The sequence below is a fragment of the Bos indicus genome, chromosome 8, assembly GCF_029378745.1.
Source record: "Bos indicus isolate NIAB-ARS_2022 breed Sahiwal x Tharparkar chromosome 8, NIAB-ARS_B.indTharparkar_mat_pri_1.0, whole genome shotgun sequence".
Lineage (NCBI taxonomy): Eukaryota > Metazoa > Chordata > Mammalia > Artiodactyla > Bovidae > Bos > Bos indicus.
Window position 1 is genome coordinate 50,475,695 of NC_091767.1, and position 255,762 is coordinate 50,731,456.

The 255,762-nt window shown below is 38.7% G+C and overlaps 1 protein-coding gene and 1 non-coding gene across 2 annotated transcripts; both read left to right on the forward strand.

The window, feature by feature from the left end:
- The first annotated feature begins 28,044 nt into the window (after nucleotides 1-28,044).
- Nucleotides 28,045-239,281, forward strand: RORB (RAR related orphan receptor B). The gene is made up of 10 exons (XM_019966071.2): nucleotides 28,045-28,699; nucleotides 182,981-183,066; nucleotides 188,160-188,301; nucleotides 195,408-195,809; nucleotides 212,126-212,247; nucleotides 213,607-213,739; nucleotides 216,321-216,428; nucleotides 218,194-218,304; nucleotides 221,228-221,340; nucleotides 231,996-239,281. Exons 1-10 carry the CDS (start codon nucleotides 28,693-28,695, stop codon nucleotides 232,149-232,151), a joined length of 1,380 nt encoding a protein of 459 aa, XP_019821630.1. The 5' UTR covers nucleotides 28,045-28,692; the 3' UTR covers nucleotides 232,152-239,281.
- On the forward strand, nucleotides 136,832-136,901 carry LOC139184711 (small nucleolar RNA U2-30). Its single transcript, XR_011568276.1, has one exon. It is a non-coding gene; the product is annotated as a small nucleolar RNA U2-30 (small nucleolar RNA).
- Nucleotides 239,282-255,762: the final 16,481 nt, after the last annotated feature.

Here is a 255,762-nt window from a genome sequence, read left to right on the forward strand (position 1 = left end):
TCAGGATGGCCCATTCATACGGCTAGCAGGAAGTTCTAGCTATGGACCAGAAGATCAGACCATTCTCCTTCTCTTAGCCTCTCCACACAGCTTGGCTCATAGCATGATGGCTGGCTCCAGCAAATTCCTTAAGTCTAGCTTTGGATGGTACATACCGTCACACCTGTTGCATTCTATTAGTTGAAGCAAATCATAGGCATAGGCCATATTAAAGGGAATTGCAGAAATAAAAAACATAGTATTAACCACTTTACATATATATACACATGACATACACCGCATTGTTGTATATCTGCTGTATGTATGTAAACATGTGCATATATATTATACATGTATGTAGAAAAAGCACAATATTTACTATCATGGATATTTATATTCCTTCTAACTTCATATATGCTGCTATTGTGCTAAAGATCCAAGCCACTAAAATAAGGTAAATAAATAAATAATTGTAGAGATTGGAAATGAAGATTTGTGATATTTGCAAACGGTTTGATGGTTTATGTAGGATATTTAAAGGAATCTACAGAAAGTTATTAGAATTGTTGCAAGAGTTTAGTAAGGCTTCAGAATGCCAGGTCAATATCAAATGTCATCTTTATTCCTATGTACCAACCAAAGAATTAGAAAATTAAATTTTATGAGTACAATATTTAATGTAGCATGGAACATATTAAATATCTGGGAATAAACCTAACAAATATGTGAAAATTCCTAACAAAACTATAAAACATTATTTTAAAAGGCTAAAGAAAACTGAGCAAATGGAGAAATATATCATGTTCATGGATTACAAAACAATAGTTTAAAGATGAGCTTCCTTGGTGGCTCAAACAATAAAGAATCTGCTTACAATGCAAGAGACCCAAGTTTAATCCCTGGGTCAGGAAGTTCTCCTGGAGAAGGAATTGGCAATTCACTCCAGTACTCTTGCCTGGAAAATTTCATGGACAGAGAAGCCTAGCAGGCTACAGTTCATGGGATTGCAAAGAGTCAGACATGACTGAGTGACTAACTTTCAGTATAAAGATATCAGTTGTCACCAAATTTATTTATCAATTTAATTCAATCACTATATGAGTGTGGAAATTGACAAGCGAATCCTAAACTTTGTATGCAAATGCAAAAAGCCAAGAATAGTTAAGTCCAGACTGAAAAAGAAGAAAATAGAGGTAAGTGTTGCTACACCAGACTTTAAGACTTACTTTTAAAGCTACAGTAATTAAGAGTGTGGAATTTTGTAAAGATAGCTAAATCCATTATAGAATAGAAAATACAGTTCAGAAGCAGATGCACACATACAGCGCTGCTTGAATTGTGGTATGAGTGGCACTGGAGAGCAATGGAGAACAGGTTTTTCAATAAATGGTGCTGAATTAACAGGCTACACATATGGAAATAAAAGAAACTTGATCTCTTCTTTATACCATACATAAAAATCAATTTCAGATGAATTATATAATTAAAAGTTAAAAACTTAACAGGAAAGCATCTAGAATATCATCTATTAAAACAGCCTTGTGATCGCAGGATAAACCATAATTCTTCTAATATGATAATGTTATTTACTGAGTCCACACTCACTCTGCTTACCACACAATAGGTCAATAAATCCAAGACAGGGGTTTAAGACAATGATGGGACTTTATTCAGGGAGCTGACTGATGGAGAAGATGGCAGACTACCACCTCAAAATAACCATCTTGTCAGGGTCTGGATGCAAGGTTCTTTTGCAGAGTCAGAGGGAAAGAAGCAATAGGGAACTAAAGTCAAAAGGCAGCACAGAGAGGGAGAAGCAGTGGGAAGTAAAGTGAAAGGGTCTTCAGTCTTGCAAAACATCGCCAAGGGAATGACCAGCCTTTGGAAGAGGCGTGTTAATTCTCTTCTATTCACAGGTGAGCAGGGTCGGATTATCTCTCTTATGAGCTGAACAAAGGCACTTTAGTTTACAGGCAGGTGTAGGGGCAGGGTCCTCTGGGGCAAGCTATTAAGTATGATTACAATAACAAAAGCAATGAAAACCAAGTTTAAAGAAACAGTTCCAACATGGAGTCAGAGTTGGTTCTTCTCTGCAACAAAGGGAACATAAAAAGGGTCTGAAAATATTTGAAAGAATGCTTAACTTTAGTAATCATTATGGAAATACAAATTCAAACCACAAAAAAAGATGATAGGGCACCCCCACCAAAATAACTAAGAAGATTGACAATGCCAAGTTGAAGAGGAGAAGCACTGGGAACTATCATAAAAGGCTGATGGAGGATAAATCGAAACAACCTCTTGGAAAATAATTTGTCATATATGCTAAAGTTAAATGTAAACATATCTACTGACACAGAAATTCCACTCCTAAATATATACCTATATAAATGCATACACATGTCCAGTAACAGACATGCACAAGAATTTCATAGCTGCATAATTCGTATAACAACCCCAAATGGAAAACAGCCCTGTACTGTGCTGAGTTGCTTCAGTCATGTCTGACTCTGTGCAACCCTATGGACTGTAGCCCACCAGGCTTTCCTATCCACGTGACTCTCCAGGCAAGACTACTGGAGTGGATTGCCATTTCTTCCTCCAGGGGATGTTCCTGACCCAGGGATCAAATCCACATGTCTTAGGTCTCCTGCATTGGCAGGCAGGCTCCTTACCACTAGTGCCACCTGGGAAAATGCCTATCAACAAAATTGTCAAATAAATTGTGGCATATTCATTTAATGGAATACTATATAGCAAAGGAAATGAACAAATAATTTAAGACACCACAGTATGGCAAAAGTGATAAACAGTTAAATGATAGGTTTAGTAACAGTTAAACAATCTGTCAAAAGATTCAATGAAAATTAAGTTAAATTGTCCCTATGAAGTTTAATCTCTGGGTTGGGAAGATTCCCTGGAGGAGGGCATGGCAACATACCAACTGCACTTCACTGTAGAAGTGTATCATGATTACATTTCTTAGTGAAATGACCTCTTTGATGCTCACTCAGTCTCCTGTCATTACTTGGAATCTATCCGATGCCCTTTTGAAGCTTTCCTGGTAGCTCAGATGGTGAAGAATCCAACTGCAATGCAGGAGACCCAGGTTTAATCCCTGGGTCAGGAAGATCCCCTAGAGAAGGGAATGGCAACCTCCAGTGTTTTTGCCTGGAGAATTCCATATTCCCTTCTAATCCTCTGGCATTAAAGAAGGGTGGTCTCAGGAAGGGACAAAAGACTCCATGAACACTGACTGTGGGGTAAGTCTGAGTTAGAATCTGAAGATTAAGACCAAGCAAAGAGTAGAGGACATTTCCTGGGGACTGCAGACTTGGCAAGAGAATTATCCATCCTGTCAAATAGCCAAAGAGCATAGAGTAACATGCTCAGATAGAACTCTGAGTAAAAAATGTGCAATACACACATGATAATGCTTTCCTATTTTGGAGTCTTGGAAAGGAAAATAAGCTTTTGGAAAAATACAGACAACTGAAAAAGGAGAGAGAATGTTCCTATTAGGTGTCATTATATGTGGTTCAGACAGTATATGACAGCTCTAAATGTTCTTTAATCTGCATCTGAGGAAGTAAGATTTGTACCCAAGAGATTTAAATATTGGTCAGCCTATTTTAAAAAATAATCACTGATTATTTAATATATAGTTAAGATCATATGCCTTACAGTCAGAGTTACATATGTTGTAATCTCAGCACATAGCATTTTGTCAGCAGAGCATTTTTCTAACTGTGATGTGGCTAGATTAAGTAATATTTTTTAAGTCAAATTTTATAATCTCTAAAATTGGCATAATAATATCAGTGCATATGTGCTCAGTCATGTCTGACTTATTGCAACCCTATGGACTGCACCTGCCAGGCCCCTCTGTCCATGGGATTTTCCAGGCAAGGATACTGAAGAGGGTTGCCATTTCTTACTTTAGGGGACCTTCTTGACCGAGGGATCAAACCTACATCTCTTGCATTGGCAGGTGGATTCTTTACCACTACACCACCTGAGAAGTCCTTTAATAATATCTCCTGCTGCTGCTGCTAAGTCACTTCAGTTGTGTCCAACTCTGTGCGACCCCATAGATGGCAGCCCACCAGGCTCCCCCATCCCTGGGATTCTCCAGGCAAGAACACTGGAGTGGGTTGCCATTTCCTTCTCCAATGCATGAAAGTGAAAAGTCAAAGTGAAGTCACTCAGTAGTGTCCAACCCATAGTGACCCCATGGACTGCAGCCTACCAGGCTCCTCCATCCATTGGATTTTCCAGGCAAGAGTACTGGAGTGGGGTGCCATTGCCTTCTCCAAATAATATCTCCTAGATAGAATTATTATAAAAATTAAAAGAGATAATATGTGCAAAGTATATATTACAGTGTTTGCTAAAAAATGACTACTGAATAATGGCAGCTATGATCCAAAAGATAAACATATTCGTACACACACACAAACACAAATTCAAGTAGCCCAAATTCTCAGGAAAGGATTTAGCACTCAGTCATATGAGAAATAGCAGCAGCTGTTTAGATTTGTCATCAAACCAAGGCCGGAGGCTGTCCATCAAAGAAGAAATTGTGTACTGAAGAAAATGGACATTTTTGCAGCTCTTGTGTCCCATATGCATAATAGTAATATAGGCTATGTTTTTCCAGTGAGTTGTGCCGGTCCACCCTGCCACCAGCAATGTGTAAGTACAGAAGTTTTGCAGAAAACATGCTTACAAAAGGTATTACATTTTTTGTCTTGACTAATTTTCTAGTCTTTTAGGAGATGTTTAATTAATTTTCATGACTTTAGTAGATGTTTGATTAATTCTTGAGATTTTTAGGAGATATTTAACAAGAGCTGTTCAACTGAACTGATCAGTTTTCATCACTGGCATAAATTGATGAGGCTTATTAAACAAAGACCTGAGACAGCATAAGAAAAATTTTTGTCCTCTCAAATGGTATAAACTTAATCTAGAAGCTCATGCAGTTCTGCAGCTCTTTCACAAAGCATTTGCAATTATCCACAAAATGTGCTTCCCAAGAGCATTTTGAAGACTCAAAATTGGGGGTTATTTTCACACTTTCCAGTGTTTTCAGGCTTTCACTGGTTTTTAAATTAATGGAAAAAGTGTGACAAAACAAACAGAATTTTTTCTTATGAGTACCTGTTTGAAAGCCCATTGTGGCTTTTAACAGTAAATACCAGGTAGGAAATTCAAGGGTTTTTTGATGTCAGTACACACAATTTCTTATTTACCCTTAAAGAATAATTTGTTATGAAGCTTCTTTATTTGTAGTAATGAAATATGTTTAGTCATCTCAAAAACAGAATAATCGTTGTAAGTGACAATTATCTGACAAAAGGAATTAGGCCCTAAGAGACAAAAATGCTGAGTTTAAATAGTTCATGACAAACTGTTTTGTAAAGGAACACTGACTATATATTGAAATATATATGTGTGTCTGTATGCACATGTGTATAGGCACACACCTACACACTACTGCCTATTACTGCTACTGTCTGCCATCATTTCTGGCCACAATATCTGTGATTATGGTTTTGATATCACAGATATGTATAATCATCCTATGATAGCATTTTGTCATTTTTTTCATTGTGCAGAAGTGGGTGTAACATGGACCCCCCGTGCAGCTAATAACTCCCAAGTATCTTAAGAAAGCCATCAAAACACTGAATTGCTTTTTCTGTTTAAAAAGAGAGGAGAAAGAAGAAATGGTATATGAAGTCTATCATCGTGTCCTCTACAATTTACGTGAAACAGCTCAATGCCATTGTCACCTGAATAATGTATGACCCTCTCTGCCACTCTTAAGTCCATTTCTTGTACAGTTATTTCTGTTTTATGGTAACTTACCTATGATTCTGGAGAGAGTAGCACCAAGGATAAGTTTGGTTTTTAAAGCAACTCACATCTCTTGTGCTTAAAGTATGGTGTTGAAGATGTTATTTACTAGATCAAACAGAATCCCCCTTATGAAAACATCTTAGAAAAATGTCTCTCAAGTCCTGTGCCAGTAAGAACTGAGCTTCTCATCAATAACTTACTTATTTTCATCTGATGAATGTTGGTTGTGTTGTAAATAAATGATTGTATCTCTCTCTTTGCTTTGGCTCAACACCAAATTCATGACCAACCTCTGACAAACTCCGCTAGACCACACTTCATGGCTGCTTTGAACCAATAATACACATGAATTCACTTTATTTTTCTCTTCTTTACTCTTACTTCCTTTTTAAATTCTTTTGAAAAGAATTTTAAGCTCTCAAATCCTTCATGACAATTCAGGACAGGCCTAAGTGAAACAGAATCACTGAATAGGTTACTAATATATTTCATTTGTGATTGAGCATCTATCCTTCCCAAAGAACTATGAGATTAACTACCAAGATGAAATAAGTAACTTATACCTCAGTTTTTTAAAAGGCACATTTACATGAATGTGTTGGAAGAATATTAATGAGTAATAAGAATAGTAATATCTTGTGATAAAATTAAATGAGATGATATACTTGCCATAGAATCTAGCATAAATGCTCAATATATTTTAGTTGAATTCTGTAGAGATTATGTTAGAAATGAGCTTTCCTTGTGGATCAGCTGGTAAAGAATCTGCCTGCAATGCTGGAGACCAGGGTTCGATCCCTGAGTTGGTAAGATCCCCCAGTATTCATGGACTGTATAGTCCATGGGGTCACAAAGAGTCAGACATGACTGAGCAACTTTCACTTTCACATTAGAAATGTACTTTTACAAATAAGTGTAATTTGTATGTTTTGGTATGAGAAGAAAAATATCAAGAAGTACTACAAAAAGTACAAAGACAAAAGGAACAGTGGCAAGAAATCATTGTAATGCACAGGGAAGGATGCATGGAAGGGTTTGGCGAGATCTTACGGTCATTTGTTCATTTTCAACACAGAAAGTTCAACAGAAAGTATTGCCTCTCTAAAGTCTATTTCAGTTTCAGTAGTCATAAATAGCACTGCAATGATAAATTTTTTTCAAGAGAAACAAAATTAAATCAAGGCATATGTAGTGTAACTTTAAAAAAACATAACAGGCTTTATGATAGTACTTTTTATGATATTATTTCCAAGTTTTATGACATCATTCTCTAGATCATTTGGGACAATTAAGTACATTTTACATTTTATCTGACTATTTTTGCTTCAGTTTGTACATTTTGGCTTCGGATTTTCTTCACTTCCCAAATTCTATTGCTATCATTTGGCATTAGGTGAATCATTTTTAAGAAGTATCTTCCCTTTAACAGGCTGTTTTTTCTTTCTTCATATTTAACTTGTAGTGGACAGTTAAAGTTAAAAGGAACATGGGCAGTAAATGATCAGTTATTACAGTGAGCTAAAAGCTTTAGAAGGTACCAGACAATGGGAACCAAAAAGTTCAAATAACTATTCAAACTTTGATTTCACTGTCTATCTCTCCCAAGTCCCATGCAGTTACTTTTGTTACGCTTTGTGTACACTTGGGCTCCTAAGCAGTGCTTTGAAGTTCTTTCTCCCAGTCTCCTCCTTTGCCGGTAACTCTATGTACTTTAGGATCACACCTTTCTGTTGCCCGTCTGTGAATGCCCTTCAGTAATCAGACCTTCCTGGTGCATGAACCTCAAGTTGTTAAAACAGGGGCAAATTCTTTTCACTCTTCAATGCACGAAAAGCCAAATTATGCTACATAGAAATGAGGAGAATGTCCATTGGGCTCACACACAGTCCATTATACCCAGTTTGAGAACAAATAATATGTTTTCCCCATTTTTCACATGATGTATTCATTCCAAAATTCCTCATTATAGCCTCTCTTACTTCTATTAAAATCACTCATCCAAGTGTATGCTTATGATAACATATCAAACTTATGATAAACATATGTTAAAGTCATAGGAACCAAAACAGGGAGAATAGACACAAAGATCACTGAATGAGAGTAGAGTCCAAAAACAGACCCATTTGCATATGTAGTAAATTATAGTAAATGTGGTGTATCGATTCTCTAGGGAAGAGGTTGGATTTGTTACTGTTTGGGGTCTTTTGTGTGTGTGTGTTTGGGGGACTTGATTGGGGGTGCTAGCATATATTAAGAAAGTCTTACAGTAATCCAGGCATTATTCTAATTATTATCCACATTTTGTGATGATGAAACTGAGGCACAGAGAGTCTAATAATTTGGAACTACAAGCAAATGGCACAGCTAGAAAAAGAACCCACACATTCTGATTCCATTCACCGTGTAGGAAAAGATAAATCAGATTCCTATCTACAGCACATCAAATAATACAGTTCAGATTCTGGGCCAAGCCTAAAGTCAAAGGATTAATATCACCTTGGTAGGGGGTGTGGCTGTTAATAGAAGGGCTAAAGCCTGCATAAGGTGTGAGGGGGCACTTCCTCTCTGCTCAGGGGCTGTCACCACCCTCACAGGCTTCAGGGATGGGTTCAAGGTGGGTCTGTTCTCTTTAAGTGTGTGTGTTTCCCTGCACTGGGGCCTTTGTCCCAAAGGAGCAGAGTGCTGAAGCAAGTGGGGCTTCCTCACTTACACAAACCGCATGCTCCATCTGTGTAGACAGATGCCTGTGACTCCTGTCACAAGCAGCCCATGGTCACGTCTTCACCCCAGATCTAGTGCTGCTGCTGCTAAGTCGCTTCAGTCGTGTCCGACTCTGTGTGACCCCTTAGATGGCAGCCCACCAGGCTCCCCGGTCCCTGGGATTCTCCAGGCAAGAACACTGGAGTGGGTTGCCATTTCCTTCTCCAATGCATGAAAGTGAAAAGTGAAAGTGAAGTCGCTCAGTTGTCCGACCCTCAGCGACCCCATGGACTGCAGCCTTCCAGGCTTGGCTGTAGCAACTAGAGGGAGGGGCTGGAGAGTTTAATTGGCTGGGCCTGGGCAGTACATCGAGGAAATCGTGGAAATTCCCGCGGCTACGCTACCATCCGAAGGCTGGGCTGCTTCTGCGATGCTGTTTGAGTCAGTGAGAGGTGGCAACTGCTCCACCTGGGCTATCCCCTGGGCCCCTGGGTTGCCTCTGTGTTCCTAGAATGAGTCTTTTCTCAGGTCCTGGTTGCCCTAGGTCTAGCACCGAGCTGTAGCATAGAGTGAGTAGGGCCGGCGGGTTTGCTCGGCTGGGAATGGGGAGCACAGCAAGGCGGCAGCCTTTAGGGCCCTCTCTCTGCCCTGGCTGGTGACAGGCCAGCACCATGTGCTCCTCATGAACGAGGCCTGGGCTTCTTCAGCCTTTCTGTCTGTCCCAGCAGTTCTCCAGGCAGCCAAAGGTGCTTGTCCTCTACACACAGGACCCCAAGACTGGGATGCCCACGCTGTGACTCAGCCCACTCACCGTCCAGGTCAAGTGTTAGCTCATGCAATTTCTCTTTCCCTCTGGGATCTTCCTGGTAGTTCAGATGGTAAAGAATCCACCTGGGTGATCCCTGGGTCAGAAAGATCCCCTGGAGAAGGGAATGGCAACCCGCTCCAGTATTCTTGCCTGGAGAATCCCATGGACAGAGGAGCCTGGTGGGCTACACAGTTCATAGGGTCGCAGAGTCGGAGACGGAGCGACAAAGCACCCTCCTAGGAGCACAGGTCCCAACCTGATCACTTTTCCTCCCTTCCTACCCCATTACGTGTGTCACTTTCTCACAGCTTTGGTTATTCAGGAATCTTTCCGCCAGTTTCTGGTTGGTTTTCCGTGAGAATTATTCCACCTGTGTGGGTGCACACTAAGGTCGCTTCAGTTGTGTAAAACTCTTCGCGACCCCATGGACTGTAGCTCGCCAGGCTCCTCTGTCCATAGGATTCTCCAGGCAAGAATACAGGAGTGGATTGTCATGTCCTCCTCCAGGGGATCTTCCCAACCCAGGAATTGAACCTTCTGTCACCTGAGGCTCCTGCATATAAGGCAGATTCTTTACTGCTGGGCCTCCAGGAGAAGCCCAAGAATTATCCCACATGTAACTGTGTTTATGTGTTCGTAGGGGAAGTGAATTCCACGTCCTCTTATTCAACCATCTTGATCTCGCATCTAAAATTGATGAGTATGAATGTAAAGTGAAATGTTTTGTAATACATTCACTAATATTTTAGCAGTGGTTCCTGCTAATGAAAGGAGAAGATTGTGGAGGAGGGGAGAGGGGATTGTAATTTTTACCCTATACACTTTATATTATTTGAATTTCTCATAATGCATATGTGTTTATGTATCACTTGTGTTATTTAGATTTTTAAAGAATAAATCTTGGTTATTTAAGAAAAATGTCAAAACGAGGTTCTCATGTTTGCAAATATAACTGTATTTCACAGTTTTGCCATTTGCTCTCTCAGTTTGCTTTCTCTAAGAGTATTTACATAATCCAGACAGAGTTAATTTAATTTTTTTCAGTCATATTTACAGTGGTCCACTTGGGTAGTATACTATAGAGTAAGGTCAGATCTAGCCAAACTTGTGAATAGTTAAAGGTTTTATTTTCACTCCTTTTCTCTGCAATCCTGTCCATTCTATAATTCTGGTATGTCTGTGCCCTCCCTTCAGTTGCCAAGGCCTAGCTGTGAGTGCCAGGCCAGCTCCTAGCAACACCAAGACCCATTGATAGCGCCAGGCCAGTTCTTCACTGCCAAGGGCCCCTTTTCTCTCTCTCAGGGAGGACAGTGAGATGGAATGCACCTTTTGCCCTCTTCTTTCCACTTGTTCCTGATGTAATGCAGGAGGTAGAGAACATTTTTTGAGGTCTCCAGGGAAAAGCTGAGGACAAAAATTACACAGTATCCCGTAATTCCTGGGAACAGACAGAAGACACTTATATTCCTGGTAGAATCATGGAGACATTGTACTGGCTGTCTAACCTCTGGCATTCTTATAATGCAAAACAAACAAACAAAAAATCCCTGTTTAATTCATGCATAGTTAATGGCCTTTCTGTGATTTACAAACATTATCTCTACTTATGTGTCCTGTCACTTTAGTCGCATCCAGCTCTTTACAAGACTATGGACTGTATAGTCCTTTTGTAATATTCTTGTAAATTTTATGGCAAAATTATGTAGAGCAATGATTATTTTCAGGCTTATGTATATCTTAGAACACTTTATAGAAACATTCTTAGTTAACATTTTACTTTTAGCAATTTTTATTGCCTTTGAGATAGAATTTACTCAAAATTTGATCTCTGTTGAAATATATTGGTGAGTGAAATGGCAGGTTTTACTTAAATCTATATTCATTAAATTCTTAAATGAATGAAAAAAACCTACCTGTAAATATATTAATGGCTTCATAAAGCCTGCTTTTTAAAAATAATTCCTTTTTTCCTTCCCTTGAGTTTCATCTCATTCATTTGTAAAAACATCATCCACATTTTTCTATGGATCCTTGTAGAACTGAGATTGCCTACTCAACAAAGTCCTCAGGATCAAAACGTGATTGCCTTTTCCTTAGGCATTTTAGTGTTTCCATTTACTCTTTTTTTTGTTATTGCCAAGTTCTTTGGGGGAAAAAAAAAATGTTCTTTGGAGACTGTAGATCTTTCTGAGAGCTAATGTAAGGCTCTATCATTGCCCATAAGAGGTAACCTACCAAGGTAAATCAATGTCTAGGCAGGTACTAAAGACCTAGCTACTAACATTTAAATGAAACAAACATAAAATAAGCCAGGAAATAAATTGATTCTAGAGACAGGTAACATGAGAAGTGTGAGATATAATGTAATAAACTATTCTTGACTGAAGGCAACTATTAAAAAATTAATAGCTTAATGATATTTCCCTGATAACTCTTCATTCATACACGCTCTAATTTAATTTTAAAAATTAATTAAATAGCAGCTGTTAAGGCAGATGAGTATGTTGGATCTATATACTTAATTTTGAGCTCAATGGGCTTGACGTTAATTTATTTGGTGGTCTGCAATTAGCGACCTAGGTAAGGGAAGGTGTTGGCCCCTTTCAACACCACCTTTGTGTGATCAGGTTCTCTGGCTCCTTATTTAAGGTGGCTGCTACACCAGGTCCAGCACGCCTGACTCCAGCACTGCGCCCTCTGCTGGACATTGTTCTCCCATTTCCAAATCTGTGGGAACAGGAAATGAATGCGACTCACACCTTGGAGAGGGGCAAAGAACTCTTGCCTTGTTGCCCTGAACTCCTCCACTTATCCATTTCATTTATATCCCACCAGTACTTCCAGAAGAAGATACCAGATACAAGAGATCTAAGTAAATCCCTACAACTGTTTCTCAACTTATCTTGAGGTTAAATACATGAAATGTCTCTAGCCTTCTCTGGGGATACCCCTGCACATGTTGTTAAGATAATAACATAACTGATTATCTTCAATGCCATACTTGGTTGCTCTACCTTTGATGACATAGTCCTTTGAGACTTGTGACCTGCAAAAAATGTATTCTTCTAAAAAACAATTTTTATTCCTATTTCCACTACACTTTGAATGGTAACAAACTCGTCAAACGAAAAAAAAAATCACTTGAATGTATCATACTTTTTGTAAATTCACCACTGTTTGAAATTTTTCATCCCTTTTTAAGATAGTGCTGCCGCTGTTTACTCACTGTCGTGTTTGACTCTTTGGACTGTAGCCCGCCAGGCTCCTCTGCCTATGGAATTCGTCAGGCAAGAATACTGGAGTGAGTTACCATTTCCTTCTTCAGGGTATCTTCCCAACCCAAGGATCAAACCTGTGTCTCCTGCACTGCAGGTGGATCTTTTACCACTGAGCCACCTGGGAAGCCCTTTTTAATAATACTGATTTCATTATTGTTTAAATAATTCCCAAATGAACAATATTAATTTTACCAATATCTCTAAAAAAAAAACTCATAAAACAACTTGATAAATGATTATGTGTTTACTTTGTAGTAAAGGAAAACAAAGTCTTTTGTGAAACTTTTATTTGGGGATCATGAACATTGCCCTGTAATATTGGTTTCATATTTAAATGTTGTACATAAGCTTATGCAGAAAAGCCCATCACTTCCTTTTCCCATGGTAGATCAAACTGGTCAAGGACAGGGACTGGTAACTTAGGTGCCATTGAGAGGACACTCTTCAGACTGAATTGTCACAATACAAACAAACAAACAAAAACCTAGGTACTACTCCTCAGAAAACCAGGGAATTAATCCAGTCCAAAGTAATCAATTGCTCTTCACAGAAGTCAATAAGCAAAGCCAAATAAAGAATGAAAGTTTCCACAGCCCTTGTCCTCTTCCTTTTTTTTCTCCCTTATTCTTCCATTTTCTACTCTCCATCTTTATTCTCTAGCCCAACTTTTCCTCTATTACAGACTGAATAATTTGAAATATGTCCCACTAAATACTGAACAACTGGTAGTTATCACTCTATTAAAGACATGTGTTTACCTCTCCCAGTTCTCTCAAAAATTTTTAATCCCTCATTCTCATTTCTTTTCTCACAGTTTATTCTAACCCTCTGCTGCTGCTAAGTCGCTTCAGTGGTGTCTGACTCTGTGCAACCCCATAGACAACAGCCCACCAGGCTCCCCCATCCCTGGGATTCTCCAGGCAAGAACACTGGAGTGGGTTGCCATTTCCTTCTCCAATGCATGAAAGTGAAAAGTGAAAGTGAAGTCACTCAGTCGTGTCCAACTCTCAGCGACCCCATGGACTGCAGCCCACCAGGCTCCTCCGTCCATGGGATTTTCCAGGCAAGAGTACTGGAGTGGGGTGCCATTGCCTTACTCTCATATATTCTTTTCTCTCCTAAGTCCTGGCTGTTGATGTGAACAAAATTTACATTCAAATAAAACATAAAGCTTTTTCTTTCTTCAGATTTTTCTACCAGTTGACTGAGATTGTAAGCGTACCACTAGGGAATTAAAATATACCTGCTTTGAGTTTTTTAAAAGCCTGTTGATTTCTTGCCTTTACTCCCAGCGTCCCTCCAGAGAGGAGGATGGACTTTTCGAAACTGGTTTGAATTGATAAAACACTTTGCCCTTATTTAAAGAGCTCGTGTTGCATCAACCTCTCTTTTCATTCACTAAACAGATTCTGCAGCCCTCCTCATCAGAGAAAATTAGACTCCCTTGTCTGCTTTGATCCAAAATATCATGCTTTCATTAACACAAACATCTCCTGATCTCTGCCAGTGCAGTTTAGATTTTCAAATTATGTATGTGCATCATTTATCAAAATGCTGTCAGGCTTCAGGTCTGCCAGACATTCAAACAGGGAGATCCCATGACATATATGTGGATTCATTTTAAGGGAGGGGTATTGTGATTGCAATCTTGGTCCCTAAAGTAGCTGCAGTTAGCTGTGTATTCTTTAAGGAAAGAAATGTGGTAGTAAGGACCAAGGATGAGGTCTCACATCTTAAAAAGCAAAATGCAGATTCCCATCTACTCTTTTAAGCTACAGAAGAGATAAAACAGCATTTTGTATTGATAACAGTGTGACTTTGATGACTGAGTTGAAAACAGAGTAGTGTTATAAACATGCAGCAATGTACCGGTAACAATTTTTATATTTGGAAAGTGGAAACACATAGAAAGTTCTTTAATCTTAATGGAAAATGCCCTGAATCATTTGGTCTATGTGCATGCCTTTTGACAATTTTTTTTCAAACTCAAGTCTTCAAGGTTATCTTCACATCTGTTTTCTTTGTCCATTCTAACCTTTTCTGAAACAGAGAAAGATAAATACCACCATAAAAAGTAGCATTTATACCATCCAGAGACTATAATTACAGACTGTGTCCAAAATTTCAATTTTAAAATTCTAGAGAGTAAATAAACAATATATAAAACTAACAGATGACCCAGATGCTAGAACTATCTAACATGGACTTTAACCATATTTTCATATTTTCAAGAAAACACATGACAAGTTGGAGGACTCAACCAGATAACAGGAACCTATAATAATGACCAAATAGAAACTCAAAGATTGAAAAAAATACAATGACTGAAACAAAGGACTAAGTAGATAGGTTTAACAACAAGCATGAAGACCAGATACAGCAAAGAACTAGTTAACTAGAAGCTAAGTATAAAATACCATAATGGAAGCCTGAAGGGCCGAAAGAATAGAAAATTCATGTAAGAGTGAAAAGGACATATGAGACACAACAAAAATCTCTAACATGTGTATAGCATCATCTCCCTTCAGAAGGAGGCAAGAGCAATATTTAAGAGTAAACGTCAAAAATTTCCCAGTTGATGAAAGATATCAAGCCATAGATTCAAGAGATGTCCCAAACTGCAGACAGGGTAATGAAAAGAAAACCACACCAGCATACATTACAGTAAAAAAGCTGAAAACCAAAAAGTAAATTACAAAAGGACCCTAAAAGAAGGGTACTTTATTTTCAAAGGAACAACCATGAAGCTGAAAAATGAATCTTCAACAGAAAAGACACAAGACAGGAGATAATGGAATGATATAAATATGATGATGTGAAAAAAAATCTGGCAACCAGTGAAAATATTTTTCAAAAGTAAAGCAACATAGAGATTTCTGGATCATCAAAGACTAAACACATTAATCAAGCAGCCTACATGAAAAAGCATGCTAAAAGTAGTCCTTCAGGCAGAAGGAAAAGTATTCCAAAGGGAAACACAGCAATATAGGGGAAATTATCTAGGCTAAATTTTGGGCACAGCTAAAAGAATACTGACTATACAAAGTAATAATAATATTTTAAGGGCATTAAAATATATGTAGAATTAATGACAGTAATAACATTAATGGCACCTGGAGGGTTGAGGAAGGTTCATAGAGTTCAGTGTCATAAAGTCAGCATTTGCTGGATTATGGTAAGGGAACTAATTTATGTTCATCCCAATAATCCAAGAACACATGATTATTTTTGAGGTCAATTACTAAAAGAGGAGTGAAAGGATGTGCAACAAACATGGAAATAGAAGAAAAATAAATGAAAAAAAAAAAGAAAAATAAATGGAGTGTTCCAAAATGTATTAGTTCAAACTAAGGAAGAAGGGGGGAAAGGTATCATAAAACAATTGGGAAGCATCAAGTTGAAAATAACAAATAATGTGATAAATACTAAATTAGTTTGTATTTGTGCATTTATTGATTATTTAGAAGTAGCTGGGAAGTGTGATGAGCGAACAAAATCTGTACTGTGCGCTTAGTCGTGTCCGACTCTTTGTGACCACATGGGCTGTAGCCTGCCAGGCTCCTCTGTTCATGGAATTTTCCAGGCAGGAATACTGGAACAGGTTGCCGTTTCCTACTGCAGAGGATCTTTCCGACCCAAGGATCGAACTCATGTCTCTTGCGTCTCCTACTTGGCAGGCAGATTCTTTACTACTGAACCACAGGGAAAGCCCAAACAAAATCTAATTGACCTCAACTGAAAAATTTGCTGTTGCTAATTCATGAAACGGTTTTTCGATAAGGAAATTTTAAAGAGTATCAATAGCTGAATTTTGCATAATTAATTATAATGTGAGAAGCATTATGTTAATATATCCCATTTTATCCTTTTGTTTTACAGACAAATATATATTTCTTTAAAATGAGTTTCAGACAAGTTAAATACCAGCTCACACTGAAACAGCAGATCTGGGAACAGAAAACAGTTTTTGTTATTTTTATTGTTTTGTTTGATTATACTCCATAATTGATACCCCCAGTAATCACCATATATGTCAATTTTCTGAGAAAGAAAAACTTAATATTCCATGCATTTTTAAAATGCAGTCATAATGTGACATGGAGTAATCACAGCAAATGTGTGAAACAAATTTTCAAAGAGAACAAAAAAAGTATTATTTACATTGCTTAAATCCCAATAATTAGTCCAAGTGTTGATTCATTGAACAAACTTCCATTAAGTATGTGTTAAGTGTCAGGCTTCATCCTAAGCCCTGATGATATAATATTTATTAATGCAAAATGGCAGAGATTTGGTCCCTGCTGCATGGGGCTAATAATAATAGTAAATATAAATTAATATATTTCCTTCATTAGATAATACTAAGAGAAGACAAACATATAATCATACATTTGCTTGTTTTATAAAGACCTCAAAGAGATGCTCTGATAAATAATTATTTGTGAGGGCTCTTTTAAGTGCTATGATGAAGGAAAATTTCTCTGAGAACATGACCCTTAAGCCAGCAGATCTTTATAATTAGGGTAACTATTTTATATTAGGGGTTCCCTGGTGGCTCAGACAGTAAAGAATCTGCTTGCAATGCAGGGGACCCAAGTTCAGGAAGATCCTCTGGAGAAGGGAATGGCAATCCCCTCCAGTATTCTTGCCTGGAGAATCCCATGGATATAGGAGCCTGGTGGGCTACAGTACATGGAGTCACAAAGAGTTGGACAAGATAAAGTGACTAAGCATGCACAATCTTGTATTGCTCAGTCTGGAACATTATAGAGAATGAAAAGGGAGCAATTCTGATATATATATGCAGGGTGCCATGGCAAGTCAGAATATGTATTCATCCTCTTTCTAAACCAAAGAAAGGAGTGGGTTATGTCCTAAGTGCAACTGCAAGACACTGAAAGGTTTTATTGGGAATACTGATTGTCTGAGTTACATTTTTAGAAGTCCTCTCTAGATGCCAGAAGGAAAGTTGATGAAGTAAGGGGCAAAATGGAGGAAAAGAGACAAATTCTGAGAACATGGCACCCATCTAGATAGGAGAGTATTAGTAGCTTGGATTGATGAAGCATAAATATAGAGAGTAGTAGCAAACTGAAAATGAATTTTACAGTGCATCAACAGCTAAGGTGAAGTTGTATAAAATATTACATTTGCATTTTAATTAATATTTTAATAAACACACATTATTTTAAATACTGTCAAGTGATCTGGAAACAGGGTTCCTAACAGTATTAACAGAGATATAAACATGAAATAAAAATTGTTCACTTGTAGCGAAAAACCATCAAGTTAAAAAAATTATCCACTAGGCAGTTTCCCCTTCTTCCCTACCAAGTCTGTTTTTGAGTTTTTTATCTAATTCATAGCCACTTGTAAGTTTCTATACATCTGTTTATAAAGACTATTAATCTCTTATGCAGCAATATTTTCCCAGGCTATTGTATGTATTTTCACTTTGGGTTATTTTGGGGGATCTTTTGTCATTTAAAATACTAATTTTTTAATTTGTATATAAATTAAATATAAATTTATAAATATTGTATATAAATTTATAAATACTGTTTCCTAATTTAGAAAAGTCTGCCCCATCCAAAATATTGTATAAATGTATACAAAAATGTAATCTATTATTTTATATATTTACTTATATATGTCATTTAAATCTCTAATCCATTTGAAATGTATTTTTGTATATGATCTGAAAAATCTAGCATTATCTATCACATTAAAATGCATCATATTTTCCAATCTGAACTGAAATTCCACCTTTGTTTTTATATAAAGTCCTCATTGTCTTAAATCAATTTCTGTATGCTCTGATATGCTCCATTATGTGTCTATTTCTGTCCCAATATATTTTACTTTTATTGGAATGACTTTAGAGTAAGTTTGGTAAAGGAAGTTCCCTGTACTCATCCTTCTCCTACCCATTTCTCTTGAAAAAGCTTTTTCATTACACACACTCACATACACACGCACACACACACAGAGCAATAGCTACTTCTTTTAAATAAAACACACTGCAAAATGCATGACACAAATTGTTATAATCCCCATCCTCTAATTCCTCCAGTTAACCACTATTAGTATGTCAGTGCATCTCCTTCCGGTTTTTTGGCTAAGCATTTTTGTACATCTAAATACATTCTAGACTAATCTTTTTTTTTTTTACTGATAACAGTTTATTTCAGGCCTACATTATCTATGACCTAAAATATTTATTACAAAGTCATGTCATAGACTCAATAATGGAACTGAATCAAGCATTAGGTAATTATCATAAAAATTTTCACAGTATCTTTTTTTTTCAGTCAAAATTCAATGGGTTGGTTTTTGTTTTTTTTTTTCTCAATGACCTCTAGCAAATAACTGAAATAACTAGCTTCAGTCCTGGAGTGTGTGAGCATGTGGTACTGAACAGTGGACAAGAGTTCAAATGCTGATTTTGTCATTTACAGGCGTACTTTTAAGTAGCACTATTTGCGAGGTAAGATTCTAGATTCTATCAGTTTGGCACTGAGAAAAAATAAAATCAAGAAAGTCCCTGCACTCAAGGAACTTACACTTTAGTGACTGTATCTGGGCTTGAATCCTGAATCCAGCATGTTTAGATTTGTCATCTTACACAAGTTGCTTAACTTTTCTAAGCCTCTATTCCTGTGGTGGTGTTGTTAATTTGCTAAGTCATGTCTGACTTTCTGCAACCCCATGGACTGTAGCCCACCAGGCTCCTCTGTGCATAGGATTTTCCAGGCAAGAGTGGGTTGCCACTTCCTTCTCCAGGGGATTTTCCTGACCCAGGGATCAAACCTGTGTCTCCTGCATTGCAGGCAAATTCTTTACCACTGAGCCACCAGGGAAGCTCATTCGCTTATCTAATTTAAAACAACAACAATAAGAACAAGAAAAACATGGCGGACAGGAGGCAGGTGATATAACGCGTATCATGTAGGCGTTTGAAGAAACAGATATTTGCAAGCCTGATAGCTCATGAGACTCATTCAGTATTAGCTTTTTTATTGACCTGTATGGACCTGTCCTCTTTTTTAACTTACTTATTACCCCACATATTAGAGTTCGTTTTGTTTTGGTCCTTAACACTTTTTCCAATGTATTCCTCAGGGAACAAGCTAAACATTTTTAACATTTGTTTTTTTTTTTTTTTTTTCCCCATTTTGAAAACTTGTTGAATTTGTATCCATACTTAAAAATGAAGCAGAAATTGAAGTACTAAAAAATTATGAAGACTCTTCATCTGGGAATAAAATTGAAAATAGTAATAAATATGAAAATAACTAGATTTTGCTCTCTTTTATAATTATGTAACCAAACTCCAACATCCTGTTTTTCTTCCCCATATTAGTAGAATTTAAACTGGAAAAAAAAAAAAAAACATTTCTCCCCTTCCCCCTTTCTCTTCTCTCTCTCCTAAAGACGCTTACTCCTTGGAAGGAAAGTTATGACCAACCTAGACAGCATATTCAAAAGCAGAGACATTACTTTGCCAACAATGGTCCATCTAGTCAAGGCTATGGTTTTTCCAGCGGTCATGTATGGATGTGAGAGTTGGACTGTGAAGAAAGCTGAGCGCCGAAGAATTGATGCTATTGAACTGTGGTGTTGGAGAAGACTCTTGAAAGTCCCTTGGACTGCAAGGAGATCCAACCAGTCCATTCTAAAGGGAATCAGTCCTGGGTGTTCATTGGAAGGACTGATGCTGAGGCTGAAACTCCAATACTTTGGCCACCTCATTCGAAAAGTTAACTCGTTGGAAAAGACCCTGATGCTGGGAAGGATTGGGGGCAGGAGGAGAAGGGGACAACAGAGAATGAGATGGTTGGATGGCATCACCAACTCGATGGACATGAGTTTGGGGAAATTCCGGGAGTTGGTGATGGACAGGGAGGCCTGGCGTGCTGCAATTCATGGGGTTGCAAAGAGTCAGACACGACTGAGTGACTGAACTGAACTGAAGAAAGAAGAAATCTTATTGAGGTCTTTGCTGCATTTCTGGTCCACATTCAGTGGAAAAAGAGTAAAAAGTTTTCATTCAACCAATAATTACCAAGTACCTATAAAGGGTTTCCCAGATGGTGCAGTGGTAAAGAATCCACCTGCCAATGCAGGACATGGGGCTTCGATCCCTGGGTCGGGAAGACCCCCTGGAGTAGGAAATGGCAACCTGCTCCAGTATCCTTGCCTGGAAAATTTCATGAACAGAGGAACCCAATGGGCTACAGACCATGGACTCACAAAGAGTCAGACATGACTGAGCACAGCACAGCAGGGGGAAAAAATTCCCCTATAAAGCACCAGGAGGATTTTCCTGGATGTCCAGTGGTTAAGAGCCTGCCTGCCAATGCAGGAGACACAGGTTCGATCCCTGGTCCAGGAAGATCCCACATGCTGCAGAACAACTAGAGCCCTTGCACCACAATAAGAGAACCCATCGCAATGGAAGCCCAGGCGCTGCAACTAGAGAGCAGCCCCTGCTCACTGTAACTAGCGAAAAGCCTGTGCCACAACAAAGACCCCGGCACAGCCAAATATAAAAATCAAACACACACACACACATATATATATATATATATATATAAACATAAACACGCACACACACACACATATATACATATAAATGAAGTACCAGGAGCTCTTCCAAACCCCAGGGAAATTCTGGCCCCTGCTCTCAAGGAGCCTACATTCTCAGTAGGAAGCACAACTCTGCTGCAGCTACTGGGGTGGAGGTTGCTGCCTTCCTGTGAATATACTTAAGAGTTACAGAATAAACTGGAGACAATGGGGACAATTTTTAGCCTAGTACAGACATCTGTATAGTTGAGCATTTTTAACCAGTCTTTCATTCAGTCTTTTCTCAAATTCCTTCAGCAATAAGGAACTCAATACTTCACCTTTTCCATTTTTAATAGGTTCAAATATTAAGAATTCTTATATTTTTTCTGGTTTTTCCAATATTTAAAGGAAGCTTTATACCTCTCTTTCAACTCACAGCCACACAGCTTCCCTAAACCAGGCAAAAACATCCAGTCTTTCAGTCATTCTAAGTGTAATATCATTATCATTATTGCCAATATCCCCCCCCCCACAAGATTCACAGTGATTTAAAATAGTCTCTCTCTATATATATATACAGAATGTGGTCCACTGGAGAAGGGAAGGCAAACCACTTCAGTATTCTTGCCTTGAGAACCTCATGAACAGTATGAAAAGGCAAAATGATAGGATAATGAAAGAGGAACCCCCCAGGTCAGTAGGTGCCCAAAATGCTACTGGAGATCAGTGGAGAAATAACTCCAGAAAGAATGAAGGGATGGAGCCAAAACAAAAACAATACCCAGCTGTGGATGTGACTGGTGATAGAAGCAAGGTCTGATGCTGTAAAGAGCAATGTTGCATAGGAACCTGGAATGTCAGGTCCATGAATCAAGGCAAATTGGAAGTGGTCAAACAGGAGATGGCAAGAGTGAATGTCGACATTCTAGGAATCAGCAAACTAAAATGGACTGGAATGGGTGAATTTAACTCAGATGACCATTATATCTACTACTGTGGGTAGGAATCCCTTAGAAGATGGAGTAGCCACCATGGTCAACAAAAGAGTCCGAAATGCAGTACTTGGATGCAATCTCAAAAATGACAGAATGATCTTTGTTCATTTCCAAGGCAAACCATTCAATATCACAGTAATCCAAGTCTTTGCCCCAACCAGTAATGCTGAAGAAGCTGAAGTTGAACGGTTCTATGAAGACCTTCAAGACCTTTTACAACTAACACCCAAAAAAGATGTCCTTTTCATTATAGGGGACTGGAATGCAAAAGTAGGAAGTCAAGAAACACCTGGAGTAACAGGCAAATTTGGCCTTAGAATATGGAATGAAGCAGGGCAAAGACTAATAGAGTTTTGCCAAGAAAATGCACTGGTCATAGCAAACACACTCTTCCAACAACACAAAAGAAGACTCTACACATGGACATTACCAGGTGGTCAACACAAAAATCAGATTGATTACATTCTTTGCAGCCAAAGATGGAGAAGCTCTATATAGTTAGCAAATACAAGACCAGGAACTGACTGTGGCTCAGATCATGATCCCCTTATTGCCAAATTCAGACTTAAATTGGAGAAAGTAGGGAAAACCACTAGGTCATTCAGGTATGACATAAATCAAATCCCTTATGATTATACAGTGGAAGTGAGAAATAGATTTAAGGGACTAGATCTGATAGATAGAGTGCCTGATGAACTATGGACTGAGGTTCCTGACATTGTACAGGAGACAGGGATCAAGACCATCCCCATGGAAAAGAAATGCAAAAAAGCTAAATGGCTGTCTGGGGAGGCTTTACAAATAGCTGTGAAAAGAAGAGAAGTGAAAAGCAAAGGAGAAAAGGAAAGATATAAGCATCTGAATGCAGAGTTCCAAAGAATAGCAAGGAGAGATAAGAAAGCCTTCCTCAATGATCAATGCAAAGAAATAGAGGAAAACAACAGAATGGGAAAAACTAGAGATCTCTTCAAGAAAATTAGAGATACCAAGGGAACTTTGCATGCAAAGATGGGCACGATAAAGGACAGAAATGGTATGGACCTAACAGAAGCAGAAGATATTAAGAAGAGGTGGCAAGAATACACAGAAGAACTGTACAAAAAAAGATCTTCATGACCAAGATAATCATGATGGTGTGATCACTCACCTAGAGCCAGACATCCTGGAATGTGAAGTTAAGTGGGCCTTAGAAAGCATCATTACGAACAAAGCTAGTGGAGGGGATGGAATTCCAGTTGAGCTATTCCAAATCCTGAAAGATGATGATGTGAAAGTGCTGCACTCAATATGCCAGCAAATTGGGAAAACTCAGCAGTGGCCACAGGGCTAGAAAAGGTCAGTTTTCATTCCAATCCCAAAGAAAGGCAATGCCAAACAATGTTCAAACTACCACACAATTGCACTCATCTCACACACTAGTAAAGTAATGCTCAAAATTCTCCAAGCCAGGCTTCAGCAATACATGAACCGTGAACTTCCAGATGTTCAAGCTGGTTTTAGAAAAGGCAGAGGAACCAGAGATCAAATTGCCAATATTCACTGGATCATCAAAAAAGCAAGAGAGTTCCAGAAAAACATCTATTTCTGCTTTATTGACTATGCCAAAGCCTTTGACTGTGTGGATCACAATAAACTGTGGAAAATTCTGAGAGATGGGAATACAGACCACCTGACCTGCCTCTTGAGAAACCTGTATGCAGGTCAAGAAGCAACAATTAGAACTGGACATAGAATAACAGACTGGTTCCAAATAGGAAAAGGAGTACGTCAAGGCTGTATATTGTCACCCTGCTTATTTAATTTCTATGCAGAGTACATCATGAGAAACGTTGGGCTGGAAGAAGCACAAGCTGGAATCAAGATTGCCAGGAGAAATATCAATAACCTCAGATATGCAGATGATACCACCTTTATGGCAGAAAGTGAAGAGGAACAAAAAAGCCTCTTGATGAAAGTGAAAGAGGAGAGTGAAAAAGTTGGCTTAAAGCTCAACATTCAGAAAACAAAGATCATGGCATCCGGTCCCATCACTTCATAGGAACTAGATGGGGAAACAGTGGAAACAGTGGCAGACTTTATTTTGGGGGGCTCCAAAATCACTGCAGATGGTGACTGCAGCCATGAAATTAAAAGATGCTTACTCCTTGGAAGGACAGTTACGACCAACCTAGATAGCATACTGAAAAGCAGAGACGTTACTTTGCCAACAAAGGTCGGTCTAGTCAAGGCTATGGTTTTTCCAGTAGTCGTGTATGGATGTAAGAGTTGGACTGTGAAGAAAGCTGAGTGCCGCAGAATTGATGCTTTTGAACTGTGGTGTTGGAGAAGACTCTTGAGAGTCCCTTGGGCTGCAAGAAGATCCAACCAGTCCATTCTGAAGGAGATCAGCCCTGGGATTTCTTTGGAAGGAATGATGCTACAGCTGAAACTCCAGTACTTTGGCCACCTTATGTGAAGAGTTGACTCATTGGAAAAGACTCTGATGCTGGGAGGGATTGGGGGCAGGAGGAGAAGGGAACGACAGAGGATGAGACGGCTGGATGGCATCACTGGCTCGATGGACGTGAGTGTGAGTGAACTCCGGGAGTTGGTGATGGACAGGGAGGCCTGGTGTGCTGCAATTCATGGGGTCGCAAAGAGTCGGACATGACTGAGTGACTGAACTGAACTAAACTGATATATATAGACTAACCTGCTCAGAATATAGTAAACTATTCCTTTCAATTTGGGTTTGAGCACTTGAGGATTGAAATACTGTAACACTGAATGCCATGGTCACCCTTACTGGCTGGCTCATATTAAACTTTCATGTCTATAAGGATATTTCTCATCTTTATTTCTCCATGGGCCTACACCTAAATCTTATGGGGTGGTGATATGTGGACAAAGCAGGTAAGCAGGCAGCCTGAATGAAATTATATCACTTCTTGAGATGGAATACGGTGTATGTGACTTAGTGATTATCATTTAAATTCATCAAAATTTAGCTATCAACTAGGAACATCCTTCAGTCCCAGAGCCAAAAGTACAGTTTAAAGCTTATAGAAATCTAGGCAGTTCCATAATCATTCAAGTAAAATTATGGACACAGAACTTCATGTGATCAAGGATATTATATTACATATTACCATGCCACTTGAAATATGGATATTTGCTGGCAGATAGGTTACAAAAACAGATTATACATAAGTATTTTGTTACTTCTTGGGAAAATGTGATTTCTTTCATTTAAATCCTGAATATTTATTTTACATAAGTATGTTCCATTCACTTGAAACAATTTGAAAGTTACTAGTAACACTCAAGAACTAGGTTTTTAAATTTTTAGGAAGATACAGAATATCCCAGATCACCACATTATAACCAATCGTGATACTCCACTCTAAAAGAGAAAATAAGCTACTTTTGCACTACCACATATATAATATGCATATAGTTTTGAAAAAATGATTTAACATAATTGTTTTTATTTCTAATTAACAATTTTTCAAAAGTGTTCAGGAAGGACTAATAAACATGCAATATAGTTCTAAGCAAAAGAATGCCTTGTTAACCCACAAAGCAAAGGATGTATAAAAAAATATGTAGGATGAGAAAAAAAATATTTTTAATATATGTTTTGACTATCTTTGTAAATAATTACAGATGCTATAGCAGTCAAAAGAAATTTCAGTTTCAATAAATGTTTAGAAATTTAGGACTAGATGAAAGAGTTAAAATTCTTGAATTTTGAAATTCCTCCTTAATGAGAAATAGAATCTAAAACAATGACAACAATAATAATTATAATATTTACAAAGGCTTTGGAATTTTCAATATTCCTGTGTCTCTGCTTAAAGCACATAAAATTAGAATGATGTAGTCACAATTTGTTTCTTGACTATTTTATATTCAGTAATTTTTAATGAAGCAACTAAATTAGGCATAACTTAGTTCTGCTTTAATGTAGTTATGATGAATATATTTTACTTGATTAAAAATGATAAAACTAGGGAGCCTTAAATATTATCTTAAAAGATTAACTACTGTGTCAATTACAAATCTAGGGGAAAGGTATCTATAAGGGAATAACTATTCTGAACAGTAACATCCTTTTGTTCATTTCATTTAATTAAAGACTCAATCAACTTTCACTCTTAATACTAAAATTTTCCTAAATTACACATTGGCTTGCAAATGGAAGGGCATATAGCAGGGCTGAGTTAATTTAACACTAGTGAAGATTCAGAAAGTAATCCATTTTTATTTAAAGGAGTCGGGGGGACTACTCAGCAGACTAGGGTGATTTATTTAACTAAATAATTGCCAAATTCTATGTTTCACTTTGTGTTACATGACATAAATAAATACTAGTAAAAATCAAATTATTCAGATATCTAAACAATGATGTGGCCTGCTCTTACCAACAGGTATGCTATAGAGTAGAAGCCTTAATGCCTTAAAATTGAGTAGATAAGGCAATTTTTTTTTCACCTCTGTGTCTTTTGGAGTGATTAATTAATCAAAGTATTTAAGAAATTCCCTGGTGGCTCAGCTGATAAAGAATCTGCCTGCAATGCGGGAGAACCTGGGTTCCATCCCTGGGTTAGGAAGATGGCCTGGAGAAGGGAATGGCTATCCACCCAGTATTCTGGCCTGGAGAATTCCATGGTACAGTCCATGGGGTCGCAAAGAGTCCAAGAGGACTGAGTGACTTTCAGTTTCACTATGGGAAGTAGATGTGATCATCTGTTTAATATGCCCAAAGAGAGGAGAAAACTTGAAAAGGAACAGTTCTTCACCTGAAACTACTCCAACATACTCCAATAAAAAAAAGGAAAAAGAAAGAAAAGGAACAGTTTTGATATATATATATTAGATTTTTACCACAATACAAATAAGTGGTCATAGAGGACAATTTTTACCGAAGGAATACAACACCTACCTACGTTTAAGTGTCAGACCTCTCTAGACAAATGTCTTCTAATAGCAACTAGAATAATTAGTTCCTCCCACCTAAAGCCCTGCGCCATCACTAGTAGCACCACACAATCAAACCTTGTAGCATCAACCTTTTACCTTACATCACTTAAGGTAGCCACACTGCTACCTGGGGCTCTTATCCTTGAGTCCTGTGGCCCAACGCTAGTTAAATAGCAACTACAAATGCTAATAAAATCAATTTCTTCGATAAAAGAAAGCACGAACATTTTGTAAAATTATTTTAAAAGGCAAAAGAGATCTCATTGTTTTGTTTATTTATTTATTTATTTATTTTTAGGACTGAGGCAGGAAGCATGTAAAAGATGGTTTTAAAGGAAGAGGAGGGCTACTTGCATGGGATTGCATTTTAGTTGTGCTCTAAGTGATGAAAGTTGACTCTTGCACTAAAACTGAAGCGTCCCGCCCTAGGAAACCACCGCCAGGCACACGGAGTTTACCGAAAATGGACTCTGCGAAGGGCAGCCATAAATTCAAAACTAACAATCCGGGGTTCACAAGAGAGGGAAGCAATCTGGGACCCAGAGAGCCCCGAGTCTCTCCCTTCCAAGGACTATGATAGTCAGTACCCGCTCCCTCCTCCTGGAGTGGGAAGTGAATGTCACCTGCAGATCTGCCCCCATCTATCGGCCCTTCTCCTCCCCCTCCACCCAGTTCGGACAGTCTCTACTGTCCAGTTCCAGCCCCGGCCGCCTTAGGCTCCAGTGTCCTAACCCCCTCCTCTCACCTCGCCTTCAAGCCGGTCTCCCGTGGTCCCAGCCCGTCCAAGAGATGCCGGGCGCTGATTGGCGGCGGCTCTGACAGGAGGCGGGGCCTGGAAGTCCCAGCCAAACCCGCCCTCGCGTATAAGCCCCTTCTCGACTCTCTCTCTCCATCTCTCTCCTCTCTCTTTCTCTCTCGCTCCCTTCCTCCCTGTAACTGAACAGTGAAAATTCACATTGTGGATCCGCTAACAGGCACAGATGTCATGTGAAAACGCACATGCTCTGCCATCCACACCGCCTTTCTTCCTTTTCTGTTTCCTTTTTTTCCCCTTGCTCCTTCTCCCTCTTCTTTGTAACTAACAAAACCACCACCAACTCCTGCTCCTGCTGCTGCCCTTCCTCCTCCTCCTCAGTCCAAGTGATCACAAAAGAAATCTTCTGAGCCGGAGGCGGTGGCGGTTTTTAAAAACCAAGCGCATTGAAGAGAAAGAAAAAAGAAAATAGCAAAACAAAACCCAGGCACCAGCCAGCCAGCCAGCACGCACATTTTTTTTTCACCCTTCCTGAAAACAAACAACCAAACAACCATCAAAACAGTCACCACCACCATCATCATCAAAACTGTTAACACAGCAGCGGCGGCGGCAAACGTCACCCTCCGGCCACGGCATCCACCTAAAGGGATGGTTTTCTCGGCAGAGCAGCTCTTCACCGACTACCTTCTTCACTCGTGCTGAGCGGGATTTTTGGGCTCTCCGGGTTCGGGCTGGGAGCACCTTCATGACTACGCGGAGCGGGAGAGCGGCTACACCATGCGAGGTAAGCGAGCCCGCCGTGTCTCCCCGGTCCGGCCAACTCAAGCCAGATGGTAAACGGAGGGGGGTGGGGGGGCGCACCCAGCCGAAGAGGAAAGAGGTTGGCGGGGCGCAGTTCCTGAGTTCGCGTTCGCAGGTGGGCTGCAAACGGCCTGGGCATAGAAAGTTGTGGGAAGGTGTTGATGCCTCCCGGGAGTTCCGGAGGGACGCGGAAAGGCGCTTTTTGGAGAGTGGGACGACTCTAGTTGCTTCCTCCCGGTCCTTGACTTGTACTGTACCGTTTTGGGGTGTCACTCTAGGGTGCGGATGCCAGCGCGGGTTGGAGGGAGAGCCGGGAGAAAGATGCCTCTGGGCAGAAGCCGCTAACCGCGCCGGGTGCGCGGCGGTGGCCGGCCGGGTTGGGCTAACTGGGCGCAGGGGCAGGCGTCGGGACGGATACACACATTCTTCAGGTTACGAGGCCCCCAGCGTCCAGGTCAGCAGACGTGTCCCTTCGTAGGAGTGGTAGGCAGAGGGAGCAGTGTCGGGCTAGATACAGATTCCGGGATCGTCCCCTGCGCGCGTCCCTCGCGCGGGAGCTGCGCCCTGGCCAGGTCCGCGTGCCCGAGCCTGCGCCGCCCAAGGACGAGCACCATTCTGAAAAAGTTTTGCGCAGAAAGTTCCACAGGATAAAAGCCCGCGCTGCCCGCAGCGGGGAAGGCTCCTTTGTCAAAGGGCCGCTGCGGGAGGCGGTGCTGGGTGAACCTTGGGCAAGGACCCACGGCAGCGACTGCTGTGGCAGGTCCCCTGGGCGAGATGGCGGCTGTCGGGTGACGCGCCTGGGACAGGGGCAGAACACCTGCTCCGGCTGCACTTTGGGCTACCGGGACGGATGGCCTGACCTGCTTTAGGGAATCACTTTGTCTTCTCCCCTTCGGTGCCGGGACGTTCAGGTTTCCTGCCCGCTGTGCCCAGACCCACTTTGCTCCACTTTCTGCTTGGCCACTTCACTCTTTTCTCGGAGAGTGGGCCGGATGCCCGCGTGCCATGAGGATAAGTCTCTGAGCACCCGCCCCACACCCCCACCCCGGGTTTTCCTCCTAGCCATTCTGCCTTCTTTGCGACGGGGCGGTGGCGGCGGGGGTGGGGAAGCTCTCCTCTCTGCTTTCCTCTCTGCTTCGCCAGTCTCTCTGGGCCCCGGCAACGGAAAGTTGGAAACGGCCGATTCCAGACCTTCCTACCTCCCTGATCCCACGCGACAGGTGGGCTAGCCAAGACGAACTTGGGAGAGTTGGGCTACCAACACTCATCACCTTCCACTCGGCTGTGTTCACCTCTCACCCACACTTCCAGCACCTCTTTAGGAGCGTAGGGAGAGGGCAGCGGGCATGTTCCCCCCTGCTCCGCTGGATGTGAACCCCGAACCTGGACGCTAAGGCAGAAACTGGGTTTAGCCAGCTAGGCGCTGGGACGTGGCAGGAGAAGGAAGGAAGAAGAGGAACAGAGAGGCCGTCCAAGGAGCTGGGTGGGAGGGAGGTAGCTGAAGCTAAGGGGCAGGGACATCCTGGTGACACGGTCTTGATTGACCCACACACAAGTGGTGGGGCCGTTGAGCATGAGCTGGTTCCTGTTCAGTGTCCTGGTTGGGGGCTTCACTAACCAGATTCTTTCAAGAACCTATACTTAGGTAATTGGAGAGTGCAGAACCTTTAAGTAAGAGACATCCTAGTCTTCGTTTTCCTTTTTCTGTCCTGTCTCACCACCAACCTCTCTCCTTTCAGTTTCCCCTACTCCTCTCTGGGGCAGTGAGTTTGTCCAACTCTTACTTCTCTGCTTCCAATCAATACTGCTCCCATGGCTAGGTTTTTACATTCTGAATGAAGGCCTGAAACTACACACCCCCTCAACTCCAACAGGGCACTGGGACCTGGGGTGCAAAAGCCACTCACTCTCCCGTAAATTGTAGAGAAAAGTGTGGGACAAGAGTAGGCTGCAGCTTGATCACCCTGCTCCTGAAGGAGCATTTGCCAGTGACAGTCCAGATCCGCCAAGGTGCCCACTTGGGGGACTCAGGAAGTTTGAAGGTGCTGCCTCCTGGTCACCTTGAGAAAGCAGTGGAAGCCCACTTTTCCACCCCTAGTCCCAGAGGGCTCTAACTTAAGATGGCTCTCAAGGGGCCTTAGGGTATGTGCTGGAGAAAAATCAACCTTAAAATGTGGCGAAGTCCTCTCTACCTCCTGGACACTCCTTCGGTTACACTTTACTGTCTCTCCTCTGTCATCTCTGCGCACTTCCTACAGACTGTACCCTCCCACGTCATCAGGGTTGATTGCTTTAAGGACTGAGAAGGGGCCAGGCTACTCAGTAGTCTTGTGGGAGTCACAGGCTGAACCTGAGTGTGAACTTGACAAGTGAGAGCGGAAACGAATCAACTTTATTTTGTGCCTGGGCTACTTGGGGGAGGGGGCGGTTTTCGAACTCAGCTTTACAGTGTGCCCACTCCCTTTCCCCAAACACACCGCACGAGCGCACGCTCAGACACGCGCGCGCACACACTCGTCCTCTATCCCCAGTGGTCCCTGTCTGTGCCTCAGCCTCCTCTCTCCACGATTTGCATTTGGCAACTCTACTGAGTCAGGGCATTTGGCGCGATGCAAACTTGGTCCATGATCGAGTGATCGCCTTAGGGACCTACCCGGCAAACACACTCTGACCCCCAGCCTCCACCCCGCCCCCTCCCCCGCCCCCGCCAGTCTAGGAGAGTTAAGAGACTTTATCCTGAGGGTAGCTCTGGGGTAAGAAAGGGGTTAAGAGACGCTGATCTTTAGGTCATTGTCCTACCCCACAGATGAACAGAGTCCGGTCCCCAGCGCTGCGGCTTACTCTGGGCTGGCCTGGAGCGGAGAAGATTGTATTTGGTGGCGCACAAAGCCTTTCACCCTTTGTCTGCTAGAGGGTACCTACTACATGAGGTCTAGAGATGCTGCGTCCTAGATTGCATTACTGAAAAGGGTAACTTCTGAACGTGGAAGGGAGGACTTTTAATTGGGTCGGACCATAGGTGAGAAACAAGTGAGCCGAGGTGTGGATTTCAAGACTCCTTGCTGGGAAGCCTGCCAGCTGTTTATTACACAGGGGCACTGAAATGGTCGGATTTTTCAGCCCTGCCTCCGCAGAAAACCCTGCTTCCAAAAACAGGGGCACAGATGTCGTGGCAATCAATAGGTGATTGTGGCTCCCTGGGATTAGAAATCTGGTTTTACGCTTGTTGTAAGCAAGGATAGGGCTTGGCATTTCTAAAGTCTGGCTTTCAGCTATTATTTTCAGGTACTTAATTTTTATAAACTGCTAACTTTAGAAAAAAGCACCTTGCTCTCAGAAGTATGGCAATCCTTGGGAAGTCTGGAGCTCTGAATGTCCTGGCGGCCAGGCCTTTAAATTTCCTAGACTTGTTCTAGATCTTAATTTCTTCCAGAAATTCCAATTAAATATTTCTAACCAACATTCCACTTCCTACAAATAAAAAACATTGCTGGAAGGACATCTCTGTCAGTAGCCATTAGCAATTGTTCATTAAGTAATTATTACTAAACTGCCTTTATAATCCAAGAAAAGCAAACATTCAAACAGTTCAAAGAAAAATCCTAAAGCTATATTTCAAGTATTGTTGAAAACATATTTCACCAGAAAAAAAAAAATTTTTTTTCTTAGGTGGTTACATCTTGGGACTCTCTCCTTCCCCTACCCCCAACATCCTGAGTGAATTTATAGCAAGTATTTTGACATAGAGGTGCTTAACATCCTGGACTTCTGGAGTACATATTAGTACCTTTAAGGCTTTTAACTTTTCTATATTTTCAGATAATCAGAAATTGGAAACCAGGATGGAAATAGAAAGGAAGAACTTTGAGCAGCGGGCTTTATAAACATGGGGAATACAAGATTAAAACTCCTTTGTAGCCGTCATTTAAAACTCACAAGTCCTGGATTTTCCATCGACAACAGTATAATTTGCTATACTGTTTATAAAACCCTTGAAGGATTTCTCACTTTATTATTAAAGTGGTTTATGTGCCATTTTACTTTAACATAAAAACACATTTATTTTATACTCAAAAGAAATGTCCACATTTACTTATTTTGGTAACAATTTGTTAGACACTAAACTATTTACAACCTTAAAAGCAACTATTCTTGTGTATATGTAATGCAAATACATTGTATTTTAAATTTAAATGCTTCATACTCATGAAATTTAATTTTACAGCAACAAAAATTTTTCAACACCAAGAAAATATTAAGCTTCAGGGTTGGTCTTCATGAATATGGCATTCCAACTGTATAATAATATCTACTTCTTTTTCTAAAAGTAGCATTTACAGAATTAGCACCAGGATTTTTAAATGGTTCAATACAGGAAATTTTCCTACATAAAAGACGAGTAAAACTTTTTTTCAGCTTTATGTGTGGTTTTTATACTTTTCATTATAGTCTTAAAAAGTAAAAGTGTGAATCACAATGCATTTACTAAATTTTTTTCATTGTGATGCATAATATACCTCTTATTTAAAGTACATGCTATAGCATCCAATTAATAAAGAGTTAAAAATTACTCTAGTAAATTATCAAGTTTTAAAATTCTATATATGCTGGTGTTCTAAAAATTTATAAATGAAGCAAGGTTTTAAATTGTGAACAATAACATCAATGCCACTGTCCCTTGGAGAAATATAAGCCTTGCAAATAATTACATGAAGAAATTCGAGAATTAATATCAAAGTTAAGGCCATCAAATTTTGGCCTGATTAAAACAAATTGAAGTTATGAATACATATATTATTAGTGCAAAAGTTATTAGAGACTGAGATGACTTAAATTATATATATATTTATCATTCTAGTATTATGATGAGAATTTCTGAAGACTAAATCATTTCTGTGTCTATTCCATAAAGACAAAGAAGGCTTTAAATTATATTGCCATTAATTTTATGTAATTGACATTAACAAAACATTTTATTGTAATGTTAAAATACACAGAAAAGTTAATATTAGGAATGGACATTTTACTTAATAATTAATATGAGGCTTTTTCAATCTTAGCTGTAGTTTCACTATTCCTCCCATTCTTAGATAATAAGGGACAGAAATTAAGTAGACCAATGAAATAAATCTTTTTTAATGTAATGAATAATGACCTTTGATAAAATGAGCACTCTACACATAAAGTATTATTCCTATAATTTTGTAATCATCTTCCAATTACAGCTTCTTGCAAATATTTATCTTACTTTGAATAGAATCTCTGACTTAACAGAATCCCTAGCAGATAATAGCAGTCTTTGGAGGCGTCTGTTGATACACACTGATACACAATATGTATATGTATGTGCCTATAACCACCCACTCAGACAAGAAGAATGAATATTTGAGAGAGAAAATCATTCTTATCTTTGCTTTCACAATCCAGACTTCCAAATTCAAACATATTTAGAGAAACAGAAACAACTTTTCAGAGCATTTGAAAAGGAGAAATGGATACATGTAGTACTTCAGTCGCATAGAAAACAAACTGTTAATAGCGTTTATTTATAAATAATCTACGCAAAACTCCATTATACTACCTAATGACAATTAGAGAGAAAAGGAATCAAAGAATTTAGGACTGCCAAATAAATAAAATTTTCCCTCTCAAATTAAGCAACAAATTCATAGATAACAAGGCTTATGCCATGAATTTGAAGGATGTCTCCTTTGTAGCACAAGACAAAGGGAGCATAGAGGAATAAATATTGATTGAACTAATCATCTGATGAATAGAAAAGAGATTTACCAGTGCACCAATATAATAGCTATGTTAACTAGTTCTTTCATAGCGCATATGCTGCCCTTTCAACCTCTGACCCCATCCATTTCAATTTTTAATGAGGGAAACCACAGGTGTTATAATGGCATTTATAGAGAATCAAGCTAAATATAATAATCATGTGGTTAACTAATGGCATTGGGGAGTGGGTTCTTATGAGAGAAAATATTGTGATCACAGAGTCACAAAATTATTATGTTGAATTGCAAGCCACTTAGAATTTTGGCCTGTTCTATCCACCTTTAAAATAATACATCTATGTGGCCATCAATATTTCAAGTCCTAGATTTGTTGTCTGCATAATAGGTGCAATTTCATTAATGGTTATTGGGGAGTTAAAAATAATATTCAGTGTATATTTTACCTACGGTGTATAATACCTTGCAGAAGTAAGCATTTAAAACCTTTAAAAATAACTTTTAGCAAGTACAGTATTTTATATTAAATGTAACATGCATTTTTCTTGGTTAGGGCTTATTTTGTAACTACTAGAAATAGAATTCACTTTATGATAATCATTACAATAGTATCTTAATTTTGTTTTAAAGTTACATTGGGATGTTCTTGGTTTAGGCATATTCTTACAAAGGTCAATATAAATGTTACCTTTTGCCAAAACATGCGACTAAAAACTTGTTCAAAAACATGTTCTTATGAAAGAACATATGTAATTGGCTTCAACTTAAGTGTGTTTCCCTTTGCATAGTAAATATTTTATTAACTAGCTGGATATGCTGACTTTGTAAATTACCTAACTAAAAAGGGTATTTATTGGTGTCATTTTTGTGTGTGTGTGATTAGTTGTCACATCTTGTGGTCCTGGGTTATATTTCTCAAATTCCGTGGATTTACAGACAGAAAAAGAAGGGCAAATAATCTGGTTGATTACTGACTTGTGTTTTTTTGTTACTATCCTGCTTATTACTTTGTATTCATGTGAACCCAATATCCTGGTACATATACGAAAGATCTGGAATATGAAAGATATGGAATGCTTAAAGAAAATTGTTACATAGATTTTATCTCACAGTAAAGCTTTTCTTCCAGTGAATATTGCAACAAGTTGACTTTAAATTATATTTTTTAAATTTTCCATATGACTGCCTGAAGAAGCATCCTTCTTTAAAGAGAGTTACACCACTACCTGCATTTTGTTAGGTTTATGTTATAATCATGTGACAAAAGTAGATATAAAATACTTTAATATTGAATTAGAAGTATAAAAGGTACTCTCTGAATTTGGGCACAAAATTATCCTTTAAAAAAGAAACAACAAAAGCTTTTTTAAAAGGCCTTGGAATATAATCATTACTTAGCATGAAATAAATCAGTATTGCTGGCTGCAAAAAATGAAGAATATTATTTTCTTTTAATCTTCTGGCTAGTTTTTTAATATAATTTTTAAATACAAATTTCCTTAATTGGAACGAATTAATCTTAATTCACCCCTGTTGTGAAAACTTTGTCAAACTCATTGATCAGCTCATTTTTAAGAGTGCAAATTAAGATATCCACTTCAATATTAAGACCATCTTCCTAAATGTTTCAGTTTTCAGTTTTAATTTTGAAAGGGACAGACTTGAAGATTTCATCTTCTACAAGCATATATATACTAATAGAAATGCATGTGACTCACATTCATTTATCCGTGATTTATTGAGCATCAACTCAAACAGAAGCACAAAATTGAGCCTGAGGATGCCTACGTGGATAAAACATAGACAACTGGTGAGGTTAAATCTATGATAAAGTGAGAGGAGAACAGAATACAGTTGGGATGCTATTAAAACACCCAAGTAGCTCTCACAGGGGAAGTGATATGTGAGATGGGCCTCTGAGGATGAATAGAAGTCTGTCCTTCAGTTAATTTGTTCATCATAAATGAGGTTGTTTCTTGTATTGTTAGTGTTATGTGAAATTTAGTTTATGGAAGTAGAACTGATCCAAAAAGAACATATCCTAATATAAAATAAGTAGTAGTATTGTTTCCAAGTAAAACTTTTATTACTAAAAGAATTTACAAGTGATGATTTAAAAAAGAAAGCTCTAAAGTAATTCTTAAATTACAAAAAGAAAATGTACAGAATTAGACAATATCACAGTGAAGTAACTTGCAAAATAAAAAAATTACAGTGCTCTTATACATTTGTTTTTATAAGAAAAATTCTTGCCTTTGTAAAATAAAGAAATGCCTGGTAGATACTGAGTTTCATTTTCTTTACCGTTTAAGGCATTACCTTAAATACCTGGTGGCTCAGAGGGTAAAGCGTCTGCCTGCAATGCGGGAGACCCAGGTTTGATCCCTGGGTTGGGAAGATCCCTGGAGAAGGAGATGGCAACCCACTCCAGTACTCTTACTTGGAAAATTCCATGGACGGAGGAGCCTGGTAGGCTACAGTCCATGAGGTCACAAAGAGTCGGACATAACTAAGCAACTTCCTTAAATACCTGGCATTACCTGAAAATAGTGATATCTGCTCCAGAGAGTATCTTAGATTACTAGATATCAGAAAGAATAAAATCCACTGAAATAATAGGGTATGTTAGCAGTGTGTGAGGGCCATAGTGATAATCTTCAAACTTTTCCATTCCAGAAACTTGGATGTAAGATTGAACTCTGAAAATCAAACTGTAAAATCAACATAATAGTCTTGCTGACTTTTGAGTTATTCTATCCCTTAAGCATATTTCAAGAAGAATTCCTGGACTCCTAGGTAGCAACAGAAATGTGAGTATGAGACACAACTATCGGCCTTGTCCATCCTAGCACTGTCTGTCTATAGGTAAATTGCTGCTGGAGCTGAAAAAAAAGTATCCACTGCAATTCACAATTAGGCTCTTCATTTTGAAATGATAATTTGGCATTCCCGTATTATACATTAGCTCTTGTGAGCTTAGTTAACTTGAATCCTTGTACTAAGGTCTAATCTACTCTGAGACACTAGTGAGATCAAGTTTCTGAGCCTACAAAACTGAAAACCTGACTCTGGGCTGGAGAGAGTGCAGAAAAGTAAATGTCACCATTTGAGACTTTCAGGCAGCCAAACCACCACTCTTGGTCATAAACCTCCACATTAGCATAAACTTCATCTTCAAATTTCTACAAGTCATACATTTTCATTCTTGAAAAATAGATACATTTTAAGTGCTGATTATTAATCGGAATGTATTAGATTAAGGGATGTTTTTTTGTTGTTGCAGCGTACCCTGATAATATAATGGCTATTGTGCTTTATGTCATGGAACTGGAAAAATTCAGGAAGTGACTCCCCATTTTTTTGAGGATTTTCTGAAAAGGTGAAAGGTTGGAAGAGAGGGCACAGAATGACCCCTCTAACTTTAAGGAGTTTTGATTAATCAGTTATTAAATAAGGCAACTTGTTTTCTGGACACTCCTTCCCTCACTTATTGTACTTTCTCTGGTGCTTATCTATGGTGTCACATGTTATGTGACAATGGACATATATGCCACTTCATATTATGCTTGTGCCAATGTGCTTTTCTGGGTGGTAAATGTTGATCAAACCTTTGGCAAAGAATGGTTTATATAAATGTTATATGATATCTGAATCTAGATTTTTTTTTACTCTGGTTCTAATGGAAATATGCGTAGTACAAGTAAACATTAAATCACTATTTTGATCTTGCCCTTAAAAAGACTCTTTAAAGACAATCTTGTTATATAGAATCAGAATATGTTCTTGTTTGTAATTGATTCTGAGGATATGAAATTCCAACAGTAGTATTATTTTTATTTGCCTGAATAGTGTAATCAAAATAATAAAAACTAGTTATTTATCAAAGCACATTTAGAATATGTTTAATTTCACCTGTACAAGGAATGGCTGGCAAAAGTGCTTCATACAGATTCCATAACACTGGATTAGCATAAAAGCCCACGTTCCAAGTTGCCCAGTAAAAGTTTCATTACAGAGCTTGAGCCAGAATGAACACTCAAATCACAGTTTACCACCCAGTGGCTGCTGGCTGCTAGATTTCAGAATCAAACAATAACACATCAGTTTAAAGAACTTAGGCATGTTCAGTTTCTAATGAATAGTTGCCTACCATTATCATTGTCAGGTCAAATAATATAATTATTACACACGGTATTTCCTATTAACTTGTACATGAATTGTGCCTGGCACCTAGCAAAGGAATTACATTTTTTTTTTTTTTAAGAAGAAACCTTGTTCCAAATTTCCACAGTTGTTGAATATGAGCAAATGCCACACAGTCTGGTTGAAGAGAGGAACATTTGTTCAGGAAAACACATTAAGGTGCAGTGCTTCTTGACAATAATTTAAATAAATATTTTGGATAAATTTATATAGAAATTTTTAGGATCCTAACCTATTCAGTTTGCTCTAAACTTAAATTTAAAACAAACAGCCCACCAATGTTCTGGTTTTTTTTTTTATTTTAAATGCTGGCTACTTTTAAAAGGCAATTCTAAGCACTTTCACCGTTGCATGTATATTTTCATTCCTGTCATTAAAAACAAACAAAAAAGCTACGTACTAAAGGAACAGGGCTTTTGGAGTATCTTTCTGAAGACAGTTCAGAAATACCAATAATAAAGAATGCTAATGAGTAACATTAATACCTTTTCAATTGTGTTTTGATTTTATTTTGTTTTATTTACTAATATTACTAAAAGTCAGTCTGGCTGCCACTCATGTCAGAATAAATTAAAATTTATTTTATCAGTTTTAGAAGATGTTCTTTTGCATTTAAATAAATTAATTCTGATTTTTTTCCACTGAAATTTCATTAATGATTTCCGAAAAATTATCTAACAAGGTTGACATGAATGGTAATCTAGAGTCAAAAAAGGACTTTCTTTTATCTTATCATATATATATACATATCATATCATATACAATGACCAAAAAGTAAAAGAAAGTATGTGACAAAGTTGTAGTTGACACTGTCTATAGCAGGTCAAATTTAAATGTGATTCAACAAATCCCAATTATTGAGTACTTACGATGTATAACAACCCATTCCTTTGAAGATAACAGTCTCAGACCCAACAAAAGTGGTTTTCTTTTAAAATTCCTAAAGAATTCCTTCAATAGTCTTTTGAATTTCTCAAATGTCCAGTGTTGACTATACCTCTTTTTTGTAAATATGAAAATATATGATTTGTCCATAATTATTTGTTAAGAGAAGTTGAGACCAGAATTTGACTTCAATCAAGGGCTTTCGACTCTGAGTCCGGTTCTGTTTTCATTACTCTACGCTTTCTCTTTTAGGCTGTGCTGTGCATCCATCCCTGCATCCACAGCAGACATCACTAATCAATTACAGCATTAATACTTGCTAAGTCCAGATGCAACCTGGACTACCATTTGACCAGTATTGGCCCTCAAAATAAAACTTGTACCAGATCTCTCACGAGTACTTTGGCCATATAAGTAATACATAATAGTGTAGTAAAACTTTATATTTCATCCAATCACAAGATCCTCTTGGGTAAACCATAGCTCTCCACAGGTTTCACTCCTAAAATAATGATCATGGCATTTACCAATCTCAGGAAAAATTAAATTAAGTATTATGGAAACAGGCTTTTCTGGTGTCTCCATGGTAAAGAACCCGCCTACCAACATAGGAGATGCAGGTTCGATCCTCGGGTGCGGAAAATCCCCTGAAGAAGGAATGGCCACCCACTCCAGCATTCCTGCCTAGGAAATCCCACGGACAGAGGAGTCTGACGGGCTAAAGTCCACGGGATCACAAAAGAATCAGACAGGACTTAGTGACTAAACAACAACAACAATAATAATTACGGAAACATCTACAGATTCTAAATAGAAACTGTCCAGTAAAAATAATAACAAAGTCAAATTACATACAGTAAGATTTTGTGAATATAACTATTCCCTCACAGATTCTAAAATTTAATTTCATTCATTTAAATATGTCTTATTTGTCAGAGATTTCTAATTTTTAGTGAAATCACATGTTTATAGATTTTCCTCCACTAAGATCCTAACCTAGCTGCATCTACTTTAAGAAAAACAATTTTATGGGAAGTAGCTATAAATCCTGTTGATGTCAAAATATGAAATTCCTCTTCAGTAATCAACATGCGTTCGCCTAATAGTTTATAATGCTAATTCATTAATTTGTCCCTCAGCTTGTCAATTCTCTCCTCTGGTTTTTATGTTTCTTAAGAGGAGGGTTATCTGTCTTTGGCCATAAGCATTTCAAGTAAAGGAATGGGTTGAAGTGTTGAGCATACCACCATTTACCTGAGTTTAATTAATTTTGATTGATTGATTGACTGGGATTGAAAGTCTCATCAATATACCATTTATATCAAGGGCCTGTTATCATCCTATCCAACTCTCTATTTTGCACAAGCATAAAATATTTTCTTAAGGACAAAAATATTGACAACATTAAGAGGTTGCCATGTCTAATTGTGCCCAGCAATATAAAGAAAAAACCAATTAAATTTGACATTAATTCTGAATAAATGCAAAGCTCTGCTCATCTTTAACAATAAGGCAATTTAATGTGTTTTGCATTTTGGCTGTGTTTTGCATTTTGGCTGAAGCATAATATTCCTTACATCAAGCTATCATTTATATGATTGATTTTTTATGCTTTCACATTAAGTTCATTCACATTTTTTAAAAGCACATTTATTAGTGCACTGTTATTGATTTTTCAGGCCTCTTTCGTGTGAACTGTGCTGTGCAAACATAGCTTGAAACACCAACCCTACCCTGTCATTTATTCTCCAGGACTTGAATTGATCTTATTATATAATGGTCCTGACTCCCACAACTCGACTACATTTGACCACAGATACTATTAGAAAGAAGATGGACTGCATATGAATCCATGCTATGTGGTCTTCATCTTACATTTAGTGTCTAGTATGTTTAATAATATCACATTGGGAAAAATGTAGGTTTATCTGATGATTCTCTTTGTTTTACCTCATATAAAAATACCTTCTGTGCTTACTCTGTCTTTTAGAAACAGTGGAATATTTCTTCATACTCATTAATTCTGTCAGTCCTGGCACTGTAGCTGAACTTAAGGAAAATTCTGAAAACATTTAAAAAAGGGATTTCATAAACCTGAAGAAGCTGACAGATGCAGTCTCATTGCTTTACAAATGTAATTGCAGGTAAAATGTATACTACTATCTTGCCTGTGTTTAATGCTCTATAGTTCTCAGCGAGAGTCTGTAGGCACCGTCTGCACGCTGCACACAGCATCCTGTGAGATATGCAGGACAGGACTAAATAGGAATGTGCCCTGGGTAGCTAAGCCAAAGGAAACCCAAAGTGATAAATGAAGTACCTTTTTTAACAGTTTAAAAATGCAGTTTTAACACCTTAAAAAAGTCCCCCAAATGTAAACAACTGTTTTATTAAAAGAAGAAATAAAAATGGCTTAATAAACGATTAGAAAGAAAAAGCTCAACTTCACTTATTAAATAATTAAAACAATATTAGTAGCATCTTCACCTGTCAAATTGTGGAGGGTGTGATGAATTGGATATAAATGCCTACTACATACTCTGTAGTTGGTGTTTATATTCATATTGGCTCAGTACAATCTTTGAGCCTAAACACTTAAAAATGAGCATACTCTTGGGCCCAGTAATTCATCATCTGGGAATCTCTCCAAAGGAAGTAAAGTGTCAAAAGAATTTGTTCCTCAAGTCTTATACCTAAAGATTTGTTATAGCCTCATTACGATATTTTCAACCATATAGGGAAGCTTTGCTATAATGCTCTTTAGAGCACACTTTCATTTAGTATGTACTTACTATAATACTAATATGTAGCCACTGTGATTAGCCTGGAGAAAGAAATGGCAACCCACTCCAGTATTCTTGCCTGGAAAATCTCATGGGCAGAGGAGCCATGGGGTAACAAAGAGTCAGACACAACACAGCAATTGAGTACAGCCGCCATGTAGCTAATACCCTTCACTAGTATTAAATGTTTATATGTATTGGACAATGTGTTTTAGGTTCTAGAGAGAAAATAGTGAGCAAGGAAGACATCATCCCTGACTTCACTAAACCTGAAAACAAATAAAAAGTGAAAATGCAAAACTGTATATATTACATGATCCAAACTATATAAAATGCACAAAAAAAGACACTGAAGCAAACATATAAAAATATTAAAAGTTACTTTGTGATATTAAGGTATCAGGTAATTATTTTCTTTTTTTTTTCTGTACTTTCAAAAATTTCCACACATTCTCTGTAGGTTAGTCTGTAGATAAGTGTCACAGTGACTGTGCAATTACTCTGGCATAGTAATAAGGCTACCATTTGTCTATGCTTCACTGTATTTTAGCTCAGCCATTTGCCTGAGGTCAGCTCGTATGATAATAGGGTTAAGGTTGAAAGTTTAATAGCTCACTACAAAAATTAACTTATTTAATATTTTCACAACTGTTCACTCATTCATCACCAAGCATTTATTAAGGACCTATTATGCATCAAGCACTCTCGTAAGTGTCAAAAATACACGAGTGACTAGAATTCAGTCCCATCCTCTGAAGATCCTTAGAGTCTAGTCTTTTTGAAAGTCACATGCTATAATTTACAATAAGTACTAGAAATAATAATAATAATATACAGCTAAAAAACTTTCTCCATCACTGGAAATGAAGGGTCTTGCCTTATTAAATGCTTATAAAGAGTTGGTTAACATTGTTTTTTGTCTCTGAAGGCTATTAATGTGAGAAATTAATAATAAGTCTATTACTAATGTGAGAGGAGCCCCCCAGGCTCTTCTGTCCATGGGATTGTCCAGGCAAGAATACTGGAGCAGGTTGCCATGTCCTCCTGTAGGGGATCTTCCCAACCCAGGGATCAAACCCAGGTCTCCCACATTGCAGGCAGATTCTGTATTGTATGAGCTAGTGCTGCTGCTGCTCCTACTAAGTTGCTTCAGTCGTGTCCGACTCTGTGTGACCCCATAGACAGCAGCCCACCAGGCTCCGCCGTCCCTGGGATTCTCCAGGCAAGAATACTGGAGTGGGTTACCATTTCCTTCTCCAATGCATGAAAGTGAAAAGTGAAAGTGAAGTTGCTCAGTCGTGTCTGACTTTCAGTGACCCCATGGACTGCAGCCCACCAGGCTCCTCGGTCCATGGGATTTTCCAGGCAAGAGTACTGGAGTGGGGTGCCATTGCCTTCTCCATGAGCCACTAAGGAAGCCCAATGTAAGAAATACATTACTTCAAATGTTGAGGGAAAGATCAGGATACTCATATTGAAAAATTAATCAACTTGCCTTCATTTTTCCTTCATTAAACTAGCCCATTATTTATCTCCTGACAACACTTGCGGGGACTTTGTAATCCATAGGGATGTTAAAGAGCACTGACACATATATTCAAGTCTCAAAATATAAGAACTAGAGGATGAAATGATACCTTCTGGTGGGGCTGTGGGAAGATTTTTAAATATTCCTATGCTCTGAGATAGATGAATCTCCATTTGCCCTTAGGACTGTTGTGAACTCATTGGTACTTAGTAGGACAGAATTCAAGTATGATGTTCCCTGCTAAGGAGTCTTCTTTCCTGTGTACTTAATCCCCTGGGGCAGTGGTTCAAAACAGGTGAGAATTTTGCCCCCAGGAGATACTTAGCAATGTCAGGAGCCATTTTTGGTTATCACAATTGAAGAGGTGCTGCTGGAATCCAATATGTGAATGTCAGAAATGCAGCTAAGCATTCTACAGTGTACTGGACAGTCCCCCCAAACAAAGAATTATTCTCCCCAAAATATCCGTATCCCTAAGATTGAGAAACATATAAAGGTTTTCTAAATGGAATCACTTTACACACCCTCAGTTTTCCAACGTATTCTCTGAGAAAGTTGGCTCCTCCTTTGCTCCTCCACTTTCACAGTAATCTCACTGCTGCTGCTGCTAAGTCACTTCGGTCATGTCCGACTCTGTGCGACCCCATAGACGGCAGCCCACTAGGCTGCCCCGCCCCTGGGATTCTCCAGGCAATAACACTGGAGTGGGTTGCCATTTCCTTCTCCAATGCATGAAAGTGAAAAGTGAAAGTGAAGTCGCTCAGTCGTGTCCGACTGTTAGCGACCCCATGGACTCCAGCCCACCAGGCTCCTCGGTCCATGGGATTTTCCAGGCAAGAGTACTGGAGTGGGGTGCCGTTGCCTTCTCCGAGTAATCTCACTTCCGTTCCACAAAAGACAAATTTTATTATGTGCATGATTCCCAAGATGGAAAAACTTGCATATCACTGCAACAAAAGGACAATTTGAAAGTTTGATTTGGATGCTGAGAAAGTGAATAATTCTAATGAAAGGGCAAAATGTGCTTTTACAAGTCAGGTAGTTTCTATTTCTTTGCTTTCAACAAAATTGAAGGAAGACAACCAAATTGTCAGTTATAGATCATGAAGGTAGTTTTTGATGATAGAATGCTATTTTGAGGCATATATTTCAGAAGGAGTTTAAAAAATGATTAAACTGTTTTAGCAACATTAGTTCCACTTCCACCTACATATTTATTTGAATATATTTTTAACATTTTTACATTCCTAAAAACAAAAATAGGAATAGAATTGGTGCTAAACCCCGTTACATTCTAGTAGTAAATAGTAGACAAGCATAGGTACCAGAATTCATTGGAAGGGAAAAAAGCCCCATCTGGCTTATTAAGAGATGAATTTCCCTTAAATATTTAATCACATGTTTAGCAAATACAAAATTAGTAATAAAATTATAAAATTTTTGTTGATTGTGACTTGGCAATAGTGATAATAATAATTCAATCCAGAAGGAAAGTTAAAACTCAGAACTTGTACTCATAGGGGAAAATTTTTTAATTTAAATATATAATATATTTGTTGTTCCACAGAAATATTACCAGGTAATTAATAAAAGACTTTCAAATATAAAAATTTTGACATTAAAATTCTATAGGGGTAGTGAAATGGAAGTGTGAATTTAAGGAGAAATAATATATACTGAAAATTTTTTGTTAAGAGCTTGTTTACGATTTTCTTTTTAAATGTGTGATATAGATATCAAAACATTTTCAGATTTAGATTCCATTAATATATTTAAAGAGAAATTATCAGTTTTATTTTAAAATATAAAATCTAAGATGCCTCAGGGCTTCCCTCACAGCTCAGTTGGTAAAGAATCTGCCTGCAATGCAGGAGACCCCGGTTTGATTCCTGGGTTAGGAAGATCTGCTGGAGAAGGGATAGGCTACCCACACCAGTATTCTTGGGCTTCCCTTATGACTCACCTGGTAAAGAATTCGCCTGCAATGCGGAGACCTGGGTTTGATCCCTGGGTTAGGAAGATCCCATGGAGAAGGGAAAGGATACCACTCCAGTATTCTGGCCTGGAGAATTCTATGGACTATAGTCCATTGCGTCACAAAGAGCTGCACACAACCAAGTGACTTTCACTTTCACTATCACTTTTCAAGATGCCTCAGAAATTACATCCCTGGCAGAAATATAGTATGTACTATATAGTCTGCTTTTAGAATAGTTCTAGGATAAAGGGGAATGCTCCAGGTCCCAAGATTCCTAGTCTATGGTGTCTCTTTGCTTTTTACAGGTTCATAGTAACTTGGTATCATAACTGCTTTAGTTCAGTTCAGTGGCTAAGTCATATCCACCTCTTTGCAACCCCATGGACTGCAGCACATCAAGCTTCCCTGTCCATCACCAACTCCCAAAGCTTGCTCAAACTCATGTCCATCGAGTCGGTGATATCATCCAACCATTTCATTCTCTGTCGTCCCCTTTTCCTCCTGCCTTCAATCTTTCCTAGCATCAGGGTCTTTTCCAAGAGTCAGTTCTTCATATTGGGTGGCCAAAGTATTGGAGCTTCAGCTTCAGCATCAGTCCTTCCAATGAATATTCAGGACTGATTTCCTTTAGGATGGACTGGTTGGATCTCCCTGCAGCCCAAGGGACTCTCAAGAGTCTTCTCCAACACCACAGTTCAAAAGCAGCAATTCTTTGGCGCTCAGCTTTCTTTATAGTCCAACTCTCATATCCATACATGACTACTAGAAAAACCACAGCTTTGAGTAGACTGCATAGGCTTGGACTGGGGCACCTCAGGCACCCTCCCTCCCATACTGACTCAAGGCTCAGAGCTTCAGCAACACTTCTCGGACAGAAGACCTGGGGTTGAGAGGTGAGTGTTGGGGTGGTCACGGCTGTGAGCCCAGCACCCTCCTGGGGTAAGGGGTGGCTTGGGGGGTCAGGGCGTCCAGCTGTAGGAATAGTCAGCTTTGTTGTGCATCACCAGCTGGTCATATACAAAGTAGAAGCCGTCAGACTGTGTCTGTGTCTCATACAAGTGAGGGATCATCTAGTTGATCAGCTCCTCAGAGAGAGTCGGGAAGTCGTAGATGTGCTTACAAGTGTTCTTGCTGCCGCCGGACCTTTGTCAACAAAGTAGTCTCTGCTTTTTAATATGCTGTCTAGGTTGGTCATAGCTTTTCTTCGAAGGAGCAAGCGTCTTTTAATTTCATGGCTGCAGTCACTATCTGCAGTGATTTTGGAGCCCCCCCCCCAAAAAAAATAAAGTAACTTGATAACTGCTTAGGAACTTCATTAGATGGAGTACCTAAGTGACAACTGTTTCAAACTCTAAGAAGAACCAAGAAAAATAATCTGTTCTCCATTAACTTTTCTTAGATAATTAGGCACAACCATATGTGAGAGGCTTTGGACAATAACCAGCTATTTTTTAATTTCACCCAAGTTTCTAAAGTGCCAATTTTCTGTAGAAGTTCTGGATGACCACTGACCTCAAAATCAGCAGTCATGAGATAGAAACAATATCCTACTCAAGAAAGAGGTACCTCAGTACATTCTACTGGACCAGGGGTCCAAAAACTTTAGTATATATCTTAGACTGTATGGCCCATACAGTCTCTGTTGCAACTATTTAGCTTTGATGTTGATGCACAGAAGCAGCCATAGTTAATATATAACTAGATTATCATGGCTGTCTTCCAATAAAACTTTATTTATAAGAACAGGTGGTGGGCTAGAGTTTGGTGCACAGTTGTTTGCTAACCCTAGCTCTGAACTGTCAAGTCCTTGACAACAGGATTCATGTCTTGAACTTAGTGTTCCCATCACCTAGCACAAAATCTGACATCTAGTAAATGTTGACTAAATCAGTGAAAGTATTCAAGCCTTAAGGGAATGATAGTATATTAAGAATATGATGAAATTCAGTGTAGTACCAGGCAACTTGGCCCACATTTTAATAGAATTAGCCTGTAGTACATTATTTACACATATCCCCATATTGAATCATCAATTAATAGTTAAGTGTAACTCCTTATATATTTATTTTCTCTGTATTTTATCTCCTTGGAGTCAAAAATCTTTGAATCCCCATCTCCAGACTCAATACCTTATCCATGCAAGTAATTGAAACTTCAAATTAGTTATGGATAAGGAAAGGTAACTCAAGAAATGACCAATTAACCCACAAACAAATATTTTGCACATTTAGTATACTCTGAGCATTTTGTCATTGTGGGAGGCAATCCAATGAAGAAAATGTATTTATTAAAAAAATAAGTACCATATGGCATTTATCATTTGTTATGTTCATGTCTAATTTCTAACAAATATGATTCAGTTAATCCTCACGGCAACCTTATAATAAAATAGTGTTTATTATTTGGTTCTTTTGATTGGTGAGGAAACTGAAGTACAGAAGAGATAAGAACTCACCCAAGTCACACATCTGAAAAAACAGCAAAATTGGGATTCAGACCCAAGTGGGCTGCCTCTGGAGCCTATGTTCTTAACCATTCCAAAATGCTCTTTTCTTGAGAAGTGAACCCCTGAGGTTTAAAAAGGATAAATGTGAATCATTAGCAAAGAATACAGTGCAGTATGGCATTGCCAAAGGACCCCCATCACAGGTGAAAACTAGATGAGTCAAAAGTGATAAGGTCAATGTTACAGTGATTAAGATGAACTTTATGAGAAGTCACTTGAACAAAACCTTCAAATTCTGCAAAATTTTATCATCAAGGAATCACAAGAAGCTTTTCTGGTGGAAAGACAGAATAAACAATAGCAGAATAGTAAGGCACAAATTTTGTGTGTATACCACCCCAAATGAAACTGTGTAAGAGAAGAAACTAACATTTACTCCACTCTTACTATGTATCAGATACTGCCTTAGGTCTTTGACCTCATAGGGAACAATTTACATTCCCAGGCATTAAAGTGGACAATCAGGCTCCAATCCAGCCTCTACTAATTACTGTGTGGCCTTGGGGAAGTTACTTAACTTCTCTGAGCCTCAAATTTTTGTAAAATGAACATAAATACCTGCATGGGTTTATTGTAAGGGTTGAATTACATAAGTTAACATTATAAAGTACTTAGTGTAGTGACTTGGTATTTAGTCCTCATTGAGTGGTTTATTGTTATTCTTGATTTTATTTTATTGTCACAAAAATAGTGACATGCTGTTATCTCTATTTTGCAAATGAGAAAGCTGAGGCTCAGAGAATCTCAGATCAACATCTATAGTAGGTATATAATTTCCAAGTATAGCAGGGTTCCCAGAGAGTTTTCATTAGGAAGTAGAGATTTGGTTAGATAGGAAAGAATTGAGAGATGTTAAGATATCAAATGAAGTTTTGCTGTACTGAGTTGACAGTGTTGAGGATCCAGTGTTTAAACATTTGAAAAATCAAAATCTACAACTAGTTTTTGTTTCAAACGTATCTTTTGATGATTTAGAGGTCACTGGATAAAAAACAAAGATGTGTGGAGACTTGGTCTGGCATATGCCAGTGTTAGCAGGCCTAGGTAATGTCTCTGTTATCTCCCTAAAATCTACCTCATAATAAGTGTCCTCACTCTCACCTAACAGGTCCTAATATACCCAGTGAATGTGATTTCAACACATTGGCTAAGCACAGCATTGCATCCAATCTCAGAGAAGAAACACAAAGATTGTTATTATATTTTGATTATTTCTCCTTATATTTATTTATATTTGTTTAGCACGATCTCATTGGAAAACTTACAGACACAACAATTACCAGACATAAATTGCAATGTTTCCCCGCATTCCATCTCACTAAATATTATTATACCTATGGTGTTTTTTTCATAGTCATGCACGGTTGATCTGTTCTTGGGGAGTGGATTATGAAGGAGCTCACCACTTTTTAAATGGCAGCAGTACAATATTCTCTTACATTTAGCACACAACCTTTAAGATCTCACCAAGTATCTAAAAAGGTTGGCTCTTTTTTCTTCTTCCCAGTAAAAATTATGCTTTTTGTTAGGAAAAAAACTTCTCAAAAATACATCTGAATCTGTTTTTAAATATAAACCTACAAAATGCATATACAATTAAAGAAAAACAACCCTCAAATTCTCCATTATTTCCTCTTAAAACAAATGAATGCTTGTACTCATCATTTTGTTTTTGAGATTCCCAATAGGGAAGTCATCATTTCAGTGGCATTTCTGCCATAATGAAAGGTACTGACATCAAGAGATCTAAACTGAAACTTATGTAACTTGGACTCTACTTGTCCCAACATCTTAAGGTCTAATTAAATACAAAGTGAGTCAGTTGGCAGAAAAGTACAGTGTTTTGGTACAGATATTAGCACCTTGTTAGCAGTCCAAAACCTGCTTTCTCAGGCAGAACTTATTTCTAAATACAAAGGCATATATATATATATATACACCTTTATATATCTATATATATGCTGTAATGTTTGAAAGGCATTTAATGAGCTTATATTTGAATCCAAAAAAAAAATATATTTTCTTTCTGGACATTTTTAATTGCAAAAAATAAAAAGCTAGCCTAGTACTCATAAAAACAATGAGCAGTTTCAAAGCATTATTTTAAGATAAGTGATTGTTTAAAGTGTGTTATAAGGACCATGTTCCCCTGGCATTTATCTATATTTTTTCATCATCATCATAGCTAATACTTTTGATCATTTTCTATGTGCCAAGCACTTTCATAAGCACTTTATACTAACTATCTCAGTTACTCATCAGAGTAAATCCTTGAAATTAGTAGTATTAGGTTGGCCAAAAAACTGAATGAAGTTTTTGGCCAACCCAATATTTTTTAATCTTCATTTCACAGATGAAGAAAATGGAGGATGGACAGATTAAGTAACAAAGTCAACCAATTAGCACCTGGAAGAGTGGGATTTGAATCCAGGTTTTAACAGATATGTTCTTCCTCTCCCCTCACTCACTTATGGCCGCAGGATACTGCAAGCTGATTTCCTTCTCTTGGTCTGTTGTGTCTGTCTCAGAGACCCTCCCTAGGGAGCATGACCCTCACAGGCCGCCTGACCCTAGCCAACTCAAAGCTAGGTGACTGGTCTGGAGAAATGATCTGGGTCATCTTCCTTTTACATCTTCCTCAGCACCATTCACAGAACATCAGGAATGAGAGGATGATCATTCAAAATCACTTGAAAACATCTTTCTCCTATAAACATACATCTTAAAAGTGGCCACCAATCACCATATACTGCACCTGGTCATGAAACAACTCTTTATTTGAGAACGTGTGGGTCACACCCTTGTGCAAGCAGTATCCAACACAGTGACAATTTGCTGTCTCACCGAAGACAGTCCATCTTCTGGGGGTTCAGTGTAAAGAGTTCTAGAACTTACCCAGGAGGCATTTTGGTGCTCCTGACTCTGCACCTTTGACAGTCATCTCTTATCTCTAAATAAGATTGCTTCCAGAGCCCCTCTAGCTTTCAAAGTCCATGGGCACATGCCTTTAAGGATAATACTTTGCTACATTGTTACCACTGTTGGTTCTCAGTTGTTTTATTCATGGAGGAATCAGGGGCTTTTATAGATTAAGTGAAGTAAAGTGAAGTGAAGTCGCTCAGTCGTGTCCAACTCTCTGTGACCCTGTGGACTGTATCCCACCAGGCTCCCCCGTCCATGGGATTCTCCAAGCAAGAATACTGGAGTGGTTTGCCATTTCCTTCTCCAGGGCATCTTCCCAACCCAGGGATCGAACCTAGGTCTCCCGCATTGCAGGCAGACGCTTTAACCTCTGAGCCACCTAACCTTCCCCAAACCAAAGAATTATGAGGTATACATACAGGGATTCCACTTCAGGATGGTTCAAAATCCTGAACTGAGATTTTCTTTGTGATTCTAAAATCCAATAAATCTATCTCCTATCACAGGCCTGGGCTCCATCTAATTAGAGTTAGAGTGAATTTTTACATAGTCCTGTATCTTACACTATACCAAAAATACAATATTCATTAGAACTATAGTAAGAGTCACAAATCTCAAAACAATAGTTTGATTGTTCTTGAAGTCTATTATAAGGCATTATTAATATCACAGAAAAATTTAGCTTCAGTAACATTGCATGCATGTGTCATGCATTCAGTCATGTCTGATTCTGTGACCCAGGGACTGAAGCTTGCCAGACTCCTCTGGTCGCGGGATTTCCCAGGCAAGAATACTAGAGTGGGTTGCCATTTCCTACTCCAGGGGATCTTCCTAGGATCAAACCCACATCTCCTGCATCTCCTGCATTGTCAGGTAGATTCTTTACCACCGCACCACTTGGGAAGCCCCAATAACATTGATATCCTGGTAAATGAGTTGACCTAAAGGAAATCAGTCTGGAATTTTCACTGGGAGGACTGATGCTGAAGCTGAAACTCCAATACTTTGGCCACCTAATATGAAGAACTGACTCATTAGAAAAGACCCTGATGCTGGGAAAGATTGAAGGCAGGAGTAGAAGGAGATGACAGAGGATGAGATGATTGAATGACATCACCGACTCTATGGACATGAGTTTGAGCAAGCTCTGGGTGTTGGTGATGGACAGGGAAGCCTAGAATGCTGCAGTCCATGGGGTCGTAAAGAGTCAGACATGACTAAGTGCCTGAACTGAACTGAACCGAAATCCTTTCCTAGGAGTAGGTGTTCATAGGGATTTAAGGAAAGACCTCAGGGGCCTGAAAACTTGAAAGATCCCTCCATCCCCTCTAGAAGGAGCTGAGATGGGATGAGCACAGAACAGTTGTGCTGATTTAAGATAAATATCCTACCTACTGCACAGTTTTGCCAAAGGCTAGTTGGAGTGTGTGTGTGTGTGTGTGTGTGTGTGTATGCACTCGGGAAGTATTTAGAGAAGTCTGGGTGGGTAACTTGTGTGGGAGACAGGGGAATTCAATGAAGGGAGATACTTCAGCCTTCCCTTCAAGTACATCTCCCTTCTGAGTACATTTACTTCCATCACAATGGACTAGAAGAGATCCTTGCTTAGTCGTGCAGAACCCTTGAGACCTAATTTAGCTTTTATAGGAAATTCAAAAAGAGACAGCACAAGAGCAAGAGAACAGAACAAAGATATGAGTTTGTACAGGGAATATTGATACTTCTGGACTGCCTCTGTAACTCTTTTAAAAGAAATTTTCTAAGTAAATGCTGACTTAGGCTTTTCTGTTAGCAGAAGGCCTGAGCGCCTCCCATGAAACAATATGCAGCCCGAATCGTCTTTACAATTCCCGACAGTCTGTTGTCTCGGAAGCTCGGGTTCATTGGTTTCAATGCTGTGAAGGTCAGCAAACATTTCGGAAAAATAAATTTTCCCTTTTAATTTTGTAAATGTGTCCTCACAAGGATGCCCAGAAATAGGAAAGTTACATAAATGCAAATTAAAAACATGCCTGACAAGCTGTGCCTGTTGGTCCCGTTGATCTTTTTTTTTTTATTCATGTTTCCCAGCAATTCCCAAAATCATAGCCACATCTTTGTTAACTACATATCAATTAAAATGACTCTGAGATACAGGTACAATAACACCTTATTTATTATCCTTTTTCAACAGCAAGAGGCCTACTTTTTATTAACTGCTACACATAGCACTTGGAGAGTTAGAAAGAGGGAGAGAGAAAAAAAAGCCTGCCCTTAAGGATTTCACAAAAGATGAAGAAAGATATTTTTTCCAATGCTGTAGGAAAAAAAAAAAAAAAAACTCAGCTGTTTAACCAGGCAATCATTGGGAGGATCAGACCAGAACCTAGACATTGTTATTCCTCCTCATCCTTTGCAGCCACAAAGTCTAATAAATTGTCATTCACAGGCAATTTTGCCACACAAACATAAGTTGTTAGTGCAAAGAGCCCAAATTACTTTGTGGATGGATGTAGCAATGTAGTAGCGGAAGGCAGAGAGATTTTAAAAAGAAAAAGAAAAAAAAAAAGATAAACATTGAGCTTTGAAACTAAAAGTCTTTCTGCCCTACTCATTTCCTGAGTCTACTGGGATTTTTCTCCTTCCTCTCTGAGTCTCAAGTTTTCTCACCTGTTTAATGGGAGACTGAGACCTACTTCACTGGATTAGAAACAGGAATAAAATGAGACAATAAATATCAAATCTAGCAGGTACATAATTAGGATTATCTGACAGATAGCAATCATATGCAGTATTTACACTTCAAAAAGTTGGCCTTAAGTAGATCAGATCAGATCAGATCAGTTGCTCAGTCGTGTCCGACTCTTCACGACGCCATGAATCGCAACACGCCAGGCCTCTCTGTCCATCACCAACTCCCCGAGTTCACCCAGACTCACGTCCATTGAGTCAGTGATGCCATCCAGCCATCTCATCCTCTGTCATCCCCTTCTCCTCTTGCCCCCAGTCCCTCCCAGCATCAGAGTCTTTTCCAATGAGTCAACTCTTCACATGAGGTGGCCAAAGTACTGGAGTTTCAGCTTTAGCATCATTCCTTCCAAGTAGACACTTTTCATATAACGTGTCACACATATTTCTAGGGCCACCTTGCTTTTATGCCTACTAGAACCTCTCTGGGCTTCCCTGATAGCTCATTTGGTAAAGAATCCACCTGCAATGCAGGAGACACTGGTTTAATTCCTGGGTTGAGAAGATCTGCTGGAGAAGGAATAGGCTCCTCACTCCAGTATTCTTGGGCTCCACTTGTGGCTCAGCTGGTAAAGAATCTGCCTGCAATAGGGGAGACCTGGCTTCAATCCCTGGGTTGGGAAGATACCTTGGAGAAGGGAAAGGCTACCCACTCTGTATTCTGGCTGGAGAATTCCATGGACTGTATTAGTCCATGAGGTTACAAAGACTTGGACAAGAACCTCTCTGTTCTGTTGATCTTGCATCTTGTTTGATGACGAGCTAAAGCGTGACCATTAACCCTAGAGTCTTTCATGTTCTTTGGCCTATTTACTATCTATAGCTCCACATCATTTAGGCTAGTTGTACATGAATACAAAATACATGGTAAAATTCCGTGATTTAACAGCTTAATTAATCAGGCAAGGTGTTAAATGGAAGCAATATCTTTATGTGACTAATGTATATTTAGTGTATTGGGCAACTGGATGTTAAGTTGCATTTCCTATCAGCTAAAAAAATACATCAACATAGCAACTTCCCAACTTCTAAACTCTGCCATTAACAAAAACTTAATTATACCACTGCATTAATCACTGAGCTTGAGCTGCAACTCCTGTTTTTTATTCTTGGAAGATGATTTATTCAAAATAATGTTTCATTTAGGGGTCTAATCATAAACTTAAGATGATTCAGATGGTGAAGTCCAGCTGTAACAACAACAGCATTATCCAGAAAACTAACCACATGTATATTGAATCCCTTGAAAGTTTTCCATAACAGATCTAGGGATGATAAATCATGCAAACTCATTCTATAATTAACTAAAGTGTTCCTTTTCCTTTACCATAATCCAAAAGGATTAGTCCATGGCCTTTTGTTGGATAAATCAGGGGGTTGTAGTTTACTCTGTTGTGCAAAATTAAATTCAGATTTTAAAATCTAATCCAAAGAATTGCCAAACATACACAACCGTGAGCCTTTTTTTAAAAGAAATCTTCACAGCAAATAACAGTTTCACTAGTGGACAATAGCTATATACTAAATAGCACAGGTATCAGTAGTCTACTTCAGAACTTTTTCATAGGAATCTCCTGAAACCTCATAGTCTTGTCATCCAGTTACTGAGTCAGTAACATGGGTAAGCCAAGAGAGCCAGGTTTCTACAGTTTATCCCTAATCTTGGATTGTTCCAAGGCTGATTTTTCACCATTTTAGCCCTGTTGAAAAATATAGTACCCGACACAAATGTTGAATAAATGAGCTAGGAAATGGAACCATCCATCGTTTCCCTATCTGTAATCGTTTTAAAGTACAGCTAACCTCCTGTGGATGGTTTACTATGAAATTACAAAGATGGTAAAGTGACGTAGCTGCAATACTACGATTTTTCATAAATATGCTCCTTATGTATTACCCCTTATGTCTCCCAATTCATGCTCCTGGCTGCAGGAGACCTTGGTTGTGTTCCAGTCTGGCTTCTGTTTTCTTTTGTCACACCACTGATACATTTAATATAAAACCATTGAGCAGTCACTTCAGACCATGTTGCAACAAAGCAGAAGATGGGTGGATGGATGAGTGGATGGATGGATGGATGGATAGACAGATAACTTTCTTTTTAGAGAACACTTATAGTTCCTGAATTTTAGCAGCTAGTCTTCAATTTTACATTTTTAGCTCTCTAAAGAAATGGATCATCTTTCAAGAATTGTGTTGTGCTGAACTTATTGACTTCCACTGAGCATGCTGATTTCAATTGAGCCCGTTACTTGATACATCATTAATATAATAATTGAGATCAAGTATTTTTAGATCCAAAGTAAGTGATATCAAAATTTTACAAGCATTAAAAAACAGAACTTAGAATTCAGATTCACTCTAGGAAATACTGACCAAAATAATTCTGTGCAGTATTTTATTGCACTATTTTCTGATTTATCTGTACATAGGTCAAATAAAGGCCAAGAAATTTAGTTTACATTATTAACCCAAGTGCTGATCACAAGCTGGTAATACAGCAGTGGGTGGACGTTTGCTTCAATAAGGATAAAACCTAATTCTTTGGTTTTGCTAAGATAAATCATTTAATGCAATGCATTGTCTGTGACTTGCTTCCCTAGAGGATGGTGCTGATATTCAGGTCTTTAAACTGGTTGCCAAAAAGAGAAACAGCATCAATCAGAATCTGTGTGGGTTATTCTTCACAAGGAACAACCTGTAAGCTGAAGTCATTGTTTGGCTTTTCACTGTACTCAGATAATAAATGAAAGAATGGAAGGAAAATGTTTTGATGAATAGGGGCTTCACAGAAAATCACTATTAACCTAAAAAGGAGGGGGATGTAAAATTCATGTGAGTGCCTCTTTTCTAGCTTTCAGCTCTATCTGTAATCCTTATTAACCTAACACACCATGCTGACTTACAGGGTAGAGTCAATGCCATGGAGTTAAGGTGTTTAACAAGCAGTAAGCATTTGACAGCTTTTTCTTGAGGTTTGACTCAAGTTGTTAGCTTTGATTCTCTCAAATTTTCTTCTCTATAATCACATTCTGATTTGCTGAACTCTTATATTTTCTCTTTACATTCTCTTCCAAATGTATATCTATTTGCTTTCTGTCATTTCTTAGTTTTTTCATCTCACAGCTTTCCACTTGAGGTTAATACTTTTCTCTCTTTTGTCATGGTCCTTTCTGTCTTTTCTACATCTGCCTTTGGCAAAAGTTTATCAGTACTATTGCACTAAGGGAGAAACAATTTCAATATCTCCATCTTGTACTCTGGGAAACAGGGTCAGATGCAAAGCATAAATAGGTATTTACAGGTCATCGATCTTGTTTAAGAGAATGTCGCATATCTGTGTTGCTTTATATATATAAACATTTCACAAATAGAAAACTCTAGCCAGAGCATTCAAAAAAAAATCTTCAGCAGTATTGTTAGTGCCCTGTTATGAAAAGTTAAAACGAAAAATCACCTGTGATGTTTTCCAAGGTGTTTTTCAACTCATTCTAGGAGACTGTTAAACCAAACACATTTTAAACTTAATTCTTTTAAAACAATAAGTAACCTTTTGTTTCCTGTTGAATCTTCCAATTACAGTCCAATTAGTGTGGCCAGATAATTTAGATGTGTTGATTATACAGCTGAAGCTATTTGGGTTTATCAGTTCAATTCAGTCACTCAGTCATGTCTGACTCTTTGTAACCCCATGGACGGCAGCACGCCAGGCCTCCCTGTCCATCCCCAACTCCCAGAGTCTACTCAAACTCATGTCCATTGAGTCCGTGATGCCATCCAACCATCTCATCCTCTGTCGTCCTCTTCTCCTCCCGCTATCAATCTTTCCCAGCATCAGGGTCTTTTCAAATGAGTCAGTTCTTCACATCAGGTGGCCAAAGTATTGGAGTTTCAGCTTCAACATCAGTCCTTCCAATGAATATTCAGGACTGATTTCCTTTAGGATGGACTGGTTGGATCTCCTTGCAGTCCAAGGGACTCTCAAGAGTCTTCTCCAACACCACACTTCAAAAGCATCAATTCTTCAGCATTCATCTTTCTTTATAGTCCAGCTCTCACATCCATACATGACTACTGGAAAAACCATAGCTTTGACTAGACAAACTTTTGTTAGCAAAGTAATGTCTCTGCTTTTTAATATGCTGTCAGGTTGGTCCTAATTTTTCTTCCAAGGAACAAGTGTCTTTTAATTTTGTGGCTGAAGTCACCATCTGCAGTGATTTTGGAGCCCCCAAAAATAAAGTCTCTCATTGTTTCCATTGTTTCCCCATCTATTTGCCATGAAGTGATGGGACCAACGTGCCATGATCTTAGTTTTCTGAATGTTGAGCTTTAAGCCAACTTTTTCACTCTCCTCTTTCACTCTCATCAAGAGGCTCTTCAGTTCTTCACTTTCTGCCATAAGGGTGGTGTCATCTGCATATCTGAGGTTATTGGTATTTCTCCCGGCAATCTTGATTCCAGCTTGTGCTTCATCCAGACGAGCATTTATCATGATGTACTCAGCACATAAGTTAAATAAGCACGGTGGCAATATACAGCCTTGACGTACTCCTTTCCCTATTTGGAACCAGTCTGTTGTTTCATGTCCAGTTCTAACTGTTGCTTTGCAATTGTGCAATAGTTTGAGCATTCTTTGGCATTGCCTTTCTTGGGGATTGGAATGAAAATGGACCTTTTCAAGTTTTTGGTTTTATCCTCTATCTTTAATTCTTGAGCTAAGAAAAACTCTTGAGAATAACTCAGTGGTACTGCACACCAAGGTTTTAAATTGACAGCATGGAAATTATTGTCATGACCTCATTCATTGTGTCAACCCCATATTTTTTGGCAAATATTACATGCCAAGACCTGTGTTAGATTCTGAGGGAGAAAGAGGAATAAAGTAAAGGTCATATTATATGCAGAGAGTCAGAGATACAGCCAATCAGTAATTACAGTGCAGTGTGCATGCCACAGTGAGGTTTTATACAAAGGGCAAGGCAATGACACCCCACTCCAGTACTCTTGCCTGGGAAATCCCATGGACGGAGGAGCCTGGTGGGCTACAGTCCATGGGGTCACTAAGAGTCGGACACGACTGAGAGACTTCACTTTCACTTTTCACTTTCATGCATTGGAGAAGGAAATGGCAACCCACTCTGGTATTCTTGCCTGGAGAATCCCAGGGACAGGGGAGCCTGGTGGGCTGCCGTTTATGGGGTCGCACAGAGTCAGACATGACTGACGTGACTTAGCATCTTAGCAGGAGGTCATAGGAAAAGAGACTTAATCTATCTTGGGTCTGGAAAAGCCTGAAGAAAGGTGGGATTCATTCTGAGAGAGAAAGAATTAAGAATCAACCCAAGCAAAAGTGATGTCCAAAAAGGGACTCAGATTAACTAGATGTGATGGAGAACAAAACTGGGGAAATACTTGCTATAAATAATTGATACCACAGCTATATCATTATTATCTCTTGATACCAAATCTCAAGAGATCTTGAAGGAAATTTAAATGTCTTGATTTCTGCTGAAAAACTAATTAATTTTGTTTTTTGCTGACCTTTTCATTTCCTTCCCATAAGATGAGCTGGTGATTTAAATACATGCATGAAAAGGTTCGACTAATTTATAGGAGAAGATAATGTTTAAATATTTATTCTATTGTTTGCTCAAACAACTTCTGTGGTCTCATCTCTATTTGCATAATGTATAAACATCTTTTAAACTACCATTGATTCTTCCCTTGTCTGGTAATCAAAACTTAGATCAACCATCATAGCTCAAATATGTAAGGCCAAATTCAAAAAACTATAATATTTGCCTTGATCTTATATTCAAACAATAAAAAAGAAAAAAATAGTCTTATATATCAGACTGTAAAAAATCACATTCAGAACCTAATGATCTCTCAAAAATTTTTTTTTTTCAGAAAATATATCTTTGGTTCTAATTACGTATAATAAGGGAGACTTTTAGAAAGGGAAATGATTACCTTTTACCTTGGATTTGCTATAGTGCAAAACTAAGGGTATACAGGGTATTCAAAAACTACTCAACTAAGTTATATTTAAGGAGGCTTCCCTGGTGGCTCAGAGGTTAAAGCGTCTGCCTGCAATGCAGGGGACCTGGGTTAGATCTCTGGGTGGGAAAGATCCCCTGGAGAAGGAAATGGCAACTCACTCCAGTATTCTTGCCTGGAGAATCCCATGGATGGAGGAACCTGGCGGGCTACAGTCCACGGGGTCACAAAGAGTTGGACACGACTGAGTGACTTCACTTTCACTTTCAAGTTATATTTAATTTTACTCGAAGCTGAGTGTACTTCGTGATCTACATTCCAAATATTGGTAAATAAATACAAACGATAAACTCCTGATTTTCAGAAAACAAGCATTGTTTCAGTTTTGTCCACTGAGTGGAGAAAGAAGAGTGTACTATGTGCCATAATCCCTGCTGTGACTGATTAAATCCTTTGTAAGTAAAATGTAGAAGTTATCAAGAGTTGAAGGGTATATTGATTTTTCATTACTAGCTAAAGGCTTGCATGCCATATGAAAGAAATTCTAACATCAAGGCAGGGAGAAGTTGTGTTTCTGAGATCCTTTTTAGAAATCAGTAGGAAACCAAACAGTTGTATAGCCTAGTTAATAAATCCAGGCAATAGGATGATGGAATTTTGTTTTTACTCTTTCTTAGAGAAAGCTAGAAAAATTGATTTTCTTAGAAAAAGCAATTTATTTTTATAATTTGTCAAATAATCTTTAGTTTTCCGTCTTGCATTTCACATATTATTAAACCAGCCAGGAATTTCTTTCTAGGTCCCTCTTAAAAGGGAAAGAAGTCACCACACCCACACATTAGAATGTTCACTCTCAACACAGCAAGTGAGCCGGTACGTGGGAACTCTTATTTCAGTTCACATGTTTCCATGGGAAGATAAACAAATCGAAGAACACTTGTTTTCAATTTTTATAATAAACATAAAATTCTACTGGTTTTATTTTCCATCCCCATTCTGGCAGCACCCTGATGAGTGTTCCCCTTTGCTTCTTGAAATCTTGCAACTAAATTAAAATCTCTATTAATAGTATCCCAGGTGATACCAACACAGACCCAGGGCTGAGAGACATTGAGAAAATAACTGCAAACCAGTTCTAGTTGACCCATAAATTTTCAACATAAAGGAAAAAAATTTGCAAAAGTGAGAAAATATAAGATGTGGTACAGTGACATTGAGAAAATGTAGAGTTTACTCCTATCTAATTTACAAATCACACCTACTCATTTTCACAATAAGAAAATCAAAATGGACCATCAAAGACTTGCCTGATTTGGACTCAGTCCAGTTGTGGGCAGCTCCTGGCTTGCATCAGAACTATCAGGGAATTCATTCAAAGTGCAGATTACTAAATCAGAATCTAACTGAGGGGCTCAATAAATTAACTATCCACTGTTCACAATGACCCCCAATCTTTCTACACTATGACTTGTGATTCATTACTTTTGTTAAGTCACACACTTTCCCCTTAGGAAAATAAACACTTCCTGCATTTAATTTTTCAGTTCAAGCAACAAAAGAGAAGAAGCCTAAAGATGTTTTCAGACTCAGTTGGACAGTCTGTCATGGTAATCCTTGCAGGGAGCTCCAGTTTCTTATGCGTGGGGCATCTGCTTTCTCACCTCTGCAGACCAAAGGTGCCACCTTTCCACGGGTCCGTTTTCTTCCAATATTCCTTTCTCTGAATTTCTCATGACTTTTTCATACAACTGAGAGTTCACATTTTAGACATCCAATACACGTGTCTTGTCTACTATCAAAAAGTAAAGTTTGTGCCAGAAATTTGGAGAAGGTATATTACCTTAGATGTGCAGTGAGTTGGCAGCCATGATCTGTGGTCCTACTGCCGTGATTTCTGTTTCTTTAAAATTATGTAATTATGATCAGTTTCAGAATATACATCAGCTATTATAAAAAAAAGAGACACTTAGGGCAAAGGTGAGAGATTCATGGCTGATCAGAAAAAAATGCAGACAAATATATATATTTCAGAATATATATTTTACATGAAATATATAAGTATATATAAATATACATTTATATAAATATATTAAATATTTCATATATTTCAGAAATTTATGCTTTAAAACCCCAAAATCAATCAGGACAGTAAAGAACAGCAACATATACCAACCAATTCCCACACCAAGTGAAAAACAAGACAGTAAAGATTAAATGTTAGACAGAAGACATTCTGTGACACTCTGGTAGAAATAGGACTGCTGGGTTGAAGTTCTTAGAAAACAAATTTCCACTCATAGTAAGGAATAATGGTCTAAGAGAGTTGTGTTGGGCGATATCGTGCTCAAGCAGAGCTTGGAATGGCTGACTTTCCAGGCCGTTTACAAACATAAGCCTCACTGAGTGGAAGACTGAGATTGAAAATCTAAAGTCCATTTCAGTGCTTATATTCTTGAAAGAAAAGAACGTGTCCATGGCTCAGTCCAACTTTTTGCAACCCCATGGACTGCATCCAGGCTCCTCTGTCCATGGAATTCTCCAGGCAAGAATACTGGAGTGGGTTTGCCATTTCCTTCTCCAGGGGATCTTTCCAACCTAAGGATCGAACCCTGGTCTCCTGCATGGCAGGGAGATTCTTTACCATCTGAGCCACAAGGGAAGCCAGCTTATATTCTATGTTGACATATTTACAGCTGTTCACAAAAGAAAATTTGGAAAAGACATTGTAATTAATTAAAGCTGTCCATAAAAACTCAGGAGAATTTGGACCTAGAAATCATAAGCTGCCAACCATTATTTGTTACTAGTAATGCAAAGTGAAATACTATGAGTATTATTCAAATTTTAAATTAGAAATTTATTCTTAAACATTTTTCAGATAGAAGGCAAGGAGAAACTTCAATTACATTACGCTGCTACGAAAAACAAGTTACTAAATTATGAACAGTTATAAAACTCATTTATTCCATAAAAGTATGTACTTGGCGCCCTATTATGTGCTAGTCATTGTTCCAAGATCTGGCAATACAGCAGTGAACAAAAGAGACCAAAAATCCCTGCACTAATAAAATCTACATTCTAGGAGACAGAGACAAGACAATTTTTTAAAAAGTAAAATCTATAGTATTTGTGATAGTAGTAATTTCTACAAAGCAAGGAAGAGAGACAGAGGTATTAACCTAAGAAATTGCAGATAATCACTATTTTTCTGTTTATATAACGGAAGTATGGGCTTCCCAGGTGGCTCTAGTGGTAAAGAACCCACCTGCCAATGCAGGAGACTAAGAGACATAGCCACATTTATTATTGCTAAGAATGATTTTGGAATTCACAAGTTTGGTCATTTATTTCAACCCCCCTGACTCTGCAGAAGAGAAAACAGAGCCCACAGATGTTCCAGTTTTGTCTAAGATTTCCAAGGCCTGAGTTCAAGTCTATTCCTACTAATGCACAATGTATCCTATGCATTTTTTACAAGTTTAGAAATTGTCCTTCAAATCCATTTTGTCACTGCAAATGAGGCCAGACTTTGACTAAGAATATTTTCACTCTTCCAAAATATTTCTCTGTGTGTATATCTCCCCAGCAGCATGTTTATAGGGTAGCCAGTCGACTTCATGCACTTGAAGATAGATGGCTGCTAACACCATGTTGCAAGTGATGACGTAATTTCACATGATTTCCAAATGGAGTTTCAGAGCTACTCTTCCAAGACTGAGATCTATGTAGACTATCAACAGATGACCATAAATATACTTTGCTATCATATATTTTTAAACTATCTATCTGCTTTTAAAAGACACTCCAAATCTGTCACTTCCTTTTCCCTAAACTTCAGTGACATAAAACAAGAGACCATTTTTCTGTGGAGGCAAGGACCCAAGAGACCTCGAAGGAAAGGGTAAGCAGGAAATTACCCTGCTTTGAGTAAAACCGTAATCTACATAGAGTGGGCTCTGTCCCTTATCGTCCAAGTGTTGAAAACACTTTTAAAGTGCAGTTATTATAGAAGTGACTGTGAAAATACTCTTCTCCTAGTGCAGCTGCTCCCTTCGTATTTGCTTTACTGAAAAAAGAGAAATGTTTATTATGGTTAGTAATGCAGGCCCCAGGCATCAATGTATCAAGCGTCTCCTAATCTCACCTCACACAGAAGTGTGTCTGGCGGTGGGGTAGGTGCAGCCCTAGATGTTTAACCCAGGATTTAATGTGCCTGGCCCATGTCTTGTTACTCTTTCTACCTCTAAATCATGAACAAACGACAGCAAGACAGTGATAGGCTGTGGATACACCGAAATCAGTTTTACACTCTACAGGTACAACTGGGCTTTCAATACCTTTTAGGGACAAGCTGAAGATGATTTCTTGAGAATGTAGTATGTTCTTCTTATGCAGTATTTCTAAAATTATTTTCTTCTTCATAGGTAATGTCATACTAGCACTGATCTAAGAGCTACCAGATACTGGTTCTGTTTGCTTTGTTTTAGGTTTTGTTGCACTGGTGAGAATAGTAACATTTATTATGTGCCTGCTCTAATCCAAGCACTAGGCTAAGAGATTTACATTTGTTATCTCATTTCATCCTCCCAACTGTCAGATAATGTGGATACTGTTATTGCTGCCATGTTTTAGGTGAGTCTGTGAGATTAAGAGAGGTTAAATGACATTCCCAAGGTTACCTATTTAGTGAGTGTTGGAGCTGGAATTTCAGACGAGACCAGCAGGATTCAAATTCATGAAGCTTCTTCCATCAAAATGTTGACTGAACTCTCTTTAGGTGACCACTTTTTCCAGGGGAATTGCCATGTTTTCTACCCATAGAGATGGTTAAGGAATGGAGGAAACATTTTCGCAAGTATCAAGTATTTCATAATTAACAAAAATTTATTTATGCTGTCAGAGAATTTGTATGCATGTACTTTTAGATAATATTTCTTTTCTTCATAATAGGAAGAAATACTGTAACAAGGATTTCTGGAGACTGATTTTTTTCTTATTTGAAAAATGACGGGAAAAGGAAAAAAGGGTAGTTTGTAGTGGCAAGAAGACTGAATAGAAGAATGAAGAAGATAGATAAGATAAGGAACCAAGCTGAGAATGGCTAATGCAAAGCTGGAAAAATATAACACTAAGGTCCCATTTAACAATTTAGTGGTTAACCATAAAGAAATGAAAACCTCTCCCTTGTCTCTGCTCCTTGTAGAATTATGGCGTATTTCACCGAGATTTAAACACTTGAAAGTGGAGCCATCCTTTACCTCAACTTCTCATCTTTAAAATGGGTATAATAATAGTAGCTGGCTCAAGCCTACTGTGAAAATTAAAATTGTAAATGCATTTAAAAGATCTAATACAAAGTATTTTTAAGTGGTTTGAGTTGTGCCTAGCACATAGTAAGCACTCAGTATTGGATCCTGTAAGTTTTATTATTGCATTTCAGTATGTAACACAGTATGATACCTAAAGAAATGAAAGCTAACTCCCTAGTTTCTATTTTAAATATGAGGATTTCTTATCAAACTGGTATAATATTAATTTAGTAACACTTAAGAGCTGTATCAAATGAAAGTGTATGAGACTCCTGGCAAACCTAGCCAACAGTTTAGTGTAAATATTCTCTCACCCCAATCTTATAGGCACTCAATATTTCTACTGAAAACTGAGCTTCCCTTTCTGTTTCTGCAAATCACTGAGACAAATCCAGATTCCAACCCGAGTGTGTTGAAGGTCAAATACATCTTCCAAATATAAGTAAAATCTTATTGCCTATTCGATTTTGATGGTTAGAGAAGAAAATATGATTCTATTTGCTCCTTCTGAGAGTTGGAGTGTATTTACAGTTGACTCCATGTTTTCTTTGGGTTTAGCAAGATCAAAATTGTCATGCCTGAAACACCCTCAATTTGAAGCCAAATAAAACCCCAACAATTAAAGTGAACCCCATATCATTAAACGTAATACCAACCAAGTTGTGGATGCTGTGGTGAAATCTCATGGTGTTCGGCAAGTAAAATTGGCCACATGGCCTCCTGAAGGGGAAATTTGTTCTTTCTTGTCATGTAGATCCAGGGACATTTGGATCACACAGATAGATGATGTCAAACCATGCTATTTATGCTAGTAATCAAAGGGTACTCATCGACCAGTCAGAAAACCATCAGGAAACACCTCATGGCTTGTGGCCTGAAATCATTCATTTTCCTTTATCTCACTCTTCCTGGTAGTAAGAAATTAAGGTCATCAGTCCTTCTACCTGGCCTTAAGGTGACTCGATTTCTAATATGGACTAATTGTTTATTTCTCAATGAATACTTGAGACATTTTTAAATGACATCTTCCTTCTCACCATCCCCATTTAATGTGGTTCTTATCCCAGAAATCTATTTATAACTCTTCCTGTCTTTGTTGTTTCATAAATTACTAGAACTATTATATTGTTAATCTCAACATTTGTCCTGCAGCGTAAAATAGTGCTCCCCTAAAGACACTATCCATCTCATGAAGAGAATCCCAGTACACTGGGATCTCAAAGTGTACACAAAGGAACATTTTGCTGGGCAGGAAGTTTACTTCGAAACAGATTTGTCAGTCATTGTGAGTGAGCTCACACTTTGTTGTAGGTGTAAACTGACAACCTAAACATGGGGATTTCACTGATTACTGTATCAAAGTGACAATGACTGATCAAGGTTAAATGCTAGTTTCAAGCTTTCTGCTTTTTCCCACACAGCCATAACCCCAAAGCTGCCAGCTCCAATACCTGCTAGATTCTACCTTCAGACTAGGCCATAGACACAGCCAGATCAAAAGTGCCCCCAAAGCTCTCAGTTGTCTATGTATTACATCCAAACAAAAAGATCTGAAAGTCCTGGGGAAGCTGAACTTCTCCCCCTGAGTGAATGGCATTCTATTTCAGAAATACCAAGCTTGAACTTAGGCCATTTTATCCCCCCTATAAAATGCAGTTCTGTCATGAGATCAGTTTAGAGGGCTCAGACATTTTAGGGTGAGACATCTGAGTTTCAGATATGTACAACCACTGCATAATTGCCTCTAAATAGAATGATAATTACATTTTATTGTTATTTGGCCTCTTTAATACACAAAAGAAAAAACAGGCCCTACATTTTTTATGGAATCTTCTTTTGAAAGAGAAAACAGATAGGTCAACTCAGAGATACTTTTCTGTCTACAATCTTCCTCACTAAAATTCGAGTGTAAACATTTTAAACCTTGCACAGGAACTTTTTATAAAGATTGCTAAGTCTTCTTGCAGATGGTGTGCAGGTTTCTGTGGAGGGGGTGATGAACTCCTAGTTTTGAAATTCACGGTGTTAAAATCATTGCCATTTAAAGTCATGTCTTGAAAGTTTTTCATTGGAATTAATGTTATATGGTGTCTGAAGCTCATGAGAAACCTTCAGCGTGCCTTTTCATCTAAGCTGACACACTGTCACGCTGAATAAAAATAAAACAACATAAATAATGCTGCAGAATTGTTTGCAATCAGAAATTTTCTTTCAAACTTCCTATTCTTGATCAGCTATCCATGATGTCTATAGTCAATATTAGTTTCTAAAAATTGAAACCTGAATATTTCTGTAATTCTTTCCTGTGCTTTTTTGCACATAAGGGAAATGACCAAATGTAAATGCAGTCCTATTCCAACTACAGTCGCTTTAGCTAGAAATGTATATCTGGGAAGATCACTCAAAATCTGATTTTTCACCCTAACCTTTTTTTCCCTTTTATTTCCCCAGTGATCAGGTCTGATATTTACTCCAAAGCATCACTCTGAACTTAGGTTTTATTTTCTCTCCCCAGCCTCATTCACTCCTCTTGGTCTTTACTCCTCGAAAAGTCTAATTAACTCATTACTATTAATTAAAAGGAAGAGTGCAATGCTATACTATACTTTTCTAGGACTGTTGGAGGGCTGTTTGCATGACTTGATTTCCCAGGTACACATCGTACTCTTTGAGAGTAAAATTCTTGATTTCAAGATATACAGTGTCCTTCAGAGCATCAACAATGAACTTTATGTATGTTCAGGAAACCCTCCAGAAACATAGATAGCATGATAACAAACTCCATAAATACAAATGGCAGCTGGTGTGGTGAATCTTACCAAGATTTTGTTGTTGTTAGTTTACGGTTTGGGCCCACTTTTTAATAAATCGTCCTAATTTTAAAAGCAGAAAACTGCAAAAATCCAGGTGTCCAGTCTCTGTTTTAAAAATCAGGAGCGGGACTTCCCTGGTGGTCCAGTGGTTAAGACCTGGCCTTCCAGTGCACAGGGTGCGAATTCAATCCCTAGTTGGGGAGCTAACATCCTACATGCCTCATGGCCCATAAAACAGAAGCAATTTTGTAACAAATTCAATAAAGGTTTTAAAATTCATCCACAATCAAAAAATCTTTAAAAAAAAAATAGTAACTAAAAAGGCAGGCGCTTGGGGCCTCCATTCTCACAGGGTGACCACTGGAACCAAGGAGTGACTTCCCTCCCTAGATGGATTTGCACTCTGTAGTCTCAGGGGGGTCACTATGCTTTCTTCACTTACTACACTAGTTACCTAGCCATTTGAGTTTGCTACTTCTGCTCTGCACAAACATTGTTCAAAGTCTTTCTAATTTACCTTATAGAATTATCTCACAAGTGCAATTGCTCCATGAGGTGCAAAATGATAGATGCTTTCCACTGATAGGATCCAGTTGGTATCAAAATGTTCCTGTGGTTTTCCTCACATTTATGCAAAATTTTGTGGGACTTTTCTTTACAGTTCTACAGGAGTCCTCATTCAGCTGCTCACACTCTGGGAAAATGATGAGATCTGCACTTTTGAAATGTTCTGCAAAATGTCCTGAAAAATTACTAACAGTGGCAGTGACAACAACATCTCTCCCTGGGAAAGCGCTAATGGTACGCTTCCAGATGGTAGCAGCGTACTTTCAGCATCTCTGTTCTCATCACCTCTGTTTTCATCACAAGGCCGTTCTCCAAGGGTTAACAAACACTGATGCTTAGTATTTTGTTGTGTTTATTTTTTAAAATCTACCCCCTAACTTTAAAAAGATTCATTTAATCTGGATGGGCCTATCAAGCTTATTTAAAATGGTTGCAAGGTTGAATGTCCTTTGGGAAGGTAATGGCATCAGCCCTGACAAGTTTGGCTATGTTATTATATTCATGAGCTACAGTGGTTATGATTCTTTAATTAGGAGAAACTTGGAAAAATGGTTTAAAAATCTAATGTGGGTGTTGCTGCCAAAATTTCAGACTTTTAAGAATTCTGATTTTTGTTTTCTTACTGAAAAAAATGGGAATTTGATAAAAGTGTTGCCCAGTGCATTTGGCCGAGGGCCCATTAAAGATGGACCCTTTTACACATTGACTCATTCATTTGTCTGGTAGTGGCAAGAACAATCCACCCAAAAAGTGGGTGGCCTCTGTGGCACCCAGATTACTGATCTGTTGACAAAATTATTCGTTTTTTCTCTGGGTGTTCTCCAACAGACTGAATGTCAATGGGACTGTCCTGATGAAGTTCCTCCTTCTATTTCCTAAGTATTCCTTTCCTGTGTTCTCTGTTTTCCTTCTGTTATTAAAATGGCCATGTTCCTAAAGGGATAAAGAATAAGCAATATGCCTTTGAGTACTCTCTTTAGGGAGTGAAGAGCATTCTGAGAAAGAAGTTTCCTTCAGATTTGGAATGCTGAATAGAGGTTGATTGTCAAAGGGCACCAGTTAAATATGATTGAGAATGGCTTGATATTATTTCTTTGATCTTATTTCTTTTTCCTCCCTTTAATCCACATGAATAGTAATGAACACAGCTGAGTGAATGAACACAAAGGCAGATAAGCTACAGCGCGCATTTTATATGCTCCAATCTAATGAGCACATTGTCTTTAACATCCTTAATGAGTTTTGCAAAATCTGTAATATTTTCATAGAACACTATTGCAGCTTGTTTAAGGGTCATTTGACCATATTTTGCCCCTGGCACCAGAGTGCTGGCTTAATTTTTAATTACAAATGCTAATTCTAATTAGCAGGCCTGGAAGAAGTCAGAATGAGTTCTGTGTGACCCTGTCCACCCACTTCTACCCCAGATGCTAACTTGAACCCCAAAGCCACAATATCTGAACTCTCCCCAGGGTGCCTGAGAAAAGATGCTGACATAGCTCCTGCGCCCAGCAGGGCGGATACAGAGTCAGTGATTTTGATGTAATGATGACAATAATGTTTTTGCTCTGCAGTTACTGTACCCCAAGTGGCTATGTCAGGACATCATTTCGTCTTTTTCTGTTTCCTCAACCACAAAACCGGGCTCACAATTGGCTTTGGCAGCTGCCGAGCTACCCTAATATAGCAGCAGACGAATCCAGGCAAAGAACAGATCTATCACTCTATCTGACTGATCTTTCTGCTTATGCACAGTGACAAATTCTCACCTCTCCATATAGATCAGCAGGCTCTGTAACCAGTCAGTCACGCATAAGTTGTGACAGCGCGTCACAAGATTGGCAATTCGGAGCCCTGGAGAACAAGGTGAAACATGCAGTTATTTTACATGAAAACTGCCGTCTTTCCCAGAGCAACATAGGAGTGTGTGCGCGGGTGTGTGCATCTTACAAAAAGAGACACATTGTTCTATTCACTTTGTTAAAATAGAGAGAGAGAGGAGATGAAAAAAAAACCAATCTTTGTGCCGCAGGAGCAGGATTTACATTGTCCATTGGCTGATGACTACCCAGATTTCTTTTCCCACCTGCTTCTAAGTTACTCAGAGAGACTAAATCAAGGGAACCTCTGGCTAATGAGGACCTGTGTTCATGTCTCTGAGATTCCAGTGCTGTGGTTAGGATGAGAGATGAAAAAGTCCAAGGATAAAATTTCCAGTCTTCACCCTCCTATTTCCAGTGAAATGCGCTCTCCGGAGCGCATTCTGTTTACCCTCATGAAATCAAAATCTCCTACTTTTAGCTCTCCACTAACAAACTTTGAAAAGTGATTTTGATATTTACATGGATTTTAGAGAAACTCCCTTTGTTGTTTCATAGTAAGCATAGTTCACAAAATAAAATGCCTGGCTGCTTCGGGAATGTTTCAAGGGATGAGGTGGAAATCATTTTCATGAGCTATCCAAATTCGGAAGGCAGTAACTTGCTAATGAAAGAAATCTATTAGTAATGGGCATATATTGGAATTTGTAGATTAGAGGTATATGAATTAAATGTATTTTATCATTAATCATTTAGAAGCCACTAAATCTAGAAACAAATGACTTGAAAAATAAATACTGTAGGATTTTAGGATTGTTGCTGATTATCTCAAAAGGAAGCCAAAAATCTGATACCTTAGAAATAAATTTATTGCAAAGTTTCATAAAATATAACAAATTTATCTTGTTACATAAGTACTAAATTTACTTTCACTAAGAGAAGACAAGACTTTATTCAGGTTTGTTCTGGTTTACATGGTTAGCCCCTTGTTAACTGCTTTGTTTTTAGGTTTAGAAAAACGGGGAGTCATAGTTATGGTACTTTAAGGAAACTAAGATACTACATTGAAATTAAGTAGAAATTCAGTATTTGATAATGATGATGATGAAGGAGAAGAAGGAAAGTAAGAGGAAATAAGGGAAATTATATTAACTCTGGTGTATTTCTGTAGGATAATATACAGAGAGAACGCTACGCTAGCATACCAGTTTTTTGAGTTCCCCTAAGTTCTTGGTAATACATAAACTGAAATCCTTCACCTCTTTCAGGGACTTTAAAATACAGTTTGTTCAAATATTTGGTCAATTAAGATTATAAACAACTCAAAATCTCCTTTGCTGTCCCTTTCAGTAGCAAATCCAATTGACTATAGTATTTTGATCCAATTGCTCACTCTGATTGTCCTGCAGTAGTAATAAGACCACTTCAGTAACTTCAAGATTCCAAAAATGGATTGTGTAGCTGGAGTCATTTATTAACTTGTTCCCATAAGATGAAAAAGGAAAAAAAAAAAAAACCCTGAAATTCTTAAGATGTAAAAACTACAAAGGGGAAATATCAGCTGACTAACTAGCCCAAGGTCACCTGGTGAGACAGTGATAAAGACAGCAGTTTAATATCTGCCATTCAAAAAGCTTTTAACTTGCATAGAAAAAGGAGGAATTTTTAAGCTTTCCTAAAATGTGTGAACATCTCTGTGACCCACATAAGGAAGAATTCTCTGTTATATTGATATTGAACTTCTTTCCTTTGCACATGCGGTTCACTTATTTGAATTGATTCCCAGAAGCATTTGGAAATACATATAAGGCAGGTGAAAGACCCATTTTACAAATAAGGAAACTGAGCTCCAGGAGGTTAAATGACAAGTTATAGAACCAATTAAGAGCAGAACTGAAAGAATTCTCCTAATCTATTGTCTTCTAGAACACCACCATAACTCCTTCATCGTTACCTCTTCCCCATGCTTCCTGACCCAAAATTCTGTTTTTGCTTAGAGGATATGAAGAATAGAGACTGTACATGCTCTTACTTGTTTAATAAACAGAGGTGAATGAAGCATTAATGTGTTAAGCCTCTGAAAGCAAAGATATTTTTCTGCAAGTGACTTTCTAGTTTTTAAAGGATTTTTTTCCCCTTAGCTTTCATCTACTCAAAAGAAAGTCCCCATAGAGTCTCCTGAAACTTGAAAAGGCTAATTTGTTTCCTCCACATAAAACCCTCCACTCTGGTTAAGTATACGAAATCTTCAAGCAGGTGTTTATTTTCTTAAAAACAAGAATGACATTTTAACTTCATTCATTCTTCTTCAAAAGTAAGCATTTTGTTCATTAGTTCAAAATGAAACATTTTCAAAGACCTTCATTGCTGACTAGTTTCATGCCATTTGAAGTCTTAAATGTCATTTGATAAATTTTAGCAGCATAGACACAGAATAAAAAGATTTTTGTTAACTGCTGAAACACGCAATAGTCTTAGTCTCAAGCACACTTGGATAATTTTAAGTAGTGAAAAGCAATATTAACACTAGAGAAATTTATCTGCATTTGTCCACTGTTCACCCTCTCAATTAAAAAATTAAAGATGAACAAAAGAAAACAAAGCAGGGAAAACAATTTCAAGAGGCCATCTATTTGTACAAGTTATTGTGAAAGTGCTTCCTCTGTTAGCGGGTGCTTCAGCAATACTATTATAAATACTGTGTACTTCAATTGCTATTTCAGTTATTTATTAATAATTATTAATTATTCAATTAGTATACAAATAAAATAAGACTTTGGGGGGCATTTATAAATGTATACATGTATTTTTTATGTGTAATATACTTAATAAAATAATTTTGATTAGCTTACAATAAAAGATAAAGATGCAAACAATATATAAATAAAGTTAAAAGGAAAAGTTAAACAGTGAAAGGGAAGTAATCCAGTTGTGATTAAGAATATGGACTTTGGAGTCAGATAAAACAATGCTTGAATCCCAGCTTGACTGACGCCCTTGGACAATCTATTCAACCCTGATTCCCAACTCCTTCATCTGTAAGACAGAGATAATAATGACCATTTCAGCAAACATAATGCTGACTGCTATTGTTTTTATTCCTGAAATGTCTTTACTAATAGACTCTATTGCAATTAAACACAAAAAGAAAGTTCTGAGCTACACTCTCCTCCCTTACTCAGGATTATATAGAAACATAAAAATAAATACTGAACTAAAGTTATTTTTCCTGTGAGATTAGAAAGATCCAGTCATATTGTAGAACAAATTCTGTAGAATGGTATCCAGGAATACATTCCATATGTTGTCAATATTTATGAAAGTAAACAATTGATTAAGAGCTCAGCAGAAAAATTTAAGTAAATGTCAGAGATAACCACATACATTTATTCTAGTTTTGCATTAAATTTCATATAGAGGTTACTGGTTTCTGTTTGTAACACCCCTCGAAAGGCAATGTCCTTAGAGAAACTAATTCCATAATACCATGGAAATGAATGCACTGCATTCCAAGATTGGTTACAATTTGGATGAGAATAAAAGAAATAGAAAACAATGTGAAAAAAAAAAACAACCTTCTCCCTCTGAATGTATATATTTATATAGAGAGATTAAACTGGGACTTTCTATGATAACATCAAGAAATATCTGCTGAAAGGGGGCCACTGTTTCTAAGTGTGTTGAGTTAGAGCATCAAAAAGCAAGTCAAAGTCCTCGTCTTCACAAAGCATTTTATTCATTAATTCAGTAAGGGAGACAGACCATGAACAAATAAACATAGCAACAAAAATGACGCAAATGGCAATTATTGATGAGTGCCGTGCACTAAAATAAAGCAGGGTAAAGGAAGAAAGCATGGCAGGAAACCAGGGGCAGTGAGATGGAGCCAGATTTTACCATGAATTCCATGTGTGGATTAAAATAAAATACCATTTTTCGAGCACAATTCCAGGAAAATCTTGAATTTTCTGGTTAAATAATCAGAACACCTATCCATCTCAACCCCTCAAAAAAAAAAAAGTTTTTAAAGAAAACAAAGCAATTTTACTTGTTGGAGCCCTTAAATCATCTCCCAGACACAAAAGCTATCACCATTTTCTAACTTAAAATGGTATAGGAAAAAGTATTTTATTAAAATGAGAAGATCCTTTTCATCTCTGTGTTAGAAAAGAAAGGCTGAAATAAAAAGGATTTACAAACTAGCCTCAGAATTTCCTCTTCCAGTGCTATGGCAAGCTAAATATCTTCCACTGAAAACAACACAAAATGCTAGATGGTTTTAAAAATTATATATTTTGCTTGTCCAAATATATAATTCATCCACACAGTTTGAAAACAAAAAATGTAAGAGGGTACACATAGATACCTTTATCTTACCTCTGCCCGCTCCATCTACTCCCAATGTGCTCCATCCTTTATCCTTCAGCTTATCATTTGTATCTGTTTCTTGTGTATCCTTCCATTTCTTAGCTACATGACCTTGGGCCTGTTACTTAACCTTTCTATGCTTCATTTTCTTCATCTGCAAAAGTGGGTTTAATGGTATCTGCCTAAAGGGCCTTACATGAGGACAAATTGGTTTGATATTCATTAAAATACTTAGAAGAGTTCCTGGCAATTGCAAGTGCTAGGTGCATATTTGTTTAAGTAAATAAATCAACACATACGGCAAATAAGAAAATATATTAGCAATTTTCTCTTTGCTGTACAAAAAGTAGAATGTAATATATTCTATTTTGTACTTCACTTTTTTTCAGGTAATATATCTTAAAGTATTTTGTGATTAGTACAGAGAACTTTCTCTCTATTACCAGATCACCTATCTGTTCCTTTTTATAGCTGCATAGCATTCCATTGAATAGATGGAATAATTGGTTCAATTACTCCTTCATTGCTGATCATTTGAGATGCTTCCAGTCTTTTGCTTTTACAAACAATGCTCAGTGAACAACCTCACACATTTGTAGGTTTTCTGAGAAAAGGATATTTATAATTGTGAAATGTGTTTAAATTGTGAGAGAGATTTTCAAAGTTATATATAAAGTTTTGTGTGGAAAAATATGCTTTCTCTTCAGTAAGTTTATAATCATACCTAATCCAGAACAAGAGAGAGAGGGAGGGAAGCATTTAAGTTGTCTTTCATCCCAAGTCATCAGCCACCCTTCATGAGCTTTGAATTTGATGGCTGTGTGAGGATGGGAGAGAGTTCAAGAAACAATATTTAGGACTTGCCCAAAATAGGGAGTCTAATGAGAGACGCCCGCAGAAAATTGGGAAGGGCCAGTAATACCTCAGCCTTCACATTAGTGGCAAAAATATCGTTCTTAAGGATTAACAACCAACCACAAAGTAATCCTCTGGTAGATTTGCAGCCCAGATTTATAATGCTTACAGGGGTGTGACAGGGAAGCCCAATCTAACCTAAAAGTGTATTTTAAATAATCAGGAGTACCCTCAGGTACCTAACAAAAGCAAATGAAATCCTCTCTGGTAAATGAGACTTCATTTCAGACCTCAAAGAATTCACACAAATGAAGTTCTAGGGAATATAAGTTAAAAATAAATAATTAAACTACTGAAGGAAATAAGATACTCTTGACAGAAACATTATGCAGCAAAACTATTCACAGAGACTTTGGATATTGCAATAATAATGTCCAAAATATAAAATTAGTGTGTTAACTATGATTCAAGAAATAAAAAGTGATACACAATATGTGAGTAATAAGTGAGTGACAATAAATGAGACTCCTGCTGCTGCTGCTGCTGCTGCTAAGGTGCTTCAGTCGTGTCCGACTCTGTGTGACCCCATAAATGGCAGCCCACCAGGCTCCCCCATCCCTGGGATTCTCCAGGCAAGAATACTGGAGTGTGTTGCCATTTGAGCTTATTTGAAAAAAACATAAAACCTGTAGACATGAAAAAAATATTGATTCAGAGGTCCAAGGAATTTTAATTTAAAAATAAAAACCTTATGATCAAGATTATATAATCCAATCTACTCACTGATTTTATGGTTTTATTAAAGTGCCATTCTCTTTTTAAAAAAAGAAAAAAAATGTGGAGAGCAATAGAAATGAAAGGATTATAGAATTATGAATTGATCATTCATATTAGTGATATATTGAATCAATCCAAAAGATGACGATTATAGCCAATGATGTTTACATATAAATGTACCTATATTGAAATAGCTCAACTGGAATTCCATCACCTCCACTAGCTTTGTTCGTAGTGATGTTTTCTAAGGCCCACTTGACTTCACATTTCAGAATGTCTGGCTCTAGATCAGTGATCACACCATTGTGATTATCTGGGTCGTGAAGCTCTTTTTTGCACAGTTCTTCTGTGTATTCTTGCCACCTCTTCTTAATATCTTCTGCTTCTGTTAAGTCCATACCATTTCTGTCCTTTATCGAGCCCATCCTTGCATGAAATGCTCCCTTGGTATCTCTAATTTTCTTGAAGAGATCTCTAGTCTTTCCCATTCTGTTGTTTTCCTCTATTTCTTTGCATTGATCGCTGGTGAAGGCTTACTCATCTCTCCTTTCTATTCTTTGGAACTCTGCATGCAGATGATTATATCTTTCCTTTTCTCCTTTGCTTTTGGCTTCTCTTCTTTTCACAGCTATTTGTAAGGCCTCCCCAGACAGCCATTTTGCTTTTTTGCATTTCTTTTCCATGGGGATGGTCTTGATTCCTGTCTCCTGTGCAATGTCACGAACTTCCGTCCATAGTTCATCAGGCATTCTATCTATCAGATCTAGTCCCTTAAATCTATTTCTCTCTTCTACTGTATAATCATAAGGGGTTTGATTTAGGTCACCCCTGAATGGTCTAGTGGTTTTCCCCACTTTCTTCAATTTAATCTGAATTTGGCAATAAGGAGTTCATGATTTGAGCCACAGTCAGCTCCCAGTCTTGTTTTTGCTGACTGTATAAAGCTTCTCCATCTTTGGCTGCAAAGAATATAATCAATCTGATTTCAGTGTTGACCATACAGGACTGGAAAAGGTCAGTTTTCATTCCAATCCCAAAGAAAGGCAATGCCAAAGAATGCTCAAACTACCACACAATTGCACTCATCTCACACGCCAGTAAAGTAATGCTCAAAATTCTCCAAGCCAGGCTTCAGCAGTACGTGAACCGTGAACTTCCAGATGTTCAAGCTGGTTTTAGAAAAGGCAGAGGAACCAGAGATCAAATTGCCAACATCCACTGGATCACAGAAAAAGCAAGAGAGTTCCAGAAAAACATCTATTTCTGCTTTATTGACTATGCCAAAGCCTTTGATTGTGTGGATCACAATAAACTGTGGAAAATTCTTAAAGAGATGGGAATACCAGACCACCTGACCGGCCTCTTGAGAAATCTATATGCAGGTCAGGAAACAACAGTAAGAACTGGACGTGGAACAACAAACTGGTTCCAAATAGGAAAAGGAGTACGTCAAGGCTGTATATTGTCACCCAGCTTACTTAACTTATATGCAGAGTACATCATGAGAAATGCTGGGCTGGAAGAAGCACAAATTGGAATCAAGATTGCCGGGAGAAAGTTCAATAACCTCAGATATGCAGATGCTGCTGCTAAGTCGCTTCAGTCGTGTCCAACTCTGTGCAACCCCATAGACAGCAGCCCACCAGGCTCCCCCATCCCTGGGATGACACCACCCTTATGGCAAAAAGTGAAGACGAACTAAAAAGCCTCTTGATGAAAGTGAAAGAGGAGAGTGAAAAAGTTGGCTTAAAGCTCAACATTCAGAAAACGAAGATCATGGCATCTGGTCCCATCACTTCATGGCAAATAAATGGGGAAACAGTGGAAACAGTGTCAGACTTTATTTTTTTGGGCTCCAAAATCACTGCAGATGGTGACTGCAGCCATGAAATTAAAAGACGCTTACTCCTTGGAAGGAAAGTTATGACCAACCTAGATAGCATATTGAAAAGCTGAGATATTACTTTGCCAACAAAGGTCTGTCTAGTCAAGGCTATGGTTTTTCCAGTGGTCATGTATGGATGTGAGAGTTGGACTGTGAACAAAGCTGAGCGCTGAAGAATTGATGCTTTTGAACTGTGGTGTTGGAGAAGACTCTTGAGAGTTCCTTGGACTGCAAGGAGATCCAACCAGTCCATCCTAAAAATCAGCCCTGGGTGTTCATTGGAAGGACTGATGCTGAGGCTGAAACTCCAATACTTTGGCCACCTCATGCGAAGAGTTGACTCGTTGGAAAAGACCCTGATGCTCGGAAGGATTGGGGGCAGAAGGAAAAGGGGATGACAGAGGATAAGATGGCTGGATGGCTTCAGCGACTCGATGAACATGAGTTTGAGTGAACTCTGGGAGTTGGTGATGGACAGGGAGGCCTGGCATGCTGTGATTCATGGGGTCAGAAAGAGTCGGACACAATTGAGTGACTGAACTGAACTGTACCTATATTGCCACAACACAATGCATACTTTGCATTTAAATTATTTTACACATATACACATACAAAATAAGACTGATTATGATTAAATTTCACCTTGAAGTATTTTATTAGGTAATAAAAAAGTAGGTGGCACAGAATACAGTGAAGAGTACCATCTATTGTCTTATCACCCACTTATAACATGAAAACATATTGAATAAAGATACAGTGTTGTATTTATAAAAATAAATAAACAAAAATAAAAATCTTACACTGATAGAAGAGGAGGCCCAGGAGTTGGAACTGGTGAAATGATGCATGTATGTTCAAATAAAAACAAATTGAGTCTGAAAGTGATATGTCCCTAATCACTTGTATCACAAAACTAAGATATAATCTTTTATCAGTGAATTTTAAAAGAGAGTTGGGAAATCTTTCTGTTTGTAGTAATGTAAATAAAATGAGTATCACTTCATCAGAGCATGAAAAGAAATCATTGAGAAAAGTCTCAGCTAAATACATATGATATGAAGCCTCGTTTCATCTATGTGTATATACTAGGGTGTGCAGTGGGCTTGCAATTGAATAGAATACCTTGAAGCTAAACTCAAACTGCTAGAGGATTTTGTTTCCAATTCCTTGACCTAGGGCTTAAATTGGATGGAATCTTTCAGAATATTGTGCTAGTGGCTCTCTTTGGTGGAGACGAGCCAGTGAAACGTACTGTCAACGGACACGATATCTTTTCACCTTCTTATTTTCTCTTCATTACTCAGCCTCTGCTCTTACCTCCTCCAAACACTCTCAGGCTTGCCATTTACTTGGGTGCCTCTGTTTGCTCTATTCTCTATCATAATTGTTCTGATTTGAGGACACAGCTGTTGATGTTGATTTCTGTCTGGCCATGTGAGGGAGGCGGAAAAGGCCCACACCGGTACAGCAAGCCCTTTTACTTCACACACATGCACACACATTCAAGCACACAAAGACTATTCTTCAGTTTCCTGTGACCACAGGATGTCTATGCACAATTCCATCCTGTAAATTATTAAAACCAAAGATGGGAGAAGAGATGTGCTCCCTTATTGCATTATAATTTTCTAATTTGCATATAGTGGGTAATAAGTAAATAAATACGGACACTATGGGAGTGATCCTGACTTTGAGGCCTGTGTGCGTGTGTGCTAAGTTGCTTCAGTCATGTCTGACTCTTTGTGACTCCTTTGACTGTATCCCACCAGAATCCTCTGTCCATGGGATTCTCCAGGCAAGAATACTGGAAAGGATTGCCATGCCCTCCTCCAGGGGATCTGGTTGCCATGCCCTCCTCAGGACACCTTTCCCACCCCAGGATCAAACTCGCATTTTTAGGTCTACTGCATTGGCAGGCAGGTTCTCTACCACCAGCACCACCTGGGAAGACCCCTTGAGGCCTGCTGCTGCTAAGTCGCTTCAGTCGTGTCCGACTCTGTGCGACCCCATAGATAGCAGCCCACCAGGCTCCCCCATCCCTGGGATTCTCCAGGCAAGAACATGGAGTGGGTTGCCATTTCCTTCTCCAATGCATGAAAGTGAAAAGTGAAAGTGAAGTCGCTCAGTCGTGTCCGACTGTTAGCAACCCCATGGACTGCAGCCCACCAGGCCCCTCTGTCCATGGGATTTTCCAGGCAAGAGTACTGGAGTGGGGTGCCATCACCTTCTCCGCCTTGAGGCCTAGGTTTGTGCTAAATTACCCTCATCTAGAGAGCTAGAATCTCTTCTCCCACCTGCCTCCGTGCTTACTTTGCTTTCTCCAGCCTCTGCATCAGCAGACCTTCATGTGAGGCAGTAGCTCATAGGAATCCTTCAGTCGGGGCCCCATCACCATCAGCTGTCCCCTAGGTTCTTTACCAGGCATATCTTGGCAGGAACAGATGCTGAGATACCTGTCCTGTGCACGTTGAATGTCCTAAGGGAGGAAGTCTCCCCTCACCCAGCCAACTCGACCAACTGAGTCCACCCAGCCTGCAGAGTGGCAGGTGTCACAACTGGCTCCCCATCATTCAGAGGAATAAACATAAACTTTGAAGACAGATCTTCACAAGCTGCACTCAGCAGGACCACTAACTAATTGTATGCAGTAGGGGGACAGGGGGGCAGCATTTAACTTCTCAGAAACTCACTCACTTCATCTTGAAATTGGGATTAACCATACAGGAAATTGGGCTTCCCAGGGGGCACTAATGGTAAAGAACCCACCTGCCAATACAGATAGATCTAAGAGATGCTGGTTCAATACCTGGGTCAGGAAGATCCCCTGGAGGATGGCATAGCAACCTACTCCAGTATTCTTGCCTGCAGAATCCCATGGACAGAGGCACCTGGCAGGCTAGAGTCCATGGGGTCACACAGAGTTGGACACGACTGAAGTGACTTCACATGCAAATACAGGAAATTGTGACGTTTAATTGTGGAAACACACCAAAAGTTCTTTGGAAATTGTGATGTACTTTGCAAATGTGAATTCTTCTCCTCTTCTCCATCTACTAGGAATGATATGTAGTGACTTTTGTATCCATGAAATCTGTATTATTTGATACAAAAACATAAATCTAACCCAGTGGATTCTTTGAAATAACCCAAGGCAATGTTTATTATCAATATATCTAACATGATCATAACTATCTCATTCTCTGTTCTTGTAGATACACAAATCCAATTCTCCAATTTAGGTGATCAGGAGAAATTTTGTAAAACAGATAATGTCTGAGAAAAGCCTTTGAAAATCAGAGAAAAAGGTGAAGTACCCTTAAGAAGAGGAACAAGTCAGGGTAAAAGCAGAGAGATGAAAAAGTGTGTAAGTTGGAGAAAAATACTCTTATTAAGTTGAGAAGTTCCTCTAAAGAGAAAAAACTTCCCAGTTCAAATGTTTTGAAACACTTCATACATCCTTTTTGGAGACTTACAATGAACTTGAGAACAATAGCCTACAATATGAAAATTAGGATTTAGTTGTATTGTACCTCAAAGTCATTTTTTCTCAGGGGATATATGCCTATTATCATCAGCATGAACCAATGATAAATAGATTATTGACAGAGTTTTTCAATCAGAGAGATGAAAAATTCAATATTTTATTTCAGACATTATTCATCTAACAGAAAGTAAAGACATAAAAACAAAAAGAGAAGAACAATACAAAGTATTTGCAGATTGTTGTATTTAGTCCAGAAGGATGGTAGTAATGAAATTTTAAAAGGAGAGATCTAAGTATGTGTGTAAATGGGTAGAAAAAATGCAAACTTTAAGCAAATACATATAAGAGGGGATCCCTGGTGAAACATGGCCCAGAGGAAGGGAGGAAGAGATGGAATTTGAGCATGGGCATAGAGCATGAGTTTAAATAAGAAGTTTTTAATCTCCCTTGGAAGAAAGAATAGAAAAAGTAGGTGAGACATATTAAGATTTAGAGGTAAGAGAAGCAAGAAGATAACGTTAGCTAAGCTTTAATAATTACAAATGTTGAAATAAATTTCTAGACTCAAGATGGAGTCACTCATGCCAGGGGTACAAGGTCAGCAAACCAAAACCATGATAACTTTTATGACCCTATAAATCCTCCTTAACTAGGGACTAGGTATATCCAGTAAGCTAATTTCCAAACACCAAGCCAACTCTGGGCTCTATTCTTATTTCCTTCTCACCCCAAACAAGATTGACTCTGAGGCCTCTGTCAGTCTGATATTTTCTATTTTTCTCTTCCTTGTTCTTTATTCTTTATCCTATAAAAGTCTCCTGCCTTCTGCCCTGTCTCACAGTTCTCCAAATGGAGACCATCCACTTCATGAAGTATTGAGTAAAGTTTGTTTGTATCACCTAACCTGTTTTCTTTAATCATTTTCTGAAAACACAAACCTGCCAGTTAACAGAGAACAAAAGATCCTCTGCTGACAGTGAGGGAGATAAGATTATGATGGAAGAATCAAGATTAGAGCAGGTGTGTCACAGCTGATGTGGGGAATTCTAATAGTAGACCCTAAAGGCTTATGATTTTAAATAGGATGGTCAGGGAGACCTCACTGAAATGGTGACATTTGTGCCAAGATCTCCAGTTGGTGAGGGAGTGAGGGATGTGGATATCTGCTAGAAAACATTCCAGTGGGGGAAAGAGCAAGTGCAAAAGCAAAGTGCATCAGTGACAGAACACCTGATGTGTTAAGTGACCAGCAGTGAGCAAGGAGATAATGTCAAAGATTTAACAGGGGGAGGAGAAGTAGTGATTCCTATAATCCAGGATTACATAGGACCTTGTACACCATTGTGAGGAATTTAGTTTTATCTTGTGCAAAGTGGGAATCCATTCCAGGGTGGAGCAGTTAGGTGATATGATCTGACCTACATTTTAACAACATCCCTCTCTATGCTGAGAATAGGCTGAAAGAAGGGAAGGAAGGAAGCAGGGGCTACCAGCTAGCAGACTACTGCAATTATCCAGGTTACAAAGCAGAGTGACTTGGACCAAAAGTGTAGCTTTGAGAATGGCTTGATTTTTTTAATGTTCATTTTTCAATACACTTTTAAAAGAAAGAGCCAAGAGAATTGCTGATAGAGTGAATGTAGGGTGTGAGAGATCAGACAAGGAAGACTCCTCATTTTCTTAGCATGAGCACACAGGGCAATAGCATTACCAATAATAGAATGACCATGGTGGGTAGGGTGGGATCAGCTTACATGTATGAGGTAGGTGCTGTTATTGTGAATTTTCTTACCGTCACGTTGTCTACTCCCAGACATTAATTTTTGCACCAAATAGTATTACTTTTATGTATTCCCAAAATAGTATTCCCTTATGGCAGAAAGTGAAGAGGAACTAAAGAGCCTCTTGATGAAAGTGAAAGAGGAGAGTGAAAAAGCTGGCTTAAAACTCAACATTCAAAAAACAAAGATCATGGTATCCGATCCCATCACTTCATGCAAATAGATGGGGAAATAATGGAAACAGTGACAGACTTTATCTTCTTGGGCTCCAAAATCACTGCAGATGGTGAATGTGACTGCAGCCATGAAAGTAAAAGATGCTTGCTCCTTGGAAGAAAAGCTATGACTAACCTAGACAGCGTATTAAAAAGCAGAGACATTGCTTTGCCAACGAAAGTGCATTAATCATGTAGGGATGTGAGAGTTGGACCATAAAGAAGGTTGAGTGCTGAAGAATTGATGTTTTTGAACTGTGGTGTTGGAGATGATTCTTGAGAGTCCCTTGGACAGCAAGGAGATCAAACCAATCCATCCTAAAGGAAATCAGTCCTGAATATTCACTGGAAGGACTGATGCTGAAGCTGAAGCTCCAATACTTTGACCACCTGATGCGAAGAACTGACTTATTAGAAAAGACCCTGATGCTGGGAAAGATTGCAGGCAGGAGAAGGGGCTAACAGAGGGCGAGATGGTTGGATGGCATCACTGACTCAATGAACATGAGTTTCAGCCAGCTCTGGGAGATTGTGAAGGATAGGGAAGCCTGGTGTGCTGCAGTCCGTGAGGTCACAAAGAGTCTAACATGAGAATGACTGAAAAATGAGAAGTATTACCTTTATGGACAAAATATGTTAGGTTTTTTATATATTTAGGAAATATTTTTACAACTTCAACTTCACTGAAACAGCAATTTCCATTGGCTGAGAAGTGTAAAAAATATGTAATTCCAAGATAACACAGGGACAGACCGTATACTGGAAATGAGCTTTCAGTTAGAAAAGATTTTCTTTATCCCATGGAATTCAGTATTTTTTGTCCAGATTCATTGTTTTTAGTATTTCTTATTTTGCAATTTATTTTTTTTTTATAATAAGTGGATTTACAACATAATCTGAACTGCTGCTTACAGCTACACAAACAGTGTACTGCTCCACTCCGGGGCCTCTATTGACACAGGGAGCAGGGCCTTCTGCTCCCTGAAGTGGCACCAGGCAGCTACCTTGAAAATAATGTCGGCTGCAAAAGTAATAACTGATTGCAGAGAATGTGGACAATGCAAAACGTATAAAGAAAAAATTTATGAACACCTTGAAATATATTGGTGAATTTTCTTCCACCCATCTTTTTTTTGCATGCTATATATACTTTTTTTTTTAATTTGAGATTATACTGTAAACAAACAATATACTATTTACTAGCCCACTTTTACATCTAAAATACTCTAAGGATCTTTTTCTATGGTCTTAGTTTGCATTGTGGTCCATACTAATGAAGACATCATATTTGTTAAATAATTACACTTATTAAATATTTGCATATATGCATGCTAAGTTGCCTCAGTTGTGTCTGACTCTTTGCAACCCGATGAACTGTAGCTTGCCAGGCTCCTCTGTCCATGGGATTTTCTAGGCAAGACTACTGGAGTAGGTTGCCACGCCCTCCTCTAGGGGATCTTCCTGACCCAAGGATTGAACTCAGGTCTCCTGTGTTTCCTTGCAATGGCAGGCAGGTTCTTTACCACTAGCGCCACCTGTGAAGCCCATTAAATATACTTTTTCAAATAAAATGTACTATAGTCTGTTTTCATCCTTTATTTAAACTTCAAATCCTCTATTTACCTCTTTGACCACCCCAAAATGGAAATGCTAGACTAAATAGCATTAGTATTTAAAGACTTTTGAAATCTACCATTAAATTGTTTTCTATGGAAGTTGTGCATGTTCACCTTCTCATCCACATCCTTTGAGACTGCTTGTCTCACTCTCCAATTTAAGATCATGTGCTATTTCTAATTCCCTTTCTTCAGGTCACACTAATGTCACCAATTTATTATATAGCCACCAATTCAAAAATCATAGTTATCAATATTTTCTTTAATATTTTGAAATATTTTATACCTTCCCACTGTTAATTCACTTGAAGTTTTAAAGGCAGGATTTGTTTTTAATCTCAAGTATTTTTCCAAGGAAAAGGCAACCCATTCCAGTATTCTTGCCTGGGCAGAGGAGCCTGGCAGGCTATAGTGCATGGAGTCACAGAGTCAGACACAGCTTGGAAACTAAACAGCAACAAATTTTTCCAAGTAGAAAAAAAATTATGTTTTTAAAATACAACAAAATAAAAGATGGCAAAAAAAGAACTCACTTCTGAGAAATATACCTTTTTAACCCTAACCACTCCAGGTCAAGCGTAGAGTTTGGGTAACTGTAAGCTTTGAAAGCTCTAACCATGATCCTTTCACCTAGCCAGAGTTGAGAACTACTTTTCTGTTAGTTTCTAACGGAGGAGAAGCCTTTATTTCTAGCTCTCTGCAATTTCCTCTTAATTGGATAATGCTAACTTTGGTCCCTTCCACCTTTCAATTACCACTTGACAGTACATTTGACAGAAAGGGATGTCACTTCAAATCATTTTCTCTCCTCTTATTATATAGCTACTCTGGAAGAAAGCAATTGCTAGATCAATCCCATATGCTGGTCATAAACAGCAAAATCTAAAGGGTAACCCGAAGAATAAATATCTGTTGGACATTATGTCTTGTATGAACATTTAGAGCTGCATTGTCCAATATGGCAGCCACTACCACATGTGGGCTGTTGAGCACTTAAGTGTAGCAAGTGCAAACTGACAATGTTCCGCAAATGTAAAATGCACAACGGATTTTAAAGACTATCAAATAATGTAAATTAGCTCATTAATAAATTCATTAATACATTTCATGCTGCATGCTCAGTAGCTTAGTTGTATCCAACTCTTTGCAACCCTAATAACTGTAGCCCACTGGACTCCTCTCTTAGGGGATTTTCCAGGCAAGAGTACTTGAGTGGGTCACCATTTCCTCCTCCAGGGGATCTTCCCAACCCAGGGATCAAACTCGCGTCTCCCTGTGTCTCCTGCATTGGCAGGCTGGTTCTTTACCAGTAAGCCAGCTGGTTACTTGCATGTTAAAATGATGATTTTTGGTTATGTTGGGTGAAATATTATCTTTAAATTTCACCTGTTTCCTTCTACCCCTTTTTAAAATGAGACTGCTAGAAAATGTTGAATTATATGTGAGGCTTGTATACAATTCTGTTGTACAATGCCATCTAGAGATAAAACAAGCCGCTGAGGCAAATTAAATTTATTTTCACATTATTGAAAATATTGGCATCTAAAAGTATACAATGTAGTTAGAGACTTAAGAGTAGATAATTTAGTTTGGTTTAACCTTAGCAGTATTTATGGTATGTATAAAAATCTCTCAGAGGAATAACAACACAAAGTGTTTGTCCTGAAAAAAAGTGTTACTGGTTACTCGTTGTTTGATTTTCAAGTTTATTGTGGAGCTTTTTTCACAACATAAATATTTTCTAATTGACTTGATAGAACTAGCCAAGATTTTTTTCGTGCACAGAACTTAATTGTTATTCAAAGTGCATTTAAAATAAAACTTTTTTTTTCTTTTTCTGTTTCTTGTAATGCAAAGTGGCCACAGGGTGGCCCTGTCGTAGCCCAGGAAGATAGAATACTGTTAAAGGCATATTAAAGTGCTGTTTCCAGGATGGAATCTCTGGGAAGCCAGAGCAGGCAAACAAGCCAGCCCGGATGCAGTAAACCTGACATGGTTGTGACAAAACAAACTTTGGATGAAACTCAATCCTGACAACTGGGGCTAGTGGCAGACTCTGCAAGCAGTGACAGCATGGCAGTGTGGCAGGCTGTCTGTTGGACGCTGCTGGGCACACAGCAACAGTCACCATCAGTTGGTGTTCCCAAGCCCTGACTACTGTGTCAATCCAAAGGATAATCCATGGTGCAACTCTGGAAGGAAACAATTGTCTCTTTGAGGTATAAATCTCACCAATTCAGGGCTATGTAGTTTGTTTTCTTCACAGGTATCTTTTCTTCAATGAAAGCAATACCTTTCCAATACAATATATAAGAACATTAACTCTTCAGTATCAATGTTGAATTACAGGATTATATAGAACATTAGAACTGGAAAGGGCTTTACTAGATCACCCAGGGGTATTGCTTAGTGTTATGGAGAAAAAAAAGTGCTGAGGAAAAAAAGACAGGTTTGAATATTAAGAGAATTCTGTTTTTTGTGGATCTTAGAAATAATACTATGCAGTATGAATCTTCAGGTTGAGGGTATGGTAAATGACATTTTCCAAAGCTTTATACCACACTCAGTGAACATTGTTCTGAACATCACCATTTGGACAAGCTGAGCTAGTTCTACCCACTTATTTTCCAGATGAGGTAACTGAGGCCCAGAAGTGTGTAGCAATTTGTTCACAATTAATAAACAGGTGAACTGGCAGAGTCCAAGGCCCCTGTCAGCTTCACCAGGAGAAAGACAAGCAGGTGTCAGAACTATGCTCAGTAAGAGATTTAAATATTGCTAACTAATGTTGCTACTTATTAGTTTCTTTTTTAAACTTTTTTTGACTAGGACGCATTGTTTAAGGTTTTCCACATGAGCCAGTGTATACACACACACAAACTATGCACACAAATGAAACTAAAGTGTCATAAAATTGTGTTTACCTTTACTGTGTGTGCTGTATTCCGATATTTTATTTTCAATTTTTTACATGTTAGTTATACAGACAATATATTTGTGAGAATCTTGAAAATTCGAATAATGACTGACCATATGATGACACTGAGGAATTTATTTTTAGATTTGACAATAATTTTATAGGTATATGTAGAATGCTTATATTAATATTTTCTTAATTTTAGGTGAAATGATATGATGCGTGAAACTTGTTTCACAATAATTCAGGAAGAGATGGATTAGGTGTGGTATAAGCTGAGATGAGATTGGCTATAAAATGATAATTGCTGAATCTAGGTGGTGTACACATGTTGGTTCATTATTTTATTTTTGTCCCTTTTTCTATATTTTTTACATTTCCCATAATAAGTTTTTAACTTAAGGAGACAAAACACTATGATCCACTAAGAAGATTTTACAACCCACTGTTTTGATAGTAACTCACAGTTTGAGGTAACGTTATTTTAAAAGCTAAAATCTTGTCAAGGTGCCACTTTTCAATGACTAACTTGCTTGAGAAATTAATTTTATTTAAAAGCTAAAGTATAGTACTAACACAAAGTTACACAATAAAGAAGAGAGAATTTGCAGTATTGCAAAATAGAAATTTCAAGTGAATTAAATTTTTCAAAGCTTCCATACAAACTTTCTGTTTGTTTGTTGAGGAATGAATTAATACAAAAGTCCCAGTAGAAGTTGGAATACTGTTTTGGCTATCAGTGAAGTTATTACTTCTTCTATTAATCTCCATTCATAAATTCTGTTAACATTCAGTAGTGGAATTATATTATTAATAATGATGGAGAAAATTTGCTCACTCTTTTATGTCAGTCAGACCATAAAAAAAATATTGTATTCAATACTGGGACCAAATTTTTAGAGGATATAGAATAGAACAGCAACCAGAATAGTAAGAGGGCTAAAGTGTTTCTATATAGGAAGCCACTGAAACAATAAAGGGATGGTCAGATAAGCAAAGAAAAGATTTAGGGAAGCAATGATAAGTAGCTTCCAAAACTGGAGGATTGCCATGTGGAAGAGAGATTAACCTTGTTCTATTGGCCTCAAAGAGTAGAACTGGGACCAGGGAGTATGGGAAATGTTAGGAGAAATTTGGAGTCACAGAATAAGAGAAATCAGAGCTCTAACTATGTGCTGATCCTGAGGTAGTGAGAATCTCATCAGCGGAAGTGATTAAGCATAAACCAGTGGTCTTTTGCCATGAATTTTTTGGGGGAGGTGAGGGACGAACTTATCTTAGGAGCCTCATCTTACCACCCATAACACAATGATTAAAAGCACTTATTCTGAAAACAACCCAGGTTTGAATCCTGATCACGTGCTTAATGGATTCCTGACTTTAAGAAAGTCAATTAACTTCTCTCTTAGTCAATCTTCTCATTTGTAAAATGTAAGCTATGATAATATATTAATAAATTAAGCACTTAGAAAAATGTCTAGGATGTAGTATGTTCAACATACATGTTTAGCTAGGTTAATGTAGGCTCATGTTTCTATACAAAGTAAATGAATTTCCCCTGTATCATGTTTATAATATCATTTATCCTTGAATATGTTGAGCATCTATCATGCGCCATACACTCTGCCAGGCTCTAAGGACAGGGTGATCCACAGAGAGGATTCCCTCCATAAAAGAACTTACATTGTCAAGAGGAGATGGATGCACACACAGCTAATGGAGATATAAATATCTAACAAAAAAAGTAGCCAATAACAAGTGCTATACAGTTGACATGAGATGAAGTGACTGAGTAGTCATGGATGGTCTTCAAAGATCTAAATCAATGGAAGGACTCAACTTAGCATGTCTAAAAAATTAGGGAGAGAGTGCTATTAGTACAAAGGCCCTGAGGAGGAAACTAACTTGGCAAGTTCAACGATCAGAAAGAAGGTCTCTGTAGAGTTTAGACAGCCCTGGAAAGATGATCTAAAGAAGATGGGGCTGGTGAAGGGTAGGAACCTGAATAGAGAATTTGAACTTTTTTCTGAGAGCAGCAGGAAGCTGGTGGAGGATATTACAGAGGGATAAGGAACAGAAGCAAAAGCAGGAAAACCAATTTTGAGCAGTCCTGGTAAGAGAAATGGTTTAAACAATCACTTTTAATCCTTAAATCTACCATTACCAGATGGAGCTTTCATAGTCTGTCTCTTTTTTCATTTATATTTTGGTTCTAAAACAGATTTATATTTCATGGACTTACATATGTGGAAATCTAGAATCATAAACAGATATCGTTCATTTAAGAATGCTCTTATTTGACAGATAAGAATTTTGAGACCCAGAGTAGTGATGTGACTTTATGGTCACATTTTGTCAATGACAGAACTAGAACCAGAATTAACCTCACATGATTTACCAGTGATTATGGAGACCAGCACTTATTTACGAAGAACTAGTGTCACATTCAAACAGTGATTATCAAATTTATGTAAACAAACATGTTTTATTTCATTATTTTATTATCTTTATCTTTTCCAGCTTTATTGAGATGTAATTGACACAACATTGTACAAGTTTGTGCACAATTGTGCAACCTTTTGCAAACCAATATGTTGATTTGATACACTTCTATATCACAAAATGATTGCCACTATAGCATTAGCACACCACTTTTGTGCTATTTTTTAATGGTGAGGGTATTTAAGATCTACTCTTAGCAACTTTCAAGTATATAATACAATATTTTAAGCTATAATCACTATGCTGAAATGCATCTGGCAGACATGATTTTAAATGCAAGAAATAAATGCAAAGATTTAACACAGATTCTATCAACATGAATTTCTCAACAAATGAATTTCCAACTATGTTTTTACAAGTCAATTTGTACAGCTATAGACACTGCCCATTTTCTTAAAAAATTGATCTTGCACTTTCAGAGAACACTTGTCATCACCTTCTGTTTTAATTATTAAGCAAATGACTTCATGAAAACTGAAATCTTGTGATTTTCTACTAAAAGCCCAGGAGGATGAGTTATGACCACTCCTCTGTTCTCTTGACCCAGGCATAAACAACATACAACAGCTTAGAGCTATGAGGAGCCCTTCAGAACTTGCAGATCCTTTAGAATCATCCAATTCAATAGTTCTTAGGAGTGGTTCCCTGTCCCACAGCCTTGGCATCACCTCAGAAATTGTCATAAATGCAAATTCCCAGGCACCCCCTTCCCACATCACAGCCAGACTTGCTGAATCAGAAACCTTGGAGATCAGACCCAGACCTCTGTACTTAATGCAAGACCCATAGGTTATCCATCTTGACCTACATTTAAGTTTGAGAACTACTGATCTGTTCAAATTCTTTATTGCAAAAGTGAGACAGCTGAGAACCAGAGAAGTAAAGTGATTTGCTTGAGATGACCCAGCTCGTCAGCATCTAAACCGGCTTAGAATCTGGACCTCCTGCCGCCTGGTGCAATACATTTGCATCTTGAACTGAACTTCCTTCCTTTCTCTGCAGCTGCAACCTGAGAAGCTCAGGTTGGGCCCAATCGTCATTGCTTTTTGTCTGTGTCCTTCTATCCTACATCAGGGAAAGGTATGTTTCACTGAAGCATCTGGCCTCTTTCGTTTCTTTTTGGACAGTTGCAGGCATTTGTTGTTTGGAAGCTGCATAAATAATGAGCAGGCACAGCCAGTCCTGTTAAGCCTCAGCTAAACCTTAGAAGGGGGTGTTGAGCTACCCGAAGTCCAGCCTCTTCCAGATGCAATTTGAATAACTTAAAAAAACAGAATAGTAGTCCACCTATCTGTTTTCACAAGCATTTATCTGATCATAGCTTCAATACAAGCTTTCTGTTTGTTTGTTTTTTGAGGAATGAATTAATACAAAAGTCCCACTAAAGTGGAAAGATAGTTGAAATACTAGCCTGAAAATCCAGATGACCAGTGACTGTTTGGTAGAAACAGGCCATAGCAGTGTACCCTCTGCTTTCTTTGCTAGTAAGATGGTATTACGAATTCAGTTCCCACTAAAAAGAGATCTGGTCATCCTAGAACTTTACCTGGCATCTCCTTTCTATAGTCGTTAATATAGCCAAATACGATACAGTTACCCCAATGGTCGGGTGATGTTTCTGGTAGGTGTGATTGCGAGTGTAGCAAAGGAGTGAGACAGAAAACTGGGCAAAGGTGCAAATCAACATTAGGAATTGTCTATCTGAGGAAATCAGTCATTAAAACTAAGCACATGTTAATCGTCCAGGCCTGGCCTCCACTCATCCTCCTCACGGCCCCTTCCCAATCCAGTTTATTCTCCTAAGCACTGAGGCTCCAGCCCCACTGGCCTCTTATGTAAGTCTGAAATCAGATCTGGCGTGCAGTTTGTTTTAGCCTGTCACAGACGCAGGGCACTGTGTTGCCCTGACAAGGCTGTTCAGCATAGCATATGACTGTAAATCTTCTTTTTTATGCACCACAGTGGGGACCTTTGTCCTAGCTGTGATTTAGCAGCTTTTATTAGCCTGAGAAGCAGCCAGTAATCAGGAAACATTTAAAGTGGGAGCTGGCTCATGGTGAGAAATCCAGAAACCAACGGCTTTTTAAAAATTACTTTTGATCAAAGAGAAATAAAACTTTAATAAATAAATATATGGTACATTTCCATTTTAAATCTGTTATTGCTCAAACCAGTACACACATGATTTAGCAAAGACTTGAACTCACAACTGTTAAAGTATCTTAGAATTCTACATCCATCAAGTCATGAAGTGGTGGTGGGGGGCGGCTGCATTTATTTAACTTTGAGTTTTCAGAAGTATGCATTTTAAAAGAAAGTGGATCTTGGACGGCAGCTCTGTATATGTTATTCAGATCCTGGAGTGGACGCTGCTTTTAAATTCACTGTAATTCCAATTAGAGCTTGGGCTCAGAGGTTGGCAGCAGCTGCAAATAAGAACTAATAATGTTTCATTCCACTACTTATGTATTCTGCAAATGTGTTCTTAACATGGTAGTTTGCATATGATGTCAGCGTGGGAAAATAAGACAGTATTAACATCTGTAAGCCCAGCAGAAATTTCTCAAGAGAAGTCACCACACAAGCTCTTACAGCTGATTCCACAATTTAGGTAGTGTTTGCATTTTTTTTTAATGTGATTTGGTGATTTCTTTAAATTAGTTGAGACATAAAATATCAGTGGCTCTTTATTTGCATGTATTTGCAGTTTTTGATTCACTTTCATTGAGATCAAGTTTTCCATTACAAATTGGTGGTCTTGTTGTTTTCTGCCATTGTAATTTTTATACAGATATACAAATCATTATTCTTAGAAATTTAAGCATATATGTATAGTCAATCAATGTGAAGGCATTTGTTGAAATGATTTTTGTAAGTTCCTAAAACTATTTGTGGGACGACAGAAGTATTATGTGAATTCAGTTCATTCATATCTTATACTTATTACTGATATATGCTATTATAGAAACACAAGGGCCTCTGCTGTAGGTCTTAGGACCCTCTGGGTTAGTGAAAGAGTGTCATATGACTCTAAAAGAGTAAAATGAGCCTTTCAAAAAGAACTCTTGCTTTTAAAATGTGGTATAAATGATCTTATCTCCACAGCAAGGAGTTTGATCCTGATTCACAAAGAGCTGGAGTTATGCAGCCAAAGAAAAGTGGAGGCCTGTCCATTTATCTGAGGATTTGGGGGCCATCACAGTGACCAGGCAGGTTGTTCAGGAAACAAAGCCCACCTTCCCTGCTTTATCTGATAGCATAGATGGTCTTATATTTCCCAGATAATTGCACCACACACTGTTTTGCTTTGCTGGGTCATAGCAATTGGCTGATTTGCCATGAGATAAATGGAGGAAAAATCACCAGGAAAGTCATTTCTTTAAAAGTATTTACCTATATGCTGTAGTGGGTGCTTTGTGTGCTGGAGAGCAGGCAGCCAGGATGGGGGAAGGGAAGGAATCAGACTGAGTAACAATCTGATAATAGAGCTGAGTGGGGCCGTGGAAATATTTTTGTACCAGACTGCTATTGCTACAATAGCTGAAACCCAGAAATTTTGTGACTCTTTTCCAATCAAATGGTTTGTTAATGTTAAAACCCTGGAATGAATTCCAGGGGGTTCTGATTCTTTTTTTTTTTTTCATGATTATACAATCATGTAGTAGATACTGTTCCTTGCCTACCCAGTATTTATTGCCCCCCTTTTATTCTGCCTGCTAGAACCCCACCCCACCCTATATTTTTTCCTAGAAGCAATCATCCCATGTAGTACAGAAGACTCAGGCACAATTGATTTTATTCTCATTGTGTGTGTGTGTGTGTGTGTGTGTGTTTGCTTAGTTGCTCAGTCGTGTTCAACTCTTTGTGACCCCATGGACTGTTGCCCACCAGGCTCCTCTGTCCATGGAATTTTCCAAGCAAGAATACTGGAGTGGGTTGCCATTTTGTTCTCCAGGGGATCTTTCTGACCCAGGGATCAAATCCACATCTTTTGTGTCTTCTGCATTGGCAAATGGATATTCTTTACCACTGAGCCACCTTGGAAGCCCTATTGTCATCCAGAGTCTAAATCAATCACGCAAAGCCCTCCTCTTTGCCTGAGTTTGGCCTCAGAAACTAGTCTTAAGCCAGTCATCACAGGTCACTCTCTAACATCATTATTGGCCCAAACAAATTGATAGAAAGGACTTTTGTCTCATATATGAGGGAGAGATTCTCTTGTCCTTCCACAGACATGAGTAAGGAGGCAAGTGGCCCCAGTTGCTGCTGGCAGCCGTCTTAAAACTATCGGGAGCACCAACTTGAGAAACAAGCCTTCCACACAAAGGAGGGCCGTGCCAAGAGAACAGCCTCAATCCTAATGGTATTGTACTTTGAATTTGTTCTGCTTTGGAATATTTTAAGTGACAGTAAAGTTTTTTATTGTTTCATCCAAGTTAAGACATGGTTTCTATAACTTGCAATTGAAAACATCCCATCTAATATACACTAATGTGTTCAGATATATGAATGCACTCAATATATGTCATTTATACTAAGGAAAGGATTGTGCCTTTTTGAGAAAATCCCACCATCATTGTTAAGACAGCCTTCTAGAACTTTGTCCTTAATTATGGTAATGGGCTTCCCTGGTGACTCAGATGGTAAAGAATCTGTCTGCAGTGCAGGAGATCCAGGTTCGATCCCCAGGTTGGGAAGATCCCCTGGAGAAGGTAATGGCAACTCACTCTGGTATTCTTTCCTGGAGAATTCCATGGACAGAGGAGCCTGGCTGACTACAGTCCATGGAGTCACAAAGAGATGGATATGGCAGCAACTTTCACTTTTCATGGTAATGGCAGAGAACTCTTCGTGACATCTCTCACAACTCAGGTAGCCTTGATGCACAAATTGCAACACACAGAAACATAGAGACCAGAATTCTCTCTTCTTCCTTATTTTTAGTTTTGGTGTTAATTTATATAAGAAGGAGAAAACACTATGTTTGATGTTTTTCAGATTACTCACATTAGGAACATTTATTGGCCTATGTTATATTTTCCTATAAACTTCAAGTTTCTAGAACTTAAGATATGATAACCAACTATTGGGCATCCCCAGTGGTTTAGCATTAAAGAATCTGCCTGCAGTGCTTGGAGAATCCCATGGACAGAGGAGCCTGGTGGGCTACAGTCCATAGAGTCACAAAGAGTTAGACACAACTGAAATGACTGCACACATGCCCAACCATTGCACACAATTTTAAAAAATATTAAAATACAAAGAAAATAAAAATGACTTATCATAGTTTCACCCTCCAGAGCAAACCATTGTTGGCATATGATCACATGTGCTTCTACTCTTTTATCAAGGGGTACATATTTTCCTTAATATTTACATAAATGCTATTTTAGCTATTTTATCTCCCATATATGATGGGCATCTTGATTAATGTTATATTCCCATCGAATTATAACCTCCTACAAAACTGCTCAAGTAACTGCATCCAGTTTGTGTGCCTACAGATTCAAAGGATATCTTGTTGAGCCTAAGCAGGAGTGGGTGACTCTCATAGCTGGGAAGTGCTGTTATTCACCACTGAGAATCTGCTGGCCTAGGACTGGCACCCCTTGAAGATATGCGCATCACCTCTGTCAGTTTTCCTTTTTTCTATTCATCTTTATCTTACTCTCATTCCCACTTTAAGACTATATTCAAACAGATACATAGGGTGGTTTTAGAACACTAATGAAAAATGAAGATTCACTTTTTATCTTCAGCTGCATTCATTCCCTCACTCAGCACACCCTTGTATGGAGTGAATGGATAGGAGTACCTAACCTCCAGAGTTCCCAGTCCACTGAGGGAGATAGACTATACGAACACCATGGCAACACAGTGCAAGGTAGGTAAGAACCCAGTGATGAAAAGAAGTAGAAGAGGAAACAGCTAGGATCTGCAAGCCGTTCTTCTCTTTAGGAGCTGTGCAAGTTTGTGTTGTAATGTAGTTTTATGTAAGGCTTAAGATTGGTTACCTGACAATTATCCTCGAAGTTGAGCTCTAGAAAGATAGAGACAGAGAAAGACAAATACCATACGATCTCACTTATATGTGGAATCTAAAGACAGAAACAAAACAGGCAAAAACTCAGCTCATAGACCCAGAGAACAAACGGGTGGTTGCCTGAAGTAGGGTGGGGTAAGGGTGGGGAAAATGGGGAAAATGGGTCAAAAGATATAAAATTCTAGTTTTAAAATAAATGTGTCATGGGGAATGTCCTGTACAGCAAGGTGACTCTATGCTTAGTAATACTATATTGCATATTTGAAAGTTGCTAATAGAGTTGATCTTAAATTCCTCATCATAGGAAGAATTTCTTGTGGTTATGTGTGGTAATGGGTGTTACTTTATTGCAGTGATCATTCTGCCATATGTATGCAAATATCATACCATTATGTTATACACCGAAAACTAATGTTTTATGTCAACTATACCTCAATAGAAAACAAAGACTGGTTGCTCGCCAGTTATTCCAACTTTAGATCTAAAAAGGATTTGAGCACTTGTCTGCTGTAATAAAAACTCCCCTTGGAGAGGGTAAATAATCAGACACATGTAAGTGGTCATTGTTAGTAATAATTATTAAAAGAAAATTTGGGGGAGAGCATGACTGGCCCATTTAATTAAGACGTCAGTCTCTTAACTTGGAGCATGATTGTCAACTTTAAACATAATATTTGGTAGTCATATTTTCCAAACTCAGGGCATGGGATTTGCTATTCACCATGGGCTAGTGATCAGAATAAATGAAATTACTACTATGTCAAAAAATCCAAGGCACAGAATCTCTAGGAACCATATTTATTTTGAACAAGCCATTTTACTTACCTTCTATACCAGAATGCCAAGTAGTGGCTTTTAAAACCCCCAAAGAGATAGAAAAAGTTCCCAGACATGGATTCCCGAACTGCAAGGTGCAGAAATTAATGGTAGGCAGAAACTTTAGAGCTTCTCCTTCCAGAATGTGAAAATAAGGCTGGAATTGTATGACGTTATTGGATACCAGTCCCCCTAGCTCTGGCTCATGAAACCCATTCCCAGTATCTTCACCACCATTTTTCCTTGGCTCTTTTTCTCTCTGGGAGTTATTTTTTATTTTTAATATAGCCACAGTTTCACCTTTGACTTTGCACATTATTGATAGAGTAGAAAGTTGATAAAATTTAAAAACAAATCTAAATCTTTCAGGCTGGAGTTATATATAGAAAGACAGGAACTTTGGACTTTAAAGTTTACTCAGGCTAGATGAATACATCCTGATAGCAATATTGAAGTATTTATAACATTTCCATAAAGTGGATATAATGCTGTTATCGTACCTTATTTATGGGGAAACCAAGACTTGCTTCTTTTAAAGGCACTGTTCAAGAACAAACAAAGTGACTAAGTTGGGACTTTCAGGGTCTTTAAACAGGAACACTAAGGAAAGATTAAAGAATTCTGTGTAAATGAACACAACCACATTGCAAACTATTCACAAAATCTTATTTGAATATATTCATATTGGATCGTCATATGCTTGAAATTCATGTCTTACAAAATTACAGCAAAGGTATTTGAAAAAAAGTTAAGAGAACTGGAGCCTTTGTTTCGTCTAGTTCAACCATTTCTTTTTTCTTATTATTGATTTATTTACATATTTATTTTTGGCTGTGCTTGGGTCTTCGTTGCCTCAGGGACTTTCCTCTAGTTGTGAGCAGGAGCTGCTCTCCGGTTGAGGTGCATGGGCTTATCACTGCGGTGGTTTTTCTTGTCGCTGAGCATGGGCTGCAGTGCTCATGGGCTTCGGTAGTTGCAGCTCCCAGGCTCTAGAGCACAGGCTCAATAGTTGTGGTGCACAGGCTCCGTTGCTCTGTGACACATGGGATCCTCCCACATGAGGGATCGAACCTGTCTCCTGCATTGGCAGGCAGATTTTTTTTTACCGCTGAGCCACCAGGGAAGCACTCATTTAACCATTTCTATTCACTGTTCTTCACTGACATATGGGAATCTCATGGTTCTCATAGATCATCTCATTTAAGAGTAAGAATCTATTTCTAGAAGTCTCCTTTGGCTATTTCCCTTACAAATTAGTCTACCAAGTTCAAATTGCAGTTTACAACTTCAAAAGCAAGATATTGTTAACCTATTGTGTACTTGGAGTATGGTAATGAAAATACTCAGAATCCAAGGTAGAGTGTAAAAACCATGTCTAAGAGCACTGTGCCAAAATCCCTTAAATTTTCTAGCAACGCAAGAATGTTATCTTATACAGAGTATCTCAAAGAGCTTTGTAGCACCACGTATTAATAAATGCTATGCCTGACTCACCTTCAAATTCACCTACAATTTTTAAATTACTTGCCCCACTACAAATCAGAAGTAAGACATGTAAATGGTTCATTTCTACATGCTGTCTTCATTTTCTCTTCCATGATCCTCTCAGAATCATAGAAATGTATACTGTTTGCCATGATGCTGTCTGAAAATAAATCTGTTATCAGGATTAGGCCTGAAATCCAGTATGAGACAATGGTCTTAGCTTTCAATCTGTGAAGCAGATATATGAAGCTATTATTCCTCAGCCTCTGAGTCAAATTAAAGATGATGTTGCCTACGATAGATACAGTTTCCTTTCCATTCTTGTGAAAGAGAATAAACCATGCTCTTCAACATATTTCCAAAGGATGGAACCAAAAGACTCACATAACAACAGTGGAAATCTCCAGCTCCCTGGGATACCTTCAATGACTAGAAATATAAGAAACAGAGTATTTTTGCTCGTTACCCCCCTCAGCATTGTATGTTTTTCTATCTCCTGTTCTAAATGACAATCAAAAAGAGGAATGAAATATCAGGTGAAATAGAGAATAAAGTACTACATTTCCTTGAGAGGTACTCAAACTAAATATCTTATTTTCACATAAATACTATAAGCCTAAAGAATCGTGCTTTGACTTTGGTCTGTAAATACCAACTAAATGAGTACAAGTTTAAAATCTGAAACCTTTTATGTCTGGTATAAAATAATATTTTAGGATTTAATGTGCCATGTTTATGCACAGAACTGGAAACATTCAAGACAGAATTGTGATAGTTTTATTAGGAAGAATGAATTCCTAGTGGGATTTTATTTTCTATTTTGAAATAATTTTAGACTTACATAAAAGGACAAAAATAGTATAGAAAGTTTGCGTACACCCTTTACTTAACTTCTTCTAATGTTGACAATTTATATAGTTACAGTAGTGTGATCAGAGAAGGCAATGGCACCCCACTCCAATACTCTTGCCTGGAAAATCCCATGGATGGAGGAGCCTGGTAGGCTGCAGTCCATGGGGTCACTAAGAGTCAGACACGACTGAACGACTTCACTTTCACTTTTCACTTTCACGCATTGGAGAAGGAAATGGCAGCCCACTCCAATGTTCTTGCCTAGAGAATCCCAGGGACGGGGGAGCCTGGTGGGCTGCCGTCTATGGGATCACACAGAGTCGGACACGACTGAAGCGACTTAGCATAGCATAGCATAGTAGTGTGATCAAAACCAGGAAATTAACATGCATACAATACTATTAACTAAATTACAGACCATATTCAAATCTCACAGGCTTTGCCTCTGTTGTCCATTTTCCTTTCCAGGATCCTATCCAGGATTCCACATTTTATTTTGTTGATATGCCTCTCAGTGAGAGTCTCTCAGTCTTCCTAGTCTTTTGTGACCTTGACAGTTTTGATGATTGCTAGTCAGGTATTAGGTAGAATGTCACTCAACTCGATATGGGTTTACCAATGCTTCTTCATGAATAGATAAGTGATATGTGTTTTTGGCCAGAATATCACAAAAGTGATACTGTGTCTTTGTCAGTGCATCGTATCAGAGGCTGGTGCATGATGTCAATATATAATATTGCTAATGGTTTTCATCTAGATCTTTTAAGATGGTGTCTTTCAAATCACTAGTAATCTTGACTCCATATCCATGACCCAATGAAACCTACTGCACCCAAATGTGCTTCATATTCTAATCTGCTATCCTGCTATATACCCAATTATATGTTAGATGTGACTCCATATTTTACCTATAAGGGTCTGCTAAAATATTACTCTTGGTATCTCAAACTCAGATTCAATGGAACAGGAACTTAAGTGAAACTTCATCATGTACTGTGACCACTGCAATCTGTTATGTGTGTGTGAATAAATTTTTTTTGAGATGGTCAGCACTTTATTTTTTTTAACAGTTTATTATAAAACAGGCTTTATGTTAGATAGTTTTGCATGACTGTCGGCTAATGTAAGTATTCCTAGCATGTTTAAGGTAGGTTAGGCTAAGCCATGATATTTAGTAGGGTGTTAAATGCATTTTTTATTTAACATGATATTTACTTTTTTGAATAAAATTTTAGCTATGTAATACATGACATTATGTGATACACTTTGTGCCATGATATCAAGAAATTTATAAACTTCCATTTGTTTATGAATCCTATCTGAGAGCAAAGATAGGTCTCTGAATGCTTTAGGAAGTACCTCGACCACTCTCCTGCGGGTTTACTCCCAACTTAGACCTGATGAGCGATGTGGCATGTTTTCTTCTCATCCCTTGACCATGATGCCCATGTGGCCCTGAAGTAATGAAAGCGTTGAATGGTGGGATAATCATTTCTTAGTAGATACAGTTTAACATGGAAATTAGAATCCTTATCAGTGAGGATCCTGGCAGGAATGAGACTGTACACTCAGCTAGAATTCTTGAAAACTCATTTTAAAAGTTTTTTGTTTGTTTGAAGAAAACCTAATTTACAGCAAAGTTTCAAGACTAGTACAAAATACTCCTAATGTACACTTCATCCAAATTTCCCAATGACCACTTCATAGTGATTGCTTTCCTATTCTGTCTCTCTCTCAGTGTGTATATATATATATTACTTGGAGAAGTCAATGGCACCCCACTCCAGCACTCTTGCCTGGAAAATCCCATGGACGGAGGAGCCTGGTTGGCTGCAGTCCATGGAGTCGCTAAGAGTCGGACACGACTGAGCGACTTCCCTTTCACTTTTCACTTTCATCCATTGGCAGAGGAAATGACAACCCACTCCAGTGTTCTTGCCTGGAGAATCCCAGGGACGGCAGAGCCTGGTGGGCTGCCGTCTCTGGGGTCACACAGAGTCGGACACAACTAAAGTGACTTAGCAGCAGCAGCGTACACATTACTAATTTTTCCTGTTCTATTTGAAAGTCAGGTGAAGACATGAGTTCCTTTACTTCCCTAAATATTTCTAAGTGCATTTACTAACAATAAGTACATTATCTTAATAACCACAGTAGAATCATCAACATCAAGAAATTACCAGTGATATACTGCCATTACCTAATACACAGACCTTAATTATATTTCACTTATTTTATCAAGAATATTCTTCATGACAAAATATAAAAATCTCACTTGGACTCCCATCCAGGATCACACACTGCATTTAGTTAAGTCTCTTAGTCTCCTTTAATCTCTAATATTTGCCCAGTCTGCATTTTTTTTCTTTCGTGGTCTTGACATTTTGAACTGTAAAGGCCTGTTATCTCATAGGATGTCTCTCCATTTGGTTTTGTCTGATGTTTTCTCATGATTAGATTGAAGTTGTGCATTTTTGACAGTGATGTATCTTGACGAGAGTCATGATGAAGAGACAATGTACACAGGTAAGGGCAGAGTTAAAGAAATCAGCAAGGGATGCAGAGGCATTTAAAACCAGCAAAAGTGAAAGTAGCTATGCCCCTGGGGGAGTCTTTTATAAGCTAGAGCTAGAACACTGGGCGTTGGCGTTGGGGGCACTTGAGAAAAGCTGTGATCGTAGAGGAAGGGAAGCACTGCCAAAACTGTGACAAAGCACAGTGGGAACAGAAGTAGGTGCCTCCCAATGGGTGAACACAAGGAGAAGCCAGATGAGAAAGACTGGTGATACATAGTTCGTAAATGCCAGCCACTCTGTGACCCAAACAAGGCAAAGACAAGCAGAAAATAGATCCGGTAGGCAAACAGACTAGCCACTCCAGAATTTAAAACTCCTATTTCTCCTTTCTCCTCTTTTAATCAATACAGAGCATTGAGCTTTGATGCATAATGTTCTATACAATAAAATAGAAAGAATCCTAATCTATGAATCAGAAAGTGAAAGTGAAAAATCACTCAGTTGTGTCCGACTCTTTTCGACCCCATGGACTGTAGTCCGTGGAATTCTCCAGGCCAGAATAATGAAGTGGGTAGCCTTTCCCTTCTCCAGGGGATCTTCCTAACCCAGGGATCGAACCCAGGCCTCCTGCAGAGCAGACAGATTGAGACACAAGGAAAACCTGAACTCAATTACTACCATCACCTCCTCTGGCCAAGTCACCTTGGGCCAAATGCTTAGCTCCTCTGAATGTCTGTAAAGTCAGCATCCTAGCCTCTGCCCCTCTCCTCCCTGGTGTAGTTGTAACAGTTGCAGATATAATCATCATGCTGTATGATAGGTGTATGGCTATGAAGTTAGCCACAAATGTTTCACTTAGAGCAAAAGTAAATGAAGCATAATAATCTCTGTTTATGTCTCATGTTCAGTGACAATGCCAGTGCCTCTTTAATATTATGGATTTGTTTTCTTTATTATTGTAGAATTGTTTTCCAAGAAAATCATTTTCTTGTTTAGTGTGCCTTTCTTTCTTTTTTTGTTTATTTTGACTGGGCTGGGTGTTCATTTCTATGTGTGGGCCACTCTAGTTGAGATGTGTGGGCTTCTCACTGAGGTGGATTTTCTTGTTGCAAAGCACGGGCTCTAGAACATGTGGGCTCAGTAGTTGTGGCCCATGGGCTAATTGCCCCATGGCATGTATTAAGAGAACCTTTCTGGACCAGAGATCAAACCTATGTCCACTGCATTGACAGCAGATTCTTATCCACCATACCACCAGGGAAGTCCCTAGAGTGCCTTTCTTGCATCTACCATATTACTACTTCTGAGTTTCCTAAGTCATAAATATTAACAGCTGTAACTTGCAAGCCCACCATTTTCTCTCATTCAGAGATACTACAGAAAAGAATTGAACTTGTTTAAACTGCTTTTCTCTTGTCTTCTCTGTTTTTTCTTGCTCTTTTGCATTTCTGTGGTATTACTTTGTAGTTGACTACAATTCTTTCAATAGTCAGTAAATATTTGGTTGGTGAAAGGTAGATACAATGAATGCATATATGACTTTTGTGTGTCACTTTAAAGAAGATAGAATCCACCAGGATTTAAAAGGAGAATGTAAAAATGGAGGAAGATTTTTAAAAATTGGATGAGAAAAAGCACTGCTAGGCAACAATTAAAAGGACCTCAATCTCAGTTCTAGTGCTTTTTTCTTTTTTTTAAAGAGTGTCACTTCTGAAGGAGATCAGCTCTGGGATTTCTTTGGAAGGAATGATGCTAAAGCTGAAACTCCAGTACTTTGGCCACCTCATGCAAAGAGTTGACTCATTGGAAAAGACTCTGATGCTGGGAGGGATTGGGGGCAGGAGGAGAAGGGGATGACAGAGGGTGAGATGGATGGATGGCATCACTGACTCGATGGACGTGAGTCTGAGTGAACTCAGGGAGATGGTGATGGACAGGGAGGCCTGGCATGCTGCAATTCATGGGGTCACAAAGAGTCGGACACGACTGAGCGACTGAACTGAACTGAAAGATACAAGGAGCTTAGGCTTAGGCTGCTTTTTGGTTGGCAGCTAACATTCAGAACATCTTTCTACTTCATTTTCTCAATGTGGGTTGAGTTAATCTTGGTTCACTATCATCTTCAACAGTGATGACTCTCATGTATCTTTAATGTCATGGGCATTTGTCAGATACATGGAAAGAAAACAAGGTGTCTCTTTAAAATTTCCTATGTTACTGATAAATCTCTTTTCCTAGTGGTTCCTATTTTGTGTTATTTGAGTCTGGTATTCAGGACCTAATGACATAAATACCATATATCAGGATAACTCTCAGCTGAAAGCACCCAGCATTTGCAAAGACAAACCACAAGATATGGACTCAGAAGGGAGCTTCGCTGTAAAAATCCACTGATTCGAGAAGTTGTACAAATAAAATTACTGTCTGAAAAGTTCTTGAGAAAACCAAAAGCTTCCTCTTAACTATTCCATCTTTGGCCTAGCATTTTTGGGTGGAATAAGAATGAATTTCTGAGGCATATCCACATCAAAATAAAATATTGATTAAAACCACATAAATGATGAATGTGGTCACTGTTCAGTTTTCACTTTAGCAGGCTCCTATCAGCATCAGACTACATCATAAGCTCTCTTTATCTTAGCAATCAGTGTGCTTTTATTACTTTTTAATATTTATTTATTTGGCTGCATTGGGTCTTAGTTATAGCATTTAGGATCTTTGCTACATCATGTGGGATCTTTCTTTGCAGTGCTTAGACTCTCTAGTTGTGGCACACAGGCTTAGTTGCCCTGGGGCATGTGAGATCTTAGTTTTCTGGTCAGGGATTAAACCCACATCCCCTGTATTCCAAGGCAGATTCTTTACACTGGACCAGAGGAAAGTCCCTGATTTTGCTTGTTTTTAAAGACACTGCACTTTATGGGCATTCACATGGCATCTAAACAGTTAAATTTAGAGAATGTGAAGTCAAGTAAGATTGAGAGTATCTTTACATTTCTTCAATAAATGGAATGTAAAAACATCTTAATATCTTTAAACATGACTTTCCCTAAAAAGCATCATCTTTTTCATACATTTTTATTTAAGTGTTTCTGCTTATATGTTGCCAAATTAGTCTCTTTTGGGTTATATAGGACTGACCTATTCTGTCTGCATGATCTCATAGGTTTATCCTTTATATTTAGGCCTAAGTCACAGGTCAGGAACCCCTGGAGGAGGAAATGGCAACCCACTCCAGTATTCTTGTCGGGATAATCCCATGAATAGAGGAGCCTGGCGGGCTACAGTCCATAGGGTCGCAGAGTCAGACACTTAAGAACACACAGAGTCCCCTTGATGACATTTTCTTACATGAATCCCAGAATTGCTTAATCTGGATGAAACTTCCCTGATTACTAACAAGTGCTCTTTAAATGAAATGTTCTGATGATCTCCAGCCCTAAAATTCCCTGTTAAAAAAGTTCTGTAAAAGTACTTCATGTATCATAATCTTACTCTCAGCCACTGAAAAGCATTAATGAATGAGAAAGACCGCAGCCATTTATGTATTTATCTATCAAGGAAGGTGGAATAGTACCTTAACCAGGGGTGAGTCTGCATCTGTTCTCATCTGTCCTTCCCCAACCCTTATCACAATGTTCTTTTCAAACATTGAAAAAAGAGTGAGAAAATGGTAAAATTCAAGATCAGGGGAATGCATTAGCCAAAACATCCTCTTCATTAATGTTTTTCTTTGAAAGCTTTTACGGCTTTTCAACTTTTCCTAGCTTTATGAAATCTAAACTTTTAAGGTTAAAATCTCAAAATAATCGTATTTCACACAATCGTTGCATGTGCATTTCTTGTCATGTTTTAAGAATATTTTATGTTATTTTCCATTATGTTATCAGTATTAGTTTTGTTATCTTTTCTATACTATTATCCACAGTTTTCTGTTTCTACCATGGTTCCTTGTAGCTGCTGCTGCTGCTGCTAAGTCGCTTCAGTCGTGTCCGACTCTGTGCGACCCCATAGACGGCAGCCCACCAGGCTCCCCCGTCCCTGGGATTCTCAAGGCAAGAACACTGGAGTGGGCTGCCATTTCCTTCTCCAATGAATGAAAGTGAAAAGTGAAAGTGAAGTCGCTCAGTCATGTCCGACTCTTAGCAAGCCCATGGACTGCAGCCTACCAGGCTCCTCCATCCATGGGATTTTCCAGTACTGGAGTGGGGTGCCATTGCTAGCTACCTCCCCTCATATCTTCACCTTCTGTAGGTCTTAAAGGCTTCCTAAGCTTACTGAAGAAAGTGGGATAAGATATAAGGTTAATAGCCCCAGTGAAATCAAAGAAGTTATTAGTATTTCAGTAATTCATCCATATTGATGTTGTCACTTGATACAAATTATCTTTCTATGTGGGAACCTAAAATAATCTAGAAGATTCTGCATGAAGGGATGGGTCTGTGAGTTACTTTTGGTTTTACAAAAGCTGTTAATTACCTGCCTCATTTGGGACAAGGAATTGTCATTTGGGACAAGGAATTGTCAAATAGGTATCCTCTATTTGAGGAGACCCTAAAGTCCTGGGAAAGCTGGATGGGTTCCAAAGAAGGTGAAGCAGAGGTTAGTCTGAAACCAAATTGAACTGGACCTTCTTGTTTTCTTCTTAGTAACTGGGCTCTCACAATCAAAAGAGGGAAAAGGGGAAGAAGTTAGAGCAGGGAATAGCAAGGAATGCAAAGTAGTTTTCTCTAATATGCTGGTCCTCAAGAACAGACAAACGTGGGGGAAAATGATGAGGGTCTCCACAGAAAATAGTTTTGATGTGCGCCATCTTTTCCAAAGTAGTGACACATATGAAACTTAATTTAGCACCATACTTTCCCTCTTTTGAAACTTTGCTGCCAGTCTTAAGGAAAACGACACCTCTCATAAAATATAAAGACTCAGCAGTCCTATTTTCAATACTCTGAAACAGCATATTCCTTTATTTGAGTGAATAGGTGCTTCTTTTCAAATGTGTTGCAAATATCTGTGCTTCCTTTGGAATGGAGTGTCATGAAAGAAAACACATGTTGGCCAATTACAGGGCAAATATTAAGAACTGTCAGATGACTTGTCATAAAGTTCTTAAGCTTAGTGTCACTTTCTTTTTACAACTCAGGGTTTTAACAACTCAGAAGCTTTCTGTGTATTCATTAGCCATAAAGCTATAACTTAAAGGTACAAATTCTCCTGTTTAATAATCTAAGACATAATTTCCATTAAGTATTTTCAAGTTCTTCCTGCTGTCAATAGTCCAAATAGAGTCAAACTATTCCAAACTCTTATAGCACTTTTCACATATTAAAAAGTTTGCAGTTGTGCTGAATAAAACAAAATAAAATAAAATTCAGCACTGGACAGCACTCCCCAAAGCTGCTTGAATCAGGTGAAATGTATTCTGTTTCCATATTGGCCTGTAGCATGTATTTATGTAAATTTTCTGAAAATAAGGACTTGACAAAATTATGTGATTTTTTTTTCAGGTCTTTACATTGGGGCTAGAGAGATATCACCTAATAATGATAAAAATTACCAAAATAAATATGACTTACAAGAGTAGCAATCACTTAAAAAAAAAAAAAAACTAGCATGTTGTCTTTAAAATTTTAGAGTGATTTTAAATTAGCATTTTCACCTAGAGTGCATGGACATTTAAAATCGATATCTAAACTGATATTTATAAGTCAAAATATATATTTAAATAATTTTGCAGTTACCTCTGGATAGTTATAGTGTAGCCATTCTCCAGCTATGAAAATCCTTCTTTTTTTTTTTTTTACCAAATTTATGATATTGAAAATCTTAAAATTTCAAAAAAGTCCCTATCACAAGAAATACTTTTCAAAGAACACATAAGAGATATACCTCCAGCTAGAGATGTTATATTGAATGTATCAGTGTTAAAGATATTGTTAGTTGAAGACAATCTTAAAATATATATAAACTATTGAAATATTATTGTATAAATACAGCACACATAAACCTACTTCAGTCACAATAGACAAGCGGAAAAAATTTAATGGGCCACAGTAAAATGAAACTGTTATTATTCAGTTCAGCTCAAAAGCTCACTTGCGTCCAACTCTTTGCAACCCCATGGACTGCAGCATGCAATGCTTCCCTGTCCATCACCAACTCCCAGAGCTTAGTCAAACTCATGTCCATCGAGTCGGTGATGCCATCCAACCTTCTCATTCTCTGTCATCCCCTTCTCCTCCTGCCTTCAATCTTTCCCAGCATCAGGGTCTTTTCCAATGAGTCAGTTCTTCATATCAGGTAGCCAAAGTATTGGAGCTTCAGCATCAGTCCTTCCAATGAATATTCAGGACTGATTTCCTTTAGGATGGACTGGTTGGATCTCCTTGCAGTCCAATGGACTCTCAAGAGTCTTCTCCAACACCACAGTTCAAAAGCATCAATTCTTTAGCGCTCAGCTTTCTTTATGGTTCAACTCTCACATCCATACATGACTACTGGAAAAACCATAGCTTTGACTAGACAGACCTATGTCGGTAAAGTAATGTCTCTGATTTTTAATATGCTGTCTAGGTTTGTCATAGCTTTTCTTCCAAGGAACAAGCGTCTTTTAATTTCATGGCTGCAGTCACCATCTGCAGTGATTTTGGAGCCCAAGAAAAGAAAGCCTGTTACTGTTTCCATTGTTTCCCCATCTATTTGCCATAAAGTGATGGGACCGGATCCCATGATCTTCATTTTTTAAATGTTGAGTTTTAAGCCAGCTTTTCACTCTGCTCTTCCACTTTCATCAAGAGGCTCCAATTTGTCTTGGTTAGATTAATGAATATAATGACATATTCACCATTATTTCAAGCATTAGCTTTTAAGGTTCATCTTTATTTTTCTTAGTTTTTATAAATATATAATAATTTATATTTTAATAAATATAAAAATATTTTTTAATTTTGTTGTTATAAAGACTGTATTCAAAGGTATTATGAAGAATGTGTATAGAGTAGTCATAGCCAAGATTTATTAGAAACTTTGAGCTGTTTTTGCTAAAGTTTATTATGATAGCTTAAAAGTGAAGCCAATTCAAGAGTGTTTATTGCATAGGAAAAAAGGTAATAACTATTTATATTATACTTTATGATGTCTGGGGATAAGATCATTTCACAAATTTGATGTGTTGCATTGAGATAACATGGAAAGACCAGTCACCACAGATACTTGACCTCAGTGGTAAAATGTGTGCTGTTTTTGAGAGCCCCCACTCATTCTTGAAACAACCTGAAGATCTCAAAAATAATGTACAAAATTAAGACTTTTTGGTTATAAATAAATTTTAAATACCTCAGGGAACATATGAAAAAGAAAACTATGTACAACATTTTTCATGAGTATGGCTCTTTGACAACCAGAATACAAATGCAAACTTCTTTTTTTTTTTTTTTGCTATATATAAATAAAGCCAAACATCCAATATATTCAATCAAAAATTCAATTATATGTCCTTTCTGCCAAATATTTGGAAACATTTGAAATTTGTATTCCTTTCTCAGATCTCATTAAAGTATTTGATTATCTTTTTTTATTCTCCCTCCAACTCCCACACAACTTAAAAGGGAACAACATAAACATTCCAATAATATAAGACTTCAGTTGATTTTTTTTTTAGCTAATAAAACTATATCAATCTTATACACTAAAATCCTTTCTTCCTCAGAATATATTTTGGTAATGACATAGTGAATAACCAACAACATAAATATAATTCCTTAGAATTAGAGTTGTTTCTAATAACAAGAATTTCTACCTAAGCTTTTGTCAAATAGCTTTGTTCCAATCTTTCTCACTTTCTAATGTGTCATTACATGCCATTATTTGTTAAATTAATAGAATTCTGCATACAGGCATATATGTGCTGAATGCGGAAATGAATATGTATTTGTCATCTTTAATGTATTTGAATTTGGCTGATGGGCCCATAAAAAAGCCTCCAGCATATTTGCATAATTAATCATAATATTATGATAAGCCATTTCAAGGGAAAAATTGGTCTTACCATCACAATATGTTTATTTTTTTAACTTGTATATTCAGAATACATTTGTGAAAAAGAAATGAAGGTAGAAAAGACTGGCTATGTCTTCATGAAGAGAGGTGAACTTTATTTTAATTTAACCTGGTGTTATGCTAAAAAGAGGATTTATGTAATAAACATTAAGTATGACTGGTACAATTTTGAGGGGTAAGAGTAGTCTTTCCTTTCTAATTGTGTAAGAACAGATTTATAGAAGGCAATATTAATTAGGTCTGTAGTATATTATACATAGCCCATGTATTCTGTATGTGTGTATGGCTGTGTTATAAACATGCCTATTTTTGTAACTCAACAAATTGTTTATAAATAAATAGTATTCAGTACACAGTCTCTGACTAACTCTTTTTATTAACTCTTTGACTAATTCTCCCAAATTCTCTTTTAATTATATCACCATAACATATGTGAAGGTTAATAAGTAAATGGATCTTTTGAAAGGATATTTTAAATATTTTACAATATTTAAAAAGTAAATTTAGAAATATATACATGCTAGGAATCATACTATAGGTACAAAATAATAATAATAATTTAATAATAAATTAATATTAACTTTTTAGATTGATGGATAGGAAGAAAATTCTAAGAAAACAGAAAGAAAATAGAAAATAATTTAACCTATAGGGAAATGCATGCATTAAAGTTCTTCCCCAAGGCTGTAAGTCCGTGCTGTAGTTATTGGTGACATCGTGTGGTTGATATTGGTATCGACAGCAAAGTCAGAGTTTCCTAAAAACAGTTAAATTACTCTCTTAGCAAATTTCAGTTATGCAATAGTGTTATCAACTATAGTCCTCATGTTATACACTAGATAATCATATCTTATTCATCCTATTAAATTCATCTTTTACCAACATTTCCTTATTTCTCCCACCCTCGATCTCTGGCAAACACTTTTCTACTCTGGTTCTGTGCTTTAACTATGGTCACCAAAAAAAAAAAAAGATAAATATGTGAGGTGATGGATTAAATGAAGGGAATCTTTTCACATTGTATAAGTGTATCAAATCATCATGTTCTACACTTTAATCTTATAATGTATTCATCAGTTAAACTTCAATAGATCTGGAAAATAAACACTTTTCAACAAAATAAAAGACTCTTACTATAAATTAGGGGCTTCCCTGGTGGCTCTGTTAGTAAAGAATCTGTCTGCAATGCAGGAGATCTAGGTTTGATCCCTGGATCATGACAAATAATTTGTCCCTCAGATTATACACTTCCTTTAGAGTAATGTGATGTGCAAATACTTGTAAGAATTGTGAGAATTGTGACTACCATGTGCAGAGTACATTGAGACCGTATTTTTGCTACAGCATTTGCTCCTTTCCATTATTAAAAATAAACCTGAATTTTTAATTAATGGGGTTGAGAAATAGTTGTTCTCCTCAAAAAGAAGGGTAGAATTCTCCATTCACTATCTCAAATTTTTACTTGAAAAATGTCACTGCTATTAAAAACAGAAAACCAAATTTTCTCTCTTTTTTGCTAAAATTACCTATGATATTTTAATCAAATATTATTTCTGTAAGGAAGATCCCCTGGAGTAGGAAATGGCAAACTGCTCCAGTTTCTGCCTAGAAAATTCCATAGACAGAGGAGCCTGGTAGGCTACAGTTCATGGTGTCGCAAAAGAGTTGGACGTGACTGAGCACAGTTCACAGCTAGACTACACAGAGCATATAACGTCACCTAAGGCTGAGAAATGTTTTGCCATAATTCCCTTTTCAGTTCATAATGTAACGTGATTTTTGTTTAAACCTTGAAATTGAAAAATCCTTAAATGAGAGTGCTGGTTACCAGCCTTCGGTGTCCTGCTCCTGCAGTTCTGCAGTGGAAGGTTGCAGCCTGGAAGATGGCCCTCGGTTTTTTGGAGGAAAGACAAGGCTGAACCCCAGCCCCTTATAGCATAGGTATGGTAAGTACTCACTGAACCAGCTTCCTCCAGCAGAGCTCAGAGGCGATGATTCCTTTGGGTGCTATTCTCAGCCATCCCCATCTCTACCTCTCCCTCCCTCCAGCGGCTCTTACCCAGTTCCCACCTCCCATTATTATGAACAATACAGATCTCTCTCAGGATCCTTCTCGCCCTACTTGGGGAAGGATCTCAAAGTTCTACTGTATCTCCACCAGAGATATCAGTTTGCGACTTTTGCTAGGGTTCAGTGAAAGAGAGTTACCCGGAGGAACTCTCATTGTGCCATAGGATTGTAAGTGAAAAATCTCTCTCTTTCTTTAAAATTCAAGCTGCTAACTTCAACGGGATGGGGAAGCACAGAAAACATTTACAAAGGTGATTGTCACTGGTTTAAAAGAAAAATAGGAGTGATGGGAATCGTATTAAAGAAAAGACCAGAGTCCTGGGAAACGCAATCTTTAGTTGACTGAGAAAGTGTCTTGAAGTAAGCAGAGGGATAGAGAGTCGTTTTCCTGAGCCTGGATGATTGGGGAAATCTGGGATGTGCTAGGGACTGTAGTGCAGGCTATTTTTGGAGAGAGCTGAGACCTCTTGTTGCTGTGCATTGAGAAAGATGCCCCACAGTGATAGCTGGTTATTGCACTGGTGGCATTGGCAATTGATGAGGAGATGGTATCATCCTCTAAGTGTAGGTCACAGGAGGAAAAAAGGGTGATCTTGAGGGCAACGAGATACAAAACCAGAGGAATCACACTGCTATTACCCAGAGCTAAATTAAAACCAGTAAGGAAAAACCTCTTGGAATATTTTTCCTTCTACACTTGGGGCCAGTCTTAGGACTAATTAGCTAAATTCAGCTGAAATCCTCTTTTTTTCTCAGTAGGTTTCACTTAATTACCTCATATGTTTTCTCATCCAGGTGTGACATAACAAGGTTAAATTCAAGCAAGTTCCAGTGCCACTTTCTAAAGTACATTCCCAATTTTCCCCTCATAAATGTGATATACAGGACAAGAACTTCTAGAACATGAGGAAATGGCTTATAGAATAACTATTTAAAAATTAGCAAATTGTAGCTGAATTTGAAGGAGTAATTTTCACCCTTCAGAACTTTTTGACTGTAGATTACCAAGATCTCACCTCTTTCGTATTAAATTCTTTTGGTAAGAATTTAGGAGCACCGCTTTTCCCAATCTCTAAAATATGTAAATTGAGATAAAAGCAATGAAAGTTTCTCCTGTATTTTGATTACTATAAAGATTGGCAAGTTTTTAAATGCACTTTTTCACATCTTAACTCTATTGGCCTTTTTGTGAAGAGAGTTTGAGGTGCCATTTTGGACATTTAATTAGCTGGTACATCTTGTAAAGAATTCAAGCGTGATCTGTGTAACTGTTTTAAAGGGGACTGCACATCCCACACCAATGGACCAATCAGCCACTTGTGAGTGTCATTGGTACAAGTGGGCTTTCCCATTCAATTTTGGTTCCACTCTAAATGATGACTTGGGTGCTTGAATGTATTCCGTCCACGGAAGGCCAGGAAAGCACTGTATTCCCAGAGCTTCATGCAACAACCTTCAAAGGCTGAGTTTTTGTTGTGAGAAAAACGGGGTCTAATGATTACAGCAAGCAGGGTTGGGATTTTATTGGTGTACTTTATTTTTTTTTTTTAATTTTATTTTATTTTTAAATTTTACATAATTGTATTAGTTTTGCCAAATATCAAAATGAATCCGCCACAGGTATACATGTGTTCCCCATCCTGAACCCTCCTCCCTCCTCCCTCCCCATACCATCCCTCTGGGTCGTCCCAGTGCACTAGCCTCAAGCATCCAGTATCGTGCATCGAACGTGGACTGGCAACTCGTTTCTTACATGATATTTTACATGTTTCAATGTCATGTGAAGGTGACAGTGTTGACATTAAATCAAATTCAATTAGCATGGGCTTGCTAATGACTCACACTGCCTCAGACAGTAGCAAGGACAAAGCACTTGGCAAAAAATTTCCTGGTTACTGTCTGGTTTCCACCTCCTTTTGTGGCTTTCTAGCGCCACAGCAAACTGCCAGCTTGTCTCCATAGATGAACATCAGAGAACTTCACTAATGAAACCCCTGACACTATCTGTGTGTGATGAGAGAGAAGGGGTGAGGAAGGCAGGGGGACTTCTGTCCTCAGGTGCTCTCGATGCAATTTCGAATACCACTGTGGAATGCGTCGAAAGAAACAGCAATTGCGTCCCTCGAGGATAACTTGGCTGGACAGGGTATCAAAGCTGCAAGGGGAAATAAGGTCTGTGGTCAGGATAGGGTTTCAGTAAAGCTAGAGGCACCCTCCCGGAATGTGTGGGAGGCCAGGCCATTATCTGAGCAGCATTTTAAAGGAACAGAGGCTCCATTATGATACCTGCACCACCCCAGCAAGACGAAGACGATGTCCATTCTAGATAGCCATGGCTTTGATTGACTGCCTCCCCATTGTTCCCCGATTGTCTGGTGAGCTCATTTCATATGGACCCCCCTCCCCCAGAAGGGGGCAGACAACATACACCTCCCGTTTTGCTATCAGCAAACAGTCCCAGCCTGAGCCAGTTTCAGGAATCCTCTGTAAACACAATATTGAATAAATAAAATATGATCTTAATTTAGAGAATGAGTTTGTGAGAGAAAAAGCCAATATCCTGGCATATTGTTATCTCACTTTAATACCTCAAGCTTGAATGTTTATCCTCAAATTATCTTCTCCCTTTCATCTCATAGACATTTTCCCCGACTATCTTTTTTCTATTCATTTAAATATACTGTTAATAACAGTTGCATAAAGTAGCATTAAAGAGCTCTGAAAAGGAAATAAAGCATAGTTTCTGGTGAAAGCATCCGTATTTGTTTAGTCTTTAGGCATAAAACATTGCCCACATTATAGTGCAACTGGATTATTATTTAAAAAAAAAAAAACAAAGCCTTCCAAAGTCAGAATTGGGCAAAAGCATCAGCCGTCCTGGGTTACATGTCCTGATAGATTACTTTATCATGTGAAATTAGAACTTGGAAACACCACACAAAAAAAGCCCCGAAGTAGCCATACAGTTGAGAAACAAAGCCTATAGTGAGGTGATTTTGATATTATGAAGAAAAGAAGGAATCTCCCAATTCTAGTGACTTTTGAGATTATGAACAAAGAGAAAAGATAGGAAGCAATGTTCCAGAAAGGAGTTTTCCAGTGCCAGTCACGCTTAGTACTAAACTCATCAGGGACTGAAGCCTGGCGTAAGTTGGGGGCAAAAGAGTATTTGTACAAGAGGAATACAAAGTAAAGAATGAAAACAAATTCAAATTCCTCTAAGTGTGTCGTGATCCTTGGAAAAGTTGATTTGAGCCCTGTGGAAAATGGTCTGGAAACTTCAAATACCTGGACTGGAACAGAAGGCCTCTGTCTTAATGACAACTGCAAGATGACCTTCATTATGCCTCTACTTGAAAGCAATCATCTTGTTAACCCTTTAAAATTACTTTGTAAAATAGATATTATTCCTCTCATTTTACAAACAAGGATGCTGAGGCTCAGTGGCAGTTCTAGGATTTCTCAGTGGACACATCCCCCTGGAAGAGGCAGCTGAAGGACCTGTCGGGTTATGTTTCCTTAATAGGCACATTCCTTTACCTTAAACAGATTATTTATTCACATGGCACTGGCTTAGCACTGCTGCTCCGCTGACCAGAGAAGGTGAGAAACTTTTTCAAAATCCACCAGGTAATATCGGAAGTAGAACAAGGGTGATTTGAATCTATCTGCCTGACATCAAAGTCTGCTCTAATAGAAGGCTTACAAAATGCGCCACCCATAGTAACTTTATTCACTGTTGCAGGCTTCCAAAACTATGTACGTGTCTGGACATACATCCAGGAATAGGCTAACTGTTCCGAAAGGCCCAATTTTTAAAAGATTTGACTGCTCCAGCTGACAGGGCAGTTAACACAGAAAAAAAGTTACACAGTTTCCTCTCTACAAATTAGGGATTTGCCGCCTCAAGTTTTGCACACATTAAAAGTCAGAAGGGGGAGGGATAAAGAGCAGTCTCCCTATGGAGTGGTATAGGGAATATTATATTCCACAGAGTAGGACAGACAAATTGGACACAGACTTCTATGAGAATCACATGAGATAATGTGTGTGAATACATTTTGTAAATGAAAAGGCACTGAGAAATGTAAGCTTGTGTTAGTAATAGCATTATGATTTCTCTGCCTCCGTTCTTAATGAAATAATGGTCTCCTTCAACGTCCTTAGAAGCCAATCCAACGAGTATGTTTCCAGAGAAACAAAATGTAAAGGTAATTGTGGATGTTCGATAAATATTAAAGAGCCTCACTATTTGTGGGAAGCTTCAAGTACATGATTAAGTTGCAGGTGATGGTAAAGGAAACCAGCATGATCTTTAATTATAAAATACTTGTTACGTTTGATTCCAGTAAAATGCAATTACCTTGAAACTTCTGGTTATATCTCACAAGAGGTTATGTTCTGAAGATGAAAGCTTTTGTGGATGGATGTTAGACTCCATTGTTTGGGACTACCTACACCGGTCTGGGCCCCCTGTCTGCAGCAGCTAATCACCATTAACTTGGCAAGCCTTGCAGGAATTCCCAGTTGTGTGCCAGCCATTCTGTGGCCCACCTTGAAGTATGGAAACATCACAGAGTGGGGATAAGGGCAACAGTGGCAGACCAGAACATTAGCTAGGATTAAGGAGAAAGGGACTTAAAGGGAATTCAAGATTTCATAGTGGACAAAAGAAAACTCAGTAGGAGGGAGAAAACGGAACTGTCCTTGCACATGTCACCATGATTATAATACAAATATATATATATAAGACTAACAAGGAAACCTCTGAAGATCAGTTTAGAAAACTATCCATTAGTTTTTACACCTTCATTTTAAATTGAAAATTTTAATCAGTGTCTGTTTTTTTTACCTTGCCTATGGAAGCAATTGATGGGCTAAGGAAATGCTATTTTGAAAGTCTTTTTTTTTTTTTTTTGGTTTCAGAGTGGTAGTTTTCCAAAAACCTTTTATTAAGAACATTCTTATGTGGTAGTGATAACTAACATTTAAGCAGTGCTTACTACATGCCTTGTACTTGCAAGTATATGTTTGTGTGTGTGTGTGTGTGCATTCGGTACTCATGGTGAACCCCTGGAGAAACTGAGACACACTAAATCTGTGTGATTAGTCTCACTAAGGTGATTGTCTCTGGTCACACAGCCTATAATGAGAGGAGTCAGTTTCTGTGACTAGGTGGTCTGGATACAGAGTCTGTGCTCTTATCAATGACACTCATCCAGGTTAGTGCCATAGATGCTTCCAATATATACAGGTTATAAGACACCTATGTCTATGTGATCTGTGTATCTTATGCGCTGACACAACTGAATTGTGCTGGCTTGTTTCTATGTTCATCAGTTTCATCCTGTACAACTGGATTTAGTTTCTTCTCTAACGTCAAAATGGTCTGTAGAAGAGTCCCATCTCCTTTTTAAGAATGTTCAGTTCGGTTCAGTTGTTTAGTCATGTCCGACTCTTTGCAACCCAATGCACTGCAGCATGCCCGGCTTCCCTGTCCATCATCAACTCCTGGAGCTTGCTCAAACTCATGTCCATTAAGTCACTGATGCCATCCAACCACCTCATCCTCTGTTATCCCCTTCTCCTCCTGCCTTTAATCTTTCCCAGCATCTGGGTCTTTTCCAATGAGTCAGTTCTTTGAATCAGCTGGCCAAAGTAATGGAGCTTCAGCTTCAACATCAGTCCTTCCAATGAATATTCAGGATTGATTTCCTTTAGGATTGACTGGTTTGATCTCCTTGCAGTACAAGAGATTCTCAAGATTCTCCGGCACCTCTGTCCAAAAAAAGTACTTGGTATCTTTTCTTTTGCCTTCAAAATTATTTCTATCTTAAATTAGAATTGAGAGCTTAAATGCAGGGTGACCATCAATCTACTTTTAGGAATCCTCCTTTTTTCCACCTCATCCTGCATTTGCCTTAGGGAGTAATGGCAGGCTTCAAAGTCAACGAATCTTAGAAATCCTAAAATATTATCTGGCCTGGCTAGAGAAGCAATTAATCCATACCCACTCTCCCATTATACAAATAAGGAAATTAAGGACCTGGGAGGGTACATGGCTTTGTGCAAGATCATACAGCTAGCAAGTGATAAATACAAAATTGGAACCAAATATTTTGCCTCCTTTAGGGGCATTTTTTAAATTACAGTTGCTGCCTTTCTCCGTACTGAAAGTCTTAGGCCAGTAGGGGTCAGCCAAGAGCAATTCTCTTTCTAAATGTTTAGCCTTGATTCCAGGGACCACTAAGATCATAAGATAAACATAGGGTTCTAGGAAGAACAGGGGCTTCCCAGGTGGCTCAGTTGTAAGGAATCCACCTGCTAAGCAGGAGATTCAGGAGACACGGGTTTAGTCCCTAAGTAGGGAAGATCCCCTGGGAGAGGAAATGACAACTCACTCCAGTAATCTTGCCTGGAAAATTCCATGGACAGAGAAGAGCCTAATGGGCTCCAATCCACACAGTTGCAAGAGTTGGATACAACTGAGCACGCAAGAGATGAGGAAGAACAGGAAAAGTTTAGATTATATTAGGCCATCAAATGTTCACATAAGAAAGTGAATGGTAACAGTTTACAGAGAGTGCGATTAAGACCCAAGCTGAATGTATTCTTTGGGAACAGTCCTTTCAGCATATTATGTGGTTAGGCTTCCCAGGTGGCTCAGTGATAAAGAATCTGCCTGCCAGTGCAGGTGCCACAGAAGACACGGGTTCTATCCCTGCATCAGGAAGATCCCCTGGAAAAAGAAATGGCAACTCACTCTAGTATTCTTGCTAGGATAATCCCATAGTCAGAGGAGCCTAATGGTCTACGGTCCATGGGTTTGCAGAGTCAGACATGACTGAGCAAGCATACGCGAAATGTGTTCAGGTCCAGGGCATGAAAGAATCTAGGAAGTAAGTAGGTTATGAGACCCAGTTGATACAAGGGTCTCATGAATCAATTCTTAAAATTGTGCCATAAAGTGCAGTAAAAAGATTTTATTTTGAATACTAAAATTTTACTTGAAGTAATAGACTCTTTTAAAGATACTTTCAGTTCAATTCAATTCAGTTCAGTCGCTCAGTCGTGTCTGACTCTGCAACCCCGTGGACTGCAGCACATCAAGCTTCTCTGTCCATCACCAACTTCCAGAGCTTACTCAAAGTCATGTCCACTGAGTCAGTGATGCCATCCAACCATCTCATCCTCTGTTGTCCCCTTCGCCTCCCTCCTTCAATCTTTCCCAGCATCAGAGTCTTTACAAATGAGTCAGCTCTTCGCAGCAGGTGGCCAAAGTATTGGAGTTTCAGCTGCAGCATCAGTCCTTCCAATTAATATTCAGGACTGATTTCCTTGAAGATGGACTGGTTGGATTTCTTTGCTGTCCAAGGGACTCTCAAGAGTCTTCTCCAACACCACAGTTCAAAAACATCAATTCTTTGGTGCTCAGCTTTCTTTATAGTCCAACTCTCACATCCATACATGACTACTGGAAAAACCACAGCTTTGACTAGACAAACCTTTGTTGGCAAAGTAATGTCTCTGCTTTTTAATGAACTGTCTAGGTTGTTCATAGCTTTTCTTCCAAGGAGCAAGTGTCTTTTAATTTCATGGTGGCAGTCACCATCTGCAGTGATTTTGGAGCCCAAAAAAATAAAGTCAGCCACTGTTTCCACTGTTTCCCCGTCTTTTTGCCATGAAGTGATGGGACCAGATGCCATGATCTTAGTTTTCTGAATGTTGAGCCTTAAGCCAAATTTTTCACTCTCCTCTTTCAGTTTCATCAAGGGGCTCTTCAGTCCTTCTTCACTTTCTGCTATATGTCACCTGCATATCTGAGGTTATTGATATTTCTCCTGGCAATCTTGATTTCAGCTCATGCTTCATCCAGTCTAGGATTTCTCATGATATACTCTGCATATAAGTTAAAAAAAGCAGGGTGGCAATATACAGCCCTGACATACCCCTTTCCTGATTTGGAACCAGTCTGTTGTTTCATATCCAGTTCTAACTGTTGCTTCCTGACCTGAATACAGATTTCTCAGGAGGCAGGTCAGGTGGTCTGGTATTCCCATCTCCTGAAGAATTTTCTGCAGTTTGTTGTGACCCAGACAGTCAAAGGCTTTGGCATAGTCAATAAATAAGAAGTATATGTTTTTCTGGATCTCTCTTGCTTTTTTGATGATTCAGTGGAGGTTGGCAATTTGATCTCTGGTTCCTCTGCCTTTTCTAAAACCACCTTGAACATCTGGAAGTTCACAGTTCATGTATTGCTGAAGCCTGGCTTGGAGAATTTTGAACTTTACTTTACTAGCGTGTGAGATGAGTGCAATTGTGCGGTAGTTTGAGGATTCTTTGGCATTGCCTTTCTTTGGAATTGGAATGAAAACTGACCTTTTCCAATCCTGTGGCCACTGCTGAGTTTTCCAAAGTTGCTGGCATATTGAGTGCAGCACTTTCACAGCATCATCTTTTAGGATTTGAAATAGCTCACTGGAATTCCATCACCTCCACTAGCTTTGTTCATAGTGATGCTTCCTAAGGCCCACTTGACTTCACATTCCAGGATGTCTGGCTCTAGGTCAGTGATCACACCATCATGGTTATCTGGGTCATGAAGATCTATTTTGTACAGTTCTTCTGTGTATTCTTGCCATCTCTTCTTAATATCTTCTGCTTCTGTTAGGTCCATACCATTTCTGTCCTTTGTTGTGCCCATCTTTGCACAAAAAGTTCCCTTGGTATCTCTAATTTTCTTGAAGAGATTTATGATCTTTCCCACTCTATTGTTTTCCTCTATTTCTTTGCATTGATCACTGAGGAAGGCTTTCTTATGTTTCCTTGCTATTCTTTGGAACTCTGCATTCAAGTGGGTATATCTTTCCCTATCTCCTTTGCTTTTTGCTTCTCTTTTTTCATAGCTATTTGTAAGGCCTCCTCAGACAACCATTTTGCCTTTTTGCATTTCTTTTTCTTGGGGATGGTCTTGATCACTGCCTCCTGTACAATGTCATGAACCTCCATCCATAGTTCTTCAGGCACTCTGATACCTTATTACAGCCATATACATCATTGACTTAGATGAAATGGGACAAGCCCTTGGTCTTTCTACTTGATTTCCATGTGAAGTCTGTTACAGGGCTTCCCAGTTGGCACTAGTGGTGAAGACCTGCCTGCCTGCGCAGGATACATAAAAAGATGCAAGTTATATCCCTGGGTCGGGAAGATCCCTTGGAGCAGGGAATGGCAACCCACTCCTGTATTCTTGCCTGGAGAATCCCATTGACAGAGGAGCCTGGCTGTCTGCAGTCCATAGGCTCACACAGAGTGGGACATGACTGAAGGCACTTGGCATGCATGCATGCACGAAGTCTGTTGTGGTTAAAATCACCACTAGGGTTCTACCTTTCTTCTGAAGTCCACCTAACTTGTTTGCGTAAGTCCCCATCACCAGATAAATCCTCTATCACTTGATGGTGTGTTTTAGCATGTCCTTCTCCGTTTCCTTCTGCCTGTGCTGCCTCACTTCAGCTCAGTAGTCAGCGATCATCTGCAGAAGAAAACAGAGCACTCCTTGACCTTGATTTTATATATATGAGTAGATGAAAACCTCTTGCCAACAAGCCAGTTTATAAACTATATTCATTTTCTATTAATATATATAAATATACACATATATAGAATATAAATATTTTTAGCTGATCAAGTTATGTTTTGTGATTTTTCTAAAACTTACTCCACTGTTTCCTCACCTAGACTAACAAATAATAATTTACATTTAGTACATAATATTTTCAATTTTGACTTGTAGCAAATCTGGCATGGAACTTAAAACTAGATAGATGGAAATTGCTGAGCAATAGCAAAACTACTGTTTATTTACTGATACATTAATGATGATTTACACATTGCAAAGCATACTTTACTTTTCCCTTTTTAAGTTTCTTTCTTTTTTGCATTTGTCTGCTTTAGATTGCTGGCAGCATCTTTTAGCATTGCTAAAGGGCTGAATTCCCAAAGGCTTTCCTCTCTAAATCGTAGCATTGTTAACTGAACTCTGCTGGTTGGGCCTTTCTCTTCTTATAAAAAGCTATAAGGTGAGTTTAATTGAGGCACCAATTAAAATGTTGATGGTAAATACTTTTCCATGGGAGATGGAAAAGTAGTTCTGTTTGCTTGAGAATGTAAATTGCGTCATGAACTTGAGAAGCATTTTTCCTATCATGTCACATTCACTGCAGTAGAAGAGAGTATTTTATAAAACACTGACTCTTTTGAAAATACTAGATTTTGATTTCAACTTGTGTCTATCAGCCTTTGCTCACTTCTCTCAGTGGAGTCTGTGTTCCATCTGGGTAGACTTATTTGTCCAAGAAACATTGGAAGGCATTTCAGAATCACCTAATATGGCTTTTGTTTAGAAAGCAAAACTTGGAAATGGCACAACTGTAGTAAGCCTCAATAAGAGTGTAACCAAAGGGATAAGGAAATCATCAGTTTGAGATAAACTTTCCTGTTACACCAAAGAGTCTCAAAAAAATGCATGAAATACACATGAATTTTTCTATGCTAATTCGCTAAGCCAGTGTTACCTGTTGCCAAGATTTGCATGAGTATTCAAAAAAAAATGAAATTATTCTGGTATCTTGCCCCTTTGTTCTCCTAGTTTTGAGATATAAGTGACACATGTCAATTGTGCAAGTTTAGTGTTCAGCTCAGTCACTCAGTCATGTCCGACTCTTTGAGACCCCATGGACTGCAGCGTGTCAGGCTTCCCTGTCCATCACCAACTCCTGGAGCTTGCTCAAACTCATGTTCATAGAGTCAGTGATGCCATCCAACCATCTCATCCTCTGTTGTCCCCTTCTCCTCCTGCCCTCAACCTTTCCCAGCATCAGGGTCTTTTCAAATGAGTCAGCTCTTTGCAGCAGGTGGCCAAAGTATTGGAGTTTCAGGGGCAGCATCAGTCCTTCCAATTAATATTCAGGACTGATTTCCTTTAGGATGGACTGATTGAATCTCCTTGCTGTCCAAGGGACTCTCAAGAGTCTTCTCCAACACCACAGTTCAAAAGCATCAATTCTTTGGTGATCAGCTTTCTTTATGGTCCAACTCTCACATCCATACATGACTACCGGAAAAACCACAGCTTTGACTAGACAGACCTCTGTTGGCAAAGTAATGTCTCTGCTTTTTAATGAACTGTCTAGGTTGTTCATAGCTTTTCTTCCAAGGAGCAAGCATCTTTTAATTTCATGGTGGCAATCACCACCTACAGTGATTTTGAAGCCCCAAAAATAAAGTCTTTCACTGTTTCCCTGTCTATTTGCCATGAAGTGTTGGGACCAGATGCCATGATCTTAGTTTTCTGAATGTTGAGTTTTAAGCCAACTTTTTCACTCTCCTCTTTCACTTTCATCAAGAGGCTCTTCAGTTCTTCACTTCCTGCAGTAAGTGTGGTGTCATCTGCATATCTGAGGTTATTGATATTTCTCCCGACAATCCTGATTTCAGCTTGTGCTTCATCCAGTCCAGGATTTCTCATTATGTACTCTGCATATAAGTTAAAAAAGCAGGGTGGCAATATAAAGCCTTGACATACTCCTTTCCCGATTTGGAACCAGTCTGTTTTTCTATGTCCAGTTCTAACTGTTGCTTCTTGATCTGCATACAGATTTCTCAGGAGGCAGGTCAGGTGGTCTGGTATTCCCATCTCTTTAAGAGTATACAGTGTGATGATTTCATACACATATGTATTGCAAAATTATTACTACAATAAAGCTATTTAACATATCACATTATTATTATTACATAATAATTATTATTTACATAATAAATTATATAATTATTATTTTGTTGTTATGGTGAGAATGTTTCAGATCTACTCTGTTAGCAACTTTCAATTATACAATACAGTGTTATTAACTATATCCATCAGGCTAGGCATTAGATCCCCAGAACTTATTCATCTTATAACTGGAAGTCTATAGCCTTTGAGCAACATCTCCTGCATGTCTGTAACTCCCCATCTCCTGCAGCTACCATTTCAGTCTGCTTCTATGAGCTTGGCTTTTTTAGATTCCATATATAAGTGAGATCATTCAGTATTTGTCTTTCTCTGACTTATTTCACAGATCTTGCCCCTTGATTGGTACCCAGAATCATCTTTCCAAAATTATTACCTAGAAAACAGCGTAAAACCAACACTGAAGTCCTTTTAGTATACTAATTCCTTGTGGCTATGGGCTTCCCTAGTGGCTCAGACCGTAAAGAATCTGCCTGCAATGCAGAAGAATAGAGGATTCTATCCCTGGGTCAGGTAGATCCCCTGGAGAAGGGAATGGCTACCCACTCGAGTATTCTTGCCTGGAGAATGTCATGGCCAGAGGAGCCTGATGGGTTACAGTCCACAGGATGGCAATGAGTTGGACACACCTGAGCAACTTCCATTACTTTCACTATGGGAAAATTAAAAAGAGAATGTTACTGTCTTCCTGTTACTGCTAATCCTCCAAAAGAATTCTATAATAATTTTTAAGGAATATACTATTCTTCCAAGAAAGGAATTAAGACCACCAAAGTTTATTCATCAGGGATGGTAAATCAAGCAGCTGTTTGTATCCTCTTCTGGGGGCTGAAAGAAACTCCTGGTCCTAAACATTTTTCAGAATCAGCTCAGGAAAGTGGCAAGAACACTCAATGTACCAGTGATTTATAAGGATATTACACTCCCTTGGGAAAGTCCCTGAAATAAATCATGCCTCAGTTACTTTGTGCAAAGTGAATTTTTATAACAGCTATAGTAGAAGAGAGGAAAATTTCTATAGTAAGTCTGGAAATAAGTAAGGGAACGTCATGGGCTTTTTAGAATCAAATATTCCATTGAATCTCTAGAAGTGAATGAAGTTTTGTTCTGTCAAGCTGTGGAAAAGGAGCCAGATGTTCTGGTGGGCAAACAGCTTGACTCCTTCCCTCTACCCTAGAGACTCAAGTCTCTGACCTTGGTAACACAGAATTCCAAAGAACCTGCACATCTCCTCTGGGTTCCTAAGTGGAAGTAAGGATGTATTACTAGCTTCTGTCTTGCCTTATGAAAATTAACCAGCATCTTAAGAATGTCAGCTCATCCCTTCCAAAGGATCTATACAGTAAAGTTTCATGCAGTCTCAGGCATTTAAAATGTTACCACACCATATAAATCAACTATACTTCAATTGAAAAAAAAAAATCGTTGTCAAAGGTGGGGGCAGTGAAATAGGATCCAGAAGGCCTACTCTTTCTTGAGCTGTAAACAAGCATTTCCTATGTGCTCCACTCCTACATCAGCTGATTAATAAAACTAAGACCAGTTTCAGAATAGAGATGGAAAGAGATCATTTACTAAGGAAACCAGATTTGTTTTGTTTTTTTATCTCTTATCCCAGGAACTTAAGATCAAAGGAAAGCTATTAACAAGTGAGGTTTGCCAGCAATAAATTGATTGCCTTTACAACCTCACCAGAATGACAAGAAATAGCTCCATGGGCTTGAGAGGGAAAAGTTTGCAGACCTCAGCCCAAAATGCAAAGGAGCAAGAGGCATTAACAATAAAACATGAGCCCACATGCACCTCTTCAAATATTCCACTCTCCCTACAACTGTATCTGTATCAGTCTATTCAAAGGCTCCAGTCTGTGTAACTCTCGGTGAAATTCTCTCTTAATGAAGTGATGCCCCTGAGAGCCAAGCATTATTTGATATTGAATTCATGACTACCATTAGGCATTAGAACACAGGGCATCCCTCTAATGGATTATTTGATTGTATATTTTATGCCACTCTTTCTCTAGAGCTTTAGAAACTCAAAGACACCTGCAATACACTTTATGCATGTGTAGATTGTTATTTTACATCTTAAAAATAGCACTGCTATTTTATTTCTTAAAGCCTGTACTCATGAAGCGAAATAAAAAATTCTCAGCCATATCAATCAGTTGAAAAAAATCAGATTCCTTGGATTTGTAGTGACAATATAAATATTCTATCGTCTATTCAGTGTCTATTTATATCTCCTCTTGAACTTCCCAGCATGGATGAAATATTTCATTCTGTCAGAAGAAGTAACACCCAAAATAAGATTACCTTTTAAGTAGAATGGGAAAAGTTTATGACTAGTTTGCTTAAGTTGTTAGGCTATGATATTAATACGACCAGGATTTCAGGTTCAAAGTATGAACCTGTTAGCTATCTGGGTTAATTTGCCTCCTACTTATTCTCTAAAATCAGCTTCCAGATGGCTTTTGTTATGTTTACAAAAAAGAACTCGACCAAGAGGGTAAATGGACCAGTGGAAATTGTCACTGATATGAGAAAAATGGCTCAGACGCCATGCCCTACTAATGGCAGGTAACAAATTCCAGTGCCACTTAAAAATGTGAGCACATTATTAAATTGAAGAGAACGCTACAAAGGTTACAAATTGGCAGACTGCCTGCCAAATACTCCCAACAATATTATTTTGTTTTGCCCCTATAGTGTTTTTAAAACACTTGAGTCAGTTACCAAAGTTCAAAAATTGGAAGATATCACACAAAATCCTGGGTTGCTTCTATGTCTACAGTCCTACTCAGTAACTTCAGCTGGATCTGAGCAGCACCTGCTCCTTTGGATAGAGTGTGTGCTTTCTAGTTCGCTACAGTCCGCACCACACCCCACTCTTGTGCTTATCTCCCTTCTACTATATATGTTACCTCCCCAAGCCTCAGACAGTACTGGTACTTGAGCTTATGATCTCCTGCGTGTCTCCTGCATGCATGTGTGCTAAGTTGCTTCAGTTGTGTCCAATTCTGTGAGACGCTATGGACTGCAGCCCACCAGGCTCCTTGTCCGTGGGATTCTCCAGGCAAGAATACTGGAGTGGGTTGCCATGTCTTCCTCCAAGGGATCTTCCTGACCCAGGGATCAAACCTTCTCTCTTATGTCTCTTATGTCTCCTGCATTGGCAGACAGGTTCTTTACCAATAGCACCACCTGAGAAGCCCATGATCCCCTGAGGTTCTTATATACACAATATGAACAGTTGTAGGATCTGAATCTGGAGGATGGCATGGCAACTCACTCTGGTATTCTTGCCTAGAGAATCCCCATGGACAGAGGAACCTGGCAGGCTAGAGTCCTTGGGGTTGCAGAGTTGGACAAGACTGAGCGACAAAGCACAGGATCTGAGTAGCTTATTTTGGAGGGGAAAAAGATCCACTCATTTAGTTGATGTCAATATTTGATTTGAAATTATAGAAAAGTGAGAGCTGCTGTATCTTCAAGGAAAGACTCAAGAACTTGAACTACTGTGGCTGTCTTGCTCATATCTCTGCCTGGGATTGTTTGTCCGAAGGTCTCTATGCTTGCATTAGCAGCTGTGTGTTACACAGACTGGGCCCTGTTATGTGCAAATGAATGGTGGAGAATGTATCTCTAGCTCCCCCTACCCATCCTCTTTCCATAAAAATCTACAAGGCTTACACACTTCCAGATCAGACACAAACCTTCTTTCCAACCCGTAGATGTTCCTCTAGGGCTCAGGCCAGTGTTTCTGTAAAGAAATTTGCTGTGGCCTCAGTAGATGGCTAATAAAGCAGTTTATGGACTAAAGGTCCAGCTTGCACCACACAGACAATTTCCAAAGCTGCACATGTCCCAACAATCTTCCCCAAACATCCTGACAGTCTCTGTGGACCTATTGATCTGTTTTCTGTACCTAATCCTGGAATTGTTTATATTTCCAAGTGCTCATTATTTTATTTGATTTACTAATTCTGCAGATAATCATTTATCTGCCAAAAAAATTGTTTTGTCTAGTCAAGTAGACTTCTAAAATGTACCCTTAGGTTGATGATCTCTCAGTTACAGAAGACAAGCAATTCAGACCACAAATCAGCTTTATCCTTCCTGAGGCATAGCATCTAAGGAGCAAATACTGTTTAGCTCTAAACCTCTCTGCTTTTTGAGCCAATGTTGGCTGGGTTGCAGTATGCTATGTGTCAGTTCTGGTGGGCAAGTCTACAAGTTAAAGATGTCTCTTTCCTCTGTAAGGCAGAATTCAGCATTTGCTCAGCTGGAAAAAAAAAACTCATTAAGAAATAGGTTGAGAGCTTTGATGGCATTGCTTAAGTTTATGCAAACGTTGTCTCTGTGTAGAGCAGGTACATATTGAAGCTTACCTGTCAGGAATCTTATGATGGTGAGGAAACCTTGCAGAGGACTTAGCTTGTGCTGTCCCTCTGTGTGCCAGTCTTTATTTATTTTCAATTGAAAGATGATTGCTTTACAGTATTGTGTTGGTTTCTGCCATACATCAATATGAATCAGCCATGAGTACAAACATGTCCCCTCCCTTTAAAACCTCCCTCCCACCTTACACCTCATCCCATCTCTCTAGGCTGTCACAGAGCCCCAGTTTGAGTTCCCTGAATCATACAGCAAATTCTCACTGTGTGTGCCTGTCTTGATGATCATAAACTTTCTCTGTAACCTTGAGACTATAGCTGGACAGGCTGAGAGTTAAAAGCCACTGATATCACTAAATGAGCTATTGCTGGTAGATTCAGCATAGTGAATCATATAGAAGTCTATTCCCATCTTCTGTGTAGTCTTACTATTTATATGAGCCTTGCCTTATTTTTTTTTAAATTACTTCTGTGTCATTTCAGCAGCCCTGTAGACAGTATGATGGAGTGGTGGAGAGTTTCTTTGGAGCCAGTCTGTCTGGGGTTGTATTGGCTGCATGATCTTAGGCAAGGCAAGATATTTCTCTTCTCTATGCCTCAGTTTCCTCATGCAAAATGGGTATTAGGAAAATATAACCACTTATAAGGTTGCTGTGAGGATAAATGAGATGATAATGAAACAGTGACTAACTCAGTATAATGACTGGCATGTAAGTAAACACTCACTTAAATGTTGATTTCTTATTATTTCTCCAGGAAGCACAGTGTGCTAGGCTCTAAAGAGAGCTGTCTGGGAGTTTCATGGTGCCATTCAATGCATTGAAAAGGTTTTCTATTGATTCAAGTGTCTACTGTTCTTCATGTCAGCTCAGTATCACAGAGGATAGCATTAAGAACACACTCGGCTAGACATTACTTTATTCCATTTAAAGTCATTGTTTATTGATAATGGAGACACATGCTCTGCAACAGTTTCAATTTACTCTTCAGTGACTATTGTCACAGACCTTCAAACTAATGGAGCTTTAAACAAAAGGGAAGCAGAAGTGGAACGAGCCTGGGGGCTGCCTTCAAAGTGAGATTGCTGGGTAAATGGCAAAAGCTTCTGGCACTGGAACTGGCTATCAGTAGATGTGAAGCTGGGTTGTTGCGTACGAAATAACCATACATAAAGTGTTTCGTGTTGAATACATGTATCTATGTGGCTCAGTCCCTTCACTGTTCACCTGAAACTACCACAACATTGTTACTCAGCTATACCCCAATAAGAATAAAAAGGTTTTTAAAAAAGTGCTTCATGCTGAAAATGACAATACTCCCAGGGCCCTGGTGAACTAGGGTCTCATGCCCCTTTCAATCTCAGCATTAATGTGGTGGTCCAACCAGAGACCCTTGGGATAATAATGGAAGAGTCATACAATCTATTTATGCACAAAGTGTTGCTTGAAGACTGAATAAATACTATCTCATACAGATACTGGGTTAGCCAAAAAAATTCATTCAGGTTTTTCCATAAGGTCTTATGGAAAACTCGAGCAGACTTTGTGGCCAACCCAATACATTTAGATACTTTATTTAGGGTATTATAACTGGGATTACTCCCAATCAACAGATTCTGAAAGTACAGCTTAAGATGATCTGAAAACCTGCCTGACCTGTGCGTGTGTATGTGTGTGTGTTCAGTCGTATCCGACTCAGGTGAACCTGTAGCCTATGAGGTTCCTCTGTCCATGGAATTTTCCAGGCAAGACTTCTGGAATGGGTTGCTATTTCCTACTCCAATGTCTTTTTAGTCCAAATTTTGGAAACCACTCTCCTTAGGCTAATTTCAAAAAATATAGGAGAACAAAAGAGTAATATATGAAAAACAACAGTATATGGCATTCTTCAAAGGTTGAATAACCACATTTTATAGAGAGCTTGAAGGCAGGAGGAAAAGGGGATTACAGAGGATGAAATGGTTGCATGGCATCGTCGACTCAATGAACATGAGTTTGAGCAAGCTCTGGGAAATGGTAAAGGACAGAGAAGGCTGGCATGATGCAGTCCCTGGGGCTGCAAAAAGTCAGACATGCCTGAGTGACTGAATGACAACAACATAAAGAATAGAAGCAAGTATCTGCTCTTGGATTTTTCTTAAGCAAAATTATAAATTATTGGGAGGTTATGAAATTGAATATCTCTTGCCATTCAGTAATCTTGGTAAGCCTCTTCCTTTCTCTGAATTTTGTCTTAGACGGAGTGCAGCTGACAGCTAGAGACAACTCTTGGTTTTTTCCTAGCCACTAGACTATGAAGAATCTCCTCGTGGGTACTATCCTGTCGGTCACTGCTTCTGCCCCAATCCCATTAGAAGTTATTCACATTTGGCTTTCAACTAATTCTTTTAGGTTTGTGCATATTATCACTCTATGTAAGTGTGTGAGCATTTGACTCTTTTAAAGTATCTACACCTCACTCTTTTTAAAAAAATTATTTTTAGAACAATTTTCAGTTTATAGTAAAATTGAAGGGAAGGTACAGAGATTTCCCCAATGCCCTCTTGCCTGCACGCATGCATAGCCTCCCTCATTACCAGCATCACTCACCAGAATGGTACATACTTTACCAAGGATGAACCCACAGTGACACATCACCCAAAGTGCATAGTTTACCGTAGGGTTCACACTCGGTGTTGGCTTGAATAAATGTATAATGACATGAATCTATCACTATAATATCATATAGAGTATTTTCACTGCCTCCAAAATTCTCATCCCTCCTCACTCCTTACAGACACAGCACTCTTCTTCCACAGAGGATATTAGCACTGAAGATATCCATAATGTATCAAAGTGTCAATGATCCACAGATCCCAATGGCATATGAAACTCTAGAACTAATAAAGTAACTTATATTGTAAAGAAACGCATTTAACTTATTTTTATTTGTACTATTGACTCTGGAAAAATAGAATTGTATGTGTATGTGTGTGTGCATGATTTACATGTGCATTTTCATAATATTTTATTTTAGGAATACTTATTTCTGCTTCTGTGTTATACCACCCCACATGGGCAAAATTGAAATCTATCTGCATCTGGCAAATGTTTTTTATTTATGTTTTGCCATGTACTTTAAGATTGAAGTAGAGATTGTGACAGAAACCCTGATAATATGTACTAACATCACTCAGGAGATTGGTCAAATTAAACACAATTTTTAACTTTGGTTTAATCATAAAATTAACAACATACTCCTCTCTTACCTATGTCAGAGAAGATGCATTGTCCTGTTTCTTTATCCTCTGCTCCGTATCAAAAGTCTTGTCTGACATCGACTCCTAACCCATGTGTCCGTTGTCTTAATACCAACATTAGCTGGTAATACCTTGAAGAGCAGATTGTTTAACTTTGGGTTTTACTTTCCCCATCAATAAAATTAACAACAGCATCATCTAAGCTATCAGTGGTGTAATGAAAGATAGGAATACTTATAAATTAATAAAGATAAAATTATTGAAGGCGATTTTCGCCTCGGTTGACTCATAGTACTCTGAATGGACAGTTTCAGGATTTGGGTTTGCACTGGTCAGAACTTTAATGCCCAAGTCAGATAAAATTCATATCAGCTCTCCTGACCACTTCCCAGTGGAAGAAATGAAATTCTATATTAAAAGTTACTTTTATATGAGAACATCTGCCACTTCTGAAAATGAAATAATTTGATTGGTTTTTATTTTTTGAATGATTCAAGTATTGCCAGACTACCTGGATGAACTTGAAATGAGCCACTTATCTATTTTATGTTATGTTGCTTTCTGTGTTTTTCAATCGTATCTGATTTAACTCCACGATGGATCTCCAAGTATCTCAGTTAGCCTTACTGCCTAACAAACTAGCCCAACAACTTTGTTATTGTTTAGTCACTCAGTCATGTCTGAATCTTTTGCAACCCCATGGACAGTAGCCTTCCAGGAGCCTCTGGCCATGGGATTTCCCAGAGAAGAATACTGGAGTCGGTGGCCATTTCCTTTCCTGGGGGATCTTCCTAACCCAGGGATCAAACCCTTGTCTCTTGCATTGGTAGGTGGGTTCTTTACCCCTGAGCCACCAGGAAAGCCCCAAAACTTAGGGGCTTTCAAAAACAAATATGTGTTATTAATTGTAATTCTGTGGATCAGCTGGGCAGTTCTTTTGTCGAGCCAGTTTAGCTGATCTTCAAAGTCAACTGACAATTCAGCTGAGAAAGGATGGTCCTGGATGGCCTTCCCTGTCTGGTGTTTGGGGAGTTGGGTGGTCAAGGGGACTTCAGCTGGCCTGACATCCTCCAGTAGGCTAGCCTACTAATCAGCAACAGAGGGCAAGTCCCAGCACATGTCAAGCCTCTGCTTCTGTCAAATTTGCTCTTAACCCATTAGCCAAAGCATGTCACATCACCAAGGCTAGAGTTAGTGTGGAAGACACTCCCCAAATGTGTGTGTATATAGAGATATGAAACTTTGGTTGCCATTCCTGCTAGCATTATAAACCTGTTCAGTCACTGGGTCTTCTTTTTTGAAAAGCCATTCTAATATAATTCTGTATAAACTGTCACAAGATTCTGATCATTTCTCCCTTTTCACCAGGGCTCCTGAGCTACAGGAGTCTATGTTGCAGAATTTTATTTATAATAAGGTTTCTTTGAATTTAGAAGACCACTTTCAAAATATCTAATGAAAGCAGGAGGATACAGTGGCAAAAATATGGCACTAGGCCTAAGCAGGCATGCTTTCTCACCAGCATGATGTGGGGTGAGTGAGGTAATTAGGACAAGTCCCTCCCTTTCAGTGAGAATCAATTTGTTCACCTGGAAAATCAGGGACTGGGGTAAAGCCTCCACCTGACTTTGCTATTCTACAACTCTAAAAGGGCCTGATATGTGCAACAATACAAAATTGATTCAGGGCCTCAATAAACATATGGATATATTTCTCTATAAGGAAAATATTGACCTTGGCAAACTCAGGTTAATAAATTTTGATATTTGCCTCAAAATAAATCAATACCCACTTTTTATCTTCACATAAAGTAATACTTTTATGAGCCAAAGCTAGTGATGGAAATGAATTTGCCTCTAATCCTAATAAATGCATTATATATAATGTAATATTATTACAGATCATCATTCATTATGGCTGGACATTCTTTGATTTAGAACAAGGGTATTATACTCTTAATTCATCATTCAGTTAACTTTTCTTCTGAAGGAAAGATTAAAAAAACATTTCTCATTCTTTTGGGACCATTAGTACATGAAATAGTATATTCATTACATAAGAACACTCAGAGCTTTTAAGCTATCAATGGAATCTTGTTTAGTCAGCTAAAGTACATGTATTACCTTGTTGTATGGGTACAAAGTGATTCAAAGCAAGATACCTTTTAATCCTCTGAGGAAAACAGTTGCATATTTCTCTGGCCTGCTTTCACTGTTAACGTTTCCTATTTCTTCTTGTTTTCCTTTGGATTTGGCACTGACCATTAGATGAGGTTTTTTTTTTTTTTTCTAAACAAGGAACTCAGAAAGAAATGAAGGCTCTATGTACCTGCTTAGCAAAAAATTATTCTGACTATAATTTTTCTCCAAAATGAAACACAATATTAACATTCACAGAGTAGCACAGGTAGAACTCATTGACCATTCCATTATAGAGCTCTTAAAAACATCCCTTTAAAAAATTGCTAATATTTGAGGTCAGAATATTCCTTGGAATCATTTGTCCTCAGACTCAGTATAAGGAATTAGTAATTTTCTAAAATTAAAAAAATGTTGTAAAAAAAAAAAAAAGGAGTATGTCAAGGCTGTATATTGTCACCCTGCTTATTAAACTTATATGCAGAGTACATCATGAGAAACGCTGGGCTGGAAGAAGCACAAGCTGGAATCAAGATTGCCAGGAGAAATATCAATAACTCAGATATGCAGATGACACCACCCTTATGGCAGAAAGTGAAGAGGAACTAAAAAGCCTCTTGATGAAAGTGAAAGAGGAGAGTGAAAGCTGGCTTAAAGCTCAACATTCAGAAAACGAAGATCATGGCATCTGGCCCCATCGCTTCATGGGAAATAGATGGGGAAACAGTATCACTTTATTTTGGGGGGCTCCAAAATCACTGCAGATGGTGACTGCAGCCATGAAATTAAAAGACGCTTACTCCTTGGAAGGAAAGTTATGACCAACCTAGATAGCATATTCAAAAGCAGAGACATTACTTTGCCAACAAAGGTTCGTCTAATCAAGGCTATGATTTTTCCAGTGGTCAGGTATGGATGTGAGAGTTGGACTGTGAAGAAGGCTGAGCGCCGAAGAATTGATGCTTTTGAACTGTGGTGTTGGAGAAGACTCTTGAGAGTTCCTTGGACTGCAAGGAGATCCAACCAGTCCATTCTGAAGGAGATCAGTCCTGGGTATTCATTGGAAGGACTGATGCTAAAGCTGAAACTCCAGTACTTTGGCCACCTCATGCGAAGAGTTGACTCATTGGAAAAGACTCTGATGCTTGGGAGGGTTTGCGGGCAGAAGGAGAAGGGGACGACAGAGGATGAGATGGCTGGATGGCATCACCAACTCGATGGACGTGAGTTTGAGTGGACTCCAGGAGTTAGTGATGGCCAGGGAGACCTGAGGGCTGCAATTCATGGGGTCGCAAAGAGTCAGACATGACTGAGCAACTGAACTGAACTGAATTTTGTAAAATAGACAGGAAGGGCAAAAAGTGAAATTAAGAAAGTGGGGGACTTCAGTAGTAGATGAATGAATTGGCAATCCTAATTTTAACTGGTTTTTTGTGTGTGTGTCTCTTTACTGTTTCTTCCATTACTGGAACATAACTGCAGAGGTCCCCTTTTTCAACATGACTTACATTTTTTTTCAAAACAGAGTCCCCTTCAGCTCAGTAATAAAGCCCAGACAAGGACTGGATTCAAAGCCTCATTTTGTTAACTACATATTCTAGGACTTTGGACAAGTCACTTTGAGAGCTTCAGACTTCTTCATTCTTTAAATGCTGTCAAGATCTATCACACAGGACATTAGTTAGAATCAAAAATCATTTGTTGTATGGACTGCATCTAGCAAAATGCCTGCTGCTGCTGCTGCTGCTAAGTTGCTTCAATCGTGTCCAACTCTGCGATCCCATAGACGGCAGCCCACTAGGCTCCTCTGTCCCTGGGATTCTCCAGGCAAGAATACTGGAGTGGGTTGCCATTTCCTTCTCCAATGCATGAAAGTGAAAAGTGAAAGTGAAGTCGCTCAGTCGTGCCCGACTCTTAGCGACCCCCTGGCCTGGAGCCTATGAGGCTCCTCCGTCCATGGGATTTTCCAGGCAAGAGTACTGGAGTGGGGTGCCATTGCCTTCTCCGGCAAAATGCCTAGTACTCAGTAAATATTAGTTTTCTTTTCCATGCTTTCCTTCTGTATCTCCATGTCCATTAAACCAAAGTTTAAAGGAAAGAAAGAAACCACAGGACAGGGGCATCAGGGGGTCTTCTCACGTGCCTTCCTATCTATCCCACTCTCTCCTCTCTCAAGGATCTGCTGCAGGTGGGGTGGTGGGGATCTCTACAAGCATCACATCTTCCTCAGAGAAGTATTTTCTAACCAGAAGCCGGGGTGGGTCTCCTACTATGCACTCCCTGTTCTTCTCTGCACTTTGCACACTTGCTACTCATTCATTACAATGATTGACTTTCTGTTACTGCTAAGAACATAGACTTCTGTGTCAGACTGCCTAGATTCAAATTCCACCTCCTCCACTTATTATCTATGTGACCTTAGGCAAGTTACTTACTCTTTCTGTGCCTCAGTTTCCTCATCTGTAACATGAATATTACCTACCTCAGTGGGCTGTGGGTGGGGGTGTAAGAAAGGCTGATCAGTTCTGAGCAATGATGAAAATGTTTTACTACTGACCTTTATAGCTATGAAGCTTTCTATACTTGATCTGAGCTCAGAATTTAAATTTTTAAAAAAATAAATATGCTGTTGATAGACTGATTACTTTTGGATCAATCACCAGTCCTAAACTGGAATATAAAATATTTTATCAGTTATGTATAACAGTATTTGCTTCTAGTCCAATAACTGTGACACTTGAACCTCAGCTCGATCTTAGCTCAATTCCTGATTCTACCACTTACATGTTATGTGACTCTGGGAAATTTTCTTAGCCTCCATAATCTCACCTGTAAATGCTAGTCATACAGATTTGCACACAGTAAGCTCAGTCCACGGTTTGCTGTCATATGAGTGAGACCTCTGGCCCATCCATCTCTGTATTCTGTCCCTCACCAGACACCAAAGGGTATTTTGGAGAGTACAGTATTGCCCTTCAGGAGTTAATTGTAATTTCACTTTAGAAAGCTTCCTATTCTGCATGATTTGGGTATTTTAAAAGAAATCCCAGCACCAACTGAATGGCAGTGAAAGAAGGGAACAATGAAGGCACCTTCCACCAAGCACTAGAAAGCACTGAAATTTCTAGCTGTATTCAGCTCTTGTAAAATGAACTTTAATGTAGGCTGGACTTCTAAAATTCAACTATCCCAATAAGGCCTTTAAAAAAATATTCAAATCTTCAGTTGGGACCATGATACTCTAGGCATGTGAATGAATGGCTTTCCATTGTGTGTCAATGTCTACTGAATGGGGAAAACATCATGCTCTTCTCATTAATTCTCTTTTTAAAATAAGTCCCTTTGCTTTAAAAGATGTTTTGGGAGGACACAAACCTTGTGCACACTCTAGGTACAAAAAAAAGGGAAAATTTAGATTTATGATGAAAACATAAAATCAAGCTGTAAGCATTCTAAATTTAATGTGGATAGCGGATACTATACTAAGTGGACTTAGATCATAAAGTCCTGATGACTAGTCTGATTATTTATCTTACTTTCCAAAAGTGTTGTGGTTGAGATAAAAGAAAAAAAGGATAGAGAGAGATGTTCTTATGGAATTTTAAATTGTTTTTCATATAAAGCATGTTTTTCTCAAAGCCGGATTTACCTAAATTCACTGACAGCTGGAAGTCAAATGTATTCACATTAAATTGTCTACATCACAAGATTCCAGTAGATAAAATACATTTCATTCATTAATGTAGAAGAGACCCTAACTCCTGTATTTAACCAAATATGTTTCTCATCATTTCTAATGCTTAGAGAGGGGTATGTGAGAGAGAGAGAAGAGAGAGAGAGATGATGGTCGGTTCTTTTTCATTTGACAGTGTATCATTTTTTAGGTTTGCTTTCTGTTTGGTTTTGCAAAATAGGAAGAGGCTGACCATCTACAATGGCCCAGATTTTGATAGTTCAGGAAGTGACCATAACCATCTCCACTTACTTTCTCTGGAGCCTTCCATCTCCTGCTTCAGTGTTCCTACATTCCTGGAAAACAAAACAAAACAAAAAAAAACTTTAAGAATAGTAAGACAAGGGTTCCTTTTATTGCTAGAGAGAGCATAGTACCTAGAGTAGAAAAATTTATTCAAGATTCTCAAGCTCCACCCCAGACCAACTGAACCAGAATCTGTATTTTAAAAAGTGATTTGTGTGAACATTAAAGCTTAAGAAGTAGTGCCCTAGGAGGTCGCTCACACTGGCCACCTCCAACCCCAGGGTCTTTGGAGAATCCCTGTGACATTACAGTAGAATTTGTAGAACTGGAGAGTAAGAAACAGCCAAGGGTGTCAAGAAAACATTCATAGCTCACTACTCATTGGACAAATTCTCTAGGAATAGGTGACTTAAGGGCTGTGAAAGTGGAGGATTTCAAGGAGGAATGCAGATACTACCTGTTTGTAATTGGAGAAACCAGACCACAGGTGTATAGTGATAGTTAGGACCAAGTCTCAAAACCTATAAATGATGACAGGAGGCACTGGTGAGCCTGTTCAAAATCCACAGTTGAGGGGTGAAGAGAGAGAGGAAGCTGGGGGATGCTATAGTGGCAAGTCTGTGAGGAGCTTGCCAAACCTTAGGAAAGTTGTGTGTGTGTGCACAGACTGATTCTTGAGCTGACAATAGTCACACCAGTTTTCTACCCCTTCAGAGGTCTGGCCAGCTTCTTACAGTAACCAAGTATAGCCCTTCATTCATCCATAAGTCAACTATCTGGCAATGTTATTTCTCCTGATATGCATCAGAAACTTTGCTTAATTCAATTCAATATGTATTTATTGATTGAATATATTAGGCACCATAACTATGACTCAATTTTTTAATTAAAAAAAAGAACTTCCAAATAGTCAAAATCGGTGACCAAGTTCATCAGTAAAGCTCGTAATTCTCCCATGTAGAATCAGGGTAGGCCTAATTCTGAACCTACGTTTATTTATCTATTTTATTCCACTGTACATACAATTCTGTACACACATGAATTTGAGCAAACTCTGGAAGATAGTGGAGGACAGAAGAGCATGATACGCTGCAGTCCATGGGGTCGCAAAGAGTTGGATACGACTTTGTGAACAACAACAACAACACACAATTCTAGCAAGCTTGGTTATCTGGTTTCCAAGTCCTCCATGGAAGGCGTAAAGGGACAGGGCAGCCAATGCTATTGCTACAGGAAATCGCACTGATCCAGCCAGAAGAGCAATAGATTGTCCATAAATAGAGGACCAGAGATGTATAAATAGAAGACACGAGAGCTCAAAAAGCTCCGCTGTCTGGAGTCTTTTTTTTTTTTTTGGTAGCTATTACATGTCCATGCACCTCACAGGACCTGGGCCTTGAAATGTTATACCAATGCAATTGATTCTTAAAAGGGAGTCAGTCTTCACAGAAAGTTACATCATATTCCCAACACAATTTGAAAAAAAAAAAAAAAATGAAAGAAATTCCCTGGCTGTCCAGTGGTTAGGACTCAGACTTCACACTTTCATTACTGGGGGTCCAGGGTTCAATCTCTAGTCAGGAAACTAAGATACTGCAAGCCACCTGGCATAGCCAGAAAAAGAAGAATGAAAATTATGTAACATATTGTAGGAAGCTCTCCATGCAGAGAGGCTCTGGAAGAAAAATCAGGGTGCTTGAAAGGGCAGCCCAGCATTTTAGAGGAATTTGCAAAGGCTCAAGCTATAAAATTCGGGATATGGGCGGCTTTAATATGTTTTCAAAAGGATCAAACTTACCTGGGATAATATTAATATATTTAAATAAGGAACACTGCCTCTGATGGACTCTAATTTCCACTATCTGCCTTTTACGTGAATGAGACGTTTGTACAAGCTTGTACATTCGTGAATATACACAGCATTTCCCATCACATCTGAGGACACAGAGCTGTTAGCACACTCCTCATATTTCAACCCCTGTTTCTAGGTTCTTGAGCATTAATTCAATTAAGCCTCCAATAAGCTGCAAACAGAAGAATCATGGCCCTTATTTGTCTGCTCCTTAAGAATATTCAGAAATAGGGGTATCTGGGCGGGGGGCGGGGGAAGCTGCTTTAGTTAAACAAAATATGCAACAATTAATTCTCACCGAAAAATTGGAATATCTGTTTGTAAAGTATCATGGAAATTATAAACACAATCAACATATAGTAGTATATTGATTTGGTGTATTTAGTACAAATATGTGTATTATATCATGTTATTGCACCCATAAACTAGAGAGAGAAAGGGAGAGAAACAGAACTATGTCAGGAAAAATTCTTAAAAAATACACTAAATATTCAACAGTGTTTTTTCTCCTCTGGGAAATAGAATTACTTGCATATTTACTTTCTTCTTTACATCTCTGCATTCTATGAAGTTTTTGCAAAAAACACAAGCATGCGTGTGCACACACAAACACACACACACAATACCAGTACTTCTGTTCGGAAGGAAAGGAAGAAAAGACGAGAAGAGGGAGAGAGAGAGGAAGGAAAGAAGAAAGGAAGAATGGGAGGGAGAGATGGAGGATCTGGTGAGGAAAACTGGCCCACTGATCCCTGAAGTGCCACTTAGCCTTGCAAGTTCCCTCATCCTTCTCAATAGGAGTACCCTGCCCCTTTTTATTAATGACACTTCCCTGTCACTGTCATTGATTATTCCACACACCCAGTCCCTGAGACTGTCCCTTTTTGGTAGCTGATAAAACCAAAGCATAAGAATAAAAACATGCAAAGCCACAAAGCTAGCTGTAGTACAGCCAGAGGCTGGGGACACCCACCAGGTGGATCACTCTCCCAGCAACTCAAGGTTCTCTGTGACTCTCTTCTGTTCCATATGTGGTCAGGTTGTTTTCCAATTTGGAAACACACCTGTGAACCAAAAACCAATCCTGAGCTCATACTGAAGATCATCCCGTCATGAGTTGGGGCAAATTAGGACAGGCTGGAGAAAGAGAAGACATGGGTGCAGGCAGCTCATTTGAAAAAGCTGTCCTGCAGCTCATTCATTGCTCAAAATAAGCAGGGCATTCATCATCTAAATAGGTAGTTTTATTTTCTCTCTTCTAAACATGCCCTTTCTGTATATGCTGTTTAAGGCTAAACAGTATAAAACAGGATTGACATTATGTAATTACTTGCCTTTTACACTGTGCTAACTTAATTTACTTTTCATTTTCAGGTATTTAAGAGACCATTATTTTCCCATCAGACTTTACTGTCTGCCAATTAAAGGGTTAGATGGATGAGGTAGAAAGAGAATATTGTTAAGGAAGGTTTCAGGTAGACATATTGAAAACAACAGCTTTATACCATTTTCCTTTCATTAAAGTCAGAATTTTTTTTTTTTTTTGGCCAGTTTGCCAGTTTATGTGATACCCTCTGTGCATAATATGTTGTTTTTTGGTTCCACTTACAAATGAAAATGGCATGGTCATCATATACCTTCTAACATTTGAAGCTACATACCAACTCTCCCTTTCTGTGGGAAAAGTAAGCAGCTTGGGATCACATTTAGCACATGGAGTTGTTTTAAGGTCACACTTACTCTTCTGGGGCACCAAAATTACAAAGCGTGTTTTCATAACACCCAGTGGTCTCATGGAGCTATGCTGTCCCTCTGCTTTGCCAGGTAAATTCCAGCAGGAGCCACATCCCAGCTCCACAGATTGCTCTTCAGTCACATAATCAAAGATGCTTCACATCCCAGGAAACATTGGGTTTGAGTTGGTTTAAGTAAGGTGTAAGGTGTAGTGACGCAAACAAAAAATACAAGTCACTCTTCTTCTTATCCACTCTCATTTTATGTAATAAGAGTCGTGACACTAAGGTTTTTTTCACCTTGTATCTTGAAACCCAGTCATTTCCTTTTTCTCTGTGTCATTATGGAAAACATCTGTATTTTCAAAGTCAAGGAAATCATAGTAATTTGCTCAAGAACTGTGGCGAGAGAAAGGGTCCAGGACAAAAGTACAAACATTTGTCAGTTCCAGAAAGGATTTTCCAAAGAAAAAGAATTAGCAAACCAAAAAGGTCACCATAAGTACAGCCAGATAACCTCCACCAGTAAAAAAATTTTAATTGACTGTAGGTAATAACTCAGGAGGCAAAGGCCTTGCAATTATTAATTGCAAAATATGATTATTGTGTGTCATGGCCTCCTTGTCAGAATTCATGGTTCTACTTATGACCTGGAAGAGTAAGTCCTGGGTCATGAGTTGACAGTAGGCTATAGGCTGTTTGAGTTACCCTAATCCTGGGCTTAGAGCACACAGCAGTTCAGTGAATCCGTCTCCTCTCTGTCCTGAGAGAGCAGGCATGGAGAAGACAAGATTGTCACCTATCAGATTCTACCTCCACCTTAACCCTGAGCTCATTCTGGATTCAGGTCAACAGTCCCTGCAGTCACTGAGCTCCATGCTTATTTGTAAGAGAGGTGTGTGAGAGAACCACATGAGGCTGTGTGAATTTAAATGCAAGGTAATTAAAATTGAATAGAATTTAAAACTTATTTTCTTATTTGCATTAGTCACATTTCAAGCCTATATTGTTCAGTACGAGCGTGGGTTTTCAGTCACTCAGTTGTATCCGACTCTCTGCAACTCCACGGACTGTAGCCTGCCAAGCGCCTCTGTCCAAAGGATTTTCCAGGCAAGAATACTGGAGTGGGTTTCCACTTCCTCCTTCAGGGCATCTTCCTAACCCAGGGATCAAACCTGCATCTTCTGCTGCTGCTGCTGCTGCATTACAGGTGGATTCTTTACCAGTAAAGCCATCATAGAAGCCCATTGTTCAGTACAGATATAGAATATTTCTATCATCACAGAACATTCTGCTGGAGAGTGCTGTAAAATTAGAAATGCTTGCTCTCTTAGCATCTCCCCACCTCAAGGAAGAGCTGAGGAAAATAGGACTCCTTTAGACTCTATAGCTCATCTTTGCATGAAATGTTTCCGTGGTATCTCTAATTTTCTTGAAGAGATATCTAATCTTTCCTATTTTATTATTTTCCTCTATTTCTTTGCACTTATCACAGAGGAAGGCTTTCTTATCTCTCCTTGCTATTCTTTGGAACTCTTCATTCAAATAGGTATATCTTTCCTTTTCTCCTTTGCTTTTCACAGCTATTTGTAATGCCTCCTCAGACAGCCATTTTGCTTTTTTGCATTTCTTTTTCTTGGGTGGTCTTGATCCCTGTCTCATGTACAATGTCACAAACCTTCCTGCATAGTTCATCAGGCACTCTGTCAAATCTAGTCCCTTAAATCTATTTACACTTCCACTGTATAATCATAATGGATTTGATTTCGATCATACCTGAATTGTCTACTGGTTTTCCCTACTTTCTTCAACTTAAGTCTGAATTTGGCAATAAGGAGTTCATGATCTGAGCCACAGTCAGCTCCTGGTCTTGTTTTTGCTGACTATATAGAGCTTCTCCATCTTTGGCTGCAAAGAATATAATCAAACTGATTTCAGTGTTGGCCATCTGGTGATGCCCATGTGTAGAGTCTTCTCTTGTGTTGTTGGAAGAGGGTGTTTGCTATGACCAGTGCATTCTCTTGGCAAAACTCTATTAGCCTTTGCCCTGCTTGATTCTGTACTCCAAGGCCAAATTTCTCAGGTGTTTCTTGACTTCCTACTTTTGCATTCCAGTCCCGTATAATGAAAAGGACATCTTTTTTTGGTGTTAGTTCTAAAAAGTCTTGTAGGTCTTCATAGAACCATTAAACTTCAGATTCTTCAGCATTAGTGGTTGGGGCATAGACTTGGATTATTATGATATTGAATGGTTTGCCTTGGAAACGAACAGAGATAATTCTGTCGTTTTTGAGATTGCATCCAAGTACTGTATTTTGGACTCTTTTGTTGACTAGGATGGCTACTCCATTTTTTCTAAGGGATTCTTGCCCACAGTAGTAGATATAATGGTCATCTGAGTTAAATTCACCCATTCCAGTCCATTTTATTTTGCTGATTCCTAAAATGTCGATATCCACTCTTGCCATCTCCTATTTGACCACTTCCAATTTGCCTTGATTCATGGACCTAACATTCCAGGTTCCCTTTGCAATATTGCTCTTTACAGCATCGGACCTTGCTTCTACCACCAGAAGCAGAAGATATTAAGAAGAGGTGGCAAGAATACACAGAACTGTACAAAAAAGATCACGAACCAGATAATCACGACAGTGTGATCACTCACCTAGAGCCAGATATCCTGGAATGTGAAGTCAGTGGGCCTTCGGAAGCATCACTAAAAACAAAGCTAGTGGAGGTGATGGAATTCCAGTGAGCTATTTCAAATCCTAAAAGATGATGCTGTGAAAGTGCTGCACTCAATATGCCAGCAAATTTGGAAAACTCAGCAGTGGCCACAGGACTGGAAAAGGTCAGTTTTCATTCCAATCCCAAAGAAAGGCAATGCCAAAGAAGGCTCAAACTACCACACAATTGCACTCATCTCACATGCTAGTAAAGTCATGCTCAAAGTTCTCCAACCCAGGCTTCAGCAATACATGAACTGTGAACTCCAGATGTTCAAGCTGGTTTTAGAAAAGGCAGAGGAACCAGAGATCAAATTGCCAACCACCACTGGGTCATCAAAAAAGCAAGAAAGATCCAGAAAAACATTTATTTCTGCTTTACTGACTATGCCAAAACCTTTGACTGTGTGGATCACAATACACTGTGGAAAATTCTGAAAGAGATGGGAACACCAGACCATCTTACCTTCCTCTTGATAAATCTGTGTGCAGGTCAGGAAGCAACAGTTAGAACTGGACATGAAACAACAAACTGATTTCAAATAGTAAAAGGAGTACGTCAAGGCTGTATATTGTCACCCTGATTATTAAACATACATGCAGAATACGTCATAAGAAATGCTGGGCTGAATGGAGCACAAGCTGGAATCAAGACTGGCAGGAGAAATATTAATAACCTCAGATATGCAGATGACACCACTCTTATGGCAGAAAGTGAAGAAGAACTAAGAGCCTCTTGATTAAAGTGAAGGAGGAGAGTGAAAAAGTTGGCTTAAAACTTAACATTCAGAAAACTAAGATCATGGCATCTGGTCCCATCACTTCATGGCAAATAGATGGGGAAACAGTGGAAACAGTGGCTGACTTTATTTTTTTGAGCTCCAAAATCACTGCAGATGGTGACTGCAACCATGAAATTAAAAGATGCTTACCCCCTTGGAAGGAAAGTTATGACCAACCTAGACAGCATATTAAAAAACAGAGACATTACTTTGCCAACAAAAGTCCGTCTAGTCAAGGCTATGTCATGCCTTTTCAACAGTCATGCATGGATGTGAGAGTTGGACTATAAAGAAAGCTGAGTGTCAAAGAATTGATGCTTTTGAACTGTGGTGTTGGAGAAGACTCTTGAGAGTCCCTTGGACTGCAAGGAGATCCAACCAGTCCGTCCTAAAGGAGATCAGTCCTGAGTGTCCATTGGAAGGACTGATGTTGAATCTGAGGCTCCAATACTTTGGCCACCTGATGCAGAGAGCTGACTCATTTGAAAAAACCCTGATGCTGGTAAAGATTGAAGGCAGGAGGAGAGGGGACAACAGAGGATGAGATGGTTGGATGGCATCACCGACTCAATGGACATGAGTTTGGGTAAACTCCAGGAGTTGGTGTTGGACAGGGAGACCTGGCGTGCTGTTGTCCATGGGGTCGCAGAGTCAGATACGACTGAGCGACTGAACTGAACTGAACTGAACTGAGACCCTATAGCATTAGTCTCAAACTTCAGCGTGCCTCAGAATCATTTGGAGAGCTTGTTAAAACACAGATCTGGGCCTCACCCCTAGGGTCTCTGACTGAGCAGATCTACGAAGAGCCCCCAAGGTTTGCATTTCTAACAGTTCCCAGGTGATGACAGATGCTCCAGTCATGGGGTCCACATTTTGAGAACCACTGCTCTGTGAGAAGTAGGAATAATACCTGGAGTGTAACTGGCATGCAAAATGCACTCGACTAATAAATGAGAATACTCAAATCTGTCTCAGTTCAGTCAGTACGCATTTACTGAGTACCTCCTATATGCCAGGCACCAGGTTAATTACAGGGCTACAAGTATCAGGCCTTGATTCTATAACTGAAAAGGAGAATTACCTAGAACTGCACTGTTTGGGTCAATAGCCACTGCATGTGGCTGCTGAGCACTAGAATAACGCACCTAAGAAACAGAATATTTAATGTTTATTCGTTATAACTTAAGTTGAAATACTAAAGTGGTATATAATATTTGTCCATTAATCATAGCTATATAGTTTTGATAGGACTATATTTTATTTGAACTGTTGAAAATTTGACATCCAAATTGGTATATAAGGGAAAATGCACATCCTATTTCAAAGATTTAGTATGGGTAAAAAAAAGTTAAATATCTCATTATGTTGATTACATATGATAATATTGGGACCTATCTAGGTTAAATAAAATATGTATTGAAGTCATTTTCACCTGTTAATTGTTACATTTTCAATATGACTGCTAAGAAAAAAACATTAAATCACATGGTTTGCATTATATTTTTATTGGACTGTGCTGATCAGGAATCTAACTTCAGTCTCTTAGACTATTAATTGCCCATCAATCAGTTGGAATCCTGGAGTAGAGGGGAGGAGTAGTAGATTAGTGATCTCTAAAAGCCCTGTAGGCTCTGAAATCTGTGATTCCTGCAAGTCAGAGTGCCAGAAGATAATCTTTCCTTTCTGCTTTCCTCCAGCATTAGGCAAACCTGCCAAATATCTCCCTTTGAATGCCATGACAGCCCACTCTCCATCTGCAGTTCAGAGAAAAAGATGATGATTGAATCTCCTTAAGCCACAGAGGACTACATCTTAGGCTCACATACCAATACCATACATTTTCTAACTGGGCTGCACTTCTTCCACATATCTCTATAAAACCAAGTGAGAACAGGCTTGTTTTTGTTGTATATAGCAAAATTCTGGCCTCCCTTCCAACTTTAAGCATCCTTCCTATCAGACAAAAAAATGTCATGAATTGAAATGCCAACTGTTTATTAAATGGCCTCCAAGGTCAAAAAGATGAAATTTGCTTTTGCCACGTACAAATGAAGTTTTAAAAAATTAAAACAGCATTCCCATGTTCTTAGCAGCATTATTCACAGTCACCAAAATGTGGAAGCAATGCGAGTGTTCATCAATGGATGAATGGATAAATAAAGTGTGATGTATACATACAGTGGAATATTACTTAACTTTAAAAAAAAGAGAAGGAAATTCTGACACATGCTGAAACATGGATGAATTTTGAAAACGTTATGCTATGTGGAATAAGCCAGTCACAAACCAACAAATGGTGTATGATTTTACTTGTATAAGATTGTTGAATTTATGGACACAGAGAGAATGGTGGTTTTGAGAGACTAGAGGGAAGAGGAATGGGGAGTTTGTGTTTAATGGGTACAGAGTTTCAATGTGAGAAAATGAAAAAGTTCTAGAGATCAGTGGTGGTGATGGTTCCAGAACAAGGTAAATGTAGTTAATGCCAAAGAATTTTATATTTAAAAATTATATGTTCTGTATAAGTCACCACAATTAACAAAAAATGAAAACAATCTACTAACATTATGAACCTATCTTCTGTCTCTTTCACTCTACTATCCCTGAAGCTTGCAAAATCCTAGAGAATTGTTAATAATGCAACTAACAGTAATAGTCATTCTATATTTTTAGAGCATTTTAACATTTATAATACACTTAAAATATGATTTCACTTGAAGTAACAGTTCACTGCCAATTGTGTTATAGAAACCTGTAACTAACTAGACTGAGGATTAAGATTCAATGATATGCCCAAGGTCATTAAGGCTGAGTTGTAGCAGGGCCAAGATTATGTCTGCATGCTCTGACTCTGCATCATAGCAGATCTTTATTTTGGGTTCTGAGCCAGACCATGGGGTAAACTTCAAACATTCCAGAAACCCAAGCTGTTTTAGAAACAGCTAGCTATAGAACTATCTTGAACCAATTAAGGAAAACGACCAGTCCCAGACAAATTGTGGTAAGGTTGAAAATTTTCTTTGGCAAATTTCTAAATTCCCTTCTTATCCTTCCATCTCTTGCCTGGTCTTATGTCACCTCCTAAGACAGCCAACACTTTGCCACTGCTTCAAAAAGACTACTTTCCAGTAATGGCACTCAGGACAGCTCTAGACATACCCCTGTCCCCTTCTCCACTAAAACTTACCCAACCCATGTCTCTGTCACTGCTTTGCTAAACTCTTGACTGATGAACAATTAAGTCACATTCAGAAGAGCAGTGCCCCGCCATGCTCAGTCGCTCAGTTGTGTCTGACACTTTGCAACCCTAGTGGTGCCCCACTAGCAGTGGTTTTATTCTTGAAAGTAATTCCTTAGAGATGTACATGTGTGCTAAGATGCTTCAGTCATGTCTGACTTTTTGCGACCCTATGGACTGTAGCTTACCAGGCTCTGTCCATGGGGATTCTCTAGACAAGAACACTGGAGTGGATTGCCATGTCCTCCTCTAGAGTATCTTCCCAACCCAGGGACTGAACCCATGTCTCTTACATCTCCTGCATTGGCAGGCAGGTTCTTTACCACTAGTACCACCTAGGAAGCCCTCCTTAGAGATAGCAGTGTCTTAAAGGAATAAACAATCAAAGGGGAAATTTCAGACACAGGGCAGATCAGAAATGAGGTCATTTCAGACTTGATGTCTTTAGTCAAATTATGAGAACAACTGTCTATTCATTTATAGGTGAAGGTCCTATTCAAAGTGAATAAAGGGAAATCTTAATTCACCACTGAGAAGCTTTGGCCACAGTCCTGAAAGTTAGGATGTAGAAATCTTCACAGAGTCATAAAGGGCCACATGGCTATCATCTGTAGTCACCATTTCGGTCGTCCTGCTTGTCTCAGATCTGTCACTTGGTTCTCTGTGAATGGAACCACATTGAGGGTCTCATGATGGCTTGGTACAGTTTGCTTACTGAAATAGACTCATGTATCAAGAGAGTAAAAGATTTCAAAGATGAATTACAAACTAGAAACATTAATAAACTGAAATCTTACAGTATCTTTTGTATTGACCATAACTCTATCTTCCATCTAGTATAAAACTAAAATTGTACAGATTTTACCAAAATCATGGAAGCCCTAAAGACTACTTGTACCTAGGGTTGATCAGACGTCTCTTCAAAACTATAATTTGCTCAGAGTAACGCTTTTGGTGAGGAGGCACAGCCACCCACTCCAGGCTGTAGTCCATGGGGTAGCAAAGCACAGCACAGTGTATTTGGTAATTTTCATTTTGCAGATACAAAACAAATAAGGGCTAAAAATTCATGTTAAGTAGCAGGTAGAAGCCAATGTGGAGTAAGTCTGTTTTCGTATTATAACATTGAGGGATCACAAGGCCATTTTTTACTTAGTTTTTGCTATTTTGAAAAAAATAACAGTCAGTGTCAGAAAGAGATAAGCATTCTCATAGCCTGCTCAATGTTTCCAAGAACCTTTAAAATAACTAGACTTTTCTTTTTTAGCTATATCTTTTGTCAGAATCTAAGAGAAGTAAACAGAGTTGTGCATTTCATAGTAGAGAAAAGAGTCTTAGAAACTACTTAAAATATCCACTTATGATGAAACTGAATAAATTAAGGCAAGCCACATGAGGAAATATTACATATCCACTAAAAGTAATGTTTCTTTGAGAGTATTTTACAATTTTTATTTTAAATTTAATTTTGCATAGAGAATATTGTAATAACACATATAATATTTAATGGTTCAGAAAGTATTCAATGAAATGTCCTTACCTCTAATCATTCCCTTAGTGATAAAAAGTATTGCCAATTTCTTATTTATCATGCCAGAGATATTTTATACATATTCAAGTTCTAATTATGTGAGTAAAATATTTGTTTTCCCTTGAGGGCACTCATATTGAATTTGTAGCTTTTAAAAGAGAGCAGTACTCAATTCCAAGAATCTCAGTTCTTAGAATAAAGTTTCCTATGAGATTTCCAAAATTTTCATTGAGAAGAACTTGTAACATTGCTAGAAGTCCTATTTACCCACCTGTATATAGAAACATTCAAATTAAGAGCAAAAGAGATAAGGAATTATAGTTATGCAGGCAGTTTCCCTCGAAACTCCTAGTAGTTTAATGGGTGAATAGGAATGAAGAGTTTTCCCCTCTCTCAGCCTAGCCTACGGCTCCTAGAAGACTACACTTCTGGCATAAATGTGCACAAGCAAAGAACCCCCCAGTCTTGGCACGATAACAAAGAAGAACCACATTCTCACCTTAAAAGCAAGACTAGATCTTATGCTTAGCTTAGTTCATGGTCAGCAGAACAGTCTGCTGCCCACTCCAGCACCAACTATTCCCACTTCCATCGTGCTGAGGCAGGGGTCCAGCTAGCCCACCGCAGTGCACTTCACTCCCATTCTAGCCCTCCTTCAGCACCACCACCTCTTGGTTCTTAGGGGAAGCTTCACAAACCCGGGAGAGCAACCCTCCCCGACTATCTGCCCCAACAGAATAAAATGTCTTCCACTGTGGCTTTTTTGTTGAGATTTTGTACTTTTTTCCTCAGATAAAAATCCTAAAATGTGAATCTTATTATATAAACTATTCATTGAATTTCTGGATCCAGCATATAATAAGCACTCAATAATTTTTCAAAGAGCTGCCTTAATGAATGAATTTTGCATTGTTTCAAAGACTGTTTTTTTAAAGATGTATGCATGATGCCTTTTGGCACTGCATGTTATATTAAATAAAAGCAGCACAGGTGGAAGTTCTTGTGGCAAGAAGAGAAGTTGTGGAGTGGTGCTTGAGAAAGGTTTGATGCAGCATTTGGTTCTCAAAGCACTAATGATGACAGGATACATGGCTTGCCAAGTGGTGGTCTATCCATTGCGGCTGACCTTACTAACAGACTGTTATGTCCCTAAGCTGTTTTGTCTAAACTGAACCAGACATGCAGAGTGAAAAACAAATAATAATAATAATGACACTTGAATTATATAGTACCTTTTTTTCCCCTGAAGAGCCCCAGTGTTTGGCCAACAATTCCTTTCCTTGTATCTGGTTATTTAATACCTTTCCTTCTGTTTTATTAAGAAATTCTTCATTATGTAAATTGGTTTCATTTATAAATGGTGAACATTTTCAAATTTTTAACTGTGCATGGTAATGTACATTAAAATGTGCCATACAAAGTGCTGTTATTTATGATAACTATTATTGCTATTATAATTAGTATAAAAATGACAACATTTATAATGCTCTCCCGAAATAACAGGCAACTTGTGAGCTAGATAACTGTGAGTATAAAGAAGCACTGGCCCAGGCAGTTAGTGTGCATTTGGTAAAAATTTATTACTGAATTAATTGGTAGGTGTAATTTTACCTGTCACAGAATTACATGGAGTAAGAACCAGCATGCGAGATGAGGTCCCATGTGCGAAGGCATGCTCTGTGGGACAGCTTTCTTGACATATGATGTGACAAGTCATAAGAGTTTCAATACTGAGCCCCAAAACATAGATGTGGGTCTCTGGGAGGACTCTCAACCTCTAGAAATGAGGACAATACACATACCCAGCATGCTTGGGTTTGTGGCTCTTTTCTGGCCTGGGAGAGGCAGCCTTAGCTATGGGGTAGGCAGTTTTCATGTTTAATAATGACCACCATTTGCTGACTACTTTCTATCTGCCAACCACGGGCCAATTACCTTACAACAAAATTTCCATTTTAGTCTTTTCAGCAGCCCTGTGAGGAACCATCACACTAATTTAATAGATGGGGAAATTTCGATGCAGACAGGTGGATCGCCTTGACCAAGTATGCATCTCTTAAGTGGACTAGAGCAGGAGTACAGGTCTGAAGCCCATGCCACAGACCAGGGGCGGCTCAAAGTGTGATCCTCAGTCCACCGGGAGGGCCTTGAATTCCTCCATACCAGTTTTGAGGTAAATATGACAAGCCCTTCTTTATAGTTCTTATTATAAGCAAATGGCAATCCCACAGAGTTTCATTTTTACATAAGACTAAGGACAACTGCGGTCTTCCCCTTTGGCTCAGTGGTAAAGAATTTGCCTGCAATGCAGGAGCCACAGGAGACACAGGTTCAATCCCTGAGTCAGGAAGATCCCCTGGAGGAGGGCATGGCAATCCACTCCAGTATTCTTGCGTGGAGAATCCCATGGACAGAGGAGCTGGTGGGCTACAAGTCTATAGGGTCACAAAGAGTCGGGCACAACTGAAGCAACATAGCAGGCAGGCACACAAGGACAAATCCACTAGTAACTTAATTGGTGGGATACAGGGAGTTATTAAAGTGTCGATACTCAAAAACCAAAATTGTCATGGTATTATATATAGTTTATAAATAACTCTAACTTATTATTCTATATGATAAGATTTCAGACTAAGATCACATTGTAAAGTGAAAGTGAAGTCTCTCAGTCGTGTCTGACTCTTTGCGACCCCATGGACTGTAGCCTACCAGGCTCCTCCCTCCATGGGGTTCTCCAGGCAAGAGTACTGGAGTGGGTTGCCATTTCCTTCTCCAGGGGATCTTCCCAACCCAGGGATTGAACCCAGGTCTCCTGAATTTCAGGCAGATGCTTTAACCTCTGAGCCACCAGGGAAGTCCCTCACATTGTAAATTTGATACTTTATGTATATTAGTGAGGCTTCCCTGGTAACTCAGTCAGGGTTCTCCAGAGAAACAGGACCAGCTCGATATATAGAGAGCAGATTTATTATAGAAATTGGTCCACACTGTCATAAAGACCAAGAAGTCCCACAGCGTATCATCTGCAAGCTGGAGAATCAGGCAAGTTTATGGTATCATTCAGTCCAAGGCCAAAGGCCTGAAAAGCAGGGCAACCAATGGTATAACTCCCATTCTGAGGCTGAAGGCCTAAGATCTGGAGGGCCAGTGATGTAAGCCTGGAATCCAAAGCCTAAGAACCAAGAGCTCAGGTGTCAGAGGGCAGGAGAAGATGAAAGAAGAGAAAGGGAATTCGCCCTTTTTTGCCTTTTGCTCTCTACTCAGGTTCCCAATGGGTTGACTAATTCCTGCTCACATCGGTGAGGGCAGATCTTATTTACTTAGTCTACTAAATCGAATGCTAATCTTCCAGAAACACCTCAAAAACACACTCAGACACAATGTTTTACCAGCTGTCTGGGCATCTCTTAGCCCATTCAAGGTGACACATAAAAATCAACCATCACAATACATAATCATACAGATAATTGGAAATCCACTAGAAGGTGGAAACAGGTCAAGTGGGAGAATAGTGCGAGGTCTTTGCCTTGCTCTAGTGTGTTACAATAAAAACCATTGAGTACCACTGTCCCAGGGCTTCCTTGGTGGCTCAGATGGTTAAGAATCTGGCCGCAGTGCAGGAGGCCTGGGTTTGATCCCTGGGTAGGGAAGACCCCCTGGAGGAGGACACAGCAACCCACTGCAGTATTCTTGTCTGGAGAATCCCCATGGACAGAGGAGCCTGGCGGGCTACAGTCCATGCGGTCGCAAAGGGTCAGACATGACTGAGCAACTAAGAACAGCACCACTGTCCCAACTATTATGCTAAACTGTAAGGGGAGAAGGGTTTGTCTTCGTCCATTCACTCTACTACAACAAAATACCATACCCTGAGTGGTCTATAACCAACTGGAGTTTATTTCTCACATTTCTAGAAGCTGGGAGTTTGAGATCAAGGCACCAGCATAGTTGGGTCAGGGTGCTCTTCAGAGCTGCAGACTGCCAGCTTCTCACTGTATCTTCACAGGGTAGGAAAAAAAAGAGCTAGCCAGCCCTCTGGTCTCCTCTTGTAAGGGTACTAATCACACTCAAGAGGATTCCACTATCTAGACCTAATTACCTCCTGAAGTCCCCACCTCCTAATACTATCACATCAGGGGCTAGGATTTCAACAAATGAATTCTGGGGAGACCCGAACAGTGAATCCATGCAAAGTTTATTCCTCTACCTGTGAACTGAACAGAGCATGCTGGTGTTATTTTCCTATACATGAAGAGAAATCTTAAGAACAAAATGTTATTTTGTTTTTCTCATATTCCTATAATTTACATAAGATCCTTTTTTAAATGCCCTATTGTTATTTTTTGAATTAACGATCTAGAATCTCAAATAAGACAGGACACATCCAATGCTGATGCTTAGCTCTGTTTTCATTTTCACACTGATTCATTTTTGAGTAAATATTATTTGTATCCTTTCCTGTTTTAATGTGTCCCAATGATTTTGTCTTTTTCATACCATAAGCAATATCAGCTTCTTAGTGAGGTCATTTAGTCTCTCTTCAGAAAATCGGAATAAGCACTTTTCTGAAACCTACCTAAGGGAGCTGCTATTCCAACACATCACCCGTCAACTGCCTTTAGCAAACAAAAGATAATTTTTAGATTCTGAGCATTAACTTTTCTTGGGCCCATTAGCTACAAGGGCGTGGGTAAATTGGGTTATTCAGTCTCTGAGCATTTCTGTCACAGAGTCAAAGATGTACATTATTGTCCTTTATTTATTGAAACGTTCCCTAAGTATTCATGCCCTACTCATCTGAAAACTTCCTTAGCCCCTGGGATATAGTTCTTACTTTTCAACCATAAGATAATAATTCAATGTCTTTTCCTCCAGATCATCCAATTATTATTTGTTAGTAAGTGTGGTGGTGCTAAATAGCATTATTTCTACTTGGCGATTTTATCTCAGCCCAAGAAAAAAAAAAAAAAAACTTTTTCAAATAGGGTAAGAAAAGAAGTCTTTTAAGTCTTTGACATGACATTTATCACTGAAAATTCCCCAGGCTTTGTTGACCTCCAAAGCCACAGTATTTTGATACTGCTTTTTAAACAGTTTGAAAATAACTTTATCACTTAATAGTGCTTAAGATTGAGAATTGAACACCTAATAAGTATCAAGGATAAAAAAGCAGAATATAAATAAAAAGGAAGGGCAGATGGGAATGTATTCACTAAATTGTATCCACATTCAATATTTTACCCTTTGTTCTGACAAAATAGGGTAAGCCTCCAAGTTTTATACAGTAACCCTTTAATCTTGGGAAGCAAAGGGAGCGATCATCATAAACATGTTTTTTTTGGTTGTTGTTCCTTTTTTCTTTCTTCAGAGAGACTGGAGTTTAAATCTTTCATTCAGTCCTGAAGTAACAGTCAGCACGAAGCACAGCAAAGGTACTAATGATACTGAGTTAAAATAGTAATGATGAAATGCCAACCCAGACTAATGTCATGATGAAAAGGCAGAAAGAGAAAATAAGCGACAATTCTTTTCTCAATCAGACACACAGATTTATGACAGGTGATCAAATTTCATGGGGGTTAAGAGGATTGTAGATAGATTTTAGAACCAAAAAAATCCTGGTAGTACAGGTCAGTGACCTCCTATGGACCAGCAGTGTCCCTGGAAAAAAAACACATTCTATGGCAATTTAACCCCAACAACTGTGACATGCTGTATTTTCTATAGTACAGACAGTCAGTCCACCAGATTGCCCCCAGCAAAGAGATAACCCATTGTCTGTCTGTTTCTTAGAACTAGAGAGGGAAACGCTTGCATAACATGCAGTTCTTCTTGGTTTGCAGGGATCATGTGCTGAAATTACCAGGTCCAGAAACATGGGCTTTTGGGACTTCTTCAAATAGATGAAACATGTAATATTTAATAAACAGTTAAAAAGTATGGCTTTCTTGAAGTGCTCCCAGATAACACTTATCTTGTGAACAAGCTACATACTAAGTATATCATTTAGAGGTTGGGCTTAAAGGCCAAAACAGACGTGGATCCATCATTAATTGAGTGATCTAAACCATTGTTCTCAGACTTTATTATTCATTAGAATCAGCTAGAGTGTGCGTGCATGCTCAGTTGCTATGTCCAACTCTTTGCACCCTAATGGACTGTATCCTGCCAGGTTCCTCTGTCCATGGGATTTTCCAGGCAAGAATACTGGAGTGGGTTGCCATTTCCTTCTCAAGGGAATCTTCCTGACCCAGGGATCAAACCCATGTCTCCTGCACTGGCAGGCAGATTCTTTATCACTAAGCCACTTGGGAAGTCCAGAATCAGCTAGAGGGCTGCTTAAGACACAGACTGATATAGTGTTCACTCATAGAGTTTCTGGACCACATCTCAGTAGATCTGAGGTGGGCCAGAGAATTTGAATATCTAAGAAGGACAGGGGAGTGGGAAGTGATGTTGCTACTGCTCATCCGTGGACCACATACTGACAACACGGCTTTAAGTTTCCATCCCTCATCCCTGCTGTGCCTCAGTTTCTTCACCAGCTACTTGAGAATATTAACACCCACCTCCCCGAGTTGTGATAACCAAATCAAGTAATGTGTTGAACCCTCTTAATGAAGTGCCTGGCACATATGAAATTCTCAATCTGTGCGAGCTGTTATAACTGTTTAATTCTATGGACCCTGGAGGATTCCAAAAATGAAAACAATGAATGATTAGTTATAATTGCTTTGATTTTCTGGATTTTCTGCTTTTAACTTTAGATCAGAGTAAACTCCTGTTTTCAATTTTGAGTTAGAAATGAAAGATTTTGTTCTTCAAGGATGCTAAATTCACATTCAGTTTGGCAACGTGATTTGTTTATGTGGTTTTACATTCTTCATTTGTTTCTCACTCTGTTCAGTAAAATATTCATGATTTCAGTTGGCTGTGAGATACCATAAAATGTCCCAGGATAAGTGAGGGAAAAGAACTGTGCATGGTTCTAACTTGTAAGATACATCAGGGACAAATTTCCTTCTACTAATGCACACTTGGACTGCAGGCAGAGATAATGCTACCATTTCTGGACTTTCACATTTTTAAGTAATTTACTGTCTCTGGTAGTTAAGTTGTCTCTTGGTAAAGATGTTCCTTAGACAAGATGAGAAACTCAACTCCTTTGCTGACTTGGAAACAAAACTGAGTTGGATAGCATTAATGACTGTCTGTGAATTCTTTCTGACAGAATTACCTGGTTCTTATGTAAATAAAGGTATGTTGTTGGTGCCTGTGTACAGAAAGGAAAAAAAAAAAAGAGTAGAATGTAAGCAATACAATGAATGACAAAACCTAGAGACTGAGGGTTAAAAATCACTGATGGTTATGAAAGAAGAAGTTATTCTTTTTACTTGATGAACATAATGGGGGAAAACAAGACTCTTGAGTGGTGGAAATGGTTTTGCTAGAAGATTCTGAGCTAGTATGGATGGAAGCTCATCCAAGAGTATAGAATAATATGGGTCTCTGGTGCAGCAACTTATAGCCTTGTGTCCTGGATTAAAACAATCAAAGCTCATCATGTGGTGCTGCATATTCAGCACTACAGTGCAAAATTACTGCTGTCTCCCTTGGCACCAGGTAATAGTAGTCTTCATCATATACAGACTTATAAAGGAACTTATTGGAAGTCAACGTCCAAGTTAAGATACCTTGGGAAACATTCTTATGGTATCGATTTCTTTGCATATTTTTAAGACCGGTGTCTCCACCACTCAGGAGAATGACTTTCAGATTACAAGGTAGAAAAAGAGTCATCAAGGCAGAACCGAAGTTCGCCACTGAATGGGGGGTACGAGGTGAAGTTTGCCACTTTAAAGAAGTGCTGAAATCTCTAGATGAATGCTGTTAGGGATTACAGATGTGTTTCTCCTATGATGGCTATATTTGAGATTTCTAGTGAGCTGAAAAGCTTCCAGAAGATTAGAAATAAGTAAAATATCCCACATTGAAAAGCAAGCAGAGAAATATAAACTGTAGATAGACAAGTATTTATAACAGATAGATAAATACACATATACATCTATATATATATGTATAAATATATATGCATATACACATATATGCTCTATTGATATTCAACAGCAAGACCTTAGAACAAATTATAGACTAGAGTCATAAGACTAGGGAGGTAAGGTGGTGTTACTGGCAGTCCATCTTATATACACAAGGTAGTAAACAATGACAAACTAACCTCATAGCTCTTTTTGATAGTGTTTAATACACTGAAAACTCCAGTGGAACAATGCAGACATCATATTTTTATTTCAGCAAGGCTGTGGGCATACTATAGATAGGAGAAAATCATAATTGATTGTTCAGGAGGAGAATGCAATAGTGAAATCAATTGTCTTGCAAAGTGCTGAACCTCCCATCATTGAATGTAACCAAACAGATGCTAAATGAAAACCAGGGAAATCTCTTACTCTTCCTGCGTAGTAGGCTTACATACTGTAAGTTCCATAAGGGAAGGCATTTAACTCAGTTACTAGAATATTTTATGCACTCAACAAACATGATTTGGTTTGTTTTGGGGGTTTTTTTGGCTGAATAAATGAATGTCAAGATTCAAGAAGGAATTGGATTTCAGTCTTTCCTAATGTTCAGACCTCAACTCTTAAATAGCTTCGATTTCTACTGAATTAGGTATTGTTTGCTCAATGTAAAAAATATTAAAGGCGAGATAATGGAGATAACAAAAAGATTAGTTGTTGCTGGGAGAAGTGGGAGCAGGGGAGATGAATAGAGCACAGAGGATTTTTAAGGCTGTGAAAATATTCTGTATGAGATTACAGTGATTGCATAAATGTCACTATGCACTTGTCCAAACCTATAGAATGTGCAACACCAAGAGTAAAGTCTAAAGTAAACTACAAACTTTGGGTGATTGTGATGTGTCAATGTAGGTTTATCTTTGTTTTAAAAAAATGTACCATTCTGGTGAGTAATGTTGATAATGGAGGAGGCTACGCATATGTGTGAGCAGGAGATATAACTTTAAACTTCTCTAAAAATATAAAGTCTTTTTTTTAAAAATTCAGCATTTTTAAATGAAAATAATTACTTGTTCCCCCAAATCTACCTTATATATTTTATCAATCTAATAACACTTATAATGAAAGGAATCTAATTTTACTTGATATTGGGAAGTTTTTGTTGTTAACTTTCTTAAAGCTTGAAACTTTATATGTTGGAAGGAAGCTTAGGAATGTGTCAGTGAATGAGCAACCAGGGTTCAAGACTTCTGCCACTTGAATTTTGGATTCTACTATTAATACTAATGTCATCAGTGAGAGTATTGAAAATCTGAAGGTGATATTGTCTGTATAACCTTCCTTTGAATGGAAAGTAAGTAAGAGCACTGGGGGGGAGATGCTTGGAAATATTTATAATATGGGTTTGAACCAAAGTTAAAACATTTGCAAGCTCAGTTGCCAGAATAATTTAGCTACTGGTCAAGACACTAATCACTACTCTACTCTGTACCAAAATTAAATGGCTAAATGTTCTTAAATGGATTATACAAGATAAGTATCTCCCAGGAAATATTTGAAAATCTGAAAACCTTTTTGTTTGTCGTAACTGGGGGGTGATGGTGGCATCTAGTGGATAGGGACCAAGGATGTTTACAATTTTTGCTGTTGAGTAATAGCATACATGATGCATTTACAAAATCATCAGTAGATTAACCCATTCCTGCAGCCTTCTGAAGAATGTATAGTTTTGACTAAATTAAAATATATATTTGATTTAACTAAATACCCTTCAGAAAGCTGAAGCAAATGCACTTTTGACAGAACAAAATGTTAACATGACAGGAGAAACCCTTTTCACCACTCGTCAATGTAGATCAAATGATGTCATTCACGTCCATGGTGATAGGGATTATGCCTACCTTGCTTCCTACTATGCTCTCATTGACTATGATTTTAAAGGAATTACATGTTTATTAAGTGCCTTCTGTATACGAAGATACTGGCTTATATGCTTTCCCATATGTTATCTAAGTTTTATAACAAATGCATGAAATAGAAATGAATTTTGCTACTTTATAATTGAGGAAACAATGGTTCTGAAGGATTAAGCCACTCCCTAAAAGTGCATCACTAAAAAAGGGTGGAAATAGAACCTTGTTCCAATGATTCTGACACCCTCTTGCTCTTCTGTCTCCACACCAGATGTAGACTCTAAAAGGTATATAGGAGAATTTAGTCTTTCTGATTCACTATTCAGAAGATAAACTGTTGAACAGATACACAAATTTTGTGTAAAGACTTAAGGAGTTTTCTCAGTGGTTTGGAACCAAGATAAGACTATGTAAATTCATGATAGCTGACATGATCTCTACTCAGGCTGCTATACCAAAGTACCTCAGACTGATAGAACAGGTGGATGATAAACAACAGAAATTTGTTTCTCACGGTTCTGAAGGCTGGAAGCCCAAGATCGGGGTGCTGGCATGGTTGGGTTCTGGTGAGAACCCTCCATGTTTCAGACTGCCAACTTCTCACAGTATCCTTCTGTAGTGAAAACAGAGGGAGAGAGCTCTCTGGGATTTTTATTGTTGATGTGTCCGACTCTTTGGCAACCCCACAGACTGCAGCCCACCAGGCTCCTCTCTCCATGAGATTTCTCAATACTGAGCTGAGTTCCATTTCCTTCTCCAGGGATCTTCCTGACTCAGGGATCAAACCTGTGTCTCCTGCATTGCAGGCAGATTCTTTACTGCTGAGCTATGGGGAATTTTTTTTTTTTATAAGGGCATTAATCCCTTTGATGGGGGCTCCACCTTTTTATGGGGCTTCCCTGGCGGGTCAGAGGTTAGAGCATCTGCCTGCAATGCAGGAGACCCAGGTTCAATCCCTGGGTCCGGAAGATCCCCTGGAGAAGGCAATGACACCCACTCCAGTATTCTTTCCTGGAGAACCCCATGGACGGAGGAGCCTGGTAGGCTACAGTCCACGGGGTTGCAAAGAGTCAAACAGGACTGAGCGACTTCACTTTCACTTTCTACCTTTATAACTTAATCAACCCCAAAGGCCCCACCTATTAATACCATCTTATTGGGAGTTAGAATCTCAACATATGAATTTGGGAAGACATGAACATTCAGTCCTGGCATTTGCTGTGCTTAAAATACTGTTCTCAGTGCTTTCTAGGCACTTCCTCTTTTATCTGTCAAATCACATAACACAACTCACTCACAGTTGAGTACTATTATTACCTCCACAGGAGTGCAGACAAAGGCACAGAGGGGTTAAGGACCTTGCTCTAATATAGCTGTTAAACAGTAAAGCCTAGATATGTATCCAGATATTGAAACTCTAAAGCAACCACAGTTGTTAGCTGGGGGCTATTTTCCCCAGGAGATATTTGGCAATATTTGGAAATCTTTCTGGGTTGTCACAACCATAGGATGATCCTGGCTTCTAGTGGAGAGGCCAAGGATGTTTACAGTGCACAGAATGGCTCCCAGAGAAAAGGATTATCCAGCCCAAATGTCAGTCATAGCAAGTTGGGAACTCTGCTCTAGAACCTACAATTTCAGCATTTCTCTGTGCTTTTCTGCCATTGAGTTGGGGCAAAATCATGGAAATAATGAATGTGATATCTGACATCACTGATGATTAATTCTCACCTATATTTAATCTTACACCACTTCTCAAGGCAATGTTGATTTTAATATATAACAGCAGTATATTATACCATACATCAAAATTATCTCGGCATCTTGTGTAAAATAAAAATGTCTGGTCTCACATCTGAAAATTCTTACTGAATTGGTCTGCAGTAAGTCTCCTATAGGGCTTCCCTGGTGGCTCAGAAGTTAAAGCATCTGCCTGGAATTCAGGAGACCCGGGTTCGATCCCTGGGTCGGGAAGATCCCCTGGAGAAGGAAATGGCAACCCACTCCAGTAGAATCCCATGGAGGGAGGAGCCTGGTAGGCTACAGTCCATGGCGTCATAAAGAGTCGGACACAACTGAGCGACTTCACTTCACTTAAGTCTCCTGTAAATCACATGTTTGTTTGTTTGTTTTTTTAAGTTTCTCATGTGATTTTTTTTTCTGTATACTTTTTTTTTAATATTCATTTGTTCATATCAGTTTATTTGGAGTTTCTATTTCTTTTTTTTTTTTCACATTCTTTTTTTTTTTTTTTAACTTTACAAAATTGTATTAGTTTTGCCAAATATCAAAATGAATCCGCCACAGGTATACATGTGTTCCCCATCTTGAACCCTCCTCCCTCCTCCCTCCCTACACCATCCCTCTGGGTCATCCCAGTGCACCAGCCCCAAGCATCCAGTATCGTGCATCGGACCTGGACTGGCAACTCGTTTCACACGTGATATTTTACATGTTTCAATGCCATTCTCCCAAATCTTTCCACCCTCTCCCTCTCCCACAGAGTCCATAAGATTGTTCTATACATCAGTGTCTCTTTTGCTGTCTTGTACACAGGGTTATTGCTACCATCTTTCTAAATTCCATATATATGCGTTAGTATACTGTATTGGTGTTTTACTTTCTGGCTTACTTCACTCTGTATAATAGGCTCCAGTTTCATCCACCTCATTAGAACTGCTTCAAATGTATTCTTTTTAATGGCTGAGTAATACTCCATTGTGTATATGTACCATAGCTTTCTTATCCATTCATCTGCTGATGGACATCTAGGTTGCTTCCATGTCCTGGCTATTATAAACAGTGCTGTGATGAACACTGGGGTACACGTGTCTCTTTCCCTTCTGGTTTCCTCAGTGTGTATGCCCAGCAGTGGGAACTAATATCAAAAATATACAAGCAACTCCTACAGCTCAACTCCAGAAAAATAAATGACCCAATCAAAAAATGGGCCAAAGAACTAAATAGACATTTCTCCAAAGAAGACATACAGATGGCTAACAAACACATGAAAAGATGCTCAACATCACTCATTATCAGAGAAATGCAAATCAAAACCACTATGAGGTACCATTTCACACCAGTTAGAATGGCTGCGATCCTAAAGTCTACAAGTAATAAATGCTGGAGAGGGTGTGGAGAAAAGGGAACCCTCTTACACTGTTGGTGGGAATGCAAACTAGTACAGCCACTATGGAGAACAGTGTGGAGATTCCTTACAAAACTGGAAATAGAACTGCCTTATGATCCAGCAATCTCATGTGATTTTTAACATGCAGCCAAGTTTTGGGAAACTTAAAAAGAGTGGAGATTTTTAAAGTATGAAATGTTTTCTATTCTCCATAAAGTAAGATAATGATGGCTCACAGTCATTGAGTGCTTATCTTGTTCCTATGACAGAGGGGAATACTTTACAGGAATTACCATATTTTGACTCACTGGAGAAGACCCTGAAAGATTGAAGGCAAAAGGAGAAGGGGGCATCACAGGATGAGATGGTTAGATAGCATCACCAACTCAATGGACATGAATTTGAGCAAACTCTGAGGGATGGAAGACATCTGGGGGATGTCATAGTGGAGGACAGGAGAGCCTGGCATGCCACGGTCCATTGGGTCACAAAGAGTCAATCACAACTTAGCAACTGAAAAACAACAAAAAAATTCCTCAACACTTATATCAGGTACCTGGTCTTACGGCCATTTTTACAGGTAATGAAACTGAAGCATCAGAAGATTAAATAACTTATTCAGAGCACACAACCAGGATGTGACAGAGCTGCCAGTTAACTCTGGATCCTTCTTCTTGGAAAATCCATGCTGTAAACCAATGACTCTGAGAAAGGAGCATAACCAGGGCCATCTGGAAGGTCATGAGGACCCAGATGGTTGCCCCCACTCCCACACACCCACATCAGAGGTTCTAAGTCAATAGGTCTTGGAAGGGGCCTGAGAATTTACATGAATTGAAATGAGAAATTCAAACAATTCCTCACAAGTTCCCAGGTTATGCCACTGATCCTGCTGCCCTGGGTAACTATAATTTGAGAACCACAGTAATAAAGAGGGACATTTTTTTGTTTATATTTATTTATTTGGCTGCTTTGGGTCTTCTTTGCAGCATGCATGATCTTTAGTATGTGGCATATGGAATCTTTAGTTGCAGTGTGCAAACTCTTAGTTATAGCATATGGGATCTAGTTCCCTAACCAAGATTGAACCTGGGGCCCCTGCATTGGAAGTGCAGAGTCTTAGTCAATGGACCACCAGGGAAGTCCCAAAAAGGAACAGTTTTCCTTTATTATTTTTTTAATAAAATCAAGTTCCCTCTCTTTTATGACACGTTTTTCATTTAAAAAGCTTCAGCTCCTATTTAATCCCTGAATATTAGACATTTTTAAAGGAACTTTTTAATCCCACTAGCTAAATGTCTTGTAACACCAGGGACGATCTAAATACCACATTGGTATGACAAGTGTATAATAGCTACTACCAGGCAATGTCAAAGAATGCTCAAACTACCGCAAAATTGCACTTATCTCACATGCTAGTAAAGTAATGCTCAAAATTCTCCAAGCCAGGCTTCAGCAGTACATGAACCATGAACTTCCAGATGTTCAATCTGGTTTTAGAAAAGGCAGAGGAACCAGAGATCAAATTGCCAACATCCACTGGATCATCAAAAAAGCAAGAGAGTTCCAGAAAAACATCTGCTTCTGCTTTATTGACTATGCCAAAACCTTTGACTGTGTGGATCACAATAAACTGTGGAAAATTCTGAAAGAGATAGGAATACCAGACAACCTGACCTGCCTCTTGAGAAACCTGTATGCAGGCCAGGAAGCAACAGTTAGAACTGGGCATGGAACAACCGACTGGTTCCAAATAGGAAAAGGAGTACGTCAAGGCTGTATATTGTCACCCTGCTTATTTAACTTCTATGCAGGGTACATCATGAGAAATGCTGGGCTGAAGGAAGCACAAGCTGGAATCAAGATTGCCGGGAGAAATATCAATAACCTCAGATATGCAGATGACACCACCCTTATGGCAGAAAGTGAAGAGGAACTAAGAGCCTCTTGATGAAAGTGAAGGAGGAGAGTGAAAAAGTTGGCTTAAAGCTTAATATTCACAAAACTAAGATCATGGCACCTGGTCCCATCACTTCACGGCAAATAGATGGGGAAACAGTGGCTGACTTTATTTTTCAGGGCTCCAGAATCACTGCAGATAGTGATTGAAGCCATGAAATTAAAAGACGCTTACTCCTTGGAAGGAAAGTTATGACCAACCTAGACAGCATATTAAAAAGCAGAGACATTATTTTGTCAACAAAAGTCCATCTACTCAAGGCTGTGGTTTTTCCAGTGGTCATGAATGGATGTGAGAGTTGGACTATAAAGAAAGCAGAGGGCCGAAGAATTGATGCTTTTGAATTGTGGTGTTGGAGAAGACTCTTGAGAATCCCTTGAACTGCAAGGATATCCAATCAGTCCATCCTAATGATCAGTCCTGGGTGTTCATTGGAAGGACTGATGTTAAAGCTGAAACTCCAGTACTTTGGCCACCTGATGCGAAGAGCTGACTCATTTGAAAAGACCCTGATGCTGGGAAAGATTGAGGGCAGGAGGAGAAGGGGATGACAGAGGATGAGATGGTTGGATGGCATCACCAACTCAATGAACATGGGTTTGGGTAGACTCCGGGAGCTGGTGATGGACAGGGAGGCCTGGCATGCTGCAGTTCATGGGGTCGCAAAGAGTCAGACACGACTGAGCGACTGAACTAAACTGAACCAATGGTGGAGTGGGGTCAAGGGAGAGCCATCAAGGGGGAGAGGGGGAAGATCAACTCCTTCTTCCCTCCAATGTTATTACTTCTAACCAGAGAAAAAGAAATCCAAACAAGACAAAGCAAAGACCTAACGCAATAGGACATCTCCAAAGTGGCAATTAAATGCCTGACAAAGAGGATGAGGGGGAAGGTAGTAGATTAGAGGAAAACAGGAAATCAAGAGAAGTTTTTTTGGTCCAACTTCCTTGTTCCTAAGAACCAATTATGATTCAATAAAAAGCAAAAAGAGGGAAGAGATTTTTTTTCCTTAATCTTCTCTCATCTCCACTGAGTAGCAACAGGTAAATAAGCCAATAAACACCAAAGATGAGAGCTCAAAGTGAAACACAGGTTACAGGAAATGGTGGGAGTAGGTGGTGAGACATACATGGCCCCCTCGTACTACAGTCAGTCAGCAGGAATACACCACCCACTGATGGACTCTATATGTTTTATTGAATCTCTATGCTAGATGTTGAGGGACACACAAAGAGAAGGTTTTATCCCTAAGGAGCTTACAGTCAAGGTGAAAGGTAAGCATATAAACAGGATTAATGTAGAACACCAGGACCAAATAAGTGGCAGAGACATAGGAGCCCAGGGTAATCACTGTGGATGGAGCGGTCAGGGGATGCTTTGCAGAGATAATGGGAGTTGAGCTGGGTCTCCAAGAATAGGACACATATGCGTAGCTAGAGCACAGTAGAGAGAGGCCCTCAGCAGGATTGAGGAAGAAAGAGAAGTGTCATGGAAAAGGCAGAAAAGTGACGAATTTGGGGCAGACATTGAGGTTAGATGGATGACTCTGGCCGTGATCACAGAGTAAGTACCTGAAGACAGGGCTGCCCCAAGCTGTAAAAATCCAAACCAAACAGGAAATTTGGTTTGTCTTGCGGAGGGCTGGAAAGTTTTGATCAGGAAAGTGGTGTGATAACGCTATAACTCTAGAGAAATCCCAACCATTTCGTTCTTTCTTTTCTGATCATTTGCCCCTTATTCGGGCTGAATTTACTCTTCATGCATGTGCTTTTATCTCCAATCCTGCCCTTTGTTTGTGGGGAACATGCATGCTCTGTGCATCAAGGTGCCATTGAGTCTGTTTCGATGGTCTTTGGTACCAATTTCCTGGCTCACCAGAGCAGGAGCTGGATTTATTTTCAAGGCTCAGGAGGCATGAGGAGTATCAGCTTCTAACCCAAGATTTGGCTCCCAGCATCCTGTGAACGGTGCCTATATTCTTTGTTCCACACAAGGTAGTATTGACTAATGTTTGAGTAGTTCACAGAGAATTCAGCCTCTGCATTTAAATGGTAACACACAAAACATTTGGTATCCCCCAAATCTGTTTGCTTTCTGACTTAAAAAGTGGTTTTAAATAGCTTTCTTACCTATCCTTATTACCAACAAGTCTTCTAAAATATTATTTCTACTACTATATAGAAAATTACAATGGAAGAATTTAAATAGGATTAAATCCATAGGTTATTTTGTTTGTTTGACTTTTGGCCACACTATGTGGCATGCGGGATCTTAGCTCCTCACAAGGCATTGAACTTGTGCCCCCTGCATTGAAAGAGTGGAGTCTTAATCACTGGACTGCCAGAGAAGTCCCTAAATCCATAGGTTTTAAATACACATGAGAGTGTGAATTCCATCATATTTATTTCCCAGAACCTTGTACAAATAATATTAATAATGAATTAATATGTATTGACTGAACAAATAATAACTAGAGTCAATGGTCAAAATGCATGTCTTGGAGATAAGCAAAGGCAAGCCGATTCATTTTCAAGTATAGTTAATGTCCAACTGTGCTAAGCCTTTCGCTTTTCCTCCTCATACAATTCAGATGGGCAGGTGTTCTGATCCTATGTTGGACATGTGTAATCTGATATACGGAAAAAGTTATTAACTTACCCAAAAACTTAAAACCAGATATTCTGATTCAAAAATGTTTTAGTAACTTACTAAAAGTTTAATAACTTACCCAAGAATTCAAGACCAGATATTCTGATTCAAAATCCAAGATTCTTTCCTCAAATTTTCCCCCAATTTATCTAATTATAGTAAATTGTTGTTGTTGTTGTTGTTGTTCAATCACTAAGTTGTGTCTGACTCTTTGTGACCCCATGGACTGTAGCCCACCATGAAATTTTCCAGGCAAGAGTACTGGAGTGGGTTGTCATTTCCTTCTCCAGGGTATGTTCCTGCCCCACAGAACTCTCCTGCATTGCTGGCAGTTTCTTTACTGCTGAGCCACCAGGGAAGCCCCAATAATAATAAGCCCCAATCCCAGGGGCTTATTATTCTAGCTTCCAGGCTCTTCCTCAGAAGACTCTGACTCAGTAGTTGGTGAAGATCAGGAATCTATACAGTTAACATATGGCTCTTTTAATTCTGAGAGACATTTCAGGGATCTCTAGTCCTGGCTGCCCATTAGAATCACTGTGGAAGTGTTTAAAACTCCAGATGCCTTGGCCCCACCTCAATGAAGCAATTTGTTTATCAATGGTAAATAAGAAAGAAATCCCAGGGTATCAGTATTTTTTAACTCTTCAGATTATTCCAGTGGGCATCCAAAGCTGAGAACCACTGGGCTCAGCTCTACTGTGCTGACAATAATATTTAATGGGTTTACCCAGCCTCCTCTAAGCACTTCTCCACCCCTTGCCTTTCTTCCCATACAATGTGGGCCAGGAAACAAAGCAGAAATATTTCCATGAAGACAGGAACAGAAAGGAAGGAGATCAAGAGATTATTTGTGACAAGTGATTAGGGAAAAGAAAATGAGAACTGTTGAAGGTGGTCGGGGAAGTTAGGGGTGAAGGGAAACGTTTGAGACTCATCATGGAAACAATTTAGTAACTCTAAGCAAAAGTTAAATAAAGCTGGCACTCATGTGAGCATATTGCTCTCAAATAAAGATCATGCTCTTTTCTATGGGAGTCAGAGCAAGTTTTACATTCTCATATATTTATCCTTCCTCATGACAAGGCTTGAGGATCAGAAATTCTGTATCTTTATTGTTCTTATTTTGCAAGTGGGAGTCCTGAGACATGCTTGGCGAATGAAGTCCCCGCCTGGTTCCCAGGCTTTGTTGCTACCTCTGCTGCATGGTGTGCATTTTTTCTCTGCCTGTGCAATACTCACGGCATAGACAATTACAACACAATATTTGGGAAAACAGGAATATTGACTACTTTTATGCAGTCTTCCCTCCCCGGACTTCACTCAGTAGAGGATCCAAAATAATTGGAGCAAATTAATCGGACAGAAACTTATATTCTACTTTGATAATCAGAAATAACTTCTGTGACGTGGCATCTGCCTATTGGATCTGTTTCCAAAGGGAGGAAAGCAAAGGAGAATTTTGAAATGCAGAAATTGTAAGCAGCTATATACTTCTGGCGGGAGAAAATGATGTTCTTAAACTTCTGATTGTGATCTAGCAAGTGCTGCATTCTTTCGTCTCAAAAAAGAAAAACCAGTGTTCCCCCTCCTGCCTTCCTGGCCTGGGCAGCCCTTCACCCTCTCTTAATGAAACGGAACAGTTGATGCCTCTAACTCCTCTTTCATTTAATCTCATTAATGCAGTCTGTTGGGATTCTCGTTGTGGGGTAACATAGGGACAGTCGTTAGACCTCTAGTGAAAAGTGCAATATTTTCCTGTTAGACTTTTAACTGCAACATCAAAATGTGTGAGAACGAGCTCAAAACCAAAGCTGACGCCACTGGTGAGTTTTGCATTTTCTTCTTTCTTCTGATGCTTAGCTGTACGAACTATCCTTCAGCCAAGACAGTAAGCATGTATAAGCTCTCGGCAAAATAAAGTGATGGCTAAGTGTGGAAACAGTGAAATATTTTGACTTGAGCATGCATATGATAAACAAGTGACTCAAGCTTTATTTTACACTGGAGAACATCTTTGTATATAAATATTATCATATCCTAGAGCAAATAACCAAATGCATAAGTTTTGAGATTGAATTCGTGTGGCCCATTACACTAACATGAGGTTAACAGTGTGAACATCCATGTCAGAATTTTGTCCCTTTGCCATTCGTGTTGTTAAGTTCATTTTACTTTTCTAATTAAAAAAAAAAATCAGTTTATCAATATATAATAGCAGGCACTTTCTCAGATGTAAGAAATCTGTTTTCAAAACAATTCTATTTGGTTGAATGATTATTAGCAGTCAGGTGAATTATGTTTGAGTTTTTCTTCTAAGTTTTTCATAAGTTAATACATAGTTCCCTAAGCACATATCATCTCATAACATAGATTATGTGCATTTATTTTAAAAATATTTCAGGGCAATATGATGCATAATTTGTTGCCATTTTTTTTTTTGCTAGTACTAGAACTACAGTTGGAAATATAAAAATGTAAGTTGATATAATCATTTGTTTCAAATAATATAACCTAACAACTGTTCCAAAAAAGTTACTAAGCAAATTAAAACTCCTAAAATATTATATTAACTCAGAAGTACATTTTTTCAAAATACTAGAGCTTTTTAGTGCCTGTATTTTTAGAAAAGAATATATATTGTTTCAAGGCAGTTATTCACTGATGTCAAAATATATATTTAAGGACTTTATTCATGACATAAGCCATTACAAGCAGATTGTAGTTCTGACATCATTGGAGTCTTTAGACAAATATTTATCCTTCCTACTGACAGATTTACTCAGGATATTGTTGCTATTGTTGTTTAGAAATTAATAACACTGGACATATTAACATCTATGTACTTAATCCTCTTTGGGTCTGAATTACAATTAGAAGAAGCTAACAGGTAAACATAAGTGTCCCTTTCTCCCTTGATTTGGTGTTTTAAAACAACATGAACTTGTCCTCTATTGTAAAATTACATCAAACACAGAATTTAATTTTTGGAGCTTATATGTGTATGGGTACTTACACACACACACATATACACACACTTCATTTTTTAAATGAACTATATGAAAAAAAATGTGCCTTACATTTTGCAAAGAGAACCAGATATTTTAATTTTGTCTTAAATTTTAGTGGAATTAAAAGGAATATTCCAGATTAAACCTGCAGGGTGTTTTGGTTTTTTTCCGGTTACTACAGTAGAAAATTTTGGTGCTGTGCTTAGCAACTGGTTTTCACCAGTATTTTTCCTCTATTATTTCCCCCCAAAATACATATTTCTGCCTTGAATAATTCAAGCCTCTAAAGAAAAAACACTTTTTCCTACCAATTTAGACCACCTGGTAGCATCAAAATGCCTTTGGTAGAAATTAATGTATAAGAAATACAGCTAACAAATGGAGCAACCATAAACATCTCCATGAAAATACTGTTAGAAGCTATCAAGCAATGATTATGAATTTGCTACTTATAGAAAAACAGTTCAAAAGAAACTTGTGAAAATGGAATGTGAAAATCACCGTGTCTGTTCTTAGTACTTGGTCATCGTTGTTCATGGAACTCCTTCACCAGCTTACGTAAACACTGAATAAAGCTGTTAGGGATTACATGCAGCATGCTGGATCTGATGAGCTCAAAAATAAGATAGCTTGGGTCCTATAATATTTAGGATTATGCTGGTAATCTCTTTAGGGAAAGTGTGCGGTATCAGCAGAAATGCACTTCAGTCTTCGAGGGAATGGGTACTAATAATTCTACATTTGTTGGGTAGCTAAACCTTTGCCTACCTTGATGTAGGGGCTTTATGACATTTATAATAGGATGAAATCATAAGGGAGAGCTTCTGGAGTAACATCTTAAATTATCATTTTACCTCTAAAATAATTCCTGGTGCTACATGCAAATGAGAATACATTCCTTTACATTCTAAGTGTCTCCCTTTTTGAAACAGGCTGCCTATGTAAAGATGAACTAAACCCAAAGATTTCTTTCTCCAAAAACCTCCAAACTTGTTCTCATCTCTAGAAATAAAAATTAAGGTTGTCTTTTCAATTCTATAATGTTTTTTAAGATTCAATTCATAAACAATACAGGCTTAATTGCAAGTTTGCTAGGACATAAATGATGTTTATGTAATCTCAATGCAGAAACTTATAATGTATTTTACTTTTGTAGCACTATGTTAAAAACAAAATCAAATCTCTTGAAGTTAATCCAAAAAATGAGTTCCTAAAATCTTAGCTCTTATAGGATTAATGATCACTGATGTCCAAGTGTCCTCCCTTAAGTGAAAGATCCCTCATGACATGTTGGACTGCCTATTCATACAAATTTTCCCCTACATCAATCCTGTGATGACAAAGGAAGTCTTTGGGGCTACTGATAGTAATTGTTCTTCATCCATTTCATCCTCTTCTCCTCCACACCAACACACACAAAACTGGTATAAATATCTCATTTACACCATGGTCTAAACTTTATGTAATTATTTGCTGTATCTATGGCTAAAGGTATGTTTGAAAAACACATTGTGTGTGTGTGTTTAGTTGCTCGGGTGTGCCTGAATCTTTGTGACCCTATGGATTGTAGCCCACCAGACTCCTCTGTTCACAGGATTTCTCAAGCAAGAATACTGGAATGGGTTGCCATTTCTTCCTCCAGAGGATCTTCCCGATCCAAAGATCAAGCTCTCTAGTCTCCTGCATTGCAGGCAAATTCTTTACCCACTGAGCCATCTAAAAAAAACAGAAGTGTTTGTAAATATGAAAGAGGGATAAATTATACTACTGTTCAGTTTTTGACTATCCAAGCAACTTGTAGGACATTATGTGCCAATTAAATCAAGCTTTTATTACATTAGTAAGGAGAATGTTACTATGATGCCAACATTCTGCTCTTACGTGGACATCGTCCTCATGTAGGACAATAATACCCAGGTATCTCATGAGAGACAAGGTGAGATGCCACATTTATTTCGAAGTTTTCTCTTTTCAAGAACAAAGGCATTGAATTGGATTTTGGTCACTGTATTTTAGACTTTGTCTTCATCTTTTCCTCTGTAGTCCTGCCTTGTCTTTTTTTTTTAAACACTTTAAGGGATTTAGTCTTTACCATTATGCAGAAAGAAACATGTTTTTCTTATTTTTGAATTCTCTGAAAAAGTTCTGAGAACTTCAGGAATAGTCTTCAGTGTTTCTATCAATGGAAAGAGTGAGAAACTAATATCATGTTCTTTCCACCCCACTGTGTACTTTCAGTTGCTTGGGGTTTTTTGGGTGTGTGTGAGTGTCTGTATATGTGTGTGTGTGTATTTAATTAGTGTTGTTTTTTCAAAATTTGAATCCCTTACCTTCAAATATATATGTGTATTTTTTTAATTTTTACTTATTGATTTTATTTTTGGCTGTGTCATACAGCATGTGGGATTTTAGTTCCCCGACTAGGGGTCGATCCTGCATCCCCTACATGGGAAGTTCAGAGTCTTAACCACTGGACTGACAGGAAAATCCTACCTTCAGATATACAATTTAGTGGCTTTATTTTTATATTTCTCTAATATATATCCCTTTTAATTGGCCTTTTCAAATATTCTTGAAAAGAACATGGTATAGGAACCACATCTTAGAGCATACTGAACAGTAAAACTGGGTTGAATCACAAGGAACTGGCAGTGTTGCCTGTCTCCTTGCACAAAAGGGTGGCAAATTTATATGACTCAACCTGACATATGTGCCTACAGACAAAAGCATAATTATTTGATAATCCTAAAAGAATTCTGCTACTATTTATTTTTCATTTAACTCCATTAACTACCCTGCTCTCTCTCTAAGACCTGGCTCAAAAGCCACCTCATCCGCCAAGTCTTGCCAGTTTTCTCTGGTTGAAACCAATGTATTTCTTCTTCCAGGTTTATTTAAGCATTCTTCTGTCTGCCCTGTGTTAAGGTCATGTAGACCTGTGTGCGGCTGTACAATCATTGTACTCACTTTGAAGATAGAAAGTTGGTTTGCATGTATCTGTGACCTAAAACAAATGTTTGCTGAATTGCCTTTGCTGGGCTGTCTCAGACAATTCTCACCACCTCCATTAAAAGAAGCACTTTTCAGTAATTCAATTATTTTTAATATTTACTAGAATTTTTAGTGCAGTTTTAGATTTACAGAATAATTGAGCGGAAGTCTACCCACCCTCTCATATACAATTTCCTCCATTATTAATAGCTTGCATTAGTGTGATATAGTAAAGAACCAATTAATTAGTCAACCAATACTGACTTGTTATTAACTATGTCCGTAGTTTAGATTAACGTCCATTCTTAGTATTGTACTGTTCTGTGGGTTTCTATGAGTTTCAACAGATGCATAGACATGTATCCATCATTATAGTATCCCATAGAACAGTTTCACCACCCTAACAATTCTCTGTGTTTCACCTATTTATCTTCCAAAGCTGGGATAACTGCTGTTGTTTTTGTTTGTTTGTTTTTTACTGTCTCTAGAGTTCTGCCTTTTCCAAGCTGTTATATAGTAAGTAGCCTATTCAGACTTTCTTTCACTGAGCAATATGCATATAAGGTTTCTCCTTATCTTTTCATGGCTTGATAGCCCATTTCTTTTTAGCCACTGAATAATAGCTCATTGTCTGGATGTACCATAGTGGGTTTATCCACTCACTTATTGAAGGATATCTTGTTTGTTTCCAGTTTGGGGTAATTATGAATAAAGTTGCCATAAACATCCATTTGCAGGTTTTTATGTAGACATAAGTTTTCAACTCACTTGTAAATACCTAACAGAGGAATTGCCGAGTCATATGGTAACATCATGTGGCTGTGTAAGAAACTGCCAACCTGTCTTCCAAAGTGGCTGTACCATTTTGCTTTCCCATCAGCAACAAGTTCCCTTTATTCTGCATCCTTACCAGCATTTGGTATTGTCTTTTTTTTTTTTTTTTAGATTTCAGTCATTCTAACAACTGTGTAGTGGCATCTCACTGTTAATATTAACTAATTAATATTAAAATATTAATTTGTAATTCCCTAATAATATATGATGGGCTTCCCTGATGGCTCAGATGGTAAAGAATCTGCCTGAGACCCAGGTTCAATCCCTGGGTCAGGAAGATCCCCAGGAGTAGGAAAGTGAAAACCCACCCCAGTCTTCTTGCCTGGAGAATTTCATAGATAGAGAAGCCTAGCAGGCTAGAGTCCATGAGGTTGTAAAAAGTAGGACACAGCTGAGTGACTAATACACAACATATAATATTGAGCATCTTTCTTTGGTGAGATGTCGGTTTTGACCTTTTGCCCAGTTTTTGAGGTTTAAGAGCTCTTTGAATATTTTGCGTACGAGTCTTTTATCACATACGTATTTTACAGTATTTTGTCTCAGTCTGTGACTTCTCTTCATTCTCTGAATGCAATTAGATTTTTAACATAGAAAAGTTATATTTTTTCATCTTCTGAATGGAGAATTTTTTGAATTTTTCTCCAGGGAGTGAACTCTGCCTGGTCACTCTGAATCATCCATGTGACCTGGTGTGTGGAATTTCTCCGTCTTGCCAGCCATCAGTGAAGCTGGTTCTACATAAACCTGAACTTGCTATTGAAGTTTTCAGTTAAACAAAAACTAGAGAAAAGGGCTCAGAAAAAATTAAGGAACTGAAGAGAGACAAGTTTTTTCACTGAAGCAAAATGCTGTTTTCTTCTTTTTATAAATGGAGAACAGCTATCAAAACAGATAACATGCCCTTTTTGTCTTATATAAAGTTCTCTTCACAGAGAATTGGAGCTTAGGAGACAGACACCCTGAGAGTTAAATTGTAGAATATCTTTCCTTTCTCTCTTTCAGAATTTCTCAAAGTGTGCTGTGCATATGCATCACAGTAATTCTTTAACAGTGCAGATTCTGATTACATTGGTCTAGAGTAGGACCTAAGTGCCCGCATTTCTATCAAGCACTCAGGCAATGCCACATCGCTGTTCGTCAGGGACCGCACTCTGAGTAGCAGGTCTCAAGACAGCGTTATGATAGAGGAGAGGAATGTGATGAGTATCCATCATGACTGTTGAATTCTGTGTTAACTAATCTGCCTCCATGAGATGGGGCAGCTTTTCAAATGTTTTATTCCCAGAATTACCATGGGTAGCTAAAATGAGTTCGTTTCTGTTTCAAATGTCACTTGACCGTCTTACCTTTCACAAAAGAAGCAAACTTGGTGTGATTCAATTTTTAAAACAGAAAAACTGTTGTTTCATCTTCTCAGGCGAGACATTTTTGAACTGAGTATTGGGAGAGTAAAACTAGCAGCCAGAGCAACTAAGAGCAAGTCCACAGTAGAGGGAGAACACACCACCACGCAGTGTTACAACACGCAAAAGATGCAGGCACAGCCGACAGTCGTTAAATCTGCAAAAGAACCTGAGAAATGAACACTGGGTATGCATTACAGTAATGCGGGATGTTTCTGGGAATACACACACACTGGCTTTTCTTTCTTCTGCCTTGTCAATTAATGACCAGTGTTTTTTGTAACTAATCCTTCAATTGTCCTACTGCCTTTTGAACAAAAGAGAAATGCCTAAAAGACAATAGCAGAATCTGCTTTCCCAGAATCCTGTGTAGTTTTTAATTTCCCATAATGTCAGGGAAATTAAAAATTCTATCAGTTCTCATAGTACCTACAACTGTAGTTACCTGGACATCATAGAACATTTGTTCTCAAACTTGAATGCTGTTCTGGAAGCTTGTTACAAAGCAAATTCTGTTGCAATTGGCCCGGGCAAGTCTTGATAGTCTGCATTTCTAACATGCTCCAGGTCCTTCCACTGGTCTACAGACCCCACTGTGAGTGGGCATGGGACACTTTAGCTGTATATTTACAGCTGGACACAATTAGCTGCTTTCAATCTGAATGATGTCAGGTCCTACACACACATTAGCTCATTATAATTAAAACTTTGACAGGACAAGATGTACTTAATGGAAATTAATTGAAACCAGTATGACTTATAAAAGTGATTTGCTTTGCTTCCAAGGCGATATTTAACTTTTTATCAATAACGCTACTAATAATAATACTAATTTCTTTCTTCGTTCTTTGTTGGTCTCGTTCTCTCTTGTTTCACTCTTCTGGGGAGTCTGAGGGCAAGTAGCTCTTCAAGGATAAGTGTTCAAATGCAAAAGATAAATCAACTTCCTTCATGATAATCCTATAAATTATGCCTTTGAAAAAAATCACTTTTTGCCATTATCATATGATAGTAAGGTTTTTGTAACTCTAGCTTCAGTGATATACAGTTTAGAGAAATACAGTGATATAAAAGTAAATGTCATCTTTAGATCATTCAAAAGCTGTCTGTCAACTGAATGGAACTGAGGGCTCACAGAGACCACCACGCAGAATATAGAGAGAAGAGCTTGAGAAGAAAGAGGAACCCCGATGCTGATAGATGTGAGGGCATTCCAGTAGGAACTAAAGTACACTGAATTTCACGCACTGTATTTGGTATTTTAGCAGGATGCTGGGATTAAGATGCTGTGTGCCCTGATGAGATAAATGAGAACACAAACCTGATCTACTATCAGGAATCTCTTCAAATCACCACATAGCATGATGCAAAGACAAAAGCTCAAAGGCTTTTACTCTCTTCCTGAGGGTGTCATTTGTCTACACTTTCATCCCACCCCAATCTTCAGGCTGTTTTCTGATAAATCAAAGTTACAGTGGAACCAGATTTCAGGAATACCAGCTTCATCTTTGGGGATTGTTGCTATCTGATAGCAGAAAGTTTTGTACCTATTAGAGGTAAATACTTAATCTGCCAGTGAGAGAGAAGAAGAGTACAAACAGGGATTTTAATTCAGATTGGCCACATATGATAGATGAGATATAATTTGAGTAGGAGATACAACTTGGGCTACTGAGACCATCTGCAAAAAGATTTTTAACCAAAATGGTCATCTTTATTGGAAATTTTTACATATGCAAATTGGGCTTCACTCAGGCATTAAGAGTTCTTCCTGCACTGTCCAATTTTAACATAACTGTAAAATTCTGGGAACCAGGATCTGACAGGCAAACCTAGTGTCCAGGACTGCAAGTTATCATAGCCTGGGTAGATGATTCTTATTTCCCTTAAGAAAACAAAAGATGCTGCAAGTATAGCCCCCAAATGAAAGCCAGAAAATACAGAGAGAATTACGGGTCACTCCTTAGTATTCTCAGATTCTGGCCTTATCCCAAGATTTTACTTCCTTTGCCGATGGTTTATGTGCTACAAAGAATACCTTGTTAATAATTTGATTCATTTAATTCTCAGTGGGAGTCTTTTATCATATCAGAATCACCTGGGGGCCTTTTTCAAAATACATACCCACTCCAATCTTGAGAGATTTTTATTTCTTCTCCTCATCCCAAATACAGAAAATCAGTATTATTTAAAGCCTCTTTCATAAAAGGGCATGTTAAATCTGTTGGTTGTATTGAAAGAAAAAAATTAGGACTAACTGCTTTAAAGAGTAAGAAAAATTCTCTTTCAGGGTCCATAGAAAATATTTAAAAAGAAGTATGACCTGGAGTCTGTCCTCAATGGATTTTAAATGCCCAGAATATAAAAATGGCTGGGTTGAGGTATAAGAGTTGGCATGGTAGAAAGGAATGCCACAGGAGTACACACAGTAAAAAATGTTGCCTCCAAACAGAGAGTACCTAAAAGGCCCATTATCACTATGATTCCTGATGGATGCTTTTAACAGTTAAGGTATTTTGATGTATTAAAGTGATTCATTTTTCTAGTTAATTCATTAGCCTGGATTAGTTTATTTAACCTTAATACCTGGTATTACAGCAGGGGCTTCTGAAGGAGAAGAACTAAAGATATGTACATTTTGAGAAGCAGGAAGAATGAAAAGCATGGTGACTTTGAGTGATGTTGCGGTAAGGCTCCCTAGGAAGGACCCTCAGGAGTATGCCAGGGTGAGAACTGCCGTCTTCAAAAAGGGAGACAAATCTGGATTACTACTCGATTGTTGAATAGGGTTTGCCTGCCAACTCAGGGGATATTAAGTTAGTTGTACATCATAAATTATTCTAATATGAAGTAAAACATAAAATTATATAACATCTCCCCTGGCATTCTTTTGCACTATAAGAATATCATTTCCAAAGAAAAGATATAGGATCACTTTTATAAAGAAAAAAGTTTAATTGGTAAATAAAAATTAACTCTAATCTCCGCAAAGCTTTACCATAGAAAAATGTAAGTGAAAGGACAATATAAGAAATTGAAAACCTGATAAATGTGCATGTCTCAAGCCATCTCTCAGGGCATTTCAACCCCTCTAAATTTGTCTCTCAGAAGCTGCTGTTGAATTAATCCACAAATCCAGCAAAAGTATGGAAGTGAACTTCCTCCTCAGTCTCTATCACCATCATTGTCACAGCTGGTGAGGTCCAGGCCACCAAATCCTCCCTAGATATCCACTTTGAAACCATGATAAATAGTTTGTCATTAGATCTGCAGCCACTGCAAGAGAGTCACACAGGAAATGATGGCAAGTATAGCAGCAAGATGCTTAGAAATGGCAAACACTGAAGCAATGATCTGATGTGTTGTCCTAGTGTCTGAAATACCCTGCCATGGAGCTGTGCTTTATAAAACACATAGTGTGAACTATGAAGCTGTGGCTCCAAAGCAGTGCATTTTAAACGAGAGAAAAGGAGAAGGATTCATGCTTTAAATTACTGAAATTCACCTTCACCTATAAAAACCTCAGACGATCTGTTCTACCATAGTAGATAAAAATGGTCGTAGGTTTTCCAAACTGGTAACTCCCTTCCCACATACAGCTTTACACAAATACACTTTTCAGGGACTTCTTTCTCTTTAAAAATACCGTTGAAATGTTTATGGTTCTTCAGGATTACATGTTGAGCTAGAATTATAAATATGTATAAATATGCAGATGCTCTATCGAATCATTCCTTATCCCATTTGTATTTCCGAAGTTGTGTAAGATAACCTTTGTGGCTTTCCAAAACATCTTCTCTCACCCCAGGGGGCAAATTACCTCTATTTTCATTTCCTTTAGAGTTAGATCATTTTATAATTAAGAACTTATTGAAGCAGATTCTCCCCACGTGTAAGTTACTCCCTGGGGAGTAATTTATGCAAAGAGTGTCTCTGACTTAATATCATATAAGCCTAACAACTGTACAATGGATACCTGGCATTTTTAGTCAGTTTTTCAATCACTGAAAAAAATCCGCAGTTGGAAATGTTACTCAAAAAAAAAAAAAAGTACAAATAACTTATAGTGTCATTCATTTGGGCTTTTTAATGGTAAGATTTTTAATAAAGGAATGTGTCTTATATTTTTTGTTCAAAAGCATCAGAAATACCAGCTAAGGATGATGTTTTTGATTGTGATGAAGACTGACATTTTGTAGCTCTTTATTATTTACAAGGTGAAAATAACTCATTTAATCCTCACAAATCTATGAAGTGTGTCAGCTAAACTTTTCTAAACCAAAAAACGAGATCAGAGTTTGTTTTTTTTTTTCCCTTGGTCCAATCATTAACAGATTAGGGACTGGAATCCAGGGGAACAGAACAGAACAGAATGATATAAAATCTCACATTTTTTTCATGTCACAAAATTTTGAAAACAAATACTAGTTCATATATAAGAAGAGAAGGAAATAGAAATACTTAGTCTAGTAAGTTTTTTTTCTTTGCATTTGTCTCCTCTTCTGATATTTTTATTTTTATCTCTTTAACTGCTATATTTGAATAATATAGGAATTCAAAATTGTGTTTGTATTTTATCTTTGTGGGAGGCAGTGAAAGGGTTACTGAATGAACTATCAGGACAAGCAGCTAATTTCCATGTTTTTTTCCCAAGTCACCTTAAGAGCATCATTAATGACCTAAATCCTCAGTATTCTCATCTGAAAAATAGAGACATAACACTGAATTTTTTGCTTATAAAGATGATTTGAACTTATTCTGAAATATTTAATTTAAAAAATTTACTGTACTTCCCTAAAGCTAAGTATTTTTTAATACTTAAAGCTACATTATTTTTTAAAGTAGAATGGTAAGAAAAAGAGGGTTATGTCATTGCATATTTGTTTTGCATATTCAAGGGTGAGAAACTGCATGAAAGCATCCAAGTGGCAGATTGATGTATAAAGCATTTTGAAGCATACTTTGCATAATTATTTTAAATTGGGAGTGGGAATAGCAGATCTTCCTAGTGTGTATAATTTTAACAACACTGAGAATACTATCAGAGACATGGGAACTACTACATTCTAAATAAAGTTTATATCATGGATTCATCCATAACCTCAAAGATGATGACTTAAAATCATCTTTCTAAGAGGTTCTATACGTGTTCTGTAAGACATGACACTAAATTGCACACGTGCAAAATGTAAATCCTATGCCCTACCATATTCCACAAAGGAATTGCCCTACCAACCACCCATTTATGTCAAGTCTTCTATTTAATCCTACACTGAAGGCTAGGAAGCTATAAGTCACCTTTGATTCTTCATCAGTTTCCACCTCTTTCATTTATCTTCTCACTTCTTCCATTGGTCTATCTTTCTATTTGCTGCTGCTTCTGCATTTATCCTGCTAGTAAGGTAATTCACGCTTTCAGCTCCTGACACCCAGGTTGGGAATTTTAATTGTCTTCCATTTGTTTCTGGTCAGCCTGCCAAACTTACCCTTCTAAAGTAACCAAACCACCACTTTTGCCATTTCTTCATTCATGTCTTTGATTCCTTATAGCCAGTGATGTCAGGTGAAAATTCTTCTGCCTGATCCCCAGGAACTTCATAATCTGATATCACTCCCTCTATCCAATTTTATGACCCAAGTTTCCATTAAAGCCAAGTTGCTTGTCTCAGTGATCATCAGCCACAATCATTCGGGGCCATCTCAGTTCCATCCTGCTTGCAGAAATACCTTTTGCCTCACACTTCCTACACAGTTTTCAAAATCAAAATATCTTTATCTCCAGTGAAATTGTTTCAGTCCTATTGAAGTGATAGTACCCACATGCTTTGGGCTTCCCAGGTGGCGCTAGTGGTAAAGAACCTGCCTGCCAGTGCAGGAGACTGAGAGACTCTGGTTTGACCACTGAGTCAGGAAGATCCCCTGCAGGAGGGCATGGCAGTATTCTTGTATTCTTGCTCCAGTATTCTTGCCTGGAGAATCCCATGGACAAAGGAGCCTGGTGGTCACAAAGAGATGGAGACAACTGAAGTGACTTAGCATGTACCCATATGCTTTATCATTTTTTCCTTGATAGCTCCATGTATTAATTTTGGTTTATTGATTAGATAATTGGTGTCATTAGTATATCTTATGTCAACAGCCTTTATTATTTTAGTGGATATATAGATACTCAATAAATATTGGACAGATTCTTCGTTGGTATTTTCACAAGTAAACCTCCAGCCATTTAGTGTATGAAATCACCTCTACCCCTTCCAGTTTTGCTTTATTTGCTCATTTAAAATATCATTGAAAAAGGTAATGTGATCATTCTCAGTGACTTAAAGTTTGAAATACAAAAAGAAAACCAAAACCACAGGTTCAAGAGATTTTTAAGTCACACTACATGAAGTTTGAAAAGGAAAAAACAATGAAACCAAAAGTTTAGAAAACTTCTAGTCCCCGGTTACATTTTCTAGGTTAAGGAAAACAAAACAAACAATGTAAATCGATGCCCTTTATTTAGAAAGGGATTCCCAGGTGCCTCAGTGATAGAGAATCCCTCTGCCAAATACAGGAGACGCAGTAGACACAGGTTAGATCCATGAGTCGGGAAGATCCCCTGGAGGAGGAAATAGCAACCCACGTAAGTATTCTTACCTGGAAAATCCCATGGGCAGAGGAGCCTGGCAGGCTACAGTCTATGAGGTCACAGACTCAGACATGACTGGGGGACTGACAACCACCAGGTTACTTAGAAGAAGCTTAGGGAAGCCATTCAGGTAGAATAGATGACCCTACAGCCCGCCCACCCCGAACACTGAGTCTTCCACACTGAGTCATGGGAGAAGTGAGGAGGGAGATGGTGGGGGTGAAAGGAAGACAACTCTGTAAGCTCAAAACTGTCTGTTTTCCCCTTTCAGCACAAATTGAAGTGATACCATGCAAAATTTGTGGCGATAAGTCCTCTGGGATCCACTACGGAGTCATCACGTGTGAAGGCTGCAAGGTACGGCACTAACAAGGCACAGCTGACAGCGTCTGTGCTGGCCTCAGGCGTCTGTGTGCTTCACGATGCAAGAGGTGACAGCTCTTGAAAGGCCTGCTAAAGGATTCTTATCCTGCTGCTGACACTCAGGAATTCTTGCTTGGTGGTGGGTGGGTTGATTTTCTGTTATTTGGCCTTTCACCTTTTTGTCATTGTCTAACTCATCAGGAGCTGCTTAGAAACGGATTGCTATTTAAAAGCCTCAGTTATTCACATGTACCAAAATATAAATACTGATGTGCTGTATTAACATCTTGTGTCCAGTAAACTCCAGCACATTTATATCAACATTAAAATTTAAAATAAAGATTATAAGTTAATGGGCCTGTATTTATTTATCTGCTTGAGAAAGCAGTCAAAGTAACATTTGCAATATGCTTGTGACTATCCTTTATTCTCATATTTCAGAAAAAAAAAAAACTAGAAGTATGAAATCTTAAAAGTGGAGCAGATAACCTCTTGTCAGTTAAAAATAATCTGCCTCAATTTCATCAAAGAGGTCCTGAGTTATTAACAAGATTCTGTCATATGGCCAATATCACTGATCTAGTTCATGAGAGAACATGAACAAACTTTTTCTTTTTCATTCTCAGTCCAGTGTTCCCCTCCATGACAAATCCAACTAATTCTTCCAATTCCTATAAGCAAGGTGATTTTTAAAATCTTAAAACTTGAGGAATAGCAGTTAATATAGACTAATCCGAAATAAGAGAAATTTGAAATTTAAGAGTAAATGTTTAAATTCAATCCTTAGAAGGTAGGAAAGATGAGAGACTAAATATCAAGGGGAAATGAAAACAGTTCTACAACTAATTTAAAAGGGCACTGTGTAACCAGAACAAATGAAATGAAGCTATAGTCCAGGAAGGGAAATTGATAGACTGGCAAAGTTATTGGCAAAAGCAATTATATTTTCAATCAAAGATGCAAGCTGAATGAATCATTAATTTAAGGTCAGTAGAATGAAGGAGATGTGGCACAATCACAGATTCTAAGAACCACCCTTAATCTTATAAGACGTTCAGATATAAATGAAACAAAATGTACTGAAACTCAGATAGTCATGCTATGTGAAAAATTGGCAGTATCTTCATAACAGTCTCGAAGAAGTATAATTTCTGGAATTGAAACTGGGAGGAAAGGGGAAAAAAGGAATAAATGAAAATAAAGTCAGGAGAGGGAATGCAGAGGGGGAAGAATAACACAAATGTACTAACGCAGCAACATACCAACCTGCTTTAGAGGTGATAAACAATAATCCATATTTGAACATCATGAGATGTGCCTTTTATTCTGTTCTTCTGCAGGCCTATAATTCAGAATTGCATGCTATCCACCTTAATGTGCCTCAACTTATCTCATGAAATAATAAAGCAAAATTACAGATCAGCAATTTTTTTACTCTCTTAGAATAAGTTATTACTTCCTGCAAGCAGATAGACAATTTTCTTCATAGAAAGGAATAATTTGGGAATCAGACCCCTCTCCAGTGAAATCAACCCCACTGTGTTGGTTTATTATACAATTTTAAGAGCTCTGGTCTAGTTTACACACTATCCATGGAAAAAAAAATAAAGGACTTCCCTGGTGACTCAGATGGTAAAGAATCTGCCTGCAATACCAGAGACCCAGGTTCAATCCCTGGGTTGGGAAGATGCCCTAGAGAAGAGAATGGCAACCCACTCCAGTGTTATTGCATGGAGAATTCCATAAACAGAGGAGCCTGACAGGACCCAGTCTATGGGGTCACAAAGAGTCAGACAGAACTGAGTGACTAACACCATCATCATGGAGATGGTGATTTTAGACCACTGTCAAAGTGGAAATGTTTTGTTTCATTGTTTACAGCTGGATTTAGAAAATGTCTGATTTCAAAATATGAATCTGTGGTCATGCTAAGGAGCTAAACAGTTTTAGGCAGTAATTTTTAAACTATTGAACTACTTAACAAATATATTCCAACAGGTTAATAGCCAAGAATGAGTGTTTAGGTTCCTGTCATCCTTTCTATTTAAAGAAGGAACCCAGATTCAAAGAACTTGTGTTGTTATTTTGAAGCATATTCTGAGGTTTTAGTCAAAATGACATTGTACATCACACAAAGTTTTTTATTTCATGGAAAAACCCACATTTGTAAATATGCTACATTTTTCTCCAAATAGCAAACTCAAGAAATTCTGCTCAGAATAAGATATCAATGTCAGCACATTTAGTATCAGTCTCTGAATTTTCATAATCCTGTTTTCAGGTCAACATAAGCAACCCACATTAAAAAACATCATTTCAGCATGTGCACTTGTTCAGATTCCTTTTCATTCAATAAAAATTTAAAACGAAATCTCCTTTTCATGCCAAAAACCTCATTTGCAATAATGAGCAACAGATAAGCAAGAAATGCCTTACAATTAATGTCAAATTGGCCTTAAATTAGGGCTGTAGCTGTGACTTCAAAAAAAAGTCTTTTCTGTCAACTCCTTTGCTAAGTGGCACTTAGAGTATCCACAGATAAAAACTGCACACTTTTTTTGTAAAATGTAAATTCCAAGTCATCTTTAATCAGGACCAATGGACTGAGGTTATGCTTTCTGACAGCTTTCACGGTAGATGAAGTACATCATTTCAATCCCTGGGGGCTTGGATGTGATCTCTTGTTTAAGGGCTCCATGAATTCTTTCAAACTGGACAGTTGGATATCTTATTTTGCCACCACTGGTCCATTAAATAAATAATACACTTGGAACTATGGGGGCAAAATTAGTCCTTGTTGTTGAATGGCTTGGGGCTTATAAATACAAAACCTTAGAGAGGAGATACTTGGCCACGCTTCATTTTCTGAGTTTTTCACAAGATTGGCCAAGCTCTCTGTTGCAGTGCTTTGCCAAGCCATATGGAAGCCCAAGACAAAAGGAAAATCGATAATTTTAATTCTGCTTTTATTTAAATTTTTGAGGGGTGTGCATTAATGTTGATTCTTAACATTTAAAATCAGTGTTAAAATATTTATTCTGAGTGCCACATCTTTGGGCAACCCTTAAATATGTGATCAGGATGGTTGCCTCACCACCCTCACCCTAGTCCCAGCCCTGCTCTATCCTCCCGTTGATAGTTGAGGAAACATGGAAGCTGTTTGACAGAAGAAGTCAGGTGTCCACTTCCAGACCTCTCAGCAAGATGGGCATCGTGGGCATTGGTCAGCCCTCCTGAACCTTTTCTAGGCTTCCTGCTTCCAAGAGACAATACTAGAGGTTATCTTTTCCTGACATTTCTCTTGGTTAATCTATTTGTTTGTAGCACTTTGCACCTTTGCTGTTTTGCAATTTAAGAGCAAGGAGTGATGGGGAAAACATTAAATAGGTAAATGAAAGGGTGAAGGAAACTTTCGTATCTCTGGAGAAAATGTTTATTTAGGATTTTTGCTAAGATAACTAACATGGATTGTAGCCAAAGAATTAGACAAAATAAATAAATAAATAAACTCAGCTGGCTGTGGATTTATTTATAAGGGTGATGTATGGTCCAAGGCAGTTCATTTTGTACCAGAAAGACCTAAACTTACTTGCTTGAGGACCTCCTATTTCACTATAGTCTCAGACAGTAACCGGAATGGGTTAATTTTGACTCCATACTGGATCTACTTCTGTGGCTTTAGTATTTATTTTGCCCCTTTGTTATTAGAGGCATACATAATGGCCTGCCTCAGGGAGACACACCTTCCTCACCAACACCCCCCACCCTTGGGCCAGGGTGCCTTTGTTTGACTCACAGGAAGACAGCCTGACCCTGCCTGCCTGTGAAGGACTGGGACAGTCTTGAGTTCTTTGCTTGGGAAATGGCCACCAACATGGCTTGGCTCCGAAATTCACATTTGGGGGACCAGAATCACAGAGAACTGTGGCATGTTTGTTTATTGATATGACAGGAGATATTCCATTTTACACCACCCAAGAAATGACTGAAAGGAAGTGAAACTAACACATCTGCCTGTCTGAGGCTTGCCAGTCTAAGAGATAGCTGCAAGAATTAAATTGCCTTCTTACTTTGTTTCCTCACCTCCCCCCATCTCTGATCCATAAAAGAATCTGGCATCCAGGCCCAACAGGATGGTTATTTCAAGATGCTACTCTACCGTCTTTTCTGTTAGCTGGCTTTCCAAATAAAGTTGTATTCCTTGCCTCAACACCTCGTCTCCTGGGTTTATTGGCCTATCTTGCTGCAAGCAGAGAGAGCTTGGACTCAGTAACTAGATCAAGCAGAGGGCATTCATTCAGCTTTTACTTATTGTTTATTTTTTTTAATTGGCAGTTTATAAACCATATTTCCTTTATTCAAAAGATGTGGTTGACTCTAAGGTACAGCATTGGTTAGAAATACAACCTTCCAGATACATTCTGGCCAAACACAAACATTTCCAAATGAATGAAAAAGCATCTGAAAAACTAAGAAGATAGTGGTATCTGTTGAACCCACACTCTCAGTACCCCAAGTTCCTCACTCACACAGCCTTGACATAAGCCTGTGTTATTGTCCCAGGTGGTGCTAGTGGGAAAGAACCTGCCTGCCAGTGCAGGAGCCTAAGAGACATGTGTTCAATTCCTGAGTCAGGAAGATCCCCCGAAGGAGGGCATGGCAACCCACTCCAGTATTCTTGCCTTGAAGAATCCCATGAACAGAGGAGCCTGGTGGGCTATGTTCCGTAGAATCATAGAGTCAGACACAACTGAGCACGCACGCATTATCCCCAACAAGTTTTGCTGTATGTGACACTCTCCTCTGCCACTCTTTTCCCACCGCTCTCTGGAAGCAGGAACTCGGTTCTGTTTTACTTCACACAGAACAGCAAAGATGTCTTTAGTAAATATTAATGAATGAATGAATGAATGATACCTTCATATCTTGGCAGAGTCCAAGTTTTCTCCAACAGAAATGTCTGGAAGCTGTCCAAGGAGAGGTAGCCAAAGAGTTTTAAAAATTGAAGTCAGTTACTTTCACTGTAGTATATGTTAATGGTCCCTTCTCATAAATCTACCTCCCTCCCATTCTCTCTCTCCCTCTAGGGATTCTTTAGGAGAAGCCAGCAGAACAATGCCTCTTACTCCTGCCCGAGGCAGAGAAACTGTTTAATTGACAGAACCAACAGAAACCGTTGCCAACACTGCCGACTGCAGAAGTGTCTTGCTCTAGGAATGTCAAGAGATGGTAAGGCGTTGCCTTCCTGTTTCTTACTTAAAGGCTTTCAAATGGGTGCTTTGCTGGAATCTGTTTAAAGGGTTGGAAGAATTCTAGACAAAGAGAATTGGGGATCCAAAGTAAAGAAAGCTACATGCTGGCAGTGTATTACGAGGAAAAGTAAGAGCATATGAATATATAATTTTGCCTATGAGATAGGAAGAAAGGAAAGACTTTCCTGTATCTCACCGAACAACCTGTGCTAACTAGATTAGGTGAAAGGTGACCACTTGTCCAGGTTTCTCTGTGAATGAGGGATTTCCTGGGATGTGAGAGTTTCTGAGCTAAAACTGGAAAGTTCCAGGCAGACCTGGCCCACTTGGGTAAATCTGACTAGTGCAAATCTGACTAGTGCACAAGTTGCTTATTATGTGGAGATGCTAAGGAACAAAATTTGCTTCTATAGGAAACCCAAGAGCTCCATTATGAATGTGGCCTACTCAGATGAAGATAGCAGAGGCTGTAGCAGAACTCCATGTCTTAGAAGGGTTGTGTACATGGTGTCCTTCTCAGAATAGACTCAAGTGCGCACTTTACCATCACACCCAACCCAAATGGGTGGCTTGGCACCTTCTTAGATTAATGAAGAGGACAAATAAGCTCACACAAAGAATTTCATCTAGCTTTGCCTCCATTTTTAAGTATTCAGCTAAACAAATTCTGTTCACTGACACTGGCCATAGCACTCCTATACTGGATTATGAACAGCCCTGAGTCCTGGGGTCATTTCTATTTAGTTCCCACTGAATCCTCAGGATCTGGGTAAAAGCAGGCACCTAAGTGTTTGCTGAATGAATCATGAAACTATTTTTTATGTAGAGCCTGAGACCAGACAAAGTCCCTGATACTTATTCTCTTTATGTGAATCGTTGTGATTTCTGTGTCTCTGGTCACACTCCCTCTAATGAAGTTCAAGGTGGTATGGACCAAAAAAGGAAAAAGCAATATTTCTAGATTTTAAAGAAATTTAGCTAATTGCCTTCACTGTATCTTAGTATAATGGGATTTTATAAGCTATTAAATAAATTCAGGGCTTTTAGTCATTTGGATACATTTAGCTCTGCTTACAAGATATCTAAACATATACACTGTTTACTTCTTAGCTTGCCTTCTCCAGATAGTTGCATCTTGATTTTTTCTTACCATTTCTCTAATTTCTAGCTCACCTAAATTTGCCTTGCACAAAAGTACACCAATAAGATATATTTGACTCAAAAAATTAAAATAATCTGATATTGAGTCCTTCAGTTTATAGGTAGATTCTAGAGCTACAGAGATTAAGTTTGCAAAAATTTTCCATTAGCCGATCTTTTTGTCTGTTTTTCTAAATTTGCTAATCACATACATTTACTCTGTAGGGTAAATTTGTAGCCCTGTGTACTTATACATTACTAAAGTGAAGAAAGTATAAGGTAGGGGTTAAATGATTTTTAGAATTTATTTAGTGAAATTCTGTGGGAATTTGAGTTGATGATTTTGTACTTCATTTTTATAATTTGAAAGTGGCATAATAATTGACAGCATCTGAAAAGCTCCATTAACAATTATACAGAGAGACTAACCCACTGAGAAACAGTGCTTCTTCCCACAATATAAGGAAGTATGTATTTGGAATGAGAGATCACGTTGGTGTGGGCTGGTGAGCAGAATCATGGACAAGGGATGGGTATTTGGTCCAAGGCAGATTTAGTGACATCAGCCTACAAAATCTAAGAGATTATCTGAATCTCACAACATAAAAGAAATATATTGGTAGGGGAAGGACTGCTTATGGATAGAGCCACAATTCCTTCTCAAGGGGGAAGAAATTTACTGCAGCATAAACTTCTATGCAAGTAAAAGCAATACAGTACCTAAGGATGCTAAGGTTTAAGAATAATGATTCTTCTTGATTTTAAGTCTAGAAACAACCCTGAGGCTTCCAGGAACATCATCCAAATTGCCTCCGAAACATGTCTTATGTCAAACTGATGATGAGAAGAAATACTAAGGGGTGATAGAAGTGGTTGGGAATGAGGAGAAGGAAGTACAACAGAAGGAAAAAATGATTCTCTCTAAGGGAAAACAAATTCTTCTTTATCATTTGTATAGAGGGAGTTTGTTATAAGCCTTGAATATAAAGGGTACTTTATAAACTAAGTAAGTCACACTAATACTTGGAAATGGACTTCCCAGGTGGTACAGTGTTAAAGAATCAGCCTGCCAGTGCAGCAGACACAGGAGACATGGGTTTGATCCCTGGGTCAGGAAGGTCCCCTGGAGTAGGAGATGGCAAAAATTTCAGTATTTCTTGCCTGGAAAAGCCTATGGATAGAGGAGCCTGGAAGGCTACAGTTCAGGGGATCGCAAAGAGTCAGACATGACTTAGCACACACAGGTCTGTCAAGTTCAGTACCTGGGAAGCTAAATAGGGTTTATCTCCTATTGATTGATAATGCCTAGTATGTGGTATCAAAGGATTACAAAGTCCTGAGGTTATGGTTGATTAGCCATGTCTATAAGGGCTCAAGAATGAGAGGTGGCATGTCGTCTGCCACTAATTTATTATAGCTACCTTCTGCAGATGAAGCAAGCATTTTCAAAGTGCTTTAGAAGTAGTACCAGCAGCCACAGTAAGTTGTCTCACATCAAACTTTTTTCTACCTAACACCCCATTCAGCTTCCCTCAGACATAAAGTGGCATCTTCATTTTTATGTTTTTTCATTTACTCTCTATAAGTTATGCTTATCTCTAAGAATATTTACTTCACTATAGCTGGTCACTGAAGCAACATGACTACTAGTAGACAGCTGGATATAACTGTTGACTCCACTGGACTTTCACTCTCTCCTGAATTTCAGCTTTTATAGTGGTGGATTAGCCACAGCAGGTTTATGAGTAGAAGACAAACTCAGCAGTAACAAATTTGCTCAAATTTAGCATTGGCAAAGAATCAAAAGTCAAATCCACTTGGCAAACACAGATGTGTTTATGTGTATTAAAGGGGGAAGGTATTGCATGTACATGTGTGTGTGAAGTGATGGCATGTGTATACCCACTGAATCTTCTCCACCATTGTATTTATTTCTTTTTTAAAGTGGACCCTTCACAAATGTTAGCTGTAGGAATCTTCAGTGTAAACTATTTCCAGTTGTATTAGTACTACTTAAAAAAAAATAAACAGAAAAAGTTTTTGTATCAGTAGGAAGAAACTGCACCCCAAAGGGAAAACATGGTAATTCCCTTGCAATAATTAAGTATGTGTCCTCCAAATGGCATGAAAACATGAAAGCTGCCTACAGGGGCAGGTGTCACAGGTTTGGCTTCTTCTTATCCAGCATGGCATTGTCCAATATGGTATCCGCATGTCACTATTTAACTTTAGATTTGTTAAAATTAAATAAAATTTAGACTTGTGGACACAGCAGGGGAAGGAGCAGTGGGACGAACTGAGAGAGTAGCATGGAAACATATATATTACCATATGTAAAACAGAGAGCTACTGGGAGTTTGTCATATAACACAGGGAGCTCAACTCAGTGCTCTGTGACAACCTAGGGGGTGGAATGGGGTGAGGGGTGGGAGTGACGTTCAAGAAAGAGGGAACATGTACATAATCATGGCTGATTCACATTGTTATATGGCAGAAACCAACACGACATTCATTGTAAAGCAATTATCCTCCAATTAAAAGTTTTTCAAATGAATTTTTTTTAAATTAAATAAAATTCACAATTCAGTTCTTTAGTCATACTAGCTATATTTCAAGTGCTCAAAAGCCACATTCGGCTTGTGACTACCACACTCAAAAGCACAGGGAACATTCCATCATCACAGGACGCTCTATCGAAGTAGAACCTGAGGAGGATGAGAAAGAATATTTCAAAATTATAACTAGCTTTAGGTAGACAGAATCAGATTATTTCTACAAATCTTAAAGCACTACAAAAAAGGCATATCCTTGACATTTAAATGTTAAATTAAGACCGGTTTCCTTGATAAGTAGTGTGATATAAACATAAAGAACTTTACAGCCAAAGATAAAATAATTTTTAAAATGACTATGGAAAGTCATAGATGATAAGTTCAACAACTGAATTCCTCTTGAAACAAAAAAGCTTGTGTCTAGTTGTGTGGTAGGAAGCAGCAATCTTTGAAGTACCATCTTTGTTTTATCATTGTTGTTCAGTTGCTGAGTCCTGTCTGACTCTTTGCAACCCCATGGGCTGCAGCACACCAGTCTTCCCTGTCCTTCACCATCTCCCAGAGTTTGCAACTTTGTTTTATAATTACTCCAAAAAACTGACATTTCATTTGGAATCCTACCATTTCAGGTAGACCTGAAAAAGTTTCCAATACATTTGCATAAAGTTGTTCTTTGCTAGTGTGGGATCAAAATCAGGCTTAAGAGCACATCACAAGCAAATACTATCATTGTTGAATATTTATGAAGCACTTGCAATGTACACAGAACTGTGCTAGTTTCTTTGAGAGCTAGCAGTTTAACAAGAGGCTGCCTCCATACTCAAGTGAATCTCATTAATAGAATAATTCAAATTTGAGAGGGGCAAACATTTAAAACACGTGTTGTACTGATTAATGGGTAGTGGAAAGAAGAATGCTGCTGCTTGAAAATATAATAGTAATATAGCCTTTGCTAAAATAAGCCTATGAACACAATAAATGTATTTACAAATAGTGAGAAGGAATTTTTTATTTATCAGGAAAGTTCAGTAAGTTTATTTTGCCAAGTGCTGTAATTTTTTTTTTCCCAAATATGTCACCACTTACTATAGAAAGGAACATAAAACTGAAAAATTGGCTCATCTGTGTTTCTGAAATGAATGGAAAATTTATTCTAAACTAATACTGAAGTCATTGTCAGCAAAATCCTTGATTTAGGATGAAGCCTGATAATTTCAAAATGTAGTGGAACTTTAAGTTTTTTCTTTGAAAATATTTAAGTTGTTCAGTGACTTGATAAGTCAGTTTTTTGGAAGAGGAATAACTATTCACCATTGAGTGAGTTTTCAGATATTTACCAGGGCAAAGAACTCGGCAGCATACTTATTTGACACTGCTAGCTTTGATTGTGAGGTCTGTGGTTAACAGCAGAATTCTGAACCTAAAATTGACAAATGTAGGGTCTTGTCTGGGTTCGTTCCCACATCTTTTATCAGCTGCAGGTTAGTTCTACAACCCTCCTAATTGTAGCTGGCTTTGACTGAGATGGCTCTGCTGTGTTTCACATCTCTTATCCTCCAGCAGTCTAGTTCAGGCGCTCACACAGGCACTGTGTAAGTCTCTGCTTGCATTGTGTGCGTGCATGCGTGCGTGCTAAGTCGTTTCAGTCGTGTCCGACTCTGCGACCCATGGACTGTAGCCTGCCAGGCTCCTCTGTCTATGGGGATTCTCCCAGCAAGAATAGTGGAGTGGGTTGCCATGCCCTCCTCTACAGGATCTTCGTGACCCGGGGATCAAAACTGTGTCCCCTGTGACTCCTGCATTGTAGGCAAATTCTTTACCACTGAGCCACCAGCCCTCTGTTTGTGCGTGTGTATGCTTATTTGCTCAGTTGTGTCCAACTCTTTGTGACCCCATGGACTGTAGCCTGCCAGGCTCCTCTGTCCATGGGGATTCTCCAGGCAAGAATACTGGGGTGGGTTGCCAGGTCCTCCTCCAGGGGATCTTCCCAACCCAGGGATCGAACCCAGGTTTCCCACATTGCAGACAGATTCTTTACCACCTGAGCCACCAGGGAAGCTTACATACATCAATATCCCATGGGCCCAGAGCATAACCCTGAGTCAAAGGGGTGGAGCAGGATGCCTGCACAGAGTGAAAGGGCATTGCAAATTTATATGAGAAAGAGAAGACACATAGGCAAACAGCATCAGGGTCATTAAAGCAGGCAATCCACTACAGTATCTGTTTCATCTAGTGTGCTTAGATGCTCAGGCTCCTCTGTTCTTGGGGATTCTCCAGGCAAGAATACTGGAGTAGTTTGCCATGCCCTCCTCAAGGAGATCTGCCCAACCCAGGGATCAGACCCAGGTCTCCCACACTTCAGGCAGATTCTTTACCATCTGAGCCACCAGGGAAGCCCAAGAATACTGGAGCAGGCATCCCTTCTCCAGGGATCTTCCCAACCCAGGAATCGAACTGGGGTCTCCTGCATTGCAGGCAGATTCTTTACCAGCTGAGCTACCAGGGAAGCCCGTTTCACCTAGAGTGTATAGAAATCTAAAGCAAGGAGGTTTGGAAAGAGGTTTGAAAGATACTACAATTACAGCAGTATTTACAATAGCCAGGACATGGAAGCAACCTAAATTTCCATCAACAAAGGAATAGATAAAGATGATGTGGTACATATATACAATGGAATATTACTCAGCCATTAAAAGGAACTAAATTGTGCTATTTGTAGAGACAGGGATGGACCTAGGGACTGTCATACAGAGTGAAGTCGTCAGAAAGAAAAAAAGCAAATATTGTGTAATAACGCTCCTATGTAGAAAAATGATACAGATGTACTTATTTGCAAAGCAGAAATAGAGACTCAGACGTAGAGAAGCGAAGGCAAATGATGTGGTTTACTTAAAATTGTGTTTCTCACCCTGTTCTACATCCTTGGTCTTACCCAACCTGCTATTTAGAAAATAGTGAAATAATAGGGTCTTAGCTGACAATCCAGAAATCCTAACACTTAGGAGGAAAGTTAATGATGAGTGTTGGTTGACATTTGAATAGATACTATGCGGTAGTTTGAGATTTTTGTGAATTTTATTTTCCCCACAAGTAAGAAAGAACAAGGAAATGTGTAATGGTTTATGTGCATAGTGAGAACTAAGTCTAAGCTAGGAAGACATTTAAATACTCATAGATGTATTTCTCATTGCCATGAAGTTAGAAGGCAGACACCCCTGAATATAACCGTTTAGCAAACATGGAGTGCAAACCAATGGACTCAGGGGCTCTGGGACTTGGACTTTGTACATTTTATATTGAGGAGACAGTCATCGTGAGCTCTTGAACTCCCAGTGGTTAATGAGAGAGATAACCACAAGTGCCGTTTTCTACTTTTGTCTCCCGCCAGCTGTGAAGTTTGGGAGGATGTCCAAGAAGCAAAGAGACAGCCTGTATGCTGAGGTGCAGAAGCACCAGCAGCGGCTGCAGGAGCAGCGGCAGCAGCAGAGTGGGGAGGCAGAAGCCCTCGCCAGGGTGTATGGCAGCAGCATCAGCAATGGCCTCAGCAACCTGAACAATGAGGCCAGTGGCACATATGCCAATGGACACGTCATAGACCTGCCCAAGTCCGAGGGTTATTACAACGTGGATTCCGGCCAGCCGTCCCCCGATCAGTCAGGACTTGACATGACTGGAATCAAGCAGATAAAGCAAGAACCTATCTATGACCTCACATCCGTACCCAACCTGTTTACCTATAGCTCTTTCAACAACGGGCAGTTAGCACCAGGGATAACAATGAGCGAAATCGGTAAGTGGAAATCTTCCAGAACATTTTTGGAAATTCTATTTTGAAGTGGCCTTGGTCGTATTTCATAAGATCATTTTCTTAGGTCTAAGGTGAATTACTTGCTTTCATGACTTCTAATGAGAAAACTAATTGATTTTAAAATATAGTCTGATAACTGTCATTGTTCCCAAGGCCCATAAAAGTTAATTTCAAGCAAAGGAAGAAAGAAGAAATTATAAATAGATGCTATGTGTAAAGAACAGATGCTATCTGTTGGATTTGGGTTCATCACTGAAGGAAAAATGTTATTGGTATAAACAAAATTTCAGCAAGTGTTCAAAGTGATGCTATTAAAAGTGAAATAGCTAAGGGATATAGAAGCAGTATGTAGAAGAAAGTGAATGAATAGGGCTCCAACTCTCTAAGATAACTGGGGACAAATGTCAGTTTCCTTCTGTAGAGAGGCAGAAGGATAGACCAGAAGACCTCTAAGGCTCTTGTAAATCTCAATTCAAGAATTTTACTTTGGAATAAAGTCTGAATTACTGGCAATAAAAAGAGTATAGTCCACCTTGGATCTGGAATGTAAACAGGACTTGAAAAACTTGGTGGAATCCAAATAAAATCTAGAGTTCAGTGAAAAAAAAAAAAAAAAAGACTGTAGTTACAGAAGAGCAACAAATAAGCCCCACTGAGCAGGGCAAGTCCCAGGCACAGCTGCCTGAACAACACTACCCTCTTGCTTTGGCAGCATCCTTGCAAAGGAGTGGTGTTCAAGAGTGCATCTGCCTAGGTGCTCTGTCTTCTCTCCTCACAATTCTTTTACCCTATTAAGCTTAAGAGTCTGTTAAATGTCTAGTTGGTTGATTTTATTCAGTAATTGCCATAAAAATATGGATGTAAGTTTAACACATTACCTCCTGGGTAACAGAGCTGCCTGTGAACAGTGTCCCGGAGGAGCTCACAGGCAGTGGCTCTAGCAGGCTTCTTTGCAGTATTCAGTGCACAGGGGAAAGCGGTGTGGAGCTCAGAAGTCTGAGGCCTCCTCAGATCTCTCCCTAAGAGGTAGCAGAAAAGAGTGGTTAAGAACCAGGCCACTTGCGGACTTCCTGGTGATCTAGTCATTAAGACTCTGCTCTTCCACTGCAGGGGAACTTCCACTGCAGGTTCAATCCCTGGTCGGGGAACTAAGGTCGCCCCTGGCATGGCCAAAAAAAAAAAAGGTACTAGGCCACTTGAATTCAAATCCTGGATCTGTGGCCTATTATCTGAGCTGGAAAGCAAGTTTCTCAATCCCAGTTTGCTTATTCTATTTGTTTCTCAAAAAGTACTAGCTCATAGATCTCACCATTGTTGTAAGAATTCAACGAGTTCATACATGTAAAACAGAGCCACGTTTGGCACTCAGTAAGCGCTCAGGAGCTCTGAGCTGTTTCCACTTATCCACCACGTGTTCAGTCACCTTCTCTGTCTAAACAGTGAGTAGGAGCCCAAAGCCTACGAGTGTTTTAAATAAAGTTGATGTGAACACATAACGAAGGACATGCCATATGTATCTTGGCTACTTCTCCCATCTGGCTGAGGAAGACGTGATGTGACACAGTTACAAAACCTGAAACGTTATTTCTCTCTCTCAGCAATCCAGCCTATGGCAGGGAGCAAAGAAGTGGTTGACAAAGCCCTTGTAACAACATCCACAGCTGAGGGACGTAGAAAACTGCCCATCAGCGTTGATAACAAAAATATTCATTAGATTTCTCTACTTCAGCAGGGACCATGTCACAGGCACTTCACGCACTTAATTTTCACAAACATAAGTAAAACTGTTATTCCCATTTTACTGATCAGGAAACATAGGCTCAGAGATGTCTCATGACCTGCCCATATCCTTTGATTACTAAAGGATAGAGCCAACTTCCATCCCAGGCTATCTGATTCTGGAGTTCTTGTGCTTATCCATTACCCTACTATTTGCTCTGGGCTTAATGTTCACAAACTGCACTGTCAGTCAATAGAGGACAATCTGTTTAAGTAGAGTCACTCAGTCTTTCCAAGAGGACATGTTAAATGGAAAAGAACTAGGCACCATTTTTTGCTTTTATCCTACTTAATATCTGAGTGCCTGAGTTTGCTACTGATCTGGAACACATGTTTAAAACATACGGAAGCAGAGACAATTGTTGGGCAGTCTTCTGTTCCACACAGAAAAAGGAAAGATTTCTAAGAATTCAAAAATCTTCATGATTTAATTTCTAAATCACAGTTTCTTTGCGATTTAGAATCAGCAGGAGGTATTACAGGAAGAGAACTGCAGCCAAAAACATGAAGTTCAGGTAACTCTACCCTGGTCATTTTCCTTCTGGCCTGAACTAGAGAATCTCGAAATCTATCCAGATAGATTTTCTACAGACATTGACCCCAAAATAAACTAGCATTTATTTTTCTCATTTCAAGATACTATTAGTCTTTCGAGATCCCTAGATCTGCTGTAAATTTTGGAGGTTTCTTCCATCCGACTTTTAGGGATGCGATTAGATTGTCCTCCGAGAGCTCTCAAATTTAGCTGGCTCCTAAGCCTAAGCATTGCCTTGGTTCCCATTTCGTTAAAACGGCAACGCCATCTAGTGGACACAAACTCCTCCGCGCGTCGGAGGGAGATAACCAACCGGAGCAACGACAATGTGTCCGACTCTTTGCGACCCCATGGACTGTAGCCTATCCGGTTCCTCCGTCCATGGAATTTTCCAGGAAAGAGTGCTGGAGTGGATTGCCATTTCCTTCTCCAGGGGCTCTTCCCGACCCAGGAATCGAACCCAGGTCTTCCGCATTGCGGGCAGACGCTTTCCCGTCTGAGCCACCAGGGAAGCCCAAGGCGATGCGCAGTGCTTCCCTGCACCACCTAAAACACTGCCATTCATTTCACTAAAGCACCATAACCGTCTCTGTGGGCAGGAGGGCACCAGTGATGCACAGTAGTTAAGAACTTTGGTTCTACAGTCGGACTGCCTGAGTTCAAAACCTGGCTGCGGCTTTCCCTTCAGTCAGTTTACCTAAGCTGAGTCTCAGTCCTAAACCTGAGACAAGAATAACCCCAACCTGTGTATGTGGATTAAATTAGTTAATATTTGAAAATCCTTAGAACAGTATCTGTCCTGCATGAGCCTTATCATCATCATTGTTATTATCAATATAATTTATATCATATAGGTATTCATCTCATTACCTAATAACATTCCTAGTCGTTACAGGTTATGTAATTACCTTTTATTGAGCACTTACAATGGTGCCAAGCAATATTTAATGCTTATAACAACCCTCTTATGCCTGTTATATAAGTATTTGTATATCCATTTTGCAGGTGAAAACATTGAGTCTCAAAAGTTACAAAACTTATTAAAAGCAGAGTAAGCCAGTGAACCCAGGTCAGAATAACAGCAAAACCCTCCCTTAACTATGTTTCTTCCCATCAAAGGGAGCCCCTCACTAGCTAAGAAAAAGGCAAAAGGAAGCTGTAAATTAATAATTAGGCATCAGGTTTACCTGATTTTAGCAGGAATTTTATCTCAAGCTGGCATGGTGCATGTGTTTATCTTTACAAATAAGATTTTGCAGCGCTTGGTGGCAGGGAGAGGAAGCTTTCTAGAGGCAGACGGGCAAACAAGCCGAGGAAGAAAGTGGAAAGTTGTGCATTAGCTCCCTCACCACAGCCTTCAGATGAGGTGAAAGATTCTGCAGGACTAATTAATACTCTTAATGAAAGCTCATTTAAGCTCAAAGATGATTGACAGTGTATCTGTGAGATACCAGACAACAAGACAATTCACCCAGCCAATCAATGTGCTTTTAAGAACGGGGGGAGGGGAATCCATCAAATTAGCTTCAATGCTAATGGTATAGACTGCCTTTTACATATATCGTCTGAGTTTGCTGTTCAGTAATTTTCTCTCCAGAGGGACAATGAAATGTGAATTCATTGATCCCTCCTATATAATCTTAACTGTAGATTTACTTTCCTATTCCTTTTGTGTTCTATTTATGAAACCTGGAATTTTAAACATCAAAAAATAGAAATAAACCTCTTTTTAGCAAATTCTTCTATTCAGAAGCTGTGTATTAATACAGAAGTTTACAAAAAGGGATTGGCCTAACGGTGCTCTAATCCCTGTGATGTACTACTTTTTTTATCAAAGCTAAATAGACACATGGAAGATATTTCTAGTGCTGTTTTATTGGGGAAAATTCTATAAAACTTGATCGTGTTTCAGTTGTTCTTTACTAAGAACACCATGAAAGTGCTATAGTCATAAGGCAGAATTTTCAATGGCATAGGCTTTTTGAGGCAAATATTTTATAACTGTTTAAATCTATTATGCATATTCAACTGCTCATTCAGAAATGGTACAGAGAATAGAGTTTAACTCCAGGTATGTATTTTCTATGTCTTCTGGTGGCACCTGTATCAAACACACATAGGCATTCAATTTAGGAGCAAGTGCCTAATAAGTCTTTAAAAATGAATGAAAGTAGACTAAATCAGTGAGGAAAACCATTCAAGCAGGTTGCTGCTGCTGCTAAGTCTCTTCAGTCGTGTCTGACTCTGTGCAGCCCCATAGACGGCAGCCCACCAGGCTCCCCCGTCCCTGGGAGTCTCCAGGCAAAAACACTGGAGTGGGTTGCCATTTCTTTCTCCAATGCATGAAAGTGAAAAGTGAAAGTGAAGTCGCTCAGTCGTGTCCGACCCTCAGCGACCCCATGGACTGCAGCCTTCCAGGCTCCTCCATGCCTGGGATTTTCCAGGCAGGTTAGGGAAATGAAAATCCAGTGTCTCTAGTTCTTCCTTTTTTGCCTTGATGGAAGACATCTTGTGAACTTCCATTGTTATGACATTCCTGTCACCCTCACCCAAACACAGGTCCTATGCAGGCAGTTTAGGAAATCCTTAGTCCCCATGCTAGCCATGTGAACTTGTTCAAAATTATTCAGCTCTCTGGAGCTCAGTCTCTTCATTTGAAAAATAAGGCCGCTGGACTAAATGATTTTGAAGGATTATGGTTCTCCCACCTCCTGGTGGACGCTCTGGGCCTATGCACAAATATCCCCTTTGTTACAGCCGCTTCCCAAGGAGAAGGGTACAGTGGTGGAGAGAAAAGGACTTATAGGCAACTAAGCAATCCTGAATGATGCTGAAATAACTGTCTGTGGTGGGAGTTTCCATAGGAAGTTTCCATGGGTGAAATGGTCCTGTCAACTATACAGTTAATAACCACAGTCACATCAGAAGTGTGCACCAGCCTCTTCTCTTCACCCATGCTCTTGGGGAAAAAAAAAAAATCAAAATCAAGGACAACCAGGAGCTACCCAAGGAGAGGGTGGTGACCAATCCCAAACCATCCCAAGTTTATGTACAATCAAAGTAAAGAGTAAGCTTTTGTATGGATACAGCTTCAGGGTCAATCCACCTGTCCTGGCCCACTTCTGATCACCTCCCTGACTCCCTTGAAAGAAAAAAAGGGACAAAAGACTAAGATATGTTCTTAGTTGAGCCCCAGGCCTACCCAGGTGACCTTGGTTACTTGAGAGGGATTTACTTGACACCTCTGAGTAGCGAACTATCCATGCACTACATCCCAAGAGGCTGCTTATTTCCAGAATCCCATCTTCTATCTCAAAAAGAAAAAAAAAGAAATTGCATGAGTGTGGGGGCTGGGCTATGCAACTCAATTTGTCACATTTCTGGGATCTCTACCATGGTCATAACTATATTAACTAGTCAATGGTCATGAATTATTTTAGACCATCCCAGGACAAAGGACACTGTAATTCTTTCCTGTGTGCATGCTCTGTCGCTTCAGTCATGTCCGACTCTGTGACCTCATGGACTATAACCCACATGGCTCCTCTGCCCACGGGATTATCCCAGCAAGAACACTGGAATGGGTTGCCATTTCCTCCTCCTTCTTTGGCAGGTGGATTGTTTTTACCACTGAACCACTTGGGAAGCCCATAGTTCTTTCCTAGGTTTTTATTCAAATCCATATCTTTCTAGATATCCTTAAATAATCTGAAAAAAATCTCCAAGGTCACCTAGTAATGTGTTGTAGTCACTCACCTATCATGCTCAGTGCAATGATTCATATATATATATATATATGTGTATATATATATATAAATGATCTACATCATAAGAAATACATACCTCTATGCTTAATTGAAGTACTTATAAACCTGTGTATCTACTCATAGCATATGTATGCACATTAGCCATGACATCCTCACACCTCTGTCAGTACAGCTTTCCTTGCATGCTAGCATTCACTACCTTAGGTAAATCACCTTTTCTGTTTTGAGTTGAAATTGTGTGAAACTGACCTTCCTCAGTAGATTTCTCCTGGAGATACCAGTTTGGAATTAATTTTTGACTCAGGACATCCTAAGAAGACTTTAAAATCCACCAATCAAAAAAAAAAGTGCTATTGGGAAGCTATGGGAAAACCAATTCCATTTTCTACACTCAGTTTCAAAAGCCATAATAGACATAAAATATTCTGCAATAAGGAAGAGGAAAGGAGATTTCATGAGGTTCTGCTTCTGACTTATTGAAGGATAGAGTGTTTATGCTTATCAGACAGCCTCTGAAACAGCCCCTCTGTTCACTAGTACTTCCCAGCATTGCAAGCTTGACACTGACTCTCAGAAATAGCTCTGAATAGCTCTTCCACTGATTGGGGTGAATAGGTCCTTCATTGGCCACATTTTCAAACACCTATTTTGGGAAGAACTGGCAAGAGTTAAAATACCACATAAGCTATGGAACACAGAAATGTTGTTCCATAACAAAAGTCAAATGATGGGTAGGAGTTGTTGGAGCTTGATACATTTTGGTTTTCATTACCATACTGCTGCTACTGCTAAGTCATTTCAGTCGTGTCCAACTCTGTGTGACCCCATAGACGTCAGCCCACCAGGCTCTCCTGCCCCTGGGATTCTCCAGGCAAGAACACTGGAGTGGGTTGCCATTTCCTTCTCCAATTTTCATTACCATAGTACACAACCAACTTAACAGGCTCTCTCCCAACCAGTACAGAATTTATTTCTGTGATGTTTACAAATGTGGGGAAGCCTGTTGAAAATGTTTCTAGCTGGAAAGACTTTTATTTTAGACGTAAGCTATAGATAAGGATATGTGACAATATACCCTCGCTACTGAGAAAAAGAAATTTACTTTTTAAATCTGAGCCCTGTTTATGCAGACTATTGTGGAACTGCTATTTGGTTTTCAGACATGTTTGTTCTAGGAACATTTGGTGCCAGACTATTTAGAAAATACTTACTTTAAAACATTAGTCAATGAATGAAATGTATTATTTAAGCAATCAAGTGACTTTTAAATATTTAGATTAAATGTTTGAAAGTGTAATAATTGCCTCCAAAGATGTCTTCTGATTTAGTTATTCCTAAAGGTCAGAATTATATTGGCTACATTTCTAAATGGGGGATAAAGTTGGGGAGGGATTGCTTCTGTCTAAATTAACGGTCAATCCATATGTCAGCAAAATCCAAATAGTAAAAGTCAATCCTAATGATGGCCCTGGGCAATTTTCATAATTAGGCTTCCATCATCTGTGACCTGCTGAGTGTCCTTTGGGTGATGTGGAGAGGGAGGTGCACTTTCTAAAAGAGAGTGGTTAAGATTTTCATGGGCTCAAGATTATGTTGTTTTTGCTTGTTCTAAGTCTCTTTACTTTTAAGACTGTGAGCTGTACTCCTATCTTCCATACCTCTGCAAAACTTCTCCTTCACCAGTCAAATCAAAGAGAAATTCCTATTTAGCCCCTCAGACTCAAGTCTATGCTTTTACACAGCCCTTAGAAAATACCACTGCTGCCAAAACTTTCTGTGGATGGAAAATCAAGCCCAAAGAAACTAAGACTTTAGGATGTTAAGTGACTTCAAGCCTAAAGGGGTTCATGTTGGCTTCCTCCATCTTAACAAGACACTTCCTTAGAACTCCCCATTTCTAGGGCATTGAATCAATCTTTTCTGATTGTTCTGTGAATGAGGTCTTTTACTATGAAACTTAATTTTGAATGATAATGATTTTATAATAAGTTCTTTCTTAATTTTTTTAGCTAGTTTGAAGAAAGGGAACTGTAATTTCTCTAAAACTAGACATGCACTATTGCAATGAAACAAAACACTTGTGTTCCAAAACAGCTTTCCATTGTTAAATTATTAAGAATTCACCCTTTTAGACAGTTAATTTGTTTTGCTGCTTATGGTCTTTTTTCCCTTTGGATATACTCCAAATATAAATGCCATATGGATTCTTTCAGTTTTTCTTTCTGGTTTAGTTTCTGTTTTCTTAATTTTAAAATGCTCTCACCTGAACTTTCTGAAAGTTGATAAAATTTTAACCATTTTATTTATTAATCTGTTTATGCAGTCTTTGCCCAGGTATTATTACTTGTAGCATTAATCCAATTTTTTCACTGTTTTTCTCTGTGTTAATGTTTTATTGAATTGTGTTTTAAAAATGTGATAAAACATTTTTATCATTTTTATAGGTAATAACATAATCTTATATTTTCTTAATATATCTTTCTAAAGAACCTTAAAAGCATTTTGCTTAAGACCTACATGAAGTAAAAATCAGTTATGCCATTCTCTGATATAATAATTGGCTGTAGAATTTGTTTGAAAAGGAGACCTGAAGCTTTCCTAATTCACTGGTAAGAAAGTAATGAGTGATTGGACCTTGAAACCGAACAAACAAATGAGTTATGGGTTATTTATGGCCCCAAATTCTTCTTTAAAAAATTTAAAGAACTTGAAATATGTGCTGAAAATCTTTCCTTCCTCCTATTGAGGTTATGGATCACTACTAGATGGCTGTTTTAAGCTTTAATATTGATGTTTCTATGCTGGTGGCACATTTCTACTTATGCCCCCAAAATACTCATCTCTAAATAGAGATTAGAAAAATCAGAAAGGCCTTAAAAGTAACATTGTCCTCTCTGACACTGTCGTCTGTTACACCCTAACCAGTAGACTTGTTCTATTTAATGACAGAAAGCTTATAAAACCTTGAGTCTATTGTCAAAATGACAAAATGCACACTTGGTTAAATGTTCCACCTTTAAACCAATTGTTCTAATGTATTAGAGTTACTGCCTCAGTGTGTGGGTTCAGAGGAGTCTTGATATTCTGAAAATCTAATGCAGGCACTTAAAACTTGCCTTGAGCAAGTCCGTAGAGATATCCTGGCATTAATTCAAAGCGAATCCCCTAAGAATTCCACTTCCACACTAGTAGTATAAACTAAACAGGGAATTGAGCGGTTCTCTGGATCCTTAAGGCAAGTTATAAATTAAAAATTCATTAATCATTTCGATTGAGGCTGATATATAGTATTTTAAGAAGAATACTTCCAAGTTTTTTTTTGTTTGTTTAATTCCTTATGGAGAAAAATGAATAGGGGCTATAGTTCACAAAGAAGAAACCATCCTTTCTCATGAGAAAAAAAGGAGGAAGAGAAAGAATTAGGAAGTTCAGATGCAACTCCCTCTAGTACTATATATAGCTTTGAGCCTCAGCTTTCTCGCCTTGATACAGTTGGGCCACGGGTGCTCTTGGTAATACCACTGAAAGCAGCAGTTTTTAAAGATATACTCAACTTTCCCTGCTCCCAGGATGTGGGATTCTAATGAAACCACCCGTGCAATCCGTGTCTGAGACACTGTAGCCTTTGGAGCAGCCATTTGCTGAAATGTCTAGTGAGAGCTAAAATAAGCCCCTTTGGTGGAAAAAACCCGCTGAGTGGTTGAAATCAGAGATGCAGAAGGTCACTTGCTATTTTAGTAGCTGCAAGCTGGTCCTCATTTTATAATATTGCGGTTATAAACAAGAAATCGTCACCCTACTTGTCAGTATACTTACTTCTCATCAAAATAAGCAGATGTAGCCTTTTTTCTACATAGTACTAGGTAATTTAAATGACTTCTTTCCAAACTTTGCTTTACTATATGGATTAATACATAATAAAAGTTATTTTTCATGTATTTCTTTAAATATTACTTCAAAATATTGTTTTTATACTGTCTGATATGATTAACCTTTTAAATCCATTGACCTGTGTGTCTCATGTCCATCCCAACCATTTGTAAATACCTTAAGGAGGGACTTTTTTCATACTTCTTTGATTTATTCCACAGATCACAATGAAGATTGACTGGGGTTGGGGTAGGGGAGGGAAACTTTACAGTTTCAGAGAGAGAGAGACAGGTGACCCAACTAACTTCTGGAATTATTTAGATACAGTCCTTTTGGAAATAGAGGAAGGAAGTTAGTTCCAGTCCCAGTGTTCTACAATTTTTGCACACCCTATTGAGAATTACCATCAATTTTATTCCAGTTTTCCTTTCAAAAATTTACTTTCTCTCTTCTCTTTGCTCATAAGTGGATCTAAGATTACTTCTAAAGCTTCTAGGGAAGTGTAACAATTTTAACTGAGAAGGCAATGGTACCCCACTCCAGTACTCTTGCCTGGAAAATCCCCTGGATGGAGGAGCCTGGTGGGCTGCAGTCCATGGGGTCGCTGAGGGTCGGACATGACTGAGCAACTTCACTTTCACTTTTCACTTTCATGCATTGCAGAAGGAAATGGCACCCCACTCCAGTACTCTTGCCTGGAGACTCCCAGGGACGGGGGAGCCTGATGGGCTGCCGTCTGTGGGGTCGCACAGCGTCGGACACGACTGAAGTGACTTAACAGTAGCAGCAATTTTAACAGTATTTTTCATCAAAAAACTATAAAGTACATTTGCCTGCATCAGTTATTTCTTAAATCTCTTTATTGAGGTAATAATTGACATACAAAAATCTGTTCATATTTAATGCATACAATTTAATGAGTTTGGAGGTAAATATACACCCATGAAACTGTCACCACAATCTATGCCATAAACATATCTCTATATCTATTATTTTAAAGATTTATAGGATTATTCTTTCATTTGAAATATTGTCTTTTGTATCTTGTAAAGATACTTAACACATGAAGTTACAAATTCTATTAATTGGTTTTAAGTCTTGGCTTCTAATAAGCTTTCCTTCAAGGAAAGTGTAACAGTAAAAGTCTAAAAATAAAACAGGAATTTTATGGGGAAAAAAAAAGAGATGAGAGAGAAAGTGAGAGCAAGATTTTTTTTTAATTAGCAAATAAAAAATGAGAAGGGTGGACTTACTTATTAATTTGTAATTATATACCCGGTTTTCCCTTGCCAGTATCAATATTTACTTTTCTCCTCATCATGATTGAAAAGGAATGACCTGGGCTGAGCATGTGAAATTGTTTTTCTCATTCCTTGATATTTTATTAACTATCAAAGCAGCCCACGTACTCTTAGTGAAATGGACAAACCTGTGTCTCACTGACATAAACCAAATCTTAACTACTGAGAAGATGGAGTTGCATTTTCAGATCCACTTAAGAAATCTCTAGCCTCATCCCTGGTCTCAGGGATAGGAGAGTATAGTCCATGGGCATCATCTCTGAAGGTGGTAGAATTTCCTATTATTCAGTCATCGGGGCCATACATCTGTGGACCCAATATCCCAGCATAGTGTGAGCCGACTCCTTCCTCAGCATGTGCGGTCTGCAACCCAAGCTGGTTAAAGGATCCGACCAAACCTGGGCTTTGAGAAGCAACTGCAATCCAAGTCAGGGAAATGGATGAAGGATGTGTGATTGCCCAGAAAGATTCCACATCCCCTGCTCTTTTACCTCAATCTCTTTGTCTGGACTTTCTCATGTGGTTGGTCCCTTGAGATCATACCGTTTACTCTTACCTTTTCTGTTTTTCCAGGCAAGGACTCTTGAAAGTTCCTTTGGCGCCCAGCAGGAACTTCGCATACTGTATTCATTGTCTCTCCCTTTGTCCCCTCTTTTTAAATCCTTCTCCCCGTTTCACAACTGCAGACTCTCAGTTCAAACAAACCATCTCCTCTGATGGTCATGCATCTTTCTAATGGACAGAATGAGTCTTCTGGCCTTGCTCCCTAGGCACCAAGTCTAGCTTTACTGTGTGGTTTATACAGACGGCACCCACCCCCTGCTGAGCCTTGAGCGGGTCAATTTGGCTTTTGCACAGGGCTCACCTTCGACTGAGCGACTTCACTTTCACTTTTCACTTTCATGCATTGGAGGAGGAAATGGCAACCCTCTCCAGTGTTCTTGCCTGGAGAATCCCAGGAAAGGGCGGGGAGGAGGGAGTGGGTGGGGGGAGCTTGTGGGCTGCCGTCTCTGGGGTCACACAGAGTCGGACACAACTGAAGCGACTTAGCAGCAGCAGCAGCACCTTTGATCTGCAGACCCAAGGAAGGAAGTGGAAAAGGACTGCTCCTGCTGCTGCTGTGTCTTGGCCTTTATTGATACAGGTCTTATGTCAGAAGGAGATCTGCCTTGTATTTCTCACCATGAGGGTGTGGGAAATAAACGCTCATGTTTACTGTTTGTCTTCAAAGCTGTCGTGAGCGCTAATGCTTTAAGATCATCAAACAAAGGGTCAGTGTTAGCTTACTAAAATCCTTTGTCAAGTAAAGCAGAAAACGAGGGGATCAATGGATAGATGGATATTTTCAACATTATCTTTACTAACTAAACATTGGCTGAGTACCTACTGTAATGTTCTCTCTCTCATGTGCATGCACACACACACACACTCATACTCCACTTGCTGATCCTGTGCATCCTTCTTCAGAACTGTCCTAAATCTAGCCCCTCCACTCTATCTCTGTCATTCTCACCTTGTTCAGAAATCCCTCACATTGCCTGTATTTTTCACAACAGCCTGGTTAATCTCACTTACTCCTTAGTGCCATCTCATCTTCTTTGCCGTGGCCAGGATAACCCTTTAAAAACAGAAGACCAACCATGTCACTTCACTCTCCTGCCTCACAGCTTCCGCTAACTCTGAATTGCTACAAGATAAAATTCGAACTCTTTGGCCTGGCTTACTCAGCTGCTCCATCTCCAGTCACAGCGTCCATCTCTAGTCTCTTTTTTCCCTCTTTTCATCTCTTCCATGCACTCTACATTGCCAACAATATAGACGTTTTGCTGGGAAAGAGAGCTGATTTCAAAACACCATTTGTTACCTTTGTGAAAATGGGTCTAAAGTCACTCACTCTTTCTGAACCTCACTTTTTTCCTCAGTCAAAGAGAAGTTGTTTGTAAAAGGTAAAGATTGTGAAGATGTAAAGTATAATGTCAGCAGTTATCCAGCTCAGAGCTAGTTTTCTCTCTGTGCCTTTCCATCATCCCCTCTACCTGAGGTCTGTCTCCCTCTTTATGTGACAAACTCCTGTTCAGACTCAGGTCAACAGGCATCTTCTCTATGGATGTTTTTCTGCCTTCCCCAGACTGAGTTAGACGTTTTCTTCTTTGGGCTCCCACAATAACTCATGGTATTTGTTATATCAAGATATGACAAGATATTATTATAAGATCCTTTACCAAAAAAAGGGTCTTTTTTAAAACTCTGTATCTTAGCTAGGCATGTAATACTGCCTCAAAAAACACATGTGAACATGTGAATGAATATATGAAAGCATTATGTTGGGTTCTGCAGTCCAGTTCTTGAAAAATTCACAATCTTGAAGTGTGTAAAAACATCCACTCAAATAAGCATAATGTGAGCCTGACTGGAAGTAAGGCCTGGTTGAGTGAGAAGTAAATGTAAAGGCAGTTGGCTATTCTACCTGAGGACACAAGCCATTCTTATTTGAGCTGAGTCCTAAAGCATCCACGTGGAGTTACCTTTCCATTGTGCTTAATCTGCCCATGTGTTTATTATGTTCACTTCTCTCATATCCCATAGAACCCTAAATTTTGGTGGCAGAGAGCTAGAGAATTCTTAAACTTTGGCCAGCAATTCTCAGGAAATGTTGTAAAAGAACAGATAAAAAGTTTTTCATAGTGCAATTTTGAGTGCAATTGTAATTTTGCTTATAAACCCTGAAGCCTGTAAATTACTGACAAATCGTATATCTTTGAAAATGAAAACAGACTACACCGAGAAGATAAAGGTTTGAAAACTATAGAGCCATAAAAATCTTATGTTTTCATTATATACCTACTGAGGAATAGATATGTTTTTTTAAGAGTCTTAGTAATTAGACTGCCCAAGTGAAATTGAAAAATGATGAACCATGACATACCAATCTATTTTAATATGATGTATAGAATATTTCCTGCCCTGTTTTACAACATAGGAGGATGTTCAATAAAATTTTGAATATAGGATTTTTTTAAAGAAAGGATCTTTATAATATGATAAGCAATGAAAATCTAGAAATGCTCAATGCTGAATCCAATAGAGCATAACAATAATCATAAGTTAGAATTTTGTAGCCTCTTCTATATCCATCAGCTTATGGTTCTGATTGAACAACTCTAATAAATATTGAAATATCTTCCTTCAGTAGCACTGATTCCAAAATTAAATATCTCTGTTTTGTCTCCATTGTATGGTCAGATTGCTTCCCTGATGAAAAACTGTATAGAATGTCCCAATAATGACAATTGTGGCTACCATTTATTCAGTGTATATAATGTGCCAGGCAATGGCTATATGAGATTTTTTATTTGGAAGGTTCATTAGAAACTTAAGCTTACCTTTTTAATTCCCTATATTACTAAAACTCAATTTATTTCATGACATATAAATCAGAAGCTTAGCAAGGTAAAAAAAAAAGAAAAAAAAGGTACCTAAGTACTGCTTTGAGATTTCTCCTGCAGAAGAAATAAAATACAGCTACTTAGAATGACAGAAATTGCGTTTAAAATGGCACAACCTGCAACATAAGAGAAACTCCACTTCTCTATGAGCCAAGAACAGTTACTAGGAAAAAAAGTTGGTCATCTTCGTTTTACTCACATCCCACTTACAGAATTCCTAAGTACTTTGGTTTCCCGAGGGCTTCCCTGGTGGCTCAGATGATACAGAATCCACCTGCAAGGTAGGAGACTGGATTTGATTCCTGGGTCAGGAAGACCTCCTGGAGAAGGAAATGGCTATCCATTCCTGTATTCTCGCCTGGAGAATTCTGTGGACAGAGGAGCCTAGTGGGCTACAATCCATGGGGTCACAAAGAGTCAGACAGAACTGAGTGACTGACATACTTTGGTTTCTCAAGATGTCACTTTCATGTGTTCAAATAGCAGAAGGGATTATGAGGGGACCTTCCTCCAGCTCCATCCAACTTCGGGAACTCATAGCAGCTTGTTAAATAGAATTCTTGTGTCTGGTGCTATGACTCAACTTTCATACCTTGAAACTCAAAATGATCAATATTTAAGATACAATGCCATATATAACTCATTTGGACTAAATGCCCCACCAAGATTGTGTTTATTTCTACTTTTTTAATGAATAAAACTATTTTCTTTTTTTTAACTTTTTCAGAGAAAAACTTTATCTTATGAAAAATTTGAAAGAATATAAAGACACTAGTGACCTAACTTCAAAATTATCACCTCATGAGTCAATATTATTTCATCTCCCTCTCCTGTTATTTACAGAAGATATCTACATGGTTCCAAAGTCAAATCTACAAAATTAATACTATTGGAGAAGTCTGACTTCTATCCCTGCCCACTCCCCATTTTCTTCTCTTTGCTCTATAGAAAACTATGTTTTTAGATTATTGTTAAATCCTCCCTTATTAAAACATAAGCAAAACATTTATATTTCAACTTCTCCTTTCTGAGATAAACACTGGTGATCTAGTGATTTTCAAAATATTTTAAAGTATTTGGAGCTTAGGCCGACTGTTACAGTATAGCAAATGTTACAAGACTGCTAGCAGACTTTCAGGCCAAAAAGCAAGAAACATGGTAATTTGTATCTATTTCAAAAATAAATATTTATTTGAACACTATAACTTTAAGACCCCAATTTTGTGACCAAAAAGAGGAGGAGAAGGCAGTTAATTTTTATTAAAAGCATGATATTTGGGGGGAAAAGCAATAAAGAGTTTGTCTGGAGATGTGTAAATAGATAGTAGTGTTAAAGATATGTTCATACAAGTGGAGTATCTTCAAAATGCATTCCTTCAGGAAACACATTAACAGCAGGTTTCCTTCAGCAGCTCCTGCTGTTGCTGCTACTTCAGTCGCGTCCAACTCTTCCCAACCCCGTGGACTGCAGCCTCCCAGGCTCCTCCGTCCATGGGATTTTCCAGGCAAGAGTACTGGAGTGGGGTGCCATGGCCTTCCCCGTCCTTCAGCAGAGTGGGATTTTATTCACAAACCCTCAAAGTGGTCTTCTTTCTCACAGATCGAATTGCACAGAACATCATTAAGTCCCATTTGGAGACGTGTCAGTATACCATGGAGGAGCTGCACCAGCTGGCATGGCAGACCCACACCTATGAAGAAATCAAAGCGTATCAAAGCAAGGTATTCTGGGAAATGAAAGGGTTTTCTGTGACTTCTTTGACTTTCTCAGCCTCAGCCCTATTGACATTTCAGACTGGACAATCCCTTGCTGTAAGGACTGGCCTGCACATTGTAGGATGTCAAACATCATCTTTGGTCTGTACCTACTAGATGCCAGGAGCATGCCCTCCCACGTAGCTGCGACAGCCAGAATGTGTCCAGATATTGCCAAATCTGGAGGCAAAACTGCTCTGACTGAAAACCAGTGCCCTACTCGAGTGACAGAGGAGACTGGGCCCACATTGGATATGTTAGGACATCTCTTGGTGGCTTCCTTGGTCCAGGCAAGGAACGAGAGCAGTTGAAAATCATAGCAGTAATATTTGCAAACTTACTCTAGAAAAATATTAAACAACACATTCTGAATGTTTTCTTCTTGCCCTACATGTTAAAAAATGACCAGAGGAAAAAGGGAGAACTCATCCCACGTTATTATAATTGGGATGTTGTTTTTATTATAATTATTATGATTTTGATTATTTCGTGTACATTAGAGAAGGTTTTAAGAGAAGGAATTTGTTGTTGTTGTTTTGACTCACATTATTTACAAGACTGAGATCCACAATCACAAAATCTACCAGTAAATTAACTTTTAGTAAAATTTATAAATGTGTCTATATCTAAATATATGACTATAACATACTGATTTTTCTCCAGTGGAACAATTAAATGTTACCACTTTTACATGAAGGAGGAGACAAAAGCATAGCTATTATTATGGTCAATAAAAAAACAGAATCAACATACTTGGATTTCCAAAGAAAATAACCCAAGGATCAAAATACATTTCTGGATTCTGTTTTACTTAAGACAGTGATTTGATCTGATGTCTTTTCCATTGAAATTCTTTTTGTACCAAAAAGCAGTCTCCATAAGTTCTGGGAAAAGAACACAACATAGAAAAAACTTAGTGACAGTCAGATACACACTGAAAATAATTTTGTGGAAGTCTGTGAATGAAATTGCTATTACTGAGTGTAAGAGTTTGATTTTACAAAACAGACTAAGAGCTTGAGTTTGTTTAGGTGAGGAGAGGAGGAGAAAAAAACGATAAAAAAAAATCTGTAAATATCGATCTTTATGTACTATTGCAATATTTCCATTATTTTAGCTTTAGTACTTTGATAATTGTGGTGTATCGAGGTCCAAATAAATCAAAACAACATCTTAGAAAATATCACCTCTCTTCTAAAGGGGGGTGAAAGCCCACCATTAACCCCCAAGTGACAGGTAAGCGCCGGTTAGAGCAACCTTGAGTATTTCACTGAGTCTCCAAGTTGTTCTTGGCTCCATGTCCATTCTGTGTTTTCTCTCTTGAAGTCCAGGGAAGCACTGTGGCAGCAATGTGCCATCCAGATAACCCACGCCATCCAGTATGTGGTAGAGTTTGCAAAGCGAATAACAGGCTTCATGGAACTCTGTCAAAATGATCAAATCCTACTTCTTAAGTCAGGTAAGCAAGAAGATTCATTGCTGGGCGGAAGAGGGTCTATTTTAGACCAGGATGTGGTCCACCCTTAGCTGAGGTTGGTTCTAGAAAATCCTCCATCTGCTATGTAGCTCATTTTTACCACCCACACTGTCAGCCAACTCCCAAAGGAAACACTCAGTAATAAAAATGCCCTGATACTCATTCAGCTCGCCTTTGAAGTCAAATACAATTTTGCTTATTGAAAGTGGAGCTATTAATTGCGGAGGTTGAGATACCCAGCTTGACAGGCAGTGCAAGTAATTAGCGTGTCAAGGTGGCTGAATTGCTGAGCTGGCTCTAAAATGTACTACTTGTCTGCTGTTGGGGGGCTGGAATCCAGGCTAGCTGAGCTCTGCCTCTGTGGTCATTTCCAATCATTTTAATGAGGATAGCCTGCAGCAAGAATACACTGGGAAAAACTCACTCTGCTCTAATCTTTCCTCCCCCTTCTCTCACACATACTCCCTGATACATGCACAGTCACTTAGGAAGTACCTCAAGAAACTGCACGTGGTTCACTTTGCAGCTGCCATTACCCAAGCAGGAAAACTATTTACTTGTCTTTCTCGGCCCCCTTTGAAAATAAAAAATAAGAACCACTCTGGTGTTTACATAAAGGGCTACAGCAAATAATAATAATATAATTTTATATATGTAATAGCACACATATACATGTTTAAGTTTACCTATGACATCTTTTTTTAATCTCATGTGCTCAATATGGTTTCCATCTTATAAATGAGGAAGCAAAGATTCGAAGAACTAAAGGGCTGTGTTCGATACCACCTAGCCAGTACCTGGCAAAGCTGGCTTTTGAACTTGAGTCAGATAAAATGATTATTCTAAGTTATTGCTGCTTCTTTACCAAATGATTAAAAAGGAGGTGCAAATCTTGACTCAAAGGTGAACTTGATGTATTTGTTGCTGGGTTAAAAATCACCCTAAAACTTAGTTCAAACAACAATAATAATTCATTTTGCTCCCAAAGCTGATTTGAGCAGGTCTCAGCGAGGGATGGCTTGTCTCTGCTTCCTGTGGTGTTCACCAAGGCAACGTGACTGAGGGCAGGAGGACCCCCTTTCACGTTGGCTCACGCACAGGACTAGCAGTTTGTGCCAGTTGACAGCTCAGAGTTCAGTCAAGGCTTTGGGCTGAAGGGCCTCAGTTCCTATCCATGTGAGCCCCTCCACAGACTGCTTGGACTTTCTCACAGCATGGTTGCTGGCTTTCAAAAGTTAGCATTTCAAGAGAACAAGACAGAAGTGCCTAGCGTTTTTCTGATGTAGCTTCCAAAGTCTCAGAGTGTTATTTCCAACTGACTAATAAGTCAAGGCAGTGATGAAATCCACCTTGGTTTAAGGGTAGGAGACACAGAATGTAAGGGGTCAGGTAAAGTGCCTTCCATATTGTAGATACTGAATAAGTGGTTCCTATTATTATTTTAGTCAGAAAAGCATTGTGTCCATTAATATTTGTGAATTCCCAATATGTAAGCCCCTATGCTAAGGTGACAGATGAGGGAAAGCAGAGAAATCAGCAGAACAAAGAAATACTACACCAGACTAAGAAAGACACCAGGGATACCTCAGGGTACCCCACATGTGTAAGCAAATCATCTGTGTGACGTTCTCATGCAAATGTGTGACTTCTGACTGTGGATGTCACTTTCCTCCCCATTGTGGGGCAAAAGCCCCATGCAGTCGTTCCTCAGGATGTCAGTAAGTATTCAGAGGGACAAGCGGAAGTAGTGAACTAATTCATTTAATAAAGATTTATTAAGCATGTACTATGTGCCAGGGACTTTTCTAGGTCCTGGAAATATAACAATGAATAAAATAGGCCACAATTGCCTATGGCTACAGACAAGGGCCCTTGCCACTATTGAACTAACAGCAAATTCAGAAATGTTAGGCCCATCAAGGCTGAACAAACTACTTCTTGATGGGCTTTCAATAAACCTTTGATCTGTGAATGTTGATTATAACTCCCTGGAGTGGATAGTGCTCAGTATTTTGCCAAAACTTGTTTGACCTCTTTAAGAAACCCTTGTGTCAAAGACATGAATACATAAACGGCACCCTCAGGAAACATCCTGAAGGTGTCCTTAGGTCATCATATGCAGAAATATAAACAGACCGTGTTAAAAACTGAAGTAGCGTGCAAGTTTTCCCAATACCAAACTTCTACGAAAAGTTAACAGACGGCAGTTGCCTGCCACAAAGCTTCTTTCTGGGCCACTTATCATCACCTGTGAATTTGAAGCTAACTTTAATATTAGTCAAAAATGGTGGGGGAGGGCGGAATGCATGCTTCCAAAGAAAACATTGTTGCCCTCCATTTTAGTCACCTTTAAAGTATGTTTTATCTTTCATTCCTCACATAGGCATCAAGAGCTTTATTTGCAACATGGTTCTTTTTTACTTGGGAAGGAATCTTGAGATGTTTCTGAATGTGTATGTCTATGAGTCTGTGTGTATTTTAAAGTTTTTTGATGTCTCTTGAGCTACATGCAGTAGTAAGGTCTTTATTATTGTGTATATATACATAACTTTTTTTCTCATAGGTTGCTTGGAAGTGGTTTTAGTGAGAATGTGTCGTGCCTTCAACCCATTAAACAACACTGTTCTGTTTGAAGGAAAATATGGAGGAATGCAGATGTTCAAGGCCTTAGGTGAGTTCACCTTTGGTGATGACACAGTTTTATTACTACCATCAGTTTCTCCACTTAGATAATAACTGGTAAAAGAAATGTCCTGATCCTCTAATGAGAACTAGTATCTCATTGTTTGATAAGGGTTGTACTAGGTGAGCCTCCAATGTTTCATCTAACTCCTCTGATTTTACAACTGTGCCTCCAAATATCAAAAGAAGGAAGGGAACATGGACTCTCTTGATACCAGCCATGCTTCATTCAGAAGTCAATGAAAACTGACTCTAAAGAACTGGGATGCATTCTAAGCACTCTATAGGATCAGGCTTTCTTTTCCTTTCTAGCTTACTGCTTCACAAAGTATAACATATAGACCAGTGGTGGTCCATGGGTGACCTCTTAGTTTCTTATGCAAGTTTATAGTCATGAACTAAGGTGTTTAAAGGAGGAAGCCTTTCACTTGTTTTGCGCCCAGAGTCACGGGTTCTCCCTGTTAATTCATGGAGTTCTGAAAGCACACACAGCATGGGTGCCAACTAGCCCTAAATGATCCCCAGACCATTCTAGTGGGAGGGCGGGATAGAGTCAGTCTCTGGAAGTGTGTCATTCACTTCCAGCCATCAGTGTATGGGGTGGATAAGAATGTTAGCAAAGACGGACGGATGCCAGGAAAGGTTTTAACTATTGGCAGTGTCATTTGTTCCATATCCTGCCCACAGACATCAAAGAAGGCCACTTCCCTTTCACCTTTTGTGCTGTTAGCTGATACGGTAGCCAACAGCAAGTCCACCAGGGCCGGCAGTGTTTCCCTCCTGTAGCCGATACACATCCATGTCATCTCCAAAGCTAGATTTTCAAGAAAGGAGGAAAAACATTGGCAAGCAACTTGGGTATATTTCCAGCTTCATAAAATAAACATTTACCAAGGATCAGTGTAGGGATGAAGCATTGTTTTGGGAGGATCCACAACGGCTAAGCACCTGACCTGCGCGTCATTCATTAGAAGGTAAAAAGGAATGAATGTTTGCTCCTCAATCAAATTTGCAGGAAATTACAGGCACTTTATTGACAGGCACTTTATCTCCATTCTCTTAGTTTGAGGCCCATGGACATCCTACATCGCCAGTGACATCCTATAAGTGCCACTAAAAATGACAGCCCTTGGCCCATTATACATAATATTGTAGGTTTTCTGTGAATGCTATCTCCGTACTAAAGGATCCTCAAATCACTAATTTAAAATTTTTCATTTGGAACTAATTTCAAATTTACAAGATTAAAGTGGGATTATATAGTCCCAGTTGGATATTACAATGGGTGTATACTGTTTCTATCTGCCCTTCATTGGTAATTTTTACTTTCATTGCCTGGTCAAGACAGTGCCCACTTTTCTCACTCACAATGATCACTAAATCACTTCTCAGGTTTTCCTGATGGTTCAGCAGGTGAAGAATCCACCAGCAATGCAGGAGACACAGGAGATGTGGGTTTGATCCCTGGGTTGGGAAGATTCCCTGGAGAAGGGAATGGCTACCCACTTCAGTATTTTTGCCTGGAGAATCCCATGGACAGAGGAGCCTGGTCATAGGGTCCCAAAGAGTCAGACACAACTGAATGACTAAGCACACAGCAGAGTACAAATCATTTCTCCTGGTCAGCAACTTGGAAATATTTTTCCTTTGTGCTTAGTACACAAGACCTTAAACAATTTCTTGATTATGGGACTTTTTCTTACTGTTATACCATTCTATTCAAATATTTTCACTTGATTTGCCTTCTTTTCTAGGTTCTGATGACTTAGTGAATGAAGCATTTGACTTTGCAAAGAATTTGTGTTCCTTGCAGCTGACTGAGGAAGAGATTGCTTTGTTCTCCTCTGCTGTTCTGATATCTCCAGGTAAAAAAAAAAAAAAAAACCTGTTTTGCTATCTTTAACATGAATTGCACCTACCCAAGCCAAGGTTCGCTGGTGAAACTTTCAAAGAACTATATTTTCTTTAGCAAGCTTGTGGTATTTTTGGACAATTCAAAGAAAAGTACCCTCATGTTAATTTGAATGATCCATTTTGTCTCAAATGCAAGAATAGGGTGTGTGGTAAGGTTGACTCCAGATTCAGAAAAGCATCATCATTTCTTAAAGGATAAATGAAGACAAATAGTGGCCTGAGTTATAACTAAGATCTATTTTGATTTTAAGAATAAAGGACACAGAAAAAATGTCCAATAAGGTGAGACTTAGAAATATACTTGAATGAACAAGCCAACATAGGGATTAAAAAAAGTAAAACACATACTTTCTTTTCTTTAAATATCTGTTTCACTTGCCTCTCTATCCAAATTATTGTTAGCGTTCTTAATTCAGGCAAATGCTGGCACCACTTTGTTGTTGTTTAAAGCAATATTAGAAGCTTTAAAAGGAGGTAAGGACAGCAGAGGAAAAAATGGCTCCTACTAAAGACTGGAAAAGGAAGAACCTCTGATGTGGTGGTAGACACTCTAGAACAGGTTCTATCATCAGGTATCTGGGTGACCTTAAACACTTCACCCCTCAGAATCTCAGTTTCCTCACCTGCAAAGAGGGTTGAGTTTCATAATAATAAAGACACAGTCTAGCTCTGAAATGCAATAAACAGCGGAAAGTTTTCAAAGCAGGTTAAGGTGTGACATTTATAGATCAAATGGCACTATAGTCATTGAAATTCTTTTTAAAAGCATGTGCCAGTTTGAAACTGTATAGAATCCTCATAAATGCATGGTTCCTTCCTCAACCAGAATGAAAAGTCAGAGCTGCTCATTCAGTCGTCTGTTGGGTTAGATTTGAGGTCAAGGAATAGCAGTGTCATTAACATTTCTCTATAGAAAGAAAGACACATTCCTGGTCATTTTTATGGTCAAGAGACTCATTCCTTCTATAAACCATTTATCTCTACAGACTTGCTCTTTTCTCTTTTCTTACACTTAGCACATTTTTCAGTGAGGCTGGAAGAAATTAATCTTCCTGGTGATGAGACTTGTTGACATACCACTCTAGCTATGTGTACCCATAATACAGCCTTTACACTTTGTATCTGGTAGACTTTATTTACTTATTTTTTAATTTTTTAATGATTTAAAAAATTTGATTCTGTTTTTTTATTACTTTATCAAAAATGGAAGTTAGTTATCAATTGGTATCTTATGACTAACAGTTTCTCTTGTGGCTCTAAAATAAAGTTGTTCCTCCAAGCTTTTCCCTTTTTTTTTTTTTTAAACCCTAGAAGGTTTTCCAGAATTGGCAGCACAAAGACAAATGGAAGAAGTGACAAGAAAGATTTATTTCTGGTAGCAACCAAATGCCAAATAATTTTCCTCCTGCCATTTTCTCATTGCATTTGCTTCTTCCTATCAATTATAGTTCAGTAGAAGACTAAGCCTGCAAGTCTGTGATGAGGCAGGTGGTTTCACTCTGATTCCTGCTTCCTCAAAGGAAGCAATACAAAATTCACTGTCCTCTTAGGAATGTGTGTGGCAAATCAGTAAATTCCTAGCAGCAAATATTTAAGACACAATATATCAAATTTAAACAATCCATGAAGATAATTGCCCCATTTGAAAGGCAAACATGCTTCTTATGAGTGAAAAATCAGCTGAACTATGAGCCTTTTTCTAGGAAGAACATGCTAAAGCCATCAAATTCCAGAGTATGGAAGCGACGCATGAGGTTTAGCTTATTCTACCTGGTGGGGAATGTTCCAGCCCTGGTCACAGACCCACACTCAGAGGCTTTTAGAAGCAACTCCAAGATACCATGTTTGCCACCTTGGCATAGTGTCATATTCAGAGGGGAAAGACAGTATTCCAGCCTGCGGAGGCTCCATCTCATGCCAGACCCACCCTTCCGCCCAGGTTCTTGCCATAATAGTTACTGTCTATTCAGCTCCGGATGGTTTAGGGAAGGGAGAAGCAGGGAAACTTAATGTATTCTGATTGACAATGGTCACTAAAGGTTTTTGTGCTCACTTACGTAAGGGTTTGCTTAACTGTTGGCTAGACTTGTCCTGGCCCTGTCTAGGATTACAGAATTGAGTTTCTCACCTGACCTGAACTGTGTTCAGAAGGATCATGTGAAGTTCTTTTCCATGAGTATTTGTTCAGCATTTGGACACTCCGGGTGTCTCTTCACTGAAGTTTCAACCTAAGGCATTGATGCCGGACAGAATTTTGTCACCACGGTATAAAGCATCTAGGAAGAAAGAAGAACGAAATGAAACAACAAAGAGAGGGAGGGAGGAAAGAAAAAAGAAAGTAGGAAAGCCTAAAGGAAAGGAGGGATTATCCCAGCCATTATTTAAATATTCAATATAGAAAAAGAGGACACGGGATTAATTGTTATGTTGATTCATGTTGATAGTGTATAAATTATAACAGCTTATATAAAAGAAGAGAGATCCTGAATACCAAAAATGCTCCTTTACAATAGATTTTCTTCACTTCTATAATTCATTTCTTCACAAATCATTGACTTACACTTTGAAAGAAAATCTAAGCATATGTCCAGAGAATGAGTTAGAGATGTAAACTGTCACAGACAGTAAGACACATGCAGCGTCTTTGAATCACTGTGTCCTTACCTCCACCCCAATTTTCTGGCAGTGTTTTGTGTACATTACTGTCCTCATGGCGTTGCTTATAAACTATTTGTTTTAGAAAAATAATTACACGTCTTCAGAAGCAATTTAGACTAATTTGAATTAGGTCTAAATCTCAGCACTTACATAGGTAGGTGAAATACAACGAAGCTTACCTTCTGTCCCCTTCCTACCCACCTTTTCCTTTCTTAGACCGAGCCTGGCTGATAGAACCAAGGAAGGTCCAGAAGCTTCAGGAAAAAATTTATTTTGCACTTCAACATGTGATTCAGAAGAATCACCTGGATGATGAGACCTTGGCAAAGGTAGGTTCTCGAAGCACAGACCCCCTGTCACTGACAGAGCCCAGTGAGCAGGGGAGGGCTAGTCACATAAGGCAAGGGACATTTCTCATCAGCAACAAGGTCTGAAGGTTACCAAAGGTGGCATAAACTTCAAGTGTGCATTTTAAAAGGGACACTGCTGCTGCTAAGTCGCTTCAGTTGTGTCTGACTCTGTGCGACCCCAGAGACGGCAGCCCACCAGGCTCCCCTGTCCCCAGGATTCTCCAGGCAAGAACACTGGTGTGGGTTGCCATTTCCTTCTCCAATGCATGAAAGTGAAAAGTGAAAGTGAAGTTGCTCAGTCGTGTCCAACTCTTAGCAACCCCATGGACTGCAGCCTACCAGGCTCCTCAGTCCATGGGATTTTCCAGGCAATAGTACCAGAGAAAAGGGACACTAGGAAACTATAATAAGCTGAGAACACAATAACTTCTTAGTCAAGGATGATACTGATGGGTCTGAACTCCAGATAGAGGAAGACGCATTATAGGAACTGAGGGTGCTTATCTGAAGAACAAAAGCAAGGAAACAAGTCTTCAAAAATCACATGTGAAGAAAGAGGAGACTTTGCGCCACTTGGGAGTCTGGTCTGGACAAAAGAATGGTTAGATTTTTATTCAAAATAAGGAAGAACTATAAAAGGATGAGAACTGCTGAACAGAGAGTAGACCACTGAGTGGAGTGAGGTCCCTGTCTATGGTCAGATTCTTAGAGATTCTGCCTTGTTTCCTTTCAGATATGTTGTTAATGGCAGTCCTACCCAGAGTAGAAGATTAGACTGATGCCTTGTAAATTTTCCTTCAACTCTAATCTCCTCACCTCTAATCTGGGATTCTTTCAAAATGAAGTATCTCAAGGGCAGACTGCATGCACAGCGCTTTGCATTTCATTCACAATTCAACTTAATTAAAAATAGTGATCCTTTAGAAGAATTCTGGAAAAAGTTATGTACCAACATAAAATGATCATAAGAGGAATAAGGAGTTTTCTAATGATACCTAGCATTATTTTAGATCCTAAAATATCTTAAATTTCTTAAGAATTGGAGTTTTTTTTAGAGGTTAAGCAACGAAGAAGTGGAGCTTATCCTCAGTTACAGATGACAGTTATCCGACTCTATATTTTTATCATTAAAACTCTCCCACTCTGCTCTTGAAGTTCTTTATTTTAAAGGGTGGAGAGGGAAGGGGGACTCTGCTAGGAATACTATCAGATTTTACTTTGCACATACAGAGTACTACAATAAAAAACCTCCATGAGTTAAGTATGCTGCTTCATTATAGTAACATTTTGCTAAAATTAACACATCACTAGGAAGAACATTTCTACACCGTAGAGTGATAGTCTCTTTGATGTAACTTGTCACTTATCACATGGGCAAGGACAAATCCTATGCTCTTCATACCTCAATTTTCTCCCAGATAAGAGCAAAACTTCAACATGCTTTCAGATATACTAGGCAGAAATGGTGATACTGTGGGTATATGCATCTGCCTTTCTGTTGCTGTGCAGCATGTATGCATAAATGCATCTGGTTAGTTAATGTTGGCAGGAAGAATGTTTCTTGCATTTGGATCCCCCAAAGACTTTATTCCCCATATTTACCACCCTAAAATCCAGAGTTAGACAAAAACTATTCCACTTCAGGGGATCATCTTCTTATCAGAAAACCATGGTTCTTTTGTCTGTAAAATGAAGATTATAATTTCTTACTCCTATACAGAAGTATAGGTTCAAATGAGATACATACACTGCATAAATTCTAACACACTGCAACATGGTGATTATTACTTCCCCAAGACAGTAACCCTTGTGCTTATACCATTTGCTACTACTTGGTTGGTATCCTGATGGTGATCTGAGGTATTTGCGGGTAGGAAGAAGACAGAAATTGAAGATGAAAAATATGTAATAGCAAAAAAAAAAAAATTAAAACACCAAGTAAAGTCAGCTTAACTCTCCTTTTCCCATCTTTAGTGGGAAAAGTATACAATTATTTTATTTCTTAAGAATAATTAACATATAACATTATATTAGGCTTAGGTATATAACATAATGATTCAATATTTGTATATGCTGTGAAGGGTCACGTCCGACTTACAAAGACTCGGACATGACTGAGCAACTGAACTGAACTGATATGTTGTGAAGCGAACACCACAGTAAGTCTAGTTAAATCCATTCAGTTCTTTGCTTATGGAAAGAGAATGTTGTAAATCTGGGAATCAGAAAAAGTGTTAGAAAGGATAATTTCTTATATAAAATTCACTGGAGTCAAATGACAAAGCATTGCTTCCACTAGGCATGTGTGGATATTGAGTTTCTGTGTGGCCCTTTCGCTGTAACGGTCATCATTTGATAGGAAGTTATGTGAACCAGGGGCTTCCCTGGTGGCTCAGAGGGTAAAGAGTCTGCCTGCAATGCAGGAAACCCAGGTTCATTCCCTGGATCAGGAAGATTCCCTGGAGAAGGGAATGGCTACCCACTCCAGTATTCCTGCCTGGAGAATTCCATGGACAGGGAAGCCTGCTGGGCTACAGTCCCTGGGGTCGCAAAGAGTCGAACATGACTGAGCGACTAACACTATGTGAACTAATGTGGAGGGACCATGAAATGGAATGAGAATTGGGTTCTCATTTCTCCCTGCTCTGGACCGTGTGGTTTTGCATAAGTCACTCCATTTGTCTAAGTCTCAGGTTCAAGTGTGTTGGGGAAAGGGAAGGGACAGGCAAGTCTCTTAAGTTCCTGACTGCCTTCATACTCTAAGGACAATGGCGCCATTGACATATAGGGACACCCACTCATCAAACCCATGCTCTCCAAAAGAAATAAACAGCTTTATTTAAATCCAAGGAAAACTATTCCGCCATACCACAGATACTTTTCCTATTTTCAGAAATTTATTCTTTCACCTTCATAGCCATGGAGCTCTTCTGCCTCCATGACACCCCTAAAAGAGTGACCCCTCTGGGCAATCGGGTACACAGTATGAAGCTTATCTCCAGAAAAATGTGCACATATGCAACTGCTATATTCAAGTCCAGGGGTTTGGGTTATAGTCTCAGTAAGTGGGGTGGATCTGCCTCTGTGCAAATGACAAAGACTGTTAATAGCCAGCCAGTTTGACTCTGAACAGGTGTAGCCGGCTTCAAGTGAGGTGCAGGGTTCAGACATAATCATTAGATTTCATCTTGAAAAAACTGTCTCCAAAACACTTTCTGCATGCCCAGTTCCTGAAATTAAAGTTCAAGTAGCAATGCCTTATACTTTTGACCAAACTTGGACCTGGAGAGGATTTTAAAATCAGGAATTTTAATCCATTAACTAAAAGTTCTCAACCCCTGTGTATTAATCAGTTTATTTATTTTTTGGTTTGTTTGGGGTAAAAATAAATAATCTAGTTTCTTCTTTTCATGATCATAATGATAATATGTACCATATATATAATGAACGATCAGACTAGCTTAGTTATTCTGCACAAGTGACTTGACCTCTGTGTCTCGGTTTTCTTATTTGTAAAATGTGATTAAAGATAGTATTGATGTCATATGGTTATTTTGAGGACTGAATGAGATCAAATATAAGCATGGTACATGATTCATAACCAACATGTAAGTGCTGTTATTGTAGCTGCTGTGGACAGAAGAAACTTTGTTTCTGTAGGGAAATGTTTTATCCAAGAAATGGGTATATTTGAACTAATAGCTGATGAATGCTGTTTCAAAGGATGGAAGTTAGAGGTTTAGGGAGGTGAAGTATGGCATTCCAAGTGATGGGGGCAATGCTATATGTATAAGAAAATATACACTGTATGAAGACCCTGAATAATAGTTAGATTTGGCTGGATCCCGGATTGGAGAAATGAGGAAATGAGATAACACTGGTCATTCTCACTAAAGCTCACAAAAGAAATACATATATATTGGAGAAGGACATGTCAACCCACTCCAGTATTCTTGTCTGGAAAATCCCATAAACAGAGGAGCCTGGCAGGCTACAGTCCATGGGGTCACAAAGAGTCAGATACCACTGAGCAACTAAACATGTATATACATATATGGGCTTCTCTGGTGGCTCAGACAGTAAAGAATCTGACTGCTGGTTCAGGAAGATCCCCTAGAGAGAGGAATAGCTACCCACTCCAGTATTCTTGCTTGGAGAATTCTATGGACAGAGAAGCCTGGAGGGCCACAGTCCATGGGTCACAAAGAGTTGGACATGACTGAGTGACTATCACTTACTATGTATATATATGTATATGTATGTATATATGTATATGCATATATACACATATATTTTTAAGCCCCATATGACTAGGGGAGGCAGCCCATCTGTTCTCTGGGCTTCACTTTTTTTTTGTCTCCTAAATAAGGAGGTTGGACTGGATGGTCGTTAAGGTCCCTTCAGTATAACATTCTTTGACTCTAGAAGAGAAAAACAAAGGTTGCTTCTAACATCTTTTGCCTCCCAGTATTCAGTCCTGTGCAGTAGTTTTAAGGACTCTTTAGATGTTCTGCCACTACAATAAGTGAATAAATAGATTTCTCCAGGTCTTGCAGATTCAAATGAGTACTCTGTGCACTACAGTACTGAATTTAAGGTGATATTCTAGTCCCAAAGCATACACTGTTTATAAACCCCACATCCAGGGGTCAGCATTCCTATCAGGCTTTCTGTTTCTGGCAGAACAACAAAACTGCCATCAACAGAGAGCGGAATTTTTCTAATGCAGCAGTAGCAAGTTTCTAAAGAAAAGCTTATATGAGGGAAGGTTTACACAGCCCTACTTTACAGTGTTAATTGAGAGTTTTATCTGAAAGAAATCACTCCTAGTCACTCTCACTTTAGTAAGCACTATTAGGATACAGATTTAGGAAAAAAAAAAAAAAAAACAGCTGTGCTGACTCATAGATAGGGTCTATGGAGCAAGCAGACACTGATGGAGAGATCATTGAAAACTGCCAAGGGTCATTTACAATGAGTTTCATTGCTGTCTCAGTAAGATCAAGAGAGACTATGTCATGATTAATAATGGGATGTTTACTCCTGAAGCCTGCTTATTCTTTGTGGAGAACACTAGATGTCACATTAGAATTCCTAGCAGGTGGGCCTGGGATTCATCAGTTTAATCTTGAACAGCACAGTCTGTCCAGTCACCGCTTGAGTCCCTGCTCAGATGATGTGGCCTCATGGTCTGAGCCTCCCCATTCTCCTTCATATTTAGTTACTGCTGCTGCTAAGTCGCTTCTGTCATGTCCGACTCTGTGCAACCCCATAGACGGCAGCCCACCAGGCTCCCCCGTCCCTGGGATTCTCCAGGCAAGAACACTGGAGTGCGTTGCCATTTCCTTCTCCAGTGCATGAAAGTGACTAGGCTCCTTCGTCCATGAGATTTTCCAGGCAAGAATACTGGAGTGGGGTGCCATTGCCTTCTCTGCATATTTAGTTAGGAATTTGTTTTATATTTAATTTTTTGTACTTTATTAAACTACAACATACGTGCGGAAAGTTCTTAACTCATCAGTGTTTAGCTCAATGAATCATCACACAGTTAACATACCAGTGTAACCGCTGCCCAGGTTAAGACCAGGCACCCCAGAAGCCCTGCTCAGCTTTCCCCAAGTGGGATATACCCTGTAAAATAATGTAAGAAGAGGCAAGATTACAGAAAACAGTTCAACAGATCATCCAAGATTTCTAATTCCAAATCAATTCTCAAGAAACAGCTTTCTTAGGGAATAGTTTTCTACTTCAACCTACATGTATAATGAGTGTGTATTGTGTGCCAGATGCAGGGGAGGGAGCAAAAAATAATACACAGTCTTGGCCCATGAGTGCTTTCCTTGAGGAGTCCCTGAGAGAGATCAGATTATTTCAACTCATGTTAGTCATTTATAGTTTGCTGGCATACACCATAGGTCCCACACCCAGAAATTTTAGGGATTGTCTGTCAGACTAATAGTCTATAAGAAGGAGAGAGGTGGTCTTTGTTTGTTTTTTGGCTATTCCACAAGACATTCAGTATCTTAGTTCCCTGACCAAGGATGGAACCTGTGCCCCCTGCCACGGAAGCTCTGAGCCTTAAACCACTGGACCACCTGGGAAGTTCCAGAAGAGAGGTTTTGATGTTACTCCTCACTCATGAAGTTGCAAGTTGATGTATTGGTTAGGACTCTTGAGTTACAAGGAACAAGAACCAACTCCCACTAGGAAAAGCAAGAAGAAAATAATAAAACTAATGGAGAGAAATCTGATGGAACCTATGGTCAGAAATCCAGCCCCCTTTCAGGAAATGCTGGGACAAGAAATTGGGAAGCCTTCAGAATTCTTCATCTCACAAGTTTCTCTCTCTTTAGGTACCTGCTTTCTTCTTCTCCCTCTCTGAATACCAGTTTTCTCTGCTTCCTTGGTCTTGGTGAAATATGGCTAGCTCTTAGCTCCTTAGGTCACTACAAAGTAATTTAGAAAGTAAGTTGTTACATTTAGAAAGTAATTTGCTGGCTCTCCATCTGATTCCAGATTCCAATCCCAGCTGAACCAAGTGTCTGCTTCCACTTTAGTCAGCCATTCCCAGAGTAGAGAAAACATCCCATACAGCATGGATGTCAGGTGGAGTAAGGATGGTGGAAAAGTCTAGCCCAAATATCTAGATTTAGCTAAACAAAAACTCCAAAAAGAGTGAATGGAGAAGACAAATGGATGTGTAGCCTCACTGGGTATTTCCTGCCTTTATCAGTGCTTCTGCAGTTTCTTCTTCTTTAATCAAGCCATTATTGACTTCCTGCTTCATGTTGGAAGGCATCATGATGGCTTGAAAGCCCACATGAACACAATCTCTAGTTTTCACCTTTGTATGTTCCATTTGTTCAACATCAAATGTGCCAATTATAAAATTGTGGGTTTTCTCATAAAACCAACCTTTGGAAAGAAGCATAGGATTATTATCTCTTCTCAAAGAGCTATTTTTCTTCTTATAGACCCCTGTAGGTATAAGCTAAAGCTTCCTTCTTACAAGAAATGTTTATCATAAGAGAGTGAGATGAGTAGATGAGTGTGAAAATGCCTTTTTCTAGACCCTCTGTCTACTTCTGCCATGGGGATTATTTAAACATGATGAAATCTCATGATGATTTGAAATCAACTACCCCTTCCATCTCCAAGTGCTTTTAGATCACCACCCCAGCTATTTAAAAAGTTGTTGAGCCTTCAACTACTGCTGAGGCTTCTCTGAGCTCCTTTTGACATTGGGTTTCCCAGCTGCAGTACATAATATCTTCTCAACCCAGAGTTTGAACCCACTTCTCTTGTGTCTTCTGCGTCGGTAGGAGGATTCTTAACTACTGAGCCTCCTGGGGAAACCCCAACACACAATATGTGTGTGTATTCTCAGTCACTTGTCATGTATGACTCTTTGCAACCCCATGGACTATAGCCCATCAGGCTCCTCTGTCTGTGGGATTATCCTGGCAAGAATACTGGAGTGAGTTGCCATTTCCTCCTCCAGGGCATCTTCCTGACCCAGGGATCAAATCTGCATCTCCTGTATTGCAGATAGATTCTTTACTGCTGAGCCATCTAGGAAGCAAACATACAATATATAGAGAATCAATTTTGGTTGCTTGTTTAGGGGCTAAGCTGGTTTCTTGTCCTCCATGTTACTTGGCTGAACAAACATGACCTTGACTATTTCTTTCCTTGAGGGAAGCATTACAGTCATAGATGGCTTGTATTGACTCACTTAACCCTCACAACAAGTCTCTGAGATAGGGATTGTCATAATTGTCATCTGACAGATAAAGAAGCTAATAGGTTAAGTGACTTGTCCAAGATCATACAACTGTAAAGAGCAAATCAGGGATTCAAATGCAGACAGTCTGGCTCATTGAAAGCCCATATTTTTATCACTAGACTAATCCTCTTTATATAGTATTTGTGTTTTATAGGGAACTCAGGAAATTTCATTACTTGTCTCTCACCAAACTAATAGAACCAAGCAAATGAAACCTTCCCTCTCTAGATATGATAATTTCTTAACAGCCTCCAGAAAAGAAGCTAACTTGACACTCAGTTACCAGGACTATTTCTTACATGATAAAGAATTTGTCAATTTTTAAAAACAGCTGTAAATTTATAAGATTTGAATCTCTTAACAGTGCTTCTCAAAGTCTATTCTATGGACCCAGTGCACCAGTATCCTCAGGATATGTATTTCAAACATGAAATCTGAGCTCCCCATCTAGGTTTCATGAAACAGAATCCCTACAAGTGGATTGCAGTAATCTGCATTTTTAGGAAGCACCGAGCGATGCTTGTGCACACCAAAGATTGACAAGCATTACAGAGTTGCATCTGGGTGTTTTAGGAACTCCGCACATCATCAGTTCAACTGCAGATGATTATAGAAAGCTTTCAAAGCCTCTATGCATTCAGTAGCTATTTCAGGGAGAATTGTAATGTGTAAGAAGTTTTCCGAAATTGTTACAGTCTCCTTCTGTGTGAACCAGCTGGTTAAGAAAGCTTGAATAATTTCCCAAGGGACTCTAGTTAGTGGACATTTGTACACTCTTTACCTATGAAAATATAGAAAAGACACTGCTTTCCACCAGGATTCAAATCAAATCTTTCCGAATGTGATTCTGATTATCTTTCTTAAAATTCTTCCAAAGACCGTGAGACCTAGCATAACCTGACTATGCAGCCTCCCCAGCTTTATCCTTGAACATGCTCACCCACTGCTCCAGGGACACTGAACTTCTTTTAGTTCTAATACCACATATGGTCCTGGAACATATTATACACCCCCCAGCCCCAGCATCTGGTTAGCTCTCTCTCTCCCTTCAGAGCCCAGCTTCAATGGTCCTTTCTCCGAAGTGCCTACCTTACAGAAGTCAGAGCATCCTATTATCTACCACTTCTCCTAGCAGTGTTCCTCCATGGCACTCGCCACAGTTTTTCAGTCTGCTTTTGACTGTGTGGTCATATTCATCTGTCTTCTCACATAGATTATAAGCAATGACACTACTGTTTGTGAACTCTGGTGTCTAGTAGAAGTGTCTGCTACCAGTTTAAGTACCTCATAATGTTGAAAAGTCCTGATTCTCAGTCTAAAATTTAACATCCATTCTGTAAAGATTCTACAGTTGTTTTTTTTCCTTTTCATTTCTTTCCCTATGATTAAATAGCAGTGAACTGAAAATTCTGAACGCCAAACTTCTTTGTGTGTTCTAGATCCCTTTAATGAATATGTCAACAGCTCTAATCCTGGTGCTATTTTTAAATGGCTCATAGTGTGGTTATATAGTCATTAGTTGTTAAAAGGAAAGTTAATGAAAGAGTGGAAATTTCTGATTTTGAAAAGTCACAAAGTAACTAATTATCTATTTCCTCTTTTACTTCAAAGGCTGAAATGGTTTCTTATTATTGAATAGGGTAGGGAGAACGGTGAGCCTAATTGGTGATTAGATGGGTTTATTTTATTTCATCATTGCTTTCAAGTGTACCTTTGGTCAACTATATGAACCATCAAGCTTATCTTTTGTAAAAGTATTACCTATATGAGAGTATTTCTTATTCCCACAGTAATTTGATCACAATGATACATGGTTTTAAGCAATTTTGACACTAAATGATGGATTCTAAGTGTTTCAGAATTATAAGTGTGTTAAAAGCTAGAATTGTCCAGAACCTGATGACATATATAGCGTTAACAAACTGTGGGTATTTTAAATTATTAAAACACCGTCTTCTGGGTATTTAAATTTACAAAATTATATCTTACATGATACTAACATATCAAAACCTAACAGTTATAAGTGGATGTTCTCAAAAAAAAATAATAATAAGTGGATGTTCTCCCATGACTTTTTAAAACACCTCCCCAAGGAAGCTGAGTGCTAGTGACCTCCCAAATTCTCCCTTGATTAAATATAGGTTTCATCTTATGCATTAAAGTGGGAAAGGATTAGAGAGATAGTGGCAGGCTAGTGACCTTGACAGCAGAGCAGCCCAGATCATTGTGAATTACACCTCATATGATTTATGTTATACCTTTCTAACACTGTCATCTTCCAAATCTAAAAATCTGATATTCATGTTATAAAAATCTATGGGAAATGGTAGATAAGGATATTAGCTAATTGTGTTTCATGCCTACAGTATTCTTAGCACTTTCATATTAATTTCATCACTTGGTCTATACAACAACTCAATGAAATAGATGCTATGAATAAGTCCATTTTACAAATGAGAAAACTGAGACATAGAGGGTGTCACAGACATATAGCCATTTAGCTATTTTAGAACCAGGATTCCAACTTCGTCAGCCTGCCCGGCCAACACCTCCTCCTAATGATTAGACTAAACTCCCTTCCATACATACTTTCTATAAGAACAATGAACTAGGAAGCTTGGTCCTGCTTTCTTTCCTGCTCTTTATTTTCTCTTTAGAGAGTGGGGGAGGAAGGTGTTTTGTTTTGTTTTGTTCTAAAGGAGAAGCTGAAAGTGAGCCTTCTTTCTTTTTGAACATCTTTTTCCAAAGTCGGTTCCCTTCATCTGGGGCCAGGAAGGACACTGATTCAGGAGACCGAGCACTAATGAGCTTCCCTCTTTGTCTCTTTCCCTGTCTCTCCACTCTGCAGCTAATAGCCAAGATACCAACCATCACAGCAGTTTGCAACTTGCACGGGGAGAAGCTGCAGGTATTTAAGCAATCGCATCCAGACATAGTGAATACACTCTTTCCTCCGTTATACAAGGAGCTCTTTAATCCTGACTGTGCCACCGTCTGCAAATGAAGGCGACGAGCGAACTGTCTCATAGTCGTGGAATGCATCACCATTAAGACAAAAGCAATGTGTTCATGAAGACTTAAGGAAAACGTCACTACTGCAACATTAGGAATGTCCTGCACTTAATAGAATTATTTTTCACCGCTACAGTTTGAAGAATGTAAATATGCACCTGAGTGGGGCTCTTTTATTTGTTTGTTTGTTTTTGAAATGACCATAAATATACAAATATAGGACACTGGGTGTTATCTTTTTTTAATTTTATTCAGGTATGTTTGGGGAAACAACTGTTTATAGAATTTTATTGTAGATATATACAAGAACAGAGCAGTACTTTACATGATTACTTTTCCTGTTGATTGTTCAAATATAATTTAAGAAAATTCCACTTAATAGGCTTACTGATTTCTATGTTTTTAGATAGGTGATGCATGTATAAATTTGTAGCTGTCTTGGAAAGCACTGTGCAGGTATGTGATAAGTATATAATATCTGAGAATATTATATATGACTATTACTTATACACACACATGCACTGTGGCTTAAAATATCAAATATACTAGCAAAGGAGGTTCAGTCAGGCGCTCTTACGTTATTTACCTTCTGTGTTATATGTTACCTTTATGTTAGACAATCAGGATTTTGTTTTTCCAGCCAGAGTTTTCATCTGCAGTTAATAGCAGAATGGTACCAATTCAGAAATAAGGTGACAAAGGAATAAATATAACGCATGACCTCTGTAGAAAAACTCTGTTTCGATCGATGACATCAAAGCCTTGTCAAGATGGTACATATTGGGGAAAAAATTAACTATTTGGAGTCATTTTCCTGTTTTAAGAATTAGGCCACAGAAAACATTATGGAGTCCAGGGCCTTTTGACCAAAAAACAGATAGTTCCTATTTTTCACCAGGACACAAAAATCATCTTTTTTTCTTTGAATTTCAAGTTGTGAGAGGAACTTGATTTTGGTGCTTGTTGTATCAACAGAGAAATACAGTCAGTAGATTACGACCACCAGCAGTTTTTTCTAAAAAAATTGGAGTAAAAGAGCAAATCAGAACCCAGGGTCCTAATACCATTTCATGTAAACATTTTATCTCTTTTGCAAAGAAGTAGAAAGAGAATATACAAAGCAAAGAAGTAGTTCTTTATGTTCATTCTCTTTAATAAGTTTGTTTAAAAAAAAAAGCAGCAATAAATAAAGGGGGAGGCAGGACTTTCTATGTTCTTCTAGTCTGGGACCTCTAATTTTTTTCAACTACAAAATGTTATATTATAAAAATTTAGTAAAACCTTGATAGATTAGAATAAAAGATCTGTGTTATTCTGCAGAACAAATGCACCCCAAAGCCAAAACTATTTCTGGTGCCGTTTGAAATTGCATTATCCATCTACCCTGGGGTTATTCTTTTAGCAACTTTTAAAAGTACAGAATGCCAGAGTTGAGATCAGGATTAGACAACTTGGATTTCCTAGTACAAGATCTCACTTTTCCACTTGCTCTCCAATCAAAGTGATCACCAGAAAAACATAAATTCCAAGAAGCTTGTTCTGCCTGTGTTTTGGAGGCCTTGTGCCTTTAGTCTCATTTGATCCCAAACAAGAGTTTTTAAAAGGGATCTAGAGAGGAGCTTTGTGTATAAGACAGGGAAAATTATGATCTGTAAGTGTAGCCTGGCCATCAACTCATGAAGACCTGCCCTTATCTCATCTAACACTCACACACACACGCATATACACACACACAAATGCACACCTACTTTGTGAAGTTTCCATCAGTGGAAACATTGTTTTTAATCTTATGCTCTCCTGAAGTTGGATGGTTTGACAGCCATCTCCATGATGCCACAGCACTGCTCACTGATGATCAAACAGTAGTGTTCATCTTGTCTTTTAGAAAACAGAGCCTTTTCCCACCTCATGATTGATGAATTCCAAACCAATGGAGAAAAAAGGCTTTAAAATAATGAATCCCTTTCTCAACTACTGTTATATTCAATTAATTTAACTACACTGAACCAAATTACCTTCAGTGTCTAAGAAGACAGCTGTAGACTGCTTATTATGCTGCTACAGGGACTCAATTCTTTTTGGTGTAAATGTCACTCCTGTTAGCTCTTTGTATAAAGAATTAATTCCAAGAGTCATATTTCCTTCTAATGGAAAGATTACTTTACTGATTGCTAGGAAAACAGGGTAATGGAAGGCACTCAATTAAACCAAGCTGTTTCCAAATGCAATGTATGTTTTATGATTGGCTTGTGATAGGCAATGCTTAATGTGTCTACTTGGCGTTTCCCTTTGAGCTTTGAACTTATGTCAAACTTTGCTTTCATTGTTCAGTTGGACTAGTGTTTCCTATTGTCAGCCTGTAATTCCTGCTCAGTTGCAAAGGGAACCATTTGTTTCCTCCAATTTACCTTAGAGGATTTAAATTGACTCAATTGATGAAGTGGCTGAGAATTTTCCCTCCCTTGTCCCATGGGTGAGGTAGGAAAAAGATTGTTCCCCACATCTGCCTCAGGAGGTCCTGGATTTGAATTTGTGTTGTTTCCACTGGTGCAATCATTTCTTTGGGACGGCATGAACCTTTTGAAGCGAGGGGACAGGAAACAGCTAACAACTGAACCAGAACAAAACAGTGGAAACCAGTAGGCACTCAGCCCCTTGCAGTTGAGAAAAGAGATTTCCAACTTTTGCCACAGTTGCCAAATCTGTCCCGTGAAAGACAGCCAAGTCATGTGTTCAGTGGTAACCAAGTACCTTTAAAAGCTGCCCTTTGAATGTCTCCTGTGACTACCTCTGGAGGTATTTTGAAATTTTGGTTAACAACTTTCTTGACCACATGCAACCTTTGTCCCTTCCCCATGAAGACTCACAAGTGTTTGCAACACATTCATAATAAGGTGGGCACTGGAAGAAAGGACCCAGGATCTGTACTTTTCACTTCATGCTTCGTAAATGACAATCACTGCTTGATGCAGATGTTGCACTGTATCCACTCAGGGATGTTTTGTTTTGTTTTTAAAAAAGGTACACCAAGAAGTGGGGGGACAAAAAACAGGAAAATGACAATAAAATGTAAATGACACAAATTAAATATGCCAGTGAGAGAACCACTCTGACAAGGCTTTCGGACCAGTGAGGGGTAACTTCATGCTGTAAGCTGGATTTACTTCTGTTTGGACTTGCTGAAAAATTGCTCATGAGTAAGAACAACTTAGCTTCATTTTCTAAAATCTCCTAAGAGCCAAATGATCCAGTTGCCCCATTTATAGGAATATGTATCTCCCAGAGAACCCTGGCTTCCTATACAAGTCCTATACAAGTCAGTGGCATTCACCACCTGACAAGGGAGGTGACTTGTGGTCTGTGAAAAGAAAGGAAAAGTTTGGAGGGAACATAGGAGAATAACGAATTCCACATCTGGCCTAGCATCTCATCTCTAGCCCTACTGTCTGCGACTCTGGTCCTCTTTGTATTCCTTTTTCTGCAGCTCTTTTACCCCCCAAAGATTGAAAACTGAGGGTGGAGATGTATTTAACAAACAAACCCTTTCTGGATTTCCCTTGCTTTAAAAGTGTTTTCAGGAATCTGGACCACTGAGTAGGTAAAAACAGACAATACAGAGGTCTCTTAGGTAAACAGATTTCTTTGATAGAATCTAAGAGACTCTGGATATTAACAGTAGGTGCCAGGAGGCATTAGTTCATGTCCTATCACAGCTGCCTGCTCCACACACAACTTCCCAGCAGTCAAGCTAAACTGCTTGTAGAAAACCTTGCACATGGATAGTCAATTCACGTTCACTCTCTACAGTCCCATGTGTACCAGGCTTGACTGCAAAAGCAATTCTTATGTTCCAAGGACACAACTTAACAGCTTTTTTCAAAGCCATCAATCAGATGCAAATTATGTCAGTTTTGTTCTATATTCTGTTTCCATTTATCATAGAAGCAAGGAAAAATTCTACTGCTATTGGAAATTAGAAGAAATAACATTTTCCTGATTCCTTTCTCTCTTGAAGCTACTACAGTTGGCAGTAAGTTCAGACAAGGGCATCTGTGCCCTGACAGAACCACCGTTTAAGAGAACAGCAGTAACTTGAAAGTGTGCATCTGTAGTGACGCTTTGCACAGAGTCCCCTCTAACAAGAGCGGAAGTCCCACCATCTGCTTTAGATGAAGTGGTATTTGATTTTCTGTTCCCAACTGCTCATCCAAACAGCAATCTGATATGGGCAGCCACGTGCGTCTTTACACAAGAGTTGGCATTCTTTTGGGGTTGTTGGTAGAGGAGTATCTCAGGACCAGAGAAACATGTTTGTTTAAAGCTAAGGTTAAAAATTCAACAGTCTAAGAGGGCCAGGGAGTTGGTGCAAATGAGTGAAGCAGTCTGGTGGGAAGCTAGCAAGGAAATGCCCCAATGAAAAGGGGCATCCAAGAGTCAGCTAAAGCGGAAATATTGCTAAAGTTTCTAAATCTTATGCAATCTCTTGAGTCGTAAATGTCAGTTGATTCAAGGCTTAGTGCAGACCAAACATGTCTCGGAGCAGAAGGTGGTCACAACCCCTGAAACTCCAATGTTGGGGCCTATCTGACTGCAGCAAGTCTGAGCAGATACAACTCTGGGTGACATTAGAGTCAGGGGTTCAGGGGCAAGAGGTCTTGCTCTTCTGACACTTAATTTGGTTTCCATATTTGACTAGAGGATATAGTGAGAGGTCAGCTTTAAAAATGGCAAACAAATCTGAAAATGAAAATAATTTCATGATGGCTTGTAAAAGACATTGTTTTGCCCAAACTTTCAGCTTCATAGAGTCAGGTGATTAGATTTCTTGCCACTTTCTTGTTCTAAAAGTCCAATGCACAATTTTTATGCTTTTGAGTCTTGATGCGTTTCTTTAAATGTGCGGTTTCGTGATCTGCAAGTTCTTATTTTTCCCTTGGTTGTGTCTAAAGAGTTTATTCCACAGTCACAATCACGTAGTCCTCCATTGTTCTGAAGTGAGGGCCCATGGATTTCTTTGCAGTGGATAGGGGTTGTCTGTTTGTGCACTTTTTTCCTTAGCTGTTGAAATTCCTCCGAAGCGAATTGGCCATATAATCTTTGCCTCCTGCATGACTGTAAGCACGACCTCCAGTGGAGCAGACAGAGCAGCTCAGTGATTGTTCTTATGGCCAAAAATAAAGCACAAGTTTACTGAGATTGAATAAACCCAGGAGGGGGAAGCGCAGGGGATGTGCACCCTCACTGGGCAGCGTGATCCTTCTGTTAAACCATACTCTTCAGGCAGTGGCTGATGGAGGGCATATGCCTGCCTGGGTCATGACCGAACACAGACACACACTAGGTATGTCAGAGAAGCTCCGGACCACACCCCCAAGCACGGTACCGTCTGCTTCATCTGATTAACACACACATACACACACACACATGGGAATGAAAACTACACCTATAGAAAATTGAGTATGTATTGTAGAAATGTAGAGGAAAATAAAAATATTTTTTCAGATGTAATTACTTTTAATATATGCTTGTGGAAGGTCTAATATGATGTATGCTGTCTCTGTAATTTTTGCTGTAAATAACTGGAGACAGTGAATACACTGATTTTTCTATGTCTCTGTTTAAGCATAAGACTTTGTAACGATTTTTTTAGAGGGGGAAAAACCAACAAAGAGCAAATATGTACTTGCTTCCTTTCTGCGTGTTACGTACTTCTCAGAAACTGGTTGTAATGGTTTAAGCATCTTGATGGGTCATTGGTGTTAAGTGTACGCTTCCTTTTGTAAGACAGCTGAGAAAGGGACAGGGCTGTCAATTAAATCTGCTCCAAAGAATCTGTATTGAAGATTTCCCTAAGACCTGTAAACTCTATCTGAACCAGACATGAAAAAGGAAAGTTTTTTAAAAAAGAAAAAAAAATGCTGCCTGAGTAAGTCCTCTTTCCTTGTAGCAAATGGCTTAGTCCATATCCTTTCTGCACGGAATAGCTTAAGGAAAACAAACTCTGCTTTCTGATGAACAAAATATTTTTGTACACATTTATTTCGTATTAATAACCTAAGGTCAGATCACTCATTCGCTGAAGCCATAACTGACCTTTACCAAATAAATGTTGTCAAGAACCTGGGGGAGGGTGGGGGGAGACTGAGAGGGAGGAAAGTTGGAGGTGTCATGAGCTGTAACAACACAGGCAGGAGCAAGTCTGAGGAGTCTGATGCTTTTCCTGCATCCCAAACACAACTTTAAAAGGCTAATATTTTATGATGATTGATTTATAATAAAAAAGATATTTAGATTTAAATGAGACTTTCCAATATTTTTGAAATCCCTGACAATAATTCCTTGCTTTTAGGACTGAGAGAAATAATTTTCATGTATTTCCAACATTCAGAGATTTAATGTTTTTACCTGAGCTCCAGCCCACACGTGTCAAGTAGAGAGCAGAGGTCTGAGTTCTCCAGTGTTGAAACCATGTGGTGTGGGGCTTGGCTGTACCTACCAGCCGCCACTGCACCTGCGATGTGCAGCCTGCATCTCTTACCAGCACGGGTGTCATTGTTAGCAACGCATACAGCCTGCATTGCCAGACTATGTAAAATAAAAGTATTCACTCTAAAAAGCGTAATAATTATATTCTTTTTTTAAAGAAATCATGCCTCCTAGAGGCTTTGATTTTTCTGGAGCTTAACTTACATTATTACATGCATTATTATTGGCTGATAGGGGCAAAAGGCAAACTACAAATAAACCCAGTGACATACGTAGTTTTAAAATCTACACTTTTCTGGTCTCTCTCCTTGTTTAATATGTAAGCCCTAATTTCTGTGTACGTGAGTAAAACTGCAGCCTGAGTCATTTAGGAAGTAAGCATTGAGTTTTTTTATTATAAATATACTAGAATAAAACAGCACTCCCTAACAATTAAAAAAAAGAGTTTTATATTACTTTAGAATGTAATAGGTTTTTGTCCTTATTTTATGTCCTGTAAATTATTAGTTGAATACTGTTAGCATTCCCTGGATAATGCACACATGATTTCTGAATGTTTTCTGTAAATGACAATCAATGTTTATGAAGTTCCCTCCTTTAATGCTGAACAAAATTAAAAGAAGAAAAAGGAAAAAAGTCTGGCCTCATTATTTTCTTTTTCTCACACAGGAAACAAGGAGGCTGTAAAGTAGATAGATAGATTTGGCTTTGAAAATATTATTCCATGGGTTCCAACTTACAAAATTGCCCTTTTTTCCAGTAAATACTTTTTTTCCTGGAAAGGCTTGTGTCCTCATGGACCTAATCTGAGTTAGAAATGCTCATTGAGAAAAGACCCAGGCCTCATTCTAGCCAAACAGCTTACCAAGTTGCAATTAAGATAAGAACAACACCTCTCAAAGATAGCAACTAAAATAATGCTAACAGCCCTACTTTTCTAGAACTTTCATAAAACAAAGCCCCAGCTAGCTGATCATAAGCAACTCCTTTGCTGTTGAAATGTTATAGTACATTTGAAATAGATGGAAGTTTCCAGATAATAATTAATAATTAAGCCTCTCATCTGATTTTTTTTTAAACAAAGCATCACCAAAATCAACACTCACCAACATAGGAATGCTCTGATTCTTATTTGAAACTGTAGTAAGAAGTGATTGAGGCTAATCCCAGACTCACAATAATGTTTTTTAAAAAGCAGTTCTAAGAGATGACAGCGATTTTTCAGGTGCTCGGAAGCTGTTGCAGGTTGAGATCCCTAGAGCTGGCATGTTCTGAGAAATGTAGTTTAAGGCAAGATTTAATAGATTTTAAAACTAGAACCACTGGCCCATATGATAGGATAAGCATCCGAAAGCCTTTCTTCTATAGAGTCTCTCCCAACTTCAGTCTTTGAAATCAGCAGAAACCCTTGAAATATGTATGTTTCAACACATCCAGATCCCCTGTGGGAATCTTAACTCAAGATCATCCCAGATCTCTTGAAACAGAGAAATACACTGATGCTGTCCCTTGGTTTCTAATCAAGTCTTCAAGTGACTAATTAGAGACATCAAATATATTAACACAACCTATCCCAGGCTCATGTCAATTGTCACCAACAATAGATCATAGAATTTTAACTATCATCTCGAGTTTTGCTAGAAACCTAGATTTAAGCAGGATTGAAATACAAGATGAAATTTGCTATTTTTAAAATTGAGGTTGGATCATATAAGATGATGATTATTAACCTTTGATAGCATTACTAAAATTATGAATTAAGCCCTTTTTGTGCTCAAAGCTTTGTTTCATTCATAGATCCTCTTTTTTATTTAAAAGTAAGAACTGGCAGCATGTTTCCATAATCACACCAGGAATGAGGCATTTCAGGTATCAAAGATGTAGCCAGGGTTTGGCCTCATACTCCCAAGTAGCAACAGCTCCTTGACCCAAATAAAGATGAGGCAGAAGTGAAGCAAACCCTTTACTGTCATCTTGGTAGAGAGGTGTCTCAAATTACCAAACTGTGCTATAAAAGTTTTATCTGTTTTCTAAATTTGAACTAGCCGAAGATCATGGCATCCGGTCCTACCACTTCATAGGAAATAGATGGGGAAACAGAGGAAACAGTGTCAGACTTTATTTTTCTGGGCTCCAAAATCACTACAGATGGTGACTGCAGCCATGAAATTAAAAGACGCTTACTCCTTGGAAGGAAAGTTATGACCAACCTAGATAGCATATTCAAAAGCAGAGACATTACTTTGCCAACAAAGGTTCGTCTAGTCAAGGCTATGGTTTTTCCAGTGGTCATGTATAGATGTGAGAGTTGGACTGTGAAGAAGGCTGAGTGCTGAAGAATTGATGCTTTTGAACTGTGGTGTTGGAGAAAACTCTTGAGAGTCCCTTGGACTGCAAGGAGATCCAACCAGTCCATTCTGAAGGAGATCAGCCCTGGGATTTCTTTGGAAGGAATGACGCTAAAGCTGAAACTCCAGTACTTTGGCCACCTCATGCGAAGAGTTGACTCATTGGAAAAGACTCTGATGCTGGGAGGGATTGAGGGCAAGAGGAGAAGGGGACGACAGAGGATGAGATGGCTGGATGGCATCACTGACTCGATGGATGTGAGTCTCAGTGAACTCCGGGAGTTGGTGATGGACAGGGAGGCCTGGTGTGCTGCAATTCATGGGGTTGGGGTCGCAAAGAGTCGGGCACGACTGAGCGACTGATCTGATCTGATCTGATCTGAAGCTTAACTAGTTAAGAAACTACAGAATTCTTGATGGCTGTGCCTCATAGATCCTAAGTCTCCCGAGTTCATGGAGTAGAACATGGCATAGTGTAAGAATTCAGTAAATGTGGCAACTATGCATTGGGGTTCATTCTCCTTTTGTAATTTTAGCTTCCCAATGGTCTATCCTCCTGTCATCTCACTGGATCATCCAGCAGAGGCACAAGATACCGACATGCTTTTTACCATAAGCAGTAAGAGGGAAACAGTAGCCCACTGTCAAAGAGCAGTGGAAAGCTCTTTCCCTTCCTTTCTACAAAGATTTAACCAAAAGCAATAAGGGAAGAAGTCTGAGCGGATATCAGAGGTTAGACTTAATTTTCCAGACTTTTCACAGAAGACTCAGCTAGGCAGGAAGCAAACAGAGAGACCAGGGAGACATAAAAGCCTGGACTAGGAATATTCCTCTCAAATCCCAGTCTGGTTTCATCAAATCACAAAGTCTCATCAATAAGAACAGAATCTGGAGAACTGATGAGTTCTTGAGCTATGACACTGTACAAATAGGAAATTTTAGAGAAGATACTGCTTTTTAAGAGATGGAACCCATTATAGCTGTATAACCATGTGTTTCTGTTGCAGCAGTCACAACAATAGGCCAAATGTCATCTTAGATGTCATCTTAATCACTGGATACTTTGCATGTGGCCAGAGATGAGGCGAGCAAGAGAGAGCTTGCAGGATTTACACAGGAAGTTGGATGGGCCAGGCCTACACACATTCCATGAATCAGAAATAACCCTACAGCACCACATAATAGTAAAGGTTAAGGGAAATGCAGTCTACCTGTGTGCCCATGGGTAAAGGGAAACTGGACTGAGAAACCCTTGGCAGTTCTGACACAAATGTGAAAGGAATCCACGGAAGTCTCTAACCTGATTTCCTATGAGATACTGCAACAAACATTAATTCAACGAATATTCATTTCCACTAATATATGCCAGGCACTATGCACTGGGAATATAATTGTGAAGTATGATAGATATAGACTCTGCCCTATGACATCTATGCTCTAGGTCCAAGAAAGGTACTTATATAAGAGGGCAAAAACATAACACAAATAACTATAAAAGATAAAGTTTATTACAACTGTTATACTAGCTACAGGGGCCAATACCTTACTTGTATATTAAACATGAACCAAGAGAAGGAAAGTTATGACCAACCTAGATAGCATATTCAAAAGCAGAGACATTACTTTGCCAACAAAAGTCCATCTAGTCAAGGCTATGGTTTTTCCAATGGTCATGTATGGATGTGAAAGTTGGACTGTGAAGAAAGCTGAACACCGAAGAATTGATGCTTTTGAACTATGGTGTTGGAGAAGACTCTTGAGAGTCCCTTGGACTGCAAGGAGATCCAACCAGTCCATTCTAAAGGAGATCAGTCCTGGGTGTTCTTTGGAATGACTGATGCTAAAGCTGAAACTCCAGTACTTTGGCCACCTCATGCAAAGAGTTGACTCATTGGAAAAGACCCTGATGCTGGGAGGGATTGGGGGCAGGAGGAGAAGGGGATGACAGAGGATGAGATGGCTGGAAGGCATCATGGACTCGATGGACATAAGTTTGGGTGAACTCCGGGAGTTGGTGATGGACGGGGAGGCCTGGCGTGCTGCAATTCATGGGGTCGCAAAGAGTCAGACATGACTGAGCGACTGAACTGAACTGAAGAGAATTATACCATTGTCTCATAAGCAGCTAAAAATATTTAACCAGGAGGATGGAGAATGGAATTAATCATCACTTTAGAGCTCCAAGTAGCAGCAGAAGGGATTTACCAAATGGCAGGGAAGTTTTCCTGGAGCCGTGCTCCCTATTGAGCTATCATGTAGTATCATCAAGTATTTGTTAACAACTTCCTCCTCTGAACGTTCCATCCTTACCACACTTCACAAGTCTGAAGCCCTGCAGTTCTCTAACATGCTCAGGTAAAATGCCATTTGAACTTTCCCTTTGGGAAGATAAAACATTTTTAAGGTGGGATGGAATTGACTGACGGTTGGGGTAGGTTAGAGGGAAAAGCAAAGTCAGGAAAGATTTTCCTCAAATAAATAGTAACTATCATGACCCTCAATCTAAAGAAATTTGAAATGACACACCTACACCATTGGTCAGGGAACTTTTGTTCATTACACGGTGAAATCCCCTGTGTACATACTAGACAGATTATATGAAAATATGATGTGTGTAGAAACTTGATTTTTTTTTGGAGGATCTTAAGTACAAGAAAGGGGGGTCTTGTACTTAAAGCCATTGAGCCCTAGATGTTTCTAGTTTTCGAAGTCATAATAATATTATCTATTAAAATAATTCCTCCCCTCAAATAACCTTTTGGCACATATCTAAATTCTACATAGGGATTCCCTAGTGGCTCAGTAAAGCCACTGCCTGCAATAAAAGCATCTGCCTGCAATGCAGGATACCCGGGTTCAATCCCTGGGTCAGGAAGATCCCTTGGAGAAGAGAATGGCAACGCACTTCAGTATTCTTGCCTGGAGAATTCCATGGACAGAGGAGCCTTGCAGGGTCCAGACTATGGGATCACAAAGAGTCAAACACTACTGAGCGACTACCACTTACACTTTTACTTAATTCTATATCATCCAAATGAAATAATATCTTCATCTTTACTGATTCTTTCCATTAAAATTAATTATTTCAGCATAATAAAAAAAAGGGGAGGTCTCTCTAAGATCTCTCACTAAATTCCCCTCTCCAATACACTGTTCCTCCCTGAAATTAGGAATTAAATTATTAAAAGTACTCTCTATGAACTTGTGGAGATTCAACTCTCAGATAGCTAAATGGCACTGTTCTGTGGAAAATACTCTGATACTTCACAGCAGAATTTAAATCTCTTATCTGGACAGGTTCAAGGTAGCAGTAGGATTGTACTTGCTAATTCCCATTCCAGATGCTATCTAGACACTTTCACCCAACTTCCAGCTTTTACTTCATTCACACATCCATTCCCCTTCACCCTGACAAGAATAAATGCCCATCTCATTGCCCTCAATGGACTATGCAGTAAAACACTCTTTAAAAATAGACTCTTCAAAGAAAGAGCCCAGACATTTGCTCAAAACAAGCAGTAAATCTTTTTCACAATAGTTTTTCACAAAGATTGTATTAACGATTTTTCTGCTTGTCCCCAAAAGTCAGGGATAACAATTTCCAAATGCAAGGCATTGTGATAAAATGTAAAAGAAAAATCTGAGAGGCAAAGCAGAAGGAAAGGTGAGCTCAGGCCCTACATCCCAGAATCATGTCCCTTTCCCTCATCCATTCAACAAATATCAAGTGCTTTGTCGTTGTCGTCATGCTTAGTCGCTCACTCATGTCCACCTCTTTGCGATCCCATGGACTGTATGTAGCCCACCAGGCTTCTCTATCCATGGGATTCTCCAGGCAAGAATACTGGAGTGGGTTGCCATTCCCTTCTCCAGGGGATCTTTCCAACCCAGGAATTGAACCTGGGTCTCGTACAGTGCAGGCAGAGTGCTTACTATCTGAGCCACCAGGGAAGCCCATTCAGTGCTTATTATATGCTAAGTATTTTATCAGATCTAAAGTATAGAAAGATGAGTAACATGGTCCCTATCCTTGAGGTTCTTATAGTGTAGAAAGACTGGCAGACCAGCAAACAAATGCAGTGACACACATCAAAAGAGGTGTTCAGAGAGAGGATTTTGGTGACTGTAAAGGAGGAGAAATGAAATCAACTAATATTTGGAAATAGCTGTGGGAGCAAAATGGAAAACAATGCCGTCTGAACTGAGCCTTGAAGGATGATGAGATGTTTTTCTGGAGAAAGAGTATTTCTAGTAGTGGAAGAAGTATATACAAAAAGAGAGAGAGAGAGATGTCTAGAATATGGAGCAACTGGCAGCTGCATTCCAAATATTACCCTCAGACATGTTTTGTTTGGTTTATACTTAATTAGGAAATTCCATGTGAAATTAGACTCTCCAGATTCTTTTATAAAAAAACAGACGATCTGGCAATAATATTCCCACATTCTCACATGGAAAAATTGTTCCTTTTAGGACATGTTTTCTCAAGTTTTGCTCTTTACCCATGTTATACGCATCTGGCTCCTTAGATGACTAGGTATATGAACAATGATGGAAGATCAATAGAGAAAGGGTAAAAGTAGGCTAATTATGAAGGGTCTGGAATCCTGCCTGAAAAGCTTTCTGCAAAACTTACCTTTAACTCAGTGTTACTGTGACTATGCCCCCACAGAACTGGTTATCCACAAGTTGGGCTTTCCTTTTAAGTCTTTTTTTAAATATCAGGACTGGTTGCCACTCATCTACATTGATGTACTAGGGGAAAAAAAATCTGTTATTTATAATCACAACTACTCGCTCTGAAAGGCAGTTTCTGTTAAGTAGAAAATGCTCCGTTCTATTCATAGACTTAATAGTATTGGAGAAGAATTCAAAGTTTTCAGGGCTCTTCAAGAAGGAGAAAGTATATGAGGAAATAAGGGGAGAAGACACAAATAAGGAGCGAATGAGATCATGGAACTTGGGTAAAGATAGGCCAAAGAATTGATGAGAAACTCTCAGAGGCAGGATTTTAAGATCAGGGATGGTAATGTATGATTTTAGATTGTTTGGTGCTCAATGGCACCACTACCACCACCAAGAGCCACCATCCCCAGGCTCCTGATTTTCAGTAAAGTCAATCTCAAAATGGTTTATGTAACCATGAGGATTCAAGTACAAGGAAACTCACAGAAATCTTTAGAGGATGCTCAGATTTCTTTAGTTAGAGTAGCTAGAAGGTAGAATTGTGTGCTTAAGTTAGATCTCATAAAACAAGAAAGCCCTACTCAATATTAAGTTTATACTGGAACTTAATCACTGATGAAATACTATGTAAAACAAAAATTGCTTATTAATTTATTTTATGACTAATCTTAATATTTGATAATAATGTATTATTTTCTGTAAGGAGCCACATGACTCTCAGGAGCTCTGACACCTGAAACACATCTGATGAGCAGGAAGCAAGAGATTTTCTGAGGCTCTTGGGAAGTGATTCATGGAACTCAACCTAGGAGAAACCAGAGGATGTTTCCTCTAAGCTTCCTCTTGCCTCGTAGGGGAGACAGTGCCCTTGTGGGCAAAGGCCCTAGAGAGGTCTGTGCCAGCTTGCTTGCTTGCACTTTGTCGGTGAGCACAACTCTTTACCTGCAATGGAACTGAATAGCAAAGTCTCACCAGCTGGTGAAACAGCTTCGGCCTCTAATTCACTTCCTGGCTTGTGGTTCTCGTGTCTGATGAATGCAAATCCCCAAGCTACTCATTCTGAATGGTGCCTATGGTAAAGCTTGAGTCTCACAGTAAATCATCAACTCATAATCCTCCCTTCAGCTGGAATTAAATGTGTCCCTCAGATTTCTCAGTCTGGAGACCCTTGCCAAGACAACAAAGGGCTGCCAGGTGGTTGGGGCTCAGGCAAGCATCTGCCAAGCTTCATGTTTGACCAAAATGACCACTGGGACACATGTATTCTGCAGATGTGTTGTCAGAATCAGCAGCAAAAAATGAAAAAGACCCCTATGTCTGCCTTTCAAATAAACCTGTATGCTGTAATTTATTTCTAAATAAATAATTCCCATATATCCACTGTCCCTGGGTATAGAATCTCACATCCCTTTTGAAAAGCACATAGATAATTGAAAAGGAAATATGTGGTGAAGGTGGCCAAGTTAGTATCAAATCAAATGAACATATTAATTGGATACCTACTCTAATAATAGTGAATAACAATTGTAGAGTTCTTTACATCTTACGATATGCCTCATGTATATTCTTCATTTGAGCATCACAACAGCCCATTAAAGATAAAACATGCATTATGGATCAATATTTGTAAACACTACTTCCAAAATTCAGCTATGGAATATACTTTTCCACCATAAAATCAAGTAAATATAACTGAGAAATATAAGAAAGACTTTCAGATCTTAATATTACTAGAGATTCAAGATTAAGGCCATTCATCAAGTTATTAAATTATACCACTAAAGTAAATTATATGTCACATTACATTATTACTATAGTAATATTATACCTTTTTACCTGTAAAAATTTTCTTTGCCAAGAAAAATGCTTCCTAAAAGTTATAAACTAAGCTTCACACCTAATAAGTTTGGATTCAAATAAATGTTACATAAAACTAGATTAAAGGAGAAAAGTTTAGAGTTTTACTAATAGCTGCCAAAAAGACATTTCTAATAAAAACTCTATGGGATATTTGAATAGAAGGAAACTATGCATACCTATCAAAGAGAAGTAGATTATCAGTGAAAATATTAGGAAAAAAGAAATAAAGTTATGTTTATATTTAAACAATATAATTGTATATTTAGAAAATCCAAAAGACTATTTTCAAAACTCTATTCATAAAGGATAATTTCATTAGATAGCTATATGGATGATAAATATAAAAATATATAATTTTTAAAATACTGTATCAGTAAGAAATTAAGGGGAAAAAAATATTACTACAATAATAATACTACAAAGTTCCAGTAGACAAATTTAATAGTAAAAGTACAGAACCTATGTGAACAAAATTATAAACTTTTACTATAAGGCAGAAAATAAAAGACCCGACACACTGCATTTGTAGAGGAAAAAGGAGAAAAGAAACAATGGAGAGCATAATATGTATAAAACATATAATAAAAGCCCCCCTAAAAAGTTTATATACATTAACAATTTATAACCAATATGTTATTTCCCCATTATAAAAGTTGAGGCACAGATCATTTTTTGGTAAAAATTTTAATGTATAATATTTTTAAAAGAGCTGAAAACAAATTGACACAGGAAAACTGAAAATAAAGACATGAAAAGAGGTGATCTAGATAAAAACTAACAAAGATTTTAAGGGATGTAGAAATAGTAACAAAATAGAATTTAAGAATATTATAGTAAAGACTATTAAGTATTTCGTTTAAGTTACAAATCTACCTAGAAGATTCAATGAGTGAGTGAGTGAAAGTCGTTCAGTTGTGTCAGACTCTTTGCAACCCCATGGACTATACAGTCCATGAAATTCTCCAGGCCAGAATACTGGAGTGGGTGGCCATTCCTTTCTCCAGGGGATTTTCCCAACTCAGGGGTCGAACCCAGGTCTCCCAAATTGCAGTCATATTCTTTAGCAGGTGAGTCATCAGGGAAGCCCTAGTCATGTATTTTTTTATGTACCTAACAATGTGGTTTTGAAATATATAAAGCAAAATTTATTTGAATTTCAAAGAGATATTGAAAAAGCACAGTGGACAAAAATCACAGAGATCTCAGATCGTAGAAGATTAAATAGATTTTTTTTACAGAAAATTTAGAGATTTTAATAACACAGTTAACAAGTTTGATCTCAGATAAATTTAGTTGTGTACCAATAAACAAAGAAGTCACTTTATTTTCAAACACATGGAACATTCATAAAAATTGACAATGTAATGAATCACACAAAAACTCTCAGTAAATACCAAGAAAGAGAAAAATACTCATCACAATGGAAAAATTAGAAGTAAAACCACATTATTAAGACCCTCTCCCACCACATACACAAAAAATCAAAGCATATGAAAACTTAAAAATAAACGTCTAATTCTTGGATTAAAGAAGAAATCAAGATTTAAATTACAAATGATTTAGAAATAAAAGGTATGTGAGATCTTAATACCAATACTTATGGATTGCAACCATGCAGAACTATATGGAATATATATATATATATAATATAAATGTACAGATATATATGTTCTAGAAAACAAAACTAAACTTCCAGCCCAAGAAACTGAAATAAACACAAATAAAATTGAAAGAATGTTAGACAAAAGCAGAAATTAATCAAAGTTAAGTAGATTTGTTCAATAAGTCAAAAAGCTGACTCTGAAAAAAAGCTGTAAAACAAATTTCTAACAGGTCAGAATCTGGGAGGCAGTGGGATGGGAAGAGCTACAAATAGACATCATCAGTTAGTACGAGAATTTCTAAATTTTATATATATTTTTCTATCTCCATAGATCTTGCTTCCAGCAGCAGGGCTGTCTGAATCCTTTTTGCCAACTCAAGGAGCACCTGCTGCTGCTGCTGCTAAGTCGCTTCAGTCATGTCCGACTTTGTGCGACTCCATAGATGGCAGCCCACCAGGCTCCCCCGTCCCTGGGATTCTCCAGGCAAGAACACTGGAGTGGGTTGCCATTTTCTTCTCCAATGCATGAAAGTAAAAAGTGAAAGGGAAGTTGCTCAGTCATGTCTGACCCTCAGCGACACCATGGACTGCAGCCTTCCAGGCTCCTCCATCCATGGGATTTTCCAGGCAAGAGTACTGGAGTGGGGTGCCATTGCCTTCTCTGAAGGAGCACCTATAGGACCGTTATTATCACCTTTGACAAGTAATGGTCAACACCTCCAGCTGTTGGCCAGCCCTGATCCCAAGGCCTGAAAATCAGTCTACTGAAAAGTCCGGCCCAGGGTTGTTTTTGCCAGTTTCCCTGTCTGTCCCCAACCCCAAGGCTGTGATCAGCCCTGACTTAGAATTGACCACCTACCTGAATGTTTAGCCCCCTAGGGCCACCTTTTGAGACTGCAAAAAATGAAAATTCCTGGTTAACAAAGCAAACAAAGAGAGAGACAAACCTGAGTAGGGTTTAGAAAATGCAAGGAAAGGAGTGATGAAATTTTCAAAAATCATTTGAGAAAAAAATAAATCAGAAAGATCTGGTCAATGAAGACAGAAATCAGAACAACAGAATAAGGAATAAATAAGGACAAACCTCTCCAAATATTTTAGACTGAGCGAGGTCACTCTGCTCCAGGCAATTTACTAAGAGATGGTCCGTGCCTAAATAAATGCACTAAATGTTTACATTTTAAAGTAAAGAATCCAGGCTCCAACCTGTTACTAAATCCTGATTGTTTTTCACTTAAAATATGACATATCCAGGATTCACCCATTTTTCTCTATTTGTTACCACCAACCCAGCTCAAAGACTTTCACCTCTGCTCTTCCCTATTGCTTCAGTCCTTTCTTTTTTCATTTTTCAAAGGTTAAATTTACTTATAATACCTTCTTAGAAGGCCTTTTACTTTATATTCTGCATGTAAACATAACCACACAGTTAGGAAACACAGACTTATATATGTTGATTGTGACATAATTTTTATCATGTCATATATGAAGTACCCAAGATTTCAACTTTAAATACAACACATATTCAAAAAAGAGGGGAAAAACAGTAACATTTACTCATACAGTTCAGAATTTCAACTGAAAATTGATTCAGGTGATTACTAAATCAAACTTAGAATTCAAGAATTCTTTGAGCTTGTTATAGATGTGATTTAAAAAGTGACAACCACCTCAAACTCTTTTCTACCTAAATAATAGCTTAAGAGCAACTGACAATCGGTTTGTTTACAAACTATATAGGCTTGGAACTGAGCTCTTTGCTTCCACTCTAGCTCCCTACAGACTACTCTCCAGCCAAGACCCAAAGCAAGCCTTTTACAGCTCAAATCATAGTATGTCTTTCCTCTGCTCACATCTTTCTAGTGGTTTCCCATCATCTCCCCGAGAGAAAATACAAAACATACAAGGTTCTGTAGGATCTGACTGCCTCGTCCCAAACCTCTTTTGACCTCCACTCCTGCCACTCACCACCTCCCTTAGTGCCCACATTTTAGTCTTTAACTAAAATGACCTCCTTTCTGTTACTTCCCAATTATGTGCCACCTCAATCCCTTTGATCTTGCAGTTCCCTCTGCCTACACTGCTCTTCCCCAGACTTTCCCAGGGCTGACCCCTTCTCCTTCAGGCTTTAAGAGAGGCCTCACCATCCTATCTACAAAAACCACCTCCACTTTTCTATCTCCCTTTTGGTTATTTAGTCATTAAGTCATATCTGACTCTTTTGCAACCCCATGGACTGTAGCCCAACAGGGTCCTTTGTCCATAGGATTTCCCAGGCAAGAATACTGGGGTGGGTGGCCATTTCCTCCTCCAGAGGATCTTCCCAACTCAGGGATCCAACCCACGTCCCTTGCATTGGCAAGCAGATTCTTTCCCACTGAGCCATCAGGGAAGCCCCATCTCCCTTACCGTCCTTTATTATTTTTCACTGCATTTGTTGTATATTTATTGGTAAGTAGAAAAGAAAGAGAGGTCTCACCCAACAAGAGGTCTGGATTTTGTTCATGGTTGCTGAGAGGTGATCTCTAGGCCCTTGGAATGTACTGTCTCATGGGAATGTCCTTTGTCTGGAGGCTTTGATCACTGGACAGACTAACAATCTGATTTATGATGGGGGCTTTGGACCATATCAGTTCTGAATTTCAGAAGAACTAGAAGCTAAAGAGTTAATCTCAACCTCCAAAAGAAAATAGATTAAAGACAGCTAGGTAGACAGTATGCAATCAAGCCCAGGAAAAAAGGCCAGACACTAAAAGCATCCAGAGCATCCCTGGTTGGCAATATTCCATATGGATTTGCACACATAGTGGTGAGGAGTAGATCATATCACCATGACTCCATGGAGTGCGGACAACTGGAAGCCTCATATTTGGACTTTTCTAAGACTGTACCATATGTGTCTCTTCCTTTGTCTGTTTCTAGTTTGTATCCTGTCCCTGTAATAAACCATATTCATAAGTATAATGAATAGCAAGCCCTGTGAGTTGTTATAGGAAATTATCAAATCTGAGGACAGTTTTGCAGCTACCCCAAACCTGCAATTTGTATCAGATCTGAAGGTAGTCTTGTGGGAACTGTTCCCTTAGGCCTTGCAGTTTAGCTAACTCTGGGTAATTGGGTTACTGTCTTCTCCCCACCCCTATCCCAATCAGGCTGCCATCTTCACAAGGTTTGGCTCACTGCTATATTCCTAGAATCAGTACAATAAATATTTATTGAACTAATTAATCTAAGAAGATAAAACAATTCACCTTCAAGGGAAACAAATTGCATCGTCTTTTGCAACCATCAATGCTAAAAGATGATATAATGTTCTTTACCAGCTTTCAGGGAAAAATTTATTACCCAGGAACCCTGCTGCTGCTGCTGCTAAGTCGCTTCAGTCATGTCTGACTCTGTGTGACCCCACAGACGGCAGCCCACCAGGCTCCCCCGTCCCTGGGATTCTCCAGGCAAGAACACCAGAGTGGGTTGCCATTTCCATCTCCAATGCATGAAAGTGAAAAGTGAAAGTGAAGTCGGTCAGTCGTGTCCGACTCTTAGCGACCCCATGGACTGCAGCCTACCAGGCTCTTCCATCCATGGGATTTTCCCGGCAAGAGCACTGGAGTGGGATGCCATTGCCTTCTCCTCTCATTCCTATATGAAGATGCAAAAAAAAAAATAATCATATTCAAATATGCAAATTTTCAAAATAATAGTAAGTATATACCCTTCCTGGATAAAGAAGGGACTTTCTAAGACATTTACAAAAACTGAAAGATGAAGCAAACACAAAGAAAATAGTAATAGTTGATAGTTTACTATATACAAGCCACTCTCCTGGGTGCTTATAGTAGTTCACTTAAATGTTTTTCTGAAAATCAGTGAAGTAGCAACTATTATTATTCCCCATTTCCAGTGAGGATGATGAGACAGAGAAGTTCACTTTTCTGCTCAAAACCATACAGCCAACAAGAGATGGCACCAGAACTTGAACCTTAGCATCTGGCTTCAAATTTCACACTCTTAGCCTTTACACAATACTGACTTTAATAAACCTTTAAACACAATTACAAAAGTTAACTGATGAAGCTAAATACTTATTTCAATGGCAGAAAGTGAAGAGGAACTAAAAAGCCTCTTGATGAAAGTGAAAGTGGAGAGTGAAAAAGTGGGCTTAAAGCTCAACATTCAGAAAATGAAGATCATGGAATCTGGCCCGTCACTTCATGGGAAATAGATGGGGAAACAGTGGAAACAGTGTCAGACTTTATTTGGGGGGCTCCAAAATCACTGCAGATGGTGACTGCAGCCATGAAATTAAAAGACGCTTATTCCTTGGAAGGAAAGTTATGACCAACCTAGATAGCATATTCAAAAGCAGAAACATTACTTTGCCAACAAAGGTCCGTCTAGTCAAGGCTATGGTTTTTCCAGTGGTCAGGTATGGATGTTCGAGTTGGACTGTGAAGAAGGCTGAGTGCCGAAGAATTGATGCTTTTGAACTGTGGTGTTGGAGAAGACTCTTGAGAGTCCCTTGGACTGCAAGGAGATCCAACCAGTCCATTCTGAAAGAGATCAGCCCTGGGATTTCTTTGGAAGGAATGATGCTAAAGCTGAAACTCCAGTACTTTGGCCACCTCATGCGAAGAGTTGACTCATTGGAAAAGACCCTGATGCTGGGAGGGATTGGGGGCAGGAGGAGAAGGGGACGACAGAGGATGAGACGGCTGGATGGCATCACCGACTTGATGCATGTGAGTCTGGGTGAACTCCAGGAGTTGGTGATGGACAGGGAGACCTGGCGTGCTGCGATTCATGGGGTCGCAAAGAGTCAGACACGACTGAGCGACTGAACTGAACTGAACTGAAACACTAAAAAAGAGTTTATCTTTCAAATGATACAGTGCAGAATCCGAGAAAAAAACAATGATGATTAAACAGTAGAGAATGCATCTTTAAAACAAAAATACTAAATTCACTTCCTATAAAGCAGAATCAAAATTAATTGCTTTATGTATATTACCATATGTGAAGCAGATCACCAGTCCAAGTTCAATGCATGAAACAGGGCATGCAAAGCCAATGCACTGGGACAACCTGAGGGATGGGATGGAGGGGTGGAGGTGGGAGCGGGGTTCAGGATGGGGAACACATGTACACCCATGGCTGATACATGTCAGTGTATGGCAAAAACCACTACAATATTGTAAAATAATTAGCCTCCAATTAAAATAAATGAATTAATTAAAAAAAATTAATTGATTTTGATATGATGATTAGATAAATAAAGGCTTAAGAATGTTCTTTTAAAAGAGCTTTAATGTAACCACTAATAAAATATTTAAAAGAATGTCTGGCTTTAATTCAAATCAAGCTTCCATGGAAGGCATCTAAAAATTCTAGTAAGCTGGCAGGGCAGGAGCTCCAGGGGAACAGAAGCAGCCCCTTGGCCCAGCACGCCTGAAACACCAGTCTGCCCTGCCTGTCCCCTTCCTTGGTCTCTTGTGAGGTAGAAAAGACTCATACAAATAAATTTCTTAGAGTTCTGGTTCAAGATGGTGAGATAAGAGGCTACGGTTCTCCCTGCCTCCCCTGGATACACAATAATCTACAGTTATAGAAATCAGTATCATGGTAGGGGCTGGAGACTGCCTGGAAAGAAGCATGAGAACACTTTCTGGGGTGATGCCAATGTTTTCTATCATGATCTATATGAGTGTGTATATATGTATACTCATATATATCATATATATTTGTCATACTCATATATATGTCAAAATTCATCAGTCTGTATGCTTATATATATGTCAAATATATATATATATATATATTTGTCAGATTCATCAGTCTCTATGCTTAAGATTTTGCATTTGACTATATATAAATTATACATCAATAAAAGAATATTCACTTTTTTTAAAGGCTAAATAAGATTTAGCTATCAAAGAGAAATTGGGGAAAGAAGACTCCAAGCCCAAGTGGCAGCAGAGCAAAGACAAGAGGAAGAATAAGGTAAAGAAGAGCATGACCTGCAAGTGGACAGATGGAGGCCACACTGTATGTCACACTTGGGTATCTGTCTATGATATTTGCCGTGGAAACCCTCCTGTGAAAGAATGACACTCATAACATTGTCAGATCTGCATATGTGATATATGGGTTTTGGGAAAGACTGGCTATTTACTGTAGCTGAAGCACGGGGACACAGAGTGAGGAGGTAGAGGTGTCTAGTTCAAAGAAGATGGATCACAAGTGTGGAGACCTCGATGCCACTTCAAGGAGTGTGACGTGATCCCAGTTGAATGAACAAGAGGAAACACAAAAATAAGCAATTACAGAGCACATCCTGTGTGCCAGACTGTTGCTAGTTACCTAGTGTGAATTCCCTTCACCTTCATGAGAGCCCTAGGGCATAGCTATCATTAACCCACTTTACAGATGAAGAAACTAAGAGACTCAGAAAATAAGACTGAATTTCCTAAGGCCACACAGCTAGTGACCATCACAGCTACAACACAAACACAATTCTATCTAGATTAAACATCTGCTCTTTCCAAAATATCTGTCACCATATTTTTGAAAAACATAAAAACATGTGACAACCCTAAAACATAGTTTCATCCAGACTGAATGCA

Bases quoted from the DNA above. Each gene is read 5' to 3' on its own strand.
- RORB (XM_019966071.2), top strand. The intron at 183,067-188,159 runs GTACGGCACTAA...CTCTCCCTCTAG, and splicing joins TCACGTGTGAAGGCTGCAAG to GGATTCTTTAGGAGAAGCCA. The intron at 188,302-195,407 runs GTAAGGCGTTGC...GTCTCCCGCCAG, and splicing joins TCTAGGAATGTCAAGAGATG to CTGTGAAGTTTGGGAGGATG.